Source organism: Phoca vitulina, unplaced genomic scaffold (assembly GCF_004348235.1).
Source record: "Phoca vitulina isolate PV1807 unplaced genomic scaffold, GSC_HSeal_1.0 scaffold4, whole genome shotgun sequence".
In the NCBI taxonomy this organism is placed as follows: Eukaryota; Metazoa; Chordata; class Mammalia; order Carnivora; family Phocidae; genus Phoca; species Phoca vitulina.
This window is the reverse complement of record NW_022589707.1, coordinates 65196825-65485182: the sequence shown is the minus strand read 5'-3', so window position 1 is coordinate 65485182 and position 288358 is coordinate 65196825. Positions and strand designations below refer to the sequence as shown.

The 288358-nt window shown below is 38.7% G+C and overlaps 3 protein-coding genes across 12 annotated transcripts in view; all 3 read left to right on the top strand.

Moving 5' to 3' along the window:
* Positions 1–14598: 14598 nt before the first annotated feature.
* On the top strand, positions 14599–42481 carry GTPBP10 (GTP binding protein 10). Its single transcript, XM_032402218.1, has 10 exons — positions 14599–14720; positions 17975–18168; positions 26537–26628; positions 27370–27514; positions 32092–32165; positions 33609–33661; positions 35901–36008; positions 36571–36648; positions 39819–39942; positions 41964–42481. The coding sequence occupies exons 1-10, from the start codon at positions 14688–14690 to the stop codon at positions 42212–42214; spliced, it is 1152 nt and encodes a 383-aa protein (XP_032258109.1). The 5' UTR covers positions 14599–14687; the 3' UTR covers positions 42215–42481.
* Positions 42482–54016: 11535 nt separating this feature from the next.
* On the top strand, positions 54017–190752 carry LOC116631059 (claudin-12). Of its 9 annotated transcripts, XM_032402208.1 has the most exons (9): positions 55376–55465; positions 60994–61456; positions 72835–72927; positions 78986–79020; positions 123760–123853; positions 125171–125264; positions 128448–128509; positions 130349–130408; positions 188163–190752. In XM_032402208.1, exons 2-8 carry the CDS (start codon positions 61027–61029, stop codon positions 130360–130362), a joined length of 822 nt encoding a protein of 273 aa, XP_032258099.1. In that variant the 5' UTR covers positions 55376–55465; positions 60994–61026; the 3' UTR covers positions 130363–130408; positions 188163–190752. The 9 variants fall into 9 exon arrangements, with proteins under 9 accessions (XP_032258100.1, XP_032258099.1, XP_032258102.1 ...); XM_032402211.1 differs by lacking the exon at positions 125171–125264; XM_032402210.1 differs by lacking the exons at positions 125171–125264; positions 188163–190752 and adding an exon at positions 162631–162881.
* Positions 190753–208893: 18141 nt separating this feature from the next.
* Positions 208894–288358, top strand: part of CDK14 (cyclin dependent kinase 14) — a 547444-nt gene continuing 467979 nt past the window's right edge. Inside the window, exons 1-2 of one of the 2 annotated variants that reach the window (XM_032402206.1) lie at positions 208894–209216; positions 216081–216112. In XM_032402206.1, the coding sequence (XP_032258097.1) occupies positions 209126–209216; positions 216081–216112 (123 nt within the window). In that variant the 5' untranslated portion in view covers positions 208894–209125. The remainder of the gene's footprint in view (positions 209217–216080; positions 216113–288358) is intronic. The other variant, XM_032402205.1, reaches the window with a different exon arrangement.

Below are 288358 nucleotides of genomic sequence, written 5' to 3'. Positions count from 1 at the left end.
CATTAGTCATTGGAAGACCATGCCTGAATGGATACAACCTTGGCCAAAATGGCTTTTGCAGCTGAGACAATCCTTGAAGGGGCCTACAGCCAAAGGCTATTTGTGGACATCATTCTCAGCAGGTGAGGCAACATGTTCTTCCTTGAAGGGCTCCTGGTGCTACATCTCCATATTTATCACAGTTATGAAATTTCCTTTCTACTGGAAAATTCAACTCAGTGCTAGGTTCAGTATGAAACAAGTAAATTTATAACCATATTTAAAGAAAATCAGAAATTTGGATTATTTCCCAACATGATGGGACATAGAATTCTGGGCAGTAAAGGGCTCATTTATAAAATGTAGTTGAAACATAATTATTTTAACTAAAAACAAGAGACATAATAAGAAGTAGATGGGATTATCTGGCAAAATGTCTAAGAAAGTACAAATACTGTACAAGAATAAAATAATCTTCTGGAGCCACACTTTGTTGCTAAATCTCTTTAGAATTCTAGGAGTTGAAAATAGAGTGCATCAACCAGTATTCTAGGATGTGAAGCTTCTGTACTCTGAGGGTTACAGCTCCCTTTGTGCACTCTCTGCATAGGTCCACAGTGCAGAAGCAAGAGAAGGCTGTACACCAGAAACCAGAGAGAAGGAAGAAGAATGCAAAATACTAAAAAACAAGGCCCAGAACAGAAGAAGATGCCAGGCATAAAGAAGAACTGTTCTACAAAGTCAAAAGGCAAACCAACATAACATGAATACAACTTTATTGAGGTTGGATTAGGTCATCTGGCACTCCACACGACCCAGACTAAGATACACATTCAGTGGCCAGTATTGTACGTCTTCTGACAGGAAATGCCAAAGGAGGGAGTGCTTTCTTAATAAACAATATACCTTAATAAACTACCTTCTTAGCCCATCATCATTCCTCTTACTATTCTCTAACACCATAGCTATTCCCAGAAACTCTAATTCTTCTCCATTCTGAGCTCCCTGCCCCCCAAAACTTCTCTGACAACTTCTTCATATGTCTTTTCTTTCCACCTTCTCTCTTTCTTTCTTCTGTAGCTTTTTATTATGTAGCTTCACATAGCTTTTCTGGTTTCATTTGTTTTACCTTGTGTATTTGTTTAGACCCACACTTGAATTTAGGAGACCAAATGATAGCCCCAAGGGACCAAAAAAAAAAAAAATCCTTTCTCTTATGTGTAGGGGATGTTCAAGGAGAACAGAGAGACCATGAATGTTCACAAATCGGTAATTATGACTACCCCATACAATTAATAATTTTATCTCTATTACAAATAATAAGAAGAGTACACTGTATTTTGGAGTTTCCCTATTAGATGTGGCAGATTTTGTTAGGGGTGATTGGGATCTAGACCCATTTGTGAATTCTGAAATAGATACAGAGAAGCTTTCTGGAACTATTTTATAGACTACAACTATTGATTTCCTCTAAACTCTGCTGGGTGGAGATAGAGAACAACTTGATGCTTAGTCCTTTTTAGATTAGAGGAAATATGTTTTAAAACCCATATCTTATGTTAATTTTTAGCTAGAATCCGTGAGTAATGTAGCACATTCAGCTCCCTACATCTAGTTATTTGGGAGTGTTACCATTTAAAAGACCTAAAGCAGATTGGACATCATCAAGAACACAGCCAGTAAAAAATAAAGCATGACTAATCAGGGATTACTATGGGCCAGGCAACACCATGGTGAATTTAAGGGTAGAAAAGCTAAAGAACAGGGGTGCCTGGGTGGCTCGGTTAAGCGGCTGCCTTCGGCTCAGGTCATGATCTCAGGGTCCTGGGATCGAGCCCCACATCAGGCTCCCCCCACTTGGCAGGGAGTCTGCTTCTCCCTTTCCCTCTGCCTGCCACTCTGCCTACTTGTGCTCTCTCTCTCTGTCAAATAAATAAATAAAATCTTTTTTAAAAAAAGAAAAGCTAAAGGACAGTTTTAGGGTTCAAGGGTTTAGATGTTTACCCTAATGATGGACCAGCTTCCTGAAGGGGACAATTACAGAAAGAATGAATGCTGGTATAGGAGACACTGAGAGAGCAGTTGGAAAAGGCAATTACAGATTATTGTCATTTGTAATCACTGTGATTCTAAACAATCCAGATTCACATTACAATCTAGACAGGTAATATAAGTCTTCACAGTAAATATGTATAGGTTTCTGTAAGTTTCTATAAGTATATGTTATAAAAACTAGGACTACTACTGTGACAATATCAACACATTTCATAATTTTTTATAAAGGAAAATTACCACACTCTTCATTCAACAAGTATTTGATGAGCACTTCTTGTCATTTGATGAGCACTTCTTGTCAGCTGCTGAGCTAAGTTTTGGAGTTGCAGTGGTAAACAAGTAAACAAGGCCCTAGAGGAGGGAGACAGACAACAAACAGGTAAACAAATGTATAAATAAAAGGGATTGCTGTGGATAGTGGCAAGTGTTATAAAGATAATAAAATAGAAAGTGACAGGTGAGTGCTATCTTGGAGATGGTGGTTTCAGAAGATATCTCTGAAAAGATGACATTTAAGAAAATTTTTTAAATATTAACATATAATATATTATTTGTTTCAGGGGTACAGGTCTGTGATTCATCAGTCTTACATAATACACAGCGCTCACCACAACACATACTCTCCCCAGTGTCCATCACCCAGCTACCCCATCCCTCCTACCCCCTCCACTCCAGCAACCCTCAGTTTGTTTCCCAAGATTAAGAGTCTCTTATGGTTTGTCTCCCTCTCTGGTTTCGTCTTGTTTCATTCTGAAAAGATGACATTTTATGCTGGGACTGAAATGATAAGAGTTGGCCAAGAAGATAAGAAGAACTGGCTGTTCTAGAACATGCCAAACAGAGGGACAGCTAGCAAAATGGCCTTAATTTGGGTACATGTTGAGTGTGTTCAAGAGAGTATCATAAACAAATTGTTAGTGGCCAAGTCATGTGGGACCTTAAAACTTTGGATTTTACTCTCATTACCATGGGCAGATAATGGCGAATTTTAAGCTAGAAAAGAAAATGATCTGCTTTACATTTTCAAAGGCTCCCATAGACCACTCTGTGGAGCATGGACCAAAGGGGTCAAGAGTAGAAGTAGGGTTATCAATTAGGAGGCTTTTACTACAGTCCAAGAAGTTAAATAAGGGTAAGAGTGAAGGTGGTGAGAGGTTATTGGAATTGGGAAATATTTAGGAGGTTTGGTCAAATAGATTCACTGATGGATTGGATGTGAGAAGCCAGGAAGACTGGAAACAAGATTGACTGAGGTTTTTGGCTTTATCAGTTATGTGAATGATTATGCTAATAACCAAGATAGGGATGACTGAGTAAAGATGATGTCACAGAAGTAATGGTAAGGGGGTACAAAAACTCCCTATATTTACATGAATGGGCTTTGCAGAAAGATCCTTGAATGTCCTTAAATGGAATGAAAATTTTGTGGATATGTTCACACAGACTTTAAGTGGGAATATGCAAAAGTGTCATTATATTCTTAAGAGAATTTGAAAAGTTAACTTTGGAAAGTAAAGTCAGCCACTTCTTAACATCTTGCCTTCTGGCTTTTCTTTTTCTTTTTTCCTTTCCTTTGTGTTTACAATTATGTGAAAGTAGAGAAGAAAGATCAAAGTTGTTATTAGAGAATTTAAAATATATGTAAAGAAAAGGACACATTTTGAGAGTTGGTCTTTTTTACTTCATTGAGAATATAAATATATACAGGATAGACCTAAAAATACTTCTGGATTCCTTTTTAATTTCCTTGTATATTCAAGATCTTTTGGCATTCCTTGGTATAGGCTATGCTCTGGCCTTCCTGGTCTCCCCTAAACAGACATTTTCTTTGCCATGTCCAAGGGACATTTTTTACCTCGGGTTTTTTGAGCTCTCCCACTGAGGTATAACTAAGAGTATCTCTTATAATCCTTTCTATAAATAGGCATTACATTAGTTGTGTTGAATCAAGAAAACAGAACACTATGAATAGTATGGAATAAGGGACTTATTATAGGTATTAGAATTAATACAACTGGGGCACCTGGGTGACTCGGTTAAGCCTTCAACTCAGGTCATGATCTCAGGATCCTGGGATCAAGCCCGCGTTGGGCTCCCCACTCAGTGAGAAGCCTGCTTCTCCCTCTCCCTCTGCCTGCTGCTTCCCCTGCTTGTGCTCTCTCTCTCTCTCTGTCAAATAAATAAATAAAATCTTAAAAAAAGGGGCGCCTGGGTGGATCAGTCATTAAGTGTCTGCCTTGGGCTCAGGTCATGATCCCAGGGTCCTGGGATCAAGCCCCGCATTGGGCTCCCTGCTCTGGGGGAAGCATGCTTCTCCCATTCCCCCTGCTTGTGTTCCCTCTCTCGCTGTCTCTCTCTGTCAAATAAATAAATAAAATCTTTAAAAAAAAAAAAATCTAAAAAAGAAAAAAAGAACACAATTGTGAGAGAAGCTGAGGAAAGAAAGATCTGAATGTGAATAGTTGGAGGATTAGAGAAAAATCACTTACAAAGGACCACAAAAGGAAGTGTGAAAAACTCTGTGGAAGGCTGCTGCCTTTGTGTCTAGTGGGGGGCCTGAAGTTATTGTAAATCAGCAGGTCAGAAAGAATCAGGAAGAGAAGCTGGACAGACATTAGGGTAAAGCAAGCACACGTTTTTCTTCCACAAGTACAAACTGGAACCTGTGCTGGTCACTCATTATGTCAAACTCCAAGGAAACAGACCTTGGGCCCGCAGAAAAAGTTGCTGCCTTTGACCATCTGTCAATACATGCTACAGGCCCAGGAACTGGAAAAGTTAAAGGAGGCCATCTTATGGGAGCTAGAGAAGCTGTGGGCCTGGGTGCTAATCCATATGAACAAGGTGAGCCAGAGCATCAGTAACCACACACACACACACACACACACACAAGCTCGTGCATGTGCAAGGACACAAGCGTGTACTGAGCAATGCTGCCTGATGGGAGCTAGAGAAGCTGTGCGCCTGGGTGCTAATCCATGTGAACAAGGTGAGCCAGAACATCAGTAACCACACACACACACACACACACACAGAAGCTCGTGCATGTGCAAGGACACAAGCGTATACTGAGCAGTGCTGCCTGAGGCCCAGCATCAACCCTCTGAGCATAATGGCTGCTGTTTCTCCCTTCCAAATCTCATGCAAATTTCTCTAACGGCCAGCTCTAAACTGAAACTACTAACAGGAAAGAAATTCTAGAAACCATAGTTACAGCTGAATTGACACAGTATGAAATTATCAGTCGTGCTGTTCACCAAAATACCATGAGAAGGAAGATAGTGATTCACCTCAACCCCAGTCATGGCTTTCGTTAAAAAGACATGGAGTGAGGCTGGATGTATTTAAGACTTACAAAATGTGACAGGACAAAATAATGCAATGAACTCAACTTTCTGGTTCTAGCCACGCTACCGTTTCATCTAAAATTCTCAGACATTAGGACTAGCACTTGCATAACAGTTTTCATAAACTTGGGCTACTGTTGTTAGTAAAATGTTGGCCTGGGCGGATCATAACTTTGACTCAGTCATAATTCCTATGTGCCTATGTAAATAAAATGGGTCAAGATTATTCAATTTTATGTCCTCTCTAATTCTGCTACAGCCTTTTATATCTGGCTTCAGGGTAATGTTTTATAAATAGTAATCTTTGCTTTCTTGTAGCAACACTTCAATGTCTTAGAAGGAAGTAATAGGAAATTGAGGTACTTACTGTTTTCTTTCCCCTTTGAGCCATAATTTCCATACATGACAGATCTCATCTTCTTTTAACAAAATGTGTTTGGGGCGCCTGGGTGGCTCAGTTGGTTAAGCGTTTGCCTTGGACTCAGGTCATAATATCAGGGTCCTGGGATCAAGTCCCGCATCAGGCTCCCTGCTGAGCAGAAAGTCTGCGTCTCCCTCTGCCCCTCCCCCTGCTCATGTACTCGTGCTCTCTCTCCCTCTCAAAAATAAATAAATTTTTAAAAATGTGTTTGGGTGCCTGGGTGGCTCAGTTGTTTAAGCGTCTGCCTTTGGCTCAGGCCATGATTTCAGGGTCCTTTGAATCGAGTCCCACATTGGGCTCTCTGCTCAGGGGGAGTCTGCCTTACCCTCTCACTCTCCCTCTCTGCTCTCCCTCTCTCTCTCAAATAAATAAAAAAATAAAATCTTTAGAAAGAAATGTGTTTATCAGCTATAAGACACCATTTTTCTTTGATAAAAAAAATAAAGTACCTTTTATCTATGAGAGAATTTTCTGTCAGAAATCTTACATGGCAAGACAAATGACAATATAAAAAATTTTTTCTAAGATGACTTTTCATATGAGAGATGATTTCCTTAATGAAGAGATGCAATCATTCCTAACTGTTGGAGACATAATTTACACAGTAGGCAAAGAGCAGTCCAAATTTGAAATTAATGGCATACAAGAGAGCAGTTCTCACTGTCCAAGATCAGCCCATAGAGGTTTACTTGAAGGATTGTTAATTCCTTTACATTTCAGAAGGGGGGAAAAATGATAAAAGAGGAGGTAAATATCATCCCCAAATAAATATCAGGTATTATAATAGAAAAGTTGTAAAGAGAAAAAAATTCATATTAACACAGTCTTGAGTTCCCCATAGCTAAATTATTAATGAACTGAGAAATGACAAAAGTTCATGCACAGAAGAATTGAAAATAATATATTCATGTTTTAGTCAAATTCAGTTCTAGCCCCAAATTTCATATTTCCCAAAAAAGGAATATCTCGGGACATTGACAAGTTATAGCTGACACATCAAGACGAAGTAGAAGCTTCATACTAAAGTAAGGCTCCAGACCCAAATTCAAATATTTTTATTATTATTTTTAATTCCAGTATAATTAACATACAGTGTTATATTAGTTTTAGGTGCACAATACAGTGAACAAGTTCAGATTTTAAAGGAAATGATAACAAAACTCTTGGACCTCTCAGGTCCTCCATCCCCAAAGGGTAGGGAATAGGGGATGCCTGTTCCCTCTCCTCACTTTCATTTGGATATGCAGGGGCCTCCAAGAAGCCTACTGAGAAAGCACACTGTCTTATCCCTGCAGTGGTGAGGCTTAATGACTACTCTGATTCCCTTCCAGAGAAATCAAGAAGTCAAGAGATCAGCTTACCAAATGCTGTGGTGCTAAAGGAGAAGAGGTTCTATTGTTTGGAGATTGGCCTGCACTCTCAAATTTGCCCAGGTAAAGTCTATATGAGGGTTTCCCATAGCTGGATGTGGGCCATATATATAGAAGAGCTCAACTTGGATTCAGTTCGGTAGAGCTACTGAAAGGGATCAAGGGGTCTATCCACAAGGATAGGATCTAAGTGAATCCCATATGTCTAGAGGTAGCAAGGGTGGAAAGATCAAGGCAGCATTCAAACACAAATTTATCTATCAGGGAACCAGAGGTGAGAGATCCCAGTGGTAGGACTCTTTCAAGTACCCACAAAAGCATCCATAAAAGAGTTAGCCCTAAATATCTGCCAATCCCAGGAACTCAAATCTAGCCCACCAAAGTCAAGTTCAAGTAAAAATATTCTTATCATCTTTTTCTTCCTGCTTCTCATGCTCCAAATCTAGAATGGCCTGAAGCCAAGGTTAGCAAAATGGTACCTAAAATCAGCACAACCTGAAAGAAGGGGTGAAAGATGTAACTTTCTCCCTATGCACCTCCCCTGACTCGTGCTCTCTCTCTCTCTAAAACAAATGAATCTTTAAAAAAAAAAAAAAAAAGAAAGAAAGAAAAGAAAAGCTTGGAACTCTAATTCAATAGTGGGGGAAAATTTCCACCATTGGAAAGATTTAAAGAGATAATGGAAAGCAAAAAAAAAAAAAAAAAATGTGTTTTATTAGGTCTTACGCTTAGGGCTTGTTCAATGTAAAAGTAATTTTTAAAAAAATCACTCACACATTATACCAATTCCACCCTATAAGGCTCCCGTGTAAACAACTTATTCTTTACTTGCCCGAGATAGAGACTCATCCTTTCCATTGTTCAATTACTGCCACCTCTTTTTGACTCATCAGAAACTTTCTTAGCATTCAGGGGAGCCAATGTATAATTGCTAAACTTTGGGTTTTTTTCCACTTAGTTTTGTTACACACTGGGGTTTGAGCCTCATTTTTTTTACTAATATTATATAAAAGAATTACATAAAATCAGTTCCATATTACCTTTTGGTACCTTCATTTTTTTTCCTCTCCTATCTGTTAGCGTTCAGTTTGGTCAACAAAAATGGGAGAATATCCCGTAACTGTAATTGCCTCACTAATAGACATTTCCAAATCAAATAAAATATGTACTGAGAAAAGGACCTAATGAGTATAATTTTAATGAAATACTAACAACAGTAATAAAGCTCTAGTAGGTTGAAGAGTCAAAGGGAGATAGGGAAACTGATACCAGAAATGAATACCAAGGGGCGCCTGGGTGGCTCAGTCGTTAAGCGTCTGCCTTCGGCTCAGGTCATGATCCCAGGGTCCTGGGATCGAGCCCCACATCGGGCTCCCTACTCAGCGGGAAGCTTGCTTCTCCTTCTCCCACTCCCCCTGCTTGTGTTCCCTCTCTCGCTATGTCTCTCTCTGACAAATAAATAAATAAAATCTTAAAAAAAAAAAAAAGAAATGAATACCAAAATTTCTGGGAGCTCTACATAACTAAATGAGAAATTTAGGGGCACCTGGGTGGCTCAGTCGTTGGGCATCTGCCTTTGGCTCAGGTCATGATCCCAGGGTTCTGGGATCCAGTCCCACATCGGGCTCCCTGCTCCACAGGGAGCCTGCTTCTCTCTCTCCCACTCCCCCTGCTTGTGTTCCTGTTCTCACTCTGTCTCTCTCTGTCAAATGAATAAATAAAATCTTTTAAAAAATAAATAAATAAATGAGAAATTTAGTGCTGTTGGAAGAGTTAGATTGAATGAATAAATGAATTTAAAATCCAACCAGAATTATTACAAATCCAATTTTTTAAATTATCTCTTTGAAGTGTATCAGGTCCTTAGGAAAGATTAAAAAAACTATATATTTTTTATGTTCTATACAATTCTTGAACAAAATAAGTTCTTAATTTCACTTCTGTTCACACAACCATATCCTCTAGTAAGTTATGTGTTCTTCACCTTCTCAGAGTATAATCTCTGCCATGTGTCCTATGCAGGCTACGTAATGGGTGCAATGTACACAAATGCTTTTCCATGCTAAAGCTGTAGCTTACTGTGTATGGAGTGATAGTCTAACACACATGCATAGTGTGACAGCGCTCCAGCTGGTCTTAAGGGCTAACTTGCTTCAAGTTAACATGCTCCTTGCCTGCTCACTTAAGGCCCTTGATCTGTAACAGAACTAATTTGCCTTCTTTGAGATTTGCAGACCACTGACCTTGGGGTATAAGGGACCAAAACTCCCAGGCCACAGAGGCCAGCAAGTCGGCTTGAAGCCGCCTTGGCTTTCTGATTAGCCCAGCAATCTTCTAGCAAAATGTTTTTTCTTTTTAAGGTCACACAAATGACTTTACTGACCTCTGCACATCTATAGAGCATACCCTCCTTTGCAGAAAGAACAGAGTACTCCTGCAAAACCACCCCCTGGTACCAAGGAACCAGAACTTCTTGCACAATTTCTGATTACCAAGATAACTCTGTAGTTGGCATCATCGAGTCTGCATGTGATCAAGAAGTGTCACAGACCACTGTACTCCTTTAACCAATTAAAACCATTTAAAAATCTCTGGGCCAGGCAGAAACCTCAGAGTTGGCCTTTGGACAAGAGTCCACCTTCTCCCCCAGTAGCTGGCTTCCTGAATAAAGTTCATATTCCTTTCCAATCAAAACTCATCTCTTGAGTAGTGGCCTTTTGAGCGACAGGCAGCCAAACTTGGGGTTTCAATAGGACAATGACTTACATGTTCTTACAATACCACCTTCTAGGAGAGAATATTCTAGATGATTAATTTATGATGAGGTAGTAATAAAGACTTAAAATAATACATGAATATGTTAATATAAACATTTCATTTCCTTATCTGGAATTATTATTCAAATTATCTAAGAATTCTATTTTACTGTGGGTGGAGATTGCTTTATGGAGTATCAGTAACAAGCAACAAAGAAAATGGGTTAGGTAAATGAGAATCTTGAATACATTACTGAATTTCCTGCTGTATGAGCACTCTTGTTTTGGACAGGCAGGAAGCAGCATTATCAAAGGTCCTTCTGATAATTCCACTGCCATTCTTATAGCTGTAGATGATTAAAGGAAAATATTAAAAAGAGAGCAGTCAATGACTCATAGTATAGTAGAAGCCCCTTAAAATACTTTTGTCCCTCTAGTACAAGTAGTTGACAATGGGGGTCTTAAAAACATGATTCAACCAATTCTTAGGATTTCTATAAATATTTCTAAGAAAATAACCTTTTGATGACATTCTTCAAATTAAAAACAGGGTGCATGAAAAGCAAAGCAAAACCATGTTCATTAGGAATAAGTTTCTCCACTCACTATGAGTTCAGGTATCAGAAATAATAGAATTTATTTCTTGCTTTCATTAACACAGCTACTCTGCTTAATTATTCTTGCTTAGTTATTCCAGTAACTATGGCAGTGTCTTAGCCCATATCTGAGCATGTAGGATAAATTAGGAACTCAGTAATTGTTATATGAGTGAAGGAATGAACAAACCATAAATCCCTAGGAAGAAAGGCAATAAATCTACTGTTTTTCTTCACATAGGTTTTGTTTCAGGGCAATAATTATATGACCTGAGGCCCTCACTTTGACAATGCGATATTTTAATCTAGAGAGAGAAAGTTTAGCAGGTATACGGCTCTAATTTGTTCAATCTATTTACCTTTATTACCTAGGAGAACTTGATTTAATCACTGAGTGTAAGACCCCAATTAATAATCATTTTCAGAGTAACAATATTTTTAACTGCAAGAAACTAAAAGAATTTATGTTAATTTTGGAGATTATAAGGCTAACATAACAAGTGAAAATAACTCCATGCCCCACTTCAGGTGATTCATATATCATAGGAGTTAGCAATCTAGCCACTGTCTTTCTTAAGAATAAATTAATTACAAATATTCAGGGAGTATATATTGAGTCTGAGGCTGAGCCAGATGGACCCTGTTAGGAAATATTAAAAAGTATAAGACATAGACATCTAAATAGTTGGAGATGACAATGTAGCCAGCTTATTTTTTAAAAAATCATTTCAAGATTGAGATGGCAATGAGACATAAGAATGAAACTTCCAAGAAAGCAACTTTATAAATGTTCCCACCTGGAACATGGCTATGATGGCTAGAAATACAGCAGTCATTCTGAGACCATAAGGAGATCTTGAATACACTGACATGATCAAATGCATAAGTTTAAGAGGGAAAAAAACACATCTGGAGATCATATGGATAAAGGGCTACAGTGAAGAAGACCTTTGGGTTACATTATTTTCTCTGTATATGAAAACTAGTGAAGCCTGATAACAATGCGTTATAGAATCAACAAAATAATTAAGATTAGAATGAATCTTAGAGAAGCAATGTAAGCTGCCACCTTCTGTTATACTGAGGACACCAAGAAACCTTCCTCTTTCCACGTATTCCCCCACTGGAGGATCTCCCACACTAAAGCTTGAAATTCTTTTAGTAGAAGTTAGGGCCTTTTGTTCATTTCACAAATAGAGATAAAAACTAAAAGTAAATGCCCCAAGGAATTAATGCACCTAGTTAAAATCATGTCAGCTTGTAAAATACAGGTATCATATTCATGCCTGAGATCCAGTTTTGATGGGCACTGTGAGAGGAAAGCAGAAGGGTACTTAGTACCTATAACAAAAAGTAATTATAGTGTGCAGATGCAGAAAAGGAAGCTTAAGAACACTAAAAACAAACTATCATTTCAACATTTTGTCGTTGGGGTGGTTCTAGATGAGGAAATGCAGAGAGAAAACATTTTGTTAGTAAATACTAGTAAATCCAATCTAATGATTACTTCTTGCTAACCTATAATATTCATTAAAAAACCACAGATACAAAAAAAAAAAGAACCATAGATGCTGAAAAGTATCAGAAAGTTAATCTCATAGCAAATTTTGGGATAAACTACCTCCTGAGTAACTATATGAATAGAGAGAAATGAGATGAATAATATAAAACAATAAAAATGTTTTTTATAGTACTATAGTATAATATAGCACTATACTTTCACTTATGTGTTGTAGATGAAATTTCCTGCAAATCTGAGTACAGTTATTACCTTATAAAAAGAAACAGCCTTATTTATTTATTTGGAAAATTAGTTTTGGGTGTAGAGGAGAAGGGGCAGGCAATGCAAGGAAGTTAGTCAATATCCAAGGGAGTGGTGGAAAATTGATGACAGTTTCACATTACAGACCCTTTAACTTAGTTACTTTGACTTCTCTTGGACAGCAGAACCAAAAGCATGATAGACAAAAGGTAGGAATCTAATTAATAGAAGGTCAGAAGACAAAAGACCAATTTAGATAATCTACAAAGCAGATAATCAATTTAGACAATTTTCATTTTAGTCTGCTGACAAAATTATATAGTACAAAATCATAAAATGTTAGATTTGTTAATTATATATTTGTTCATTTTATACTTAAAATAATAACTACACTAAAATATTTATCAGAATAAATCTAATGTGGTATCCAAGATTACATTCTGGAACAGAAAAATGTTGTAGTTGAAAAAGTAATGAGATCAAATAAACTCTGTAGTTTATAGTATTGTACCAACATAAATTCCCTAGTTTTGACAAATAGTTGTATGTTAACATTAGGGCAAGCTGGGAACTCTTTGGGCTATCTTTGTAACTTCTCTGTAAATTTAAATTTCTTCCAAAATAAAATGCTTATTAAAATTTTTGTATTAGAATAACTCTAGTTTATATTAAACATTTTTTGAACTCAAATTGTGAGGTATGCCAGTGGCTTATTTGGGACTACCATGCCTATTATGCAAAATTCTCTAGTGCCACTGAGTTTAATGGTTTGCCTATACTTTTATCTCCAGAGCAACCATGGGGACTAGAGTGGTGTTTTCTCAGTGGCAGAGATAGTGATATTTTTATCCAACTATGATCTCTGCATCAGGTCTGGATAATACCTTAGGTCATTTCACTTCATGTTCATTTTAGCTGCACATGTTAAAGGTGACAGTTTCCAGTTTCATGTTTCTTTTACTATCTGATAACCAGAGCTATAATAAATATCTCAGGCTCTGACTGTGTTTTGTTCAAGGAAAATATACTTTATCCTTTGTTTATAGTACATAATGTTCTTCTGTATTTTAGGATGTTTTAGTATCATTTTCTCATTTATTTTTCATTTGCTGTTATCATTTTCCCATGTATGTATTATGGGAAAGAAAATAATTTTGGCCTGTGTTCACTAATAAGAAAAAAAACTTAGAAAATAAATAAGTAGATTGGGCTTAACACTATTCTGACGGAAAAGACCTAGTAAAGATAGTAATCTAAATGGCAGCAAATATTAGCAAGATTAAACTAAGCATCTACATACTAACAGCCTAACGTCCTGACTAATCACAGGTTAAATGACAACCACAACTTTATGGACTGGTGGGGAAGAGTGAGGTTCAGTAGCAACAAAGAAATCAAGACAGAAAGGGATATTTTTCACATTTTGTATTTCCAAATAATCACTTTCATAAAAGAAGGGTAAAAATATGAAAAGAATTCTAGAAATGAAGCCTGAGTGGTTAAGAAAGATTCCAGTAAGACTGGCAGTGTGGTGCGGGTCCGCCTAACTTGGTTGTGGACTTTTTTTTTTAATTGCACGAGGCCTTGAGGGAAAGGAGGTGGGTGGAGCTGACTTCAGGGCGGCCACTCTGCTGCAGGTCCTGCTCAGGCTGAGGAAAAGTTATGCTTTTTAATTCTCACAAAGGCGCGCTTTAAATGTGAGGTGGAGAAAGACCCTTGTCTACCCACCTCCAAGAAGCTAACGTCTCACTGTTTAAGACAAATTTCCTTCCCCACTAAACACAATGAAATTGTTACAGCCCTAGGTCCTGACATTTGTGTCCCAAGTTTTAGATGCATTGTCTCCGAGCATTTACTAAAGATTACTCGTCAATGAACGAACAGCTTTTCGGGCTCTTTTTTCGCAATTGAATTTGTGACTTCTACGCGTTTGGCTTTATTGTCTGTTGGCGGTTTCTTTGGTTTGGTTTGGTTTGGTTTTTTCCACTCCGCTGCCCGGAGTGAAGACTGTGGTACCTTTGGTCACCTCGATTAGCATAAAAATTCGTGCAAGGCAGTTCAGTGTCCAGTGCCATCCCATACAAAATGTTAACTCCTCAGGTATCCACTGCGCATCCGATTATCCGGTGCCTCAGCGCGCCTCAACATTTTCTCGGTGTTTTTCGCTGTTTTATCCCTACACAGGTTAGTTTCTCCCACCTACCAGTAAGGCACACCGCTCAGCGCCTGCGCCTGCGCCTGCGCCTGCGCGTTTCGCGGGAGTTCGCCATACAGCGCATGCCCCGTCCCTGCAGCTGCGTGCGATGGAAAAAGTGCCGGCCGCCGGTGGTGACGTAAAAATTCCGCGCGTTACCTCGATGCGCACACCTTCTGCGGGAGTGAGCCCTGGCAAATCGCAGTGATGGTGCATTGCAGTTGCGTGTGGTTCAGAAAGGTCCGTGACTGGTGTTTCTCATCCTGTTCCCCAGAGCTTGGTGCCTGTAGCCCCACTTGAGAACTGTGGTTCTCCTTTCCTCCCTCCTTCCCTCCCCTTTTTCTTTCTGGGGGCCTCTTTCCTACTTGGTTCTCCTATAGTTGTCTCAGCCCTTCCCGGAGTCAGGCTTGGCCCATGAAGGGTGAGAAGAGTATATCTACCTGGCACGGTTTAGGATGGTTGTTTGGGGGCATAGGGTTTTCGGTTCTTCAGGGTAATTGTGTGCATGTGGGATGGGGAGCTGGGGAAACCTGCTTGCCTTTTAGACTTGCAATGTGGTATACATAGCGTGTAGGTTGACGTTTTCTTTTGGCTCAAATAGTCTGTTTTTCTTCTTTTAGGTAATAATATCCATAGCCAGTTCCTATATATGTTTTCCTGGAGTGCATTCTTTTTAAGAGCTTTCTAAAAACTACTTTTCATCAGGAAACGAAAATAATGTAATTGGCTTGCCTTCTTGCAAGAAATTTAGGTCAGTTTTTATGCAGTGCTCATTTTAGACATCGTTTCTGTAAAAATTTACAGTTGCTTCAAAATTAAAGAAAAAATCTTAAAGAGTCTTACTAGTAATGTTTTGAAACTTGCTGGCATCATTAAAAATGACAATAGTCAGAGACTCATTTTAAGTTTGGTTTCTAAACCTCTGAATATGATGAATCTAGAGTAGTAAGAAATGTGTCACACATTGAACGAACTTTAAAAACAGGAACTTTCTTTTACTGGAGAGAGAGGCATGGTTAGTAATATTTCTGAATTAAATTATACTTTTTTTTTTTTTGAGTTTGGAAATTTTTTGTTTTTTCAGTAAGCTCTACACCCAATGTGCGGCTTGAACTCGGGACCCTGAGATCAGGAGTTGCAGGCTCTACTGACTGAGCCAGCCAGGCATCCCAAATTAAATCATACTTCATCCAGTCCTCAATTTTCCAGAAAATAGGTAGTCAGTAGAAAAGAGACTTGTGAAAGGTTGTATTTGGGTATATGAGGTAACTAATTCTTCAGCTAAAAAGAAATTGCTTCTTCTTTTTTTTTTTTTGTGGTTCAGTTCTGAAAGGCTGCTTGTGTAGCCTTACTGCCATGAACAGTCACCTCCACTAAATGTTGTTTACAAGGGGAATCTATTCACTTATATGTGATGCATTTCTGATCTAGCCTGGCAGAATCAAATTATAAGTTCTTCACCTCCAAGAAAAATACTCTGGCTAGCCCTCAAGTTCATCTTTTATATGTTCCTTCTACCCTGTTCCCTTACAACATTCTATGTCATGGGTGTATTTGCATACTCAAAACCTGAATTTTGAATCTTTGTTGTGCTCCCATCCATTGCAATCTGAGCTCTAGACTGCATCAGGATCACCAAGGGAGCTTTTGCTAAGTGTGCTGGTTAGAACTATCCTTATCCCCTTCTCCAGAGTATAGTGGAATGGTCAGTGGACTATACATATTTTGGAAAAAGCTCCCAGATGTTTTTGATACTTAACCTATGCTAAGTGACTAAAGACCATGAATTTAAGAAATTACTCTGTAAGGAATTTTGATAGTTTGAGAGGTTAGTACATAGGATCTTTACCTGCAGAAGTTTAGTGAGGAAAACAAGTAAATACTAAATGCAGTGTAAGATTTCAAAAGGCATAATAATAAAGATATGATCTAATTGCTGAGAGAGTCCAGCAAAGTCAGTGCTAAGTGTTGACTAGAGGAATAAAGAGAGACATCAGAAAATGTGAGATTTGGGTGGGCTTATGATAGAAAAGAGCAAATGACAGTGGAGGAAAAGCATGAGCAGAGTGGCATGGAAATGTGATAGTAGATTATGTAGTACAGAGCAAAGAGAGGAAGGAGAGGTAGAGGTTGGACAAATGAAAATGAAACTGGAAGAGTAAGTTAATTTTTTTTTTAACGTTTTTTAAAAATTTTATTTATTTGACAGAGAGAGAGACAGCTAGAGAGGGAACACAAGCAGGGGGAGTGGGAGAGGGAGAAGCAGGCTTCCCGCCGAGCAGGGAGCCCGATGCTGGGCTCGATCCCAGGACCCTGAGATCTTGACCTGAGCCAAAGACAGATGCTTAACAACTGAGCCACCCAAGCGCCCCAGTTAAGAACTTTTACTACTGAGAATTTTAGACTTTATTTTATAAGCAGCCATAACAAAAAAACATGAATGGTTTTTGAGTAGGGAGAAATATAAGTAGAGATCAGATTTGTTTTCAGAAAAATATCTCAGGCGGCAGGACAAAGGCTGAGTCAAAGGAATGATTAGACATTGCAAGAGCATTTTAGGAGCCAATGTAATGGTCAAAATACTAAGGCACTTGCACCAGAAAGGAGACATAGGTAATAGAGCTTTGAGAAAAGAAGCAGGTATAGTCAGAGATTCCCCAGTGTAGACTCAATGACTAGATAAACTGTGGTTCCATTATTTGAGAGAATATTGGGGGAACAGAATTTACCTGAGGAAAAGTTTGATTTTGCCATGTTATCATGTATCTAAGGTGACTATTATCCTTTCAACTAATATCTAAGAAAGAGTTGCATATTTGAGAGGTTTCAAATATAAATTAAATGCAGATCTTGCTCTTGGTTGCTTTAGACTATTAAGCTTACTTCCTGATGGAGATGTCCAACAGACTAGACATAGATAATATCTTACCTAGGTGAAAGTTAACTGGTATAGTCTGATATCACCTGGAAGAGAAAGTCTAGATTGAAAAGTAGGACAGGGGCATCTGGGTGGCTCAGTCGGTTAAGTGTCCAACTCTTGATTTCGCCTCAGCTCACGATCTCAGGGTCATGAGATCAAGCCCTGCATTGGGCTCCCCGCTGAGCGTGGAGTCTGCTTGAGATTCTCTCTCTCCCTCTCCCTCTGCCCCTCCCCTGTGCTTGCACGCACATGCACTCTCTAAATAAATTAAGTAAGTAAATAAAATCTTAAAAAAAAAAAGTGGGACGGTGTCAGAAACCTTGAGACAGAAAGTGGGACAACAATTGACAATTGAAAAAGATCTTTTTTTTTTTAAGATTTTATTTATTTGACAGAGAGAGACACAGTGAGAGAGGGAGCACAAGCAGGGGGACTGGGAGAGGGAGAAGCAGGCTTCCCGCTGAGCAGGGAGTCCGATGCGAGGCTCGATCCCAGGACTCTGAGATCAGAGGATTAGGTGTTCTAACTTGGTAAGCATGTTTGGTATACAAATGATCTCTTTCTCTTTTTTAAGTATGGAAACTTCATTGATAACCTAAGACTCTTCACCAGAGGAGGAAGTGGTGGAATGGGTTACCCTCGCTTAGGTGGAGAAGGTGGAAAAGGTGGTGACGTCTGGGTTGTAGCCCATAACAAAATGACTTTGAAACAACTTAAAGACAAATATCCTCAGAAACGGTTTGTGGCTGGAGAAGGAGCAAATAGTCGGTAAGTATTTACTGAATGACTTTGATTTTAGAAAATTAATCCCTCCCAGAGGAAAAAAAGAGTTAGAAGATCAAAATTGAACTGGTAATTTGAAGGAAAGTATAGTCTATATTTGTAAATGAGCAAAAGTCTACAATAATTGTCTCGACTCTAGTAAAGATAAAAGGTAGATACTAAGGAATGTTTTGGAGTTTTTAAACATTTTTATCCTTTTCTTCTCTCAGTGTCTGTTTATATTCTTTTGCACTTCAGAAAAATGGTCTGAATCTTCACTGTTTTCTTCTAAAATTAAATTTTTAGCAATCTTTAGGAAACCTTTTTCAAATCTCAGCTGTTCTACCCACCCTACCATCACCGATAGTTCTACCAGGATCTTAAGATTTAGAGCCTGTTTCACTCATAAGTCCCTTGTGTATTTTCCTTTGGCTTATTTGGTCTTCTCTCTGTGACATCAAAACCTTCCGTTTATTTTTTATAAATTTTTGTTATTTTTTATGGAACATATTATGCCGCCCTCAAAATAGGAAAAGAACTTTTTCTTTCGTTACAAAGAAATTGAAGAAAAATCTTACTCAGTTATCTATTTTGGAAGTGGTGCTTGAACCAAGTCTTGAAAGGGGAATAGAACTTTGCCAGATAATCAAGGCAGGAAAAGGTGTGTTGGCAAGTGTACAACATTTATAAAGGCAGTGCATTAGGAGGGAACAAACTGTTTGGTGAAATAATACTTATTTCTAGCATAACTGTGGTACAAATGGGGTGGCTTATTTTAAAATAAAGACATTATAGTCCAGATCATGAAGAGCCTGATATGCTGTGTTACAGAGTTTGAAGATTATCTTAGAGTGATGGGGAGTCATTGAAGGATTTTAAATAGGCAAGTGACATTAATAAATTAATGTCTTAGAAAAATCACCCTAGGGTTAATTGGTTAAAGAATGAATTAGAGGTGTTGATTGAGACTAGAGACAGGAGATCAATTTGGAGAATACTGCAATATTTCAGAAATGATGAAGTTCACAGTGTCTGGCCTATACCCATCATTCTAGTTTCATCTCCCTCTATGTTCTGTGTGTTCTGCATTCCAGCCATGTTGGCTTTCTTTTAGTATCTTATACTGGTATTTGTCTTCTATCACTGGGCTTTTGTTTGTGTTATCTTTTCTGTAATGCTTTTTCCTCCCCTTCATCCAGCTGCCTCCTATGAATCCTTTAGATTTAAGCTCAAGTCTTTCCTGATCTCCTTGATTAGGTCAGGATTCCAATATGAACTCACATGTCTAAGTTCTAATTCATAAGACGTCAGTTATAATTTTCCATTTTCTCATGTATTTGATCAATGTCTGCTCTCTTGCCAGACTACCATTGAGGTCCATGAGGACAGGGAACGTAACAGTTTAGATCATCATTTCTTCCCAGATATCTAGTACAGTGATTGGTACATAGTAGATACTCAGTTAACATTAGTTCAGTAATGAATTAGATTGACAGAAATGGATGGATTGGAACTATATTAAAGAAGTAAAATAAATAAGACTTCGTGATTGATGGATTATTGAAAGAGAATGATAAATCAAGGATGACTTCCTGGTTTTGACTTGAGGAGTGGGTAGATGATAGTATCATTCTTTGAGAAGGACTGCAGTAGAAAGTGGCATCTGAGATGTAGAAAAAGGGAGTTGTGAAGGGCCCTTGGAGATGTCAGCAAGCACTTGAAATACAGGTCTGTGATTCAGGAATATGGTCAGGTCTAGAGATAAATTTATTGATCATAAGCATGGACTTGAGTAAGTGCATTACAGAAGAGAAAAGGATTGAGGATCAAATTCTGTTATTCACCAACATTTAAGGAAAAGAAACAGAAAGTGTGATCTAAAATAGAGAGTCAGGAGAGACTTAATGTCATGGGAGCTAGGGAAGAATTTAAAGGAGGAGGTAACAGTCTTATTTATCTTGTGGAGTTCAGGTTGATTAAGCCAAGAAGTTGAATAAACTTACTGAATGCCAGAATTTGAATGAACTATTTTATAGTTTTATGAATTATGCCATCATATGTCTCTATTTGGGTCCTACAAGAAGCAGGTACCAAAGTAGGATTTGATGAACAAGAGATTTCCAGGGAAAACATCTATAAAGGCAAATTGGGGAGGGACCTGAAGGAAGTTGGGAAAGTTGTCGGACCACTGTGCAAGTCTAAGCCTTATGAAGGAGAGAGGGAAGGGCAAAGTTTTAGTCCATTGTACAGTTCTGAGAAAGTTTAGGCAAAGCTGATGGTGACTCCTTAAGCAGAAGTTGCCCATCAGAGGAATCCTTGTCTCCTACAAAGGGGCTGCCATAGTAACTCTGCCGTACCAGGTAATTGGCTGGAAGTAGACTGTGGGAAGCATCATCTCTTTAAGATTTCAGAGCATACCAGCTGGGGCCATAGGTCTTTGATGTTCCCTGCAGTCACATCTAAGATGCATTTTTATGGCCCGCTATGGCATGCAATGTTCAATGTTATTTTTATAATCAATTGTTCAATGTTGTTTTTTATCAATATTCAGAAATCTACAAGAGTTTTGCAGGTTACCTTATATGACATTTTGTTTCTGGCAGTAGGACCAAAGGATGAGATTCTTGGATTGATGAAATTGAGCTATCATTTATTTTTATTTTGCAGTGGTAACAGAGATAGTGTCTATTTTGTTCAATTCAGCACACACTTTTTGAGGATCAAGTGTAAACAAGATACCAAAACAGTATCTTACATGTAGTAGACTCAAAGATGAACTCATACAATGGGGTAGGGTATATCATGCTGTGATTTTAAGGTATTGCTTTGTAAATTGCAGTGCAAAAGCATTGTATAAGTTAGTTAAAATCATAAATGATTGATTTGAAAATTGGTATTTTAACTTTTTGAAATATGTATTTGGAGTTTAATATTTAATACAAGGGAGTTTTTTTATATTACTGGTATCTACACATTGCCTCATTTATCTCCCCTTTTACCTCAAGAATGCTTTCCAACCAGGCTGTGTCCTTACCTCAAACAACCGAGCTTTCTCAGTACAGTCTCACCCCTCGCACCTACTCCCACCTCTCCTCATTTTCTGTTTTTCAAACGAAACTCACTTCCTTCCATCTACAGAGATTGTTCCCTATTGAGTATAAATCTCAACTCCCTTCTCTTCTTTTTGTTCATGTGCTTTAGTTTTTGGGATATGAAGAAGTTAATCATGGGAAAAAGAGCTCAACTATTAGACTCCCTTTTAAGTACTCTCAAGTAGTGTTTTTAGACTGTGTCTTTCAATTCTTTAATATGGTAGTTTCAAACCATTTTTAGTGCCACCCATACTGAGAAACATTTTATACTTTTACCCAAACATGTGTATTATCTCTGTTTTCTGTTCTGTGGCATATTGTACATTGTTGTTTTCCTTTATTTTGGGAAAATATACATAACATGAAATTTACCATTTTAATGTGTACAGTTCTGTGGCATTGTACTACATTCATATTGCTGTACAGCAATCACCTATCTCATTTTAAATGCTGATTATGATTGCATTTTGAAAAACATTGCCATAGGGTTGTAAAATCAATTTATTAGATTTCATATAAAAAGTAGAATAGGAAACATTAGCACATATCACGTAGTAAGTACGGTTTCACAAAACTTTAAAGTCATACATATATATGATTTGTGTGTGTACATGTATATGTATGTATATATGTATATATACATATGTATGAATGACTGTATCATTTCTTACTGAGTTGCAGTTGAAAATTGAAAACTCCTGCTCTGAAGAAGCCATGCCTTCAACATGTAAATACCTTTAAAGTGTTCAAGATCTGTATAAAAGTGTCTGTTTCTTCAACTATAAAGTAGAGATAATAATAGTACCTATTTCTCCTTGAAAAAATTAATAAAATTGATAAACCCCTAGCCAGACTTAAGAAAAAGAAAAGAGAAAGGACCCAAATAAATAAAATCACAAATGAGAGAGGAGAAATAACAACCAACACCACAGAAATACAAATAATTCTAAGAGAATATTATGAAAAACTATATGCCAACAAATTGGACAACCTGGAAGAAATGGATAAATTCGTAGAAACATATAAACTATCAAAACTGAAATAGGAAGAAACAGAAAACTTGAATAGGTTGATAACCAGCAGAGAAATTGAATCAGTAATGAAAAAACTTCCAACAAACGAAAGTCCAGGGACAGATGGCTTCTCAGGTGAATTCTACCAAACATTTAAAGAAGAGTTAATACCTATTCTTCTCAAACTTTTCCAAAAAATAGAAATGGAAGGAAAACCTTCAAATTCATTCTATAAGGCCAACATTATCCTGATACCAAAACCAAAGACCACTAAAAAAGAACTATAAGCCAAAATCCCTCATGAACATGGATGCAAATTCTCAATAAAATACTAGCAAATCAAATCCAACAGGACATTAAAAGAATCTTTCGCCACGACCAAGTGGGATTTATTCCTGGGCTGCAAGGGTGGCTCAATATTTGCAAATCAACATGATATACCACATTAATAAATGAAAGGATAAGAACCATATGAACCTTTCAAAAGATGCAGAAAAAGCAATTTGATGAAGTACAACATCCATTTATGATAAAAACCCTCAACAAAGTAGGGGTAGAGGGGGAGCATACCTCAACATCATAAAGGCCAGATACAAAAAACCCACAGCCAATACTGTCCTTAATGGGGAAAATCTGAGAACTTTTCCTCTACAATCAGGAACAAAACAGGGATGTCCACTCTCACCACTGTTAGTGAATATAGTACTGGAAGTCCTAGCCACAGCAGTCAGACAACAAAAAAATAAAAGGCATCCGAATTGGCAAGGAAGAAGTCAAACTTTACTATTTGCAGATGACCTGATACTCTGTGTAGAAGACCTGTAAGATTTTCTCTAAGATTGCTAAGACTCTACCAAAAAACTGCCAGAACTGATACAGGAATTCAGTAAAGTCGCATGATACAAAATCAATGTACAGAAATCTGCATTTCTGTATACCAGTAATGAAACAGCAGAAAGAGAAATCAAGGAATCAGTCCCATTTACAGTTGCACCAAAAACCATAAGATAGTTACGAATCAACCTAACCAAAGAGGTAAAAGGTCTGTATTCTGAAAACTATAAAATAGTGATGAAAGAAATTGAAGATGACACAGAGAAATCGAAAAACATTCCATGCTTATGGATTGGAAGAACAAATAATGTTAAAATGTCTATATTATGCAAAGCAATCTACATATTTAATGCAATCCCTATCAACATACTAACAGTATTTTTCATAGAGCTAGAACAAATAATCCTAAAATTTGTTTGGAACCACAAAGACCCCAAATAGCCAAAGCAGTCTTGAAAAAAGAAAAGCAAAGCTGGAGGCATCACAATTCTGGACTTCAAGTTATATTACAAAGTTGTAGTGATCGGTATGGTCCTGGCACAAAAACAGACACATAGCTCAGTGGAACAGAATAGAAAATCCAGAAATGAACCTACAACTATAGATGAATTCATCTTGGAAAAAGCAGGAAAGAGTATCCAGTGAAAAAAAAGTTTCTTCAACAAATTATGTAAGGAAAACGGGACAGCAGCATGAAAAAAGAATGAAACTGGACCACTTTCTTACACCATACACAACAATAAATTCAAAATGGATTAGAGATCTAAATATGAGGCAGGAAACCATTAAAATCCTAGAGAAGAACACAGGCAGTAACCTCTTTGACATTGACCATAGCAACTTCTTACTAGATTGTCTCCTAAGGCAAGGGAAACAAAAGCAAAAATAAACTATTGGGACTTCATAAAAATAAAAAGCACAGTGAAGCACACAACCCACAAAACTAAAAGGCAACTTATGGAGTGAGAAGATATTTGCAAATGACATATCTGATAAAGGGTTAGTATCCAAAAAATATAAAGAACTTAATAAAAACTAAACATCCAAAAAACAACGCAGTTAAAAAATGGGCAGAACACATGTCTTTTCCAAAGAAGACATACAGATGACCAACAGATATATGAAAAGATGCTCAATATCACTCATCATCAGGGAAATACTAATAATAACCACAATGAGATATCACCTCATACTAGTCAGAATGGCTAAAATTAACAACACAGGAAACAACTGGTGTTGGCGAGGATGTAGAGAAAGGGGAGCCCTCTTACACTATTGGTAGGAATGCACACTGATGCAGCCACTCTGGAAAACAATATGGAGGTTCCTCAAAAAATTAAAAATAGAAGTACCCTATGATCCAGTGATCACACTACTGGGTATTTACCCCCAAAATACAAAAATACTAATTTGAAGGGATACATGCACCCCGATGTTTATAGCAGCATTATCAACAATATCCAAATTACAGAAAGAGCCCAAATGTCCATTAACTGATGAATGGATAAAGAAGGTACGGTATACATATATAATGGAATATTATTCAGCCATAAAAAAGAATAAGAACTTGCCATTTGCAAGGATGTGGATGGAGCTAGAGAGTATTATGCTAAGTGAAATACATCAGAGAAAGACAAATACATGGTTTTACTCATGTGTGGAATTTAAGAAATAAATGAGCATAGGGGAAAAGAGAGAGGCACACCAAGAAATAGCAAACTGACAGTTACTAGAGGGGAGGTGGGCGGGGGGATGGGTGAAATAGCTGCTAAGGATTAAGGAGTGCCCTGATGAGCACCGGGCATTATATGTAGGTGTTGAATCTGAACACCTGAAACTAATATACTGTATGTTAATTAACTGGAATTTTAAAACTTTAAAAACATAGGGATGCCTGGGTGGCTCAGTCGTTAAGCATCTGCCTTCGGCTCAGGTCATGGTCCCAGGGTCCTGGGATCGAGCCCCGCATCGGGCTCCCTGCTCCGCAGAAAGCCTGCTTCTCCCTCTCCCACTCCCCCTGCTTGTGTTCCCTCTCTCACTGTGTCTCTCTGTCAAATAAAATCTTTACAAAAAAATAATAAAAAAATAAAATAAAGGGGCACCTGGGTGGCTCAGTTGGTTAAGCGACTGCCTTTGGCTCGGGTCATGATCTCAGGGTCCTGGGATCGAGCCCCGCATCGGGCTCCCTGCTCAGCGGGAAGCCTGCTTCTCCCTTTCCCACTCCCCCTGCTTGTGTTCCCTCTCTCTCTGTCTCTCTCTCTCTGTCAAATAAATAAATAAAATCTTTAAAAAAATAAAATAAAATAAAAACTTAAAAAAAAATAACAGTACCTATTTCATAGGATTGTCCTGAATCTTAAGCTAATATAAATAAAGCTTTTAATAGTGCCTGGTACATATTGGCTGAATAAGTGGGAGATGATTATATAATAGCCTTAATGTGGTTATCATTGTGTAATTGTATAATCTTTTTGTTTGTATATTTTTCTTCATTTTATCTCTACATAAAGGTTATTCAAGCTCATTGTAAAAATATCAGATAAAATAAAAAAATTTGAAAAAAAGTCAAATCACCTGTAATTCTTCCACCCATATATAACCACTATTAATCTTTTCTTGACTTTCCTAAGTCTTTTCTATATGTTTATGCAAAATGACTTGTAGCAGTTAGCTTGTAATTATGTGGATGTATATAAAATTGGGGGGTACAAAAATGAGAGCACAATATTTTCCAGCCTTTTCTTTTCTGTTAACATTTTTTTTCCATGCCAGAGAATTGTTCAGAATGGCTGCATACTAAAATACTATTGGAAATAACTTTTTTGGCCTTCATTTATTTAGGTAATTATAGACTTTTTTCACTGTTATAGTCACAATGTAATATATATCCTTGTATATATAGTGTTTTACATGATTGTTCAGTTATTTTTTTTAGGATAAATTTCCAGAAGTAGAATTGCTAGTTAAAGTTTGTACCAATTAATTCTATCATGAGCAGTGTGAGAGTAGCTAGATGAGTCTCTTATAACTAAAGTACTCTTATTTGAGGTCAATTTGTTAAAATGTTTGTTACTTAATGGATTTTCCATTTTTTTTTCTAGCTTCTTTGTGTTATAGCAATGATCTCTCTATTTTAGGCATATAATATTTTAGTTCATTATGAGTTAAAATGGCTTGGCAGTTAGCTTGGTAACTTACATCATTACCTATTATTATTATTACTTGTTTTTATTTTATTTTTATTGTTTTTATATGGTAGTCTAGAATGCAAATAAATAGCGATAATTTTCTTTTCCTCTGATATTTGGCCATTTAACATCTGCATTAACAAGACAAGTTGGTTGCTAGTCTTTGTAAACCATTATATTTGCTTGAGTATAGTCCATTCAATATAGTGGGTTTTCCCTATTTTAATTTAGCTTTATTTTTTTGTAGAGTTAGTGCACTGAAAGGGTCTAAAGGAAAAGACTGTGAAATTCCTGTACCTGTGGGTATTTCAGTAACTGATGAAAATGGTAAAATTATAGGTAAGTGTATTGTAGATTCTTTTTTTTTTAAGATTTTATTTATTTATTTGACAGAGACAACGAAAGAAGGAACACAAGCAGGAGGAGTGGGAGACGGAGAAGCAGGCTTCCTGCAGAGCAGGGAGCCGGATGTGGGGCTCGATCCCAGGACCCTGGGACCATCACCTGAGCCGAAGGCAGACACTTAATGACTGAGCCACCCAGGCGCCCCTGTATTGTAGATTCTAAGGTTGTGAAAAGTGTACATATTTTCTAAAATTGTTTGGGAGCTGTGGGGAATAGCTCCTCTTTAAATTTTTTAAAAACTATTTTAACTGCTAATTTATAGATTTTGAAAACTTTATATAAAAGTTGTTCAAGGGGGAAAAAAAAAGTTGTTTAAGGGGCACCTGGTTGTGCGTCTCACTCTTGACTTCAGCTCAGGGTCCTGGGATCAAGCCCTGTGTGAGGCTCCTCACTCAGCGGGGAGTCTGCTTGAGATTCTCCCTCTCCCTCTGGCCCTCCCCCTCACCCCCCAGTGTGCAGGTGCTCACTCAGGCGCTCTCTCTCTCTCAAATAATAAATAAATCTTTTTTAAAAACGTTCAAAATTAACTACTAGATTTAAGATTATTGTAAAGATACAGTTCTTGAGATTTATAAATTGGAATTTTTTGGCATCTGTTTCTGAACGAAAAATGTCGTTAGTGATTAACCTCACTTAGTAATCTTTGTTCTAAGTATCTTTCTCTGTCTTTTTAAGGAGAGCTCAATAAAGAGAAAGACAGAATTTTGGTAGCTGAAGGAGGTCTTGGCGGTAAATTACTCACTAATTTCTTACCACTGAAAGGCCAGAAACGAGTCATTCACCTTGATCTAAAACTTATAGCTGATATAGGCCTAGTGGGGTAAGTATCATTTGTATTTTTATTTTTACAATTTCAGAGAGAGAGTTCATGAGTAGGAGATAAATATAAATGGTAATTTGGGACCAGTGTTATTTATGGAATTTGTGTGTTTTTTGTATACTTTGAGGATGCTGCTAAATATAGTTATTTTAATATTGTAAACATAGAGTTTCACAATTAATATTTATTTGTAAAAAGAAAGGAAGATCATAGCAATTGAGTAGGCTAGTGGGAATGGTAGGGAATGAATCAAGAAAGAAAAATCAATCAAATGCAGTAGTATAAGAAGGTGAAAGAAAGTTACCAGATACTAAGGAATAAAATTAAAATTCCAAACCACATTTTATGAAGTGTATAGGAGGAAATAAAAAGAGAAAAAATGATTTAGATATTCTTATTCTTATAAGCCTTAATAGAGGTATCACTAAATTGTTGATCAGGTGGCTAATGGCCAATACAGACAGTCTCAACCATCAGACTTAGACACTATTGAGCACCAAGTTGGATCTCGATATGATGTTTTCCTGTCCTTCATGCTTTACTTAGGCTCTGTCCATTCTCAGTACTGCAGACCCCCCCAGTGTTGTCCTCTTTCACAGGCTTCCATTGTTTTCTCAGACAATGTTGTTTAGCTGTAGGGTTTGCAGTACTGGCACCTGACTGAGGGGGACAGCTAGCAAGATAGAAAGTAGGTAAAGGAAGGGAAGACTTCAACTTTGCATTTCTTCTCTCCCTCTCTGCCTGGCCCCCCTTCAGCATTACACAGTAGTCACATGAAACACCTAAGAAAAAGGTAGGAAAAACTGCCTTATAGCTGGCTCTACTTCAAACTTCCAGTTCCATTCCTCGCCTTATATAGCTTCTAACTCTCTTTATCTACCATTCCAGCCATCTCACTGCTTCTTTACTAGAGTCATCAGTCTGAATCCCTCACCTCTTGCCATGCCTGTCTAGCTACTAGGTCTTAACATCAGTGGCTTAGAATTCATAAAGGCCCCATTCCTGCTGACATAACAGGGAAAGATGTGATCCTGGGGTTCAAGCTTGTCATTTGCATTTAGTCTTTTCCATAAAACAATATTATCAGGCATAGTTTCTGTAATAATGTATATTTTTCACAACGTTGTGGGCTTAGTAAGATTTTGTGGACAAGACTGAGAATCTCGCCATTCACAGTCTCATTTGTTACAAAAATGTGTTTCAAGTTCCATAGAGACACCTCTGCAGACTAAGAAGAGCCTCACAAGGCTGAGTAGTAAACATCGGGTGAGGATGGGGGACTCAAGTGAGAGACTTTTTGGGTTAGAATCTCATATCCTCTGGAGACCACCTGGAAAATATTGGATAAATTTTGGAACGTCTCTAAGCCTTTGTTTTCTCATTTTTAATAGTGGCTGGAGATGTTGTTAAAATGTTGTTGTGAGTAAGATAACACATTTACAGCATAATACATGCCTTGGATTTATGATGCTTAATGAATGAATGGTAGCTGCTGTCATCATTACATTGCCAACTTATTGGAGAGTACATATAATGAAATACTAAGCTTTTTAGAAGTGGATTTGATATTACAGTCAATAATTAAAGCATCACTTTTTTTTTTTTAAGCATCAAGTTTCTTAAGTACAATGCTTAACGTATGTATTTTAGTGCTTTTAAATTAGGCAACTGTTCTTAAAAAGTTACTACTGTGTATACCAGCATAAACAGATACCTGTTTGCTGGTTTCAGGAATGAACTGAAATTTAGAAGAAAGGTGGGAAGAAAGAAAGATATTTGTACTGCTGTTGTCAGATCTGATCTTTGCATAGGTTGGATTTCAGCCTCTAAAATTTTTATTAAGTACTTTTCAGGAAAAATCTCAATTATCATTTCTTCAACCATTAACATCCTTTTTTTTCTCATATTTTGATCTCTTTGGAAATAGTCGCTGGCATTTTTCTGCATTTAATACTGTTATGAAAATATGAGGATAATGGAAAGAAGTAAGCAAGTCTAGTTAGGGATAATCATGAATAAAAATTATTGCAATTTGCATTTCAGAAAGTTACAGGGGCCTGGGTATAATAAGATATAAGACAATACTCTATTTCCACAGGAAAATGAGTCATTAAAATATCTCACCTAATTTTACTTAAAATTCATTCTAGGAAGATATATTTAATGAGATATTTTAATTAGATTTATTTTGAATGTTAAAAGAGCTCTACTAAGAGGTTATAAATTTTTATAGAATTTCAGATTAATATTTCCAAAATATTATACCATCAGTCCAAGTGAAAGTTTGGCATGTTTTGTAAGAAGAGCTTTCTCCAGTTTGAATGAAAGCTGTGAAGGCAGGGATCACATTTCTCTCATTGATTGCGGTATTTCTGATGCCTAGTATATTGCCTGATACAAGTTAATGATTAATAAATATTATTTGGATAAATTTAATGAAAGTATCTGAATGGAATTGAGGAAATCATCTCTTTTTTTTTTTTTTTTTTTTTAAGATTCTACTTATTTATTTGACACAGAGAGAGAGATCACAATTGGGGGGTGGGGGCAGAGGGAGAGGGAGAAGCAGGCTCCTGGCCGAGCAGGGAGCCCGATGCGGGGCTCGATCCCAGGACCCCGGGATCATGACCTGAGCCGAAGGCAGACGCTCAACCGACTGAGCCACCCAGGCGCCCCGAGGAAATCATCTCTTAAGTGACTCTCATTCCTAGTACTTTCTTTCATATATGGTGGGCCTTTCCTAAGGCAAATTTAGCAATAAAATCAAAGCCTTTAAAACAATATACATTTTAATTATATTGTAATTCAGTATTTTCTTATCAAGAAATATATCTTAAGGGGCGCCTGGGTGGCTCAGTCATTAAGCGTCTGTCTTTGGCTCAGGTCATGATCCCAGGGTCCTGGGATCGAGCCCCACATCGGGCTCCCTGCTTCGCAGGAAGCCTGCTTCTCCCTCTCCCTCTGCCCCTGCTTGTGTTCCCTCTCTCGCTGTGTCTCTCTCTGTCAAATAAATAAAATGTATCTCAAAAAAGAGATAAAAAATGTATCTCAAAAAAGAGATTAAAAGTGTATGTAAAAGTTCAAGGATAAGGGCGTGTGGGTGACTCAGTCGGTTTGGCTCAGGTCATGGTCTCAGGGTCCTGGGATTGAGCCCTAGATTGGGCTCCCTGCTCAGCAGGGAGTTTGCTTCTCCCTCTCCCTCTGCCCTCCCCCACGCCCCACCGCTCGTGTGCTCATTCTCTCTCTCTCTCAAATAAGTAAAATCTTTAAAATGAAAGTTCAAGGATAATAGCTGTAGTGTTTAAAGTTTTAAAAGTTACACAATAAATGCTAAAAGAAAATTTTCTGAAAGAAAAAAGTAGTTATCTATTAATTCTACCACTTCGGGGTGACTGTTAATGTTGGTATATGTCCTTCTAGCTGCATACAGTTTTTTTGCAATGTTCTTTATAATAGTAAAAAATTGGAGATAACCTAAATGCCTAACAATAGGAAATTAAGTAAGTTACAGTGTGCCCTTGAAAGGCGTTCACCTTATATTACTCAGTTTAAAAAGCAGGCCAACCAACTATGAAGTAATCTTCCAGAAAAAAAAAATCAAACTGAACCTGATCAAGGCTTTATCTCAAACTAACAATTTATAGAAAAACTGGGGCAAAGGAGCATGCTAAAGGACATCATGGGGATGTCAGCAAAAAAAAAAATCCAGGCTATGGGAAAGAAACGCTACAGGACAAATGACCCAGTTTCCTTCAAAATAAAATTGCAGGGGCGCCTGGGTGGCTCAGTCAGTTAAGTAGCCAACTCTTGATTTCCACTATGGTTATGGTCTTAGGGTCCTGGGATCAAGCCCCATGTGGGGCTCCACACTCAGCGGGGAGTCTGCTTGAGGATTCTCTCTCTCCCCGTGCCCCTTCCCCTGCTTGTGCTTGCAGTGCGCACACATTCTCTTTCTCAAATAAATAAATCTTTTTAAAAATATAAATAAAATAAAATTGCAAAGAGGAAACAAAATGGGGGGAGACCTTTACCAAGAGAAATTTAAGGGATACATCAATCAGTTGTAATACATGGACCTTAGGTGAGTCCCTGTACAAACCAACTTCAAAAAAAGTATTGGGAATGTGTTATTTGTTGAAGCTAGGTGATTGCTAAATGAGATTCAGTACTTCTCTCTACTTTTGTATGTATTTGGAAATGTCCATATAAAACATATTAAAGAAAAATCTACAAAGCAATATAAGCAATATTTTGTCATTGTTTGGCTAGAATTAGTGGATTGTTGGTATTTTTATTAGTTTCTTTTTGTTTTTCTATGATTTGCAGGCTTTTTAAAGATAATTGAATTATTTACTCCCAATACTAAAGCATCTCTAGTGCCCAGCATGAATATCTCTTTACTTTTTTCATATGTATATTTCATTCAAGTTTTTCAGGATTATTTTTAATTTATATTCTACTTTTATTCCCGGAAATATTCAAGAAATCTACTTCCTGAAATGTTAGAAATTCAGAGATAAGCAAGTATTATTAATAATACTAATATTTGTTTTAATATATTATTTTTTTCATTTCAGATTCCCAAATGCTGGAAAATCCTCTTTGCTAGGTCAGGTTTCTCATGCAAAACCTGCAATTGCAGATTATGCATGTAAGTATCATTTGTTGTGTGTTTTAATGTGTGGTGGTAAATTTTTAAAGACTAATCTTTCTTTGAGTATGAATAAAGTGACAACTCTGAGGGCCTTAGTTGGAAAACTCTTGGCCGCTAGAATACATGCATTTCCCATTAATCCTTGAAATCTCTTTAGCCCTCAGCAAAGTTCCTAGTACTTTTCAGACACTTGCTTTTTTGCATTTGTTTCTCCTTTGCATATTCATTTATTTGATTTAGTTGTGATTTTATGAGCACCTACCCTTTATCAAGCACTGTTCTTTCATTTAACAAGTATTTGTTTCTGTGAACTGCAGTGGGTTCTGGAGTTACAAAGACTGGTAAGCAGAAACAGATACTGTTTGGACTCTTACTGAGCTTACAGACTAGTAGGGAAAGGCACATATATCACACCTGACTGTGGGGGAATATATTATGATTCTATGGAAGAGTAGGTAGCTGCTTTAAATTTCTTTGGGAAAGTGTGATGCCAGGGCTGAGGTGTGAAGAATACATGCGTTCATCAGTGACAGACAGTGGATGTGAAAGGTGCTTCTGTCAGAGGAAATAGCATGGTACACAAAGGCTCTGTGGTGGCAGGGAGATCTGTGTGTCTAGAGAACATGTAGTAAGGGAAAGAGGGAATTGATGAGGTGGGAGATGTAAGTAGAGACCATATCATATAGACCAGGTAGGCTTTATTTGTTCTTTATGTCTAAAGAGCAGCTGATAGCCTTTTAATCAAAGGATAAAATGATTAGATTTGCTTTTCAAAAAGATCTCTCTGCATATAATATAGAAAATTGATTGGTGTGGGATATAAATGGGTCTGGAAAGAATAGTTAGGCTGTTACGGTAGCTAGATGAAATATGCTTAGGCCACGTAATGAATAAATGTGATAGAATCTCTGCCCTCATTAAACAAAAAGATACAGAAGCATCCATTAACCTGGAAAATACAATTAAGCCATTCTAAAACTCTGATGAAATAGAGTTAATTTGGGGCTAATTGCTATAAATTACATGCCCAATATTTATTGTTATAATACAGGGACTCTTGAGAAGGAAAGAGGAAGAAAAGTTCAGTCATAGGAATAGGAAGGTGGCTAGTGCAGAATTGATGAGGCTTGAGGATAAATGAATGAGAAAGGACTAAACAAATTTCACCCACAGACCCAGTGATAGAAACCTAAATTCTGTTCTACCCACCATCACCTTTATCACGCTCCTTAAAGTACAAGCAAAGAATTTTGAAGCCCACTAATTAGATTAGATCTATGCCTATGCAGATTATAATTGTATTTTCCATTCCAACAAATGAGAACATAATCTGAATTAAATTGTTTATAAAAAAGAAGTATTATTTATTTTATACATAATGCTAAGACAGTTTTGAGAGTACCAGCCTTTTTCTAGCCTTAATTTGTTATTTTCTTTTAGTTACAACATTAAAGCCTCAACTTGGAAAGATTATGTATAACGATTTCAAACAGGTGAGTATTTTTAAAATAAGACACTTGGTTAGAAGTGAAAGTACTTGCTTTTGGTACTTGGACTTTGTAATATTTGATTGTTTCTGTGGTGTTAGGGGGGGAAAAAGTACCAGAATTTTGTTTTTGGTAAATGAGACCATGATCGAATCAATTCTGCTAAGCACGATCATAGTAAAGTATTGTATAAAAATATAACTTTTTGTCCTTCCAAAGTTTAGGTCCGGTTTATCATTACAGCATAGAATCTTCTTTATCTCTTTGATCTCTGTTTGTTCTCATTGCAAGTCCATATTTTACTGCCATATTTGATTATTGATTTTTGTTTCCTAAAAACATTTTCTAAAGTTCATGGAATTGATTTTATTCCAACTTTCTTTCCTAAAAAAAGTTTTTAATTGAAGGGGATTCTGGTCTAGTTATTAAAATTTATTTTTTCTTGATAAGGAATAACTATAGATCTTTTGAATAATTAGAGTAAAAACAAATAACAAAGGAAAGTAACAAAATTTTTAAAATGTGTAATGTATGATAAGCACTTATGCTCCTTGGTACTTACCCAAATGAATTAAAAACGTACATACACACAAAAACCTGCACATGGATGTTTGTAGCAGCCTTGTTCATAAGTGCCAAAGTTTGGAAGCCACCAAGATGTCCTTCAGTAAGTGAATGGATAAATAAACTATGGTAATAATGGAATATTATCTAACACTAAAAAGAATTGAGCTGTGAAGGCATGAAAAGACATGGAAGAACCTCAAATATGTATTACTAACTGAAAGAAGCCAGTCTGAAAAGGCTACATACAGTATGGTTCTAACTATGTGACATTCTGGGAAAAGGCAAAACGATCAGTGGTTGCCAAGGATTAAGGGGAAAAAAAGGATGAATAGAAGAGTACAGAGGATTTTTTAGGGCAGTGAAACCATTCTGTATGATACGATAATGGTGGGTACATGATGATATACATTTGTCAAAGCCCATAGAATGGACAACACCTATATTATATATAACTATATAATAGTTATATAACAGTAAAAAACTTAAAAAAACTTCAGCAGTTATATAGAATAATAAGTAAAATTATAAATACAGGATAGTATGAATATGGAGAACAATATTTAGAGGAAAAGAGAACGTTGTATATTTTAAGGGAAACTTAATTCTCAATAGCAAAATTCTCAGTGGAGAACCTGCAAACAAAATTTCAGGACATGATGAAAAAAAATATTTTCAGGACATGAGACCTCTGTTGTATTTTTCTGTGTGACTGCTTTGTCACATAGCCACAATTTCCTTTAAAATTCTGAAATCCTATCCACAGGGGCAGTATATGAAGAGCAGTGCTTCTCACCCCTTACTGCACATCAGAATTAACTGGGTGGCTTCAGAACAACAATGATAAATGAAGCCTGGGGCCCGGAGATTTGAAACCAAATTCCTTGGGGTAGGGCCTGGGTATCTCTACTTTATAAAAGATCCTTGGGTGTTTATAATGTGCGGTGAGGTTTGAAAACCACAAATGTAGACTAATGGTTAATAACTTATAATTTCAAAAAGGAGTTATAAGAACCTTATATCCTTTACTTTCAAAAATGGTCAGTAGTCCTCCTGGTAGAACATAAACAGAAAAGGAATAATTATGCCACATAATCGATTACATATGGAATTTAAAACTTGAAACTACGGAGCTATACTAAGTCAATGTCTGTGGAATTAATATCCTATACTTTTAAGAATTCATAAAGTTGAAATTCTATGACAGGTTCATATTGAACAATATAATTGATGGAATTCTAAAGAGAATTTATGTGATTAATAAATGTTCAACTAATCCCTAGAATTCTTAAACTGTTAGATTAGTAAGTAAAAATGGGACTCTAATTTCTGATAACAAAGCGTTTTGATTTTTTTTTTTTAAAGATTTTTATTTATTTATTTGACAGAGAAAGAGACAGCGAGAGAGGGAACACAAGCAGGGGGAGTGGGAGAGGGAGAAGCAGGCCTCCCGCTGAGCAGGGAGCCTGATGTGGGGCTCGATCCCAGGACCCTGAGATCATGACCTGAGCCAAAGGCAGACGCTTAACGACTGAGCCACCCAGGCACCCCGATTTTGATTCTTAATACCTTGGCTTTATAAAGATGCAATGATAATCACAAATTAGTAACTGTATTTGAAATATGAAAATTTTAGGATGTAATTGTTTTCTTTTTTTCAAACCATTTAACTTTGTATTAGATATCAGTAGCTGATCTTCCTGGTTTAATAGAAGGAGCACATATGAACAAAGGAATGGGCCACAAATTCCTCAAGCATATAGAAAGAACTAGACAACTACTGTTTGTTGTAAGTCATATGTGTACCAATGTAATGTTCAAATGAATGTGAGAATCAATGTGTTTAGTTTTCCTAGAAATTTTTTATAATAATAAGATTTAAAGATAAGGTAGTTATCATATGTTACTCCACTAAGTGTTTAAATGGGGGTCAAAATACAGTAAGTAATCTTCATTTATAATACAGTGGAAATGGCATTACTGTATCAGATGTAAATTTGGCCATACTTGTCAAGGTTTAACTCCTTAAGATTGTCAACATACTGCTATGTTATATAGTATCTCTTTCCTACTTCACTAGTGGTGCTAGAGCTATATATGAGATTGTCTGTATAGTACATACAGATTGTTTTATCTATACTAGTTTCTCAATTCATTAATGATTGTAATTTTATCAGAATAATTATGGCTGTCTTGACACCACAGTTTCTCTTACTTATTTTGAATTACTGCATTACCAATAGTGTATAGATTGAGAAATTATTTTTGGCTTGAGAAAGTAAAACATTTCAAAACATTGAAATAATTATTGTTTTTATGTTAAAAACTGTCTCTTCCCATATTTTTTTTAGGTCGATATTTCTGGATTTCAGCTTTCTTCCCAAACTCAATACAGAACTGCCTTTGAAACCATAATACTGCTTACAAAAGTAGGTTTTCTGTTTTACTGTGTTCTGCATTTGGTCTAATATGTAGGCATATAGACCTGTATTAAATAACAGATAATTAGAATAAATACATATCCCACCTCTGCTTTTTGAAGCTTTGATGTCAAAGAATCATCTAAACTTGTTTCCTCCAGTTCTATATTAACCCACTCTTCAACCTATTACATCCAATGAAATCCTCCTCTATTCTAAATCCGTATTACATCTCAGACTTTATCTTGCTTGAACTTTTATTCCTACTTTTTAGACTATTTCTCAATCTTTCTTTTTTTTAAGGTTTTATTTATTTGAGAGGGAGAGAGAGCACGAGTGGGGTGAGGGGCAGAGGGAGAAGCAGGCTCTCCGATAAGTAGGGAGCCCCATGTGGGGCTTGATCCCGGGACTCCGGGATCATGACCTGAGCCAAAAGCAGACGTTTAACCAAGTGAGTCACTCAGGTGCCTCTCAGGCTATTTTTTTTTTTTTTTTAAGATTTTATTTATTTATTTGACAGAGACACAGCAAGAGAGGGAACACAAGCAGGGGGAGTGGGAGAGAAAGAAGCAGGCTTCCCACTGAGCAGGGAGCCCGATGTGGGCCTCGATCCGAGGACCCTGAGATCATGACCTGAGCCAAAAGCCGACGCTTAACAGCTGAGCCACCCAGGCACCCCCGCTCAGTCTATTTTTTTATGCTCTTTCCTGTTTATTCTTTAGGTAGCATTCAGTTACAGTTAATATGCTGATAACTGCCAAATCTGTTTCTGATACCTACGTCTTTTTGGTCTTTCTTTAGACTGGCTGCCTAATAGGTATCTTTCATTGGATGTCCCATTACATTCTCAAACTTAATATGTATACAACTGAACTTTACTAGTCTTGTAAACTAGGGTGTTTGGTTTCAATTCTATCTTTCTCACCACCTGCATTAAGCCCTGTCAGTTCTATATCCTAAATCTCTCTGCAATTCATCCACATTGTTATAATCATCAGTCCCCCTCACTAGAATGCTTTAAATATTCCTGTGCCATCTCCTTGCTTCCAGTCTCACTTCTTTCCAGTCCATTTTTTTAATTGAAATTTAGTTGACACACACAGTTACAGTATTTTCAGGTGTGTACAACATAGTGATTCAACAGCTCTATACATCATCATGCTATGCTCACCACAAGTGTAGCTACCATCTGTCACCACACAATGCTATTATAATATCATTCTCCAGTCCATTTTTTTTTTATGGCCACTAGAGTGATCTTTGTGAAAGAACCAAGCTGATGCTTGTTCTCTACTTAGAACACTTCAATGGTCCCCCACTGTTGTTAGGTTAAAGTCTTACCCTGAACATGGTTTTTGAGGTCTGGCAAGGGTTGGCTCCTACCTAGCAGTTCATCTCTGCCCTTCCTGCCTTACTTTCTATTCTCAGCCACATGATTTCTCTCTAGCACAACATGATGTTGCTTACCTCCAGGACTTTGTATATCTTATATCCTTGTCACTTTTTATCTATTATGAATAATGCTCCTGTGAGCATTTGAATACGGGTTTTTGTATGGACATGTTTTCATTTCTCTTTGGCATATATACCTAGGAGTAGAATTGCTAGATAATATGGTCAGTCAATGTTTAACATTTTGAGGAACTGCCAGACTTTTACAGAGTGGTTGCACCATTGTACCATTTTATAATTGCACTAGCAATGTATGTGAGGGTTCTAGTTTTTCCACAAGAATGCCAAAACTTGTTATTTTGTCTGTGTTTTTTATTTTTAGTTATCCTAGTAGGTGAGGTGGTATTTCATTATGGTTTTGACCTGCATTTCTTTAGTGACTAATGATGTTGAGCATCCTTTCATGTGCTTATCAGCCATTTGTATGTCTTTGGAGAAATGTCTGTTCAGATTCTTTGCCCATTTTTTAAATTGGATTGCTTGTCTTTTTATTGTTGAGTTGTAAGAGTTCTGTATATTTTGGATACAAGTCCCTTATCAGGTACATGACTTGTAAATATTTCTCCCGTTTCACTTGTCTTCACTTTTTTTTTTTTTTTTTAAAGATTTTATTTATTGGGGTGCCTGGGTGGCTTAGTCATTAAACGTCTGCCTTCAGCTCAGGTCATGATCCCAGAGTCCTGGGATTGAGTCCTGCATCGGGCTCCCTTCTCAGTGGGAAGCCTGCTTCTCCCTCTCCCACTCCCCCTGCTTGTGTTCCCTCTCTCGCTGTCTCTCTCTGTGTCAAATAAATAAATAAAACCTTTAAAAAAAAAGAATTTTTTAATTTATTTCAGAGAGAGAGAATGAGTGCATGAGCAGGGGGGAGGAGCAGAGGGAGAGGGAGAAGCAGACTCCCCGCTGAGCAGGGAGCTGGCAGCCTGACAGGGGGCTCCATCCCAGGAACCTGAGATGATGACCTGAGCCAAAGGCAGACACTTAACCGACTGAGCCACCCAGGTGCCCTTGTCTTCACTTTCTTTATGATACTTTTTGAAGCACAAAATTTTACATTTTAATGAAGTTACGTTTGTCTGTTTTTTCTTTTTTTCTTTTTAAAGATTTTATTTATTTATTTGAGAGAGAGAATGAGAGAGAGAGAGAGCATGAGAGGGGGGAGGGTCAGAGGGAGAAGCAGACTCCCTGCTGAGCAGGGAGCCCGATGTGGGACTCGATCCGGGGACTCCAGGATCATGACCTGAGCCGAAGGCAGTCGCTTAACCAACTGAGCCACCCAGGCGCCCTTGTCTGTTTTTTCTTTTGCTTGTTCATTGGTGTCATAGCTAAGAAACCATTGCCTAATCCATGGTCATGAAGATTGACTCCTAAGCACACTTACTTTTTCCAAGAATAATATAAGTATAGCATTAGATTGTCATTATTTACTTCTGAATTATATCAATGTGCTTAATAGAAGTCTAGATATCTGTATTTGGCCCTATGCACAGATCACAATGTCTCTAGGATGTCATTTGAGTTAAAATATATTAACATGTGACCTAACCAGTGAGCATTTTATGAATTTTCTTTGTCACTTAATTTTGTGGTTGTTGAGGTTTATTGCATTTCAGAAATGTGAGTGCGCTCTAGATTACCTAGGCCTACAAAGTAAAGAAAGATATTACTAAATAGATAATCTATATAGATTCTTTAATAAAATTACGTGGTTTTTCTTTTTTGATTTGAAGGAATTGGAGTTGTACAAAGAGGAACTTCAGACAAAACCTGCACTCCTGGCAGTTAATAAAATGGACTTGCCAGGTGCTCAGGATAAATTCCGTGTACTGATGAATCAACTCCAGAATCCTAAAGGTAAACCCATTTGTTCATTTAATGCCAATTTAATGATTACCTATTGGGTGCAGAGAGTGCTAAGTGGTATAATCAATGGAAAAGAAAACTGACAGTTGCTACTCTTAAAAAACTTATGTTTGAAGAAAGAACACATTAATATGAAACTTTCAATAACATTGTAACATAATACTTATCAAGTTTCAGAATTGTGATATGGGCAGTAAGTTAGAAGAGACAAAAGGAAAAGTCAGGCTTCATGAAGAAGTAAAATTTAAACTGGGCCCTTAAAGAGTTAATGGGATTTGGATCACAAAAGGAGAAAGTCAACATCTACCTGTAAATTCTTTTACTTTAACATACCTCACAAGTGGGGCGCCTGGGTGGCTCAGTTGGTTAAGCGACTGCCTTCGGCTCAGGTCATGATCTTGGAGTCCCTGGATCGAGTCCTGCATCAGGCTCCCTGCTTGTCAGGGAGTCTGCTTCTCCCTCTGACCCTCCCCCCTCTCATGTGCTTTCTCTCTCTCTCATTCTCTCTCTCTCAAATAAATAAATAAAATCTTTAAAAAAAAAAAAAAAAAAAAAAAAACATACCTCACAAGTTCTAGACCTTCATTCCCCTAATACACCATAAATTTAAAACCAGAGCAAATAGTTCTAAAGAGGTATGTATCTTTGCAATGCCAGCAAAGTACTGTGAAGAGTGCTAATCTTCTAAAAAGAACTTGAGTACCTACGTGTGTGTGACATAGAAAAATAGATGCTGTTATTGCAAAAGGATTTATTTGTTTGAAATTTGTTCCTAAATGGACCACTTTGTGTAAAGGAACTTAAAGGGACTCTCCACAGTTTTGAGTATTTACCTTTGTAGAACACTTCCTATCCTACAGTAATGATGCTTTCATTTTTCTGAGTCTAGTAGAGGACCTCTTCACAGATGAGGAAAAGTCGGGTGGATGGAAGGTGGCCAGTATGTTTTTAAATAGTACTAACTTCTCTGTTTTTATCCTTCTGATAGAAAGGGGGGAAATAAATTATAGTGTACTAGGACTAGCACACATCACCAGAAGATCCTTTCTCCCTCGAAAAAATCTTTCCCCTGCGTAATTTATGTATTGGAGCTGTCCTTGAGTTAATAAATTACTTTCAGGATATAAATACTTCTGGAACTACTGAGTACTCTTTATTCTTTAATGTCACTTGCTTTATGAGGTCATTGCTGGTTGGTCTTGCAGAAAAGGGAGTTTTCAGAGGAGGTATCAGAAGGGAGGGTAACTCTCTTGTTTGTGCCTATCTTGGACTGTCATAAAACAAAATATAGTGCCCTCAGTGATAATTCCTGAGTTAGCTTCTTTGGACTTACTTGCAGACATATGAATCTCAGAACTGAAGCTCCGTGTTGACTTGTACGGTCTCTCTCAGTCCAGCCTTTCCAGCTCATATCCATGTTAACCCATCCCATCAGTGTGCCATCTCCCTTCCCATTGTCTTGAGGGCAGGGAAGAGGAAAAATTAATATAATAGCTGTCAGCCTCTGTGGGGTGATAGATTGGACTCATCTGAAATGATCTCCCCTTGAACTGTCGCCAAACCTTTTCAATTTTAGTATGGCTCCTAACACCAGTGATAATAATCCTGTAGTTTAGGGCAGCTAAAGGGCAGCATGTACACCTGTGTACTGGGGAAAGCTACTATATCCCAGTCATGAATGATGAAAATCTGTGTTGCCTGATTTCATTGAACTCCTCCAAAAAAAACAAATTTATTGCTTCTGTAAGTAAATCATATATGATTATCTTTTATTCATACTTAATTTGGTTTAAAATACATTCATCCAACAAATATTTGCTAAGCACCTATCATGTGCTAAGAATCTTACCATTGTCATTTGTAAAAACAAGTTTCTGAGAGCTTATTAATGAGGGAAGGAAAAAAGGATTAAAAATAAGTTTTTGGTACCTTGATTCATAAATCAGACCTCTAACATAGTTTTAATTTCAAAGACAATGAAAATCAGCTTAGTTTTGTGTTCCTTGTTTCAGATTTTCTGCATTTATTTGAAAAAAACATGATTCCAGAGAGGACCATGGAGTTCCAACATATCATCCCCATCTCTGCAATTACAGGAGAAGGAATTGATGAATTAAAGAACCATATAAGAAAATCTCTGGATGAACATGCCAATATGGAAGATGATGCATATCATAAGAAACAGTTGCTTAATTTGCAGATTTCCAATACAATATTTTATAGTGAGCCACCACCAAAGAATTCTGTTACTAGCCCCAGATAGATGTAATTTAAACCTATTAAAAATGATACCGAAATTATATTCATTTGAAAGTTTTTCCACGGACATGTATTTTTTAGAAGGTTAGTTATTATTAACTTTCTGCTATAAATGCCATCATTCAAGAACCATACCTTCTTGTTTTATAGTTAAGTGTATAGATAGTAAAAAACTGAGACCTAAAAATGACAACTTAAAATTTTATGGCCAATCCACCTATAATAAAATCCTCTGATATGCCTGTATTTATGATGTCTCTAGTGAGATCATTTATATATATATATAATTACATTATGTAAATATAAATATATTTATATTTAATAATAAATAGAAAATATAATAAAATATAAAACAAAATAAAATAAAAATACATTTATATTTATAAATACACATTTTTATATGTATATATAAATATACAGAAGAGCATTCTCTAGAATATTATTAAAATGAGCAACCAGGTTTTGTTTTTGAGTCTGTCATGTATCTGATTCTACTAAATATATAATAGTTACCTTTTTTGGAAAACCTCAAAACCCTAAATTTCAACATATGTTCAGTGATAATAAAGATCACTGATAATATTTAACAGAAACAAGCAGGTAGATGTTTACAATTTCACCTTTTGGAAATTTTTCTTTCTTAAGTAAAAGTATTTTTTCCTGCTTTGGAGCAGACTGGTATATGTCTCATTTTCTTGCACTCAAATCTGTCTTGTCTATTTTCATATTTTAGTAAAGAGAAGTAATAGGAAGTGCAAAGTTGAAACAATATTATCAATCATCAATATATTAAGATTAAAATTTGTAAATTTCTGAGTTTCAAAAATATAATCGGACATTTTCTCTTCATAAGTTTTATTATAAAATATACATGTTCATTGTAGGAAATAAAATTTAAACCACACAAAATCTTATAAAGGAAAAAAAAGTCCCCATCTTCCTACATTGGGCCCTCTGGTCCTTCCCAAAGAAAATCACTGTTAATAGTTTCTTATATTCCTACAGAATTTTTTTATTCATTTATCTTTTTACTCAAATGAGTTCATCATGTAAACCTTTTCTAAGTTGGGTTTTTTTGTTTTGTTTTTGTTTTTTTTTAAATAGTAGCAAGTTAATGAGCTTTTAAAAATTATACTTCAAAGCTGCTTTTAAATTATTAGAAATTATTTTGGAATTTAAGGCTCAGTGAAGCCTTTACATAATGGTAATAAGTATTACATAAAAATGATGTAAGTATTGTTCTACTTAAATTTCTTCTGATGTGACACTGAGTTTTTACGAGCATTATTTCACTTTTATTTGTTCTGTTTTCTGTTCTCCACTCCCACGTCCCATTTGAGGCCCCAGATTGGTGGCTTTTTTGGTATTTCCTTCATTGCACAGGTATTTATTGAGTGTCTCCCATGTGTCAGGCACTGTGCAAGGCACAGCATGTACAATGTTAAAGACAGGACCTGCTGCCCTTATGGATCTCACATTCACAAGCAGAAACTGCAGGGGATTAGAATAGCCTGGTTCTGCTTTACAACAAAGAAGTAAGAGTGAGAAGAGCATTTGGAATTTAAACATCAGTACTGATCATTCTGACCATGTTTCATTTTGGGTATGTTTTACACTTACAACTTTAGTATCCTTTTTCTCTTTTACTTTTAATATTTCCTAAATATAAAGAAAGCAATGTGAGGTCAGTTTCATCAGGTGAATTTCTGAAGTTCTGACACCATAATCTTCTTTTCTGCTGTGGCAAAGGATAGTAGGTATGTGCTGAGAATTAAGAGGAATTAGATCTTACTTGCTCTGTCAGTAATGGCCAGGTTACTACTCTACAAACTAACTGAAGCATTGTGTTATGTAACTCACTAAAATGTTCCATGATTTGTATTTTCTAGTTACTGAAAGTTGATAGTTTTTATTCTAAACAGAAGGAGAAAATCTGGATCCCTTTTTATTTTACAAACAAATACATTTTAAAAACTTAAAGATTTATTTTGAAATATACTAACATCTCAGATACCATTTATTCTGTCCTTAAGCAAGATTTTTTTCATTTTCACCTTTCAAAATATATATACTTTTTGGAAGACTTAATTTTTATATTACTGAATAGCCAGGGTATCAATGTGCTATGTATAATAAATTTTTACCAAGTCCCAGTAGTTCTTGAAGAGCTTGCTATGTCAGATTCATTTACCATGATGAATTATAAGTTTATACCACCAGATGCTGTCAAGTATTAAGTATATTATACTGTGAAGTTGGATTTGTGCTTCGAAGATTTCACCTATGAATAAAAATGTTCCAGAAATATATTGTTATTTTTGCAATATATATCCATATTATTCTTATCATAGCAAAGTGAACTTTATGGAAAATTAATGTTATTTTAGATTTTATTTATTTATTTTAGAGAGAGAGCGAGCATGAGTGGGGCGAGGGGCAGAAGGAGATGAATAAAGAAGGACAAGCAGACACTGCAGTGAGTGCGGAGCCCTATCCAGGGCTTGATCTCACAACCCTGAGATTATGACCTGATCTGGAATCAAGAGTCTCAGCCGCTTAACCCGACTGAGCTACCCCAGGACCTCTAATGTTTTCTTTTAAGTGGTAAACATGTATTATCTAATGGGGGGGGTGTCTTCATAATGGGAAAAATCGGGCCAAGGGTCTTTTATTTCAGGTTTTATCTAGTTAGTTTTCTTGTAAAGTTATATGTCATTGGGAGGATGGAGTACAGAGATTCCTTTGAGAAAGTTAATGAAAGCTAAAGATTTTTTTTCTTGCCAACATGTACATAAACACATGGACTATTTTCTAAGTAGCTTCATAGGGTTTGCAAAGTTCAGATAAAAAAAATCAGTTAAAGGTAAGCTCCCTGTAGAAATTTGTAATATCATTAAGTTACATTAAAAATGTTTCTGGCGCCTGACTGGCTCAGTCAGTAGAGCTTGGGACTGTTGATCTCAGGGTCGTGAGTCAAAGCCCCACATTAGATGCAGAGCTTACTTTAAATAAATAAATAGATAGATGGATAGATAATAAGTGGCAGCTATTTAAATAAAAGCATACATAATAAAAATTTTTTTTAAATGTTTCAAAGCAGCACCATAAGTTAGCTCACAAACTATAGCTTAAAAATGAAATGAAAATTAGCAGTAGTTTAGGGGAGGGTATGTGCTATGGTGAGCCCTGTGAATTGTGCAAGACTGTTGAATCAGATCTGTACCTCTGAAACAAATAATACATTATATGTTAAAAAAAAGAAGAAGCTAGCAGGAGGGGAAGAATGAAGGGGGAGATAATCGGAGGGGGAGACAAACCATGAGAGATGATGGACTCTGAAAAACAAACAGGGTTCTAGAGGGGAGGGGGGTGGGAGGATGGGTTAGCCTGGTGATGGGTATTAAAGAGGGCACATTCTGCATGGAGCACTGGGTGTTATACACAAATAATAAATCATGGAACACTACATCAAAAACAAATGATGTGATTAACATAAAGAAAATTAGCAGTAGTTTAAATTGTAAACCTTATACAGAAGACCTCTTATTTCAAAAACATGATAACATTTTGTTTGAAGACCAAGTGGTGAATTGAATTTAATGTATATTTTTAAACCTTTGAGTATCTCAAATTTAGTTTAAATCTGTCTCTCCTAATGGAAGAGACAAGTGAAGCAAATCGAGAAACAGTACATTGTCTGTGCTGGTAATAATATCTAACAGTAATGTTTCCATATGCTGGGCAGTGTACTGAGTTGTTCACAAATATCTCTTTTAAACACTACACTATATTGCTTTTTGGTCATTTACTAAGTTGGGTCCTGGGTACATGAATGTTTTGGGGCTTTTTGGTTTTTTTATTTGAGAGAGAACGAGAACAAGCGGAGAGGGGCAGGGCAGAGGGAGAGGGAGAAGCAGGCTTGCTGCTGAGCAGGGAGCCCAATGCAAGGCTGGATCCCAGGACCCCGGGATCATGACCTGAGCCGAAGGCAGACACTTAACAGACTGAGCCACCCAGGCACCCCTGTTTTGGGGTTTTTTAACCTTTTGGGGAGTCTACTGTATTTTATAATTTAAAAAATGTCTTTCCCTTATAAGAGTTTATACCTTGGGAATAAGGCATTTAGATAAACATAGTTAACAAATGTTGGCAGACAACATGCTGTAATATTTACTGCAAAGCTAAATAATAATGAAAAATTTATTTTTTTTCTTAAATAGCTATGTCAGAGAAGCATTGTGTTTGTTTTGTTTTGTGATTGGAGCTTGGCAAGTAGAGGGAAAGTATCAGAGGAATCTCTTTAGCTGTAAGTGGGTGTCACAAGCCAGCTGAAGGAAAAGCAAAATCAAGCAGGTAATAGAAATGAGAAAAGGAGAGAGAAAAGAAAGAAAAGCATGTATGTTGGAAAGTTGTAGTATTTCCCTGTGGATAATTCAGGAGTGATGTGGGTTATTGCCTCAGTTGTCTGTCAGAAGGATGAAAAAGCCAGGCGCAATTTCAACTACCATTTCTGACCATAACCAATCATTAATTTTAGGCAGTTCGAATTTTTGTACTTTTACTGTTTCTCATTATATGACTGTTGCTTAATTAGTAGTTGTGGAAGACTTCAGAGAAGCAGTCACCTTTGTTTATATTATTAACGTGTTTGTAGTAGAGATTAAATTTGTTGGGTTGCCCCAGATACTAAGCTATGTGAAGCACAGCTATTATTTGAATCCAGTCCTCTGAAATACTTAGAATTTGAAGAACAGCATGTGCAGTTTATATTATAATTAATTTTGGAGCAATATATGGCAAAGTTGGGGGTTTTTTTCTATTTATTTTGTAAACTTTAAGTGATTGAAAGTTGAAAGCGAAGAACAAACCTTCCTTTGTTCATGGCACATATTTCAATATATTTTTCTGAAACTGCCAATATCTTCTGACCAGTGCCTTCATTTTCTTATTTGTTATCAAACATTATTACCGGTATTATTCCAATATGAAAGGCTTTAAGAAGACCATGGTGTAATTTTCTTAAGAAAAAGGGTATGATTATAAATCTAAAATATGCCTTCAGTTTTATTTGTATATGGTTTGCTACAAATTGAGGAGATTGAAAATACTTTAAATCAAGAGCAGGCATTGAGTAGAAGCTTCTGGCTTTCAATGGATTTGCAACATGATTAAATGACAGTAGATAAAAGCCTCTGGTCAAGCAAATCCTAAAGGGGAGAAATAAGAGTAGTATAGAATAATTGAGCCTCAGTTTCAAAAACAAATCTTAACATGAACCGGTACTACCTTGAGGTCAAGAGAAATTATAAGAACAATATAATGTGCACGCATGGCCTTTCCTATAAAAATAGAAACCAGAAAAACTCACCTGCTTTAAAGAATCACTAATGGTGTAATTCCAAATTTGTAACACATTCATCAAAAGTTTAACATACAGGTTTATCTGTAAAAACTAGATTAAAAATAGTGGCAGTGGAAGGAGAGGGTAATAGGCATGGTAAATGACAAAGATTTACAACACCTGAATGCAATTACAGGCAAAAGCCTTCAGTTATCCTACTTTAAGCCAATTCTTTTGTACAATTTCCTTCCCTGGGGCACCTGGGTGGCTCAATCCTTAAGTGTCTGCCTTTGGCTCTGGTCATGTTCCCAGGGTCCTGGGATCAATCCTGGGATCGAGCCCCGCATTGGGCTCCCTGCTCAGCGGGAAGCCTGTTTCTCCCTCTCCCACTCCCCTGCTCGTGTTCCCTCTCTCGCTGTCTCTCTCTGTCTGTCAAATAAATAAAATAAAAAAATAAATTAATTAAAAAAAATAAAAACTTTAAAAAAATTTCCTTCCCTCCCTCCCCTATTCACCAGTAACTTTATTAAAGAAGATTGGAAACATGTGCGGTCATCCTACCTCTTTTACAGTAGACAACAAAGTCCTAACCATTTTTAAAGTGACAGCTCACTGCTTGATTATCCAGAACCTTCTTCCCTTATTTCTTGTATTAGTTTGCTAAGGCTACATTAACAAAGTACCACAAACTGAGGGATTTGAACAAAAGAAATATATTGTGTCACAATTCTTTAAACTAGAAGTAGGAGATGAAGGTACTGACAGAGGTGGTTCTTTCTGAGGGCTGTTGAGGGAGATTCTCTTCCGTGTCACCTGCCTAGCTTCTAGTGGTTTGCAGTGTTCCTTGGCTTATAGAAGCAACACCCCAGTTTCTGCCTTCATCTTCACATGGCATTCTCCCTGTGTGTGTGGTTGTCTCCAAATTTTTCCTTTTTATAAGGAAATAAGTCATGTTGGATTAAGACTCAAACTAATGACCTCTTTTTAACTTGATTACCTCTATAAAAACCCTGTCTCCAAATAAGGTCACATCCTGAGGTATGTTGAGAGAGTTAGGACTCCAACATTGGAATTTTTGAGGAACACCTTCTACCCATAACATTCCCCTACTTTTCTCTCTATACTTCCCAACTTCCCAATTAATAGTTATTTATTATTTTTTATTTGATAGGCTCCTCTAAAAACTAGTATATGGGGAGGGTTTTTTTTTTTAAAGAGGTATTTATTTCAGAGAAAGAGCGTGCATGGTGTGGGGGATGGCCAAAGGGAGAGGGAGAGAGAGAATCCTAAGTAGACTCCCTGCTGAGTATGGAGCCCGTTGTGAGGCTCAATCTCAAGACCCCGAGATCATGACCTGGGCCACAGTCGGACACTCAACTGACTGAGCCATCCAGGCGCCCCCAGAGTTTTTAAAATTAATCTGAATTTGTTGAGTTTCAGTCAGGGACTTGGAAATACTATGGTGAGATATGACTAACACATAAAAAAGGAATATTATGTGCCAGTTAGTTTCCATTTGGACTTGATGTGTGTAATTTACAGAAGATAAAATTATTCAGAAAAGGGGGAAGGTAGGTAGGATTTGGGTGGGCAGAAAGGGTAGTAGAAAGACATTCCAACTTCAGGAATAGCTTCAATAAGCGTTTAGAGTAAGTAAAGTTTTAGCTACAGAAATCCAAAATAAGGAAACTGCCCTGAATCTGAAGAGTTCTGACTGGTGACAACAACATTTTGGGAATATCCTCCACTTACTATTTCTTGATTTTGAGCACATTATTTAATCTCTCTGCATCTCAATTTCTTTGTCATTAATATAGATTCATTGTGATTAAATTAGATAATTCATAGAAAATATCCTTGGAATGTAATAAATATTGAATGTTCTCTATTATTTTTAAATCGACATTAATATATATGTAAAGAAATTATTGCACATATCTTAATGTGAAGAGGTAAGGGCTTAATTTTTTTTTAAAGATTTTATTTGAGAGAACATGAGAGTGCGTGTGAGTGGGGGTGGGCAGAGAGGGAGGGAGAGGAAGAGGGAAAGAATCTCAAGCAGACTGTGAGCTGAGGCTCCACACGGGGCTGGATCCTATGACCCTGAGATCATGACCTGAGCCAAAACCAAGAGTCCAATGATTAACTGACTGAGCCATCCAGTCACCCCAAGATGAGGGCTTCAAATAGGATTGTGACAATTCTTTGTAGTGAATAAGGGACAAATGGATATTTCAAAGAAAGAATCAGGATGTGGTTCCTAATTTGAGTAAAAGATATGAAGAAGATATCAACAAACAAAAGATAAGAAAGAGGAAACCACTGACAAAATAAGGAATGATGGAAGACATAAGCAGAACAATCATTATTTTTTATTTGGAGAATGTTGAAATTAAAGTAATAAGTTAATCATATGAGCTGGTAATTAGAAACAGTACTGAAGTTATGAAAAGTCTTAGCCAGATGTGGATTTGGGGAGATAAAAAACGGATTGCCCTCTGAAGAAGTTTTTATTGATAGGGCCCCAGGACAGAGCCTTTTGATAATTGGGGAGTGAGGAGGAGAAAGTGAAAGCAACAGGTAGACAGGGAACAAATCAGGTAAACTAGAAGAAAAGTAGAAATGTTGGTGTTTCCAAAAATGAGAAAGCAGAGTTTAGGAAAAAAAGAGGCAATCAGAATTGTGCAATGTGGACCTAAAGGAGGTGGAAGAGAATGAGGACCAGAAAGAGACCCTTGGATTCAAATAGAAAGAAGTGATTAGTGACTGTGGCAGGCAGAATAATGGTCCTGTAAAGATGTCTTCATCCTCATCTTGAGAATCTGTGAATACATTCAGTTACATGGAAAGGGAGTATTACAGTTGCTCATCAGATGACCATAAAATAAAGAAATTATTCGGGGTAGTCCGAGTGGGTCAAATGTTATCACAGTGCTCTTGAAAGATGAGAGATGCAGAAGAATGTCAGAGTGATGTGATTTAGATGTTGAAAGATTCAAGCAGCTATTGCCAAGTTTGAAAATGGAAGGGGATCATAAGCTAAGGAGTGCAGGTGTCCTCAGGAAGCTGGAGAAGACAAGGAAAGTCTCCCCTGAAGCTTCCAGAAAAAATACAGCCCTACCAGCACCTTTAGTTTAGCCCAGTAAGATCTGTGTGAGGTTTCTGACCTCCAGAACTGTAAAATAATAAATTTGTGGTTGTTTTAAGCCACTGAATTTTGTGGTAATTTGGTACAGCAATAATAGGAAACTAATACAGTAAGTAGATATTTGTAGAATTTTGGTGGTGGTATATTGCAGTGAATTTGTTTTAAGATTTGACTTACTCCTTAATGAGTCTCTGTTGAGAAAAAATGGAAAGCCAGGATTGTTAATTGCTGATCTAAAGTCTTACCTAGGGGCATCTGGGTGGCTCAGTCAGTTAAGCGTCTGCCTTCAGCTCAGGTCATGATCTCAGGGTCCTGGGATCTAGCCCCACATTGGGCTCCCTGCTCAGCAGGGAGCCTGCTTCTCCCTCTCCTCCCCACTTGTGCTCTCTCTCTCTCTCGCTATCTCTCTCTCAAGTAAATAAATAAAATCTTAAAAAAAAAGAAAAAAATAAAGTCTTACCTAAAGTACTTCTGAGAATGACATTCTAATAATCTAGTCCCACTAGGGTACATAAGTATTTTGTTCTATCTTTGCTATACTAAAGGCCAGGCTAACCATAGATGTGAACTTACCAATAAGTTTAGAAATAGTCCTTCACTTCCTTTTGGTGCTGTTATTTTTTTTTTTTATCATTATAATCAACTACATATTCATCCCAGCTAAAATCTGCTAAACCAAGTTAATTCATCAGTGATTGGGAACTAAATTATAAAATGATTTTGTATACAGTTATTGGATTCAATTCAGTTTTATAGATGAAAGAACTGAAATTCAGAGCAAAGAAGTGAGATACGCTGTGTCATATTGCTGTCATCCCTCTGGCTGGCCTGCGCTCAGAGATCCTTTTACCCCCAATCTTTCTTTCTCATAATTACATTTCTAGGTCTAACTTTGGGATTGGATTGCTTCAGGCCTTAGATAACTCTATCCATCCTCTGAAGCAGTATGGAAGATTAGAAGGTGGTTATAATGGACAGATAGTGAGTGGCCTTTTCCCCTTTTCTATCACTAACAAAAAGTTCCTTGAGCAACATAAAATGAAAAATGGTAAAAACAATGTCAGACACTGTTGTAAACTTCTCTATGTATAGTAACTCATTTAATCCTTACCATTATTTTTTTGATGTAGATAACATTATTACTACAGGTAAATCCTGAGCCAGAAGGGGGTCACTTAACTTGCCCAACTTAAATACAGGCAGAGTGGGATAGGGATGGATGCAACCCTTTACTTTTGTTTAAAACTGTGATGCTTTCTACTGGGTATTTACCCCAAAGATACAAATGTAGTGATCCGAAGGGGTACGTGCACCCCGATGTTTATAGCAGCAATGTCCACAATAGCCAAACTGTGGAAAGAGCCAAGATGTCCATCGACAGATGAATGGATAAAGAAGATGTGCTATATATATACAATGGAATATTATGCAGCCATCAAAAGGAATGAAATCTTGCCATTTGCAACGACATGGATAGAACTGGAGAGTGTTATGCTGAGCAAAATAAGTCAATCAGAGAAAGACATGTATCATATGACCTCACTGATATGAGGAATTCTTAATCTCAGGAAACAAACTGAGGGTTGCTGGAATGGTGGGGGGGGGTGGGAGGGATGGGGCAGCTGGGTGATAGACATTGGGGAGGGTATGTGCTATGGTGAGCGCTGTGAATTGCGCAAGACTGTTGAATCACAGATCTGTACCTCTGAAACAAATAATACATTATATGGTAAAAAAAAAAAAGAGAGAGAAAAGAAGAAGATAGCAGGAGGGGAAGAATGAAGGGGGGGAAATCGGAGGGGGAGATGAACCATGAGAGACGATGGACTCTGAAAAACAAACTGAGGGTTCTAGAGGGGAGGGGGGTGGGAGGATGGGTTAGCCTGGTGATGGGGATTAAAGAGGGCACGTACTGAATGGAGCACTGGGTGTTATATGCAAATAATGAATCGTGGAACACTACATCGAAAACTAATGATGTAATGTATGGTGATTAAAATAACATAATAATAAAAAAATAAATAAAACTGTGACGCTTTTCCTCAAACTTTTTATCTTGAAAAATTTTAAAGATACAGAGAGTTGGAACAGTAAATGAACACCCATACACTGCCTTTCTCTAGATTCAGCAATTATCAACATTTGCCACATTTACTTTATCTCCATTTGGTGTGTGATCATTTGAAATTAGTATGCAACGTGACACTTCAACATCCTTTTTTTTTTTTTTAAAGGTTTATTTATTTATTTGACAGAGAGAGACACGGCGAGAGAGAGAACACAAGCAGAGGAAGTGGGAGAGGGAGAAGCAGGCTCCCGCTGAGCAGGGAGCCCGATGCGGGGCTCGATCCCAGGACTCTGGGACCATGACCTGAGCCTAAGGCAGAAGCTTAACGACTGAGCCACCCAGGCCCCTCTCAACATCCTTTATACATATAAAATACATCAGTCCTATACAAGACTTCTGAAACCTTTATTTTAATTCAGATATTCACTAATGCAGTACTTCATATTTAGAAGCCACAAAGAAAGGGCCAGGATAGTTGGAATTGTGCAGAAGAGTAAAGTTACTTTAAATATCTAATAGCTAGTTATGTGCTCAGTGCTTTGCCTGTATTTAGTTCCTTAATTTTCAAGACAATTCTATGATGTAGGTGATCTTATTATCCTCATTACAGATAACCACAGAGAGAGTTACACTTGCCCAAGGCCACCCAACTAATAAAACCCCATATTAAACCAGGCAGTTAAATATATTTTTAAATATTTAAAACAAAGGATGCTGAAGTGTCATGATGCCTATCACCTTAATGATCACACACACACATAAGTGGAGATAAGATAAATGTGGCAAATGTTGATAGTTGTTGAATCTAGAGAGTAAGCATATAGGTGTCCATTGTACTATTCAAGTTATCTGTATCTTTTAACATTTTCAAAGTCAGTTCTAGAGTTTGAGCTTTTCTACTTTGTGCCTTGGTAAATACTTTGTGGAAAAAAGTATTTAAGGATTTTTGCTAACAAACCTTACGGGGAGATCACATTTAGTAGTAAATATTTACTTGGGTACCCAACCTGAAACTATTTTTAGTTTTGTTTCGTTTAACTTTTTTTTTTTTTTTAAACACCTGTAACCCAAATCTGGAAGGAACTGAAGGCGCAAGGGGAGTAAGGGGGCCGGGGGCCAGGGAGAAAGAAAGGCAGAAGGTGATCGCAGGATGTTGCCTGCGGCCGGCGGCCCAGTGGCTTCTGGGAATTGTAGTCTCCCAGTCATCCAGGGCATTCCTGATTAGGGCCTCGGGAAAACCTGACTACGCTCCCAGAAGCCTCCGGTGCGGCTCGCTGGGAACGCACTTCCTGGGACGCTGCGAGGGAGACGCTCTAAGAAGCTCCTCAGTGTGGGCGAGTGAAATGTCTTGGATGTGAGAAACAGGTAGGTGTGGTCAGGAATCTGATTTTTTGGGTCTTTTGCATAAGTTGTTGAGGATTTTGTGTAAAATAGCTAAATCGAAGGGAATCAGGGACACTGAAAACTGTTGACCCCACATCTGTGGACGTGAAAATTGAATGAGGAGGTATTTGATCAGGCTTTTAAAAAACTGTGTACACCGGAGTGTGGGAAATGTCGAGGTGTCTTGCCGGAGCAGCCGAGGGCTTGGGCTTGGCCAGCGGGGTGTGCGGTGTGGAGCTGCAAGTTGCTATTTTTGAATCACCAGTTGGTTGTGTAATGATGACCTGCTCGCGGTTCAAACCCACTCGGTGTTGCAGGGATGGGTTTGTTCTGAGAGCGGTAACAGTCACTGTTGCGGTCTCCTTCTATTGGCTCTAACCAGGAGAGCCCCCCCCCTTTTTTTCCTTTCTTTCTGCTAGCTCTGTTGCTCCTAAGGACAGGGCTCGAAGAGAAGGAGAGGAGAGGAGGGGGAGTGCGGTTTGCTCTGGAAGCTTGGTTTGCTTTACTCTGAAGCCCAAGTTGTGTGTAATAGGCCTTGGAAGGGGCCGGTTACCACGTTAGAGAAAGGCCAGACTTGGTGACCCCACTTAGAATGAAAGCTCAGGGATCCTAGTGTGTGTTTTTAATTGAAAACGATTTTCCCTTAATTTGGAGTGAGCAGTTATGCTTGATACCAACTTAAGAAACATACATTTAGAAAAGAAAAATCATAATTTGAAATCTCCTCTGTGCAGACTGTTGAGGACAACATTCTACATAATAATAATGGGGCTAGTGATAAATGCCTTAATCCAGGAAGTTCTCTGGCATTTATAAGTTTGCATCCTGCCTATTGTAATAAATAGTATTTGAAAGGAAGTTGTTGGTGCCTAAAATAGATCTATAGAAACATATTTAGATGGCAGGTTGAGCCATTGGTGGAACTGTAAACTCAAAAAAGCATTCTAGTTGCAAATTTTAGGATGCACAATGCAGATCAACTTAGCCTAGTTTTGTTATCAGTGTCCTTTTAAAAGGTACAAAAGAAACAATGAGTTTCTTTTACTTCCAAGACAACTAACTGCACAGTGTTTCCTTGGGCCTCCTTATTCTTAGTTGTGAGTAGGATCTAAAAAATCCATTGTGTGTGTGTGCACGCTCGCGTGTGTGTATAACACGCACACATATATATATAATTTAAAGAAGTATTATATTAATTTAGGACATTTTCCCTATTTCTTTAGGCCCAGATCATCTCTACTGTCTATTCAGATGTGCATATATTTCTTCCCTAAGTTGATTGAAGTTGTTTTACACCTGTCAAGTACCTCAAAGAGTAAGTACATCCTTTGATTTTACTCCTTTTCCTTTTTCCACCATATATCAGATGGCATGTTTTTCTCTTGTTCAACAAAATGAAGTTATAAGATAGACTTCCCTTGTGAGAGCAATGATTGATAACCTGTAGTTTCTAAGAAAACTCCAATTACAGGTGGAAGGGACTGCTAGTCTTACCTTCAAGAAGTAATGTAGCTGCTGTTACACATGTCTTCTATAGCTGTTCCTGGGATTGTCCCAGAAGAAATTACATAGTGATGGGTCTGTGAATTCCTAAAGCTGTTAGCCATTATTCCTGCCTCGGACTTCTTTGAATGCTATTCAAAACCACAAAACAGCTATCTTTTTGAAAATACTTTTAGTTGAAAATGATATATTTGATAATTTTAACTGTGTACCGGATTTTATCCATCTACTTCTGAAAGTCACCATGGAACAGATAGATGACAAATGTGAAGTGCTTGTTTTGAAACAGAGTCCTTATTTGATTTGGTCAGTAACTGCTCCATAGAGAATGCTCTGTTATTATTGTTACATGGCTGTAATCATCTGTGATTGATTGCTGAGACCCAGAAGAAAAGCACATTCCTGGCTAAAGAAAGTAAATAAGCCTACTAATAATCATTATAAATTTAAATTTCTTACCATACTCTGTTTTACAAAAGGCTTTACTATTCATGATCTTATAGATACCTTGGGGGACACTTTACTGTTGAGATATTTGAGGTTCAGAGCACATAGATGACTTGCCCAGTTTGTAAATGGTAGGTTGTGACTGGCATTGGGTCTCTGGTTGCCTGGATGGTAGTACCAAGTTGCCTCTCACACGGAAACAACAAGCCCAGACATCTATATATTTGACCCAGCTTGAGGCTGTTGCCTAGTTAGTGTTCAAGAGTACTACTTAGATTTGTTGGATTAGTGTGTTCTTAACCTGGCATATTTTCTACAGTCCCTAATAAGGGATTTTCATATGGCAAAAAGATGTTTATCTTTTTTCTCCATTGCTATATTAAAAAGAAAATATAAATACAAATATAGTAAATTGTTCTGCTTTAAAAAATAGTTTTGCTTTGATAAACAGGCATTAATTTGATATATTAACCTGTTAATAAAAAGGGGTATATCCAGAAGTAACAAGCCTGTTGAGTTGAAAACATGAGGATCAACACAGGTACAATTGATTGACTCCTTGGCCACTGTGAAAGTTAACCAGTGTTGCCAAACTTAGTTATGTATTTTTGGAAGAATAGTCTTTATGTAAATACTTGGGAATCGCCTCAGTTTTAGGGGAATTTTTTAGGGGAAGAAAATCACCTTTGTTTTAAAAAATGGGAGAGACTGGCCAATAAAGTGGAAAGTGGAGGGCATGGTTTAGAAGCAGCTTGGAAGCTTCAAAACGTAAGATATGAATGAATGAATGAATGAATGATAACAGAGCAGATTTGTAACTTTCTCTCTGGATCCTGACCATACCCATATGGAGCTTACATTTGTTTCTTTGTTCAGTTATTTAACAAATAATCGAGTGCTTTCTGTGTACCAGTGTGGGACACAGTGAATAAAAGAGAAGGCTTTCTGTCCTCCTGGAATTCAGACTAGTGAGAAAGATAAATACTGAACAAGGAATTATAAGCATAATCACTGCTCCCAAAGAGAAGGTGCAAAGGTGATTTCAGAGCATTTAACCAGGGCTGGGGAAGGTAGGGGATCGGGGAAGAGAGAACAGGTTTAGGGCCAGCCTCCCTGAAAATTAGAAAAATGAATACCTTTTGGGTAAGCAAAGGATAGAATGGAATTAAGAAAGTTCTAGAAGGAAGAATAGCATGAAGTAAAGCCCATAGCCAAATTTAAAAGTGCCAAATTTGAAGACTGAAAAGAAAAGTAATATGACTACATAGTCTGTAACATGTTAGATGGGAGAGTGACACATAAGGAAATTGAGAATTTGACAGGAACTGATGGTGGGATTTGAAACTTTGGAAGCTGTAAAGTTTTAAAATTTAGAAACTATTCTGAGGGAAATAAGAAGGCATTGAATGTGAGAAATGTAGTGAATGTGAGAAATGTGGCTCAGCTGGTGGAGCATGCAACTCTTGATCTTGGGATTATGGGTTTGAGCCCCACGTTGGGTATAGAAATTACTTAAAAATAAAATCTTAAAAAAGAAATATAGTGAAATAATCAGATTTGCATTTGAAACAAGTTATTTTGGATTAAAAATTAATTGGCATAGGACAAGAGTAGAGATCTTTCACCTTCTTAATATGAACAAATCCTAACCTGAGAGCATTATTTTCAGTTTTAAATCACTAAACATACTCCATCTCCCAACTATCCCTATAAAATGATACTTCATCCCTCTAGTGAGATATATGACTTATCAAATCATGCAGATGTGGAGTTAAGAACAGATCATAAAAAGGAAAGTAGCCAAAGAAGGTTAAAAAGAACAGGGACATTAATTCCAGCACTGAGGTTGAAATTAGCTAAAGAAGTGAGGTTAATAGTATTTCCCTTCTGAAAAAATGCCATGGTATCCTTGTTGACTGTGTAAATTAGGATTTTAGTCAATCTCTGGGCTCTGAGCTAAGAATGCTTCAGTAAAAGCAAGTTCAGGGGACTGATAGGACATTTGTGTTGATTGGATGCAGGATAAGTTCGAACACACTTGATCCTGATGTAAATATTGACCCACCTCTGTTCATTAGTGTCATTTGATAGTCTATAATTTAAGAACTACAGGAATTTATTTATAATAAGTCATTCATTCTGATCTTGTTTCTCATTCCCTTTTCATTGTAGGAATTAGTGGTACAAGGCAGCTTGATTGGAGAAATCTCAGTATTTCTGATACTCCCAAGTTTTTTACCCCTATCTGTGAAAGCAAGAGAAATTTATGATTGGGTTAGGACTCTGAGTACGTCGCCTGAAGGAGTTCTGAAGCTTTGAGAGAAACAGAGGGAACCTTTTTCTTATGTCTTTACAGCTTTAATCAAATCATCATTCTCTTTCCTTGCTCAGTCTTTCTCTAACCCTGGGTGATACATTTTTTATGAACAGGTACCTTATTGGTTCACTTTGCTTAATATCTAACAATTATCCTTTGACATGTAGTGATCATACAATTGATTCACTCTCAGCATATTGACTTCTCATAGAACAGCATATTCTTTCCCTCAGTCTGATTGTTAATACATTGGAGCAAGGTCCAGATCTTAGTGGCTTCAGTGTCCCTCCAGGACCTAACAGTATTTTGCATGTGCTGGATACTCAGTAAATACCTGAGTTGAATGAATTGATTCATTGAATGAATTATTACTTGGTAATAGCTACTTCCTTGCCCGATTCTACATTATCAATAGCCTACCTTTGTGAGTTACTGTGGTCTTGGAACAGTGCCCAGTACTCATTTATTCAAATATCCCTAGAATGACTTAATGTTGGGCACTGTGCAAGTTGCTAACAGTGTATGGGGGAGACAGACAGGTAAATGAGCAAAAGCCAGTAAGAAGCTGCATTTTGGAGCTTGACATCATTAGTAGCCTTTTCCAGTGTAAACATCCTCAAACCTGCACCACAGTTTCCATTGCTGGAACAAGGTAGTTTGATTGCTAAAATTAAGCAAGACAGTTTTTCTCCCCATTTTGCATGAAAAATATAAATTAGGACTATAATTATTTTGTTTTGTTTTCATATGTAAACAGTGTATTTGTAAGTAATTGCTACTTCTGGTAATATTGACAGAAGACAACATGATAAACAAGTAGTAAACTAATATTAATGGAGAAACTTAGAACTAATTATGCTTAACTTGAGGCCTTTGAAAAATGGTTCACTTGTGCTTAAACTGATTTTATATTGTACAGTTATATAGATATGTATGTGTAACTACATATTTTCTGCTAGTAAAATTTTTCCTAGTTTACATGATCAGATTAAATATGCAAATAGGTTGTTTTCTAAAGAAAAAAAAATGTGCCTTCCCATTCAGACACATTTGATCAAGTCCTAACCCAGTTTAGCATTTTGATCTTCTTTCTGGCCCCTGAACTCCTGGAAATGCTATTCCACCATCGCAGCAGATAATATTTGACTCTGCAGAGGATCATGGGTACTCTGAACACATACTGTATTCAGAAACAATAATATTCTCAACCTTGCCCCTTCATCATGATCTGACTAAAAGAAGTAGATGTGCTACCTTAAGTAGTCTGTTGTGTTGCCTCATTGGGGGCGTGATAGAAGGCAGAGAAAATATACTTGGGTGGTGTTTGGAGAGTGAGTTTCAAACTCTTAAACTAAAGCTGAATAAGATATTGGTCTTTATACTTTGTCATATGCAGAAAAAGAACAAGCAAGAATGAGAGAAAGGCCTGGCTACTTTTTTTCTTTTTCTTACAATAGCGTTAATAGAGATAGGTTGTCGTTACCTCAGGAATGTGAGCAGTAATGGTATAATAACCAATAAGCACAAGTGTAATAACCGGAAAAGCATGCAAGTCATGTTGAATCAGCCAGGAAGTAGTTGAGTAGAATCATTTCAGGGATCTTTGTTCTCTTCTTTTCATTTGACTAATTCAATGGAGAGGAGTTCATTTACCTTTTGTAATTATCCAGTATGCCTAGTATATAGGAATGAGATGTTGCTTTTTCTTATTTAACATTTATTCAGCAAATGTTCTTTAAACTGCTCCAGTATGCCAGGCACTGAGCTGGTCACTGAGTGCTAAGAAGTAGTTAACACTTGAAGTGCTCTTAAAATGTGCCAGACATGTTTTAAGCAGTGGACAGTATATTAACTCACTCAATACTTAACTCTGTGAGGTAGGTACTGTTATTTTTCCCATTTTACAGATGAGGAAAAGGAATCACAGAGTTCTGTAGCTGATCCAAGGTCACTTGGCTAGTAAGGGAGGAAGTGGGGATTAGAACCCTAGCAGTCTGGCTCAGGGTCCTCCCTCAGCCAGTCTGCTGTCCTGTGATCCTTCTTTCTCTACGTCTTTGTCTTTTATGAGCCACCTTCACCGCAGCTGCATGCTAGTTTCATTTTCCATTTGCATGAGCACGGGGGGCTGAGTTTGTGTTGTGTGTTGTTGACGGTTGATGAGTGCTCTGACCTTATATATTTGAGTGGCTGACACATGAAAGAAAGTATTTGGTAGATGTGTGTTGAATGAGTGATTATTGACAATTGAGAGACTTTCATATGTGATGTTAAAAGGATTTGAAATTATTTTGATTGTTCCTCTGCTTTGCTGGGAAGTAAAATACTCATGTCCAAAGACTTTAGTTCTTTGGTCGCTACCTGGCCCGGCCACTGGTAACCAAGCATAGGTGAGTGCACCTGCGCTCTGGGGTCACAGGCACATGTGTTTATGTGCCTTCATATTGTACGTAGGAACCAGGGACAGACTTCCCTCTTTGCATTGACATCATTAGTTGTGCTGCCAATCAGCACCACCCTTCCTGCTCTGCTCGCCTATTGTCCCCTCATGATTTGTCCTCTTGTGTGTCACCCCCCAGTCTGACTGACGGTACTGCACAAGCCTACCTGCCATGGGCTGTCGGGATGTCCATGCAGCCACAGTCCTCTCCTTCCTGTGTGGAATCGCCTCGGTAGCAGGCCTCTTTGCGGGGACTCTGCTTCCCAACTGGAGGAAATTACGACTGATCACATTCAACAGAAACGAGAAGAATCTGACTGTGTACACTGGCCTGTGGGTGAAGTGTGCCCGATATGATGGGAGCAGTGACTGCCTGATGTATGACACTACTTGGTACTCATCAGTTGACCAGCTGGACTTGCGGGTCCTCCAGTTTGCCCTGCCTCTCAGCATCCTGATTGCGATGGGTGCCCTGCTGCTCTGCCTGATTGGAATGTGCAACACGGCCTTCAGGTCCTCAGTGCCCAACATCAAACTGGCCAAGTGTCTGGTCAATAGTGCAGGCTGCCACCTGGTGGCCGGGCTGCTGTTTTTCCTGGCAGGTACTGTGAGCCTCTCCCCTTCCATCTGGGTCATCTTTTATAACATTCATCTGAACAAGAAGTTCGAGCCAGTCTTTACGTTTGACTACGCAGTGTATGTCACTATGGCCAGTGCGGGGGGCCTGTATATGACTTCCCTTCTGCTGTTTATTTGGTACTGTGCATGCAAATCTTTGCCTTCTCCTTTCTGGCAGCCACTGTACTCCCATCCTCCCGGTATGCATACCTACTCACAGCCCTATTCAGCACGCTCCCGCCTCTCTGCCATCGAAATTGACATTCCAGTAGTTTCACACACCACCTAATGGGGAAATGGTTAGTTCTCAGAGAAGACTTGTAGCCTCACATTTCCCTTGTACAAGGACCCGTATACATTTTCCTTTGTTTCTGACCAGTCAATGAAGCCAAATTTGTATGTCCTGGTAGAATGAAGTGCTGCTAGTTTTATGAAAAGTACATTATTTTAAATGTGAATCATTCCTTTTATCTTGCTTCTTATGCTAGAAAGATTTTTAACCTCTATATTGATATCTAATCATTTATTCAAGTGGAAAGGGCCTGTGTCTCAGTTGAGGTAATTTAGAGCAACATGATAAAGTAAAAAATAAAGACTAAGAGAGGCTGTTGTACATGATCTTTATGAGTATTTTAGAATGTGTATTGTCCTCTTTCTATAATACCTTACACTGGGAAAAAAGGGCAATTTCAAATATAAGAAATTTCTTTCAGGTAAGAGTAATATTTTAACAGTAGTCAGTCTACCAGCTTAAGGCTGTAACTTTTCTTACTTCTCTCTCGGGGCTAATTATATAAAACAGAGTTTCATATTTTGAAGATACTTTTCTTTTGTGCGTTCCTTATCTTCTACCTCATGGCAGTGTATAAAAATAAAATGCATTTTAAGTGATGTCAGAGAGAATAAGTCTAATATTTTCAATAACTACTAGTATGGATACCATTTAACATAATTTTAAAAGTTAATGATTCTATAAATTGTATTATTAGAGTTAAAATGGGCCATGTGATGGATCGGTGCTTCCCCTCTGAGGCAGAAAAGCCTTTTTTTTTTTTTTTTTTCCAGATAGCATCCACCAAGTAGTACTCAAGGTCCTGTATAATCTCTTAGTGACAAAGAGAAAGAAAGAGGCCCAAGTGGTGTATTCTCTTTGAGACAGTGGTAGGGGACAAGCATCTCTTCTTCATTGACAACATCAGAGATTCATTCTGGTGGACTGCCTTTTGAATGGTGAGTGAAGTAAGTTATGGCTTCACCATGACCACATTCACTCTTGATTCAGTTCCTGCCCTCGTCACTGATTACTTCCTTGAGCATGTATCTTTGCTCCACACTTTAGTGGGTGCTATAGAGGATACATGAAAAAAGTATGAGATCCGGTCCCATCCACTAAGAAATTTTAATATAACAAAGAAGATCAAACTGTTATCTAACAATAGGAAACAGTCTGACTTTATTGGCAGCTGGTCTTAATTTCTCAATCATTGATCCAGGAATATATTTCAACATGGCTTTCTGACAGACAGGCTTATTGTACAATACCAGCAATATTCTGGAACTTAGAAATTCAATTCATTGGATCCTTTAGCACTTACCTTAGCCTAGACACTGTAATAACACTATATCAGATTCATGAGAATGGGCAAAAGTGGTAAAGAAATTAAATTGTTCCCTTTTCACCTCTGAAAGTATGATGATGTATTGAAGAGGGAGGAGTATTTAAAATCTCTTCTAATGGGGTAACATTTAGATGCACCTGCATTAACACTGAGATGAATGCTTAGAAATTCAGGGATATTGGGTCTTTACCCTTATGAATTTGAGCTGCTGACTTACTTGGTATAATTTGCTATATATTAGTATCATGTTCATAAGGATATTGTTTTATTAACCATTACAAATTTCACAAACCACTAGTTGCATGGTAAACAGATTATTCCTCTTTGCAAATCTGGATATGATTCTGGTACTTCTGTGGATGTAAGTGCTACTTTCCTTTTTTTCCTAATTACAGCACTGGTTTATGTATATAGCAAATAAATCCAGTTGTAGAATTTTTAAATGCCATCAGTATAAAGCATGCAAAACTATGGTTTTTTTATTTACAGCTTCTGATTACCTTCAGTTCCATTCCTTTTTACTCCTCTCAGATGTAGCTGAATCTTGATCACTCCAAGACAATGGCAGGTAGAATTTTAAGATTAATATTAATTTCCTCCTTTGCTAATTAATATCAGTCCTCACTCTCACTAAATTTGTCCAGAAGTGTCAAGAATTTACCATCTTCCTGTTCTTAGTATCAGCAATGTTAAAGAAAAGTTGACTCAGCCATTAATACACTAGACAGGTTTTAGTCCATGGGATCATAAATGTAAATGTGAAGCTTTTTCTGTAAGCATCTTTTGCAGTCTTTTCATAATCTGTAGCCTCAAATTAGTATTTACTATGGCTACATTAGGCAAAAGAAACAGATGTTTCCCTTATTGTCTTTAATATTTCAGATTTGCTCTCAATAGCTATTCTTCAAGGCCATCAAAGGAAAACAAGTATTTACAGTTCTTTTTAGTAATTTTTGAGCACTCATCAGGCTATCATTGTGATGGGGGATATGGATTTTTTTGTTGTTGTTGCTGCAAGTTATTAATGTTAAGGGCCTTTTACAGAAGCCAGCTTGAAACAACCTTAAATGTGGTATCGTGCACCAGATTTGGTTTATCCAGCCATGAGAGAAAAAAAAAAACAACAACTCTGAGTTTACTTTACTTGTAATTATACACTATAAGAAATAATGTTTGTTGTAAGCTGCAATGTAAAACCTCAGTGAAACTGCACTGTCCTTCTTGGTGTTTATTAAAAGATGTATTTTTACAAGTTTTTGTTTCTATCCTTTTCCTCAATGCTTTAAGGTAAAATATTTTAAGGGGCGCCTGGGTGGCTTAGTTGGTTCAGTTTCTGACTCTTGATTTTGGCTCAGGTCATGATTTCAGGGTCATGAGATCGAGCCCCATGTCAGGCTCTGTGCTGGGCGTGGAGCCTGCTTAAGATTCTCTCCCCTTCCTCCTCCCCCCGCTCACATGTGTACTCTCTCTCAACATAAGTAAATCAATAAATAAAATATTTTGAGAAATGTTTCTCAAATATATGTAAATTGAAAAAGATACAGCCCCATTTAAAGCCCTACAGAATAGCAATTGGAAAGGAATTAGAAAACATGATTTATTATTCCAGAAGCATCAAGACCTTTCATCCATTTCTAAGAGTAGTCCTAGGAATTCACTGGACTGTTTGAACATTCCACAAAAAAACACTGAGTGAAGTTGGTGTGCCAGATTTGCCTCATCAATGGGGTTTTCTAATGGTCTGTGTTCTTGAAAATTGAGAGTTCTCAAATGGTTAGGTGGGAGGACCTTTCCTTACTCTTCAGAACATGAGGTTTCCAGGAGAAGTGGTCCTGATAGGTAAGTCACCTTAAAATTTCTGAAGCTTGGGAGGAGCTTTTAGTTTTTTGGATTGCAGCCTTCTCGGATAGTTCTCACATGCACTCCTCACTGAACCCCTGCTCTATGGTAGCACCTTAGATGGAAGAGCCATCCATTGCACTAGAAATCTGAAGCTGCTTCAGGTTGGACATCCCCAGCTGAATACGCTAACAATTCAGAGTCTGCCCCTCAGTTGGACAGGTTCATTGAGGGTGACTATGTGCTAGAGAATCCCTTCATGCTAATCAAATTCAAAAGAGACTGATTTACCAACCAGAAATGATGAATACAGATTACTTACAACCACTATCCAAGAACTGTTTTTAAAAATATACCATAGGGGCGCCTGGGTGGCCCAGTCATTAAGCATCTGCCTTCGGCTCAGGTCATGATCCCAGGGTCCTGGGATTGAGCCCTGCGTCGGGCTCCCTGCTCAGCGGGAAGCCTGCTTCTCCCTCTCCCACTCCCGCTGCTTGCGTTCCCTCTCTCGCTGTCTCTATGTCAAATAAAATAAAATCTTTTTAAAAAATAAATAAAAATAGACTGTAAAACAGATTTCCTTCAAGAAAAAACTGATTCCAGTCCTGGGATAGGGAAAGTACAAGACAAGCCCAGCATATCTTGTTCTTCCAGAAAGTAAGGAAACATTCAAAGAATGATGGGGAGTTATCAAATTACATAGGAGCCAGCTTGAGGTTCCCACTGACCAAATCTGACAATCTGAGCATCAAAATAAACAGTAATGGGTTATAAGCTATTGAATAAAGCAAAACTCTGTGTGTCTATACTGATAGAAATGGAAAGAAAGAAAAGCTGTTTGTTAGAGTAAAATACCAAGAAATAAATATAGAAAAAAAAGATGGAGTTAGGAAAACATCAATAGAACTAAAGCTGGTTGGTGAAAGTTTGATGAAAAATGGGATAAATATCCTGTAAATACTTAGTCTCAAAATTCTGCTCCACAAATGACTTGTTAATTTCAAAGGGAAGAATAGTAACTTTATAGTGGGTAAACTTGCCAGACACAGCTTTAACCAAGTGATCAAATTTATCACCGATAATAAGACCAACACCATTCACCTCCTGATAATGATGCAGTAAGACCACACCATTGCTTTTGTGGTGTTTCCATTAAAAAAATCCAAAAACATAGCTTGAGGGGCGCCTGGGTGGCTTAGTCAGTTAAGTGTCTGACTGGCTCAGGTCATGATCTCAGGGTCCTGGGATCGAGCCCTATGTCGGGCTCCCTGCTCAGCAGAGAATCTGTTTGTCTCTCTTCCTTTCCCTCTGCCCCCCCCACTCCCCCCGTGCACATGTGTGCACGCGCATTCTCTCTCAAATAAGTAAAATCTTAAAAAAAAAAAAAATACATAGCTTGAGATTAATTTTGAGGAAAGATGTGCAGCTTGTCAGTTCCATTTTTGCTTTTTGCTTTCTTCTCTTTATCCTGCTGTCACTCTTCTTCAATTTTATAAAAAAGCATAAAAACGTCTAAGTTGTCTCCAAAATACTGTATACAGTAACTCTTTTAGGAGGGATTTTGAAGAGCTTGTGTTAGGTCTTCTGAAAAACTAAAAAGGAAAGATCCCTTGCAGAAGAGCTGTAAATCAAAGTCACAGAACCACAGGACTCAGGTCTTAATTAGCTGTCCCATTTCCATCGATTAGGAAAATATCTTCAGTCCTAAGATATACTGACCTGTTAGCCTACGAGTCTCCCCTTGCTCCCCCTCCCCCACATTGGAGGAACCTTTCTAGGCGAAGGTCATTCCCCCTATACCTGCTGGATGTCTCCCCGCCCTCTAGAAGGGCTGTGGAATTTGGGTAGAAAAAGCACAACTGTAGCCTGCCTAGTATTCATATCCAAATCTGCTCTTAATGGGGAATTTGGGTTGGTTTGTTGTATTTTGTTTGGAAATATGCCAACCTTCAGACTGTTCTATAAAACAAATTCTTTTTTTTTAAAGATTTTTATTTATTTGACAGAGACACAGCGAGAGAGGGAACACAAGCAGGGGGAGCGGGAGAGGGAGAAGCAGGCTTCCCGCCGAGCAGGGTGCCTGATGTGGGGCTCGATGTGGGGCTCGATCCCAGGACCCTGGGATCATGACCTGAGCCGAAGGCAGACGCTTAACGACTGAGCCACCCAGGCGCCCCTATAAAACAAATTCTTAAGCAAATACTGAGGAAGAACATGAGATGGTGGATGAGAAAAAGAGAAAATTTTCCTTATTTTGTATGAAAAACCAATGTGACTGGGTACTGTTAGCAGGAATCTGGTAATTGGAATTTTGAGTGGTCCTTGTTCATTAAAATCCTCTGTAGAAAGAATGTATCTTCATGTCTCCAGAGTTTTACTTTATGGAAAAAGGTAACAGCCGCTGCTCATTAAGAGAAAAGGTATTATTGATACTTTAACTGTGTTATAACTAGTGGCCTCACTCCAAGATTCACTCTCAACAGTTTGAAAGGATACTTAGGGTAAATAAATCAAGATAATTCACTTAAATTTAAAAATAATTTTTGCCTCTACCCCCATGTTCCTTTTCTTGCCTTCACTCTCAGAACCTACTCCTGTGATCTGGAAGGTCCAGGTGGGAATTGTAGCAACAGAAGTTTGCTGTAGGATAGGACCCCCAGGTCCTATCAGCCCCCTCTAGGATAAGCAGGTGTCTAGGAATCCTGCCTTCCCCCTTGCTGGCCATGTGGACATGGGCTTTGGCTTAACTGGTCCCTCATGTCCTAGAGCTGCTAACCTGCTCCTGACTACTTCTGTTTTAAGAACTCAAAGATCCAAGGGGATGCTGGAGCCAGGTGATACCGGCCAATTCTGCACATCTCTTCCCAACTCTCTATCCCATGACATCATGTTGGTGGCTTGACACTGGCCATATTGGAAGTATGTATGTCACAGAAATTAGCAAATGCCACAAATTAGGGCTTTTCTTTTTTTTCCTTTCTTTCAATTCATTGAACTTCAGCCTAGTTGATTAAGAAATTTGTGATGATAGTGAGTGCTGAGAGCTGTAAAACTTCACCTGCGATAAAAGGACTCTCTGAAATAGACTTTTTTTTTTTTTAAGATTTTATTTATTTATTTGAGACAGAGAGAAAGAGAGAGAGCACATGAGAGAGGGGAGGGTCAGAGGGAGAAGCAGACTCCCTGCTGAGCAGGGAGCCCAATGTGGGACTCGATCCCGGGACTCCAGGATCATGACCTGAGCTGAAGGCAGTCGCTTAACCAACTGAGCCACCCAGGTGCCCTGAAATAGACTCTTAACAGGTCTATCTCCAGTATTGCACTGTCTTCCTTTGCACCACCACTTCATCCTGTACACAGGTAACAATGAACCTAATAAAATGCAAATATGACCTAGCCTCTCCCCTACTTAAAATAATTCAGCAGCTACCCTTCAGAGCAGAATCTAAGCTCTTGCCTTAAGTCCTAATGGAAGGTCTCATACAGTAATACAGGGTACACCAAAGAATATAGAGCCAGCCAAAGTGAACTCCCTGGCATAGCACAATGACACAAGAGTTATCTGGAAGGGGATTTTATCCCCATGCCCATAGCTGATCAGACTTCTAGCGATTGTTTACACTAACAATATCTCCCAAGTCTAATGTGTAACAAAGAATGCAAATTCAATAATAAATAATAGGAAATACCCCTTTTCAGTGACTAGATTGGTCACATGCTTTATTCAAGGAACTTATATTTTGTATGTGACAGAGTAGCATGATGATAGCTATCCTTTAAGATGGCCCCTAATGATCCTTATCTTCCAGCATTCATACCTTTTTGTGGTCCCATGCCACTGAGCAGGGCTGACCTATGTTTCCAGTAACATTTTGCAGAAATGATAGTGTGTGATTTCTGAGGTTAAAGTCATAAAAGAGGGCGCCTGGGTGGCTCAGTTGGTTAAGCGACTGCCTTCGGCTCAGGTCATGATCCTGGAGTCCCTGGATCGAGTCCCGCATCGGGCTCCCTGCTCGGCGGGGAGTCTGCTTCTCCCTCTGACCCTCCCCCCTCTCATGTGCTTTCTCTCTCATTCTCTCTCTGTCAAATAAAAAAAAAAAAAAAAAAATTAAAAAAAAAAAAAAAAGTCATAAAAGACATTGTAGCTTCTGGCTGTCCCTCTTGGATCACTTTCTCTGGGGGAAGCCGGCTGCCATGTTATGAAGATGTGGAAAACCCTATGGTTAATATAGGAGGATATCAATAGCCAGTACCAAACTGGCAGCTCTTGTAAGAGAGCCATGTTGAAAGCAGATTTCCTTAACCCCAGCCACGCCTTCAGATGACTGCATTCCTGGCCAACATCTTGATTGCAACCTGATTGAGAGACCCCAAGCCAGAATCACCCAGCTAAGCTGCCCCCAACTTCCTGACCCACACTAACTGAAATAATGCTTATTGTTGTTTTAAGATGTTACGTTTGGGGCCTGTTATACAGCAATAGATGACTAATACAAAAAACATAGAGCAAATGCAGAGGACCAGTCTTTAAGAGTATTTGTTTTTATGCTGTGAAAAATATTGTGAACTTTCCTTGCTCACTATTAGAAAAAAATCTCTGTCATGACCCCAGATGCCCTTGACAAGTGCTGAATGTTGCCCAAGTGTGGTAAAACAGTCTAATCTGAAGTGTGTATATAGGGAGTGGGAGGTGAGAAAGATCTGAGCTTAGTTTAGCAGAGCTCCTTCTAATTTTGGTTAGGTTGTGAGTGGCTACATTTGTTACCAGAGAAATAAACTGAAGAATAAACATACACAGAGTTTGGAATAGAAGTTAAATACATTTATAGTCAAATTAATCTGATGCACATAGTGGTTATGTTGTTTTATGGTTACCAGGAATAAATAAGCCATACTTATGAAAAATACATAACTTGTTTTTATCTAACCATCCAATTACATCCAGCTCTACTGGAAGAATACAAAACAGATAGTTGCCTATGTAGAAGAGGAAATAGCTGATTCTAAGACTCATCAGGCAGTTGAGATGACAAGTAATACCTCCCTCTAGTAAAAACAAATAGCAAGACAAAGAGCCTGTGGCAGGAGTCCTGAGAGAAGGGTTGCTAGAGGGAAACTGAATTGTAAAGACATTTCATTACAGTGAATATAATCTGATTGCTCTCAACACTTGCCCTGAAAAGGGCAATCAGCCTAAGGACACTGAGCTCCTTGGTTGGGTAATAAAAGGGATTCCAAGGAGACACTGTGACCTGAGCGGAGGGATGGCTCAGCAACGCAAAACGTCAAAAGCTAAATTTTCCTACTCTTTTTAGGTTGCTTCTCTCCCCACTGAGCTTGTCAAGCACTGAAGTGGAGAAAGTCATAAATGCTAAAGTGGATTGGAGGAAACTGGTAAATTTTCCCCAGGTAGAACCACAATGCCCGTGGACTTAAGAGCGCTTTGACAGAGAACAGAGTAGGAATTAAGGGAGTCCTAACACCTTGTGGTAGAATTACCTGTAGTTTAGCTCAAGTCAAGTGAAACTCTGTGTCCTTAGAAATGAAGCTGCAAAAGAATGATGAACAAAAATTCAGTTTGTTCAGAGAACAAAAGTATATGAGTGTTAAGGAAGTAAAGGAATCAAACTTTTAAGATTCTCCAAAGAGAAAAATGGCAAATAAAAAGAAAATCATCTCAGTCTTACATTTTACTTAAAAAAACCAGCTATTGTCAGTCGCATATCAAGCAACTGGCAGCCTGTCTTTTTGTATTTATATATTTGCTTTTGTTTTTACAGATGCCTCTGAAATTTTTGTTAGAAGCAAAGTCACTAAGGTTGCCAAGAGAAATTTGCAATGCTTCCATGGTGGCATAGACATGAATCATGCCAACAGGGACAAATAAGAACACCCCTTTCCCCAATTCCCACTACATCTGTGCTTTTGGAAGGCATTGTGACATAAGGGCAGGACAGGCTTCATGGGCATGAGACCTGTGCCGCACACAAGGCCCTGTGCTCAGAAGGGCCCTGTCCCTGGTTTAATATTCTGTGGTCACTGTCTTGAAATTCTTAATTTTTGAACAAGGGGCACTACATTTTTACTTTGTGCTGGGCCCCAAAAATTATCTAGCCCGTCCTCCATGAGGTCACTGTGGGAAAGGCAATGCACCAGTTTGGGGGCATGCAGATTTGGGATTAGACATCATTGTGAAAGAATGCAGATCAAGCACCTGGTACAGTATGCCTGGTTTTACTATGAGTATTATTCATGAAAGCCAAGTCTAGATCTCAGATCCCAACTGATGTTAGTGTTGGCCATAAAAATAAGTATCTTTATAAAAACATAATTCTATTTTTGCTTTACATTTTAGAGGTGGTTATGGATTTACATTACCACTGCTGTCACTTTTGCTAGGATCCTCATGCCTTCTTATTACTTTACTTGGAGCCTTTAGTAGAGACTAAAAAAATTAATAATTTTCTTAAGTATTAGCTACTTCATGTAGGGTAGTTATGTTTTTCATGATTCTACTGAGAAACAAGGAATTCAGTGATTCCTGATTCTCTAAGAAAACATGAAGATGACTATATATACCATACTATTATGGTGTCATTTCTGATAGTCTGGAACAAAGGATTTTTCTACTCTCTCCACTATCAAAGCAGCAGGCCCCCTCTCTGGTTGAAGGGAATATAAATTTGAAAACGTATAAAGTGATCAAACAGGGCGCCTGGGTGGCTCAGTTGGTTAAGCGACTGCCTTCGGCTCAGGTCATGATCCTGGAGTCCCGGGATCGAGTCCCACATCGGGCTCCCTGCTCAGCGGGGTGTCTGCTTCTCCCTCTGACCCTCTTCTCTCTCATGCTCTCTGTCTCTCATTCTCTCTCTCGCAAATAAATAAGATCTTAAAAAAAAAAAATTAAAGTGATCAAACAAATTGTTCATCTTTTAAGCCAGCCCCCAAATAACTGCAATCAGGGAAACATACTTACTCTTTACTTTGGAGAAAAGAGTGATACTGGAGCACCAATCGAACCTTAAGTACTACATTGAGCAGCCCAAGTTGTCCTTACTGTGGGGAGAGGACAGGGAGCCAAGATAGGTCCTGACATTACACAGGATTGAGATAATGTACCTCAAACCAACACATATGAGGTTGTATCTAAATATAGTAAATTCTCATTATTCATGGTAGTTATATTCTATCAGATCACAGTGAACACTGAATTAGTACTGACTCATTGCTCCTGGGATAAATAGAGAGTTAGTTTCCTGGAAACTTCTGGCCATAACATTTTCATCAGTCAATGACTACATAACCTTGTTTTGTGTGTATGTCTGTTTAACACCTTATTTATCATTGATTCATTAACATTGAATTCAAGGCCAATAGCACTATAACTCATGCCTGAGCAAAGCTTATCTAACACATGTGTTTTCTCCCTAAAGCATATAAGAACTGTCTTGTACTTTGGAATATTAGACAGCACTTAAGCACTATGTTTGAGGGTGCTTTTAAGCAGTAAAATCACCAATAAAAAACCCCAAAATGTGAAAAACCTGGCACTAAATAGATTGCAAAAAGGACACTTGTTTATGAGAGCTGTAACAAGAAGACAGTGTTATGCTTTTTGACCTCAGCTAGGAACGAGCAAGATGGGTCATTTGAATTTTTTGCTGCTCTACTTGTGTCCAGGAATGACCATGAAAGCTCATGAGTATTGATTTGGGGGTTACAAATAAATTTTACTGAGTAGGCAAATTTATAAATATGGAATCCATATGGAATCCATGTGTATATGGAAATTGAGAGGGAGTGATTTCACTACCTTAGTGGACTTGAGAAAAAAAATCCAGTAGGTTTGTTAAGAGATGCACGCAGATAGGAGATCCAGCCGTCTCTCTCATCTCCTTTTCCAGAAAGATGCAGCAGAGAGCACCCTGGACATGAAGTCAGGAGAACTGAGATCTCCACAATTCTTCATCTTTGTCTTACCAGCTGGGCAACCTTGGGTAGGCATCTGAAACTCCATGTTCTTATTTCTCAGTTTCCACATCTGTATGTTGAGACCAAAAACATCTGTCTTCCTTCAAAGGGTGGTTGAGAGGGTCCAATGGATTTTTAAGTTCTGTACCATCTGTACCATAAACCATAAGGTGTCATATTATGTATCAGAATCTTCCTTTGTAGATGGTTTATCTTCCCAGAAAAAACAAAAGCCAAGTCTATGCTAATGTTTGGATTTGGATAATAAGTATGTTTCCATTCAAAATGCATTATGAGGGCACCTGGGTGACTTAGTCGGTTAAGCGTCTGCCTTCGACTCAGGTCATGATCTCAGGGTCCTGGCCAATTGGAGCACCAATCGAACCTTAAGTACTACATTGAGCAGCTCAAGCTCAAGCTCTCTTGGCCTGTAAGAGAGAAAGGGTCTGTTTTTGCACAGTTCTCCAATAATGTGAAGTAGTAGATTGAGTCCCGCATCGGCCTCTGTGCTCAGCGGGGAGCCTGCTTCTCCCTCTCCCTCTGCTCCTCCCCCTGCTCATGCTCTCTCTCTCTCTGTCTCAAATAAATAAAAAAAATCTTAAAAAAAAGAACATTATGAATCTAAGGGGATATAATATAAGTATATTTCGGTTAAATTGTCCTTTCTAAGTAAGATAAAGTAATTGAGCCAATAGTTTTAAGACCTACCCCTACTTCTAGGATTTTAGGGACAAATATGGGAGTGAAAATACTTGTGATGTAGCAGTGTTGGGATGGGGGCAGTGAAAAGTTGACCCTACTCTGATGTGCAAGAGTTGGGGTGGATGAAGGAGACACTACAAAGGACCAAATCCTTGGTGATGGTTGCAAAACATTTTTTTTTTTTTTTTAAGATTTTATTTATTTATTTGACAGAGAAAGACACAGCCAGAGAGGGAACACAAGCAGGGGGAGCGGGAGAGGGAGAAGCAGGCTCCCCGCGGAGCAGGGAGCCCGATGCGGGGCTCGATCCCAGGACACCGGGACCATTACCCAAGCCGAAGGCAGACGCTTAACGACTGAGCCACCCAGGCGCCCCGATGGTTGCACAACATTAAGAATATATTCAGTACCACTGAACCACTTAAAAATGGCTAATGTGGTAAATTTTTTATTATGTGTATTTTACTATAATAAAAAATTAGAAAAAATAAAAAGTGAAAAACCAGTGGTGGGCTGGACTTGGCTGGCTGGAATTTGCTAGCCCCTGCCCTAGTAGATCATCATGGCGGGCATTCCACTTAGCAGACTCTTGGTCTGTAAGAGAGAAAGGGTCTGTTTTTGCACAGTTCTCCAATAATGTGAAGTAGAAGAAATTTTTTTTTTTTTTAAAAAGGATCCAGCCCAGAGCTACTGTACTGTTCTTCCATCACATTAGGAAAAAGATGCAGCCCTAACCCTTGAGTTCTAGGGCAGGACATATGGAATATGCCGTGGTCCATGAAGAATCATTCCTATTTCATCATCTGTAAGCTCTGTCCATCTGAAGGAGATGGATGCCAGAGCTGTGAGTGGGTCCCCCCAGACAGGGGACTGGGCACTGATGTCATTTCTAGCTTTTACAGTTTGTCCACAAACTTAATAGGTAGATTTATTTTCTTCTTTTTAAAGTGGCTAAGGTTAAAGATATTTAATTTAGTTGAATTATAGATAGGCTAGAGAAAGTTGATAATAAGCTGTTAGTATTTTTTAAATGAACACCAAAAAAAGTAATTCTTCAGGAGAAAAATCAAATAAGGTATGTAAACCTGTTTTGAAAATTCTAAAATGTACCATGACCAGAAAGCATTAGGAATTGACTGGTATCTCTAGATAAATATGCTTACAAATATCACTTTGTTACCATAATTCCTTTCAAATGAAAGATGTTTAAAAAGTAGTTGCATCTTCAGGTTTGGTATGCCTGGCAATGCCAAACACATTAGTTTGCCAAGACGAGATTTTCTCAGCCCTTTTCATTATTATGCTTTTATTTTATACTTGATATAAACCCAAATAAATGAACAGCTATTTCTGAAACTTATCACCTAACACTGTTGATTCACTTTCCTGTTCAATTGGCATCTCCTGCTTCTTTCTTTGATGAAGAAATTCTCAAACATTTATGTAACCCTGTGTCTACATGCAATTTTTATATTTGGAGCGCCTTAATCAGAAAATAAATATGGATTTCATTTCAATATTTGCCTTAGTAATTAGTTTATGAGAACATAAACAAATAAGTGACATCTATTGCCTAATACATTTGTGCTTATTTATTTTAGATCAACATAAAATATGTCACTTGAAGAAGAGCATTAGGAAATACTTGTGACAACATGGATTTTGATAAGCTGAATATTGTATAAGGTCTTAGGTTTCCCCGTGTATTCATACTTCTCAGTAGTAAGATTGCACCGAATTGTATCATCATTAGCTTAAAGGACAATACAGGAGACATACAAAGCCCAGATTAAGAGGCACCTCTTCCTAGTGTGCTGTCATCCCACCCGTCTCTTTCTAGGCGAACCCAGTGAATTTTTAAAACTATTCAACAGTAAGTCCTTGAAGGGTCACTCTATCCAGAGATATTTTACAGTTAATATGCCACTCCTAAAGATTGGAAACTGTTTTTTTTGTTGTTGTTTTTTTTTTAGATTTTATTTATTTATTTGAGAGGAGAGAACACACATGAGCAGGGAGAGTGGGAGAGGGTGAAGCAGGCTCTTGACTGAGCAGGGAGCCCGATGCGGGGCTCCATCCCAGGACCCTGGGATCATGACCTGAGCCGAAGGCAGACGCTTAACCCACTGAGCCACCCAGGCTCCCCAAGATTGGAAGCTCTTAAGTTCTTCAGAATTAATCAGCAACAGTGGAATTTTAGGTGTTATTCATGCTAGAAGTAAGATTCTTTGGGGCGCCTGGGTGGCTCAGTTGGTTGGGCGACTGCCTTCGGCTCAGGTCGTGATCCTGGAGTCCCGGGATCGAGTCCCGCATCGGGCTCCCTGCTCGGCAGGGTGTCTGCTTCTCCCTCTGACCCTCCCCCCTCTCATGCTCTCTGTCTCTCATTCTCTCTCTCTCAAATAAATAAATAAAATCTTAAAAAAAAAAAAAAAAAAAAAGAAGTAAGATTCTTTGAAGCCTGAGTTTCTCATGGAAACTCGCAAGTCAGACCATGTGAAACTACCCAATTTTAGTGCATTTTAGGCTAAAGCCTAGTCAAAGCATATGAAAATTTGTTGAGACTTCTTTATGGAAAAAATATTTTTTTAAAAGATAATTTGAAGATCATTTTATGAAATGCTGTATTTTGCAGAATACTTTGTGATATGCAAAATAGTTCTTGTTTTAGAGCTGCACTGGGAAGCATGTATAAGTACCAATTATTTTAAAGCGAAAGGCCATATATGGAAAGTTTTTTCCAACCTTCAAATTCTCTTGAGCTACCTGGCTATAGTTTAATTTTTCTGCAACAATTGTGACATCTGGTGGTTAAACTAAGTAATTCCACTGAAGGGTTTCACATGCTGTTTTCCTTAGTTAAATTCTTTTAATATGGGATCTTGCTATTCATACAATACTGTACAAATATCTTTGCATACTTAATCATAAGGGACAAAGACCATAAGGGACAAAGACCAAGTAGTGGAATTCCTGAGTGAAAGGATGTATGTATTTAGAATGTTAATATTGTTAATTCACCATTCAAAGAAGTTTGTACCAATTTACACTTCCACTATGACTGGGAGTAGTTATTCATATCATCCCAACAATGTGTATTACCAAATGTGTTCATTTTTGTTTTATTTTTAACTTCTATATAAATGGGGCAGTTCATCCTCTTATGGCTTTTTTTTCCTTTTTCTTTCTTCTGTTTTTTTTTTTTTTTTTTGGCCACTTGCATTTCATTTATCAGTGAGGTACCAGCCCACATCTTTATCCCATTTTTAGAAATGTACTGGTTCTTGAGCATGTTTTCTGTGTGCATGTGTGTAAAAGGTTTTTGCGTATTGAGGAAGTTAGTCATTTATCTGTCATTTGCACTGAAAACATTTTTCTCTTTTGTCATTTATTGTTTATACTTTGTGATTGTTTTCTACTTTGTAACATTTAAAATTTTTATGTAGTCAGATATAACAATTTTTCCTTTTATAATTTTAATTTTATGTCATATTTTAAATGGGATATTGGCAAGATACGCAGAATTTTGCTTTTGTTTCTATATAATTCTCTACTACTTGAAGATATTAATATGAATGTGAATTATATTATAAAAATTATTTTAAGGGAATATTTCATACCATGGAAAGATAATTAGGATCTATAGTTAGCTGAAAAAACAAATTGTAAAATATAATCCCACTTTAGAAAATAAAAGAATGTTTATGCAAACAAAAAAGACTGTATGGAAATGCACCTAAATGTTAATGATCTCAGAGTTGAAGGATTTGAGTAACTTTTATTGTTTTATTTTTTATTAATTTCTATTTTTTAATCACTCTACAATGCACTATATTACTTTATGATTATAAAAAGTAAAAAAAATTATCAGAATTAATTCCTGTATATAGATTTCTATACAGTACTTTAAGTATGATTTCATATAGCTTATGTTTTATTCACGCAAAGGCCTAGCACTGCCCTTCTCTCTATTCCCCACTCCACGGACCTATTTCATTCTTAAGAAGTTTGATTCATCAGACATTTCTTATAAAATAAGATGATATACTCCATTAATACCTTTAAAAAGAGAAATTTCTGGTTCCTGGAGCCAGAAGATAATTGGATACAAAAATATCTGACATGAAGGTTATTTCTTCCACCAAATTTCAGTCATGCAAGACCCTTAATCCTTAGATTTCTCTTCCATACTTGACTGATTTCATCTATATCTTATGTGGGATAAGTAGCAAATATTTCTGTTCTTTGAATTACTTAAAAATTATTTATATAATTATACTCACCCTGTTCCAGAAATAATTTAAAGTAGTAACAACTCACAAAGTTTAAAGCTAAATAAAATGTAGCCAGATGACGTAAAATATAAAATAAACAAGCAAAGAAATCAGAACAAAGAAAATAAGAGATAAAGAGTGATAAGATGAAATCTAGCCCTTAAGGATCAGGGCTCTTCTTGAGAGTGAAATTAACGTTTCTAAGCAGCTCCCTCACCACTACCACCCACCCCCTGTGAAAGAGACTGGAGTTTGAAAAGGTCATGGTGTCCTGAGATTGAGGCCAGAGGGAAATTATTCAGGTGCAGGAGGTTTACCTGTGACAATAGCATAAACTGGGGCTTCCTGTGGGTCAAGAACAAAGCTAAACTCTTTTTAAGTCCTGGTTCTGTTCAATCTTCACAATAACCCCATTGTTAGTGGGGAACATTTATTCCTGCTTTCCAAGTTTCCACTTGACTCCCTGGGAGGGAAACCCAGGGGAGTAGTCCTTTGGGCTTCTCAAATCTGCCCCCTTAGTAACTTCTTCCTCCTCTGGACCAGTTTGGGAGAATTGGTGAGTTTGAGAGAAGGAAGGGCAGCTGCAGCGCCTTCCCCGGGGAAGGCTTGTTCTCCTGACTGGGAAGGTGGGGGTTTTCTCTGGCCCCCTGCGTACTAAGCTTGCTCTGGAGAGCTCTGTCCTTATACTTGTGGGGTTCTGATGTAGTTCTCAATTCAGCTTTGTCCGTAATAAATGCGACACTGTCCACAACACTTTATCTGAAACTCCTGGGACCTGGTGGGTGGGTTCCAAACTTCAAAAATTTTCAGATTTTAAAAATGTTGTATGGTTCATTTATGGTTTCTGGGACAACTCTCCCTTATCAAACATTATTATTTCTGCACTAAAAGGTATGAATATTCACACTGAGTGGGATAAATTAAGGCCATATCACATCAATTCAGATCAGATTTTACTGTCAAATGAGTTCAGATTAAATTGGATTTTTCTGCCAAATGAGTTATGAAAACACTTTTGGCTTTTAGAACTTTTTGGATTTTGAATTGTAAATAAGAGATTACTTGACTGTGTTTTGATCTCTAACTGTGACTTTTGTGTCTACTTTTTCAGTTGGTTCCTGGCCTGCAGAGCAGAGGAAAGCAGAGGTAGGTATACCAAGAAGCTAATAAAGCTTCAGGACTCCTTCTGTGACCTCATAACTTACTTTGTATTTATAATGTCAAATTCTTGCGCTTAATGAGACTCTTCAAAAATATAAGCTTCAGGTCCTACAAAACCTAGGTTCATCTCTAGAGAGAGGTATGATTGTCTTCCCTAAAAGCCCAGTAGCCTAAAGGTAGGTAGCATTATCATCCCCATTTTACTAAGGAAGAGACTGAAGCAGAGACATTAAATTATTTGGCATCCAATGGTAAATGGCAAAATCTGGATTCAAACCCAGTGGAACTCCTGAGTTATTGCTTTTAACCATTGCGTTTCTACATCTGTGGATAAAAATAATACCTGACATTCTTTTTCCAATTAAATTTCAGAGGTTAGCCTTTATCCCAACAAAAATAACCTATGGCATCTTAATTTCTATCAAATGTCTTAGTCTGATAAGAGAAAAATGAAATTTTTCAAATAAAGTTCTCTAGTAACTACGGAAAAAAGCACTACAATAACAAACACTTTGGTACATTTTCTTCCAAAGATAATCCACAAGATTATGTCCTGTTTACAAATTATCATTTTCCTGGGGCGCCTGGGTGGCTCAGTCGTTAAGCGTCTGCCTTTGGCTCAGGTCATGGTCCCAGGGTCCTGGGATCGAGCCCCGCATCGGGCTCCCTCCTCTGCGGGAGGCCTGCTTCTCCCTCTCCCACTCCCCCTGCTTGTGTTCTCTCTCTCGCTGTGTCTCTCTCTGTCAAATAAATAAATAACCTTAAAAAAAAACAAAAAAAAAAAACAAATTATCATTTTCCTGATAGCAAGCCTTTAATGTTAGGCAGAATCTACTCCTTTTCTCCAAAATGTAATTGTATTTGCACTTCCCAACAACTATATTTGGCTTTTTGTGAAATTCAATCCAGAAATCAGTGAAAACTGTGTACACAGAATCCTCTGGCATTTCTATAACAGTAAACGGTTTTGTGAATATATGACCTCATTTCTCTGCATAACAAGCCTCGAGAAAGGGAAACTGAATACCCACATTTTACAAATGCAGACAAGAGAAAGTAACTTCTCCAAGGTCACCAAGTAGTGGTAAAATTGGCACCATGACTCAGGACATTTCCTCTCCCCTTGTCCAGGGCCAGTATTACCACCTCTGTTTTATAAAAGCCTGAGGGAGAAGTTTCTTCCTAAGGGGAAATGTAGAAGGATGTTTATTTAAAGAGCATTGACTCTGGTCATAGAGGCTCCAGGTAGTCTGATGTATAACTTCATCTGCTGGCTAATTGTTAACTTCACGTTTCTAAGAACAACAAACCCCACACATTCAGACTGATTTTTATTTCGTTCTCAAATTGTGTACTTGGCGTAAGAGAACAATAAGGAAAATGTTCTGTTCCTCACAGTTACAATACTATTTTAAACATTTTGTTATGAAATATAAAGTTATAGAGAATAATGATGATCTTTTAAAGAGGATAATAACCCACCTACGATATGCCTTAACATTTTGCCATATTTGCTTTGGGTATTTTCTCAAGCAATAAAGTCTCAGTGTTTTCCCAATCCCATTCTTTTCTTGCACTACCCAGAGGTAAAACCAGAAAACTAAATTTTGTATATTAATCCATAAATATTTATATAATACTTTTGCATTTACATGTTCTAAATACAGGTTTTTTTGGTATTTATATAAAAAGGTAAATTTTATCATTTATATAAATATCTTGTATCTACCATTCTGCAATTTGTTTTTTTACACTCAGTGTTGCTTTGGGATTCATGCTGGTTTGAAAGCTAATAGATATATGCCTTTAGCTTTTGTGATATTGTGGATGGGATCTTCATTTCAACATTTCCTATTTGGTTGTAACTGGTATATGAGAACACTGTTGGTTTGGGATCAAGGAAACTTTGTGAACTCATTTATTAGTTTTAATAACTTGTAGATTCTCTTGGCATTTCCATGTGGGCAATCATCTGAAAATAAGTCCAGGCAAGCATTTTTAAATGATCTTATTTCTCAGTGTGACCTGCTACTTTACATAAAAAAAGCTCCCAGGATATCTGATTTCTAAAATAAAATCATTCTCCAGTATCTACAAGCATATGTTCAAGTGCAGATATTCAGGAAATGCCTTCTTTCCCCCGTCCTGCATGTTTTTCAAAAGGTGTAGTTATAACCATATTCTTTTCTTGCTCTGTCACCCTAAGACTTTATTCTCAGACATTATTGCTTGGTGTGACTTCAAATGGAGCACCAGAAGTTTCAAGAACAAGAAGCAAATGGGTCACTTTTATTTCAAAAAGACCATATTATCCCACTTAACATTATCTGTGATTTTATAGAACAGTGGAGAAATATTTTGGAGAAATAGTCTTTAGCTTTAAGAAGCTCCTAATCAGATTTCTCTGTAAATTGAAAGAAAGGTGTTCTCTTTTTATTTTTTAATAAAACAAGTTGGAGATGAGATGTGAATTCAACATCATCTGTTCCCATTGAGAAGAAAAGTTAAAGAGTCAGATAATGAAAATCAAGACCAAAGACCCATTATCTTTGTGGCCATTTATTCTGACCACCTATCAGTACTGGGCAAAAAGACCAGTTGTCTTAATAAAGCAAGTCTCCTGGGAAAGCATACTCTGGTTTCCATGTGAACTGGGAGCCAGAGTTTTAACTTTATGTCTTTTCTCATTATTTTGAACTGACATCATTAAAGGACATTTTTCTAAAACTCTGCTCAATAGAAGACATTATTAAATACACACTATGTGTCAATTAGGCCTCTTTGGATGCAAACAATAGGAACTGATTACTTAAGCAAAAAGTTATTGGCAATAGTCTAGGTAGCTCAGAGAGTCAAAGGGAATGTTGATGAAGGGAAAGGGATGAAGGCACTTCTGGGAATCTAGGCAACTAGGAATGAGTGGAGAGTCTCTGCAGAGAACTGCCGCTTGTCAGCCCTACACATAGTCCTGTCTGTGTTAACCCACTCAAGATTCAGACTCCTGGAAGAGAGAGACTGGTTTGCCTGACTCATGCTCTGTGGCCCCTCCTTGGTGTGTGTTTTTGGTGGACTGAAGAAGGGTGGCAGGGAGGGCACCTTCGTTTCCATGTCCTTCCAGGAAATCAGGGTTTTCTTACCCAAGTAAAGGGGAGAATTGCTGTACAGGAGGACACAATAGATACTTCATTCCTCCTCCGCATGCTTTTATCAAAGCCCAGTGCAGAGGTTTCCTGGCAGAGCCTCTTGGTAGTGGCACAAAAGGGGTCTCAGAGCCCGGAAGGAGATAGCGCCTCTGAAAGTGGTCCTGAGAATGTATGGAGGGGAGCCTCCATCAAGTCCACCAAGGACAGCAGGCTGCCAGCGTGGATCTGAGTCCTCTTGAAGAAAGTAGCCTCATCACACACACGAAAAATGGGCTTAAGCCTTTTAAAGATTTGTATTTATTTATTTTTTTTTTAAAGATTTTATTTATTTGACAGAGAGAGAGAGAGAGAGAGAGAGACAGACAGCAAGCACAAGCAAGGGGGAACGGCAGGCAGGGGAGAAGCAGGCTCCTGGCCGAGCAAGGAGCCTGATGCAGGACTCCATCCCAGGATCCCGGAATCACGACCCGAGCTGAAGGCAGCCACTCAACCGACTGAGCCACCCAGGCGCCCCAGATTTGTATTTATTTTAAAGAGAGAGCGTGGGTGCCAACAGGGAGAGGAGCAGAGGGAGAGGGACAAGCAGACTCTGCCCTGAGTGCAGAGCCCAACCCAGGGGCTTGATCCCCGAGATCATGACCTGAGCCGAAATCAAGAGTCAGATGCTTAAGTGACTGAGACACCCAGGGGCCCCGGGGCTAAGGCTTTAGAACTGAGAAGTGTCTGCTTGGTGGACACTTATGGGTAGGTTGACCTAGATGGCTTCCAGGAAAGCAAAAAGGTCCTCTAAAGGGACTTTTTTTTTTTTTTTTTTTTAACTTCAGACTATTGTTAGAGCAGTTAGCTAGCTCTGCCACGGGGGTTCTGTGGTGCCTGTCTCTCTGTTTGATGCCTCGGCTCCACTCCATAGCCAGGGAGGTCTCTCCCTAAAACATCTCTCCCATCATCCTTGTTTTGCTTCTGTTGCTGCTCCCGTTGCCTTTGCCTATAAAGCAGGTAAACGTGCAGACTCCAAAGTGGACCACCTTAGTTCAAATCCTGAACCTTCTACCTACTTTCTGGTGACCCTCTATATCCCTATCCTGGCTAATCCGAGTGACCGTTGTTGCTAATATCTAATCACTTATAGCTCTCCAGTCTTCCCTCCTTCTTTGTAACATTTATTAAGATACCCAATCATAGTATTACCCCCTTCTCCTGAGAGCATCCAATGCAGAGGAAAGTCTTACTTCCTTAAGCCCTTCCCCAAGCACAAGGCCAAATCCTTTAACAACTCCTTTCAAACACCCTCTTACTGAGATACCCCACATTTTCCCATGTTGTGCATCTTCCTGCTCTGTTCTAAGAAATACACCCCGTGTGTTCAACTTCAGGTGTGTTCCTGGTGGTCTTTAGCTGGAGGGTATTGGCACAATCATGGGTTTTGAAATTTCAGTGACCTGGTTTAGCATTCTGGCTCCATTAACCAGCTATATGAACTCACAGGTCTCTTAACCTCTCTGTACCTCAGTCTCCTCATTTGTAAAATGGAGGTAGTTGTAGCACTTTTCTATCTGAACTGTTATAAGTATTAACATGTAAAGAGCTTAGCACAGCGCCTGACACGTAAGTTATCAATAAATATTTGCTATTTTTATTTGCTCAGCAATAGTAGAATTTTCTTACTTTAACAGAATACTAATTCCAAGATTTGCATTTGATTTTGTCCTTTGATTTGCATTTGATTTTGTCCTTTGATTGGTGGAATTATCCTTGATTTTATTCCATGATTCTTGCCAAATTACATAAATTTGAATTCCAGTGTATGTGTGTGAATGTGTGCATGCATGCATTTGCTGAGAGGATGAAAGGAGGGCCTAACATTTACTGAACATTACATACCAGACACTTTGCTGGGGTTGTTTATTTTTTGTAATGAACAAAAGCTAAGGGGATTTTCATGAAAAACTTTTTGAAGCTAGATGCACAATTTTCCAGCAGAGCTGCAAACAGTTCTGCTGAAAAAAAGGGCCATTTAGCCATCCTCCTGAGGAGTTTGAGTCTGATTTAAGTCTGAAGCAAGGATTTAGATTTAATTTTCCTGCAAGGGGTAGAAAAATTCTCTGCCAAAGACGTGACCTTCAATTTTTTTTTTTCCCCACAAATGCCTTTCAGAGCCTGCAGAACAAAGTTAACTCACATGAAAATGTAAATCAAGTTAAGATATGAAATCACATATGCTATTTACTGGCTCTATAGAAGTTTGACAGCAGAGTTTAGGTTGCGACAAGCTTCAAGATATCTGAGAAGACCTTTCATTTCAGGGTCTGGAATGATTAAATGATTAAAATTGCTTTTTAATAATTAAACGTGCCATCTGTATAAGGTAGAGCGTGACCTTTCACCCAGGTCTCTCAGGCTGTTCTAGAATTTCTGCATTTGGCACATATGGTATCAGAAATCCATTGCTATTCTTCCTTTGAAATATTAGAGGAGCAGACTTAGAGCAGCTGTTTTTGGGCTGCCAGATTTCATTGAAATGTGGGTTTTAAAAGCCCTTGGCTTGTCATTTTGAGTTAGCTTACCTTAATCACAAATTTCACCATAATATAATTCAACTGATGCCTGAAACTCAATATAGCAGAACATTTGCTGAACAATGCACTTAACAACACTAACCAACCAGAATGTATGTTTTCCTTCAAAATGTCCCTTTCGGGGCACCTTTGTGGCTCAGTTGGTTAAGCGTCTGCCTTCGGCTCAGGTCATGATCCCAGGGTCCTGGGATAGAGCCCTGAATCTGACTCCCTGCTCAGCGGGGAGCCTGCTTCTCCCTCTCCCTCTGCTGCTCCCACTGTTTGTGCTCACTCTCTTTCTCTGTCAAATAAATAAATAAAATCTTTTTTTTTTAAGATTTTTTTAATTTATTTGTTTGACAGAGAGAGAGATAGTGAGAGCAGGAACACAAGCAGTGGGAGAGGGAGAGGGAGAAGCAGGCTTCCTGCCGAGCAGGGAGCCCGATGCGGGGCTTGATCCAGGACCCTGGGATCATGACCTGAGCTGAAGGCAGATGCCCAACCGACTGAGCCACCCCAGCGCCCCATATAAATAAAATCTTTTAAAAAAAAATGTCCCTTTCATGTTATATGTGCCCTCAAAAATGTCTAATAGCTTATAAGCATTCCTTTTCTACAGCAACAAAATACAAGAAAACAGTCTCCACCATGCTGTCTTTCCCCTGGTGGGCCATGTAAAAGGGAATATGACATTTGGAGAACTACCTGCTCTACTATTGCAGTACTACTGAAAAATTGATGCAACCCAGTCATTAAGCCAACTGTAGTAATTAGATAGCAAGCAATGAGTACACTTGCATATTTGTCTCAAATGTCATTTCAGACAATTTCCACAGCTCAGAGATTGACAGATATAGCGGTCAGAACAAAGGAATATCAGTCACCATAAACATAATTTCTGTGTGTTGGGGTTGGCTTTCATAGTGCTCATTAATTAATCCGTAGTATCCTGGAGACTTTTCATCTGCTGGCTTTCAACAGGCTGTTTAGTTATTAAAGTTCAGCTTTGAGACTCCATTTGAATGCTTTAAGTACTGACTTAGTGCTTCCTTTGGAAATAAACTCAATTCAACATTTACATTTAAAAGTGTGGATTTTTAATCTAGAAGCAAAGACAAAGGAGCTAGTCTTATTTTAAAATATGCTGCAAATTTTATTTTTAAAAGCCAATCCATGGGAGAAACTCTTTTAGAATCTGCTATTTAAATTTATTGCTCACATAAACTTATAGCTGGGGATCAAGAAAAATTATCGTGTTTGCCTTATTGTATTCAGGAACGAGAGGAAATTCACTGGGTGTTAAGACATAAGATAAAATAAGGTACATTTGCCCTTTTTACCCACAGCAAGATTTTTAAGCCAACGGACAGATAATAAGTATTCATTCATTTATTTATTTATTTTAAAAAATGTTTATTTCTGAGTTCCTCCTATATATATATATATGGGTACTGGCACACTTACCACTATGAATGAGATTTGTAAGAACTCCATCTGGGTTGAATATAGAGAGCGAAATACATAAAATAAGTATCCATAATACTAGGTGATTTTATATATATACATAGACACAGACATGTGCGCTTGCGCACAAGGATTTATAAATCAAAGGAGAGGACATTTCACTTTGTGAAGGAAAGGTATGCTGGTTATTTACCAGCTCACCTTCCAAATCCATTTTTGACCCTTCTCTTCCCTGCCCTGACCTCTACAGATCGCCTTACCCGAGTTTCTTTGTCCGTCTGGCTTTGGGAAGGTAGATAGTAGAGAGAGCTCGGGGTATTTATTCCCTCTGCTCCCTGAGCCAAACTACGTTTCCCCAACTTTATGACCGCAGCTCTTATCAGCCAGTCCCTCTCCAGTTCTCTTCAGATTGTGGTCTCTCAGGCCCCACTTTGCCCCTTCAGTTCCAGGACTGGTAAGAGCTTCCCTTTGGTGGTCGGTCATCCCTGGGTGCTCCACCATCCTTTGTTCTTGTCATTCCTGCCCATGCCTCACTATTCAGTCCTCTGCTTGACTTCTCTTCATTTAACTCTCCTGCTGGTGTCTTGACTGACACAGAAAGAAGGAATACAGAAAGTCAAGAAAGGTAATATGGAGGTTCCTATACCTTTGAATGTTCTACAGATACACTTTGGTAAATCGGAGCAAAGTTATTATCCCAGCTAAAAACATGTTTCTCTTGCCACCAGCAGGTGGCATTAGCAATCATATCAGTCATGTAGGGCTGTGCATTGTTCTTTTTTTTGAGTCTGTTGGCTATTGTGATACTGTGATTTATAAAAAGAAATATATATTTGGTCTTCATCCATATTTTTGGCTTGGAGCTCCCTAAAACCCTTCGAATTTCCTGAGTGAGAAGAGCAATAAAGTTGTCTTTTGTTATGTTCATGAGGCGACTTTTAGAAAGCACCTAGGGATGGGGGCTGGTAGCCAGAACCAACCCTGTGATTTGAGGGTTGGAACTTGTACTTCTATTTCCCCCCTCCCCCACCTCTAGGGAAGGGAAATGGGCTGGAGGTTTGAATCAATTGCCAATGGCCAAAGTTTAATCAGTCATGCCTCGTCATGAAGCCTTTGTAAAAACTCAAAAGGACTGGGTTCAAAGAACTCCCAGGTTGGTGAACCTACGGAGATTTGGGGAGAGAGGCATGCCTGGGGAGGGCATGGAAGCTCCGTGTTCTTTCTCCATACCATACGCTGTGCATCTCTTCATTCTGGCTGTTCCTGACTTAATCCCAAGTGGTCTAGTAAGTAAAGTGTTTCTCTGAGATCTGTGAGCTACTCTAGCAAATTAATCAAACTCAAGAGGGAGGTCATGGGAACCCCTAATTTATAGCTGGTTGGTCAGAGGCACAGGTGATAGCCTGGGTTTGTGATTGGTATCTGAAGTTTGTGGGGACAGTCTTGTAGGACTGAACCCTTAACCTGTGGAATCTGATGCTACCTCTGGGTAAATAGTGCCAGAATTGAGTTGAACTGTAGAAACAGAGCTGATGTCCAGAGTATTGTTTGCTGGCGTTGGGGGGACTACCCTTCCCCCACCACCTACACATTGAAATTGGTGACCAAAACCTAAAAGAGCTATTTTTCTCTATTTTTAAAATGTTATACAAACATTAATTCTATCTACCTGAGAAAAGCAAAAGCTGTGAAAGAGTTGAAAAACTATTTTAATAGGCACACATTTACTTTTGATAAAGGCAAGAGTAGATGATTTGGAAAAAATGCAAAGGAGAAAGAAAAGAACAAATTTTGCATGTGCACAAGGAATGAAATTCTTATGTACTGACAAATAGACAGTAATCCACAAAAGACTAATCCAAGAGGCTGAGGCAATGAAAAAAATGTGTGTGTGTGTGTGTGTGTGTGTGTGTGTGTGTGTGTGACTAAAGGATCATAATTAACACAATTAATGCTTGTTAGCATTAGGAAAGGGCTAGGAATTTGTTCCAAAACTTAAAATGAGGAATGACTTTGAGGCTTCTCTCCTGGGTGACTGGATGGATATTAATGCTATGAATCAAATTCAGAAAACAGGAGGAAGAACAAATTTGATAGAAAATGTCAGGGAACAAGAATTCCTGTCCCCTTCAAGGGTCGTTCTAGCTGGACTAGGAATCAAATTGACATGAGAAAGATTAACAGGAGAAAATCGAATGTGATAGTGTATGCCCAAGGAATCCATGCAGACATGGAAGTTCCAAAGATAGTCAGGCAAAATGAGGAATATATGTCATCCTACCCCAAGTGGGTAGGGGTCTGGGACTTCAGAGGAAAGGAATGCACTTCACAGAGTGATAAAAAGAGCAGATGTTTGGTAATTAGATGTTTGCTCTGCCATACAAATGGGTGACTCAGATAAAATTTATCCCTGCTATTAATCCTTATTCTGGGAGAGACTCCTCAATTTAGATTCTTCTATGTAGTTAAGGGAGAGGCAAAAGTTTCTCTTGAGCCTGTAGGGTCTTGATTGCTGATTGCCTTCAGTTCAGAATAATCTTCATGCCCAAGTGGCCCATCCTGGGGTGGCCTGTCCTTGGCCCTACTGGAAGATGCCTCTGACTTTGGGCATACTGAGTTTAAGGTGTCTGAAGGACATTCAGGTAGAGATTTCTAGATGGAACTTGCAGTATAAGACCAGAACTAAGGTGATAAATGATTTTGGGATATAGCTTTAATTTTTAAAAGTATTTATTGAGCGCCTACTATATGCTAGGCACTATTGTTAAGGTTGGGTTATATCAGTAAACAAAGGAGAAAAAAACGCCTACTCTGTGGAGCTTATATTCTGGTGGACAGGAGAAAGGAAAATAGCAATAACATAATAAGTAAATTATACAGTGTTTTAGGTAATATGATACCTGGGAACAATAGAGCATAGTAAGGGGATTGGGATTGCTGATATGAACAGATGTGGGTTCCAATATTCTCTGAGGTGGTTCAGATTAAGCCTCATTGAGAAGATGCCATTTAAGCAAAGACTTGGAGGACCTGAGGAAGTTAGCCAATGGGCTATCTGAAGGAAGTGTGTTCCAGCCACCATAAAGGTTCTGAGATGACAGCATGTCTGATGTATTTGAGAAACAACAAAGATGCCAGCATGGCTGTTGCCTAATCACACAAGAGGAGAGTAATAGTAGATGATGCCAGAGAGGCAAGGTGGAGAAGTGTCAGATCACATAGGCGTCAGCTTTTTGTAAAAAGCTGGGGTATTACTCTGAGTCAGATGGAAGGTTCTGAATAGAGGTGTTCCCTAGCTTGACTGACTTCCTTCCTTCCTATTTATTTTTATTTATTTATTTACTTATTTATTTATTCTTTTTATTAAGTTTTGAATTTTAATTCCAGTATAGTTAACATACAATGTTATATTAGTTTCAGGTGTACAATATAGTGATTCAACAATTCTACACATTGCTCATTGCTCATCATGATAAGTGTACTTTTAATCCCCTTCACCTATTTCACCCATCCCCCCACCCACTTCCCCCGGGAACACTCAGTTTGTTCTCTATAATTAAGAGTCTGTTTCTTGGTTTGTCTCTCTCTTTTTTCCCCTTTGTTCATTTGTTTTGTTTCTTAAATTCCACATATAAGTGAAATCATATGGTATTTGTCTTTCTCTGACTGACCTATTTCACTTACCGTTACACTCTCTAGCTCCATCCATTTCATTGCAAATGGAAAGATTTCATTCTTTTATAAGGCTGAGTTTTATATATATATATATATATATATATATATATATATACACTACATCTTATTTATCTATTCATTAGTTGATGGACAATTGAGCTGCTTCCATAATTTGGTTATTGTAAATAGTGCTGCAATAAACATAGGGGTGCATGTATCACTCTGAATTAGTGTTTTTGTATTTTGGGGGTAAATACTTAGTAATGAGATTATTGGATCATAGGGTAGTACTATTTTTAACTTCTTGCGGAAACTCCATACTGTTTTCCACAGTGGCTGCACCAGTTTGCATTCCCATCAACAGTGCCAAAGGGTTCCTTTTTCTCCACATCCTCACCAACATTTGTTGTTTCTTGTGTTTTTGATTTTAGCCATTCTGACAGGTGTGAGGTGATATCTCATTGTAGTTTTGATTTGCATTGTACTGATGATGAGTGATGTTGAGCATCTTTTCATGTGTCTGTTAACCATCTGTATGTCTTCCTTAGAGAAATGTCCATGTCTTCTGCCCATTTTAACTGGATTGTTTGTTTTTTGGGTGTTGAGTTTTATAAGTTCTTGATATATTTTGGATACTAACTTTTTATCAGATATGTCATTTGCAAATATCTTCTCCCATTCTATAGGTTGTTTTTAGTTTTGTTGGTTGTTGCCTTTGCTGTGCAGAAGGTTTTTATTTTGATGTAGTCCCAACAGTTCATTTTAGCTTGTTTTTCTCTTGCCTCAGGAGACCTATCTAGAAAAATGTCACTATGGCCAGTGTCAGAGCAATTACTGCCTGTGCTCTCTTCTAGGATTTTTATGGTTTCAGGTCTCACATTTAGGTCTTTAATCCATTTTGAGCTTATTTTTGTGTATGGTATAAGAAAGTGGTCCAGTTTCATTCTTTTGCATGTAACTGTTCAGTTTTCTCAGCACCATTTGTTGAAGAGACTTTTTCCCATTGCATATTCTTGCCTCTTTTGTCAAAGATTAATTGACCATATAATCGTGGATTTGTTTCTAGGCTTTCTAGTCTACTCCATTGATCTATGTGTCTATTTTTGTGCCAGTATCATACTGTTTTGATTACTATAGCTTTGTAGTATAACTTGAAATCTGGAATTGTGATACCTCCAGCTTTGTTTTTCTTTTTCAAAATTGTTTTGGCTATTCTGGGTCTTTTGTGGTTCCATACAAATTTAGGATTATTTGTTCTAGTTCTGTGGAAAAATGCTGTTGGTATTTTGATAGGGATTGCATTAAATCTGTAGATTGCTCTGGGTATCATGGGCATTTTAACAGTATTTGCTCTTCCAATCCATAAGCATGGGATATCTTTCCATTTGTTTGTGTCACCTTCAATTTCTTTCATCAGTGTTTTATAGTTTTCAGAGTACAGGTCTTTCACCTCTCTGGTTAAGTTTATTTCTAGGTATTTTATTCTTTTTTGGAACAACTATAAATGGGATTGCTTTCTTAATTTCTGTTGTTTTATTATTAGTGTATAGAAATACAATGGATTTCTATACATTGGTTTTGCATCCTGCAACTTTACTGAATTTATTTATCAGGTCTAGTAGTTTTGGTGGAGTCTTTAGGGCTTTCTATATAGAGTATAATGTCATCTGCAAATAGTGAAAGTTTTATTCCTTGCTTACCAAATTGGATGCCTTTTATTCCTTTTTGTTGCCTGATTGCTGTGGCTAGGACTTCAGTACTATGTTGAATAAAAGAGTGTACATTCTTGTCTTGTTCCTGATCTTAGAGGGAAAGCTCTCAGTTTTTCACATTGAGTATAATGTTCGCTGTGGGTTTTTCATATATGGCCTTTATTATGTTGAAGTATGTTCCCTCTAAACCTACCTTGTTGAGGGTTTTTTCATAAATGGATGTTGTACTTTGTCAAGTGTTTTTTCTGCATCTATTGAAATGATCATATGGTTTTTATCCTTTTTCTTGTTGATATGATGTATTACATTGATTGATCTGTGAATACTGAACCACCTTTTTGCCTCCTGGGAATCAATTCCACTTGATCATGGTGCATGATTTTTTAAAATATATTGTTGGATTTGGTTTGCTAATATTTTGTTGAGGATTTTTACATCTGTGTTCATCAGAGATATTTGCCTGTAGTTCTTTTTTCTTGTGTCTTTGTCTGGTTTTGGTATCTGCATGCCTTATAGGATGAATCTGGAAGTCTTCCTTCCTTTTATATTTTTTGAAATAGTTGAGAAGAACAAGTATTAACTCTTCTTTAAATGTTTGGTGGAATTCACCTGTGAAGCCATCTGGCCCTGGACTTTTGTTTGTTGGGAGTTTTTTGATTACTGATTCAATTTCATTGCTGATAGGTCTGTTCATATTTTCTATTTCTTCCTGATTCAATTTTGGGAGGTTATATGTTTCTAGGTATTTATCCATTTCTTCTAGGTTGTCCAATTTGTTGGCATATAATTTTTCATAATATTCTCTTGTAATCCCTCATATTTCTGGGGTGTCAGTTGTTATTTCTCCTCTTTCATTTCTGAATTTGTTTGAGTTTTCTTTCTTTCTTTTTTTATGAGTCTGGCTAAAGATATCAATTTTATTGATTTTTTCAAAGAACCAGCTCCTGATTTCAATGACCTGTTCTTTTCTTTCTTTCCTTTTTTTTTTTTTTTTTTTGGTTTCTATTTCATTTATTCTGTTCTAATCTTTATTATTTTCTTCCTTCTATTGGTTTGGGGTTTCATATGTTTTTCTTTTCCTAGCTCCGTTAGGTGTAAGGTTAGGTTGTTTATTTGAGATTTTTCTTATATCTTGTGGTGGGCCTGTATTGTTCTAAACCTCCCTCTTAGAACAGCTTTTGCTACATCCCAAAGATTTTGGACCATTGTGTTTTCATTTCCATTTGTCTCCTTGTATTTTTTAATTTCCTCTTTGATTTCTTGGTTGACCCATTCATTGTTTAGTAGCATGTTATTTAACATCCATGTATTTATGCTCTTTTCAGATTTTTCTTGTGGTTGATTTCTTTTTTTTTTTTTTAAGAGACACAGTGAGAGAGGGAACACAAGCAGGGGAAGTGGGAGAGAGAGAAGCAAGCTTCCTGCTGAGCAGGGAGCCCAATGTGGGTCTGGATCCCAGGAACCTGGGATCATGACCTGAGCCGAAGGCAGATGCTTAACAACTGAGCCACCCAGGCACCCCTTGTGGTTGACTTCTAGTTTCATAGCGATTTTATCAGAAAACATTCATGGCATGACTTTGATCTTTTTTAGTTTGTTAAGACTTGCTTTATGGCCTGATATATGATGTATTCTGGAGAATGTTCCATGTGCACTTGAAAAGAATGTGTCTTCTGCTAACGTAGGATGTTCTTTTTTTTTTTTTTTAAAGATTTTATTTATTTATTTGACAGAGAGAGAGACAGCGAGAGCAGGAACACAAGTAGGGGGAATGGGAGAGGGAGAAGCAGGCCTCCCGCCGAGCAGGGAGCCCGATGCGGGACTCGATCCCAGGACCCCAGGATCATGACCCGAGCCGAAGGCAGACACTCAACGACTGAGCCACCCAGGCGCCCGACCTAGGATGTTCTAAGGGCACCTGGGCAGCTCCATTGGTTAAGCGTCTGCCTTTGCCTCAAATCATGATCTCAGGGTCCTGGGATCGAGCCATACATTGGGCTCCCTGCTCAGCAGGGTATCTGTTTCTCCCTCTCTTTCTGCCCCTTCCCCCCCACTCATGCCTCCCCCCCCCCGTTCAAGTAAAAACAAAAAAAATTTAAAAAAAAAAAAAAAGGATGGGATGTTCTGAATATATCTGTTAAATCAAGCTGGTCCAATGTGTCATTCAAAGCCACTCTTCCCTTGTTGGTTTTCTGTTTGGATAATCTGTCCGTTGATGTAAGTGGGGTGTTAAAGTCCCCTACTATTATTATATTACTATTGATTACTTCCTTTATATTTGTTATTAACTCCTTTAAGTATTTGGGTGCTCCCACTTTGAGTGCATAAATACTTACAATTGAATCATTATATAAAAAACTAATGATGTTCTATACGTTGGCTAATTGAATTTAAATAAAAAATATTTACAATTGTTATATCTTCTTGTTGGATTGTCCCCTTAATGATTATATAGTGTCCTTCTTTGTCTCTTGTTATAGTCTCTGTTTTAAACTCTGTTTTAAACTCTGTTTTGCCTGATACAAGTTTTGCTACCCTGGGTTTCTTTTCACAGCCATTTGTATGATAAATGCTTCTCTATCTCTTCACTTTCAATCTACATGTGTCTTTAGGTCTGAAAGGAGTCTCTTATAGGTAGCATATGAGTGGGTCTTTTTTTTTTTTAATCCCATTCTGTCAGCCTAAGTCCTATGATTGGAGTGTTTGGTCCACTTACATTGAAAGTAATTATTGATAGGTAGGTATTTATTGCCATTTCGTTACTTGTTTTATGGTTGTTTTTGTAGTTTTTCTCAGTCCTTTCTTATCTTGCTCTCTTCTCTCATGATTAGTTGGCTTTCTTTAGTGATATACTTTGATTCCTTTCTCTTTATTTTTTGCATATCTATTACTGGTTTTGTGGTTACCATTTGGTTTGTATATAACATCTTCTGTATATAACAGTCTATATTAGGTTGATGGTCGCTTAAGTTTGAACCCATTCTTTACTCCTGTCCTCCTCACGTTTTAGTTATACGATATCATACTTTATATACTTTTATTTTGTGAGTCCCCTTGATTGGCTTTTTACAGATACACTCATTTTTACTGCTTTTGTGTTTCCTACTTTTTATTACTCTTCCTTATGGTCTTTGCTTTCCACTCTAAGAGTAATGTAGGGCTGGTTTAGTGGCCATGAATTCCTTTATTTTTTGTCTGGGAAACACTTTATCTCTTCAATTCTGAATGATAAACTTGCTAGATAGAGTTTTCTTGGCTGCAGAATTTTTCCTTTCAGCACTTTGAATATGTCATGCCGTTTTCTTCTGGCCTGCAAGATTTCTGCTAAAAAATCAGCAGGTAGCCTTATGGGGTTTCCCTTGTATGTAACTGCTTTATTTTCTCTTGTTGCTTTTCAAATTATTTCTTTATCACTACTTTTTGTCATCTTAACTACTATGTGTCTTTTTTTCTTTTAAGATTTTATCCATTTATTTGAGAGACAGCAAGCTAGAGAGAGAGAGAGCATGAGCAGGGGGAGGGGCAGAGGGAGAAGCAGACTCCCTGCTGAGCAGGGAGCCCAATGCGGGGCCTGATCCCAGGACCCTAAGATCATGACCTGAGCCAAAGGCAGACACCCAACTGACTGAATTACCCAGGTGCCCCCCCCCCCTTTGTGGCTTGATGTGGACCTCCTTGGGTTGATTTTTTTTTTGGGAGAAAGATCATAAGTTTTGAACATGTAGAGATGAAATGTTTGTTTGACCTTGTTTGAAGATGTTGAATAAGTATTTTGAAATATTTGACTGGAGACAGGAAAGGTCCAAGCTGGAGATATAAACTTAGGAGTCAGCAGCACATGGATGAAGAGGAGTAGAGGAGAGTTGTTGGAGCAATGCTATTGGAGAGATGTGGAAGGTGAGATCTAGTGCCCTTGGGGCAGGTTTGGTTTTGAATAGGAGCATGAATAATTCCTCTATAGCAACAGGCAGAAAGGCAGAGAATGAGAGTGGAGGCACTAGGGTAAATGTGGAGGTGGAGTCTAGATTTCCTCTTGACTGGTTCTATTTTGCCTGAGATAATAAACAAAGTCATCAACTAAGGTTGATTTGGGAGGGTGATGAATAAGGGACAACTGTTATGTCAGGAGTGTGTGAGATTGCTGATTCCAAGTCAGCGAGAGTTGGGGCTACGTCTCTGGGCAAATTTCTCTCTGGGCAAGATGAAGCAATGAAACGTCATTCATAAAGCACCAAGATACTGAAGTCAGTGTAAGATTTTCAGGCATGATGGGTGGTAACATCACTTTCTCAACTCTCTGCCTGAGGTGGGATGTTGCAATTATCTGAACAGATTCAGGGACTCAGAGCTGGTGAGCTATACATTTGGGCAAGGGGAGGCTTATAGTTAGGGACAGCAAAGTGACGCTCTGAGGGAGGGAGTGTCCTGATCTCTTCTGCTGTTCTGCCCTGAAAATTATGGGTTTTCTGTAACAGGCAACAATCACAATCTTCTGTTCTTAATTTGGGACAATATCAAAGAAGTTTCCCTTTATCTTTTATTTATTTGGATAAACAGATAATTTTTGTTCATTTTGTAGTATGTGTATATAAGTATACATACCTGTATGGAAATGCATATATGGCTAGAAAGAGCAAGATAGCAAGCTTGATTTATGAACAAAGGAGCTTTATACATGGGATTTGTAGACTTACATATTTCCCTTCCTCATTGCAGATATTCAGATCAACTCTAGGAAAGAGCACAGGGACCTTGCTTAAGAACAATAATCACATCTGTTATCATCATTTTTCCTTCCTCTGAGGAATCTTAATATGTTGCTTTCAAGGAAGGAATGCTCAAGAGACGTAAGAAAACATAAGTTAAACTGGCTTAAGCAAAAGGGGAATTACTGATTCAGATAATAGAACAAATTGACTCCAGGGTCTGTCTGATCTAGTTTCCAGATAGATCAGCAGGATTCTGTTTCTTCTTCTGAAATGACTCCATTCTCATGCTGGCTATTCCCTTATGAAGCAGAGTCCTTTGAGAAGCAGATGCCGACACAGAATTAGACATGGTGATTCAGGTCTCCATGAATCAATGTCAACTTGGGCCCTGTGTATAAAAGTCCTCAAAAATGTCAGGTATTCCTCTTTTTACACTTTACAGCCACTCTGGTAAATAATCGTAGTGAATGGGGAAGGACTGGAAGAATCATTATAGTATATTTTTGATGCAGTTGTTTGTGGAGTCCCTTCTAGGACCTGGACACTTCTTCAGTCAATGAGTTCTGGATTTGAAAATTGGCTCAGGTTTGGACACTGAGGAAGGGATTGTGACTTTTTATTGAAGCTATGACCTCAGCCTCCTGCTCTTCCATTCCTGCCCTTTTCTGATTGTGGATGTTAAGCAGCACCCTTGATTAATGCCTCTATTCTACCCCAAGGAATGCCATGTTCTTTTAGCCATCTCCTATGATTCAAGCCCCCATTTGCCGGCCCTCTGACTTTGGCTGTTGTTTTGATTATTGTGGCCTCCTGAATTCTTGTGTTTAAGTACCACCACTTGACCATTATAATTTGGGAGCTCCATCATTCCCATTGGCTATAAGCAAGCCCAGTTCCATGACTGCTTCTACTATCAGTCTTGGCCTACATCACTAAACACTAGCGCCCTCTTAGCAGCATGTTTCTGATGGCCTTGATGTTTTCTCTGGACCCTCTCCTGGGACATAATCATCTGGTGGTTTTTCTAGCCTCACATAATGCATCTATTTCAGTAAGCCCAATTCTCTCAGCCTTTCTATTCCTTCCTCTTCCTTCTGTGTAGGCAACTCAGGCATTACCACTTTCCTCCAGGTTGGCCCTCACTTTCTTCAGACTTCTAAAAGTCAGCCTAACAATGAATTTGCCCCATGCCCTGGGGTCTTGCTAGGGTATTAAATCCCATGTCCCATGAAAGTACCCCCAAGTCGATGAAATCTCACTTATCCAGTTTAACATTCTAGTGCCTGGATAAGCATCTTCAAAATTCAGTATCAGTGATACTCATTGACTCCTTCCAATACAAGCTAGTTATACTATGGAATATAGTTTTTTTCCTCTCTTATCAGCCACAGTGTGTCCTCATCTGGATTCTACTGAGTTTAACTCTAGTTATTGGCCTATCAGCCAGGAGAAGGGGTAGTAGGGACTCCCAGCATATGGGTAGTCCACCTCCACAAGCTCTGAGGTTTCAAGGGGACCTGTAGAGTCAACATCACATCCTCAGGAGGATCCATCCATTTACCAAGGCCATCAGGTATATGGTGGTAAAAAGAAAACTGCATCACTAAGAAATTCAGTAGCTCTCCTCCATAAACCAAAACTGACAGTAGAGATAGTCACAGAACTGGGCTCATTAATATCCATGGAATTAATGAGGCTTCCAAAGTAATAGAGACCAGGTGGTGGTACTTAAACACTGAAGCCATGTTTCAGTCAAGCTTTCCCAGCCAGAACTTTGGCCTTAGCATGAGACCTGCCTGGCTCGACACATAAATGTCTCTGGAACTCTGTCACTATCAGGTCATCATTCTGCTGCTTAGCTGTGTCCATTCCCACTACAGGAGATAAAGGCTACCAACAAGATCCTCTGGCTTTCACACTTAGTCTTTAACTGCTAGTCAGTAGCCCTTGGTTTCTCATTACCCCTCTGAAGGGCATCAATACAACTCTATAACCAACCCATTCTGCTGTCCTTGTAGGCACCACTCCCCTTTATCTTTCAAATGATTGAATCATTACACCTGCCAGGACATTCCTCTCCACCATATCATTTTCCTAGATGGAAAATATTTTACCACTAGTGAATTTTTTTTAGCAATTCAGCTGTCGTCTCTCTCCAGGGACTATTCATACTCCACATACTGCTCAAGATGGCATCATTTTTACCCATTGAATAGTAACTGAACCAGTTTCAAAGCTTTACCTTACCATTTGTTTCCTCCAAAATTTCTAGTGGTGTTTGTATTAATTTGTATCCTTCATGGATCAGCTGCCAAGATGCTACTAGAAGTGCAAGAGGTTTATTGGGGAAACAGTTGGGAAAGATAACAGAAAGGGAGCTAGTGAAGGTGAAGAGAATCTTCAAACAGTGATACAGGGATGACACCTGTAAAGGTGAGGTGAAGGAATGGAGATTTGTTTGGAAGGATTTCAGAGTACAGCCTAGTTCTAAGAAAATTTCAACCAGATTGATGCGGAGTCCTCAAGCCAAAATCTTCCATTAGAGGCATTCTGGATTAGTGTTCTTACCATGTTTAGTCTTGGCTGAGAGAAGCCTGTAGGAAGCATGGCTTTGGCATGAATATGGTGGAACATCTATCTGAGAGACAACAGCTGAGGCCATCAGTCACTTATGCTCTAAACTGGGCATTTTCACAGCCACACACTACAGGGTTTCAAGCATGGCTTTTAGCAGCTACAGGGATTAAATCCTTTCAAGTTTGAATCCAGAGAAAGATAAACATCTTTGTCCTAGCATTTCTAGCAGAAGCCCTGAGATTAACTTGGATTGGACCAGCGTGGGTCATGTGCCCACCTATCTACCTCAGTGTGGGTCATGTGCCCACCTATCTACCTCAGGGAAATAGCATGTTCTAATTTTTTTCAGGTCTAGTTTTCACGCCCCACTTCCAGGATAGATTTTGGGGCCCCATTCATACCATGAGAACTGAGCAGTGGTGAAAGGCAGATTCCCAAACAAAAACATGCACATAAAGAATATATGTATTTTTAATTTTAAACGCTATTGCCAGGTTGCTTTCCATAGACATTGTAACAATTCAAAGTTCCACCAAAAAGGAAAAAATGGTACTTTTTCTCCATATCTTCACCAGCAATATGTGTTAACTTTGTTTTAATATTTTTGCCAACCTGATGGATACAAAATGCTAGCTCATTATTACTTCAGTTTACAATTTCCTAGTACTAGCATATTTTGAAATATTTTTTCACACATTCATTGGCTACTTGGATTTACCTTTCTATACATAGTGTCTTTACATCTTTTGTCCATTTTTCCATTGTTTTTCTTTTTTTTTGTCTTTTTCTTGTCAGTTTATATTTTTCATATTATAGCTAATAACCCTCGGTTGGTCTGTCCTCTGCATTGCAGATAGGCAAGGAAAAAGCCTGAAACTCTGCTTATGTCTTGCCCATCTCCATCTTTATAGTCAGTACTAGATCATAGGCCTCAGGGTGCAGTTTAGATCAATATGCCAAGCCTTGGGACAACTGCATCATTCATTTTTGAAAAACAAAGCAAGATAGGACCCAGTGAAGCACAAGTTTCCATGCTCCATCCTTGCTCAAATTTCAGTAATTCTGGAACCACCTTAACAATTTTGTTGTATCCTTTAAATTTTGTACTACTATTTATATTTCTGAAACTTGGCATTTTAACATAGATTTATTTTAAAAGTTTATGTTGTTGCCATTATATCACTATACCCACTAGTTACAGTTTTCCAATACACATTAAAAATAAATTCACAGGGGTGCCTGGGCTGTGCAGCCAGTTAAGCCACCCACTTGGTTTCAGCTCAGGTCTCTGCTCAGGTAGTGATCTCAGGGTCGAGATGGAGATGTCCAGCTCCACGCTCAGCTCAGAGTCTGCTTAAGTTTCTCTCTCCCTCTCCCTCTGCCCCTCCCCCTTACACTCTCTCTAAAATAAAGAAATAAATCTTTTATTAAATAAATTCACAACTATGAAAGTAAAGGATCTCCGTCTGCATACCACTTAGAATACACCATACTTTGGGAAATGACATCAAAGCGTACCCTAGGTCCACAGACCAGTCAAGGAGAAAATCAAGGATTTACAGAGCTATCAGTTTCACTGCTTATCTGCAGCACAGCAACCCCCATGGGGTGGGGTGGATGGTAGCTTCATTTATATCTGAGGAAAATAGCACAGAAAGGTACAAGTGCTTTCCATGCTATTGAGTGGTGGACATTAGAATCCAGGCCTTGCTCCAAAAGCAATAGGGTAACAGGGACCCATCAAGTCCAGTGGGTGAACTTTCCCTAGTGGTCAGGGCTCTAGGAAGCCTGAGCCCAGGGCAGGCCGGGATTGCATTACCAACATTCCGCGTTCTGGCTGGAACACTACAAGTTCTAAGGTTCTGCGAATTATGCTGGGGTCTAGGGCTCAGAAGGGGCTGCCTCGGAAGGTGCTGTGATTTGGTCAGGTCACAGTCCCATCAGGGATCCTCCTGTCCAACCTGGTACCTGGTGCCCACCACAGTCCAGCTGGCCTGGAACTGGCGGAACCCAGGCTGAAGGAGTGATGTGCTGGCTGCGGGCATGGCGCCAAATCCTCTTGCCAGTTTTCCTCTCCGTCTTTCTCATTCAACTGCTTATCAGCTTCTCTGAGAATCATTTTTCCCACATCGCCAGACAGAGGGGCAAGCAGAGATCAAAGTCTTTGGATGATGGTGAGCCATTCCAAGCCCAGAGGCCGATGTCCTATACACACCGCTGCCACCATATTTCCTTTTGGCTGTGCCACTCTGGCAGCCTGAAATTTTCATCTCAAAGTTGTTGTTTAGTGTTGGTGGTAAGATATTTTTTAGGGCTCTTTATGTTTTTGGTGAAATCTAATTTAATTGGACTCAAATTAATTTGCTTTATCAGAAATGTGAAGAGTGGATTAAAACAGTTTAAAAATTTGGGAAAGCATGTGCCCCCCCACCCCACTCACTTTTTACACGACCTATAAAGCACATAAAGTTTGTGCTGTAAGCTGTAAATTAGCTAATCAGACTCTGCTCAATAGTCATGGCTAGTCTTAGTGGCTTAAGGTTTTATTTAATACGTTCCTTAATTTGTGTCTTAAGAAAGAATTGCTTTGGTCTGGAGACTTCCCTTAGTTTTCCTCCCCAACTGAAGAAATTTTGGAACGTTAAAATTCATGCTGAGTTGAATTCATGAACCTGGAAATAAGATTTTTAGTATCCTAAATTGAGATTGTATAGATAGAATAAGGACAGGATTTGAATTACTTGGAAAATGCCCTGTAAAGCCAAGATTGCTATTTGTATGAAGACTATAAGAATTACTGCTGTCTGGTTTCTAGAGTCTGAAAGAATGTTAGTATCTATAAGGAAATTGGTCTTCCTTACTAAAACCAAACCCAAAGCTCTCAGCTTTGTCCCGAAATGAGACTGCCCTTTGAGAGGATGGGGAGTAGGGAGAGGCTGAATCAAAAGGCCTAGCTTGTTTCTTTTGGTTTCATCTTTCCCATAGATTTTTCTCTTTTGACTCCTTGGTCATCCCCATACATACTCCAAGAGGAACAGTGTTCTAGTACCATCCCCACCATGTTCTCCACACAAACAGTGCCTAAAAACATAGGCCAAGCATAGAAACAAATCCTTCTTTTTGTTCCCTAGCAAATTGGAGTCATACTGGAATTTTTCTAAAGGCTTTATTAAAATGCTGATGAAGAACTAAAAGGGAGTGAACAAAGACACAAACAAATCAAGAATTGTAGGTAATATAGTCTGGTCTCCAAAGACTGAAGGTTCTAATTCTAGGTAGCTCAATTCTAGGACTGACCAAACCTGTTCGATGTTTCTGTGGAAACAGTTTCCCTTTGTGAGGGAAAGCCTAGTTCAGCCTGTCCTGGACCTCCCCCCACCCCCCAATTTTTGCTTCCTAGCCTGAGGCATTTCCCCTTTGTGCTTGCATTCAACCTTCCCATCTAACAGGGACATGGTTTCTTAGACATCATTCCTTCAGCTCCAAATCTGAGAAAATGATTCTAACCCCTACTATGATCCCCACCTCCATCCTTCCTAGCACTCAGATTGATAGGCCTTTCCCACAGGACTTTGTGAATGATCCCACAACAAGTGAGACCTACCACAAAGGGGGTTGCTTTGATCCCCAGAGCTTTTAACCCTGATATTCACTTACATCCGAGAGCTCAGTAAGCAATTTCCTATGAAATTATAGTTGCACTTGGAACTTTGGGTTAGGAATCTTTTCCCCCAATATCTAATGAAAGAGTAAAAAACCACACTAACATGTAGTGATGTTCTTTCACCAGGAGCAACAAACAACAAAGGGGCATAGTCTAAAAAGCCACTGGCAACCAAGGGAAAAAATAAAGGAAAGATTCTGCATCAGAACAGAATAGTACAGCGTGACAATGCTCCAAATACCACTATCACCCTTTAGAAGTCACTAGTGAGTAACTAAATACCAAGAATTTTCATTAATACTCCTGGAACTAGAGAGATGCAAATTGAGTGGGTATCCTATTCTTTACCGTTCTGAAGAATAACAGAGGAAATTGTTACAGAGGAGAAAAAAGGGAAAAAGAAGAACTGAACAATGGATGGAAAGGTCAGTTCCTGGGCTGCAAACTCGATTTAGGGGCAGATCTACAGTCCCTTTTATGGAAATGGGTAATGCCTCCAATTAGCTAGAATCCTGGCAGAGGAAAATAACAAAATCTTAAAAGAGTGTAGAGCCCAGATATTCTAACAAAGTCTGGCACGGCCTCACCTGAGTTCTTTCCCTTTGTCAGGTGCTGAGAACAACTGAATGAATAGAACATAAAATACCATAAAACTGTAGTTTCTCAGAAAAACATCTCAAGGATAGTTTTAGATGGTCAAGGTGTCACCTACATCATGTCAGCACAAATAGAAGGTCTGAACCCAACAATCCAAGCATTAGTAAGATGAAAATAGACAACAGAGCAACTATGCAAACACTGCATAGCTAACTAAATAATGAAATTAAGGAGTTTGGTAGCATGTAGAAAACAGATAATGTACCCTAGAATAAAACGTAACTCAAGGAACAAATGCAAATGTCCCCACAAGTGCTTTTAGCTAGAGAATCACCAAATAAGAAATAGATTCAGTGAGGGGCACCTGGGTGGCTCAGTTGGTTAAGCATCTGCCTTCAGCTCAGGTCATGATCCCAGGGTTCTGGGATCGAGCCCCCACATCTGGCCTCCCTGCTCAACAGGGAGTCTGCTTCTCGCTCTTGCGCTCTTGCTCTTGTGCTTTTATGCTGTCTTTCTTATTCCCTCTCAAATAATATCTTAAAAAAAATAGATTCAATGAAACGAGTCTCAAAGTAAAGATATCAGAATGAGGTAAAAAGGGAGATTTCTCTGACGAAATACATTGAAGGCTAAATAATATGAATATGAGGCAAGGCTTCCAGGTTTTCTCCTTATTTCCATAAGTACCCATTTATTTCTGCTAATGTTGAACACACCAAGAATATTTGTCATTTACACTCTAAAGTATGCATGTTATATTGGGCTCTGATAGCTGCCTCCTTCCCCTTCTTCTAGCCTAGGGGCTGCTGATATCTGGGAGGAAGTGGGGTTTCACTGTCTTTCCCCTCATGGACTTTTCAGTTTCTTCCATCACCTGTACCCCTAATTCCCAGTACTAAGTTTCCTATATTATATATACTTAGAGTAATTGCTATCACTCAAGACCCTCTCTGAAATTTATACTCCAAGATATTATTTAGAAAAATGAAAATGAACCAAAGGGAAATGTAGCATTCAAGAAAGAGTAGTAAACAAAGAGACCAATAAAACTTAGAGTTAATTTTAAATGTTCGATTTTAAGTCAACAGCAACTTAAATATAATAATAATTTAATAATGATTCATAAGTATTTAATAGTAATTAGAATTCTTGATTATATCTACCTGGGAAGTGGTATGGAGAGGAAAAGGAAGAAAGCAAAAGCATATTAGGATCCTTATATAGGTAGAGAATGTAGATCCTGATTAGGCAAAGATTATAAAGAGGCATATAAGGGGTGCCTGGATGGCTCAGTATTTATGCATCTGACTCTTGATCTCAGCTTAGGTCTTGATCTCAGGAACATGAGTTCAAGCCCCACATGGAGCCTACTGAAAAAATAAGGCATATAAAATATATATCTCAAAAATTTTTAAATAATAGCTTATATGTAAATAGAAACAGGAGGTGTGGCTTCAAAACCACTAGAGGAAATAAGGGAACAAAGAATAAACTGATGGAATAAAATTTACCTTTCAAAAATGCCACTGAAAAAGAAAGCAAGTATAGTAATCTTAATATTGGATAAAATAGAATTTAAGTAAAAGAAAATCTTTAAGTAGAAGTGATAGTCCATGCTGATATTATAGCACAGTACATGAAGATGACATATGAAGCTTTGTTCATCAAACAACATAGTTTTGAAATAGATGCAGCAAAAGTTGATAGAAATAGAAAGAGCATTTGACAAGTTAAATCCACATGGGATCACTTTACATGCCTATATCAGAAATCAACAGATCAAGTATATAAAATATAAGGCTACAATATAGAGAATTATAATATATAAAGCCTTGTGATCTGGCCCCCCATTGTTTTGTTTTGTTTTGTTTTCCTCTTAGCTGTTCTTAAAACAATTCCCCTTCCAGGTAAACATTAGAATCAGCTTGTCTGATTAAATTGTTCTATTTTTTAAATTATTAATTTATTAATTCATTGCAATGCCAATCAAAAAGAAAGTTCTTGTTTTGATATCTGGTATAATATATTTTGATGCCTAGCATCTCTAGGTGTTTCAAATTGTGGTCCTCATGGGAGAAGAGAAGAGGACCAAAGATGGAACTTTATGGAATAACATTTTAGACATTGGTAGAGGAAGTGGAACCAGTCAAAGAAATTCAAAAAGAGTGGCCAGAGATGTTCCAGGAGAACTAGAAGAGAATGATGCTGCACAAGTTGTGAAAAAATATATAATTAAGAGGAAGGAAGTGACTAGATAGAATATAGATGTACAAAAATCAGGCCTGTGGGGTAAGGGAAGAATCTGGTACCTAGCTGTTTAAATAGCTAGTACCTCTTTCTTCAGGAATAGAGTGAAAGAAAGAAAGAAACTATTGCTTCATGTAAAATATGATCATGTAGGTTAGCTGGTCCTCACTGGTTCTCCAATAAGGGCAGGAAAGACTATAGGAAAAATTGCTGGGTAGTTACACAAATGTTTAGTCTAAACCTCTGAGATGGACCGTATCAGGTCATTCACTGACATGAGAGTCAAGCTAAAAGAGAGGGAAATGAGGCCATGAGGGGCAAACAAGTTCAAAGTCAAGGAAAGTGAAGTTCTGAGTGAGGTCAAAATGCAAGTGAGAGAGGAAAGGAAAGAAGATTCCAGTTAGAGAATAGAATATTGAAGTTTAAGATTTCATGGTTGGAGCCATCCAGAATGATGCCAAAATCTAAGTTGAGATTATGGAAATAATTTGCTTAAGATGAAGAATCAAGAGTTTTTCTGGATGGTGGAATTTCAATGTTTGTTTTTACTGTGTACATATTTCTTATATTGAACATGTATCATTTTTATAGCTACAGAAAGACAATAATCCTGTTTTAATTTTGGAAAAAATATAAGTATCAGGAATGAAAATAAGGAAAATATCAGGACTTAGTGGAAAGAAACAAAGCTGTGGACTTTATACTAACTGGAATGTTTTTAGATGCAGTGTAAGAAACCAAGATTTTACATGTAAGAAAAACATAATTTGTCTTGCTTAAGTGAAGCAAAAGAAATGTATGGGACCTCAGAAATGAGTGAATCACCATCATCTCCTTATTTCTCCTTTGTTGTCTCTCCTTTTCTCTGCTTATCAACCTCATTCACTCCTATTAGCTTCCTCCTCAGGGCTTCTATGGTCACTGGAAGCTCCATCCTCTCAACTTCCCAAACAAAGAGAAAGTGGCTCCCTGCCACCTCTTAACCCTCATGTTTTCATTTGTAAATCGTCAGAGGAAGACTCTCATTGGCCTGACTTGGTCATATTCCCTCTCTCTAGACCAGTGTGGTCTGGGATTCGCCCCGTTTGGTTCAGGTGTGCCTTACATGCCTGGCTGGGACCAGGGAGTTTGTGTAGGAGGGGGCAGTTACCAATTGTACCATGTGTCTACTGCTGAGGAAGGAGCAGTCCTGCCAAGGAAGGATGGGTTATATTTCCCAGGAGAAAGGAGAGGTTCTGGTGGTCAAAACAGCTTAAACCCACATTCTGTCATTATTAGCAAGTGAACTTCAATGTGTTATTTGACTTTTCTGAGGTCAGTTTCTTCATCAATAAAGTGAGGTTAATAATAACCACCTTTCAGGATTGTGAAGATTGGTTATAACTGTTTTCAAATAAGCATTTATGTTTATAAATTGCTTAATAAGGATTCCACATAATCTGAGAGTGAAGGCCAATTTATATTTCCCATGAAGCTGGATTGATTGCTGGCTGTGGCTGCTCAGAAAGGGTTTGCATTTTTCTAGTTGGTTCTTTCAGAGAGTCAGCTTTTCCTAGTTTAAACAAAGATGCCCTGTCTTCAACTAGTGCTAACAGCAGCCCTACATCTTCAACTTTCTCTAATGTATATAATATAAAAAAGGTAAATGAAAACCATGTTGATATCATGTACATGGTGGTATGATGTGATGTGGCAACTTCACCTCTGCAGTATTCTTCCCCCAAACCCATATCTTCAGTCTAATCATGAGAGAAACAGACAAATCAAATTGAGGGATATCCTACAAAATATTTGGCCAATACTCTTCAAAACTGTCAAGGTCATGGAAAACAAGGAAAGACTGAGACACTGTCACAGACTAAAGGAGACATTATGACCAAATGCAATGTGGGATCCTGGATCTTGGAACAGAAAAAGTGCATTAGTATAAAAAACAATGAAATCCTAGTAAAATCTGGAGTTTAGTTAAAAGTAATGTATTGGTGTCAATTCCTTAGTTTTAATAAATGTACCATAATAGTGTAAGATGTTAGCCATGGGGAAAACAGGTGAGAGGTATACAGGAACTTTCTGTATAATCTATGAAATTTTTCTGTAAATCTAACATTATTCCAATGTAAAAACTTCAGCTGTGGGAAACAAGTAGAATTTGGAGAGCCATGTGGCTAGGTCACATGCCTTTTGTTTCCCTGCTCCTGCCTCCTGAAGTAAGCCTGAAGCCGGCTGCCCCCAACATAGCTGAAGCAGTAGAATCTTTCCCACTGACCTTGCCTTTTAGTCAACTTCCCTTTGGAGGCTCCAAAAGGGTAGGGAGAAGTAATATTCAATAGGGCTTAATTTGAAAAACTCTCGTAAGTCTTTTGCCAGCCAAATCAGATCTGTATCCAATCAAACAATTTGAAATTAAATAGAAAGGCCCGACCTTTCCCACAGAGCTTATGAACTCTGTCCCCAAAATAATAAAGTGACTTTATTGTTATTGCATCACATGAAAGCTAGGGTATTAATTCCAGGCTCTACTTACTTTACAGAGATGTTGGAGTAAGAAAAGGAACCATCAAAATGCTTTTTTTCCAGACTTATAGTTTTTATTCTAGAACTTTCAAATATAATTATATTGTTTATTTTTTTATGAAACAAGAAGAATGAAAATCCTCATCTGGGAGAAGTTTTTAAAACTTGTGGCAGAACAAAATGAAGAATTAATTTTTTTTTTAATATTTAAAGACCTGGAGTGCCTGGGTGGCTCAGTCGGTTAAGCATCTGCCTTTGGCTCAGGTCGTGATCCCAGGGTCCCAGGATTGAGCCCTACGTCGGGCTCCCTACTCGGTGGGGAGTCTGCTTGTCCCTCTCCCTCTGCCACTAAGGACTAATTAGCCAGGAATATCTTAGCAAAACCATGTTGAATAACAAAGGAATTACTAAAAGATGTTTTTAAAGTATGATGTTGTAAATATATAGTGATATTGCCAATTTGTTTTTCCTTATTGGTTTTTGGAAGTTATTTATTAGAACTTAACTTGACTAATCAAAGTTGGATAATGCCATTTCACATTTTTCCCAGCAATAGTAGAAAATAAGAGAGTTAGGATTTAAATAGTACCAATGGGAAAAGTGTCTAGATATGTGAAATAATGAAATAAAACACTGGGGTATAGATGAGTATGCCATTAAACAGGAATGACTAAATGAAATGCACTTTTACATAAAATTAAGCAACAAATGGTCTTTGCATTTACATTTTTGCACTTAATTTTTTATAGCATGTGCTGTAAAGAAAAATTGTCAATTATGCACAGAAGATAAGAAAGTAAGTTAACTTATATATGAGAAAATTGTCTTGGGAATGTTATAAAGTCACATAATTTACAGTTGTAAATGTACTTCCTTCTAGAAAATTATGCTTTAAAAACAAAAAAAATTTTTTTGCTTGAAAAGAATTATACTTTGGGAAGAATTTTTTGTAAGTCAAGGAAAAGATAAGCCCTTTGAGATGCAGTGAAAATTTCCTTGCTACTCTATTATCCCAAAACTAGATGACACATTGTTCCTTAACTAAAATGTAGCTAAGTTCCCTTCTCTGATGATTAGGTAGCTGACATTGTTCTTCACTTCAGATTTGGAAGAAAGTAGAAATGCCATAAGAATTGAGGGGTATGGTGTTACAGAGAGCTTTGCAGCAACCCTTACAAAACCATTCAACCAGTATTGGAGAACTGACAATTAACACCAAAGACAGACATGAAATCACTAATTAGAAAAGAGCATACTCTAGTAACTGGTATCTGTCATAGTGATTTGGATGCACAATTCTGTGCGCCTTCTTATGGTCATCCATGCCAATCCTTCATTTAATGAGGACCTGGGCTCCTGGCTCATGGACTTCTCCATCTAACCTATGTGCTTTTTAAACTCGGCAAAGGCCCAGACACACTTGATCCCTCAGGCTCCTGACTTCCTCAGGTCTGCATTAAGAAGTCACTTCCCTGGCCACACCCTGAACCCTGCACAGTCTACAGTGGCTCCTAAATTTTCGTTCCCCTTACACTGTACTTACTTTTTGGCGTCAGCTAGACTGCCCTCTAGTCCTTTTTTTTTTTTTTTTTTTTTTTTAAATTTTTTTTTATTGTTATGTTAATCCCCATACATTACATCATTAGTTTTAGATATAGTGTTCCATGATTCATTGTTTGTGCATAACACCCAGTGCTCCATGCAGAACGTGCCCTCCTCAATACCCATCACCAGGCTAACCCATCCTCCCACCCCCCTCCCCTCTAGAACCCTCAGTTTGTTTTTCAGAGTCCATCGTCTCTCATGGTTCTTCTCCCCCTCCGATTTCCCCCCCTTCATTCTTCCCCTCCTGCTACATTCTTCTTCTTCTTTTTTTCTTTCTTAACATATATTGCATTATTTGTTTCAGAGGTACAGATCTGAGATTCAACAGTCCTGCACAATTCACAGCGCTTACCAGAACACATACCCTCCCCAGTGTCCATCACCCAGTCACCCCATCCCTCCCACCCCACCCCCCACTCCAGCAACCCTCAGTTTGTTTCCTGAGATTAAGAATTCCTCATATCAGTGAGGTCATATGATACATGTCTTTCTCTGTTTGACTTATTTCGCTCAGCATAATACCCTCCAGTTCCATCCACGTCGTTGCAAATGGCAAGATCTTATTCCTTTTGATGGCTGCATAATATTCCATTGTATATATATACCACATCTTCTTTATCCATTCATCTGTTGATGGACATCTTGGCTCTTTCCACAGTTTGGCTATTGTGGACATTGCTGCTATAAACATCGGGGTGCACGTAGCCTTTCGGGTCCCTACTTTTGTATCTTTGGGGTAAATACCCAGGAGTGCAATTGCTGGATCATATGGTAGCTCTATTTTCAACTTTTTGAGGAACCTCCATACTGTTTTCCAGAGTGGCTGCACCAGCTTGCATTCCCACCAACAGTGTAGGAGGGTTCCCCTTTCTCCGCATCCCCGCCAACATCTGTCATTTCCTGACTTGTTAATTTTAGCCATTCTGACTGGTGTGAGGTGGTATCTCATTGAGGTTTTGATTTGGATTTCCCTGATGCCGAGCGATATTGAACACTTTTTCATGTGTCTGTTGGCCATTTGGATGTCTTCTTTGGAAAAATGTCTGTTCATGTCTTCTGCCCATTTCTTGATTGGATTCTTTGTTCTTTTGGTGTTGAGTTTGAGGAGTTCTTTATAGATTTTGGATACTAGCCCTTTATCTGATATGTCATTTGCAAATATCTTCTCCCATTCTGTCAGTTGTCTTTTGGTTTTGTTGACTGTTTCCTTTGCTTTGCAAAAGCTTTTTATCTTGATGAAGTCCCAATAGTTCATTTTTGCCCTTGCTTCCCTTGCCTTTGGCGATGTTTCTAGGAAGAAGTTGCTGCGGCTGAGGTCGAAGAGGTTGCTGCCTGTGTTCTCCTTTAGGATTTTGATGGACTCCTGTCTCACATTGAGGTCTTTCAACCATTTGGAGTCTATTTTTGTGTGTGGTGTAAGGAAATGGTCCAGTTTCATTCTTCTGCATGTGGCTGTCCAATTTTCCCAACACCATTTGTTGAAGAGACTGTCTTTTTTCCATTGGACATTCTTTCCTGCTTTGTCAAAGATTAGTTGACCATAGAGTTGAGGGTCCATTTCTGGGCTCTCTATTCTGTTCCATTGATCTATGTGTCTGTTTTTGTGCCAGTACCATACTGTCTTGATGATGACAGCTTTGTAGTAGAGCTGGAATTCTGGAATTGTGATGCCGCCAGCTTTGCTTTTCTTTTTCAACATTCCTCTGGCTATGCGGGGTCTTTTCTGGTTCCATACAAATTTTAGGATTATTTGTTCCATTTCTTTGAAGAAAGTGGATGGTATTTTGATGGGGATTGCATTGAATGTGTAGATTGCTCTAGGTGGGATTGACATCTTCACAATATTTGTTCTTCCAATCCATGAGCATGGAACATTTTTCCATTTCTTTGTGTATTCCTCAATTTCTTTCATGAGTATTTTATAGTTTTCTGAGTACAGATCCTTTGCCTCTTTGGTTAGATTTATTCCTAGGTATCTTATGGTTTTGGGTGCAACTGTAAATGGGATCGACTCCTTAATTTCTCTTTCTTCTGACTTGTTGTTGGTGTATAGGAATGCCACTGACTTCTGTGCATTGATTTTATATCCTGCCACTTTACTGAATTCCTGTATGAGTTCTAGCAGTTTTGGGGTGGAGTCTTTGGGATTTTCCACATAAAGTATCATATCATCTGCAAAGAGTGAGAGTTTGACTTCTTCTTTGCCGATTTGGATGCCTTTGATTTCTTTTTGTTGTCTGATTGCTGTGGCTAGGACTTCCAATACTATGTTGAATAGCAGTGGTGATAGTGGACATCCCTGCCGCGTTCCTGACCTTAGGGGGAAAGCTCTCAGTTTTTCCCCATTGAGAATGATATTCGCTGTAGGTTTTTCATAGATGGCTTTTATGATATTGAGGTATGTACCCTCTATCCCTATACTCTGAAGAGTTTTGATCAAGAAAGGATGCTGTACTTTGTCAAATGCTTTTTCTGCATCTATTGAGAGGATCATGTGATTCTTGTTTTTTCTTTTGTTAATGTATTGTATCACGTTGATTGATTTGCGGATGTTGAACCAACCTTGCAGCCCAGGGATAAATCCCACTTGGTCGTGGTGAATAATCCTTTTAATGTACTGTTGGATCCTATTGGCTAGTATTTTGGTGAGAATTTTTGCATCCATGTTCATCAGGGATATTGGTCTGTAATTCTCCTTTTTGATGGGGTCTTTGTCTGGTTTTGGGATCAAGGTAATGCTGGCCTCATAAAATGAGTTTGGAAGTTTTCCTTCCATTTCTATTTTTTGGAACAGTTTCAGAAGGATAGGTATTAATTCTTCTTGAAATGTTTGGTAGAATTCCCCTGGGAAGCCATCTGGCCCTGGGCTTTTGTGTTTTGGGAGATTTTTGATGACTGCTTCTATTTCCTTAGTGGTTATAGGTCTGTTCAGGTGTTCTATTTCTTCCTGGTTCAGTTTTGGTAGTTGATACATCTCTAGGAATGCATCCATTACTTCGAGGTTATCTAATTTGTTGGCATAGAGTTGCTCATAATATGTTCTTATAATTGTTTGTATTTCTTTGGTGTTGGTTGTGATTTCTCCTCTTTCATTCATGATTTTGTTGATTTGGGTCATTTCTCTTTTCTTTTTGATAAGTCTGGCCAGGGGCTTATCAATCTTGTTAATTCTTTCAAAGAACCAGCTCCTAGTTTCGTTGATCTGTTCTACTGTTCTTTTGGTTTCTATTTCATTGATTTCTGCTCTGATCTTTATTATTTCTCTTCTCCTGCTGGGTTTAGGCTTTATTTGCTGTTCTTTCTCCAGCTCCTTTAGGTGTAGGGTTAGGTTGTGTACTTGAGACCTTTCTTGTTTCTTGAGAAAGGCTTGTATTGCTATATACTTTCCTCTTAGGACTGCCTTTGCTGTATCCCAAAGATTTTGAATAGTTGTGTTTTCATTTTCATTGGTTTCCATGAATTTTTTTAATTCTTCTTTAATTTCCTGGTTGACCCATTCATTCTTCAGTAGGGTGCTCTTTAGCCTCCATGTATTTGAGTTCTTTCTGACTTTCCTCTTGTGATTGAGTTCTAGTTTCAAAGCATTGTGGTCTGAAAATAGGCAGGGGATGATCCCAATCTTCTGGTACCGGTTGAGACCTGATTTATGACCTAGGATGTGATCTATTCTGGAGAATGTTCCATGGGCACTAGAGAAGAATGTGTATTCCGTTGCTTTTGGATGGAATGTTCTGAATATGTCTGTGAAGTCCATTTGGTCCAGTGTGTCATTTAAAGTCTTTATTTCCTTGTTGATCTTTTGCTTAGACGATCTGTCCATTTCAGTGAGGGGGGTGTTAAAGTCCCCCACTATTATTGTATTGTTGTCGATGTGTTTCTTTGCTTTTGTTATTAATTGCCTTATATAATTGGCTGCTCCCATGTTAGGGGCATAGATATTTACAATTGTTAGATCTTCTTGTTGGATAGACCCTTTAAGTATGATATAGTGTCCTTCCTCATCTCTTATTACAGTCTTTGGTTTAAAATCTAATTTGCCTGATATAAGGATTGCCACCCCAGCTTTCTTTTGGTGTCCATTAGCATGGTAAATGGTTTTCCACCCCCTCACTTTCAATCTGGGGGTGTCTTTGGGTCTAAAATGAGTCTCTTGCAGACAACATACCGATGGGTCTTGTTTTTTAATCCAATCTGATAGCCTGTGTCTTTTGATTGGGGCATTTAGCCCATTTACATTCAGGGTAACTATTGAAAGATAGGAATTCAGTGCCATTGTATTGCCTGTAAAGTGACTGTTACTGTATATTGTTTGTGTTCCTTTCTGGTCTATGTTGCTTTTAGGCTCTCTCTTTGCTTAGAGGACCCCTTTCAATATTTGTTGTAGGGCTGGTTTCGTGTTTGCAAATTCCTTTAGTTTTTGTTTGTCCTGGAAGCTTTTTATCTCTCCTTCAATTTTCAATGACAGCCTAGCTGGATATAGTATTCTTGGCTGCATATTTTTCTCATTTAGTGCTCTGAATATGTCCTGCCAGTCCTTTCTGGCCTGCCAGGTCTCTGTGGATAAGTCTGTTGCCAATCTAATGTTTCTACCATTGTAGGTTACATATCTCTTCTCCCGAGCTGCTTTCAGGATTTTCTCTTTGTCTCTGAGACTCGTAAGTTTTACTATTAGATGTCGGGGTGTTGACCTATTTTTATTGATTTTGAGAGGGGTTCTCTGTGCTTCCTGGATTTTGATGCCTGTTTCCTTCCCCAAATTAGGGAAGTTCTCTGCTATAATTTGCTCCATTATACCTTCTGCACCTCTCTCTCTTTCTTCTTCTTCTGGGATCCCAATTATTCTAATGTTGTTTCGTCTTATGGTATCGTTTATCTCTCGAATTCTGCCCTCGTGATCCAGTAGTTGTTTATCTCTCTTTTTCTCAGCTTCTTTATTTTCCATCATTTGGTCTTCTATCTCACTGATTCTTTCTTCTGCCTCATTTATCCTAGCAGTTAGCGCCCCCATATTTGATTGCACCTCATTAATAGCCTTTTTGATTTCTACTTGGTTCGATTTTAGTTCTTTTACTTCTCCAGAAAGGGTTTCTCTAATAACTTCCATGTTTTTTTCAAGCCCAGCTAGTATCTTTAAAGTGATGATTCTGAACTCTAGATCTGACATCGTACTAATGTCCGTATTGAGTAGGTCCCTGGCAGTCGGTACTACCTCTTGTTCTTTTTGTTGAGGTGATTTTTTCCGTCTTGTCATTTTGTGCAGAGGAGAATAGATTAATGAGAGAACAAAATGCTAGCAGGGTAACAACGTCCCCAGAAAATATACTCTAAACAAATCAGAAAAGACCTGAAGCAGTGGGAAAAGAAAGGGAAAGAGAGAAAAAAGAAAAGGAAAGAAAAAAAGAAAAAAGAAAAAGATAAAGATAAAAACAAACAAAAGCAGAACAAAACAAAACAAAACAAAAACAGAATGTGATCAAATATGATCAGGCTGGATTATAGATCAGTGCCACACACTAGATTTTGGGTGTATTTTGGTCTGTTAAAAGAAAGTCCCTCCCAAAATTTTAAAGAAAGAAAAACTTATATATGTACAAAAATAAGGGTTGATATGATGAAGGGATGGAATATGACTGTAAAGATGGAAATTATAAAAAATTTTAAAAAAGGATTTGATAAGTTGTTTGAAAAAAGAAAGAAGAGGATTTAAAAAAAGAAAGAAAAAAGGGAGAGAATGTGATCAGGTAGGGGAGTAGAAAAAAACCATACACTAGAGATTTAGAGTATATTTTGATCTGTTAGAAGAAACTATCTCAAGATTTTAAAGAGAGAACAACTTATATATATATGCCAAAAATACGGGTAACTACTATGAAGGGATAGAATATGACTTTAAAAATGAAAAATAAAAATGTTTTTTTTTTTAAAAAAGGGATTGATAAGATGTTGGTTGAAAAAGGGAAAAAGAAAAATTCAAAAAAAAAGAAAAAAGGAAAAAAGAAAAAAAGACAGTTAAAAAAAATAATTAACTTTGAAAGACTAAAGAATCATGGTAAAAAAGCCATGAAGTCTATGTGCAGTGTTCCCCTAGCGCTGGAGTTCTGCCATTCTCACTGATTGGTAAACTTGGTCTTGGCTGGCGGTTCTCGCTGATCTTCTGGGGGAGGGGCCTGTTGCCGTGGTTCCCAAATGTCTTTGCCGGAGGCAAAATTGCCCCGCCCTTGCCGGTCCGGGCTAAGTAATCTGCTCGGGTTTGCTCTCCGGAGCTTTTGTTCCCTGCAAGCTTTCCGTACAGCTTTGGAGGCGGAGAGTGAAAATGGCGGCCTCCCAGTCTCCGCCCCGGCGGAGCCGAGAACTCGGGGTCCCGCTCCTCAGCGAGCCCCCAGAGAAAAGCCGTCAGTCACTCCCGTCTCCCCGGTCTCCGGCCGCACTCCGTGCTCACCCGGCCTGTGACCGCGCCTTTCTATCTGGCACCCGACCCCGGGTGGAGTCTCCAAACCCAGCAGATCCCCGCGGTGCGCTCCCGCACCTCTCCTCCCAGGGGAAGAAGGTGAGTCTCCCCGGATCTGCCGCTTGTTGGGTCCCTGCTGGAGGAGCAGTGGCCCGACTGTGCCGCGGATCACGGTTTATGACAACCCCGAGCTGAGAGCCCACGCCTCGGCTCCGTCTCTGCAGCCGGCTTCCCTGCTCCGATACCTGGGAGCTCTGCCGCACGCAGGCACCCCCGGGGTGACCCCGAGGGTCCTGAGACCACACTGTCCCGCGAGGGTTCCACCCCCCACTTCGCCACCAGAGTGACGTCCCTCAGCGGAGCAGACTTCTAAAAGTTCCGATTTTGTGCTCCGTGGCTCTATCACTTGCCAGAAGCGGCCGACGGAGGCCCCTCCCCCGCCATCTATCCTCCCGAATATCGCCTCGGATTCACTTCTCCGCACGTCCTACCTTCCAGAAAGTGGACGCTTTTCTGTTCAGAGAGTTGTTGCTATTCTTTTCTTCGATCTCCTGTTGAGTTTGTAGGTGTTCAGAATGGTTTGATCCCTATCCAGCTGAATTCCTGAGAGGAGACGAAATCCAGGTCTCCTACTCCTCCGCCATCTTGCTCCGCCAGTTTTTTGCCCTCTAGTCCTTTAATCTCTCATTTTTCCTTCAGCTTATTGGCCCTCTCCTATGGATTCCTTCAAGCATCCTTCCTGTGAATTCTCATGGCTGTTCACTTGAATGAAATATTCTTCCACATTTCTTTGTTTGTTGCAATGGAAATTTTCAAACACGTAAAAGCAGAGAAAATGGTATAATAGAACTGTATACCTGCAAGATCCATCTTTTTTTTAACGTTTTTTTTGTTGTTGTTGTGTTAGTCACCATACAGTACTTCATTAGTTTTTGATGTAGTGTTCCAGGATTCATTGTTTGCATATAACACCCAGTGCTCCATGAAATACGTGCCCTCCTTAATACCCATCACTGGGCTAACCCATCCCCCCCCCCCAAACCCTCAGTTTGTTTCCTGGAGTCCATAGTCTCTCATGTTCGTCTCCTCCTCTGATTTCCCCCCTTCATTTTTCCCTTCCTTCTCCTAATGTCCTCCATGCTATTCCTTATGTTCCACATATAAGTGAAACCATATGATAATTGTCTTTCTCTGCTTGATTTAGTTCACTTAGCATAATCCCCTCCAGTACTATTCATGTCATTGCAAATGGTGGTTATTCATCCTTTCTGATGGCTGAGTAATATTCCATTGTATATATGGACCACATCTTCTTTATCCATTCGTCTGTTGAAGGGCATCTCAGCTCCTTCCACAGTTTAGCTATTGTGGACATTGCTGCTATGAACATTGGGGTGCATGTGCCCATTCTTTTCACTACATTTGTATCTTTGGGATAAATACCCAGTAGTGTAATTGCTGGGTCATAGGGTAGCTCTATTTTTAACTTTAGAGGAAACTCCACACTGTTTTCCAAAGTGGCTGTACCAACTTGCATTCCCACCAACAGTGTAAGAGGGCTCCCCTTTCTCCACATCCTCTCCAACATTTGTTGTTTCCTGCCTTGTTAATTTTTGCCATTCTAACTGGAGTAAGGTGGTATCTCAATGTGGTTTTGATTTGAATTTCCCTGATGGCTATGATGTTGAACATTTTTTTCATGTGTCTTTTAGCCATTCATGTGTCTTCTTTGGAGAAGTGTCTGTTGATGTCTTCTGCCCATTTTTTGACTTGATTATTTGTTTTTTGGGTGTTGAGTTTTAGAAGTTCTTTATAGATCTTGGATACCAGCCCTTTATCTGTAATGTCATTTGCAAATAACTGCAAGATCCATCTTTCATATATGCCCTCTCCCAGCCAAAATGGATTATTTTGAAACAAATAAGGATTTTGATACTGTATCATTTTACTTACAAATACTTATCACTCTCTCCCCCTCTCCCTCTCGCTCTCATTCCGGGTATGTGTGTGTGTGTGTGTGTGTGTGTGTATGTATGTGTATATATATATATGTATATATATGTGTATATGTATATGTGTATATATATATATATATATAATAGATACTCTGCTTTAAAATATTACAAGTCCATCATTATACCTAAAAATTAACAACTTTTTTTAAAAAGATTTTATTTATTTATTTGACAGAGAGAGAGAGAGATAGTGAGAGCAGGAACACAAGCAGGGGGAGTGGGAGAGGGAGAAACAGGCTTCCCGCCGAGCAGGGAGCCCAATGCAGGGCTCGATCCCAGGACCCCGGGATCATGACCTGAGCCGAAGGCAGACACTTAACAACTGAGCCACCCAGGTGCCCCCAAATTAACTTCTTAATATCATCAAGCATCCAGGAAATAACCACATTTCTCTTGTTGTTTCATAATTTTTTTGAAGTTCATTTGAACAAAGTCCATGCATTGCAACTGGTTGATATATCCCTTAAATCTCTTTTTATCTATATGGTCCTTCTCCCTCTTTTTTCTTTATTGTAACTTATTTGTTGTAGAAACTGAATTGTTTGTTCTATTGCATTTCCCACAACCTGGATTTTGCTTTATCTTGTGCTCCGTAATGTGCTCTATCATGTTCCTCTTTCCTATTTTTTGTTCTTGTAAACTGATGATTACATATAGAGGCTTGATCAGCTTCAGTTTAGTTTTTTGGCAGGAATATCTCATGCTGAGGACTTTCATTAGAAAGCAAATAAGTTTGTTGAACATTTTGTGATGTCAGCAGCCTTGATGATCCTTGCCTATACAAATTATTTTATTTCACTGGAGGTTGCAGAAATCACCACTGCTTTAATGTCCTTGCCTTCTCATCTTTAGCTGTGTTGGATCTGCATTCCCTAGACCTGATTGGTCCTTTGGTCTGTTTTTCATTTGTTACGCATTATTAGCCTATTGCTGCTGGAGCATATTGTACCAAAGTCTGCATTAATGCAACTACAAATCCATAGTTTCTCATCTCACCTGAGTCCCAAGACTACCCATTTCTTGCCTTTGGTTAGCAACATTCCCTCAAATTTCCCACAGCAGCAATTCCAAAACTTTTTTGCCATCCTTAATGTTCCAATGTAATCTCACATTCCCTCATTCTCAACAGACGGGTTTTTCTCTAATTTTATAGACAAAAGTAGAGCCTCCAGGGGCAAACTTTACTCCCCAAACTGATAAATTTCTGTCATTTTTCCTCATCCTTATGCATTCTTCCCTTCCTCTTAAAGCAAGAAGAATACTTCCTTCAATTCCCCTGTATTTCTGTTCTGGATCTTGAACATGTACATTTTTGGATTGTAACTCATAGCATTCAGATTGTTTGCATATTTACCTTCCTCCCATTCTCAATTCCCTGAGGGCAGAGTGCATGTTTTATTCCTCTTTGCATCTCTAACAACCTCACACATTTCCCAGCACATGACAGTTTTTGATAACTATTGATTTGAATTAACACTTGAGCCACTAGAAGGTATTTGAAGTCATTAAATTATATTTAATATACTCTATAATATAAGAAGGTAGAGAATTTTATCTTAAAATATTTATATACATAGCCATTCTGGCAATTCTGGGCATAGGATTATTTGAGCGTCATTTTTAATATATTCCCAGTATCTCATAGAAGCGAACTAAGGGATAATTCCATATGGTCAACACAGAATTAGGGTGTTATCTTTTGCAAAAAGATGGCCTCTGCTGGTACCTGTTGGTACCTCCCAGACTTTCGGTGACAATGCTTGCCACCTCCCAGAGGGAATGCCAAAATTTATAAATGGCAATTCATGAAGCAACCAAGAACATTTGAGTTCTTCTTGCACTATAAAGGACTGGAAGAGATGGCCTGGTATGCCTAGGACTGTCCTATTTTATGGTGGTTCACCACCATTGACTTGGTGAAATTATTGTACTGACTCCTTTTCATTCCCCAAAATATTCTAATTTGAATGGTATATTATATGCTTATTTTTCTAACTGTAAGGGAATCTTCCTCAGATTCCATCTGAAACATTTCCTTGTGATTTAATAGTATATGGCTAGCCTTTTAAGAGTTAGAAAACATTCTTACCAAAAACAATACTACCCCCCAACACATAGCTCATAACACAGCATATGGAAAACATCTTTTTATTGGTATCTTCTCTTCATAAGAAATAAAATTTCAAAAACCCTGCTAAGAAACTTAGTGCTAAGTTTCACCTGGGCTTTCATTGCTGTTGAGAATCATTATGTGTCACTGTTGAATCTTTGGAGTGATAGTTTTCAATCATAGTGTTACAATGACAAATCATGTCATAAGTAATTTTTTTTTTTTTTTGCCAGGGCCAATTAGAAAACTGGGTTTTGCAATTTAGTAGATTCTAGGTTTTCCCCATACTCACATCTTTCTCATTCATTGCATCTTGATATGGATTATTGCTTGGGACAAAAAGGAATAAAGTAACGGCAAATCCAGTGGGTTTTTTGGAATCTTCCACAAACTACTTTATCTACTGCACAATTCATAAGAAATGACCACTACTCACATGCTTGTAAAATACGCTTATAAATCCCATTCGTCACATCCCATTCGTCACATCCCACAAGCCCACCTTGATATTATTTTTTCTGAAAAATTGTGTGTGGTGCGTGTGCATGTGCGTGTGTGTGTGTGTATGTGTGTGTATTAGGGCCTGGAGTAGGGGAGGTGGATAGGGTCATAGATCCAAATCTGGATATGCCAGTGAACCATGGATATCACCGATTTTGTTTTTGTAAAGCGTACATATTGCACCTGCTGATTAAATTGTCACTCTCTAGAAAGCAAAAGCAGTGCTTTATATATCTGTGTAACCTCTGCTTTACTTAGTATTTGCCCATAAATAATGAGTAAATGCTCTTTTGATCTTCCCAATGTCCACTACTTTAAAATCTCCCTTTGCACAGTAACAGTTAAAATTTTTCTAAGTATAATATTGCTTGGTTTATACAATGTTAACAAACCACTAAACATTAGTATGTCTTCCCCTTTCTGCATTTGTTTTCATTTTAATGATACTTGCTTATAAAAATGTCAATTTTTATGTCCATATATGCTTATTAGAACAGAGTTCTACCCTAAACCAATACTCTAGCTTTCCCATGGAGCAATATTTACCATCATTTTAAAGTCTTTTAGCTGACTTCTCAGTTGTCACTCTCTTGAGAGTCAGGTTGGCATGGCTTCGTATTTATGTGGGTCATTTTCCTTAGCTACAAGAAAAAAATCCATGTAATTGTCTTAAATTATGCATTACCAATTTAAGGATGTTGAATATAATATGCTGTTCCTCTGGATAATGTGAAGTTCTGCTCTTTGAAGACTTTTTAGACTTAGTTAAGGTGTTAGTCAAATCTTTTTTGTGGTATGTTACAGAAGCCCCCCTCAAACTAATTTAATAAACAGAAATCCAACTCAAACTGATTTTTATTGACTCACAAAAGTGGGAAGTCCAGAGGTGGCCTTGGGATCATGCACAGCTAAATCTCCAAGGATGTTTTTCCCATTTCCTCTCTTTTCATCTTTCAGCTCTGCCTCCCTCTATGTATTGACCTCCTTTTCTCCTATGGCAAATGTGGACATTTTCCATATAGCTCGAAAGAGCCTGGCCCCCCACAGATACCTCCCAACGTCTGTATACAACTTCAAAGAAAATTCTAATTGGCTTTATTTGGGTCTTCTGTCCAGTCCAGCACTAGTTACTGGGCCAGAGGGATGGGCTACCCTGAGTACCACTGACTGGGTTGGATGATTCCAGTAGGATAGAAATGGTGGAGCAAAACTGACGGACAGCTGCAGAACCACTTAGAACTGAAGGATGACAGCCACAAAGGAGAGAAGGTGTGGTTACCAGAAGGACAAGGCTGGTGACACAAGCTGAGCAAAAGAGTAAAAACAAAAAACAAAAAAACAAAAAAACGACCTTAGTCTACTGTATTTCACCCTTCGACTTTTCAGGATGTGAAGATCCTACTTTCCCTATCTCTGCATTTTAAAAAATGTTCCTAGCAAATAATACAAATAACCCTCAACTAAAATTGTCCTTCCCCAAAGTCAGTTAGTTATTGCCCTCTAGCTCTGTCTGGAATCTCAGAGCGGTGTGCATGATGTGCAGATGTTCTGTTGACTGTCCCTGGCCAAGCAGTGAGTTATTGGTCACCAATCTGGCTGCCTTAGGCTCAACCCGTGAAGGAACTCCCTGTTCCATTGTTCTCTGAGCTTCTGTCAGAGAGAGGCGCAGGAGAGAATGTCTCCTTTGGGGACTGCACTGCTTTAGGAGCTCACTTGATGTGGACTTGGTTACTGGGGCCTGGGAATCAGCTTAGCACTGAGTAACCACAAGGTCCTGTCTGACAGGTTCAGGTTTTTTTTTTTTTTTTAAGATTTTATTTATTTGACAGAGAGAGACACAGCGAGAGAGAGAACACAAGCAGGGGAAGTGGGAGAGGGAGAAGCAGGCTCCCCGCAGAGCAGGGAGCCTGATGCGGGGCTCGATCCCAGGACCCTGGGATCGTGACCTGAGCCGAAGGCAGACGCTTAACGACTGAGCCACCCAGGCGCCCCAGGTACAGGTTTTTCTGGCAATTCATCTCCCATAAAAACCTGCTAGATGGCATGGATTTGATTCCTAGAAACGCTGAGAACTCTTAACCAAGGTGAGAAGTCTCTGGGCTATAATCTGAATCTAGGCTTTGACTTTGCAGTTCTAGTCTTTAAGCAACAGTCCAAGAGGATAGGACCCATTCAACCTAAGTGACTCCATTTGACTTCTGGTCTTGGTTAACATGAGAGAAAAGCTGGCCTTAGATATACCACCTGCTCTCAGGCAGTGACTAAGGGGTGGTTCTTTACTTGGAATGAGTCATTATCTCTGCTGGTCTCAGGATGTTCAGCAGGAAGTGATTTGGAGGGGTCTGGGATCAGTCTTATAGGATTGGTTACCAGCACAGAACCAGATTGATTAGGTTAGAATCCAAGCTCCTCTATTCACTAGGTGTGTGACCTTATGTAAGTCATTTGACTGTTCTGTGCCTTATTGTCCTCATCTATAAAGTGGACATAATTTTTCTTAGCTCACAGGGTTATCATAAGGATGAAATGAGTTAATATATAAAAGGGCTTAGAATGATGCCCGTCACATGGTAGGCTCTATTTAAGTGACATTTTTACCACTCTGTCCTCATTTTTTTTTCCTCTTCCAGATTCTAGTCTTATCTCCTGCAATGGTTTCCACCTTTGTACCTTCCTTTTGCTTACTTCAGCAGGGGACTTAGAATTCACTTTTCCTATTTTTCACGTGATTATCTCAACACCAATGAGCAGAAGGGAGAAGGGCATGAGGTATGACTGATTGACAGCCCCACAAAGCCCACATGTAACAGAGGAATCCCCAGAGGAAGGAGTGAGTGCTATAGACAAGGGGAATGGGAATGAGTATTGAGGGGTGAGAGAGAGGAGAGAGAGAGAGAGAGAGAGAAACCCTATCTCCTGTAGTTGTTATTACTACTTTATGAACTCATGTCTCAGGTTTAGTTCTCTAAACATAGAGCCTAAGAAAGGGATTCAGGTACATGTGATTTCTTGAATGATTGCTCTTTAGCAAAATTCTATGGAATAAGGGACTCAGGACAACAAAGGGACAAGAGCCAAGAAAAGATATGGTCTTGGGATGCCTGGGTGGCTCAGTCAGTTAAGTGTCTGCCTTCAGCTCAAATCATGAGGACATTGCTTTCATTTTTTTTTTTTCTTTCCAAATATAGTGTTTTTGGTGCAGTGAAGAAGGGGCTTGCAAAAAAATGTGTCTTCCATATTTCGGGTGTCAATTCAGTTCTGTATATTGGTCAAACTGTAGAGGTGAGTTGTCTTTATTTGAATTTTTATGTACTTTTTTTCCAGTTAACTTGCAAATACTATATTTCACTATATTTGGAGGATTATAAATTATTATATTTGCTTTATTAAAAATATAGCAAATCTGTTCATTGATGTTTCCTTGGATACAGGCTGATACTGGTTGTTTCCAACCAGTGTTGGTTCAAGCTAGGTCAACATTCATTCTGATTGGTGAGTACCTTACCATACTAGTTGTTGACTACTTTAAGTTTCAGCTCTAATGTACTCTAATAATGATAACCATTACCCAGTGAAGGGAGGTGTTTCATGTTGTTTTAGGAACTCCAGGAGTTTCTTATACACTAGCCTTGGGGTGAGGACATATTGAAATATGCCCAGGAACATTACTTTAACTTGCATTTCCTCAACTAATATAATCTATACTGACAGTTGCCATTCAGAACAGTGACTCCCTAGGACTGAACAAATTTTAATCATCTTTATATCCGTAATGTGTTTTTTTGGTATGTTATATGGTACTTACCAAAGCAGGGAAATGTACTAGAACTTTATAATAAGTTTCCAAAAAAGGCGAAATGAAAGCTTTCCTAGTGAACCCTAACTGTATAAGAAAACCCAATCTAGAATCTATGTTTATTTCTTAATTGAAGTGAAAAAAAAACCACATGAATTTTGCCTTCAATTCCCTGTTCTTTCAGGTACTATCAGGTATATTTAAATCATAATTGATTGTAGCAAAGAGCTTATAAACAAGTAACGGTTCATATATTCAGTATGAATGGGAAGCCAGGTTTCCATTTCATGTTCTGTCCTTGTAGCTTCATTTTACGGATGTACACTGGGGGTGGGGGCGATGGAATCTGCAAATGCTAGAACTCTGGTCTCCCTGCAAGCATTTGTTGTCTCTTTGATAAGGAGCTCCTTAACTCAACAAACCTCCCCCTGCTATCTGCATGCATCTTTACAGAAACGGCAGACTGAGGGATCTGCTCCTTTCTGTTGAGATACTGCCTGGAATGAGTTTAGAGGGAAAATACAGGGAAAAAAATAAGCCAGTGGCCTAATAGTTTACCAATCTGGAGATGAAGGACATTAAATGCTACATCCTTTTAGCAGCTCAGATTCTTTTCTAATATTGGTGATTGTTGTATTAATGGTAGTTTTACTGGAGTATATGATGATGTATGTTATACCGTTTTTCCATAACTTGTTAATTTGTATTTAAGAATCAAACTGCATGGTACTAGAAAAGATAAAAATATAAGAAATTATTGCTCTTCTATTAACTTAAAATATATTTCTTTTCATGCATTTCAGTTGACATGTTTGGATTCCTGATGCTTCTACTCATCATAATATTAATTGCAGTACTCATTTGGTATTGCTGCATCTTTCACTATTACCTGCAGGAGTATGTTCATTTTCTCCTTAGTAAGAATGCACTTGGGGATAATATCACTGAAGAGAATGCTAAGCTAGTTATCAGGAAATGTTTTACCTTTTTTATGTAATAAAAATAACATATCTATATGATAGGGGAAAAAAACGTTCAGAAGGTAACAGAAGATTATAAAATGAAAAGGAAAATTTAACTTGCCCACCCCCTACTCTACCTCTTACACCTCCTCCCCAGAAGTAATCCTTCTAGTATGATTCTAATGCAGTTCTTCTTTTGGTTACTTCCTATATTTGAACAATATGGTTATGACTCCTTCTCATGATTTATTAACTTCAGATGTTATCTATTGAGTCCCCAGAATGAAATCTGAAAATTTATCTTGCACTATCCATAGTCTTCTGTTATTTTGCTCTTAGTGGGTATTACCATTTCGTTATTTTTGAATTTTAACTATCATTTTTCATTCTTGGCTCTTAAGATTTCTAATATTTCTTCTATTGGTTATTGTTTCAACTTGATTGACTTGATTACTTTGAGTAATTGGTTTAGTGCTCTGTCCCTATATACCAAGTCTTCTCCCATTATTTAAATAAGAGAATTTGGAACTCTGTACTTCTGTCTATTCTTTCCTCCTTCTATCTCCTAAACTCTGTAAGCTTTCTCACTCATTTGACCTTTTTTTTTTTTAAGATTTTATTTATTTATTTGACAGAGGGAGACACACAGTGAGGGAGGCAACACAAGCAGGGGGAGTGGGAGAGGGAGAAGCAGGCTTCTAGCTGAGCAGGGAGCCCAATGCGGGGCTCGATCCCAGGACCCTGGGACCATGACCCGAGCCGAAGGCAGACACTTAACAACTAAGCCACCCAGGCACCCTCTCACTCATTTGACCTTATCAAGTATATAATGTTTACTTTCTGTTCTGTAACTATATCTTTATATCCTGAAATGCTTACTCTATAGTTTGAATCTAAAATTTTAAAAATAATAAACATAATTTTTAAAATCATGATTGTATAAATATTGCTCAGTAAAGACCAAACTGAAAATAGAAAATGTGATTCTATGTCATTAGCTATATTACTTGAAAGAGAATTATCTAGTGTCTGATCAAATAGATTCTCTTTTCTTACTCTCCATTTCTCAAAATCATGCTACATTTCATTTTGTTTCATGTTTACATTGTGACTTTCTTATACAGCTTTTGCATTTTCTAGGGTTTTAAATTACCTTCATTATTTCCTGTCAAGAAGGGTAGTCGTGTATATTTATTCCTATCACTGTGATCATTCATCTTAGTATTTGGAAAAATATTTTCATTTTCATCTTATAGACACTCTTCTAAAAGTCTGAGTTTTTTTCTAATTTATAAAAATTAGTTTCTTTTCAGGGCTCTACTGAGCTAAAATAATTTTTTGGATCCTGTATCTTCCTCTTTTTAGAATTCTTTTTTTCCCCTTTTACTGGAATATTCCTCAAGCAACTTTTTCAAAAGGAGTTCACAGAAGATATGTAAAGTGTTTCCATAGTCCATACATGTTGAGAAATTTTTCTCCATTTTCCTTTAGCCAGCAATGCATTACTTTCTTTCCTTATATTGTATACCTTTTCCGAGAAAGACCCATAGACAAGATAGAAAGACCCATAAATAAGGTAGGTGCATACTAATAGGCTCATCTGTAAGGAAAATATGCCCTATGAAAAGATAAAGATTAGCCAAATGTCCTGTTTGTTTACCTGAGACCTCCACTTTGTCTAGGACTTCATATTTTTTTTGGCTTTCAGATTTTATATCTTTTCCATATTAACAAACAAGAATAAAAGAAAACGTAAGATGGAAGATCATTTCTTATTCTTTACCTCTAGAACAAAATTATATCCAGAAGGAAGAACCAATAGGGTATATATTACATGTGTGGTAAGAAGTTGTGGCAAATACATTGTTCTTTTCTTTTTTATATTTTCTTCCCAGGATTCTGGCATCTTTAAAGTGTCATACCTTTTTTTGTACAGTGCTGAGTAAAGTGGCAAATTATGCCCACAAGAGAGTAGGGACCTGAGCAAACATACATCACTGAAGCTTCTTTTGTATGTAGTTTCAAAGGAAAACCCTGAAGCCTCTCAGCAAATACGGTCCAACAATTGTATTCAGTTCTGGTTAGCTCTGCTATTCACCCACCATCTCGTCCTTTTCAGTTTCCTTTAGAGATCTTCTAGATATTGTTAATTCAATGAACACTGTATACTGTTAGAAGAATTTGTCATATTAAGGACTTATTGCACTCCATAATCCAAAAATCCTGGTTGCATTCCAGAAATATTCATCTTTCATTTAAAAAATACCTTTGAATGACTAATGGAGCATCAAAATATTGATGACTACATTTGATCTAATATTCTTTTTATTCAGCAGATGTGATTTAAAAGTTAAAGCACTTTTAAAAGTTCCAAATGTTAAAGAATATAAATGTTTAACTGCTAATGTACTTAGTGCCTCCTTGACTCTCATCTATTTCAGCAAATATTTACTGAGTATTTATTATGCCCTAGGCAGTGTTGTTGTCACTAAAAAAAGATCACATCCTTACCTTCATGGTGAGGATATACTCTACTAAGGGGACACAGACAAGTCAAAAAGCAATCGTTAATTCTATTGCTAACTTATTGATATTTTTATTGATATTCCACTTATTTTAATTGTGTTTTTCTTAAACACTAAAATCCCCATGGTGGATACATAAAAGGAGAATTTAATTTAATAAACCAATAGTAATAAAAAGTTGCATAAATGCAGTCTAATGTAATGAAATACAGTTGACCCTTGAACAACACAAGTTTGAACTGTGTGAATCCACTTTTATGCAGATGTTTTTCAATTAATACAGTGCCGTACTGTAAATGTATTCTTCCTTATTTTCTTAATAACGTTTTATTTAGCTTACTTTGTTAGAGTACAGTACATATTACATATAACATGCAAAATATGTGTCAATCAACTATGTTATCAGTGAGGCTCAATAGTAGGTTCTTAGTAGTTAAGTTTGGGGGGGTCAAAAGTTATACATGAATTTTCAACCATGTGATTAGCACCTCTAATTCCCATGGTGTTCAAGGGTTAACTGTAATTTCAATGATAACCTTAACTATTCTGAACATAAACCTCATTAATTCTAAGTTCATCGTCATTTTGAACAGAGCTCAAGTCTGTGTTGCTGGAAGACCACGCACAGTTTATATTCACCGTGGGCCTACTGCTGGCAAGTGTTTTCATTTACTTGATGGGATGTCGCAGACCCTCAGTAACCCACAGATGGAAGTCTTGCCCTTACTTTTTTTTAGGCATCAAAATTAAAGTATGGGTAGAAAACACAAGAGCAGATTTCTTTGTTCTAATTTCTAAGACACATTCTTATGACCTCAATAGTTAGTCTAGGATGGGTAAAGCCACAATGTTGATAGAGAAGAGGTAAAAATTTCCAATCCAAATGGGATATTAATAGATTTCCCAGTTCCCCCAACTCCCACTCCACAAAAGCAATTCAACAAAAGTTGACCTTTGCCTTGAGGAATTAATTTACTTCATCTTACCTAGTTGGCTGACCCTCTATCCACTCTTCTCAACTTGATTATTTAAACTTTCCCTTACTTACAAAATTCAAATCTTGGCTTCCTTCAGCTCACCATGCATAGCTCCTGGGCAGGTCCTCCGACTCCCCTGCTACCCAGGCCTGGATCCTAGAACCCCAACTGGAGTCAGAACTGTACCCTCCCCACCTCCTTTCACCTGGGTAATTGGACCATAAAAAATTTTAGGTCAGAATATGGCTGAGGAAAGTGTTTTATAACTGAAATAGAACAACTACAAAGTGCTTCATAATTACTATTTAAAATAACTTTGGGGGGCATCCAGGTTTTTGTGCTGTTCTGGCCCTGTAGGACACAATACTAAATCTGAACAAGAAGCAGGGTGAACCTTGTAGGGGTAAGGATGAAAGGTCAAACACATACACATTCCATTGCCAACTCCTAGATCTTCTTATGTAAAAATTTTTTTTTTTTTTTTTTTGTAAACAGGATCGTGAGGTGTTCCAAAAAGCTATTTGAGTTGGGGAGCTGAAGTTCAGGGTGATTGCTGTTTCCTGGGGTTGAAATCAAACCGGAGGACTGCAGAGAATAGTTCTGTGTTTCAGTTTTTCTCCCTCCATTTAAAACTTCACAGCAAACTGGGCTAGGAGAAAAGCTTTGAAAAGAGCACAAGGTTGGGTTTTTATTTATTTTGGTAGAAACAGTTATCTATTCACAGATTGAGAACAATTAGTTACACTAGATTCATTGTAGGGACTACAATGTAATCAAATTAACAAGGCAGGATTATTTTCCATCCAAGTGAATAAACTGCAAACCCCGGGGGGAATGCTTGTATTAAAGCGTTGAGTAAAGGAGACAGGATTCTTCAAAAGGAATTGAAGATGGAAAAATGGGAGATAGTGGTGTCATAGAGATCAAAAAAGGAGGGTCTGAATATGGAGGGAGAGAGATACATGGGTGTTCTTTGGATTTACATATTGGGGAGTTACTGGTAACCTATTTGCATGTGATAGTCTAATGAGCATTTATTTGAGACATAGAATAAGTGGACTTCTGATTTATGGAAGAGGAAAATAAGTAACCTTATACACTCTGTATTATTTGACCATGATGCTCCTCACCCACAGTTGTTTTCCAGGAGTGGTGGTAATATGCCCCCCACTTAGTCCTTGGTCTATACTTCTCTAGCAAGTGAATTCAGAAGATGATTTGCTGGGATTATGGATTCATTGACCATCCACAGGTTTTCTGTCACTGGAGACAACTAGTCTTGTGGTCACCACAAAATATTTGACCTTTTCCTCTTTGTTAAATTCATACCCAAGCCGGTTAAGACCTTAAGTCTCTTGGAGCCCTAAATGTTAAAATCACAGTAATATTAAAATCTCAGAGTAGAGATCATATTGTTATTTACAAATATTTTGTATTTAGCATTTTAAAAATTGGTAAGTCATCATTGACTTTTCAGAAAGACTTTGTAAAGGTAAATTGATTTTCTTTTTTCATAGGATATGATGAATAGATAACTGGAAGAGATTTCCAGAGAGAGAAAGACGGTTTCTTCAATGGTAAGCTTCCCAGTTGTATTGTATGAATTGTCTGCATGCCTTTTCCCTCCTCCTATTAAGCAACTTTTAAGAAATGTAATCAGAGTTAATTAAGAAAGTAAGTTGAAACCAAATCTGTAAAATGTAAATGATTTTCAATGCCTGAAAACATGTAATAGAAGGCAGCAGAAAAAGGAGATATAACAGCTCCTCAGTCAGGCTGCCTTAGTTGAAATCTGGGCTTCATTGACTAAGTATGTCATATTGGACAACTAACTAAATCTGTCTCTGCTTTAGTTTACCCATTTGTTAATATTAGCTAATAATAGTGACTAAATCATTGGGTAGCTCTGAGGACAAAATGAGATTTTACAGGTAAAATTTTTAGAATTTTCCCCGACATTGTTACTACTGTTACCACCAGTGTTCCTAGAGTAGTCACAGAATCTTGGCACTTATATCTCAGGGTATAAAGGTCATCCTGCCCAAACCCTCATCCAGTGCGAGGACCCTCTTATCAACATCTCCAGCCTGTTGGATGATGAACAGCTTGCGACTGTCACTTGGATGGAAACAGTTACTAATTTGGCTTGGTGTGTGTGTGTGTATACCGCATGCAAAGTAATTCATGAATTTACAATGATTTCCTCTTGATTTTCTTTCACCTTAGTTTTCCCCTCCTCTCCCTTTCCCTCCCTGCCCTTCCCCTTCCTGCTCTTGTCTTTCTTCCTTTTTCCCTTTCTTCTTTCTCTCTTTTTCTTTCTTTCCTTCCTTCCTTCCTCCGTTCCTTCCTTCCTCCCTTCCTTCCTTCCATCCAGAAGCAGACTCATCAAAGAGGAACTTGATGATAATAGGATTGTTTTAAAATGTTTTATGTCTTCTCATGCTGCGTTGTTGTCTCACTTTTGTATCAGAACATTTCACTTTGAATCAAAATGCTATTGCAGGTGGGGGATTATTGCAGAAGAGCTTTCACTATACAGTTGACCCTATGATAATCATATAAAGACTTTAAGCGCATAATATAAAAGGCAATATTTAATGCTTTTTGGTTAGATATTGTGTTAAAAATAAAACAGTGAAACATTTAAAAAATTAGACCTGATATTCTAGTACAAAACTTCTATATGGCAACACCTTAAAATCTTAGAATAAGACATTAAAAACATACTAGCACAAATTATAGAACTACTTACAGATTCTTTTTCATATCGAATTAGTAGACTTAAAGAAAAGATAGTGAATTCTATTGAGAGAAAAGGAATTGACCAGGCTTGTTAAGACACAGGACTGTGAGGAGAGAGACATAAAGAGTAGGACTGGGACTGGGGAAGCTTTCGTTTGGGTGATGAGAAAGCATTTGAAGAAAGCAGCTGTCTTAAACTGGGTTCCCTGGTGAATAGGCTCCAAGGCAGAGATTGGCCTACAGGGCTTTACTGGGGAATGCTTGTAGGAATAACACTTGTAAGAGAGATAAACAGACTTGGGCAGGGGGAAGAGTTGAATCGTCATACGGTCACTACCTGGGACAATCTTAAGGTGAGCTCTGGAACCTGGATGGTGTCCCTAATTGAGGCACAGGAGCCCAAACCCCAAATCAACCATCCTTAGATGTGGGATGCTCTCTAAAAGGAGGCTTAGGGGCACCTGGGTGCCTCAGCCATTAAGTGTCTGCCTTCGGCTCAGGTCATGGTCCCGGGGTCCTGGGATCGAGCCCCGCATCGGGCTCCCTGCTCAGCGGGAAGCCTGCTTCTCCCTCTCCCACTCCCCCTGCTTGTGTTCCCTCTCTCGCTGTCTCTCTCTCTGTCAGATAAATAAATAAAATCTTTAAAAAATAAATAAATAAATAAAAGGAGGCTTAATGTGGAGTGAAGCGACTCCCTTTGAAGGCAATTCCAAAAAGAGCCTGGCAGCTGGAAGAATGAGTGCCTGATCCTGGAAGGGTGGGCTGGGCAGCGCACAGTAGCATCTACCACAGCAGTTGTCATTGGTTTGGGGGAATACTAAGAATAGTGATGCTGGGAAGACAGGACTTTGAAGTGTTCTACTGCTCATTAAGGGCACAATCCTCCTTCACCACTTAAATGCTTTCTATACAACCTAAGTAAATATTTACATTTCTTTTAATTCTATCTTTCCATTGTTATTGAATTGATGATGGTGATGATGGGGAGGATGATTTGACCCAATGCAGAGATTGGGTCAATGTGACCAGCTTTATTTTCAGGTTAAATAAATTTTGGAATGGGATTAGTTGTGATAGTGACTGAGAAGGGAAAGATACGTAAACTGATGATGGTAGGTTTACTCGAAAAAGAAGGTAATTGAAAAATGGGATGTCGGGCGCCTGGGTGGCTCAGTTGGTTAAACGACTGCCTTCGGCTCAGGTCATGATCCTGGAGTCCCGGGATCGAGTCCCGCATCGGGCTCCCTGCTCAGCAGGGAGTCTGCTTCTCCCTCTGACCCTCCCCCCTCTCATGTGCTCTCTCTCTCTCTCAAATAAATAAATAAAATCTTTAAAAAAAAAAAAAGAAAAAAAAGAAAAATGGGATGTCTTGAGGAAGTAGAAGCAAACAGATCTAAAGGGACAGAAACTGGGGGAGTAGATTGTGGCCAGAGAGTATAATCTCCTTCTAGAACATTGAGAGATGCAACAGTTTAGAAGACAGACTAGCAAACATTTTCTATAAAGGGCCAGATAGTAAATATTTTAGGCTTTTGGGGTCTTATCTTCTACTCAGCTTTGCTGTCATTGTGCAAAATCAGCCATAGACAATACATAAATGAATGTACATAACTATGTCCCAATAAAACTTTATTTACAAAAACATGCAGAGGGCCAGATTTGGTCTGAGTCATCGTTTGTGGACCCCTGGTTTAGATGACAAAAAAAGACCGCTGAATGGCTGTGTTTGACTAACTTGTTACACTGATTTGTGACTATATATATATATATATATATATTTTTTTTTTTTTAGAGAGAGAGAGAGACAGTGTGCACCCTAGCAGGAGAAGTGGGAGAGGGAGAGAGAATCTTTAGCGGGCTCCACGCTTAACGTGGAGACCAACAGGGGCTCTATTTCACAACCCTGAGATGAGATCATGACCTGAGCCAAAAATCAAGAGTCAGATGCTTAAATGACTGAACCACCCATGCACCACTGTGACAGTTTTTTTAAAGATACCAAATAAAATAGCCAAAGGAAGATACAAAGAGAAAGCTAGAATAAAGTAGCCACATGTAACTCATAACCCCATCCCTTCTGTCACACGCTTGATTATGCACAGCCTTTCACTTCATGATTTCCTAAGTTCTTCATGCTTCACATTTATATGCTTACTTTGGAAATAATCAGTTTTTGAGATAGAAGCAATGATTAATCCAACCAACATGTGCCACCCTGATAAATCCAAATGGGTTTCAACAAACGCATCATAAGAAGTAACTAATCTCATCGATAAGAAATGTAGCAGCAACCCAAAGGAATAGATTAGACTTCAGGAATACACGTGACAGGGAAGGGATCTTTCCACTTAATTTGTGTGATTTTTGACAAATCTTTTACCCTCCTATACTTTATTATGCAGCTATCTGATAAAAACACATTTGGTACTTTTCCAGAGTTTTGAAATCTATGTGACACATTTTAAACTCATTTGAAAATGATGTTCAGTGCCTTTTTGCAATAAGGCAGTATTTTTCACATCTAAGTAGCCACCCAGCCAAATCCACAAACAGGGATGTTATTAAGGAAAGCCTTTGTTGGGCTGTAGGGGAGAAGAGATGATCCTAACAATCACAATTGTACAGCCAGTAGAGATTTGCTTCAAAATTTCATTCACTCTTATAATTTCGGTGCCCAAGTAATTAAAAAGGAGAATGAGGAGAAGGCTTTATGTCTCTTAGCTGTCTTCTGGGAAACATATGCTGTTGAATTACGTATTAGGCATACCAGAGCCTAATGAGCAAATTGTGACTGATAATCAAGGAGAAAGTCTTAACCTGGGTGTCCTTCTGGTGGAGGAGAGGGCAGTTAAAAGGCTGAGGGTGAGTGGCAGAATGACAATAGCTTTGTTAACCTGACTCTGTAGATTAGATGATCATTGCCTGAAATGCCAGCGTCTGGTTGGCTGTAAGAAAATGCCTTTTTCTCCTTTCACTCACCAGTTTTTCTCCCTCCATTTAAATGGTAATTACACATTTGTAATGCACTGCAAGTGTGTCTAGTTTTACTCAGAATCCTCCAGGAGGGGCGCCTGGGTGGCTCAGTCGTTAAGCATCTGCCTTCGGCTCAGGTCATGATCCCAGGGTCCTGGGATCAAGCCCCGCATTGGGCTCCCTGCTCAGCGGGGAGCCTGCTTCTCCCTCTCCCACTCCCCCTGCTTGTGTTCCCTCTCTTGCTGTGTCTCTCTCTGTCAAATAAATAAATAAAATCTTTAAAAAAAAAAAAAAAAGAATCCTCCGGGAGCTCTAGAAACTAGTACTTTTATAACGACGGATACTTTTTTGGAGTTATTTCTTTGCTTGGGATGATTTTGTTTTTATTAATTTTCAACATTCACCTGCATTTTCCCCCTTCAAAACCAATAGGATTTTCCCAATCGAATAGTAGCATTGGCAAAATTGAATAATGACATTCAAGTCATGTAACATTAAATAATATCTGTATTTTAAGTATCTTTTAATTATCTTGGTAGTTACTGCATGCATGTTAATTTGGTATTGAGTATTGTTTTCTCATAAATAAGTCAGGCAATTTCTCGTAAAATCACCATCCCCTAATTATTCCTTTTCAAAATTATATTCTTGTATTCCTTTAAAATCTAATGGTTAATTCTGATACTGCATATTTCCTTTTCCCTCTCTTCTCTCTGTGCATGGCATTTAGTTCAGATTCATTTTGGCATTTATATCAGTACCCACTTATTTCTTTAGGTGTAGTATTTTATCTTGACCTTCCAAGCTGAATGCAGTAGAAGCACCAGGCAAAACATAATGATCTGGAGAAATTAATAAAGACAGTACTAAATATAGATCCCTCAGCATGTTCCTGACCTAGTGTTATTTACATAAACAATCATTTTCTACCAATAACTTATCTTTCTGATATCAAGATCATCTTAATGTAAAACTCCATCAAATTCTTGGAAGAACAAGCTTTTTTTTTGGACAAGTTATTTATAGGATTATGTAAGATTGTGTAGTCAATATGTAAAGAAAAAAGTTGACAAAATGTAACGCAGGAGTAACATTTTTTCTATAAATGTATACAGTGATGGTTCTATCAAAAGGTATCTAAATGAAATAGAACCACATAAATGAAACCCTGTGACTAATAAAATAATAATTATTATTATAATCAGAAAGGCAGTAGTATTTTTTTTTTTTCTTAAGGGACTCCTCCTAAAATATGACAAGTGCTTTTTTTGGTTGGTGGGGGCAGGGGAGTTAAGCAGTCAGGTTTGAAAGTTGCATCTGGAATTTATTAGCTGTGAGATCTAAGGTAAATAGCTTAACATCTCTGAGCTTTGATTTCTTTATGCATATAGGAATAATAATAATCATTTTGCAAAGAAGCTTAGGAATAATGTAGGAAAGCTCCTGAAATATAATATATAATCAACAAATGCTGGCTCTTGAGCAGGGAAAAGAGCCAGACAACATACCACCATCAAGTAGAAAGAGTCCAATCCCCAAACCAGCAAGCTCCTGGGTTCTGTTCTCTGCCCATCACCTGTTAGCTAGTTAATACTGAGCAAATTATTTAAATACTAAGTCTTCCTATCTAAAAGGGAAATAATAAAAGTATGAAAGTTGTGTGAGAAGTAACTTAAATACTGTATGTAAAGCACTTTTTTATAGTACCTGGCACCTAGTAAGTACTCAATAAAGGGTTCTATTATTGCATATTATAAGCCTATAATGTCACTATAGTTCTGTAGGCACTTGGGAACATGTAAAGGAACCTTAGAGGGTAACTTGAGACACTTTAAAATCTTTTAAGGAAGATAAGACCTTGAGATAAGTATAAGTTTCTATAGTATAAAATATAGTAGGTTCCATAATGGGGGTCCATAGGTACCTGAGAGATGAGTTAAAGTCTAGAGAACCTGTGTTTTCAGGATCAAGTAGTACTACATGGTGGCCATTGTTGCATCTCAGCTGAGTTTGAGGGTGGGCAGCATATCTACCGGCAGAGATTGGAGCTTGTTAGGGGGAGAATGTTTGGAAGAGGAAGCAGAATGTGCAATAAAGGTCACGAAAGTGAAAAAGCACAGATTATATGTGAGTTTTGGTTAGAAGGAGGAAGTTTTTATGTTGAATTTGTGGTAATAGCAAGTTTCTAATGCACGTAGACACTCCAGAGTTGAGAGCATGGTTGCAGAGAGCATCTGCCTCGCTCAGTCGGAGGAGCCCGCAACTCTTGATCTCAGGGTCGTGAGTTCGAGCCCCACGTTGGGTGTAGAGATTACTTAAATAAATAAAACTTAAAAAAAAAAAAGGACAGAGAGTTGGGAGCATGGGTGTGGCATGGAGGAAATTTGAGCTGGAGACCTAAATGAGGAAACAGTGTATATGTAGCCACGGGTGTGGGTGAAAATACTGTGGTGTGTGTCAAGAGAAGAACAGAAGGTCAAGGATGGCTCCTTTAGGACGGCCTTAATCTAGGATGTGGCAAGAAGATGGAGGAGCAACTCACACAGTGAGCAAACCAGGAGGTAGTAATGCTAAGGTGTAGAATAAGGGCAGTCAGAAGCACCACACACATGCCACAGGCAAGAGGTCTCCATACACATAGTCTGTTTTGTAAACTGCAGTCATGTTTTTATACTATTAAGATGTTTCAGGATACTGAATAGCACTTTGCTAAGTACTAGGCACTATGGTAGCTGAAAATAGATTATAGCTTTCTAAAGTGCCTTAAATTTCAGGATACATTTTCTGTCCTATGGGAAGGGCCATGCACAATAAATGGTTTATCTGACAGGATACAGGTTGCCTGGAGCATCATGTAGAATCTGAGCAATGCGCAGGCTCAGTGGGAAAGAACACTGAGATCTATTAGCAATATCTCCACTCTGAAAGGGGTAGGGAATACTGTTTCTAAGTCGGTCTTCTCTTGATTAGATGCTTTCTAAGGTATTGTGAAAACTCTAAATTTCTATGGTTCTCAGAACCCCATTTATCATACACATCAACTAAAAAAAATTAAAAAAGCAAATGACTCTTCATGATTTTGTAGCCCAGTTTTCCAGTGCTAGGACTTGTAAAATGAAGCTGGATGTTGGGCTTTCTAGAGTGAATAAATGAAATGAAAAAAAAAATTATGTGCATTCAGCAGAATATATAAGGGAGAATGACTGCACACCTTCAACTCAGCTTTTAACTACTTAATGCAAGTGTGAAGTGTGTACGTGTGCCTGTGTGTGTCTGTGTGTATTTAGTTGTTTGGGACTTTAGATAAATGTTCTACTGGGAGTATGGTGGGACTATGTAAAGGGAATTGAAGGTAATTGCTTTTTACTGTAAGATGAAAAAAGGTTATTTAAATTTCTCCAGTCAAGGACTTTGATTATAGAAAACCACAGGCGGGGAACATAAAGAGCAAACGCTGAGTTGAATTATTCACTGAGGGGAATTTATGGTAACCACATTAATAAAGTTTTAGATGAGACTCTCCACTGTTCTATGTGAATAACTGATGTAGAGAAACTTCTATTTTATAAGGACTCCTTATCAAAGAAATTTGCTGTCTTTTTTAATGACTCACTAGGTTAATTTTATTTTTTAATAACCCCAATACAGAATAGATTGATTCATTTTATTTTTTCTTAATTAAAACATTTTTTTAAAAATTTTTTAAAGATTTTATTTATTTATTTGAGAGAGAGAGTGCAAGTGAGAGAGCACAAGCCAGAGGAGCAGCAGAGGGGAGGGAGAAGCAGACTCCCCACTGAGCAGGTGCGGGCCTTGATCCAAGATCATGACCTGAGCCGAAGGCAGCCGCCCAACCAACTGAGCCACCCAGGCGCCCCTAAAACATTTTGTATTGAAGTATAGTTGACAAGCAATGTGCTATTAGTTTCAGGTGTACCACGCAGTGATTTGATGACTCTATACATTATGCTGTGCTCACCAAAAGGGCAGCCTCCGTCTGTCATCATACAAGGCTATTACAGGACCATTGACTCTGTTCCCTATGCTGTGCCTTTCATCCCTAAAATTTACTGTTCTCAGTCTTTTTTTTTTTTTATTTATTTGAGAGAGAGAATGAGAGAGCATGAGAGGGGGAGGGTCAGAGGGAGAAGCAGACTCCCTGCCGAGCAGGGAGCCCGATGCGGGACTCGATCCTGGGACTCCAGGATCATGACCTGAGCCGAAGGCAGTCGCTTAACCAACTGAGCCACCCAGGCGCCCCTTACTGTTCTCAGTCTTGAAAAGGTCTTGAAAAGGTTGTCCATAAACACTCTTGGAAAATACCATTATAATTTAAATACCTACTAGAATTAATTTTAAAATGATTTGCTTTGCAGAATTCTAGTGCTCTATAGCCTCTTGTATTTCTTCTAACATATTTACTGTGTTGTAAGACTATACCAATCATTTCATCCCTGTGTCAGAATATAAACCCCTTGACGGCAAGGGCGCTATTTTATCACCAAACCATTGCTGTCACTTGTGTGTAGTGCCCAGCTGCTCTCTAGCCCTCTCTGACTTTTCCTCGTGTCCACTGCTATTTTCAACCCCTCTGACAAAAGTGTAAGACATGGTGCCTGCCCTCAAAAAACTTAAAATCCAGTTGCTGAGAGAATAACCACCAGAAATAGATAATGAAGTGGGGAGATAACCAAACACTTAGAGAATAGGTCCAAAGTGATTATTATCTTAAAATCTTAATTATATTTTCATGCCTTTTTTGACAACAGATAAATTCTCGGTGATAAGGCAAGGGCTTTCCCTATTTGGGCTCAAGAGATGGGACAACATGTAAAAACTCTACTATCTCTATCTCCTGTGCACACTTATTATATCTTTTCCTTGTATCTTTGTTCTATTTTCTTTCTGATAAGGGCCTCTTACACCAATTCCTGGTACTCATTTATCAAAACTCTTTTTTTCAAATCTCACCTTAATGTCACCAAATTTTCCTGGTCTCCCTTCAGCAGATGTTACCTTTCCTCTTAGAATCCCTTTCCCTTTGCCCCCACCCCACCCCACGCCCTGCTCACGCTCACACGTGCATTTTCTCTCTCTCTCTCAAATAAATAAATAAAATCTTTAAAAAAAAAAGAAATGAAGAAATTCTGAGGATCTAATATATGGCATGGTGATTATAGCTAATAATACTGTATTATATACTTGAAAGTTGCTAAGAGAGTAGAACTAAAATGTTCTCACACAAAAAAGAAATGCTAATTATGTGAGCTGATGGAGGTGTTAGCTAAGGCTCTGGTGGTAATCATTTTGCAATATATAAGGACCAAGTCAACACACTGCACACCTTAAATTTACACAACGTTGTATGTCGATTATATCTCAGTAAAGCTAGGAAAAGAAAGAAAGACAATGATCCCAGCGTAGATACAAAAAAAATGAGGAGCAAAGGAATATAATTCTGTTGCTTGGAAGAAAAGATGGGACTGAAATTTGAGGGGGGGCGGCGAGGTGGGGAACCTGCTTGAGATAAATAGGAAGGGCCTCCTTGAGGGAGTAGGGTTTAAGCAAAGACCAAAATATGATAGGGAGTTAGCCAGGAGCAAGGTAGGGGGAAGGAACATTACCAGGTGGAGACTGGGATGAGACAGAGATTGGCGTTTTGGAGAAACTGAAGTTCAGCCTGGCTGGAGTGAGCAAGGATCGGATAGTGTGGGCATTTATAGGCCATTAGAAGGAGTTTGGGTTGCACTAGACTTGACTGAGAGGGTGTGATTCTCAGCTGGGTTTAATAAGCCTATGTTAAATGTAGGGGAGTAGGTATTTGAGATGGAAGAGCAAAGTCACAGGATTGTGACTAAGAATGGTGTCAGAGAAGGCAAGAAATAGTCTGAAGAGGAGCTGATTGGTGCGTATGAGAAGCTTCTCTTTGGGAGGGCATCATGCTATATATAGCACAGCGACGGCCTTACAGTAGCCAACTTTGATGGGCTCTTTCTCGGAGCAGACAAAAAGTCAACCTGACGTGGTGACCTTTTGGAAGAGATGGTTTCTTTTCTGAGAAGTTGAACCTTTTCGGGGAATATATGTGCTGAGTGAGCTCGCTGACCTTCGGGCAGGGTGCATAAATGCTATCCTTCACGAACATTCAACTCTTTTCCTTTCATGTCAGCAGAAGGAAATAAATCATTTATGTTAGTTTTGGTAACTGAAGGCTTTTCATTTCCAATTTACCCCCGTGTGTGTGACTAACTTGAGTTGATAGTCATTATTCGCCATGCACAGCTTTTCAGTGGATGGACCATGAGTTGGAAAGCATTACGTTTCTGTGAAAATTGGTGTAAAGGCCTTGAATTTAAGCTTTCTAGTCTAAACATGAAACCTGAGAGTTTACATTGTATTACATTTTCAATAATGACTGTGTCCTTTTTCTTTCAGGCTTCCTTCAGGATTTTAATCATCCTTACAGCCTCTTTGAAAATGATTGAACTTTCAAATTCCCTTAAGTTAAAATTTTAAATTCTATTGAACATTTTTGTAGAGTATTTCATTACTTTTACATTATGACTTGTTCAGTAATTTGAGATCATAAGGGTTGAAAAAGCTCTTGAGACAAGATTTTATGGTGAATTTAAAAACTTTTTAAAAACTTCTGAATAATCTCCTTCCTAGCTAGTTTTACAATCTTAATGTTCTTTCCTTGGAACATAAAGTGGTATAAATATAGCATGTTCAAACATCCAACATGTAAATTTAAATATGGCATAGGGATTAGAGGCTACACCCAAGATTACGTATGACATTGTTGTTTTCTAATCAGTGTTACCAGACAATAAACACTCGAATTCTAATTTTGTTTATATTTATTATTACCAAAAAAACCCTGCTCCACTATTCAAAATCTTCCCTGGAATAGCAAATCTGAGGTAATATTTGGTATCATTAGTATCTGTGTTGATGACACTTTGGGTGGATTAATGACAACATTTTTTTTTTTTTAAAGATTTTATTTATTTATTTGAGAGAGAGAGAATGAGAGAGAGTGAGCACATGAGAGGGGGGAGGGTCAGAGGAAGAAGCAGACTCCCCGCCGAGCAGGGAGCCTGATGCGGGACTCGATCCAGGGACTCCAGGATCATGACCTGAGCCGAAGGCAGTTGCTTAACCAACTGAGCCACCCAGGCGCCCAATGACAACATATTTTTAATGCTGTAGATACTTTAAAAGAGGTGAAGACTCTTAACCTCTTAATTTAAGGAAACTCTTAATTTAAGGAAAATACTAGAGGATTTTTTTAATGGAGCAAAATTATGCCAGACTACCAATACCAGGTAGTTTCTTCATTAAAATTCAGTAATGTTTTGATACATTAATTAATAAGTGTGTTTCACCAACTTTTTTTTAGCTTCTGCCTTTTAGGCAAAATTTGGAAGATGAAGCATAAACTTATATTTGATATTGTTGCTATTTGCCGTACTTTGATATAAAACTAATGTGGCTTTAGTTAAATTTGACAGGGGAGGGAGGATCATCTGATACCAAAAATTGTGAAGAAAATGATCCATTGTCATAATGAGGATGAATAAAGCTTGATTCTATATATTTAGACTCCCCCCGCCCCCCTGCCCAAGATATCAAGACTGGAATTACTAGAGCTAGGAGAAACCAAATTTGTCTAAGTTGAGGTGGCCATAACATCCAGCAAGACAGATCTTGCACTGGATCAAAGATTGATTTCTATGTTTGGCAGAAAATTTGACTTTGGTTGAAGAACTGAAGCAGCAATATAGAAATAAGTAATTTGTCTTGTTCCACCAAAACCCAAGAACTTCCTCTGTCTTTTTCCCCATGAAGTGATAGACCATCTAGTCAATCAAGGCTCTCTCCTGTCTGCCTCAGGTAATGTCTTTCCACTTCAGCTCATTTCCTGGACTTTGTCCTTATTTTATTTTCTCCTCAGCTTTACTGAGGTATAATTGACAGGTAAAATCATATATATTTAAAGTGACAATTTGACATACATATACATTGTAAAATTATTACCACAATCAGTTTAGTTAATACATCTATCACCTCACATAGTTACCTTTGTGTGTGTGATAAGAATGTTTAAGACTACTCTCATCGCAAAGTTCAAGTATGAAATACAATATTATTAACTATACTCACCATCACTCATCACATCTCCAGAATTTATTCATCTTATGACTAAAAGCTTGCACCCTTTGACCATTTTCTCTCCATTTCCTCCACCTGCTAGCCTGGTAACCACCACTTTATTCTCTGTTTCTGGGCATTTGGCCTTTTTTTTTTTTCAGAGCCCACTTATAAGTGAGATAATATAGTAGTTGGTACTTCTCTGGCAGGTTAATTTCACTTAGCATAGTATCTTCCATGTTCACCCACATAGCTGCAAATAGCAAGATTTTCTTCTTTCTTATGGCTGAGTAATACTCCATTGTTACACACACACACACACACACACACACACACACACCTTAGGGTGAATACTGAACCTCACTGTGAAAAGAATACATAGTCCTACAGAACTCTCAGTTTGCCTTTATGGGTTTTTTTGGTAATATGTTTTTCAGTAGCTTTCTCGGGGCTTATATATGCAATGCGAACCCAATCAGCCTCATTCTTCAGTTGTAAACGCAGTGCTGGTACTAAGATAGCAGACAGATGGGGCCCAGAAAATGCAAGTTTTATTAAACTTGTTACAGGCTGAAGCTTTATTCTCATAATTCTAGGTAAAGGTGTAGAAAAATTTTGAAAAATAACCAGGAGTACTTGTTTTCCTGTTTATAAGATTACCATTTGCCAGGTTTAAATATATCTTTTTTATTAGAAAGATTGATATCTCCAAAGCATACTAACTTTCAAAATGTTAAAAATATATCCATTTTGTGTTAATTCTCTACATATGGCTGTTTTCACAAACTTTTCAAAATCTCATTAATTGATGTCTTTGGGAGAGTTTCATCTTTCTCTTCTTTCACCATAACAAATTTCAATTTCATTTCTCACTTCAAAAACAATTCAGTATGGACTGTTATTTTCTGTAGAATGTCATGTCACCTCCAATAAATTGTGAAAAAAAATCATCCTTTAATCACACAACCTGAGTATGGCTCTTGATTTATAACCACCTGAAAAAAGACTTCTATAAATAAATACCAAAGGAAATAAAAAGTATTAAGCCATGCTTTATTTATTTTATTGTAATTGTAGTAGAATTTTCAATTAATTTCTTCATTAATGGCCCTAATTAATTCATTCTAGAATCTACTATAATTCTATATTTTAAAAAATTATTTACTGACTTTTTTCAATTTTTTTCTTACTTACTTTATATGATCAGATTGAATAATTATCAATGTATCATAAAATACTATATTTAAAGAATTAGTGATTTTGGATTTGTTTGGTGTTAAATGAAATTATGAATAACGTTGTTCTCTTGTGCTCTGTTTGACTTTTTTCTTTCATCACCTATTAGGGAATCTAAAAAAGTAAAGTGCAACTCAGCTGGCTGTCTTTGAAGAATAACAATTTGAGATGAGAGTAAGTTGATAGTGTAGTAATAAGGTCTGGTGATAGGTTTCCCAGGAGAGATCTTATGCAAAAATGATAGAGGGCTACCCATCATTGAACACAGAATGCTGACATTCTTGACTTTAATAGGGACGCATTTATCTCTGGCACCTGCCCCAGTATATGAGTAGCTGTCATGTACTCCAACAAAAGAGAGGAAAAATCGTCACTATGATTTAAGAAATATGCCTTGGCATAAGAAAAAGCAAAATATTTTGAGCACTTAGAATTTATTATTATTTTTTTTTTTTGCTCTATTACGCCTGGCTTCTAACAGTGAATTATTTAAGTTATATGTAATAGTATTAGAATTTTCCTATTGAGTTCATCAGTATGACTTCATCATTGTAGAAAGCTCTTTGAATTATTGAAAAGACCCTGTGTGTGTGCTATAGGAGTAAAAGGTTTTTGCATTTGTGATTACTGAATTTTCAGCAGTACATAACAAATGAAACACCTAGATAAAATGTAAATGCGGTCTTTACAAGTATATCAATAAGACATAAAATTTAAAGTTGATAAAGTTAAAACTTATCCCAAACACTTCACTAATTAAAACAAACAAGCAAAATCATGGAATAAAATGCATATTGAAATTGATTATTGAAAAAATAAAGGGGGGGCGCCTGGGTAGCTCAGTCGTTAAGCGTCTGCCTTCAGCTCAGGTCATGATCTCAGGGTCCTGGGATCAAGCCCCGCATCGGGCTCCCTGCTTGGCGGGGAGCCTGCTTCTCTCCCTCTTCTACTCCCCCTGCTTGTGTTCCCTCTCTCGCTGTGTCTCTCTCTGTCAAATAAATAAATAAAATCTTTAAAAAAAAAAAAAAGAAAAAACAAAGGGTTCTTAAAGGTTTTTAGATTCCTGACAGGTTGACTATGGAACCAGAGCCTTTAAATGTGTTCAAAATATTGAAGTGCTATTGCTTTTTTTTTTTTTTTAATGGTATTTTTATTCCTATTACTGCTTCCTTGGGTAAAATTATGAAGGAAGTCTGTCAGATCTCTTACATTTATATTTTCTCAGCAGGTATGCCCTCCCATGGCATTTTACATGCTGGCTTTTCTGTTGCTGCTGGCTTTCAATTCTAACTCTTCTTTTAAAAATATGCAAGAGATTTTAAGTTTATGTACATACATGTGCATGCATAGTGTTTATCCATATATAAAGCATAACAAAAATTTACTTTGACGGATCTTTTTTCTTACTCATTTTTTTTTTGAAACAGATTTTTTTTTTTTAAAAAAAAGCTTTTATTTATTTATTTGACAGAGAGAGAGTTAGCGAGAGCAGGAACACAAGCAGGGGGAGTGGAAGAGGGAGAAGCAGGCTTCCCGCGGAGCAGGGAGCTGGATGCGGGGCTCGATCCCAGGACCCTGGGATCATGACCTGAGCTGAAGGCAGACGCTTAATGGCTGAGCCACCCAGGTGCCCCTTTTTTACTCATTTCTTAACAAACACTAAAATTAAGTACCAAAATTAATTTTCTCCCATAAGAGTATGTACCATTAGAAATTATTCACTTGTTTCCAGTGCTGCTGATATTACTTAAAATGTCTTTGGACCTCTTCCTTTGAAATGTCCTTAAAAACCTGCAAAACATTTAAAATACATCTTTAGTAGTGGCAGGTCATCATTCTTTGAGGATGGCTGAGAATGGGAACAAAGAATTTGTTTTTGAAAGGCAGAAAGGCATTCAGAGCCATATGTGATGAACAGGTAACAGATTGTTGCAGATAACCCATTTTTGGTCAAAGTCAGGTTTAGACTATAAAGAACTTATATGCACAGGAAAGGAAAAAAATGAAAAAGCAGGGAGGAAAAAGTGGGGGGCGGACCAACTATGATAGCCATTTGTTTTTTAAAGATTTTATTTATTTATTTGAGAGAGAGAGAATGAGAGAGAGCACATGAGAGGGGGAGGGTCAGAGGGAGAAGCAGATTCCCTGCCGAGCAGGGAGCCCGATGTGGGACCCGATCCAGGGACTCCAGGATCATGACCTGAGCCGAAGGCAGTCGCCCAACCAACTGAGCCACCCAGGCGCCCTATGATAGCCATTTGTAAAGAAAAATCCAAAATGGTTGCAGCAGTTGAAAAAAGCTTTGTGTTTTTCATGGTGACTGCTTTGAAAGAATGCAATCATTTGGAAGTACTGGCAGCCCATGAAGCTCTGAGGTTTTAAATGATTTTCATTTATAATTCTGAGCTCATTATATCCACATTGGGATTTAAAGTGAAGAGCATATAAATTAAAACGGACTCTGATTAATTCTTCCTAAGGCTCTATTCTAGGCCAAAAACCTTACTCCCTTACTTTCCCTTTTGTACCATCCTGTGTGATTCTTACTGAGGAGACATCTTCTTGGCTTTGTGGAGTTTCAGAAACCTCTTGATTTGCATAGGTAATGCTGAGTCAAGATGGCTCTAGGAAATGTCAGCTTTGGACAAAAGGAGTGAAGCAAATTTTAGGAAAGAGGGAAAGGCGCCTAGATTCAGAGAGAATCACCATTCTAACCAGAACTTGGGGTAGTTTTCAACTTCGGAAGCTACAATCTGAGGAGGGATCAAAAAAGATCAATTTAGGGGCACCTGGGTGGCTCAATCTGTTAAGCCTCCGACTCTTGGTTTCCGCTCAGGTCATGATCTCAGGGTCGTGAGATTGAGCCCCCTTTGGACTCCGTGCTCAGCGTGGAGTCTGCTTGAGATTCTCTCCCTCTCCCTCCCCCTCTGCCCCACCCCCAGTGTGTGTGCACGTGCTCTCTCTCTCTCAAGATAAATAAAATAAAATCTTAAAAAAAAAGATCAACTTAATACCAGTTGCCAACTGCAATTTCATACTAATTGTCCAAACTTCTTTGTCTTATGTCGTGAGATTGATGTTATGCTTGGAAGAAGAGACCAAATTTTAGACTTGGAGACCTAGTCTGACCCTGAATTACTTGTGATCTTGACAGATTTCTTCAAGAAAAGGGTGGTTTTTCTCATTTTCTAATGAATCATTTGAGACAGACAGGTAAGAGTGCCCCAATTGTATAGTTAAGGAACTTGAAAAACAAGCTTGACACAGTAGAATGAATTGCCTAGGATCATTTGGCTTTAAGAAGTGGAGCTAAGCTTGAAAAGACATAGTTTTTGTCTCATAGGAAGCTGCTTCTCTGGGACACCTGGGTGGTTAGTCAGTTAAGTGTCAGACTCTTAATTTTGGCTCAGGTCATGATCTCGGGGTTGTGAGATTGAGCCCCTTGGGCTCTGCACTCAACAGGGAGTCTGCTTGAGATTCCCCTCCCTCTCTCTTTGCCCCCCCCCTCAAAAATAAATAAATAAATCATTTAAAAAAAAAAGAAAACTGCTTCTCTCTGAGATTATAGCTAAAAAATTTCCTTTAAGTTTGTCTAAAATCACACAAGAAAGAGGTTATTGTGTTAGAAAAATACTTCTGTCAATGAAACTGAACAATTCTGGAGGAAATGCTTTCTCAACTGTGCAACAGTAAACCAGAAAAATCCATGCTTGGTTATAAAGTTAAGGATAGGTTTACTTTTTATTACCCTTTTATTTGGTTCAAACACTTCCAGTGACTTCCAGCTCAAATGTTTTCTTTGTTCATCATTGTGAAATTCCCAAAGCACATACGATTAATACATTAAGGGCAGTCTTCTAGTCATCTGAAAATCAAATTCCATGAGGAATCAGGTTCTATATTTAGAAATGAATTTATGTTGAATTTTTAATCCTAACAACATTTGAGACCCTACTATGTACAAAGCATTATAGGTTGTTCAGAATAATTTCAATAACAACACTGCATATAAGAATATTATATAATGCCCTGGATATCATACGCTGTGGATACAGATTCTAGCTAAAAGGATATTTTCATATCCTCTTGCATAAACTTACTGTTGTAGATGGAGGTTATTTCATTTGAAAAGATAATTGCAACCAAAAAAAAAAGATTGAGTGTTTATAAACATCTGCAATTGCCAGTATGATTTTTTTTTTTTTTTTTTTGGTATGAAAAGAGGGCAGAAGAACAAAACATCCATGTTTCAAAATGCTTAATCAAATGTCTCTCATTCTCTCCAATTGTCTCCTCAAAGATGCCTGGCAAAGTTTCTCCAAAAGAGCCCTCATCATTCTACAATCTTGCACATTTGGTTTGTACTAAGGGAAAAAGAAAGGCTAGATTGCTTCAGGAGAAAGAACCACTTACAATGTTCTATGACATTGAGCCACATTAAGTACGATGTTAGGAGATGATTACAGTATTCTATTTAGTATATACTTTTTGAAGTGTTACGTGGTATATGTCATTTGATATATACATATTTACATATAAATGTATATAATAATGTGTGTATATATATATACATTTTTAAACATAACATTTTGCTAACTTTTATAAAAATACTGACCCTCAGATCCCTTAATCAAGAACATAATTTTGCCATACTTCTCCTTGGCAAGAAAATGAATCAATTTAATTATTATTATTAACTTATGCAATAACAAGGATAAAATTTTGTGTAACTTTATGATAACAAAGCATTGTCAGAATCTTATAACCCAACAAGAGGCTTTTTTCTTCTTTCCCCATATTCCTCTCCCTTTACCTCCTTCATTTTTTTTTGTTTTTCCCTCAGTCTTATTGAGATATAATTGACATATGACCTCGTATTACATTTAGTGTTAGTATACAACGTAATGATTTGATATATGTACATATTGCAAAACAGTTGCCACAATAAATTCAATTAACATCCATCACCTCACATAGTTAGAGTTTTTTTCTTGTGATGAAAACTTTTAAGGTCTACTCTCTTAGCAACTTTCAAATATGGAATATAGTGTTGTTAACTACAGTCACTGTGCTTTATATTACATCTCCAGAACTTACTTATTTTATAACTGCAAGTTTCTACCTTTTGACTGCCTTCACCTATTTTACCCACTTTCCACTTCCCGATTCTGGGAACCACCAATCTGTTCTCTGTACCTGTGAGTTCAGTTTTTTAGATTCTTCATATAAGTGAGATCATACAGAATTTGTCATTGTCAGTCTGACTTCACTTAACATAATGCCCTTAAGGTCCATCCATGTTGTTGCAAGTGGCAGGATTTCCTTCTCTTTTATGGTTGGATAGTGCTGCATTGTGTGTGTGTGTGTCTGTGTGTGTGTGTGTGTGTATATATATGTTCACACTGCATTTTCTTTATCTATTCATCTGTCACTTAGGTTGCTTCCATGTCTTGGCTATTGTAAATAATGCTGCTATGAACACAGGGGTGCAGATATCTCTTTGACAGAGTGACTTCATTTCTTTGAAGAAATACCCAGAAGTGGAATTGCTGGATCATATGATAGTTCTGCTTTTAATTTTTTGAGGACCCTTCGTACTGTTTTCCATAGCAGGTGCACATTTACTTTCCTAGTAACAGTGCATAAGGATTCCCCTTTTCTCCACACCCTTGTTATCTCCTATCTTTTGGATAATAGTCATGTTAACAGGCGTGAGGTGGTGGTTCACTGTGGTTTTGATTTGTGTATCCCTGGTAATTTGTAATTTGAACACCTTTGCATTTACCTGTTGGCCATTGTATGTCTTCTTTGGGAAAAAAGTGTATTGAGTTCTTCAGCTCATTTATTATTGGATTGTTCATATTTTGCTATTGAGTTGTATGAGTTCTTTATATATTTTAGATATATGATTTATTGAGATATAATTGACATATGGATATATGATTTACATATATTATTGGATATATGGATCATATATCCAATACATATATTATTGGATATATGATTTACAATTATGTTATCCCATTCTGCAGGTTGCATTTTCTTTTTGTTGATGATTTCTTTTGCTGTTCAGAATCTTTTTAGTTTAACGTGGTTCCACTTTTTTGTTTTTCTTTTGTTGCCTTTGCTTTTGGTGTCAAATTAAAAAAAATCATCACCAAGACCAAAATCAAGGAGCTTACCCCCTATGTTTTCTTCTAGGAGTTTTATGGTTTCAGGTCATACATTCAGATCTTTAATCCATTTTAAATTTATTTTTATGAATGGTGTAAGATAGGGGTCCACTTTTATCCTTTGCATGTGGCTGTCCAGTTTTCCCAACACCATTTATTGAAGAAACTGTCCATTCCCCACTGTATATTCTTGGCTACTTTGTCATAAATTAATTGGCCATATATGTGTGGATTTATTTTTGGGCTCTCTATTCTGTTCCATTGATCTGTGTGCCTGTTTTTATGCCAGTATCATAGTGTTTTGATTACTACAGCTTGTAATATAGGTTGAAATCAGGAAGTGTGATGCCTTCAGCTTTGTGCTTTCTCAAGATTGATTTGGCTATTCTTTTGTGGTTCCACACAAATTTTAGGATTGTTTGTTCTATTTTGGTGAAAAATGTCAATGGAATTTTGACAGGAATTGCATTGAATCTGTATATTGCTTTGGGTAGTACAAGCATTTTAACAGTATTAATTCTTCCAATCCATGAACTTGGAGTAGTTTTCAGTTTATTTGTATCTTCAATTTCTTTCATCATTTTTTTATAGTTTTTATTCTGTAAGTCTTTTCACCTCCTTGGTTAAATCATAGGTATTTTATTCTTTATGATACAGTTGTCAATAGGATTGTTTTCTGAAATTTTCTTTCTAATAGTTTATTTGTATGTAGAAATGCAAAACTGATTTTTATATATTGATTTTGTGTCCTGCAACTTTACTGAATTCATTTATTAGTTCTAACAGTTTTTGGTGGAGTCTTTAGGATTTTCTATATATAATATCATGTCATCTACAAATAGAGACAATTTACTTCTTCCTTTCCAATTTGGATGCTCTTTCTTTCTTTCTTTCTTTCTTTCTTTCTTTCTTTCTTTCTTTCCTTGCTTTCACCTTTTTAAAAAGTTTTTTAAGATTTATTTATTTGAGAGAGAGAGCAAGCAAGAGAGAACATGAGCAGGGGAGCGGCAGAGAGAGAGGGAGAAGCAGACACCCTGCTGAGTGGGGAGCAGGACCCTGGGATCATGTCCTGAACCAAAGGCAGGTACTTAACCAACTGAGTCACCCATGTACCCCCTTCTTTCCTCCTTTTTGCTTGATGGCTCTGCCTAGGACTTCTAGTAGTATGGTGAATAAAAGTGGCAAAAGTGGACATCCTTGTGTTGTTCCCGATCTTAGAGGAAAAGCTTTCAGCTTATCATTGTTGAACATGATGTTAGCTGAGGGCTTGACATGAATGGCCTTTAATATATTGAGGTACCTTCCTTCTATACCTAGTTTTCTGAAAGAGTTTTTTTTTTTTTATCATGAATGGATATTAAATTTTGTCAAATGCTTTTTTTGCATTTTTGACATGATCATATGATTTTTATCCTTCATGTTGTTAATGTTTATATCATGTACATTATGATCAAGTGGGATTTATTCCAGGGATGCAAGGATGTTTCAATATCTGCAAATAAGTCTTTCATTTATGTTTGTTTAAGTAACCATATGTCCCAATTTTCCCAGGACCATACTACTTTATACCTGTTGTCTTGGGGTAATTAAAAATAGAACCCCCTCAAATAAGCACATGAAAACATGTTCACCATGGTTAGTCATTAGGAGTATGCAAATTAAAGCCAAAATGAGATATCACTACACACTCACTCAATGGCTCAAATTATAAACACTGACCACCAATTGTTGCTGAAGATGAAGATGTGGAGAAACTATACTTTTAATACATTGTGTAAAGAATGTAAAATGGTGCAACCACTTTGGAAAATTATTTGATAATTTCTTAAAAACTTAAATACACCTACCATACCACCCAGCCATTTTATGCCTAGATATTTACATGTGGAAAATGAATACATATGTCCATACCAAGACTTTTACATGAATGTTCATAGCACCTTTCTTTGTAATAACTCTAAACTGGAAACCCAAATGTTCATCAGTAGGAGAATGGACAAACAAATTATGGTATAGCCGTACAGAGGAACACTACTCAGAAACAAATAGGAAAAAATTATTGAAACAACATATAAGAATCTCTATGTGAAAGATGTCAAACAAAAGAGGACCTAGTATATGATTCTGTTTATATAAAATTCTAAAAAAGCAAACTTGTGACCAAAATGAGGTCAGTGGTTGCCTGGGAATAGAAAAGGGGGATGAAAGGAGAGATTACAAGGTGACACAAGGAAACTTTTTGGGACGATGAATATGTTTATCATCTTGACTGTGGCAAGAGTTTCACAAGTATATGCCAAAACTTACCAAAGTGTAAATTTAAGTGGGTGAAGTTTATTATATATCAATTATACCTCAATTACACGTTTTTAAAAATGCCACCTTTCACTCTCAAAGGTATTTCAGCTCAAATGTTGGTATTATTCTTTCTTAGTCTGGGTCCTGATTTCATAGATTTTTAAGTAGGGTATTGTGATTTATTCAGTTTGTGAAAATCTACTTATAATATGTGTACTTTTCTGTATATATATATTATACTTCAATCAAAACATTCCCCCCCCCCCAAAAAAAAGCCTGAAATATTCCCTGAGGGAAACATGCAGGAAGTGTTCCAGTTGGAAAGTAAATTAAAGGATGACCCTATCCTTTGTATTTTTATTTTTTTAATGCTAGAGAAAAGAAAACTAAGACTATAAACAACTTGCAAAAAGCCACAAAAATAGTAAATATTTCCATGGAGACTTCAGCTAGTTCTTTCTTTCCTGAAAAATCTATGTCCTTTCCTATGCTTTTCAGGCCAGTGAAAGAACTGGTCTCTCTTTAATGAAGGATTATTATGTTAAAAAATAATCATCTTATTTATGATCATCCCTTATATATTTATGTCATAATTCATGATCATTCACAATAGATTTGTTCAGAGCCGAAGAATAATATTCATTTCAATACTCCAGCAAGTTTTGGGACAGAAAGAAACTGACTTTTGTCAATTAGTTCAGTGGTACCAATATGGTCTTTGGGACAAGAAGCTGTATTAGAAAAGGATTTTAAGAAAACAAAAGACCTAATCTCAGGAAACAAACTGAGGGTTGCTGGAGTGGAGGGGAGTGGGAAAGATGGAGTAGCTGGGTGATGGACATTGGGGAGGGTATGTGCTATGTGTATGGTGAGCACTGTGAATTGTGTAAGACTGATGAATCACAGACCTGTACCCTGAAACAAATAATACATTATATGTCAATTAAAAAAAAAAAGACCTCCCACTAGTGGAGAATATAATACTGAGGATAGAGTGAAATGACCAGTAGAAGATAGTAATCCACTTATAAGCATTTTGAGATAGTGAACACTTAAGAAGAAAAAAAATCCATGCATTGATATGGATTTTTATGTATTTTGGTGCCAGCAACTCAGTGGAAATCTTTTCTCTGTGGAAGATATTTTTTTATTACCAGGGTAAAAAGAAACAAACAAATCTTTGATATTAAGTAGCAATTTAGTTTAGAAATTGATTAATATTATAAAATAATAAACTGCCTTTTAAGTAATATGGCTTATAGCATTTTAATAAATACTCCTTAAAGATTAAGTTATATTAATATGATGCTTTGCATACAGTAGGCCATCAAAGTGGCATAGACTAATTTCGATTCATAGCTGGTTTAGGGGAAGCAGAGAGAGGGAAAAGGTAGTAAGGCAGATAGGGAAGAAGGAAAAAATAGGCATAGTAGAGCAAGAGACAGCAGAGAAATGTTCTGTTGGTTTCTAAAATAAATCATTTTTAGTGATCTTCAGCTGTTACTTGAGGCTCTAGCTACTTATAGAGTGTAGAAGATTCTATGGGTTGCCTATTCAATATCTACTTCCTTATATGCATATGTTAAAATGACCCTGATTTTGTTCAAATAGCTGTCCTCCATGTGGCCATCTACTCAGAGAGTCTGGTCCCATTCCCAGCCCCAGAGGGTAAATCCTAATTGGTCTAGGGCATTCTCATTTTCCTTGCCAGTAATTGTTTTAGAAAGGACACATGACCCAATTCTGACCAATCAGAAATGAGAAATCTGCTGGGAGTTTCTAGGAAAGGATTTCTCACTCTTAGATAAGACACAAAAAAGACACCTTCCTCTTCTCTATTTGGGCAATATTATATCTAAATGTGACTCCCAGAGCTGCTTCCACGACTTTCCTATCATGAGACAAACAAGTCTGGAAAAAGTTGATACCTAGAGAAGAGCAAAACTGAAAATTGGAAAGAACCTAGGGCCCTTGATGATGTGATTGAGACACTAAATTATCCAGCCCTGGGGTTACTACTCACCAGCCAAATGATCTCGAAGATTGATCTGGGCCTCAGTTTCCTCAACTATAAAATGAGGAAGATGAATTTTTGACTTGATCCAACTGGGACCTTCAGCTCCATTATCATCCCATGGTTCTCGAAATCCATAAACCATTTCAATGAAGTTACTGCACTCTTCTTGCTGGTGAAAATATATAACCCAGGGAATGCAAACATCAGTAAACTCTAACATGATTTTTTCAGGGTCATTTCTAGGAACACGAGTTTTAAAAGTTGCCTAGGGCCAAGCTATTAAAAGATTTCCAGGCATTCCAAATATCAAAAGCTGATACATGCTCAGTGTTATCATAATGGAAGAAATAATTGGTAAGAAGCTCAAGGAAGTGCTGAGAAGCAGAACCTAGGCTGGAACTCCCAACATTCCTGTTATTATATTGATCACAATATTAAAAAAGAGATGGGCTAAGCCAGGCAATCTCACCTCACCCATTTTTCTTTGGGTCATTAGACGTTCGTATTAAGGTATTTTGTAACTTGGTGACTTTCACGCTACTCTGACTTTACAATTTTGAAATTTCAGCTTAAATGAGATGAAATGGAATTGTCTTTTGCACCAGGAGGTCACGAGAACCCTTCTATCTCTTTTGCTTTCTGTGGTGTTGCTGCTACCACCTGTTAACTAATATCCAATGTTTCAAAACCATTTTCTCTTGGTATGGGTGTGTTAATGTTTCAGAATTGCCTGACCTTTCAAGAATTTACTATTTATTTTCAAGGCAAAAAGAAAAAAAAAGAAAAGAAAAGAAAAGAAAAAAGGATTTTACATCAAATGAGGTTTTAAGCTAAATGAAATGCAAGGCCTATCCCACTCTTGAGAATCCCTGAGAAGTAAACATTTTCCCCAATGGAATTTTTTCTATTTTCAAAAGCAACTATCAGTGTTTCCAAGTTATTGATAGAAATGGAAGTTTTTAAGCCTTAATCCATCTAAAGCCTGCCTTATGTGTAGGCCAAGAAGTGGAGATTTTCAGGTGTCTTGGGATGTTCCTATTTGTCCAGCATCTGTGCTTGAAATGCCTGCATAAGGCAATTAGCCTCCACCTGGGATAGGCTTCTCCTCTTCCTAGAAAAGATGGAAAAGAGGACTCTTGAAATATTTTTCCAGGCTCAAATTTCTATGAATAATTATGATATGAATTAGGAAATTAGTAAAGGCTATTTTACTTTCTTCCATATAAATTGAATATTTATACCTGTAATGTACAAGGTACTATGCTTTTATTTTATGCAAAAGTTAAAGTGTTAGGGCCAGACAATTAAGCCAATAGAAATGTAGACATCACCTTAGAAACCCTGGACAAAGAAAACAAGTGATAGAGCTAGTGGCAGGAAGAGGTAGGTAGAAAATCCTACAATTTGTGGCTTAAATTAAATTGTATCTTAGTTTCCCATCTATAAAATGATAGTACATTGAATGCTTTTGGCTATTAATAAAAGCTACTTGTTTATAAAGGACTTAAAATGTTATGAATTATTGCAGAGCAAATATAAGCTTGACTTGGGAATCTTAAAACTAATGATATTCTCACCAAATGCTTTTTAAAAAGTGCTCAAACTCTCTTTTGGTCATAATGGTTCTAACATTGCAAATATCACTGTCAAAACCACAGGTTTTCTCTGACCAGAGTCTTCTTTGGAAGTAATGTTAGGGAAAGCCAGCCCATTTTCATCTCCCTGCCTCATTTCCTCTCCTTTGTCTTTTCCAAGGATGCCCTCTATTCCAAGGTTGCCCACTATTCCTAATTCCACCCATAATTCTGTTTAGTAATAAATTCCGCAGACTATCTGCAAGCTTTTCGGAGTTAGCTCATCATACCAGACCTGAATCTCTGAGCTGTTCACTCAAACGTCTGTTTTCGACAAGCTTGGAGTCTCTGCCGTGCCTTAGATTCCTTTCTCCTCTCTCCCTTCCCCTGGTGGGCTTGTCCATGAATACAGCATCTGCCTCAGTCACCCTGTTTGCCTTCTCACCTTCCTTAGCTAAGAGTAAGGCCTCTCTTCCTAGGATCAAGCAGGTCCTGCGAGGCCATCCTACAAAACAAGTCATCGATATCTTAGAACTGAGCACCAGACAATATTTTCCAGTATTATGGCTGGCCTCCTGGCTTAAACACTATTCCTCCTCCTTTCAGAAGCAGTCCCAACTTTTGTTTGAGATCCACCTTTCCCCCGCATTTTAGTCAAATAGACAGGGTAGGCCTCTATTCTAAGCCCTAGAGGATGAAGTTTGGGACCCAAGAGAGCCTGTTCCCACAATAATTGATTCAGAGGTGGGAATGTGACCTAAAATGAACCAAGCAGAGAAAATGATAGGACTTCCCCTAGAAGTTGTAGGATAGTGGCTTTTTCTTCTTTGGTTAAATTTAAACCTGAAAGGTTATAACTGAAGCAAGTTTGACCTTAATATTTGCAGGTCACAGAACAATAAAACAAATACAGGTCTATGTTCTAAACATGGAAACATATGCCTAAATATGTAAAAATTATAAAATCAAACACAATGTTAAATAACAAATTGTTGTTTTTCTCCTATCTGGATGAATATATTTTCATAATGACCTGTAAGTTCAGGTTAATTATCTCAGACCTAGATTTCTAATTTGGAACATGAAAAGGTCACACATAGTTTAGCTCATCTCTTCTTCTCACTCCTGCCTCAATTCTGTACCACAAGAGGATTAATAAGCCATGTATGAATACCTCAGACTGTTCATTCGAACTCTATACACATCTTCTGCAAACAACTAACTCTTGGACCTAAAGGTAGGCAAATTGGCAATTTAGTTCACCCTTAGGTGGATAGACTCAAGGAAGAGGCCTACATAGGGCTGAGAATTAGCTTGGACATTTTTCGCAGAGAATTCTTGGGTCTGTGGTACCCAGATTATAATCTAGAGGGATATGAAAAGATTCTAGGGGAGTACATGCCTTTGGCTCCAGAGCTCTTTGCACCATGGGGAGGGGACATGGCTGGAGGAGAGCAGAGAAAAACTCTCTACAGTGCAAAGTCCAGGGGAGGGGATCCTTTTGCCTGGATCTAAGGGTAGCACTTAGATGCAGGAAACCATCTTACAACCATGAGGGTAGAACCTATCTTAGAATAAATCCAACATAACAAAGAGGAACAAGCCAAACCAAGAGATGGAGGTAACTGGGTTATGTTTATATCACATGAGACTCCATATAATAAGCCACACCTAAAGCTAACCTCATCCTGGGACTATCCATTTTATGAGCTGATTCATTTGTTTTTTTGGTTAAGCCAATTTGGGGTGAGATTTCTGTCACTTGCCAACTGAAAGAATCATGTCTGATATAGGCTTCTTAATGGTGTTGTGTGAATGACTCATGTCTGGGCTGCTCTGCTTCCTAAGACTGTGGGGTTAACCTTGATCTAACCAATCTCCTCAAATCAAAGAGTTCCCCTACCTCCTCCCATATACCCTGGTGGGGAGGGGCTTCCATGTCCAACGTCTTGACAATCTCTTCTTTGTCAGCCCCATTTGCCTAGGGACCAGCCTGCCTCATACCTACATTCTCCTAGTTTGTAAATGGAAGGAGCTTTCAACTGCCAAACAATAATCCACTCATTAAAGCATTGCTAAATTTATAACAGCCAACAGTTGAGCCAACTGAAAATAGGCCTCAATGTGATAAACCACAAAGAAAAGACTCAAACAACCTAATGAACACTATAGTCTTGAAAGCATCAATTCTTCATTATCAGCATCCTCAGTAAGGACAGTCCAAACATGCAGAGAGGAAATAAATACTCCTATTTTGAAAACTGGTTCTTCTGTTTATTGACAGGTTGCATTCATAATTTAAGAAGATGTGTATTTGTGTACAAAGTTTTGTTTCCTAGTTCCCATCTCCAATGGCCCATCTGATGTTAGCCCCAGTTAATAAAGGTTCAGCTCAGAATTCTGGCCCCCTAACAGAGACTCTAAACCCTAGAAATTAACTTTCTGAGGTCATATAGAACACTACATGATAATGAATGAATGAATAAATGAATGAAAGAAAATACTTTATCAATTTCAATTGATATATCATTATTTTCCCCATGAAATCATACCCCAGTGAAGTGTGTGATTTTTTTTTTTTTTAACCAAGAAAAGTATTGAAGATGGGGCCATACATGTATATTTTTAAAAGTGAATATCACAACATAAACTTCTCTGGACATTAACCCAACTACAACGAATCCCTAGTTATCTAAGAAAAATTGTCCCCTGCTCCCATAGATGGAAGGTATGTCTGCTCTATTCATACACATGCCTCATCACCACTGCATTCACCTTTGGCCACAGAGAGGAAGGGGATGGGAGCAGGAATAAAGTTGACAAGCAAAGAAACAAAGATGACAGACCAAGATGAGAGACCACAAAGAGACTTGCATACACAAAGCAAGAGTGATGGCCAAGGATCTTGACAGCTTTCAGTTCCTGGTTCTACTCTCATCTGAGGTCCACCTTTGATTCCTGCCTATTAGCTCTGAGAAATTCCCCATAGACTTCCAAGAAAAAAAAATTTTTTTCCTCTTTAGGCTAGGTCCAGTAGGTTTTTGCTAATTCAAATGGAAATTCTTAACAAACATATGCTTTATAAAAGTTTGTCTTCTACTTTGTGTACAATCATGGATTTTCAGCTCATTAAACTTTAAAGAAAATCTCAAGAGTGACTTGTTTTGGTCTAAGCATATTCTGAAATTCTGCAATTATTGTCTAAACAAGAATTTGCTCTTGAATAGAAAGAACAAGAAAGTCCTATTTAAAGCAGTCCTTTTTACTGTGGATAATGTGAATAGTGTAATTTGCAATGTTCATGGAATTTTAAAGATCTTTCCCCTGAATTTCTCAACAATAATTAGATCTCTAATCAATTGCTAAAATCCATAGTGACTCAAATCATCAGCAAACTTGAAGATATTGACCTTCACTTCTTGGTTTTAATGGTCTCTATGTACTCTATATTTCAGTGATTCTAGCACACAGTGACGTTGTCCTTGAGTAAAAGAAAAGAAGTATTTTCTATCTGCCCTTTTTTTTCTAACCTTGATTTATTCCCCATGCTTTCTTTTATTTAAAACAGAAAACAAAAACAAATGTCTATAAAAACCTCCTTATCATTTAAACATTTGTATTGGTTTGCTAGGGCTGCCATAACAAAGTACCACAGACTGGGGGGCTTAAACAAGAGGAATTTATTTTCTCACAGTTCTGGAAGCTAGAAGTCCAAGATTGAGGTGTCGGCAGAGTTGGTTTCTCCCAAGGCCTCTCTCTTTGGCTTGTAGATGGCTGTGTTTCTCCCTGTGTCTCCACATGGTCTTTCCTCTGTGCCTGTGTCCAAATTCCCTTTTCTTATAAGGACACCCTTCGTATTGGATGAGGGCCAGCCTAATGACATCGTTTAACCTGAATCATCTCCTTAAAATACCCTACCTCCAAATACAGTCATGTTCTGAGGTACTTGAGGCTTAGGACTTCAACATCCTAATTTGGGGTGCGGGTGGGAGGACAGTGCAGCACATAACAACACTTAATCAATATTTTTTTGAGTACCTCATATGAGCTATTTTAAAGATTGGGAACAGCTTTACCCTCGTAAAGGCTCCAGTCTCGAGGGGCATCTTTTATTTAGAATGCTGTTTAAGCCTCTGTGACGTAGAATAGGTGGGAATTCCTCTCCCACGTTAGAGTTCCAAGGTGAGCAGCCCAGGCCCACTGGATGGCTGTGTGCTATCCCAGCACTCACTTTCTGTCTGGCATGGGTGGTTCCTCTGGTTCTCACCACCACCTCCGCATCACAGCCAGCAGGAAGGAGGAAAGGGAAACGCACACTCCTTTTAAGGGCATGACCTGGAAGTTGCTTCTAGTCAAAAGAGAGTCATAAATCCACTGGTGGCTTCAAGGAAGGCTGAGAAAATGTCCGTATCTAAGTGGTCATGGGCCTAGCTAGAACACGATTCCCTGTGAATAAAAGAGCAAATGGGTATTAGGGGACAATTAATGGGGACAGGGGCCAGAAACAGGCAATGACTTTATGTAATGGACTAAGTGAGAAAGGGGCATTGGGTACAGAAGCAGCCAAGGCTGTTGTAAGAAAGAGATGGAAAAAGACAGAGATGCACAGAGAGATAGAAACTAGAGACCAAAGACCAGAGAGAGGGCAAATGAGAAGGAAGCTGCCTGGTTTCCACAGCTTTTTAGATCCCGATTCTAACCCCTTGTGGGAGTCCTCTCTTAGTCCTTATTTTTTAATTCTAAGTTGATTATAAATTCAAGTTTTAGTTTCTTTCCAGAGTGACCTTCCTATTTACAATGTCCATTTACCTGCCAGACAAGTGCTTGCTTTCAACCAACAATTCAGAAAACTATGTCTTAGTCCTCATTCTAACTGGAAAAAAGACTGCCATAATGACAAGTAGGAAAAAAGTCAGCTTCACAGTTGTTTGATTATATACACTGGTATTTTAACTATGTGACCACAAGAGTCTTTTTTTTTTAAAAAGAAGAAATGTATAAAAGAGGCTGAAAGTTATTGGCAAGGCTTGCTAACCCTGTTAAACCCTTCTATTTTTTAGTAAAACATCCTTTAAAAGAAATAGTCCTCTTAGAAAAGGTGCCACACACATTAGAAATTGTTACCAGAGGATTGTAGTTTTTTTAGCAATAAGGTTTTCCTATATGGTATGATAAATGCATGCAAAATATTTCAGTCAAAATTTTGATCTACCAGTGGTTGTTGAAAGCCACAAAGCTCAGATGATCATATAAAAGTTTAAAAGGGAAAAGCATGTACTTTATTTATTTCCTAGAGAGGTTCCTAAATGGTAATCCATAAATACTTCTGGATAAAAAGAAATCTGAGATTCCAAAATTATTTACTCTGTAATCAATGTCAGTGAAAATGCACCGAGGCAGCTAGATTTTGCTCATGGGTCCTTGGACTTTGGCCACCCAGCATTCATTCCTCCTTCTTAACAGCACCCAGTTTCCTTTGAATTAAATTACTCCTTCTGCTTTGGAAATACTCCTGGTAAACTGATATGTTAAGGTCTCTTCCCTGCCGCTACAGATGAGAAAGGGGCCTTTGGAGGCTCTTTTTTTTTTTTACCAGAGCCTTTTATTCTACAACCAGTTGGAGCTGGGGGCTAACACTTGATGTAAGCTAGGTCAACTTAAAGCTAATGCCTGGGCATCTAAATCTTGAATAGAGTAAAAATGAAATGGACATTGATAGGATTTACTATTCCTGCACTGGCACTTTACTCACTGAATCTAGGCACAGGCCTCCAAAGATTTGCATAAATTCTATGAGTTTTCATATAATTCCATTGTCCTTCTATTCAGCAGACTTGATTTGTGTTGTGTTCATCCTAAAAGCTATGATTCACCTTCTATCTATTGATTTATAAATTGACCACATTGAACTATGATTTCAAAACTAAACCACAGACACACACACCACCACCACCCACAACAACAACCTTACAACCTATGAAAGAATTTAGTCAGGAAATACCAACAAATGAAAAGATGGACGGAAAGAGACAAGTATGAATAAAGCTGTTACAAAGTTTTCAAAGATCTTTACAAACATGGTAATTGTCCCCAGTAGAAAAAAAGAGGGGCGGAGGGAGGAAATATCAGAGTATCACAGAAAAAATAGTTCAACTTTATCAGTAATCAAAGAGAAATAAAAACTAGATACCAACTTTTCCTCATAAAATCGAAAGTGATTTAAAACATCAATACTGTTGAAGAGGTGGTGAGATAAGCATTTTCATAAACTTCTGGTGGGTGTTTAACTGGCTATGAGTTTTCCGGAAAGCAATTAGCAATATGCAACATGAACCATCAAAATCTCATAAATTGTATGAGTCAGGCAGGTAGAACCACGATGAGGGTTACAGAAAATGGGATTTATTATATGAATAGAGCTGTTAGTTGTGGGAAAAGCCCAGAGAGGATTTGAGAATCAGAGGAGTCACTAACCAATACTCAAGCACCAGGGTGGGTGGACAAGGCAGAGCAAATCTGAGAAACTGATGTAGATATGCAAAAGGGGATTTGTGGGAATGTCTCTGGGGGGCCATTGCCTTTGAGGATCCCCAGCCAGACAGGATGGCTGATCTTGGGCCACTATCCATCAGCAGGGCCAAGGGACAAGAAGAAAGGCTGGATGCCAAGGTACCAGGAGAAGTGTGGGGACAACCAGGAACCTGATGACAGCTCAGTTTCTGACGACAAAGATCTTCAAAGAGTAAGCCAAGCTGCTGCCTCACTTCTCTTTCCCAAACTTCACATGAGTTCCTCTTTTGGCCAATTCTACCTCTAAGTGTGCAGGGTAAGGAATTCTGGGTAATAGAGTTTCCAGTGTAACAAAGTTGAGAATAGAACAACCCAGCACCCATATCTTTTGATCCTGTAGTCCCATTCCACACTTAGGAATGGATCCTAATGAAGTGGAAAATGTAGCCAAAGATTAAATAAAAATATAATAGGGCTGTCATAGTTAACACAGACAAAATTTGAAATAAGTTAATTTCCAATAATAGGGGAAATAGACTAAGGTAAGACACAGAAAGGACTTCCACTCATTCATTTAAAAAATTATTTCAAATGGCCTTTTAATGACATGGTTGTGTCCTCATGATATAGAATAAAAAAGTAGGCACAAAATTGTATCTGCATTAGAATTATGATTTTGGAAACATGTGATTTGACTTTCCTTTTATGCTTTCTTATTCCCTTCCTTATTCATTCTTCACAAAGCAAGCAAATCCCAATATAGTTTTCCAACGCACCTGGAACAAAATCCAAACTCTTCTCACAGTCTGCAAAGTCCTTCTTGGTCCTGCCTTTGTGTTGATCTCTGATGGCTCTTTGCTTGGCTCATTCAACTCCAGTCCCACTGGGCTTTGGACAGTTCCTAGCTGAGGCTAACGTTCTCCCGCCTTAAGGGCTTGGCAATTATTACTTTTGCTTAACATGCCCTTCTCCCAGATCCTGACTGACCCCTTCTCGTTATTCAGCTCTCAGCTCAAATGTCACCTCCTTTAAGAGGCCTTTCTCTGAGCACCTCATCTACTGTCTCCATTCCCCTTCCCACCCAGCAGTCATTCTCCCTCTCATTACCCTGCTCATTTTTTTCCTTAACTAAAATTATTGTGCTTTTTACTTAGCAGTCTACCTCACTAGAAAGCAGGGAGGGCCCACAAAAGCAGGAACATTATCTGTCACATTCATTGTTGTACCCCTGTGACTCTAACAAAGCCACTAAGGCTCACTATGTTTTCACTGATTGAATGGATAAATGAACAAATCAATTTTCTGAGTTTTCTACAATGAGCATCTTCCCTTTTATAGTAAAGAAAAGGTATTTGGAAGGAATATGTTGCTTGAAGGGCAATCTTGTGTCAGGAAGGATTTCACCTGTTACATAACGTAAGCTTTCCCAATTATCATATCTAGTGATTATCCAGGACTATTTTGGCTGTTGTATTTCTCTTAAAAGATAGGTAGGAGTCTCCACTGTACAGGAAAAAAAATGTGAATTCAGTGTCAGCAAAAGCACAGGAATTTGTAAAGCATTCTCCTGGATAAATCATGTCATGTGTAGCAGTTAAGTAGCCAAAACCCATTTTACCATGATAACACTCTAGAACTCCCAGAGATCATGAACTCAAAGCCTGTTTTAGGGCTACAACCACCTCCCCTTCTAGCTCAGTGTTCAGTGACTGTTAGCACCTCTGTTTTGCCTCACCAACGCCACCCATCCTGCCCCAAGTCTACTCTCTTCAAGACTCTCAGCCCTCCTGGCTTTGTGTCTTACCCTATCATGACCAAGGGGCCAACCACCCTGACTGGTTAATCCTAAACTTCCTTTTCTCTATACTTCAGACTCTCTGAGAAAATCTCAACTATAGAGAAATCCAACTGCTTATCTTCTCCATGTTAGTGTCTTGGCTTTAAGCTGTCTTCAGAAGAACAAAATTTTATCTCCTTTTGCCTTAGATTGCCTTTTTTACGTTCCAGTCTTTTGATGTCCCTAGTTCACTAGGTACTTAAATATAATGGAAGAGGTGAGGCAAGGCTTTGTGATGTCAGGCTATGGAGCCCAAACATTTTCACCTTCCCAATCCAACAACACACACACGCATGCGCGTGCGCATGCAAGAGCCGGAGACAATACCCTGTATGTTAGGTTTCTTTGGAGCCTTCCCTCCACTGCAGTGGCCAAGAATCATCCAGGCAGCTGACATATGATTCACTCACTTGGCTGAGAACTAACATAAAAGGGTAACACATACTCTCTGAAACCAGCCAGGCCTCTAGTCTGGGGAAATGTTTCATTCTTCCTGGGATAGGGCTAAGTTTTAGGTATAAGAAATGAAAGCATCCAAGTAGAGCTTTAATTAGATTTTATCCAGAAGGTAGAGTAAAACAGGTGCACCTATTTCTCAAAAAGTCATTTTGGGGGATTTTTCATAAGACAATCTTTTCCAAAATAATCAATGACAAACTTCTAACACTCTCCTGTGGCTGATGAGTTTAACTATCTTTAGCAAGCATGAATTCCACTGAAGGCAGATAAATAGACAACTTTATGGCAGGTAACTCTCCAATCTGGCCTGTTTTGTGCTAACTTGATTCTGAATTTTGTGGCAAATGAAACTCTGTTTCTTTTTTAGACTCTGAAACTGGCAGCTATTTTGTTCAGTTTTATGGTTAAATAAATTTTGTTATCAGCCTCAGTGATTTTTCATGCTTTCCATGTCCCCCTAAGAGAAAGTAGGCAATCATCAGAAAATAGCCATGGAGACCTTCCTCTTGCTATTACTAAGTGATGCTGGAGAAAAATCACCCTATTAGGCAGATTGATTTCTCTATAAATTTGTGGATACCCACTTCAGCTGGGCTCACAGCATTCCCTGTCAATCTTCTGTTTCTGAACTCACTTCCTTCTCTTATTCTCAAACAACTTTTTCAAACCTCTACTACCAACATTCCAATTCTTTCTTTATTCTCAGGAAAAGACTGTATGACTTACTTGGCATAGAAAATACAAGCCATCTGAAACACACTCTCTCCACACTCAACTACAGTTATACAAAACTAATCTAGATCCAACTCTTCCCCCTTTCTTTCTATTACCATAGAAAAGGTCTCCCTCTTCTGCTTAAAGTTCATCACTCTGCAACAGATGGTCTGTAAGATGGATCCCAAGAGGGATGCCTGGGTGGCTCAGTCAGTTAAGCAGCTGCTTTCAGCTCAGGTCATAATCCCAGAGTCCTGGGATTGAGCCCCGCATTGGGTTCCCTGCTCCCTGCTCAGTGGAGAGCCTGCTTCTCCCTCTCCCTCTGCTGCTCCCCCTGCCTGTGCTCTCTCTCCCTCTGAGTCAATAAATAAATAAAATCTTAAAAAAAAAGATGGCTCCCAAGGATCCTCACTTAATGATATTCATGACCTTGTGGTATCCCTGATCCTCCAAAGAAGGTTGGAAATAGGTGACTTATTCCAACAAATAGAACACAGTGAAAATAATAGAATGTCACTTCTTGTTTAAAATGTTGTAACCTCTGTTTTGGGTATTCTCTAGTTCTCTCTTGTTTTTTCATTTATTGACCCTGAAGGAAGCCAGCTGCTATGTTGTGAGCTGCCCCGTGGAGAAGTTCATGTGTCTAGGGAGGCCTCTGGCTGACAGCCATCAGGGAACAGAGGTTCTTAGTCCAAGAGCCTGTGAGGAAGTGAATGCTCACAATACCCACATGAGCAAGTTTAGAAACAGATCCTCTCCCTTCCCCCTACTCTTGAGTCACCAGATGAGACCACAGCCCAAGCAAGTAGCCTCACAGCAACTCCATGAGAGACCTTTAGCCAGGTGCACCCGGTTAAGCCGTGCCCTGGTTTCTGACCTATAAGAACTGTGAGATAATAAATACTTGCTGTTTTATGCTGCTAAATTTGGGAGTAATTTATTATGTAGCAATAGATACCTAATACAACCTTCATCTATGCTCTGGATCTTTCTCACCTGCTTCTTTTTTCCACATCTTCAAATCTTCCCTCTCAACCCACTCCTTCTAATTAGCAAGTGCACATGGTAAAATGATTTTTTAAAAAAGAAAATCTTCAATTCCAACTCCCCTTCCAGCTACAGCTGTATGTGTCCCTTCCTCTTAGAGCCAAATTTCTTGAGTTATCCACATGTACTTAATTCCCCTTCCATTCATTTTCTTTCCATTCCATTCACTCCCTATTCATTCCACTGCAATGTAGTCTTTAGCCCCATGAATTCTACAGAAACTTCTCTTCCCCATGTCTCCAGTGTATCCAATGGGAATTTTCAGACCTTATTTTGCTTGACATTCAGTACACTTCATTCCTCTGAAAAATGTTTTCCTTCCTTCCTATCAATTATACCAGACTCCCTGGTTTTCCTCCTATCTTTCAGAACATTCCATTTCAGCCTCTTTTGCAGGCTCTTTTTACTCTGCCCTAAAAGCTTGTGCTTCTCAGGGCTTAGCCCCAGGTAGTCTGTACTTCTCACTCTATATATACCACTTGGGCAATCTTACTTCCTAATGAATCCCAAATTGATACTCCCAGCTCCTTCCTCAGCTCCAAACACATATATCGAATGGCAGGGAACTGAAAATTTTAAAGTATTTTGAAATAGTTCTTTAGACTGCAGAAAGAACAATGAATTGGAAACCATTTGGAAGGCTGCTACAGTTATCCAGGCAACAGATAATAATGGTGTCCTGGCCATGGTTGTGGCATTGTGAGTGGAGAGAAGTGGACAGAATTGTAAACTATTAAGAAAAGAGAAAGATAACAATTGCATATACAGACAGATGGAAGTCAAGCTGACTACTTTTCTAGTTTAGGCAAGAATGGCCAAATAGTAATATCATTTGCTAGGGTAGAAGAAAAAAAAATGGCGGATGAGGGTAGTACTTAATGACAGGTTTTGTTCTGTATTTGCTGAGAGGAGCAGTGGCTCACAAACTTGCATGTACATCACAATTACCTGGAGGACCTGTTAAGTCACAGATTGTTGGGCCTCATCTCTAGAATCTCCAATACAGTAATTCTGGAGTGGGGCCTGAGAATCTGCATCCTAGCCAGTTCCCAAATGATACTGATGCTGCTGATCTTGGGACCACACTTTGAGAAGCACTGCTCTGGTCTTGTTGAAAATACAGACTCTTAGGCCCCATCCTTGTACTACCAAATCAGAATCTACATTTTTAAAAAAAATCCTCGCATTATTTATATGAACATTAAAGCTTTTTTATTGAGGTGCAATTGACATATAACATTATATTAGTTTTGGGATGAACATTAAAGGTTGAGAAGCATTAAAGCTCTCATTTAGATGGTCTTGTGTAAGTCAGGCTATTTCAAGTTCACCCTGTGAATATGGCTTTTGTGCTGTAGAATTATTGTCATAACTTCATGTAACTTTCATCTTTCAAACCGGTTTAAAAAAAAGGGGTCAAATCATGTGTGTGGCCGTACTCTTTGCCTCATTAATTAATCCTCCTCTAGATCTAAATTTCCTTCTTGAAAACATAGAAACCCTAACAATAAATGCACAGTGCTTCACATAAATTGGAATATGTTATATGTAAACCAAACACTTGGTATTCTCTCTGTGGTTTGTATTCTACTTGCAAAGTTTTTCGGTTGATTTGTTAGGCTTTTCACAGGTTGCCTTTTTTTTTTTAAGATTTATTTATTTATTTTAAAGAGAGTCTCAAGCAGACTCTGTGCTGAATGAGGAGCCCAACATGGGGCTTGATCTCATGACCCTGAAATCACAACCCTGAGATCACAACCTGAGCCGAAACCAAGAGTGGGAAGCTTAACCAACTGTACCACCCAGGCGCCCCTCACAGGTTGCCTTTTTGAGGTTGCTGCCCGCCACACTTTTCAGTTTTACTCCAAGCTGAAATATAACCCCGTCTTAATTTCCCAAAGCAAGACCTGGCTATAACTTTACCAAAGACTTGGGGATCTATGGAATGGAGACTTGCAGAAAACCAGCCCCTGCACACAAGTGCTTCAGGAGTTCACAGCTACTCCTTCCCAAGGAATATTCTGACCTTTGACTTTATTCCTTGACCTGTTGCTAAAATGTACTTCACCTTCCACCCTCAACATCTGCCTTCTGCCCCATGTTTATGCCTCTTCCAAATTACCACCTACTTGGAACACAGAGAAAAATCTAGTTTTCCCCTCTTGTCCTGGTGCAAAGCCTGCCCCGCTCCGTGGGTGTCATTTGCAGTCTAGCTCCTTGGAGTCCTTGAAACTCTCCAACCTGGAAGAGATTTTGGCTTTATCTTTGCACAGTCAAAAGGTCCATTGGAGGTTTCTAATCACCACTCCTCTACCCCCCACAAATTTACTTGCCTTCAGAGGCAGTTGGTGAAATAGAAAGATGCTGCAGGGTTTCAAAAACGCTAAACTTCTAGCTGCAGATAGAGCACCCTTTCCACATAAAATAGTTTTGTTCATTCATTCAGGTGATAGATCCAACTGTCAGAAAGTCACATGTGTGATGGCTGTGTTTTTAAACAGTATTAGTGGTCATTTGCGTGTACTTGCTGTATGACTACAAAGAATGACTCAACTATGAGTCAAATGCCCATTTTTTACTTCTCATTTCCTTTTTCCAGTATTTTTCAAAAGTTTCCTGCTTATTGACATAATTTCAGTGAAATTAAACTTGAACAAAATCTTTTTTATCAGGCAGTGAGGGAACAAACAGATATTCAGTGGGGGGAAAATGAAACTCAACTTATACCTCACACCATACACAAAAATTAATTCAAGATAGATTATAAACCTACACATAAAATGGAAAACTATAAGGTTTCTAGAAGAAGTCATAGGAAAATATCTTTGCAATCTTTGGGTAGGCAAAGATTTCCCTAGGAAAGCACAGAAAGCACTAACCACAAAAAAGAAAACAAGAATTGGTAAATCAGACTTCATGAAAGTTAAACACATTCAAAAGACACTGTTGAGAGAATAGACAAGCCACAGACTGAGAGAATATGTTTGCAACACATACATCTGACCAAACACTTGCAACCAAAATATGTAAAGAATACATACAACTTAATAATGATTTTAAAAACCCAATCTTAAAAATAGGCAAAAAGATTTGAGCAGACACTTCATAAAAAATATACATCAGTGGCCGATAGACACTGGAAAGATGTTGGACATCATGTTCTCATATAATTTTAAAGCACAACGAGATACTACACATCCACTAGCTAGAATGGCTAAAAGTAAAGAGAATAAAAACTCTAAACTCTCATATATTGCTAGTGGGAGTATAAAATGATGTAACCACTCTGGAAAATTGTTTGGCAGTTGCTTGTAAAGTTAAACATATCCTTACCATACGTTCAGCGATCCCACTCCTAAATGTATACCCCAGTGAAATGGAGGGACGACTGCCCAGACACCGATATGCAAATGTTCATAGCAGCTTTGTTCCTAGTAGCGCTAGATTGGAACCACCGCGGGTATCCATTAACAGGAGAATGGGTAAACAAAGCGGGGTATAGTCATAGAGTAGAATACAACTCAGCAATAAAACTAACAATTGATGCAACAACAAGGATCAATCTCACAGCATTATGTCCTACTAAAAGAAGCCAGACTCAAAAGAGTACATACTGTATGATTTCACTTACATGAAGTTCAAGAACACATAAAACTGATCTATGGTTACAGAAATCGGAACAGTGGTTGCTTGGGGATGGAGGTGGTAGGAATGACTGGGAATAGGCCGAGAGAACTTTCTGCCATGACAGAACATTCTATCTCTTGTGTGAGTTTTGTCAAAAATGATGGAATTGGACACATAAGATCTATGTGTTTCCCTCTATTTAAGTGATATCTCAATATTTTAAAACTTGAGCAGCTTAAAATAATATAGTAACTGCATTTTGCCTCTCTTATAGCCATGGATCCATTGATCCTACTAATTCTACCAATGGTCAACTACTCAATGGTAGTGATGGATAGCAGTTATATGTGTCGTCTAGTCAGGTAAAACTATTGTTACTATGAATCTTCTGAATTTTGTTAAACATACCTGCAGATTTATTTTAACTTATGTATTCAACTATACCAAATGTAGATTTGTTTTCAACTCACTTTTTTCAATGCTTTTGTTTATCTTTATCTTCTCATCTGAAATGTCTTCAACATGTTGTCCCTTGCTACCAAAATCCCCCCCAATGCATTACACGTAGTCCAAGTGCCGTTTCCTCTGTGAAGCTGTATTTCCCCCGCAGCTAACATAGCTCTCAATTCTTCCCTAAACTAGGGAAGCGCTTTTTCTCTCAAGTACTAATTCCCATGATGATGAAACAGCTTAAAATATATTTGGAGTTTTGTTTCTGGAATGACCTTCTTTTCTAGAATGTAGGCCACGCAGGGTTAGGCACACAGAAGACACTCAAATGCCTAAATAAATATATGAACTAAAAAAAGTTTAATCTCATATAATGTGGATTTCCTTCCCCTGAACTCAGAGTATACATGTAAGAGATAATTTAAATGTGTCCAAATAGGTCTTGCCTTAACGAAAAAGAATAATTATAGGAAAATTTGAATGATATTTTAACTTTTAAACTCTTATGGTAAAAAATATATTGTTTTAATAACCAAGGTTATTTTATACATTACAATCATTATACTAGAGAAAGTTCAACAAAATAAAATAAAGGTGATTGACAATTTCCTCCTTATTATCAGAAGACAAGAGACTGGTTTGACTAGAAGTATCTGTTTTCAATAGGCACGTTCTGCTTATCTTTGGTAGGAAGTTAAAAGATAGCTCTATATTTCAGATTATTTGGGGTAGTGACAAACATTTAGCCTATTCATTAATGAGAATATTTTATACTTTCATTGCAGAGGTTAGTTGTATTATGTGATGTGAGAGCCTGTAATATGTATGAGGGACTGTCGCTAAATAAGTGTATTTTGGTTTTCAGTGGTTACATTCTGTACTTGCTGACTGAGGTTCCTATCAGTCAGTCCTATATTATAAAGCAATAACAGAAATATTGCTAATAAGTGACGATTCATTACACTGGACGTACAAACTTGGCTTCATGAATTTGTTAATTGTTTTTCACTGTTCTGGACAGTAGCCAGTCTCCATTCTTTTCTTTTTTTTTTTTAAGATTTTATTTATTTATTTGACAGAGAGAGACACAGCAAGAGAGGGAACACAAGCAAGGGGAGTGGGAGAAAGAGAAGCAGGCTTCCCGCCGAGCAGGGAGCCCGATGCGGGGCTCAATCCCAGGACCCTGGGATCATGACATGAACCGAAGGCAGACGCTTAATGACTGAGCCACCCAGAGGCCCTGCCAGTCTCCATTCTTACTACATGAATATTTCAAAGACCCTGCCAAATAAGTTCATAAAGAAAGTAGGAATTAATATAGTATTAAACAAAGTACAGTAATGTAAATATTCTATACATCAGATCCTAAGGTAAAGATATTGACTAAATTGAAAACCACCAGAGGGCAGCTTAATACAAAAGTGATGGATACTTAAAAGAGTATGGTAGTATTTTTAAAGTAATTCCAGTAAGTTAAATACTATAGATACAGAGGAAAGAGAGTGACAAAAGACACATTTAATAAAATACTTTAAAATTTCAATTATAACAGATGTTTATGAGTTTAACATATTTGTATATTCTATATTCCGTGTACTTTTTAGTTGATCTTCAAATATGAATGTGAATTAAAATCCCCTCCCCCCATTTTTTTGGCAGCAGATAAATTGGACAGGAGGTCAGGCCACTTGGCCAATATTAAAATTTTTAAAATGTGATCTTAGGTTTTCCTTCCTGTGGTGGCCAGTGCTTTTCCTAAGAAAGAAGTCATTGACACCACTAATTTGTTTTGTTCTAATTTAGTGGAATTAAAAATGAAAATTAAGATGATAATGATGATTCTCTTTTAAGTACTTTTCATAATTTTAAATAATTGATGTATGCAGCTGTTTGCTTTTTGTCTCTGCCTCTTGTTTAAATACTCTATGAGGTCAAGGACATGTACTTTAAGGACCTTGCCAAGTACAGTGGCTAGGAGGTTGGTTTTCAATAATTACTTGTTTCGATTAAGTAATTAACTGTAAATTCTTAAGGGACTAACATTTCTGGAGACTATTCTATGTTTTCATGTAGTCAACAGCAATACCTCTGTCTATCCATCCACACACCCATCCGTCCATCCATCCATCCATCCATCCATCCCTCCATCCACCCATCCACACACCCATCCATCCATCCACCCATCCATCCATCCATCCATCCATCCATCCACACAGACATCTAACCCTCAAAGAGAATCTTCAGAAAGGGTTCCTTTCTCTTTGGTAATTGAAAAAGAAACTTTCTCAGTGAAGATTTCCCAGTTCAAAGATCTTCCTTCTAGAATGCATAAAATTGCTTGAGGAATCTTTACAATAGTGGAAGCCTCTTTTTTTTTTTTTTTTACAAGACTGACAGCTCTCTTTCTTGTTGGCCAGTTCCATGGTGAGAGTACGGGCTCATCATGCTGTTTCCCTCCTGGTTGCTGGTTAAGAACTACCTTTTGACAAACTAAAAGGTGAAGCCTTTCTTCTTTCACATGATTTATGTTATTTGTCTTGTAATGTGTCAGAGTTTCTGAAGAAAATTCATTGTCATTCTTGTGGCTTCTTAATAATAAAAATGAATCTTAGGACTCTACCCTGGACCATGATCTCTTCTCACTTAAAAGCCCCACAACCTTAACCATCACCTCTATGCTGATGCCTTACAAATTTGTACATTAAGCCCTGACCGTTTCCCAAAACTTCAGATTTTTGTATCCACCTGGATGATCCACAGCCACCTTCTACCCATAGTAAGAAGGAAAGGAAAGGGAGGAAAGGGAAGGAAAATGAGAAGAGGGGAGAGAGAATAGAGAGACTGAGTGTTTTTGTAGTTTACTTTCCACCTCTCCTCCTCCTTAAAAACTGTGAGAATAGAAACTTCTAGAAATTTTTGGCATCCATCAACAGCAGAGGCTTGTCTTCCTTCCATCTGAATATCTGGGAAGACAATGCCATTCAGAGAGCCCAAAGACAGCATGGGGCAGCTGAGATAGAGTAAACTGTCAGTGTTTCATTTTTAGGCAAAAAGTGAGGCAGAAGAAGATACCTCTCCCCCAAGTTCTTCAAAGCCTACAAGAGGCAGAGAGAAGATACAAATTTCCATATCCCAAGGCTTGGGGACGCTAAGAATTAAAGCCAGTGGTCTGCCAGAAGTCACTGTAAGGGGATCACCTAGAACTGGGGGCTAGGTGGCAGAAGGACATCCTCCCCAAGAGGGCTGAAGGGAGGCAAATCAAGGGCATGACAGAGTGATGGGGTAGGGAAGGAGGGTCAGGGATTGGGGAAGAGAAAGGACAATCACAGGTCCTTAACAGTGTTTGCCCAGAGAGGAGACCGAAAGTCACACTGTCCAGGCACTCAAAGAGCACTTGCAGTAAGGGTGGGACAAGACACCCCTCACCTGTGGTCCGTGGGAACCAGCATCCTGCCCCCAGTGCCATTACGTTCTGAAAACTGTCCCATCCCCCAGAGATCCTGAGAAGGGAGGGAATGGAAGAAATCTTGAGAAATGAGGGCAGGAGTTCACACTTTGTAATGATAAAATAGTGAGCCAACTCTGACTGGATGTTTACCAAAAGGCACTCAGTTTTATGCTGAAAGTAACTAAGCTCCCTATAATTGACAAGATTAAGTGTTTTCACTGTCACTGGAAATGGGATCTCACAGCAAGTGGAGCTCAGTCTGAAGTAATAAAGTAATATTTCTATATAACGGAGATGTGATTGAATTTTGTAGCACCTACACAGAACTTATCCCACATTCTCTCACCTGCAGATGAATTGTATGTTTATTTTACTATCTTTTCCCTCTTTGCTATGCATAACACCAGATTTTTATAATGTTGGGTTAACATTTAACTGTCTAACCAGTTCTGTTTTTCACTTAGTCAAGAACTGTGAACATTTTTTCAAGTCACCAAATATTTTCCCTTAGTGTAATTTTTTTAAAGACTTAATTTTTTAGAGTAATTTTAGGTTCACAGCAAAATTGAGAGGGGCTTTCCTATAACCTCCTTGCCCCCACACATGCACAGCCCTGTTATCAACATCCTCCTACCAGTGTGGTACATTTGTTACAACTGATGGATATACATTGACAGCTCATGATCACCTAAAATCAATAGTTTATCTTAGGGTTCACACTTGATGTTGTGCATTCTATGGGTCTGGACAAGTGTATAATGACATGTATCCATCATTAGAGTATTATACAGAATATTTTCACTGCCCTAAAAGTCCTCTGTGCTCTACCTATTCATCTCTCCCTGCAGCCCAACCCCTGGCAACCCCTGATCTTCTTACTGTATCTATAGTTTTGCCTTTTCCAGAATGTCATATAGTTGAAATTACACAGTATGTAGCCTTTTCAGATTGGCTTCTTTAACATGGTAATATGCATTTAAGGATCCTCCACCATCTTTTGACGGCTTGGTAGCTCACTATATTTTAGCACTGAGTAATATTTTATTGTCTGGATGTACCACAGTTTATTTATCCATTTACCTACTGAAGGACATCTTGACTGCTTCTAAGTTTGGGCAATTATGAATAAAGTTGCCATAAGCACCCATGTGCAGGTTTTTGTGTGGGCATATGTTTTCAACTCCTTTAGGTAAATACCAAAAACGATGATTGCTGGATAGTATATTCAGAATAGGTTTGGTTTTGTAAGAAAATGCCAAACTGTTCTTCTAAAGGGGCTGCACCATTTTGCATTTCCCCCAGGAATGAATGAGAGTTCCTATTGCTCCGCATCTTTGTCAGCATTTGGTGTTGTTAATTTTGGCCATTCTAATAGATATATAGTGATATTTCATTGTTGTTTTAATTTGCATTTTCCTGATGACATATGTGAAGCATCTTTTCATATTCTTACTTGTCATCTGTATATCTTCTTTGGTGAGGTATCTGTTAAATTCTTTGGCCCATTTTTAAAAATTGGGTTGTTTGTTTTCCTAGCGTTTTAAGAGTTCTTTGTATATTTTGAATAGCAGTCCTTTATCAGATGTGTCTTTTGTAAATATTTTCGCCCAGTCTGTGGCTCATTCTCTTAACATCATTGTTCATAGATGACCATGTTCATGAGAACATCATTGTTCAGCAGAAGTTTTTAATGTTAGTGGAATCCAGCTTATCAATTATTTCTTTCATGGATTGTTCCTTTGGTGTTGTATCTAAAAAGTCATCACCACACCCAACATCATCTAGGTTTTCTCCTGTGTTATCTTCTAGGAGTTTTATAATTTTGCATTTAACATTTAGGTCTATGAACCATTTTGCATTAATTTTTGTGAAGGGTGTCAGGGTGTCTAGATTCATTATTTTGCATTTGGATGTGTAGTTGTTTCAAGTACCATTTGTCAAAAAGACTATCTTTGCTCCATTGTGTTGCCTTTGCACCTTTGTCAAAGATTAGTTTAATCACCTTTACATGGGTTTATTTCCAAGCTCTCTATTCTGTTCCACTGATCTATTTGTCTGTTCTTTTGCCAATATCACACTGTGTTAATTGCTACAGCTTTATAGTAAGACTTGAAGTTGGGTAATGTTAGTCCTCCAACTTTGTCTTCTCCTTCAATATTGTATTGGCTATTCCGGGTCTTTTCCCCCTGCATATAAACTTTGGAATCAGTTTGTTGATATCCACAAAATAACTTGTTGGGATTTTGATTGGGATTGCATCTAATCTATAGATCAAATTGGGAAGAACTGACATCTTGGCAATATTGAGTCTTCCTATCCATGAACACAGAGTATCTCTTCATTTATTTAGTTCTCTGATTTCATTCATCAAGAGTTTTGTAGTTTTCCTCATACAAATCTTTTACATATTTTGTTAGATTTACATCTAAGTATTTCATTTTTGGGAAACTACCATAAATGGCACTGTGTTTTTAATTTTAAATTCCATTGTTCATTGATGGCTCTCAGTATAATTTTTTAAAATTTTATTTTGTTATGTTATGTTAATCACCATACAATTTTTAACAGCAGCATTGTAATTGATCATATGGCTGTTTGGTAACTTAATTAACTAACCTCTTTCTTTTAAACAATATTTAGATTGTTTCTTGTTTTCTGCCTTTTTAAATACCAATAAGATAATGAACAATCCTATACATATATCTTTAAACGTTCCTAAGAAAATTTCTTTAGAATAAATTCCTTAAATTGGAATTTCTGGATCAAAAATTATGCTACTTTAAAGGTTTTTGATACATCTGGCCAAATTGACCTTGAGGAATGTTAACACTTTAAATTTCAACTGACAGTGTGTAAGAGTGCCTCTTTCCTTACATCCTCAGCAGTGCTGGGTATTACAGTGTTTAAATTCTCTTTTGAAAAAATATTTTTGATTGAAAAAATTATGTTATTTTAGTTTGTAATTATATCATCACTAGGGAAATGATACAGTAAACCCCTTTATTGAGGATACCAATAATTTGCCATATGCTGTCAGTATTTTCCCCACTTCGGTATTTTTTTTTTTTTAAGATTTTATTTATTTGACAGAGAGAGGCACAGCGAGAGAGGGAACACAAGCAGGGGGAGTGGGAGAGGGAGAAGCAGGCTTCCTGCCGAGCAGGGCGCCCGATGTCGGCTCGATCCCAGGACCCTGAGATCATGACCTGAGTCGAAGGCAGACGCTTAGCAACTGAGCCACCCAGGCGCCCCTCCCCACTTTGGTATTTTGACAGGTATTGAGCTCATCTATGAGTACAGGAGAGTGGCATCGAAGGTATGAAAATATCAGTAATGACACAAGCAATAGGTATGTGTGTGCATGTACATGTGTGTATAACCAAATGATTTATGCTTAAAGAAGTGGTTAATGAACATGGTATAAGAATCCTCTTTTACTCCTCAAAAAGTTAAACATAGTCCAGAATAGGAAAATTCATAGAGACAGAGAGTACACTAGTGGTTGCCAGAGGCTAGGGGGAGGGGAAAATGGGGGTAACTACTAAACAGTACAAGGCTGCTTTTTGGAATGATGAAAATATTCTGGAATTAGACAGTGGTAATGATTGCACAATTTTGTGAATGTACTAAAACCAACTAAATTGTACACTCTAAATGAGTGAATTTTATGGTATGTGACTCATATCTCAATACATTCATTATTTTTATTTATTTTTTTTAAATTTTTTTATTGTTATGTTAATCCCCATACATTACATCATCAATACATTCATTATTTTTAAAAGTCACTATGCTTATTTTTCAAGTATACAAGTGATAATTTGAATAAAAGGACAATGTGTTTTAAATCATTTTCCCAGGGCAGAAGAAAGAGCAGAGGACTCTAGGCTTATTGAGCCAACATTAACTCAAGGATAATGGGTGCAAGGTTTCCATTTGGGGTGGTAAAATTCTTCCTAGAATTAGATGTTGATGATGCTTACATAGCCTGATGAATACACTAAAACCCAGTGAAGTATACACTTAAAATGGTGAATTTTATGGTATGTGAGTTACAATCTCAATTTTTTAAAAAGTGTTTTTAAAAGTTGACACAGGGACGCCTGGGTGGCTCAGTCGTTAAGCGTCTGCCTTCGGCTCAGGTCATGATCCCAGGGTCCTGGGATCAAGCCCCGCATCGGGCTCCCTGCTCGGCGGAAGCCTGCTTCTCCCTCTCCCACTCCCCCTGCTTGTGTTCCTGCTCTCACTATCTCTCTGTGTCAAATAAATAAATAAAATCTTTAAAAAAAAAAACAAACCCTAAAAAACAAAACCACTCTACAAATGCGAGAAGAATTTATTCAAATAACTTTCTTCTTTTTTTTTTTTAAAGATTTTATTTATTTGACAGAGAGAGACACAGCGAGAGAGGGAACACAAGCAGGGGGAGTGGGAGAGGGAGAAGCAGGCTTCCCACTGAGCAGGGAGCCCGATGTGGGACTCGATCCCAGGACCCTGGGATCATGACCTGAGCCGAAGGCAGACGCTTAACCGACTGAGCCACCCAGGTGCCCCTCAAGTAACTTTCTTCTTACCCAATTTCTTTTTTGCCTGTCACTCAACAGCAGACAGACTGGATTATCTGTCAGGAGAAACAGTCCTGAATTAATCGCATTCACAGTTGGTGTTTTCTTTTAAGATTTATTTATTTATTTGAGAGAGAGAGTGTGTAAGTGTGAGCAGGGGGAGGGGCAGAGGGAGAGGGAGAGAGAGAGCATCCTTGAGCAGACTCCCTGCTGAGCAGGGAGCCTGATGCAGGGCTTGATCCCAGGACCCTGAGATCATGACCTGAGCCAAAATCAAGAATCCGCCGCTTAACTGACGAGCCCCTCCATGCCCCCCTTTCACGTTTGAAGTGCTCTTACCAGTATCTGTAAGAGAAAAATCAATTTGATTAATCAACTGGAATTCTTTTTTTTTTTTTTTTTTTGGTGCCAATTTTAAACAGTTTTATTTAAGACACTGCATTTTCCACTTAACAATACAGTGCTTATAAAGTGCAATGTTATTTCCTTTCCCTGCGCATATATTCCATACCTGAGTATCAAGAATGCCCAGTGTATTTACTATAGCAGCTTGACTTTAAAACTACCATGAAATTTGCACAAACCTGGGTCCTTCAAATGTTTTGTGTAGAACAATGCTAGACCTATTTTCAGGTTGGCTTAATCAACCTCTTCAATGGTGGGCCCAGTGGAGGCACCACCGGATAGAGGAGTTCCACCACCAGGGAAGCCCCCAGGCATTCCTCCTGCACTGTGGTACAGCTTGGTAATGATGGGGTTGCAGACTTTCTCCAGCTCTTTCTGCTGACTTTCAACTTCTTCCTTCTCTGCGGTCTGGTTCTTATCAAGCCAGCTGATGATTTCATTATACTTGTCAAGAATCTTCTGTTTATCCTCATCATTGATTTTGCCCTGAAGATTTCATCTTCAGCAGTTGCTTTCATGTTGAATGCTTAAGATTCAAGCAAGTTTGAACTAACAGGCGTACGTTTGCCCCCCCCCACCCGTGGCGTTCCTTAGATTGAAGTCGCTTTTGATGATGCTAAAGCATCTTCAATGTCTCTGCTGTAGATAAGAGTACAGGAAAAGAGAACAAGATTATATCACTACAGACAAGAGCCACTTGAGCAAGGAAGACATTGAGCGCATGCTCCAGGAAGCTGAGAAGTACAAAGCTGAAGATGAGAAGCAGTGGAACAAGGTGCCTTCCAAGAATTCACTTGAATCTTACGGAGTTCTTTATTGTTTGTTATAAATAAATGATGCCTGGACAATGATAGGTACTGAATTTGGTTTGCTGAATGAAGTCACAAGCGCTATAACTTAAAACATTTGACAAGATTCCACCTCCAAGGCTGTTAAAAGTCAAAACAATGGCTAAAACAGCCCAGTTACCAGGGAGATGTAATTTTTGTGGAGAGAGAGTTGAATAACAAGAACCACAGCCATGTGGTAAATGCTCTTCTTCTGGCAAAATCAATCATGTGGTGACTGTCCAGCATGAGTGCATAATACCAACATTATTTACCATGTCTATTAAAAAAAGAGTGCAAGGTAAAAGTAAAAATGTGAAGATGGCATTAAACTCTGTATTGTTCTATACTACAGCATGATGTTGCACAACAAAATGCACATAGATTCCATAAACTCTGCGAGAAAGTAGGACATTTGCAACGTGCACAAGCATAGAACAGTGAATCCCTAAGGGAGAGAGGGAGAAATAACCTCAAGTAATAGACTCAAGACCTAGAAAAGGGTTAAAGGAGTCATTATAAATTCAAGATATTGGTAAATGCTAGCCATAATTCATGAAGAAGGTTGAAAGGAACAGACTGGTCCTTTCTTTGAGGTTTTCTTTATCACATTAGCAAAGACTACCTTCTACCATCTGTTTTCAACATTTGTTTCAACATTTTGCAACAACTTGATAGTATTTTTTTCTTAAATAGCTTTATTGAGATACAATTCTTACATAGCACATAATGCATACATTTATAGTGTACAGTTCAATGGGTCTTAGTATATTCAGATTGTGCAATCACTAGCACCATTTAATTCCAGAACATTTTCATCACCCCTCAAAAAAGCTCCTACTTGTTAGCAGTTGCTCCCCATTCTCCCCCTCCCCACAAGACAACCAATAATTCACTTTCTACCTCTATAAATTTGTCTATTCTGGACATTTCACAAAAAAGGACTCATACTGTATGTGATCTTTTGTGATTGGCTTCTTTCACTTAGCATAACATTTTCAAGATTTGTCCTGTTGTAGCGTGTATCAGTATTTTATTTCTTTTTATTGCTGAGCAATATTCCATTGTATGGACATACCACATTTTGTTTATCCTTCTATAAGTTGTTAAGTAGACACTTGGGTTGTTTTCACTTTTATAAATGCTGCTGCCATGAACATTTGTGTACAAGTTTTTGTGTGGAGATATGTTTGCCTTTCTCTTGGGCATATACCTAGGAGTAGAATGACTGGGTCATATAGCAACTCTATGTCAACTTTTTTTTTTTAAGATTTATTTATTTATTTTAGAGAGAGAGAGAGAAAGGACCAAGGGAGAGGGAGAGACTCCCAAGCAGACTCCAAGCTGAGTGCAGAGCCCGACATGGGGCTCGATCTCATGACCCTGAGATCATGACCTGAGCCAAAACCAAGAGTCAGATGCTTAACCGACTGAGCCACCCAGGCACACCCCTGTTTTTGTTTTCGTTTTTTAATTGTAGTACAGTTGACATACAATGTTGTATTAGTTTCAGGTGTACACCATAGGGATTTGATAATTCTATACATTACACAATGCTCACCATGTTAAGTGTAGTTACCCTGTATTATTGTTATTACAATATCATTGACTATATTCCTACTATACTTTTCATCTCCATGACTTCTTTATTTTACGACTCGATGTTCATACCTCTTAATACCCTTCACCTGTTTTGCCCATCTCTCCACTCACCCCACTCTGGCAATACGAGTTGGTTCTCTGTATTTATGAGTCTGCTTCTATGTTTGTTTGTTTTATTTTTTAGATTCCACATATAAGTGAAATCATATATCTGACATTTCTTTGTCTGACTTCTTTTACTTAGCATGATACCCTCTAGGTCTATCCATGCTGTTGCAAATGGCAAGATCTCATTCTTTTTTCTGGCTGAGTAATATTCCATTGTATATATGTATATCATATCTTATTATTCCACTCATCTATCATTGGGCACTTAGGTTGCTTTTGTACCTTGGCTATTGCAAATAATGCTGCAATAAACATGGGGTGCATATATCTTTTCAAATTAGTGTTTTCTTTTTCTTTGGATAAATACCCAGCGGTAGTATTAGCGGGTCATATGGTATTTCTATTTTTAATTTTTTGAGGAATCTCCATACTGTTTCCATAGTACTGAACCAATTTACATTCCCACCAACAGTTCAAAGGGATTCCCTCTTCTTCACATCTTCCCCAACACTTGTCATTTTTTGTCTTTTTGATACTAGCCATTCTGACTGGTATGAAGTGATATCATTTTGGTTCTGATTTGCATTTACCTGATGACTGGTGATGCTGAGCATCTTTTTATGTCTGTTGACTATCAGTATGTCTTCTTTGGAGAAATGCCTATTAACGGGGCCCTGGGTGGCTCAGTCGGTTGTCTGACTTTGGCTCGGGTCATGATCTCAGGATCCTGGGATGGAGCCCTGCATCAGGCTCCCTGCTCAGTGGGGAGTCTGCTTGTCCCTCTGCCCCCCCCCCCCACTCGTTCTCTCTCCCTGTCTCAAATAAATAAATAAAATATTTTTTAAAAAAGAAATGCCTATTAAGGTCCTCTGAGCATTTTTTTAAAGATTATTTATTTATTTATTTATTTGAGAGAGAGAGTGTGAGCATGAGTGGAGGGGAGGGGCAGAGGAAGAGGGAGAAGCAGGCTCCTCACTGAACAGAGAGCCCAACACAGGGCTCGATCCCAGTACCCTGAGACCATCACCTGAGCTGAAGGCAGATGCTTAACTGACTGAGCCACCCTGGTGCCCCTGAGCATTTTTTAATTAGGTTTTTTTTTTTTTTTTTTTTTTTGGTGTTGAGCTGTAGGAGTTGTTTATATATCTTGGATATTAACCCCTTATAGCTATGTCATTTGCAAATATCTTCCCCCATTTAGTAGGTTGCCTTTTTGTTTTCCTGAGGGTTTCCTTTGCTGTGCAAAAGCTTTTTAGTTTGATGCTGTCCCTATAGTTTATTTTTGCTTTTGTTTCTTTTGCCTGAGGATACAAATCTGGAAAAAATGTTGCTAAGGCTGATGTCCAGGAGATTACTGCCTATATTTTCTTTTAGGTGTTTTATGGTTTTGGGTCTTAAATTTAAGCCTTTAATCCATTTTGAATTTATTTTTGTGTATGGTGTAAGAAAGTGGTCCAGTTTCATTCTTTTGCGTGCAGCTGTCCATTTTCAGTTTTTTTTAAACAATTTTTTTTTTTTTAATCCTCACAAGAACCTTGGGAGTGAAGCTAGGCAACACTTGCCCCATTATTCTTCAGTGGATAATGACATGAAATCAGGGAGATTATGTGATGTGTTTGCTCAGAGGTATATAGGAATCCAGAAAGTCTGACTCTATTTTATTTCAACTTCACTTCTAGAATCAAACAAGGCTGATAAGCAAGCCTCCCTAACATTTTCTAAACTATTTTACTCAAACTTGATTCTAACCTAAAGTTACCTTTATGAGGAAAAAAACCCCACTGAGCTCTTTGCTCACTGGGATCTGGTATTCCATCCAATCTCCATATGTCAGTATATAAATTGACTCAAGTTAAAAAAAGAAAACAAAATATTTCCTCAGTGTTTGGGAATGGTGAACCAGAAAAGATTACCTACAATGTATGAAGAGGTAAAGTATACCTCTGCTTTTTGGTAAGAAAAGTTCAGAAATGATTGTGCTTTTTTTTTTTTCTTTTTTAAAGAAAGGACTATGTTTAGTTAATGAAAATTTCACAAAACTTATCTTTGGCTAGATATTAAACATAAAAATATCCATTCATTCAAAATGATAATTTTTATAAAATTATACATAGTAAAAGCACATGGATCAGATTCTTCATCTGTTGCAAAAATTTTACAGCTTTAAACATTGCCCAAATGTGTGTAAGTGCTATATTTGGAACCATTTCATAATAATAATTTCTCACTTTTATCCAGCACTAATTGTGTAGGGTGTAGGAAAAAAACCTATATTCCTCCTCCTGTGTATCTCTCTTACTCTCACACTATTGTTACCTCACTCACAGCACTTCTGACACCAGATGTGTGGGGTTTTTCCCCACCAGGCAGATCTGGGACACCAGCTGGGTGTCCTACAAGTTAACTCAATTCTGACACTATCTACCTGGAGGTAGCATCAAATTCCATAGATTCCCATGACCTCCTCCCCCTTGGATTCATTTATTTGCTAGAACAGCTCACAGAACTCAGGAAGACACTTGCTTATGTTTACCAGTTTGTTAAAGGCTATGATAAATGATACAGAGGAGCATCTAGGTGGAAGAGACATGGAGGGAAAGGTATGTGGGAAAGGACATGGGGCTTCCATGTCTTCTCCCAGCACCTCCGTGTGTTCACCAACCTGAAGTCTTTTACAGATTTTTGTGGAGGCTACATCACATTGGCATGATCGATCATTACCATCATCTTTAGACCTCTCCCTTCTCTAGAGACCGGAAGGTGGGCTGAGAATTCCAAGCTTCTAATTGTGGCTTGGTCTGCCGGTGACCAGCCCCCCTCCAGGCACCCGCTAAGAGTCACCTCATTAGAACAAAAGACACTGCCATCACCCAGGACATTTTAAGGGATGTGGGAGCTCTATGTCAGGAACTGTGGTCAAAGACCAAATATTAGAACCAAAGATGCTCCTAATGCCCTTGTCACTTAGGAAATTGCAAGGGTTCTAGGAGTTCTGTGCCAGGAACTGGAGGCAGAGACCAATATATATATTTTCTATTATCTCACATGTACTAAGAACTATTATAAGTGGTGTTTATAAGTATTAAATTATCTAATCCTCACATAATGCTATGAGGTGAGCTCCATATAACATAACAGAATTTGATGTGACATGACATAATGTAATCAAACATAATATACCTTCATCTTACAGGTGAGAAGACTGAGGCAGAGGGAATGAGTTTCTTGACCAAAGTCTCATAGCTTTTATGAACTAAGGTCAAGATTTGAACTTAGGCACGTACGTACTACCTTCTTTAGATCAGATGCTTTCACGTTAGGCACATGTTCTTAATTCAGGTATCAGCCGCTTCCCCCATACTCGTCGAAAGCAAAGAGTGAGTTCACCAACACCGGGGCCTTAGCAAATTTGAAATCTTTCTTTAACATCTTTCCATTTCCCTTTTTTTTTTTTTTTAAGAATTTATTTATTTATTTGAGAGAGAGTGAGAGAGAGAGTGCACGAAAGGGGTAGGGTCAGAGGGAGAAGCAGACTCCCCACTGAGCAGGGAGCCCAATGCAGGACTCGAACCCGGGACTCCAGGATCATGACCCGAGCCGAAGGCAGTTGCTTAACAAACTGAGCCACCCAGGTGCCCCACCACTCTTTCCATTTTCCTAAATATATCTGTAATTCCTTTCTTTTGTCCTCGTCCACCCTTTTCTGTCCTCCCATGGGCTCCTGCTCAGACCCCCAGACCCAATCCAGGACAGCCCTTTTATCTAGCTGAACTGCTCCTTCTTTTTTCTGAATCTAAGTGGGTCCCCGTGTTGCCTCAGCTATTATGAGGAAAGCCCAGGAATATTTTATGCCTACAGAGGAACCTATTGATTAGGCCACAAAGTCTGGTCAGGATTTGAAGGTGACCAAGAACAATGAGTCCTAAGGTTGTTTTCCCTTTGGCTTATTCCAACTTAGCCAACAAACAATGCAAGGGATAGATAAGAAATGAAGGATGCAAAGGAGTGGCCTTGACTATCCACTACCTCCTCAGTTTCCTACATGGTGTATCTGAAATTTAATGGAATTTCCTGACCATAGTGAAAAAGCACTAGGTCAGAAGAGCCCAAACTCCGGGCTAACTTCCTTTGACATGTGTGGTAGGGAAAGGAGTCCCATCATGGCTCAAGGGCCCACAATTTTTGCCCACTAGGAAATGCTTGCTGTGCCATAGTCACTTAATTCTATGTTCCAGGTTTTGGGGCCTACAGAAAAATTTATCATAAAGCTAATGAAGTTTAATCTTCAAGGCTCTTCATTTCCCCAGGCCCCTGGGAGTGGCGGGAGTTGCTTGACGTTGTAGAGTGTTCTAGGTGGGAAAGGGAAGCCAGGCTGTAAAGGAAACGTGTCTGTGTAGGCATTTCTGGTATATGTCCTAGAGACCTCAGACAAAAGGACTTGAGCCTTTCAAGCTCCAGTGTTTTACTGTGATTTCTTTTCTCATTCTAAATAAATAGCCAGTTTGTACTCAATTTATAATTGTAAATTTGTTTAATTAATTAATTAATGCGTGTAGAGGGCTCATAAAATTGCATCAGCATGAGGCCACACCTGGAGCCTGCCTGGTCCTTCTTATCTTAGCTGAATTAAAAAGGACCTGAATTTGTTGGAAAGAGTTGGGGGAGCCGGTAGCCTGTGCTGGATATTCTGCTTGCCACTCCAGACCCCCTCTCCACGCTTCTCTCCCCTAGTCTGTAGCTGAGAAGACTCTCCTCTTCGGATGCATCCCTGGATCCCTTGTGATTTAGTCAGGGTCCACCCGTGGGGACCCCCACAGGAGGTGGGATGACAGGAGGAAAGGGCTGATGCCCGTGGCTCCTTCTTTGGTCCCAGCTTGGCAGCAGGGAATGGGACTGTGTCGTCAGTAGGCCCCCACGCTTGGCAGGGCCCCGCACTTGACTTAATGCTTTGCTGACACAACTGGGAAATCCTTAATTTTATCTTTGAATGTGTGTTTTGTTAATGAAGTCTGATACACAAACAGAGGAGATACACACTGTATGTGTCGGCCAGTCCCGGCTGCCCCATTTGCATGTAGCATCTACAGTGCCCCATGATAATAGGATTCCTGTGAATCTGTGGGAGTTCAGTGAGACTCAAAGCAAGAACAAGGTAAAGCATATCACATCTACAACTGATTAAACTCTAAAATGCCTCTTTCCACAATGGATCGTGGATCACCACATCAAAAACCAATGATGTATTGTATGGTGACTAACATAACATAATAAAATTAAAAATAAATAAATAAATAAATAAATAAAATGCCTCTTTCCATTTGAACCAAAATTTGCTTCAAATTCAGAAGAAAGGCAATGACATTCTAAGAAACACGAACAGCCAAAGAACTCTTATCATATTCTTTCCTACTCATGTTACTTCCCTGTATTAGCCAACCACTTACACTAAAAGTGATACCACAGAAAGAAAGGGAAAGATAGGGCAATCCACAGCCGCTTTTCCTTTTAGTTCCTCTTTACACATCAGTAAGCCAGAGGCAAAGAGCGTTGGTATAATGTGTGTATATAAAGAAGTGAAATAAACAATTGAGTTAGTTTTGTGCAGTGTTTATACTGTTCTAGTAAGAAAAAAAATATGTATGCAGGAACTATAAAATACACATTGTATCATTTTGGTGATTTTGCATATGTGTTAAATGCTCTCATATTGCATCTAAAACTAACATTGCACATTGTAGGGGCGTCTGGCTGGCTCAGTTGGAAGAGCATGCGACGCTTGATCTCTGGGTCGTGAGTTTGAGCCCCATGTTGGGTGTAGAGATTACTTAAATACATAAATAAATAAATAAACTTAAAAGACAAAACCAAACTAACATTGTACATTGTAAATGACAAGATTCATGATAATGATTTAAACTTCTCATTTTTTCTTCATTTAGAATGGTGTTAAATTGAAACATTTAAAAACATGACCAGTCAAGAGAGAGGGAAGAGATACTGTGGAAGAAAAGCTCAAGCTTTATAATGTAGGACTTTTTTTTTTTTAAGATCTTTATTTATTTATTTGCCAGAGAGAGAGAGTGTGAGAGCACAAGCAGGGGGAGCAGCAGGCAGAGGGAGAAGCAGGCTCCCCACCAAGCAGGGAGCCCGAGGTGGGACTCGATCCCAGCACCCCAGGATCACGACCCGAGCCGAAGGCAGACGCCCAACCGACTGAGCCACCCAGGCGCCCCTATAATGTAGGACTTTAGCAACATTTTTTTTCTTGCTTTTTTCAGTTCGCGCTGAGCTTCACACAGTATGTCTTGGGCCATGGTGGCCAGTGGCCGCATTACTCCACCGAAGGCCACAATTCCTGACAGGTGGCCCTTTTCCTACTCCTCCAGGGCTCCCTGGGTGCCAGGAGTTGGTCCTTTTCCCTCGTGCCTTCAAGCCTGCTGCTGGTAGCATTTCCCATTGTTGCCACTCCCTAGTTTCCCTTGAACTCCTGCCCACAACTTTGCAAATAACTTTCATCAGTCTCTCTTTTACACTCTTCTCTTTGTTTTTATATATTTCACTCTAGACAATGTCAAACACAGACAAAGAGAGACGAGGATAATGGACACCCACGTACCTACTATCCTGCTTCAACAGTACTTCTTTCACTCCTTCGGAGGGTGCCATTTGTTTCCTGCGGGGATCCTGGCTGATGGAGGGCCTTCCTGTGCATTTTGACTGTTCACTACAGCCTCAACAGGGAGCAAAAAATTGGCAGCTTATTTCTGAAAACAACCGAATGGACATTATCGCACAGATTAAAATGGAGGAAGTGGTTTTAGACAACTTCTCTGCCTGTTCCGTGAAACTTGGTTCCTTAACTCCTTTCCAGGCACCCTAGCTCATCTTAAACTGGGCTTTGTTTTGTACACAATACTACAGAGAAGGGACACATTTGGTGCTGTCTAAAATAAGTGAATCACATTGATCAACAACATTTATTCCCACAAATTAATAAATGCTTTATCTTTTCACTCATAAGACAAAAGGAAACACTTGGGAAGAATTTTTTCTTTGTGAGGGAGTCCTTTTTATGAGAGGATTGATTGTGTGGTCATAGATAAGCAACCTATCTGTCTTCTACAGTTTCATGAAAATAATTTTGTCATTAATGAGATTTGCTAGTAAGGCAGAAAGGTCATATCTATAAGGATAGAGTCATTTGTAATATGAGACCCTGGTCTCCTTTCTCATCAAGAGAAAGAATCATTTCAGATTTAATCTCTTTGCCAGTAGATACAATAAAAGTAATATACAATTTTATGAATTAGTATTTGGAAATAGACTGTATTTCATCATGACCCATCAGGGGTCCATAGAATTGTCTAAATCAATAGGAAGCTAGAGAAGGAAGAAGTAGGGAAAGAACTAATTTTATCAAATGCCTTCTTTATATTATAAGTGCTCTCAGCTTTATTATCAGTGTAATCCTCATAGTAATCCTAGGAGGTAGATGTTATTATTCCTGTGATAGACAGGAGGGAAGTGAAGCTCAAGGAGGATAAGGTGCTCCAAAGCCCACAGCTACCTCATTACAACAGCCACTATTTACGTATTGCCGTGTTTGATTCTATGGGCAGCACTTTACAGCCTATGAAATTTAACCTATACCCATAATTCAGATAAGGTGGCTGAAGCATCTTGCTCCACGGTCACATAGATGAGGACTGGCAGGTTAGAATTCTGAGTCAATCCTGGCTGATTTCAATCCTTACTATTCTTACTACCGTCTGTTGGCTCCCAAGGGAGATGGGTACGCTGTTACAATTTCTTTTTCCATCTCCAGCTTCTCTTCTCCTTTACCAGTGTCCATTCAATCATTCTTTGTTAGATCTTTCACTTTGATAAAGGACACGAAAGCAAATGTGTGCAGACAGGTCCTTTGTCATCATATTTCATTGCACAATCAGTCTCAACAGTGGGCCTGTTCTTTCCTTGCTCATTTTGTTGTCTAACATAATTTTCTCCTTTCATTGTCTCCAGTCATTTGCACTCAAGTACTCCTGAAATATTTTAAGAAGCAATAAATTCCTCACCACATTTCTAAGTTGATGCCTAAGATTCTTTATCATGCTAAAAGAGTTGTAAATATACATATAAATTCCAATGACATTTAAAAATAAGCTGTCACATCACTATTTAAAAACTCTCTAGTAGAATCTAAATAATATAGCAATTTGATGCCCCATCATACATTGGAAGTATACATAAATAAGTTCTTCTTTACCTGTAGGAAATTTTCTTTTGTTTGTTTTTCTTCTTGAAATTATATTTCCATTCCACTTCCTAATACATCTTTATACTTCAAAAATTTCATGAATCACATACTTCTATGCAATGAAAATATGTCAATAAAGGGAAATAATTTTAAAGTTTTTGTGACCATAAGGCTCTAAGTGTTAGAAAATTCTACACAATTTCGCAAAATAGCATAAATGCATTACAAGTATTGATGAATAATTACTAGATATAAAATGTAAAATTGTATTGGGATTGTGGTTCTTAATGAGATGGGTAAAGTCTTTCTCCCCAGATATCCAGGGATAAATATAACAGGCTTCAGCATTAATGATGAATGTAGGATATGTAGGTAACAAGTCCTGAGAAACTCTTCACCTAAATAAGTAAATAGGAACAATAGAGGTTTGTTATAGCAATAGGGCTCAATTCTTTGAATGCCTCTCAGTTCTCTGCCAAAATTTACATGGTAATCTATCATCAAGATTAGTTTTAGTAATTTCTCATCTGACAAGTCAATTAGGCATCCTTCCCTTTGTGGAAAACGGAGAATCGTAGTCCGTCTGACTTGCAAAAGGATTAATTACCCTATCATTAGAGTCATTCATTCCCCCTTTCTTGAGCACCCTAAAGGTTCTTCTAACCCAGGCAATGACTTAGTAGCTTTGGGAGGAGTGTGAGGTATGCCTTTCTATCATCAAGTGATACAAGAAAGGTGACTGCAGAGGAGAGAGGAAAGGAGAGACAGCCTAATAGGAGCTTTCTTGTGTTATTCCATTTTAGGAAAGCTTATCTGAAACAATCCATGGCCACTTATTCCCTTCCTCACCCCCACCCCCAGCTCCAGAAGACCACATACCTCCCCTCCCCCAGTGGATCCTGTTCTCTTGCATTTGTTTTTCAAGGCTTTGCTCATTTGGCCCTTAGCACTTGGCACTGGTGATAAACGCTGTGACTGGCTTTTTTTTTTTTTTTTTTAATTTTATTTATTTATTTGAGAGACAGAGAGAGCATGAACAGAGGGAGGAGCAGAGGAAGAAGGAGAAGCAGACTTCCCACTGAGCAGGGAGCCCGATGTGGGCCTCCATCCCAGGGTCCTGGGATCATGACCTGAGCTGAAAGAAGATACTTAACTGACTGACCCACCCAGGCTCCCTGTGGCTAGTCTTTTATGTGTCCTGTGAAATGGGTCTTTTTCCTTCCCATCTTTAGTACACATTGTCTTAAAATTTTAAGCTCTTCCAAAGAGCTCCCCTTAGGGCCTTGTAAATAGGGCAACTATATGAGCACAGATATTTATCCTGGCCAATCCATTTGGAAAGAAAGAAAGAAAGGAAGGAAAGAAAGAAAGAAAGAAAGAAAGAAAGAAAGAAAGAAAGAAAGAAAGAAAGAAAGAAAGAAAGAAAGAAAAGAAAGAAAAGAAAGAAAAGAAAGAAAGAAGAGAGGGAAGGAAGATCCCAAATACTCTGGAAGATACAGAGAGGATTTTACATTATAAGAGGTTGAACCTGTATAAAGGGGCTGTACATCAGGCGAGTTATTCAAGCCTCTTAGACTTACACGGATATTGATTGGTTGCCTCCATTCAACATCTACTCCTCACTTTCCCCAGCAAGAACACCTCCAGCTCCTTCTCAGTTGTATGGCTTTGGTGGTTGATGCCATCTCAGCTCTGCGGTTAAGACCTGGAATCTGATGTTCCTGGCCGTAGGAATTGATTAGTTCAAGATAGCACATAATTCAACCCAAGAGATTTTGCCCATGTTTCTTGAGAGAAAGAAAACATTTAAAAAATTTTAAATATATGTTTTGACAGATGGTCCTGACAGAGATGCTTTCTTTGCTGCTGGACACGAGTGAAGAGAAGTAGCTCCAGGAATCTCTGGTAGCCATCTTTGAACCACAAGGGAGAGGTCTCTTAAACATTATTTGTTTGTAGTATAATTTCCTTTTCCATCTTGAGCTTCTCAGAGCTCTTGGCAGAGCCAAAAAATGGAGAGGAAAAAAAACCTGGGAACTGGTCATGGTCATTTGATCTAGGATCAGCCTCTCCCTGATGTGGGTAAATTCCCCAATATTCAGTTATGTGAACCAATGAATTTTTCTTATTGCTTGTTAATCTGAATTGAGCTTCCTGTTACTTGCTACATAAAAAGTAGTAATTAATTTAATCACTACTGTAATCAGAATATCTCTGCATTTTTTTTTGTTAATCATTTTTTTTTCACAAATTGGGACTAAGATATACATGGTTTAAAGAAAGGATACCATCGTTTAAGAAGATTGAAAAGCGACAGGCTTAGATTTCCATTCATTTCAGGAAAGAGATATTGGTGTTTGTATGGGTCAACATACAGCACCTCTCTTTTCTCTATGTGATCTCCAAAGACGTTGAGATCTAGATCAGAATGTCAGCATTCTTACTGATGGAGCTGCTGTGGTCAGAGCTTAGCTGTATCATCATAGTGGGCTTCCTAATACTTTAGGCCTGAACTGGACTTCACACTCAGCCACAGACACTGAAGCAGCACAGGCCTGTTCTTGTAAAACTCCTGACAAGGGCATGCAGACAGATACACGCTCAGTAGATAAGCTGGCTTCCAAGAAGAGGGAGAAGCGGGGTGGGGCTTGGCTTCAGCATCCAATGTCCTATGCCAATCAGCATGTCAATCCTCTGATCTAGAAGGAAAAGGGAGGGGCAGGGGCTGAGAGTCAAGAAAGCAAACATACAAAAATATGTAATCAGAATTGTAGCAAATACAGGGAGGGAAACAAACAAGGCCTCGTGTAAAAAGAAAAACAAATGAGTGAGGTTGCTTTAAAATGTGTAAGCTGGAAGGCTCTCTGAGATGACATTTAAGTTGAGACTTGAAGGATGAAAAGGAGCCTGTCATTCAAATGAGAGGAGAAGGTTGGAGTCAGGGAGCATTCCAGGTAGAGAGATCAGCAAGTACAAAGGCCCCAAGGTGAGGAAGAGTTGGTGGGGAGAGTCAGGCAGGGGCTGAACCACGTGGAGCTGTGAGTGACAGTCAGGTGTTTGGATTTCATTCCGAGTGCAGCGGGAAGTTGTGAAACCATTGAACAGTTTAAACAGGAGAGTCAGGAGAGTGACATGAACTTTCATGGTTTAAAAAGATCCCTTTGGCTGTTCTGAAAATGAACGGGCAGGTGCCAGAGCAGAGACAGGGAAGTCAGTTGGGAGGATATAGCAATAGTCCAAATGAGAGATAATGATGCTCTGATTTAGAGTAGTAACGGTGGAGAGGAACAGAAGGAGAAGAGTCGGAGACATTTTAGAGATAGGTTAACACAGTTTGCTCGTGGATTAAATATAGTTAATTATATTATAAATATGATTAAATATGGGAAGTAAGGGGCATCTTGATTTTTGGTTAGAGCAAAATGTAATCCTTCCTTCCTTCCTTTTTCCCCTTTCCTTCTTCTCCTTTTTTGTCTTCTTATTACTATTCTTACTACTCTTAGTATGAGAAGATTACATCAGTATTTTATTTGTAGACATGTTAAGTTTGAGATACATAGCTGAGACTCAACTATATGGATATATGAATTTGGAATTTACATTTGGGGTATACATTTGGGAATTATCAGCAATTAGATGGCATTTAAAGCTATGGGAATGATTGAAAGGCTCTCCAGAGAGAGTAGATAAAGAGAGAGGCCAAGGAATCAGAGGGTCCTCAACATTTAAAGGTCTGATAAAAACAAAAGGGCTAGAAAGGAGATTGAGAATGAGTAGCCAATTGGATAGGTGGGAAACCAGAGGATAACATCATGGAAGTCAAGAGTATTTCAAGGAGGGAGTGGCCAACTCTACCATGTGTACTCCGAGAACACCATAAGATAGGACAGAGCGGTCTCCTGCGTTTGGTTCCATGGAGGTCTTGCCCTTGACAAGAGTGATTTCAGCAGGGGAAAGAAACCTAACTAGTGCACTGAAGAATGAATGGGAGATGAAGAAGTGGAAACAGAGTTGTGGGCAACCCTGTGGAAAGATTTTGCTATGAAGGGGAGTAGAGAAGCTATAAAGTTTAGGGAAGGAAATGTGGGGACAAGGGAGGTGTGTATGTGTGTTTAAAGACAAGAGATTTTAAAGCTGTTTGTTGCTGATGGAGATGGTCCAGTAGGGTAGGAGACAGTGACATGCAGGAGAGAAAGGTTAAGCAAAGCAGTGAGGTCCTTGAGAAGGAGATTGAATCCAGAGCATAACAGTAGAGACTGAAAATTGAGTGGAAGGGCCTGTCATCTACCTGTCAGGACAGAACAAGGAGGTGGGAGCAGAAGTGAGCAGAGATGAAGGAAGGTCCATTTGATCCTTCTGTTTTCTTACTGGTGTTCAAGACCTCGGATAGAGTAATATGGTTGTATCATCCCCGGTAAGTCCCATGTCTTATAATAATATTTTTAATGCTGCCGTATGTAAATCAAATATGGTTTAATTTATAACATTGTGAGACTTTTCACAGATACAAATTCACAAAGAAAAACAAATTTCTTGGTCAAAGCCTATGTGTAAATTTTTTCACTAAAAGTACATTCTGATTGACCATATTTTGAATTAAGTATAAGAGAACCAAGAGCATTCTATAATTATGATAATAGATATGATTACTGACATTTGGAAGCTGCTTGCCTCAGTAGACCAGACAATTAGAATTTCACATGAAATAGGCTGAGGTTCAAACCTATATGGGACTGAGTACTTTGCACAGAGTAAAATTTCCATGGCGGAGAACTGCATTCTTAACCTGTGCCAGGTATTTAAAAAACCTGCTGTTTTGGTCATAAGGGAGCATAGGGAGGGGGTGGAATGGGTGGGGAAAGAAACATTACGGATGTTGTGCAAACTCATCACTGCTGTTGGAAAAACAACACAAAACCACAACCAAGTCAGTAACATTATCTTTGGCCTGTAAAGAATGGTACGTTTTTTTGGCTGACTATCATCCTCAATAATTTATCTTGTTGTTACATAATGTGTTTCCTTAAGAAAACTCAAAATGCCCTACACAAGTTATTTCATTTGTCTTCATTGCATTATGAAGCTGAGAGCAGAAGGGAAGTTGTCTAGACTAGGGCTGTCTAATAAAAATATAACCCAAGCCATGTATGAGATTTAAAATTTTCTAGTACGTACGTTTTTTAAAAAGGTAAAAAGAAATAGGTGAAATTAATCTGAATATTATGTTTTATTTAACCTCATATATCTAAAATATTGTCATTTCAACATATAGTGAATGTTGAATGAATATAAGCAATGGCTTATGAGATCTATTTCATTCTTTTGTTGGTACCAAGTCTTTGAAATCTGGTGTGTATTTAACACTTAGAATACATATCAGTTTGGATTGGGTGCATTTCAAGTGCTTGGTGCCACATGGTGTCTCGATTCTAGAGAATAATGGAAAGGATGATGGTCACAGGATTCAAAGCCTGGGCTCTGTTGCAAGCTAATAAAATGTGAGTAAGTGTTTATCACTGTCCTGCTCAAAATCCTCCCAAGACTTCCCATCACTCTTTTTTGTTTTGTTTTTTAAAGATCTTATTTATTTGAGAGAGAAAGAGAATAAGCATGAGGGGGGATGGGGCAGAGGGAGAAGCAGGCTCCCCACTGAGCAGGGAGCGAGATGCAGGACTCGATCCCAGGACCCTGGGATCACAACCTGAGCCGAAGGCAGATACTTAACCGACTGAGCCACCCAGACGTCTCTTCCCATCACTATCAGAACAACAGCTAACCTCTTACCTATGAAGCTGAACATGATGCAGCCCTACCTCCCTTACCAGTTTTATGGCTTACCAGTTTTCCCTTGATCTTTCTGTACCCACTCCTGCCTCTGCTCTACCTTAGATGGTGGCACTTCCTCCTCCGTCAGCCTGGAATGCATCTTCTCATGGCTTAGTAGATGAATTTATTCAAGTTTTAGCCGAAGTGTCATCTCAGGAAGACAATGATCTAAAATAGCAATTTTCTCTAGCCACTCTCCAGCAACTTACCCTCCTTTCTTAGTGTTCATTACACTAAGTTCTGAAAATATGCATGCATTTCTTAATTTGTTTACTATCTCCTCCAATAGAAGGTGAAGTTCTGTGAGGTCAGGGGCATCGCTTTGTACGCTGTTGGATCACTAGCAGCTGGAATGGTGCCTGGCACACAGCAGGTTTGTTGAATGTATGAGTGGACGGTGTTATTTATGGCAGATCATTTAGAGGGTATAGTGTAATGTTTAAGGGTGTACATTCTGGAGTTAGACTCCTTGAGATCAAATTCTAGCTGTCTGCTTACTATCTATTCCTTTGTGTAATTATTTAACTTTAAACTTCTGCTTCCTCATCTGAAAAATGGGGTTGTTAATAATAGCATCTATTTCATAGAAATGATATTGTTTGGTTTTGAGGGTTAAATGAGATGAAGTATATAAAGTACCTAATACAGTATCTGGCCTGTAGAAAGGACTCAAGAAAATTTCCCATTATTATCTGTGAAATACAGATTAAAATGAGTGCTTTGGCTTACATGCATCCCTCAACCTACCCCAGTGCTCCAGAGACATGGCTCTTGACAAGGATACTAACACTCCTTTCCCTTTGCCTCTGCAATGCGTATATTCCCATTTCTAACTCGGCCACCCTTTTAACTCCACTGGATACTGTCAAACATTTTTTTTGACTTCCATAGTACATAGGCCTTCCTACTGCTACTCTGCCAGTTCTCTCTCACTTCCCTTTGCCGACTCCTCTTCCTAATCCCTTGATTATGTTCCTCCAGGCTCTGCTTTTGATGCTGCTTGCTCTACACCCACTCCCTGAGCAGTCTCACCCACTCCTAGGATTTCAATTGTCATTTCTCTGCTGCCGATTCCGGATCTACATTTCCAGCCCAACTTTCACTCCTGAGCTCTAGGTCCATATCCGCAGTGGGCTTCTAGCCATTCTGCTTGGATTTCCAATACTGAAATCATTCCATTTCCTCCAAACCTGCTCCTCTTATAGGTGTCCTATCTTAATCAATGGCCCCCACCCACCCCTTGTCCAAACCAGGAAATGCAGTATCAGTCTTGAGTCCTCCCTCTTCCAGACCACAGTCCAATCAATCACGAAGTACTCACAAATCTGTCTTTTACCTTCTCCTGTTGTCCTACCTGAATCCAGGCCAACGTCACTTCCTGTCTAGATTCCGGGCTAGACTAAGCTTCCTAATAGTCACCTCTGTATCCACTCTTTCCTCCCTCTAATTCTCTACAAAATAACTAGAGTAATCTTTTTTTTTTTTTTAAGATTTTTATTTATTTATTTGACAGGGAGAGACACAGCGAGAGTGGGAACACAAGCAGGGGGAGTGGGAGAGGGAGAAGCAGGCTTCCCGCCGAGCAGGGAGCCCGATGTGGGGCTCGATCCCAGGACCCTGGGATCATGACCTGAGCCGAAGGCAGACACTTAACCACTGAGCCACCCAGGCGCCCCAATAACTAGAGTAATCTGAATGAAATAAAATTCGGTCTCACTATCATGCCCAGAGCCTCATTGCTTAGAGCTGCAAGGTGATACATAGCTCCCCATTGCCTTTAAGGATAAAGTCAAATTTAGCAGTAATTTAATTATATATGTTCAAAAGTTAAACACACATACAAACAAAACAGCAGTCCTCAGCATACCCTCTTCCATGTTAGTGTCCATCATCTCTTGTGCTTTAGCTCCCAGGACGCAACCACTATCAATTATTTTACCTGACTCCTTTGGAATCATTTCTGTACCTCTAAAGAACATGTTTATATTGCCAATTTTTTTAAAAAAAATAAGTGACCTCCAACTCTAGAAGTTGAAGATTCAGCTTATTTTCACCAACCCCTACAGTACTTACCATATACATGAATACTTCCCATTCCTCATCTTCTCAATGTGGCTAAAACTTAATTATATTGCATTTAGTATTTGCGCTGATAGAGCTTTGTAAATCATAGTGTATACTAAGCTGTGAATATTTATCTTTTCTTATATAATTTTTTGCTTTTTTCTTGGGTTAATTACTGCCACCACCACCCCCGCCCCCCGCCATAACTTGGTTTTTGTAATAAGAGGCTTGACTCCATTTTGATGTTTGTTGACAGTTTTCGTCTCTACCCCTCATTTCCTATCTCCCCCACATCTGAGTAACCAAGAAAGAAGACCTGTGTAGGCTTTTACCTCTAAGAGTCAATGGGCATTTCAAATATAGTGCAGGCTCGAATCCTTGTTGAGTGGAATCCCCACTATGCTGACTCTATCCTTTAATCACAATCAAAGCCCCAGACCACTCCTAGCCCTTTGCTCATTCTCTCACCATACCCCTGAATGAACCCTTTCCCTGCCGGGAACCCCCAGCTTAGTGTTAGTACTAAATATACTTCATTTATATTCACTGGTGGGTGCATTGTGTCACGTGTCTGGACACTCAAATAAATTCCTGAGTGGTGATCATGCCTACCTCTGGGTAGACTGATCTATGTACTTTCTACATATTTATCATTAATACATCCCCAAACTGCCCACACCCTTGGTTTTGTAAATTTTCCCTCAACATACTTTAAACGCCGGTTATTTTATCCATGTCATTTTCTTGATGATCTTTCTCCTGGGGCCTCTGGTTGATCTTTAAGATTCCCTTAGAGCCATGGTCTTAGATTTTTTTCCTTTCACCATCATCCTGTCTTTCTCATGTATTGGAATCTCATTTCCTAGATTCCATTTTCTCTTTTCTTATTTTAGTTGAACAAATCCTCTGATAGCTTCCTCTGAGAGAAATGGGCCTATGAAGCAACATTTTTGATCTTTCATGTCTGAAAATATATATTCTGTCTTCCCACTTAATTAATAATTTGGCTGGGGAATTCTACATTACAAGTTACTTTCTTCTACTATTTTCTAGCATCCAGTGTGGCTGTTGAGAAGTCTGAAGCCATTCTGGTCCTTAATTCTTTTTAGATCCTGTTTTTCTTTTCTGGCAGTTTGTCAAATATTCTAATACCACAAAAGGTTTTGCAATTTCATGATGTGTCTCCACGTAGGTTTGTTTTCATCCACTGTCTTGGGAGCTCAAAAGGCTGCTTCAATTTGGGAAGTCATGTCCTTTCATTCCAGGAAATTTTCTCAAATTGTTGTTTCCTTGATAGTTTCCCCTCTCCATTTTCTCTGTTCTCTTTCTAGAACTCCCATTATTCAGGTATTGAACTTCCTGGACTAGTTTTTCCTTTCTCATTTTAAAAAAATCTCTTCTTCTCTTTCCATCTTTTTGTTTTACTTCCTGGGATTGTTCCTCATCTTTATATTTTAAGCCTTCACTTGAAGTTTTCTTTTATACTATGATATTTTTAATATTGAAGAATTCATTTTGCCCTCTGGCTGCTACTTTTAAAAATATTTATAACATCCAGGGTTGCTTGGGTGGCTTAGTCGGTTAAGCATCTGACTCTTGATTTTGGCTCACATCATGATCTCAGGGTCATGAGCTAGAGACCAGAGTTGGGCTCTGTGCTCAGTGGGGAGTCTGCTTCTCTCCTTCTGCCCTTCCCCCCTCCAAATAAATAAATCTTTATTTTATTTTATTTTTTTTTTAAGATTTTATTTATTTATTTGACAGAGAGAGAGACACAGTGAGAGAGGGAACACAAGCAGGGGGAGTGGGAGAGGGAGAAGCAGGCTTCCTGCTGAGCAGGGAGCCTGATGCGGGGCTCGATCCAGGACCCTGGGACCATGACCTGAGCCAAAGGCAGACGCTCAGTGACTGAGCCACCCAGGCGCCCCAAATAAATAAATCTTTAAACAAAACAAAGTTAAAAAAATATTTGTAGCATCCTGTTCTTATCTAATGATTGCAATATCTTATACTATTTCACTATCTTTGAATCTTTGAAGATATTCATAATAGGTTTTTTTTTCCCCCTCCTGCATAGTCTTTATTTCTTCCTGGTTGCTTTTCTTTTTCTTTTCCTTTTTAAAGGTTTTATTTATTTATTTGTCAGAGAGAGAGAGAGAGAGCACAAGCGGGGGGGGCGGCAGGCAGAGAGAGAAGCAGGCTCCCTGCTGAGCAAGGAGCCCATTGCCGGACTCGATCCCAGGACTCTGGGATCATGACATGAGCCAAAGGTAGATGTTTAACCGACTGAGCCACCCAGGCATCCCTTCCTGGTTGCTTTTCTATGTTAGTTTTGGCCTCTTTCTTATTAGAATATTCCATCAGCTGTCTGGAGATTTTTGTCTACCCGCCCAAATCTAGGATACAGGTACTAAAAAGTTTTAGGCAAAGTTAACTTACATTGTTGGGCCTGGAAACTGGGTTTCACTATAGGGCAATCAGTTGGTCAGAACCATGGGAAGAAAGTGAGGAAAGAAAGTTAGGCATCTTGACATTCAGTTATAAACCTTCACTAGGTTGCCTGTCAGCCCTGCCAACTGCTGGCTTAGGGTTAAGCTTTCTTGGGGCTGCCAAGTCAGTAACTACTCAATTATGGTTTTTCTGGCTTCGAAAATTGTTTAGGTGTTGTTTCTTCTTTTATTATCTATGTGCTTGTGGACTTTTGCTTTAAAAAAAAATCCATTCAAACCATTCATGATTCAGTCAGTTAAGTGTCCGACTCCTGATCTCAGCTCAGGTCTTGATCTTAGGGTTATGAGTTCAAGCCCCATGTTGGGCTCCACTTAAAAAAAAAAAAATCCATTCACTATGATTTTGTGGGTTTTCAAGAGGAACAGAAAGTACCATGAGTGTTGTCTAACATTTCTAATAGTCCTTAGATAGCCTTTACTGTGTGATCACTAAAGTGACTACTTTTTGGTCCTTGTCAAATTCACCAGACCATTTCATATCCATTTTATACTCAAACCACCTTTCAGTTTCTTGAATGCACTATGCTCCTCCTTTTTCATCAGGCCCCAAGTGCTGATCCCTCTGCCAGGGACTCCTGCGTGCCACCTAACTACTTCTACAGATCTTTCAGGTCTCAGTTTAGCTGAGATTGCTCAAGGTGGACTTGTCTGACCCTCAGATTAAGGAGAAATCTCCCTATTGCATGGTATCGATAGCACCCAGTTCTTCCTCTGTTTTAAAATGGGTCATCTTTTATTTTCCCTCACTAGTCTGCAAGCTCTGGGCAGGCAGGGGCTGTGACTATGCTCCACCCCTTTCATTGCAGTGTATCCGCTCTTAACACAGTGCCTGGGACATAGTAGGTGTCAAAACACATTTGACCAAGAAACAGACTCTAAACTGTAGAGAACAGACTGATGGTTACCCGACCCGAGGGGAGGTTGGCAGGGGGATGGGTGAAATAGGTGAACAGGATAAAGGAGGGCACTTGGTGTGATGAGCACGGGGTGATGTATGGAAGTGATGAATCACTAAATTCTACACCTGAAGCTAATATTACACCTATGCTAACTAACTGGAACATAAACAAAAACTTGAAAACAAAATAAAAAATAAAGCATTTGATAATTATACAAATGAAAACAAGTGAAATTACTTGCTTATGATAAGAAAATAGAGATAGTGCTGGAAACTGATTCTCTCAATCCTTTCTGTTCAAGTCTATCAGCCAATCTCTGTTTTCTTGGTTTGCAATTAGAAGAAATTACATATACTTGGTTTTAGGAAAAGGAGATGATGATCTCTTAAATTTGTAGGTGGGAAGGACCAGGATAATTGTCTATCTCTTGTTTACAGCTGAGAGGGCAGAGGATTGGTGATGCTGTAGAGGTCATTACAGAAGGTTCTGGAACTGAGAGTATCTTCTGGCTCCTAACCCTGTTTTCTTTTTTACCATTTGAAACACACCTAGGATGTTACCTCTCCAATCTTACTGTCTTTTATGCTCCATGAATATTTCTCCCTGGTCTTCTCTATCTGATTTTCATCAAATAACTACCATCATATTGTTACTTAAGGGACTAAATCAATGATTCTTACTTGATGGGGGTTGTACAGGAATCATCTTGGAGGTTTCTTCAGTCTGTATGTGCCCCTTCCTCCTCCTGCCTCTCCAGTCCCTGCCTAGGATGTTCTAGAATGATCCTTTGAAAACACTTCCCTAGTGCTACAGACTGAATGTTTGTGTCCCCCCAAAATTCATATGTTGAAACTTAATCCCCAATATGATGGTATTTGGAGGATCTTTGGGAGATGATTAGGTTATGAGGGTGAAGCTCTCGTGAATGAGATTAGTGCCCTTATAAAAGATGTCCCAGGGAGCTCCCTCACCCCTTCTGAAATGTGAGAACACAGTGAGAAGTTGACAGTCTCCAACCTGGAAGAGAGTTCTCACCTGAAGTCAACCATGCTGGCTTCCTGACCTCAGACTTTCAGCCTCCAGAATTGTGGGAAATAAATTTCTGTTGTTTAAAAGCCACCCAGTCTATGGTATTCCATTTATAGCAGCCCAAACGGACTAAGACACCAAGTGATTTTATTTTTTTTTAAAGATTTTATTTATTTATTTGACACAGAGAGAGAGAGAGAGAGCACAAGCAGAGAGTAGTGGCCAAGGGAGAGAGGGAAGCAGGCTCCCCACCGAGCAGGGAACGCAATGCAGGGCTCAATCCCAGGACTCCGAGATCATGACCTGAGCTGAAGGCAGACGCTTAATTGACTGAGCCACCCAGGCGCCCCAGACACCAAATAATCTTGATATGACTCATCCTCATAGGTGGGGAATATTTTATTAAATATTGGTTACGACCAAATTGCATTTTATTAATCCATTACCCTGACACACGCTGCAATGGCTCAACAAGTGATAGTTTCAGAATGTTTAGTTCATTTACAAACACCAGTTAGAGTAGAAAGGAGCCTCTTTTTCAAAGTCGGTTGTATTATCTTTCAATACCATACTTTTAATATTTCCCTTATGGTAGGAAAAAGCAAAATACAGCACTGGGATTTAGGAGCTTTGATCCATCCATTAACCTGCTTGAGTTTGGCTGGTTTTTTGAACTCTCTCTGCTTCAGAATAGTTCCTTTCTATACAATAAGGACAATCCTAATTATACCCAAAGTATAGCAAAAGAAAAAGAAAATGTCCTATAGCATGCTACAAAAATGTTTTATAAAAGAAAAGTTTTTGGTAACCAAACTGTGTCTCAATCTAAAACTGGATGCTGTGTGATGATCTTGGGGATGGTCTCTTGGCATCTCCTGGCCCATTTCCTTGTGTAACATAATGATAATGATAATGTCTCTTAGAGTAGTATAGGTTAAAATGAGATCATCAATTTATAGCCCATTATAAAACCATAAGTATTTTAATTACATTTAAAAATAATAAGTAGTGAGTTTAGCTAGCGAATATGATATGTCTGATGATACCATCAATATAATTATCCTATGGACACATTTTCTGGCTTATAAGCCCTTGATTAGAATAGGCATGTGAGGGTTGCCTGGGTGGCTCAGTTGGTTAAGCCTCTGCCTTCTGCTCAAGTCATGATCCCAGGGTCCCAGGATTGAGCCCTGCACCGGGCTCCCTGCCCAGTGGGGAGTTTGCTTCTCTCTGCCCCTCTGCCCCTCTCCCACTGCCCCTCTCCCACTCGTGCTCTCTCTCTCTCTCTCAAGTAAATAAATAAAATCTTAAAAAAAAAAGGCATGTGAATGCAGATGAACTGTCAAGGGCCTTGGAAAGAAAGATTAGGATGTTTTTGATAGAAGAGCTGCATTTCTGAACTTAATTGCCCCTAATAGGACTTGTCTAGACTGATGAAAAGGCATAAGGTTTTGATTCCCTAAAGCATTAGCTTCTGACCACTTTTACATCCATATCTAGAGTTCAATTACAGGACTGATCCCTGAAATTTAATTCTGGTGGATGTGGAACATGGTGCATTGAAATGGATGACAGTCATAAATGGGGACCCTTTCTTAATGACACATCTATATCACACACACAAATAACACCAAAGGGCCTAATTAAGTGACTTGTATCTTCGTTAGAAATGGTGGTTGGTATTTTCTTATATGGACTTCCATTGTACAAATTATATAATAATGGAAAGCAGGAATGAGGTAACATTAACATTTATTTAAGCATGGTTTTAATAGGACAGGGCAATTTACCAGTATTTCGATGCATGCTTTGACCCTGGTAGTTAATTTTCTTCAAAACTCTTCTGAGCTAATTTATACTTGACATCATTTGGATGTTTTGGCAGCTTCTCTGTTCTTATTATAGCCATTTGCAAGTAGATCAATTACTTAGGTCCCTAGGTCTCTTGAATATATGATGAACAAATATAGAATTACCTATAAAACAATCAGACAAATACAGGTTTTATTTCTGCACAAGCTTAGAGGTTTGTGGCAACAGTGAGTGATTCTGTAAATGTGAAAAGGATTGAAATTAGGAGTCACTAGGCAATGGACGGCTGATAGAACAGGGTGAGGGAAAGTTGGGGGGCTCCATTTATATGAGTGTGAATACCGTGGTTTCTGCAAACTTCCATTTTCCTCCCCCTTTTTATTTTAATTTGCTCTATGTCAAAAAAACAAAAACAAAAAACAGGAACGCTTAAGGCCAGACATTATCCAACAATTGGAACACAAAAGTTGGTGACAAGAGTTTCGGATTCCATGTACTAGTTTCACTGATGACTCACTGGGAACTTGGTGTAAGTCACCTAGCCTTGTGCTCCTTCAGTTCCTGCTGGATGTGTTCAAAAAAGGAGGATAATATTTGATCCTAAAAAATAATTAACTAGAGTGACTGTTTAGATTTTCTAAGAGGATATTTAATTATGTAAATTTCTGCCACTTTAATAATTATAACCTGCTTGTATGTCTTAATATTTACCCTTTGGCTAAATTCTAAACTTTTACATTAATAAACATACATTTTCTCTCTTTAACTTCACTTTCTAACTCTATGCCCCACGTACTTGGCATCCTTGTTTCATGGATTTTTTTTTACTGACAATATCTTTTCATACTGTTTCAGATTGGTAAATCTGTTTCTGCTTTTGCTGGATTCTAGATTCTAATCAAATCCTCTATATTTCATCTTATTTGGATTAGGATTCATTCCCTTAAAATTTACTGCCAGCGTATTAGCCTGCTATTTTTCTTATATGGACAAGATCCATTTATAATAAAAACATAATTTATGTATAACTTAACTAGAAATAATGTATCCCATTTCACATAATTTTTGTTGATGGTCTTCGTCTGTCTTATTTGCATGTTAATTACTCCTCATTAATATATCTACCTTGTATATAAGCTGGGAGAGGAAAAATTTCACCATTCAACTTAAAATCAGAATCTTGCAGCTATGAATGCCCTTAGAGCTCATCTAGTTCAAGCCCCTCATTTTATAGATAAGAAAGTGTGTAAGTCACTTACTTATCTAAGGCCACACAACACTTAAGAGTTGGCTCTCCAGCCACTGTTGCTACTGCTCAAGGTCTAATTAATACATATGCATGCTTTAAATGATGAGTTTGATTAAGGTCAACCCATGCTGGGTTCAGCCTCTAGGTAAGCTTATCTGTTTGTATTCAGATTCTGCACCTTTAATTCAGGCCAGCCAAAACGATAACCTTGTGAACTGGAAGTTCGGATGGAGAACTGGCACAGATCCATCCTCCCACTGAAAATACATATGCCACACAGATGCTGGATAATCATCTTTGTTTCTGAGGACAACACATCACTTCTCAGTGGCAGCAGTATATTCCACATTCATTTGACATTTAATTTATATCCACTATGAAATAGACATTGCACTTTTTGTACCTAAGGTCCCTGCCCTCAGTGAACTTACAATCTAGGATGAAGACAGGTGAAACAAATAACTGTGTCAAGAGTTGAATCCTCTAAGTGTTCACATTTTAAAAGCATCCAGTTAAAAATTTCCTTCTTTGTGTCACGGTTTCTTGCAAAACTAACCATTTTAATATATAACCAACAAAGGAAGTTGTTAAGCATATAATGGAAAGTCGGTTATTCATATTTGACAAGGTTTATTTGGTCCATTACTGTCTCTCCTGTTAGGTATACTATTGTGATTAGGTGAAGCTTGTTGGAGGTGGGAAAGCTGAAGTTTTGGAGTGGGGTAGATAAAAATGAAGTAAATATTATTTTTATGTTTTAAATTAGTATTTTTATTAGTATTTATAAGTAATGTGTTCTTTGGGTAAAACATTCAAATTGTACTTAAAGGTATAAAGGGCAAAGGGAACATTCTATTCTGGTATGCACACTTAACAGTTCTTTGTTCTTTTTAAATTTTTATTTATTTATTTGAGAGAGAGAGAGAGACCTTGCGCAAGTCGGGGAAGGGGCAGAGGGAGAGGGAGAGAGAGAGAATCTCAAGGGGATTTTGTGCTGAGTGCAGAGCCCTATGCAAGGCTCTATCCCATGACCCTGACATCATGGCCAGAGCTGAAATCAAGAATCAGACACTTGGGGCGCCTGGGTGGCTCAGTTGGTTAAGCGACTGCCTTCGGCTCAGGTCATGATCCTGGAGTCCCGGGATCGAGTCCCACATCGGGTTCCCTGCTCAGCGGGGAGTCTACTTCTCCCTCTGGCCCTCCCCCTCTCATGCTCTCTCTCTCTCATTCTCTCTCTCAAATAAATAAATAAAATCTTTAAAAAAAAAAAAAAAAGAATCAGACGCTTAACCCTGAGCCACCCAGGCACCCCTTTGTTCTTTTTTAAGAGAAATTTTCTATGCACATAGAAATATATTTCCTCCCACAAATGTATTAATGATTAATATGCTTTTTATTCACTTACCCTAGATATATTTATCCAACAATACATACTGATTTATCTCATTTAAAAAATGTTTACCTACTGTACCTTTGTATGGATATACCATGATTTACTAAGGCAGAAGCTGACCTTTTAAAAAGTTGGAAATATTAAATACTGGGGAGGTGAAATGGAGAATCTATATCTGTATGTGTATTTACCTATATGATACTGTCAGAGTGACTAGGATAGCCACAGACATACAGTAGTCAAAGTTTATTTTTAAAATTTTTTTAAAGCTTTTATAAAATTATTTATTTGACAGGGAGAGAGAGCAAAAGCAGGGGAAGAGGCAGGCAGAGGGGGAGGGAGAAGCAGGCTCCGCGCTGAGCAGAGAGCGGGATGGACCTGGGGCTCGCTTCCAGGACCCTGGGATCATGACCTGAGCCAAAAGCAGACACTTAACCCACTGAGCCACCCAGGCGCCCCGCAGTCAAAGTTTATTAAATTAGTAACTATTTTATCTTTGTTGACTGGTAGATAGAACCCATCAGTATGTTGATTGGTTGCTTTTTGTCTTTTCATTCATAGCTGCTGATAACTTTCTCCCTAACTAACCCGAGGAAGTGGTAAAAGTCAAACTTTTTCCTGTCTGAGGACATACTTGGTGCTGTCTGTAATATCTAAATATGGTCACTAGGACCCAACATCCTTGCATTTTAACTCATACGGACTTTCTTGATGAATTCCCCACCCTCCTTGGCTCCCCACTTGGCTTGACTTCCTGTCTTTTATCAGGAGCAATGTATCAAAGACCCTATAATGTGCTCATTACAGAGCAGAACAAATCGAAGTGTTCTACCTCACAATTTAAGGAAGGCAGGGGGCTAGTTTTTGTTTTAAGATAAAAATCTTTCAACAAAATACAAACTCCCCAAAACTTCCTTTAAACCAAACAGCATTGTCACACGCTCACAAGCTCTTATTACTTACACAGCCAGATGACTCAAGATTACTAAATTTCTATTCATAAGGAGTTTGCTGGCCCCAAATCAACATTCAGGCCCTCCCCCATCTTCCTTCTCTCTCCCCTGGGAGACTGACGTTTGGAGCGCTCGCTGCACCACATTTTAAGAGAATGAAGACGATGTGTGTTTGCTGCCTGAACTGTTTGTTCTGGGATTTTATAAAGCCTCCTCTAACCCCCTCCTTTTTAAATTTTTTTTTTTTTTGTGGGGGGGGCGGGGAGAGGAGGTCAGAATCTTTTTGGCCTCCAAATCTTCCAGTTTGGAAATATATTCTAAAACTGGTAGAGACGAAGGACTTCTGTTTGCTATTTACTATGGAACTGGGTGTTCCTATCAGAAATTAGCTACATCTACATTCCCATCAGTCACTCAGAGTGACACAGGGGTGAAGGAAACAGCATAGCCCTGCCTCGGGGGGTTACAGTTGACGCTTCTACCTCTGCACTTGACTCCCCTAAAAAACGGGCCCACCTTTCCCTTTGGATCTTTCACTTCACAGTCTTTCTGGCAAAACTGGCGGTAAAAAAAGTCACCGTCAAACCTGAGTGGTCCCCCAGGCCTTTCCATTCCCCGGACTCAGAGGCAGTGGTGGCGGCCACCCTCTCCCCCCCCCAACTCCTCGCTCTTTTCACGCGCGTTCGTGGCAAGGAGAAAACCACTCAGATAAATGACCGAGATCCAGAGCCTTCCCTTTGGGTGGCCTCCCCACAGCGTGAGACGGAGTCCCCGTCGCGGCCCGTTCCCAGCCCTGCCTGCTCGAGGCCCTCCGCCGGCCCCGGTCGTGGAGCGCGCGGCCGGGGCGGGGCGGGCCGGGCCGGGAGAGGCGCGCGGGGGCGGCCGGGAGGGGGCGCCGCGGGGGCGCGAGCCCGGCTGACAGGCCCGAAGAGGACGCGACTCCGAGCCCGGGAGCCGAGGTCCCGCTGGGGTCCCGCGCCCGGGGTCCTTTGCCCAGGGAAGGCGGGGCGGAGGCGGCGGGAGGGGCGGTGAGGGCGGGGCGGGTGGCGGTTCCGCGCCGCGCCTCTTTCTCCCGAGTGCCCGAAACTCGGGGCTGAGAACTTCTCCCCGCCTGTGCCCGTGCACTCGGCGACCCCCGGCTCCCGCACCTCGTTCCCAGCCCGCCCCGCCCCGCCCCGCCTCCGGCCGCGCCGCCCCCACTGCCGGCCGCCCGCCGCGCCGCTCTCGGTTACAAAGGAGGGAAAATGAGCCGGGCGGCGGCGCGGCACGGGGCTACCGCGGCGGCGGCGATGGCGGCCGCCCCCGGCACCACGTAGAACGCCCCCGCCCGCCCAGCCGCGGCCCAGGCCCGAGCGGAGCCTGCAGCTCGCCACTCGCCTCCCGAGCCCAGCGCGTCGCCTCCTGGCCGGAGGAGGAGGAGGTGGTGGAAGAGGAGGAGGAGGAGGAGGCACCGCCTTCTTGCCGCGCGCCCTCGCCGTTGTCTGCGCTCCGCTCTGGACCAGTTTGGGGAAGTTGCCGGAGCCCCGTGTCGCCCAGATGTGCGACCTCATTGAGCCGCAGCCGGCCGAGAAGATCGGCAAGATGAAGAAGTTGCGGAGAACTTTGTCGGAGAGTTTCAGCCGCATTGGTGAGTGGCGCGCTGCCCCGGGCACCCGGCCGGTCACCCCCGTCGTCTGCTCCTCCTCCCCGCGCTTCTGGCACCACCAATGCAGCGGCCACCCGGGGCTGGCGTGGGCTGCGCTGCGAGCGGACGGTGGACCGAGCAGTGCCCGGACCTGGGGGGAGGGCGACAATGGAAAGGAGAGACACCCCTCTCCCTCAGGATCTGGGGGTTCGTTTGTGGATGATCTTAAGCCTACAGTTTGGGTTCCGTCTCCTCGCCACTAGCGCTCGGGCTTTCGCGCCCGCGGTGGACAGGCGATGGGACGCCCCGGGCCCCGCTGCGCAACCGGCTGCACGGCCGCCTGGGTCACTTGTTTTATTTATTTATTTATTTATTTATTTATTTATTTATTTATTTATTGCGCGCAGGCTTTGCTCTGGGGTGTTTAGTAAATAATTTAGCTTTGGAAATTGGTGAGACGTTGAGTTGTGCCTTGGTATTGTTTAAGACATCCAACGTAAAGGGAAGTGGGACAGATACCTTGGGACCTTTTGTTCGGTACTTCGGGTCCTCGAAAGCGAGATTTGGCTGTTCCGTCCCGAGCTCTCTGAATCTTTCCATTGCGGCAAATAAATGCGCGCTGTGAACTTATCTGAACATTTAGGAATGAGTCTCCCGAACTTCTCATATTTACTAGAGCTCCGGAACTATTGTCTTTAAACCAGCCAACCAACCAAATGATGTACAAATAAAAACTGACTGAGAAATGTTTAGGACATTTAAGAATAAATCCATGTCACAGACTATAACAGGGTGACAACAGTATTGTGTGGAATGGGTTTGTTAGCTTTTTAGGGTTGGCCGTAGAAAGCCCCTTTTAACCTTAAGACGGTAGCTGCTTCCTCTAACATTATAACTTTCATTTATGTAGGTAACTGTTTTCAGCAAGAGAATCATACAAACACTAAAAATAACCCCTCAGATTCCCTAAGAAGCCTTCTAGCCTTTGTTTCACTTGTTTAACATGTCATCCATGTTAATGAACGTGTTAATGGAAATTAAGCATAAGGTACTTAATTCCTTAAAATAAACCCCTGGGGTGCATATGAGTGTTGTAGTCATCCTTCCATCCCTTCCTTTAAAAATCATTTTATAAGTGCACTCTAAAATATGCAAACTTTGTTCAAGCAAGAGAAAATATGGATCAAAATTTAGCCTAGTTTTCTTTGTCTTTAACTTAAAATTTCCTATTGGTATACAAAATCTCTTCCAAAATGGCTGTAAAGTTATGGTGTGAAACCAATATTTAATCCTGGTTTTACTTATTACATGTATCGGATATTTGCAGTTTCACTTTTACTTAGGGATGCATATGAAGAGTTCCTACATGCAAATGAAGATTGAAACCAAGAAGAATGTGAGAGAGCAAGGTGTTGAGTTGGTGTGCATTTTTAAGGAGAGTGTTCTGCCCGGGACCCAAACCATCACAGAGGCGGGTTCTGGAGTCCATTAAGCCCTGTTCTAAAACACATTAACTGTATATTTACTAATGCTAATGACTCTGTTGGAGCCCTTCCAGTTTTGTGTTAAATAATTCATTGCGGTTGAATCTCAGTAAGAAACCAAGGACATTAATACAAAAATTCCTTATGTTTAAGCAATTTCAAGATTTTGATCTCCAATCAGTAAAATTTGGATTAACTACAGTGCTGGCAAGTGGGGTATTACAGTTAATTGGATTTTCTAGCTTACTGAGAGTTAGTGATGTGAAACTCCTTTTGATTCCAACACTTCTTAAAATATGTTCTAAGATATAGTAGATTTTACTTCCTCCCTTTCAGAAACAGTACAGTGCAGTGAACATAACTGATTATTTCTTGTATTGATGGAGGGTCATGATTCTGAATAGTAACTCTCATTCTGGAATACTGTAAAAGGAGATAAAGAGGTTTACATGGTTACGCTTGTATATAGCAAATCCAAGACATGCATTGGAAATGGGATTACAGAAAAATGCATCTTTGTTATCTATGTATTTTCTTAATGTTTTATTAGCAAAATTACAAAGCAATAAAATCAATTTGATTATGTAAAGATTTTAAGGTGCTTGAGGCTATGGAATGGAGTTTTTACTATGGAATTATATAGTGCATAGATTCAGGATGTGGGCTGTGTGTGTCAGACCACTGGGATTTCCCATCTTGCCACTTGTAGCTGTGTGACCTTGGACAGGTCCCTCCACTTCTGAGCTTCAGTTTTTCATGTACACCTCAGTTTTGTTATTGGCACTTAGTGAAATAACGCATATGATGTCCTGTATGGTACATAGTGCAGACTCAATAAATATTCATAATATGTTATTACCGTTATTGGTGATTACATCATATTGACATAATTGATCTTCTGGGTGGGAAGCAAGAGAAGTGAGGGGAAGAAGTGGCCACTGACTTTACAGTATAAAAACAGGATGGGTTTTGGAGTTAGTCTGGTCTGGGTTTGAACCCTGTTTTCCCAGCTTGCTGTGTGCCTTGGGCAACTAGCAGAATACCCCTAAACTCCAGAGTCCACAGGTATAAATTTTCTCAAGGTTGTTGTGAAGATTAAATCAGGTAGGACACATAAAATATCTAGTGCAGTATCTGTTCCATGTGAAGAACAGTACTGGGGGCTGATATTCTTCCTTCCCATTTCTCTGTTTATCCCCCATCTTCCTCCTGTCTTCACTGGTACTTCACGAGGAGATCAAAGAGCGAATGGTTTATTCTTGTTGAATAATACAACATCTCAACATTTTCATTCCCTTTAACCAATCTACAATGGCTTTTGAAATAAACATACTGACTTAATTTTGCTTTTTTAGGATGATTCAAAAGTGTAGCTTGTTATATGGCAAAATATACAGTATCATTGTTTAGCCATGAGAAATTAATCATTGATAGAAAATGAGGACAACGTTTGAAAGTATGTGATATTCAGTGTTTATTATTAACGGTTTTGACTGTATAAAAGTGGTAATGCTAATGTTTAATTTATTCACACTTGAGTGATCATGTCAACTTTGTCACTACCCATCCCAAATACAGCTGATCTGAAATTACTATATTGTATAAGGTCTAATAAAACACATTTGCTTTCAAGCCATAGCACTCTAATTTATGACATCTGCCAGAGAGTGACTATAACACAGTTACAGTTCTTTTATAAGATGGGTGTAATTGAATTTCAAAGGCAGTCACTGATTTCAGTGGTGAGTATTTATCGTTTTCTGCTAAATAGTGTCAGTGTGTTCACTTATTTAGGAACTACTGTAGTTGTCTTATGTTTTTTGTTGTTGTTTGTTTTTTTTTTTTTTTTGGTTAGCATAAAAAACGACAAATGGGAACTTAGTTGTTAAAAAGGTTATATTAGGGGCTCCTGGGTGGCTCAGTCGTTGGGTGTCTGCCTTCAGCTCAGGTCATGATCCCAGGGTCCTGGGATTGAGCCCTGCATCGTGCTCCCTGCTCCGCGGGAAGCCTGCTTCTCCCCCTCCCACTCTCCCTGCTTGTGTTCCCTCTCTCGCTGTGTCTCTCTCTGTCAAATAAACAAAATCTTTAAAAAAAATAAAAAAAAATAAAAAGGTTATATTAAAATCCTTTTCCTCTTTTCTTTCCTTCTTTCTTTTAATTTTTAAATGATAGCCTAGGAGGAGGAAGGCTTTCTGTAATATCTGGCGTAAGAGTAAGGTCAAACTGGCATTTCTTCATATTCATTTGAGTGCATTTCTTCACACTTATTTGGATTAACTTGTAGAGAAAGGAAGTTTGTACTCTGTGATATTGGAGATGAACCCCATGTATACCATTCCTTTAAAAGATGTAGTTTGTGAGAGAACTGAATGAAAGGAAGAGGCTATGGTTACATTGAATTTTGGGGTTTGTTACCTTGTGCTGTAAGTGTGTAATGTAGGGTCCAGCTGTCATGTGATAAGTCCATTCTTAAGAGTAAAGGTTCAGGCACAGAATTTAAATATAGTACCAATGTTCTCTCCCCATGTAGTTTCAGAAGATTTTAATTTGCCAACTGTGAAATGGAATTTATATCTATGATCCTTTCATAAGAGAAAATAGTGTATGGTTTTCATATACCAAAACTTTAGTGTGTCTCAAAATATAAGAGGCTGTTGTTTTGCCATTGAGGTAGAACTCATTAATTTAACAAATAATTATTGAGTACGTCATATGTGCTAGATACTGTGCTGACATTGAGATTCAGCGGCCACTCTTACCAGTCCTCAAGGACTTTAAGAGGATACAGGCCAATGAATGGGCACTGACAATATAGAGTGACAAATTTTACCAGGAAGATTAACATAATTTGCTGTTGGAGAACATATGAAGGACACCACTTTAGTCTTGGTGGGATCATGGAAAGCTTTCTGGAGGAAGCAGTGTCTGAGTAGAGGACTAAATAGGATATCTGAATATCTTAAATGATTTAATATATACCACCTTGTTAACCCATAAAAATGTAATATGCTCGCTATTCCAAGATACCTTCGAAGACAATTGTGAGTTTACATTTACATGAATGATTAATGACAATCAGGGAATGTAATCAATAATGACATGTTGTGTGCTTGTTTAGGTCAGAGTTTATTCATCAATGACCTGATAAATATTTGGCAGAGACGTCTTTAATTGGTCTTTGTTGTTACTTTTAACTGCTGTTCAGGGCAAGGATTCAATATTTATAAGTAACTGTATAAAGTGTCAGTCTACCAATAAAGGGTTTCAACGAAGCCATAGCTTTTTTGGGGTCTTAAAATGTTCTCCCCTGTGGTATCTTGGGCTTGAGAATAGAATGCGGGGGAGAGAATCTAGCTTCCTGCTACTTATATTTTAGAAAACACGCCTGCAGTTCCTCTTCTATTTCTTCCTTCTCTTTCTGTCTTCAGACCCACCTCTTTATCCAGGAGGCAAGAAAGAAAGAGCCCCGTCCAGATGTCAGAGACATTTTAGTTTTTTGCTTTCTCTCAGCTTGAGGGTCTTCATTCTGTTTGCAGTTACCCGAAGGATAGTATCAACTGTAGTTCCTATTTGATGCTTTGCTTAAGACAACCCATGGCTAAATTTTGGAACTTTATCATGTCCAAAGTAAATAAACTATAGGAAGTTTGTGCTGTGAATTATAAGTTTGGTGCTTTAGCTTTGCATCTTGCATGACAGCCACATAATTTTTCATTTATCTTTGTTAAATGAGCTAGGTATGAGGCTGTACAGTGATTGACTTTGTATTTGAAATCACTGAGCTAATCATTTATTCCAAAAAAAAAAAAACCACTTTTTTTTTTTTAGATGGGACAACTTGCCTATATTTATGTAGGTCATTAATATTTTATCTAGGAATCACTACTGAAGTATGTTGATTAGAGGACATGCCTTAGGTTTGAGGGAAGTGAGGATTGTAGTTTAGTAACATGGTTGGTTGATATTTAAAGAAAGCCTTTCAGATTAGAAGTTTTACATTCTAAGTTAAAATATAGCAATTAAAGATCATCTAGGCTCTTAGCTTTCTCAATAGCTTTCTATCGAAATAGCTTATTTTGGATTTAATGTAAGTTAAAGCAAATACATAATAAAATGTGTGTAAGTAATTGAATGCAAGATAAGCCATTTCAGACTAGGAGAAAGGGCTGTTTTTTAATTTTTCACTCAGAAGAAGTTGTCTTCTAATAAAGCAAGTAGAGAAATTTATTACAGATCAGTTTCTTAGGCAAAAAAGAGGAAAACTAAGAATTAAACTTTCAAAAACATTTTATCTCCCTCAATCTGCCCTCATCCACCTTAACTCTCCACAACCTCATCTATAGTAGGAAACAGAAAATACCCTCTTCAAGATTGCTACACTGTGTAGTATAGGCTCTGAAATGATAGCTTCAGTTTAAGCACATGACTTCTCTCAGAGCTTAATTGCCAACATAATTTGCTTTCCATTGCTTTTGTCAGAACATAGCTTTCCAAGTAAGAGCGACACAAGTGCTTCTATCCTGACTAGAACTGTCTAGTATAGACCAGTAAACACCTATGCACAATTCTATAAATTGGAAACATTTCTCCAATTAGTGGTTTCAGCCAAATTAGTTCCTTTGTGCATTCTCCTTAATATGAAACATTCTAAGTAATTGTAGGATTTAAGGAACTAGGGTGTTTGCCAATAATGCATGAAATACTTCTCTTTCTCTTTAGAGTAATAAAATTCCAGTTCTGAAGCTGCACATTTAAATAAATTTTAAGTATTTGCTAACTCCTATAAAATATTCTGAATGTATTGTTTCCTTTCGTGATACTTTGTTATAAAATGGATCATGTTGAAATGCTTGAATTATGTCTCTGCAGTGCTTATTTTACATGCTTAGTCTTTTCTCACCGTATTTAAACTTCCCTCGGCATGAAAATCTCATTCAGGGCACAGTGCAGAGGGGGTGTCATCCTGACAGTTGGTTTGGGAGGACCACACACTGTGCCCAATGATATATGCTCAAAACCCAGGAGTTGAGGGGGAAATTTCTTTAAGATTACTTTTTGATGCTTTCATACTTTCATTAAAACGTTTTTCTACTAAAGAAGAGATAGGGGAAAGATATGCATACTTCTTTTCCATACTTGGGAGGATCGTCCATTTACATATTTATGAAAGTGTTTCACAAAGATGCATGCTGTGCAATTCTCTGTCTCATTTGCAGCTTTCCTATTTGTATCATAACATTGTTATTCAGGTTGGGGTACAGTTTTACTTTCTGAAATGAAAACACCATACTGCTTTGTTTTCCTTCTGTTTTCTAGAACTTAGATGCTTAGCCTCTTTGAGATGTTTCACAATAACTGTTTCCTTTCCCTTTTTATTTTATAGCTTTGAAGAAAGACGACACCACCTTTGATGAGGTAGGTTAAATTTCTTTATCTAACGTTAGATGTATTTAATTACCGCCAGGTACAGTTAATAGGTGCCAACTTCACACTTAGAAAAAAAATGCCTTAAAAAAAAGATGACATCTCTCTAGTTACATTATTTTCAGTTTTAAGTAATCATTCGAAGGAGTTTTGGTAGCAATCAACATAAATATGTCTTTTTAAATGAATAAAGGATACCCGCTGGCCTTTGTATTGCTGCTTTCTTAATGGTGGTGGAGCTGGTGAAGCCCAGTGTGAGGTGGATGCTTAGGGCAAGTCTGGAGTTGTTGGGGAGTTGGGCATCACGGCTCCCTGCAGCCCTCCTCTGAGTCCGGGTGTGATGTGATGTTGACGCCACATATTGTCTGTGAGACTCCCACAGGAGAAGCTGACTTTTCCTGTTCTTGTTTTTCTCTTCTTTGTATATCAGATCTGTCTTTATCTACTTGCTACAAAGTAGCAAAAAAAAGTCTGTTCCAGTAAGGCCGAGGGTTCCTATGTAATTAATAGCATTCTGAATGTGATTTTTAAATTGTATTCTTTCCTGAGTTTTGTGTAGTATCAGTGGGAATCACGAGAGACACAATGTGTTTACAAAATATTCTCAAGAGAGCTATAGAGTGAAGTGTTTCATTGTCACCATCCAAAGCCACAGTTACTGATCTGTGTTATAAACTGGGCCACGTGTGTCTATATATTGGGAGTTTATATGTGAACACAGAGGTATACACACAACGTGCTTATCCTGCAGCCTAATGGAGCCTAGATTAGTTTGGTTGTGGTTGTGATTTTTCAGTTGCAGATTCTATGAAATATGCTACCTGTCGTCCCTCTGTGTAGTGCTTCAGAGAAGTGAGGACATTTGTGCTCAGGGAAAGGCCCCTTGACCATGTGGTTGGCCGGGGTGCAGGGCAGGACCACACAGGGAGAGCCTGCTCCAGATCGGGATTTTGGATGGGGCCAGTGACGTTTGGTTCTCACGGTCTGCTGCTTCGTCGTTTGCACCTGTTCTTTTTTTCCTGGCACCCAGCTCTGTGGAGCTATGTGTCCCTGGACTCCAAAGCAACTTCCCCTACCAGGAGTCCTGAAACATCCTGTAAAACTTAGTTATTCTAGACCTGAAGCAATAGAGGACTATTTTCTTCCTCATCTGTAGTAGGTAATAATGATGTTCACCTCTAAACCTGTATTTCTGGAATGTCTGCAGTGTTACTGAGATGCTTCTAGGAGAGTATTTTCTTCTCAGAAGAAATCAATGTGAGAATATTGGACACCTTTTCTCTCTTTGTAAAGAAAAGTCTCCCCTCTAATTATGGAGGTAATTTAAGCTTACATAAAAAAGAAAAATAAGGAAAAAGAGAAAGAAAAATCTGCCAATCCTATTATCTAACTACAACCACTGTTGAATGTTCTTGCTTCTTTCTCCTTGTTCAGAAACCAAAAAAAAAGCCATATATTGCATCCTGCTTTTTTTCTTATAAAAGCAATAATGTGGTATTTTCCCATGTTTTTACAGAGGACTCCTAATCATTATTAGGGATTTGAAAAACCTCCTGTTTAGTTTAAATGCCATTGTTAATGACTGTATGTTATTTTTCACATGGCTGTGAGATTAGCTTTCACAAAAATCTGAGGCTGGAACCTAGATGAAAGTTAAGGATATATCAAGCCAATAACAACCCACCCTCCTTTACCCGGAAACCTCTGCACAAAGGTCTGGATTTTGTCATTTGGGGCAAAATTATCCTTAGCTTTTACAAAGTGTTTTCCTTCCTCTGCACCGCAAGAGATTGGTTAAAAACCTCAAATTAGTAAATTGCAGAATGGTACACCTGGAAGAGATGTTGGAAATCATGTGACCAACTTCATCATTTCACTGATGAAGAAATTGAGGTCCAGAGGGGCCAGGGAATTTCCAGTTAATTATGGGAAGTGCCAGGGTCAGGCACCCAGGAGACAGTAGTAGTAAAGTCATGTCTGGGTGTAAACCCGAACTTGACTACCCTTTCAGGGGCAATTGACTTACTTTTTCCAAACCTTTTATCAATTAGAGATACTTATCTCCCTCCTAAGATTGTTCTGAAGATTAAATAAGCTATGTATGTAAAGGTAACAGGTAGTGATGGGCACATAGTAAGTGTCTCAGTTGGTATTGTCATTGTCTTTGTCGTTATCATCATCATCATCATCATCATCATCATTTCTTTACCGACGTTCTCACCATGACATCACCTTCTGTATTTGGAAGGGCTACAAGGAGGAAGGAAAGATTTAGTTCAAAATTAAGAATTAGAGCTATAAAGAGAGTTACTTTCGGATACTCCTCTAAAATTCAGCTTTGTAATCCTCGGGTGTCTTGCACGTGGTTAACATTCAATAAATATATCTGTTGAATATGAGTAAATATCTGTTGCTAATAAGGAAAGAGAGTGTTGAACCAAATGTCAGTGTGGATTCTCCTTTGCCAGTTTCTAGCCATTCAGTTTTCTCATTTGTAAAACCAGTCAGGTAGATAGATGATCATCCTCAAATTGCTTTCTATCTTTAAATGTAGGCTGAAATCTTACGAATTTACAATTTTACTAAGATCAGAAAAGAGCACTGCGTCTGTGATTAAATAAACAGAAAATCACCAAGTTGTTCAATGACTGTCTTCAAACTACAGTGTTAGAAGTTTTCTTGAACTCATTTCTTGGTCTTCTTTTCCTCTTGTAGTCTTTTGGAATTCAGGTAAGATTTGACTCTTCAAACGTGGGGGCTGGGTAAGGTTCTTAGATATACATCAAGGTGTGGCAACTCTCTTCTCACTCAGTATTTATGAGGTGGAGGGCTACTTAGCTCGAGGCTAGAGTGTAGTTGCTACTCCCTGATTGCTACAGAGGATTTCTCTAGGGTTTGTGTAAATGTTTGACCTTGAGGAGAGGAGAAAAAGAAATGTGGACCTATTTGAAAGACCTATTTATTCATTCATTCTTAAATAGGCTAAAATACCATGACTGCAAATTTTTAAAAGCATCCTGGAATTATATTCAGGAACAGTGTGCTAATGGTTGTTGTAGAGAGAGAATGAGGCACTTTGGAAGTTAAGTATGGAGGGATGTTTACAATAGGCAATTTTGTTGGAGTAGGAAATTTTGTTGAAGCCCATCATATTTGGGGAGAGGATGACCTTTTGGCCTTCATTCATTGTGTATCTGGGCCCTGATTAAAATAGGAAGCATTTTATGCTCTGCGGGTTTAATCTATATATTTGATGTGGATAGACTAACCATTTATAAGGATATCCTGATATCCTTATATAAAGTTGCAGAACTTTCCAAATTCTTTCTCACCTTTTTGTCCCCAGTAGATGTCGTAGGCCATGTCCCCTGAGTGGTCCCATTTTCCCTGTGCCAGTGAACAATATTATACTATGACTTCAAGGAAGGCTCTGAATCTTATTTTTTTATTTAGTGATTTGTTTTAAAATGAGACCTAAAGTACATTGGGGAGGGTATGTGCTATGGTGAGCGCTGTGAATTGTGTAAGACTGATGAATCGCGGACCTGTACCTCTGAAACAAATAATACATTATATGTTAAAAAAAAAAAAAGAAGATAGTAGGAAGGGAAAAATGAAGGGGGGGAAATCGGAGGGGGAGACGAACCATGAGAGACTATGGACTCTGAGAAACAAACTGAGGGTTTTAGAGGGGAAGGGGTGGGGGATGGGTTAACCCAGTGATGGGTATTAAGGAGGGCACGTATTGCATGGAGCACTGGGTGTTATATGCAAACAATGAATCAAAAACTAATGATGTAGGGGCGCCTGGGTGGCTCAGTCGTTAAGCGTCTGCCTTCGGCTCAGGTCATGATCCCAGGGTCCTGGGATCGAGCCCCGCATCGGGTTCCCTGCTCAGCGGGAAGCCTGCTTCTCCCTCTCCCACTCCCCCTGCTTGTGTTCCCTCTCTTGCTGTGTCTCTCTCTGTCAAATAAATAAATAAAATCTTTAAAAAAAAAACAACAAAACTAATGATGTAATGTATGGTGACTAACATAATAAAATTAATAAAAAATGAAAATAAAAAAATAAAATGAGACCTGAAGTATAAAAGGTCAGAAAATACAGTTAATCTCTTCCAATGTAAAAGTACTTTGCCTAAAACTTTTCGAACTTCGAAAGTAAAAAGTTCTGAGTAAGTATAAACATATGTATATAGAAAGAGTTGGAAATGTCTAAAGCCACAACAATTTATGAATTGTTCTTGTGTGTAAATGAAAAAGGTTAAATTGTGTAGTTTTTGTTCTGCTTCATGCCTTTGTGTTATTTTAGCTCTGATGAATTGCCAGAACAAAGTGTTGACTATGCTTGGCTCTTTAGTGAGACATACAAAAATTCTAGTGATTGAAATAAACCTTTGAAAATACAAAGAGTTTTGTTTGTTTATCATATATAATCCAGATAATGAAGCACTTATTTGTTTGGAAAAAAATGAATGGTCACTTATAAGTTTTCTAATTCTTCTGTGCTCTGGTCAGTTGTTCCTTGTTTGCAAAGTAGAAGGGGCTGCCAACACAGGTTTGGGCATTTTCCAGCTATTTTATTTCTTGTATCCTAAGGAAATGTGTACAGAGCGTCTGAAATGTCTTAACATTTTTACATCTGATCTCTTAACTTCCTCAAGTACATTTTTATAGGTTAACTTGCTTCTTCCCTACTTAATATAATAATTTTGTGTGCTAGATGGGGGTAGTATGCATTGATCTTTGCTTCTAGCCCAAGCCCTCTTTGTAATTATGTATAAAGATACACTGGAGAGGATAGATTTCCAGTAGTGATTTTTCTGAGAACCCGATTCTAGGAAGCAGGTACAGATGTGATTTGGGGATAGCCCTGGGCAGTATTTTCCCTGCACTGTGGGCGGCGGGAGCTGTTGCCGTCTTGTTCAGCACCTGACTACTGTTAGCACCTCGGGCCTCAGTCTGCGAGTGACGTACAGGTTGTACACAGCCGTCGAGCCGCCGACTTCCCAGACTTCCTCATGGAAAATACGAAATCCCAGTAACAGTCTTTCCCTGTTAGCTTCTCCATGCTTTCTTTTCTTTGCTGGCTCCCTGTTTCCAGATGACCCCTTCTCCACCTGCCCTATCCCCTTCTTCAGCCTGCAACCCATCCCCCTCCTCTGTTTCCTTCTCTCTTCGCTCATTGTACATCACTCCCCTGCCAGTATCCTCAATGGCCGTATCCCTTTGTACTTTGCTGGTAATCTATTCTGCCAGCCCTCGATTCTGACCTGGCATCTTTTCCTCTCTTACCCACTGGCTGCCAAGAGCTGCTTGAGGAAATCACTCTGTAAATAAATTTATCATCTCCGGCCTTCGCTGGAACCCGAGGCAACTGTGCGCAGTCTTGCACTGTGTGGCTGGCCTGTTTCCTGCTAAAACCTTTCCACGTCCCTCAAACCTCCTAGCTACCCTTCTCCACCCCTCCTTCCTTTAGGAGATGACTCCCCCTCTGTATTCGTTTGCTAGACTTGCCATAGAAAAGTACCACAAACTGGGTGGCTTGAACAACAGAAGTCAATTGTCTCACAGTTCTGAAGACCAGAAGTCTGAAATCAAAGCGTGGGCTGGGCTGGTTCCTTCCGAAGGCTGTGAGTGAAGGATATGTCCCAGGCCTCTTTCCTTCGTTTGCAGATGGCTTTCTTCTCCCCGTGTGTCTTTGCATCACCTTCCCTTAATGAGTGTCTGTGGATCCAACTTTCCCCTTTTTATAAAGACACCAGTCCATGAAGGAGGGCACGTGATGTCATGAGCACTGGGTGTTATATAAGACTGGTGAATCACTGACCTCTACCTCGGAAACCAATAATACATTGTATGTTCATTAATTGAATTTAAGTAAAAAAAAAAAAGAAAAAATATAAAGACACCAGTCATATTGAATTAAAGGCCCACCCGACTCCGGCATGTCCTCCTCTTAATTTAACTAATGACATCTGCACTGACCCTATTTCCAAAGAAGATCACATTCGGAGGTACGGGGTGGGGGTGGGGGTGAGGAAGACTTCCACGTAAGAATTGCTGGTGGACACGGTCCCACCCGTAACACCCTGCAGCTCCTTGGAACACTTGGTACTATTAGATGTCAGCACCTTGCCTGCGTGGGTACCTTCATTTGCTCCAATTTTACTTCCCTTTTTCTGGTCTCAGAGGAGGATGTCTTTTCTGCTGTCCCAGGCTAGTTCCTCCTCCTTCCCTCTCCATTCCTTTCCCTGCTTCCACTCCAGGAGTGTGTGTAATTGAGTCTTTCCTTCCTTGTCTACTTGTCCTTTCTTACCCTGTCTCTTCCTTTGTACAGGTGTTCTACCCGGGGCGCGGAGCGCGGGCAAGCCCTCCCCATCTCTTCCGTGGCAGCGGAAGCCCTCTGTCCACTGTGATCATTTTGTCATGCTCCCCCGAGGAGTCTGTCCAGCCCTTGCTTTTGGCTACTCCCTTATTATACTTAAACGTGCCTGGCTGACCTCGCTTGCTGCTCTGAACTCCACACCCAGATATTAGATGTTTCTCCCTCTGTGTCTCCACGTCACAGTCTCAGCACATACAAAATACTCCTAAACCTCTGCCTTTTCTCTTTCCCGTATCAGTGATTTTCCAAGGCAGAAGCAACCTGACACCGACCTGCGCTTCCCTCCAGGCCCCACATCCTGCCACTGGCTTGGTCCTTGTTGCCTCCTGCCACCTCCCTTCCCGCTGCTGAGGTGCACAGTGAGCCTCAGCCTCTCTTGCCTGGGCTTGCAGTCAGCGTCTCACGGCTTCCCTGCCTACAGCTTGCCTCCTGTTCCAGCACTGTACCAGATCTGAAATGCCAGTCATGCGTTTCTCTGGCTTAGTATTTTATTTTTTTATTTATGTGTTTATTTATTTTTAAAAAGATTTTATTTATTTATTTGACAGAGAGAGACACAGCGAGAGAGGGAACACAAGCAGGGGGAGTGGGAGAGGAAGAAGCAGGCTTCCCACCGAGCAGGGAGCCCCATGCGGGGCTCGATCCCAGGACCCTGGGATCACGACCTGAGTCGAAGGCAGACGCTTAACCGACTGAACCACCCAGGTGCCCCTCTCTTGCTTAGTATTTTTTTTTTTTCTTTTTTCTTAAGAGAGGGAACACAAGCGGAGAAGGGGGGGGCTAGAAAGGGAGAAGCAGGCCTCCCGCGGAGCAGGGAGCCCGATGCGGGACTCGATCCCAGGACCCTGGGATCATGACCTGAGCCGAAGGCAGACGCTTAACGACTGAGCCACCCAGGTGCCCTCTTGTTTAGTATTTTAAAAGCTCCCTCTTGGCTGCAGGTTGAAGTCCAGACTCTTAACTTGGCATTCAAGGCCTTCTGTGATCTATCTCTTGCTCACCTTTGCACCCTCATCAGTTGTCTCTTACTTTAATGCCTTCATTATCATTCCAGCTGCCACCACCTCAGTTCCGACTTTATCACTTTTACCTTTTTTTTTTTTTATCCCAGTAACCTCTTAATTGGTCTCACTGTTCCGCCTCTCATTCCTCTCCGCCACCCTTCCCCACATGTCTTTCTTGTCATGACACTTCCTGATTCAAAGATTTGTGCAGCAAGTATTTATTGATGTGTTTTTTATGTCAGCCTCTGGATATGCTCTGAACCTGACTCTCAGTCTAGTAAGTCTCACAGAATTTAATCCCACTGGCATGTACCTGTTGGCCCGCTCCTGTCATCGTGGAGTATTGGGCCTAGGCACAAATTCAGCCTCACTCTCTTTATCGTAAGATTTTACATGACTTTATATCCGCTTTTATTTTCACCGTGGTCATGTCTGACATCCCTGGAACCTGTCCTGTGTAAGAAGTCTGGAAATTTACAGACTATTCTCTGACTGTGCCAGTAATCTGGTACGTAGTAATTTTTCAAATGCGACATTTCAGGTGGCTGAAAAAGAACCTCACTTCCTCCTTAATTCTGTCATTGGAACTTAGTTGAAGTTTTTGGATTCTTAAAACTTTCTGTGCTTTAGTTTTTCCTTTATAAATGTTTGATCCCATTTACTGTCTCCCTAATTATGGTAGACATAATTACAATAATTATGTCTCGTCCCAGACAGTGGCTAGAATGTCTAGGTAGTGCTGTAAAAATTGAGAGAGGAAGTAACATGTCACACAATGTAAAATGTATGACATTTGGGAGAATTAGTCACTTCCATATTCTTAACTCCCAAAAGATAGAATGTTACAGAAATTGAAAGCATGAGTTGGGTCCCGTTTGTCTTCGTGAGCTCTGTGCATCCTGCTGGCAGGCCTGTTAACCTGTAAGAGTCTCACCTGTAAGGGTAGTTGATGTTCCCTTACTGGGTGTGCTTTGATTTGCATGTTTGAATTCTTTTGTAGAGAGCTGACCTTTGGTGTAGGGAGTGTTTTTAATACAACTTAAGTATTCATGATATTCTTCAACAAGAACAAAATGGGCCCAGCTACAGGGAGTATGTTATACCCATTTTCTTTCTCACTGAAATTTGAGCCAGTGATTTATAATCTACGAATCCTTAAATTGCTTGGTTGCATTTGCGATGGCCTCTTACTTACTCTGGGCACCATAATGATAATTGAAATCAGCTAGGCCAAGGGGTTAAGGTTTTCACAGGACTGGAATCATGTTCTGTACTTGATCAGGAGTGTGCTGACCTTTAGATCAGTGTGACAGATAAGTGGCCCTTCTCTGAGAGATACACTTACTAATTTTTTTTTGTAGTCTAAAACACACTTAACTCTTTTTATTCTCTGTGTCATAAAATTGACAAAAGACACAATTACAAAAAATTGGAACCAAAAAATTGCTCTCTATTTTGCAAGCTTGATTCCTCCAGGATGCATCAGTATGAGGTTTTTGGAAGGCGCTCTTTCACTATGTAAAGACAATAATTGAAGGAATATTCAGTTTTTCCTTCTGAATCTGTTTTGTTGTCAGTATATAAAGTTGGTTTAGTTTAGTTTTTAAGTTTTCTTTCTTTTCTTTTCCCTCCCTCCCTGCCTTCTTCCTTCCCTCCTCCCTCCACCCCCTTCTTTTTTCTTTTCTTTGTTTTAAAAATATGGGTCTGGGGATTTCCTTAAAAAAAAATTTTTTTTTTAATGATCTGAAAATATGGCAGTAGTCTGTACTACAGTGTCTTGTGCAATATTATGTGCTTAATTTAAAATGCTTCTTTTCTGAGAGTATGTCATATCCCACAGGTGTGTTCAGATGATGAAAATGACTGAGAGCCACTTTGTGTATATATGTTTTTGAACTATTAGAAAGGAATTGAAGATGGACATTAATATAGTCACGTGCGGTCTGAATTTTTTTGAAGAGCTCTTGATTTCAGATCATGCATCCCGATTTTTGGCTCAGAAAAGTAGTTTTTTTGTGTGTGTTTAAGTCTTTCTAAATAGCGACTCTAAATCCTAAATTCCATGATATTAAATGTTATATGCAAGAGTAAGGAATATGTGGACCAAAAATTTTTTAAGGCTTTTACGACTAAAGTAGAAAAAATTGTTGTAACATGTAATTGTATACTCAGCTTAAGTCTTGTCAGATAGAGTACTTAGTTGACTTTTCACTGATACATATTTTTCTAACCTGGCAAATCAGACTCGTAAGTATTGAAAGAGACTTGGAATTGAACACAGTCTTGGAGTCACCAATTCTCTGTGCTTATTTGTGTTTTCTCAATCTATGTATACTCTCACGTGAGATGTCTGTAAAGTGTGATGTCTAGAAGGTATCTTCATATTCAGTGTGTGGGAATTAGCGTTCTCGTCTAGCCAACCTCAAACACATTGTTACAACTCTGTGTTCTTATCAGCTGAAATATTGAAGTGTGCACATAATTTCCTTTAAAAAAACGTAGAGCAGATTGATGTCAGTCTCTCAATTGTTTTTTGATGTATTTTCTTGAATGGGAAAGAAAGGGGCTGAGTTGCAGTTAGAGTACCAGGAATTTGGCATATCCAGAGTTTGCCCATGGGAAACGTGCCAAATATGAAAGTATGACATTTGTCTTGGTGGATACAAACTAGTCTGTTCCTTGCCTTAAAGCTGGGCTTATGACTGTAACTTAGTTACTTCAGAGCATTATTTCTATTTTTAAAGGATTTTGAAAAAAAGGAGATTGCACCAGCTCTATAAAACAGTGATGAGTGTGAAGGGTGAGTTTCTAAATGCTTCCTAAAGATGTCAGTGCACTTCCCCTACTAAAATCACACACTTTGAGAATACTGCTGCTGCATCTAACCAGGCTTCTTTCTTGGGAGTCTGTCATTTCCCACAGGTGTGCTCAGATGATGAAAATGACTGAGAGCCACTTTTCTGAGTATCTGTTATTGAACTATTAGAAAGGAATTGAAGATGGACATTAATATGGTCACGTGCGGTCTGAATTTTTTTGAAGAGCTCTTGATTTCAGATCATGCATCCTGATTTTTGGCTCAGAAAATGGAGTCCTAGTTCTACAATTGTGTATTTCTTCATATCTCAGTTTTCTAGATATTTTAGCCAAAAGAAAACTAAGACAGTGATCAAGAATAACAAGGAAGGGGCTAAGTAGACATTAGTCTACAACAGAGAAAAATGAATAAGAATAACTTACAGTTATTTTTTTCAGTTTTAATGAAAATTTCATTAATTAAAAAGTTAAAGATAAAGAAGAGATAAGATTGATGAGATAAAATTGTGTTAGTAATCGTCATTCAAAGCATGAATTACAACTTTTGTGTTGTAGGTGTTCATTTATTTAAATCTTTAGTTGTGTAGTTCTCTTTATATCGTCTTCAAGTGAAATGATGGAGAATGTTCTGCAGCGCTTGATTCTCTTCTCTGAAAAGAAAGACTATTTAATTTTATAAATGAGCATTCTTGGGTCATTAGATATTGGGGTTCAGGTGTGCAAAAGGCCTGGTAACATATGGCCTGTCCCCAGACGCCCTAATTGAGCTCAGAACTTTCCCCAAGAGGTTTGCATTACTTTATCTAAATGATGTGTTATATGTGCAACAAAAAGGTGCTTTAGTCATAAAAGGAAGAAATAAATAAATATATACTTTGTAAGATACACTGGTTTGCCTTTATATTAATTTTTGTACAGTTATTAGAAGATAAAAATCTTAAAGCCCATATTAATGACATTAATTGGATGACCACAATTTTGGATGATTCACTTTTAGTAACTACAACATTTCCTTTATTTTCCTTATCATATTTTTATATATATGCATTTATATACATACATTTCCCTCCATTTGAATATATTTTTAGGTAATACGGGTATATCGAACTCACCCTGGACTTTTTTTCAGGTTCAGAATTTTTCCTTCTTATCACAATTGCATATTTTTCACTGAATAATTTTAATACTTGCTATTAAGAAAGTAATCATGCTCATTACAGGCAATTTCTTAAATATTAAAAAGCATAAAATAAACGTTACAATGTTGAGTGAAAACAACCATTACACATCGAGTAGGATCTCAGCTTTGTAAAACATACGTATCCCTGTATGCGGGGAACATCTGACAAAAGGAAATACAACAAAAGGGTAATATGGAAATTGAGGCTCATTGAAGTTGTGACTTGCTCAAAGCCCCTCAGCTAGACAGTGGTCTAATCCATGATTGCAACCCATTCTGTCTGACTCCAGCATGTGCTTAGCATTTTCCTGGGCTGCTTACCAGGAGAAGGGAGAAGAACAACAACACAGGCCCTATGGGTGTACTTTGTGGCGTACAGATGGGGGGAGGACCTAAAGTTCTTACAAGGATGCAACTGATGTTTGGTAGATGAGTGATTTTCCTAATAAGGAATAAGAGCAGGTAAACTTAAAGGGTTCCTGCAGTAGATCTGTGTCATTTTTGAGCCGAGTTACACTCATTTTACAGAGAGGGAACAGGGCCAGGAAGATTAAATAAGTTGCTGAAGAGAAACATGGGTAGTGTGAGATCAAGAAGGCCTCTTGTCTGAATTATTCTTTGCATTTTAGATTTCAATTTCAAGGTTATGTTAAAACTGTGCTTGTATTTCCATTTTTGTCTGGATTTGGGTGGGGATTGGATGGAATTATTTGAGATGTAAGCTTGATCCTTCTGGTAGTAGGAGTTGAATACAGATTTCCTTAGGGCTCTGCAGACAGTGAAGGCTATGGAAGGGTGATGATTGGACCAGGGACCATGGATCACCAGCTTGCCTACAGATTGGTTCCAGCTGGGAGGCATTATGAACTGATGCTGGCGTGTGTTTTAACTGGCATGGTCAGAAAACAGTGTCAGAAGATCTTCCAATGGGTGTAAAATTGCCTCCTTAAACAAGACAAGTAGTTAATATCAAACAGAAAATGTCAGATAAACTCAGTTCTTTTCTTTAAATCCTGTCTACACACACACACACACACACACACACACGCACACACACACATGGGCATGTGAAGTGACTCTAGCTTCATTTTTATTTCATATTGTGACAACCAAAATCTCTATGAAGGTTAAAAACATGGCAGAGAAAGGCAGATATTTTTAATATTTATACCTTAGCCGAAAAAGAAAGATTTTATAGGTGGGCATGGAGAGAGATGTTGACTATTTTGTATTCCTTTTCATTGATAACCTGGGAGCTGAGAAAAGAAACAGACCAGTTTTTTCTCTCTTTCTCTTCTTCCTATGCTTCTGACATCACTGGGGTTTCTTCTTTCCTTTTTCACCCCGCAAACTGCTTGGTCTTGCTGGGGACAGTGAGCTCCATCTTGTCTGAAGCAGATGGCTCAGCCGCCTGCACGATGCTTCTCTCGCCCTGAGCCCCTTCACAGCCCAGGCAGTGGGTCCAGGCTCCTGATGACCTGCGGGCTGCCTGCGCCATCCTTCCACTGTGACCAAGATCATTCTGTTCTGGTTCGTGACTGGGCGAGGGAAGAAGAACACAAAAGCAGGCAGGAGATGCTGATGTAAAGTAATTGGCCCCTGTTTGACAATGACCAGAATGACCCCTGAAAAAAGACTTGAACTTCCTTATTCTCCCCACTGCATTTCAGGGACTGGTTCTGGCACATAAAATTTTTGTCTTCTTTGTTTACCACCAGTTGAGTAGGGAAGATTTGAGGGCATGAACATAAAGCGTGATTTTAGATTCTTCTCTGATACAAGTTGGGCTCAGAAGCAGGAGAATTTGTGCCTCCTTAGTGGTTTTTTTTTTTTTTTTTCTTTTTGATGAGAAGGATCAGAGAAGTGAAAATATCAAGAGAGCAGAATCAGTTTTCCGGTCACCAAGCTCATTAAAGTTAATATTTACTTTAAAAATGAATGTATTTGCCAACCCTTCCTACTATTTGTTTGGGGCGCATTTAACTTATGTGGGAGAGCCTCTAACTAGTTTCCATTTCCATTTGGGCATTTTTCCTCCAAGGCCAGTGGCGTGTGTGATGTGCTGCTGAGCTCGGTTGTAACACCTATTTTTTTTTTTTTTAACTTCAGATTCCATTTATCTTGAGGGTAAAGGAAGGGAAAGAAATGAAGCTGTCAGATTTTTCCTGTTTCTCTGTGTTTACTGCTCAATCTTGTTTTCAGTAACTCAGTTGACACATTCAGGGGTTTATGAAAACTAGAAATTTGATTAAAATATAGCCTTGAAACTCAAAGATTACATTTGAAAACTTTTGATATTTTTATTGTTCTTAATTAGAATAGTGTTATATTTTTATACATAAAATGACACCTGGTCACTCATGAAAAGATAAAAAAATTCAGATGATAAAAAAACCTGAAAATTTAGAAAAATAAAATTTCATATTTAGTAAGGAATTATCTTGAATACTTTTAAAAGAATATCATTTCAGTTTACAGTGTTTTTTTTTTCCTGTGTAGGAACATGGTATTTCCCAGTGCTGTTCATGTTTTATCTTTTTTAAATAAAAATCTCTTCATAAAGTACATTATTGTAGTTTTCTTAGTCTTTGTGGCTTGCTTTTTTCATTTGTCATTAATGTTATTTTAAGACATCTCTTGAAAAATAATTGCTACTTCAGAATCAATTTTTATTGTTCTTGTTCCCATAGGATTTTATATATTTATTTTCTATTTTGCTTTTTTACTGAACTCTGTGGGTTCCAGGATTTTTCAGGGGCTTCCTTTGGGTTTTCTAGGTATATAATCATATCATCTGCAAATGATTTTTTAATCTCTTCCTTTCTTGTATTTATCAGTTTTTTCCTCTTGATGCTTGTAACTTTCTAAATGAAAGCTGTTATTTTTCTTTAGGTCTCAGATGAATATTTTTCAATATAAAAATTTTTAATGAACATAAAATATTGATTATTTCAACTTCTCTAGATATTTAATAACCAAAGGGTAGAGTAAGTTTGGTTGCTGAGTTTTTAAAACATCCTGTGTCGCAGAACTGATGATTAGGCTTAATTATTTGAAGGTTGTTTTGAGGAATGTTTAAATTTATACGTTTTAAAAAAAGAGATACTATGTGCCTCTTTAGTACCTTTAGTTTGACATTCCTTTGCTCTTAAAAGTCTATTAAATATTTCTGTAGTGAAAGCCACAAGTGTGTCCTGTAGATGGTACAATTAGTGCATAGTATTTTTGTCCAGTTAGAAATCTGAAAAATGCGTATGAACTTTTAGTGGGACATCTACCACCATTTCGGGGATCAGTGAGGATCACCAGTTTGGGGGTGAGTCACAGGAATTATTGATTTGATGTTTGATGGGCTAGGTATTTGTCTTTGAGAGTTGATTTATTTTCGAATGATTAACTGATCGGCACTGGCTGTCTTTGGTTGTGACTGTGTTCTCTTTGTTCTCCCGGGCTGTGAACCCATTCTTCTCCACCCTGTGCTCCCTCTGATGTAGGGCGGTGAGTAAAAATCACTGTGGGATCTTGCTGCTCCATCTTCCAGCTGGATTGCCCCTTTCCCCACACAGACAATCTGTGTGCGCCTCCTTTTCCTTAACTGTACAACAAGGATCGTAATCTCTACCTGGCAGAGTTATTGTGAAGATCAATCAGATAATGCTTGTAAATTCTTTAATAGGTCTTGGGACATAGCAGGTACTCTTCTTCATAGAACTTGATTGTACCACTCGCAGCACCCGTCACACTCGGTGACATTTATGTCATCCTCCTTTCCACACAAGCTGAGGGTCGCATGGTGCCTGCCTGGCTTTATCATGGGACATCAGTGATCTAATTTTAGGAACCTCCTCATTTTAAAGATGGGGAAACTGAGGCTGGGAAGTCCAAACTTAGGCTTCCTCCTGCCACTGTTCTCCTCTGCTGTCACAGTAGCCTTGCCTTGACCATGTGCTGACTGGATCTGGCAGAAAGCAATGTCCACTTGTGGGTTTGTCAGCTAGATGGGCTTCAGTGGATGGGATTTTATATCCCAGAAGATACTCAGGAGCTCTGCGTTTGTGAACATTCTTAACCAAAGCTTTAGTAGGGAACAGTGCTCACATCCATCCCATCTAACAATGTGCATTTGGTGACAGGAATTTCCAGGAAGATCTGTGATGATTACCCTGTTTTCAGAGGGAGGAAAATCTTCCCCTGCTTTCCCACTTCTGGGTGGCTGCCTCCCCTGTCGTCTCTGATGATGTCCATGTGGTTCTCTTTCTTGGTTACCAGCCTTTTCATGGGAACCTATTCATTGTCTGGGCAAGGGGAGCCCTTAAGTCCCTACTCTCTATTCTGTGTCCATGAGTTGATGAAATGGGAAATTTTCTCCATCAGGATGTTCTCCTCTCATACATTTATTATCACAATCTTGGGACCCGTTGTCTGAGTAGATATTTGCATCCTTACAATCACCTCTTATTTCTCCCCCACGGGAGCATGTGGTTTTTGGGGGGAGGGGTGCGTTTCTACCTCCTTCTGTATCTCATTTGCTCAGCGTGGTGTTTTGTACCTGGTATGTGCTGAGTAAGTGTTGCTTGAAAGCATAAAGGGACACTAGTATTGGGGTCTTTCGGTGAGTTTAGTTCTATAATTCAGATATAAGATTTCTTTTGTCCTTATTTTTCAGAATGCCATAGAAATTCACCAATCGTTTATTGACGGTGACACTTAAAAAAAAACCCCTTAAATATAAATAAAATAAATGGAATACATTTTTAAATCTTCTCAAAACATTGGCATTATTATTTCTACTTTTACAGATGGGGAAACTGAGATTTAGAGAAGTTAAGCAACTGACACAGGGTCGCAGGGCTAGTGAGGTGTTGGAACTGGAGGTGACCTGGACAGCCCCCTGGGCCACAGCTGAAGTGGGCTGGGCATGCGGGGAGCCTCCTGGACTGTGGCCTTTTTAAAGGAGCCTTGAAAGTTCCTTGCATTTAAATGGGCTGAATTACATTTACTGTTGAATTGTGTGACTTTTAAGTTGCAAATGAATGCTAAGAGTGTGTTAGGGTAGCCCTTGGCTGTGGGACTAATTGAGAAACAAAATGAAAGTGCTGCAAATAAATTGATTTTCCTACTTAGAGTAGGTGCTCACTCCACTTCTATCAGTCTTGTGGCGTTTGCCTTCAGGAGTCTTTCTTGTCTAATTAAAAGCTACAGGCCAGATGTTGTGCGGTGTCAATAATTTAGTACCCACGTCTTTCCCCCCACCCCCAGTTGTTTCTTTGGAAACAGTTTAGAATAATCTACACGTTTTTTTTAAAAAAAGTGAAGTGACTGTCCGTTTGTGTGGCAGTGTTTTTACTTATTTAGAACGTAAGGATTTTTCTGTGCTTCGCTTGAAACTATTTTCTAGAAAGACTGTGGATCCAATGTGATGACCTTTTCAAGTAGTCTCTCGCTTGTAATGGGAGGGAGAATCAAGCTGTGATCCATGAACACATGTGTTGGGGTTAATTCTCTTTTTATCTTTGGTTTTTCCTCCTCATTCCCGAGATCTGTGAAGATCAAGCATTTGAGATTGCACACTAGTGCGTTGGGTTTTCATCTGGGGCTGTCCCTTCTCTAAGTGGGGAGTGAAGGTATTGGGAGGGTGGGGCAGTTTCCCTAACCTTATCAGTGGTTTGGGAGATATATTATTCTAATCCTTAACATCCTAAGCAAAGACTACCCTGACTGTGTTTTTACTGAAAGCACTTCCTGTCATTCTGGGTAGTTTATACTGTTTATTTATTTACCTTTGTGTAAGGAAATTCCTTCTTTACTGTCCTATCTTATCTTCGATCAAAGTTTCCACCCAGGGACCCTTACTTAAATAGCTTTGTCTGAGGCTTGTGTGTGTTTTCTTTCCTTCCTTCATTCTTTCTTTTCTTCTCTTTGAAAAGCTGTCTGAGTTTTTGCCCCATCTGCACTCTGCTTTTCCTTCTTTCTATTTATGACTATTGTGTAATGAATATTCATGGTTCCCATTATTAATGTAGTAGCAAGCCATTTGTCAGCTTACTGGCTTCTTTGTACTATAATTTTTAAAAAAATCTGTTTCTTTTATTTATTTTTTAGTTTTGTCATCTTTCTTTGTCTTCTTAAATTTTGTTTTTTCTAGAGTTTGTAATCATATCAATCCCTGGCCCCCAACCGAGACATATGTGCAAGTCTAAAACTGCACAGTACAGGATGTCGAATGGCTTACAAGGATTTCTGTTGTGGACTGAAAGAGTGGATCTGTGCCTTCTGAGCGTATAGTCTGACCGCATGAATACTAATAATTAGACATCTTTTATTTTAAGAGAGGGGCAGCTGTTACTGTAGTTGAATTTGAAGATCTTTCGTCATTTTGCTCCTCTCTTTAAAGGGCTGTTCTCCATATATGCATGTCCTTGGCAGAGTTGATTGCAGACCCAGATACTGCCATGTTGATAGCGTGAAAAAAGGAGGAAAAAGAATTTGACAGGAAAATATGAAAGGTTCTGAACATTAGATTTTAAGGTGTTAGGTTTGTTTTCTATTTATTTATTTATTTATTATTTATTTGACAGAGAGAGAGACACAGGGAGAGCAGGAACACAAGCGGGGGAGTGGGGGAGGGAGAAGCAGGCTTCCCTCGGAGCAGGGAGCCTGATGTGGGGCTCGATCCCAGGACCGTGGGATCGTGACCTGAGCCAAAGGCAGACGCTCAACGACTGAGCCACCCAGGCGCCCCTAGGTTTGTTTTCTTAAGTCTTTTTTTTTTTTTTCCAGTTTATTAAAAAAAGAGTAAAATACCTAAGCATTGTGCATGTCAATTCTTTTTGAAGTGATTTGAAGGTAGAGTTTCCACCGTCTTGCATTTGACTGGAAGGTCTAGCAGTGAAAGTTCCCCTAGAGCATCCTCAGCTGTCCCTTGGAGACTTGATTAGGATGGCATTTGCAGTGATGATTGTGCCTTCCTAGATTTTCAAGCTCTTTATTTAAATCAGTACTTATTATCTCTCATTGTTGTTAAAAAAAAAAAAAAAAGCTTCTGAACCTTAAAATCCAGTGATCATTTCCCCTAGAGGGTTGAGTTACTGAGTATGTGGTATTAGAGGGACGGACCTCTGTCTCCCTCTTTGCCAACATCACAAGCCCTGAAACCCCTATGCATGCTGGCTAATCCAGGCAAGAGTGTCACTGCATAATCAGAGCAGATTTTGTAGGGCTTCAAAGTTTACAAAACAATCTCATATGTTATTTCGGAAAATTCTTGCAACAACCCTGTGAAGTGTGGTGGGTAAGTATTTTCATCCCTGTTTTGTAAAGGAGGAAATTGCATTCTGAGAAGGTGAGCACTGTGCCCCAGGCCACAATTTTCTCTTCTCACAGTGGAGCTGGGCCTGGAGCCCACGTTTCTTGTCTTCCTACCTTCCTGCATTATTCTGCTTCATCTGACAAAGTCAGGATTTAAGGACGTTGTGTTCAGGATCAGATTAGGGAAGGTGTGTGACCTAAACACGCTAGAAACAGGGATTTCAAAAATGTTAGTTCTTTCCTCGGTACTTTAATGACAAATACTACGAGTTACCCACTAATTTGTCCATTCAGACAAATGTGTTTTATTTTCCATGTTCCATGACAGACTTACAGACCTGAATCTTTAAATTCACATCCCTGTGAAGAACATAAGTCCTACTTTGTATTCTTCACATGCCTCGAGAGCCAGCAGCTCAAACTGTGGCACGAATATTGAGAGTTTGGCTAAGAGGAAAGAAGGGAGAAGTGTGGCTAGCAACGATCCTCTAGAGAATAAGAAGAAACTATGACATTTTTGGACGGCATTACGAACTGGGGCAAAGGTTTGGCGAAAACAGGAAGCTGCCTTTGAGAAGAATTTGGCGTTAGATACGGATTCGAATCCACGTTCTGCCACTTAGTAGCTATGTCACGAGGAACAGTCAGTCTCTCTGCGCCAGTGTCTCAGGGCCCTTCTCTGAGAGGCTGTGAGGAGGCTTCATGGCCCCGGTGAGAAGTCAGGGTGCTCCAGCCAAGCGGCCGGGTGTCCTAAGCCTGCAGTCATGTCCAGGCTCCAGCACTTCTTGGCTGTGTGGTTCCTAAACTCCCCATGCATCTGGAGCAGGGGGGTAAGAATTATACCTGCCCCGTAGGGTTAGGATCACATGAGTTTTAATACATGTAAACTCCTTAGAACCATGAATGGCTCATGATGAATTCTCTACTAAAAGTTATTTTTAAATGGGATAAGGTAGGGAAGCCCCTGGTGCCTCTATTAAGCTCTCACTACGTTAGTTTTTTTTCTCTCCTATATAGATTTGTTAAGATTAAGCCTAATGAATCTAAAAAACCCCAGAATAGAATGTTTTCATATTGCATCAGATTTCATTCATGTAGTTGGTGGCCTCTTACACCTTAGACATTTATTTTTTTAAATGTGATCTTTTTGTACGGTTAATCACTTAAAATACTGTGTTATATCATGTCTAGGAAATTCAGTATAAGCCTTTCTGAGAGAGAAGGCTTTGTGATAAAAGCCAGCTGCCCAGACATTTCCAGCCTCCTCACCCATCCCCCAGCCGACCGCCGAAGCGGCAGGTTGGCGGAGATCCAGCTTTCCTCCGAAGCGATGGGATTGTTCCAGGGGCCAGGAATGAGAGCAATCTGCCCAGACTGGAGACGGCTTCAGCTCCTCCACTTGCTTCATGTTCCTAGTCTCCTTCCCCAACGGACCCAGCCCCATTTGCCAGCGTTGGGGATATTGTTTTAGCACTGGGACGCATGGAGGTCTTCATATTAAAAAAATGATTTTTGAATCTATTTTTTAATTCCATGGAAGTTTTTCTGTTTTTCTTTGTACCCCGGGAGAAGAGCTGTGAGTTCATTCTAATTTACAGCTACCTGTCTGCCAATTGGTAGGGGTCGCCTCTGGCTGTTGTCCAAGTGTAGCACCTTTTTGGATCTGACTCAAGTGTCGAGACTGTGGTTTCACCTTCCCCGATTTACATCGGGGAGGGAAGGTTTAGTTATTTGACTGGCTTAGGCCAGGAAATTATTGGCTATTGTCAATGGAATTTGTTTATCTTTTCCACTCCTCTGCATTCCTAGACTCTGAGAGAAGTCATCATCACTGTGATTGCACTCCAGTCTAACTCCTCCCCTTTGTCTCTTTTTATTAAATGCTTGCTATTTTTCTCTTTTTTAGATATAAATTCAGGGACCCCCATACAGACATTTCAGAAAGGGGTCCCTGAATTTATATCTAAAAAAGAGAGAAATAGCAAAAAAAAAAATCTACCGAACATCTCTTCTGTCCTCTTTTTATTTGGCTACCGCCTAAATGTTTTCCGCAGGTATTCTCCAGGATTTAGGATATATCTATCTACGTAACTTTTGGCTTGATGCATGCATAATTCTCGTGAGCTTCTAGACCAGCACTGTCCAACAGAACTAACACAAACTGCATACGATTAAAATCTTTCTAGTAGTCTTATTACAGAAATAAAAGAAATAGGTTATTTTAATTTTATGATGTATTATTTAGCTCAATATATAAAAATATTATAATTTGGACATGTAATCGATGTAAAATTATTATTGATATATTTTCTACTTTTTTGTACTAAGTTTTCAAAATCTGCGTGGCATATCTCTGTTTGGACAGACCCCATTCATGTGGTCAGTAGGCAGATGTGGCCATATGTCATATGTCACCACAGATCTATGCTGGAACTTTGCTTCTGTCCTGAAAAGGCATTGCGCTGTACTGGCAATTATGTCCCCATCGCAGTGGCTTAGAAAACAGGCCTGAGTCTGTGCCTCATGTCTTTGCCCATAATTAACACATGCCTAGAGAGATTTCCTTTGTTAGGAAAACTAATTGTGGGATAAAATATCCTAAAACGTGAATTCAGAGTAGCTTGTGTCAAGTCACCCAAACAGTTGGCTGACTTACTGACTGCTCGTGATAAAAATTGCTTTGTCTTCTGGAAGCACGAAGCAGTCAGAGCAGGACTCAGCATTAAGCCCAGTCCCTGGATGCCTTCTCTGACCCAGAAGCCATGGAAGTCCGTTTCATGCTCCTGAAGACCGCAGCAGCGCTGCGCGTGGTGCTCGTGAGTGACCTGGGGCTCTCACACCTCGCTCCCCACCGCCGGTACCATTCAAGGTCACGAGGTTTCAAGGGTGAAAGGTGATTGATGTTTAGGATGCTAGCTCCCATGCTTTATGCCTCATCTTGTGCCCTCATTTTTCCAGGACCCCTCAATTACCTTCTTTGAGAAAATGGTTATTGAGTGTTAAAGACCATTACTGAGTCTCAAATGTACATGGTTATGGCTGGATTTCGGCCACTGGAGGGTCAGTATAGTCTATTTTAGGACAGCATTTCTCAAACCTTAATGTGGATGAGAATCACCTGGGGATCTTATTAAAATGAGATTTTGATGCAGCAGGAATGAAGTGGGGCCTGTGAGTTTGCCTTCTTCAGAAATTCTCCGGTGATCCTGATGCTGCTGGTCCAGAGACCACACTTGGAGCACAAGGATCTTATGGTCCAGAAATGCCAATCTGTGATAAGTTTTTATCAAACTGCAGCAAAAAGAGGAAAATAATAATGTAGTGAGTGAGATTTTCTACCACTTTTGCTTTATGTTTTTTAACATTCAAAAATAATTTCTTTTCTGCCTTCTTGTTACCATAGTGATTGTAAATGGTAGTTATTATTTAAAAAAAATTTTTCATTGCAAAATTAAAAAGCTGACAACCCTATTTATGTCTCCAAGTTAATAAAAGAAAATAATTTCACTGATCCACAAACTGTTAAAGTCTGATGTCACCACCACCTAAATTAGGAGTTTGTAATTTCCTTTCCTGGCACTTACAGTATTTTGTATTGATATAATTACTTGGGTAGTTGTTTAATGCCACTTTCCCCACTGTGCTCTAAGCCGTATATATATTTCCTCCCCCCCCCCCCCACTACTTTGTCCCTACTGTCTAGCACTGGGTCGGGTATCCTGTTAGTCCCTAATCAGTATTTTTAGGACAGTTTTATTCAGTGGGTCTTAGTGGGAGTGTTTTGGAAACTCGTGGGAACGAATTTTGGTTGTCCACAAGAATGGAGTATGCCACTGGTTTTGATGGGTGGAGGACCAGAGGTGCTAGACATTCTAGGGTATATAGAAAAATAGCCAACCGATGAAAGCTTATTCTGTGCATTCTGCACAATCTTAGAATGTCTCTATTGAAGATTCAGTTGGTGATAAAAGCTATTTGTAATTACCTGAGCCAAATATCTAACCCCGCTTAACATATGAAACAAAAACTTTTGTTTTTTTGGCCCAGTTTTAATATATTCTGAAATTTTCAGTAATGTAACTGCTGAGTACATCAGAGTTGTACTTTGATTTATTGGAGACTTTGCAAAGACATATCCACCATTTTGGCAAATCCCATCACTAGAAGCAGTGCTGCTTGTGGTATTTAAATTGTACCAACACACATTTATGGACAGTGTGATGAATATGGATATACATATATGTATACACACATGCACACACACACAAGTTCAGTCTTTATTTAAAAATATCCACTAAAGAGTATTGACAATATGCAGGTGAATGTCTGTCTTTTAAATTCATATTTACTCATTAAAAATAGTTGTAAGCATCTTATTATCTCATTATATCATTTATTGTAGTCATGTCTATTTGCATACTAAGATATATATACATATATACATACAGTTTACACATCTGAAAGACAGTAAAAAATTACTTCTCTTTATTTTGCCTCTATATTACGGTTTTCTCTCTCTTTCCATGTGTGTAATCACTATCTCTGGATTTCAAGCATTTGCTGTGAAAAGGTGGCACTGATCTGATGGGGCTGAAAATCCCTGTTCTTACAGGAGCATCAAGGAATCAAACATTCCTACATTCTGGCTTTGGCTGATTTTTCCAAGCTGCTCATTGAGTAGCTGTGAATTCGCTGGGTGATGGACATCATGCAAGTGATAGTGTTTTGTGAGTGACTAAACACACAGCGACATGCCTTAGCTGACTTGGTGACTCTGCCTAGAGCTCCTGGGAAAGGCAGACTGCTCACCTGAGACCCACTGTTGTGCTTCCCCTGTATTTTCTGTTCGGGAAACAGACCATCTTGGAGGAGGGGGTTTGCCAAATGCTGACATAGGATGGGGTCTAGGGAGTGCTGGTAGTGTTGGTGGGGCTATTTTAATGAGTTAAAATTCAAGTTTGTCAGGTGAACAGAAGTAGATGATGTTTTATCTTTCCAGGAAGAATTTCAGATACTTAGACCAGGGGTCATTATTGTAAGAATTTTTGGACAGTTATATATTTGTCTGTTTGAGAGTGACTTACGACAAAATCCATTAAGTCTCACAGCCTGGGGAGACTTGTGTGTCTTTCTCAGCGGTTGGCTTGGATGTGCTACCAGGCACAAAGGCGGAGGGGAGTACGCAGTGTACACGTGGTGCCAGGAAAGGGGACTGAGTTGGGGAAAGACGGTAGTAGTAGGTTCCACAGCAGAAAGCCCCTTCTCACACAGATAATTCCAGTAGGCTTAGCTGGCTAGAATGTTGCTCATTAATTGGAACTAGAAAGATGTAGGAGGCTCAAGGGTAATTGGCACTGGAAAAAGTTCACCGAAGGTGAATCCACTTAAGATGGAGATCAACATTTCATGTCTCATATGCATCCAAGGTTTAATTGAGATTTGGTTCTTATGGAAAAAGAACTGATAATCATGAAAATAAAGTTTGTTCTGGTTTTTATTTGCAACTATGCGCTGCTTTTTAGAAAAAAAATGAATTAAGGTTTTCTTTGGAGTATTCTGGAAATTTTCTGATAACACATTTGCTATCCATCATTTAAACATAATCATAAAGGGTCCTTTTTGTTTATTTTTATTTTTTCGAGGGATTTTAAAAAGTTTGGTAATCATTTCATTCTCTTTTAGAGCATCGATAGAATTAGCAATTGCTTACATCTTTAATTGTTAATTAAATTATCCTGAGATCCTCATTTTCTGTGGTCTTTTCCAAAGTCGCTTTCATTATTCTCATGAAATATTATCTATTTTGCAAGATTTGTAGTTGATTTGTTTGAATTTTCATGCTACTGGCAGGAGGAGCAGATTGGGGGGAAATATTTGACTATGGAACTGATTTTAGAAGTCATCAGTTCTCCAGAGAATATTTTTGAGTTCTCATGACCTAAGTTTGGGGATAAATATTTGGATCACAAATCCCCTTGTAACCCTCAGATTCTTTGTCTATTTTGTGATGCCAGTTTGGTGATAGAATCAAGGGATGAAGTGTGTTTATCCTCCATATCTCTATCACAGAGTCTTATGCAAAATAACTTTTTAATAAATGCTATTGAATGGGATTGTTGAATTTATATTCTTCTATAATTTCATATTTGCAAAGTTTCTCTGTGTTGCCCAAGGTAGTTATAACATCTTTTTTATGCTATACTTTATAAGGTATCATTTTCACCTAAAATTTGGATCATGACTATTAAACATTTGCTTCAAAGAGAACACTTTATTCTTTGAAATTAATAATAATTAAACACACACACACACACACACACACACAGAGGATAGCATCTGCGCAGGGATCTTTCCCCTCAGTGTTACGAGCAATTATGAATCATGACCAAAGAGAGAGGCCTTGTAAATTATGAATATTCTGAAAACAATGAGGCATATTCTCCTGCTACAAAGATAACACCAGAGTTAATGGAAGCACCATATGCCTAGGGGGAGATGACATCAAGACAAACATGTAGTTTGTCAAAGTGACATTTGGATGAGTATAAGCAATATTAACCCAGTCATAAGCTCTTGTCAAGTTTAAATCTGATTTTAAAAGTAGCTGCATTAGGTTTGTTTGTATATCTCTGTCTAGTGTAGCAAGTGACTTGAAGCCATCAAACTTTTAGGGTAAAAGAAAATGACATAAAAGTAATCAGTAGTAAGATCGCTTCTCACCAACTGCTGAAATACAAACCTTCTTTATTATTTTAAATGTCTTGACTGCTTTGACCCATCCTATTTTATTATGAAATTTTGGATAAAGTAAGCTGCTTTCTCCACCCAAGATACCACTTTCTGTCCTGTATAGAAAGAGGTGTTAGCAAGGAGAGACTTTGTGTAATAAGACAGGTATTCATTATGCATAATCACCCCAGGGAGCATAAGACCTTCTAATGCAGTTGTCTTCCAACTGGGGAACATGTACACTTAGGGGAGTAGAAAAAGAATTTCCAAGAGGTATGTAGGCTGGATAATTTTAAGAGAATCCCTTTCAGATCCTTATTATTAATTGGATGTATTCTTTCTGAGAATTGATCTCCCTGAAAACACACCTATGGCTGGGCATCATGCAGACTCTTCTTTCCCACTTTTCCTTCTACCATAGGTTTCTCCTGTTTCTCACACACACACAAATACTGTTCCCCATCTGTAATCTAGCTGTGGCATATTGGCCCCAGGTTTTCAAAGCCCTGACCTTGATCAAATGAAGGACCAACCAGTTCGTAGCTTTGATTCAGGCAAATCTTAAGGCCTCTTAACCATCCCCTACCCCATCTATTTTATTAAGCAATACATTGCCAAAAAAATTTATTCCTTATGTTTAATGACTATCACAATAAACACTGTACATATTGTGTCCTATTAATAATAATTATAAGTAACATATTAAAAATAGAAAAATAAAAAATAGAAAAATAATTATAATAACTGAATGCATAAGAAAAATATTAAAGCTTAGAGTTATATTGTCACAGGAAATCAAAGACATTTAAGTATTGTGACGTATGTATAAAACCTTTTTGGCAGAGAAGTATGATAGAGTATTCATAAATCAGTAAAAGACTTTCAGGCATAAGTATATTAGGATAAAATTCTGAGGGAAAAGAGGAATGAGATAGGATTTCAAGGAGAAAAGGAGATGATGTAAATTTTCTTAGCACTTGTTCATGTACATTTTATGTGGATTATGGTAAGAATTGGTATGGATTATGGTAAAACACATTTAAAAGGACACACATTAATAAGTGAAAAGACAGTCCACAGAATGGGAGAAAATTTTTGTGCATGATGTATCTTATAAGGGACTAGTATCCAGAATATATAAAGAGGTACTACAACTCAACAATAAAAAGACAATAAAATGAATTAAAAATTGGCAAAGGATCTGAGCAGACATTTCTCTAAAGAAGATATACAGGTCGCCCATAAACATAAGAAAAGATGGTCAGAATAAAGATTTTATTTACTTATTTGACAGAGAGAGAACACAAGCAGGCAGAGTAGCAGGCAGAGGGGGAGGGAGAAGCAGGCTCCCCTCTGAGCAGAGAGCCCTATGTGGAGCTTGATGCCAGGACCCTGGGATCATGACCTGAGCTGAAGGCAGTTGCTTAACTGACTGAGCCACCCAGGTGCCCCCCCCATAAACTTATGATGAAGTGTTCCAGATGTAACCTTAAAAATTAAAAAAATTGTGCACAATATTTCTTCAGTCTTAAGTATCAATTTTTTGGTTGTATAATATTTCATTGAGTTGATGCATGCTACTTTGCTTATTCTCCTCCTATATAAAGACTTTCTTTTTCTTTTTCTTTTATTTTATTTATTTATTTATTTTTAAAGATTTTATTTATTTGACAGAGAGACAGCGAGAGCAGGAACACAAGCAGGGGGAGTGGGAGAGGGAGAAGCAGGCCTGCCGTGGAGCAGGGAGCCTGATGCGGGGCTCGATCCCAGGACCCTGGGATCATGACATGAGCCGAAGGCAGTCGCTTAATGACTGAGCCACCCAGGCACCCCTATTTTTATTCTTTTAATTAATGAAAATCTCTGTGACATTTTAGTTACTTTTACTTTCTTTTCTTTTTTTTTTTTTTTCTTTTTGCTGTTTCCTTTGGAAACAATCCTAGCTGACTCTCAGGAATGAATAGATTGCTGAGACTTTTTTTTTTTTTAAGATTTTATTTATTTATTTGAGAGAGAGAATGAGATAGAGAGAGCATGAGAGGGGGGAAGGTCAGAGGGAGAAGCAGACTCCTTGCTGAGCAGGGAGCCCGATGTGGGACTCGATCCTGGGACTCCAGGATCATGACCTGAGCCGAAGGCAGTCGCTTAACCAACTGAGCACCCAGGCGCCCGAGATTTTTGATAGGTATTTCCATGCTACTTTTCTGAAGGGTTGAAGTAATTTTTGTCATTTAAAATGAAATTTTACTCTTGTGTTAAATATATAATGTTCCCTAGTTTAGTAAAAGTTGCTTTACGTTGTATTTCTTTGACTAAATTGTTTTGAAACCTGTGTTTATTTCGCATTATTACTTCATGAATGATGAGCATTTTATCTATTCAATGAGCACTTTCTGAATACCCACTCTGTGTCAGGACTTGTGCCAGCTACTGGAGATACAAAGGTGAGAAAGACTTATTTAGCCTGTGCATTCAAAATAATTCTGCATCTCATGGGGAAATAATTACAGTAGGTAAAATGAGGGCTTCAATCAAAGTATAAAAAAGGTGCTTGAGAAGGAGTTTGGGGGATGTGGCAGTATAGGAGGCGAGGTGATCTATGTGTGCAGCTTGGAAGATGAACCAGCCTTTGCCTGGAGGAGAGATAAGGGGCCAAGAGAGGGCATTCTGAGTGAAGTGGGCAAGGAGTCCCCAGAGTTCCCTCTGGCTGACAAGTTGTCAGCTCCCTTGCGTTTCCTGTTGATTCACTAGTACATGCAGTTGCTGTTGGTTTTAATATGCTTGCACTCTTTATATCCCATCAAATATTAATATAAATGTTAATCTTTGTCATGTTTAAGGCAGATATTTTAGTCTGTTCTTTGACTTCTTATTTTAGCTACTTTTCATCTTTTACATTCTCATCACACAGGATTATAATTACTTGTTTTGATGTGTACCATATGGAAATTTCTTAATTCATAAAATTATAGATTTGGCTGATCCAATAGTAGCAAAATCTTGTTTCTGAAAGTGGTTTTCCACTATGTGATGAAAAGAGTTGTGAAATGTATGTGGAGCCCCTATTTCCCACACCCAAGTTCTTTTTTTGTCTGACGCCTTATGGTAATACAGCCTGGTATTATTCTGACGGCTGAGTCAGGAAGCCAGGAGACCAATTTCTCTTTACTTGCCCATCTTCTCCAGGTAGAGTGGCTTAATTTATTTAACCCAAAGAGCCAAGCCGGCGGTATTACGCTGTATGGTTCTATGGCGTCAGTGAAGGGACAAACTTGTTCACTTCTCAACAGCCTGAGATTTTTATTCTTTCAGCAATATAGTAGATACTAAGAAGTGAGAGAACAGAAATCAAAGGGAGGGCACTTGAATTATGACTAAATTATGTTTCCCCCCAAATTCCTGTGCTGAAGCCTTAACCCGCAATGTGACTGTTTTTGGAGATAGGGCCTTTGTGGAAGTAGTTGAAGTTAAATGAGGCAAAAGGGGAAGCTCTGATCTGATAGGGTTAGTGTTATTATTGGAAGAGACACTGGACAGCTTTCTCTCTCTCCCTCTCTTCCTCCAATGTGAGGACACAGTGAGAAGGTGGTGGTCATCTGGAAGCCAGGAAGGGAGCCCTCACTAGAAACTGAATCTTGCCAGATTTTAGTCTTGGACTTTCCAGCTTCCAGAGCTGTTGTTTAAGTCACCCAGTCTGTGGTCTTTTGTTACGGCAGCCCAAGCAGTCTAAGACAGGCGTAATGATAATAATCAAAGCAATTATTGACTGCTTAACATGTATTAATTTTGGATTTCTTTTCAGCAAAGTATGAGTTAAGTCATATCTTTATCTCCATTTTACAGGTGAGGACTCTGATGATTAAGTGACTTGTTCAGGTCTCAGTGTTGGGAAGCGATCTATAGATCCCTGTTGAGCTTATGTCCAATTTGAGGAAACAGCTCCATGTAGTTCATTTACAAAGTGAGTGTGGATAAAGATTCACCAATAACCACACGTGCAGATTACAAAGTGTTTCCTGCTCAAAGAAGCTTGGGAAACTTACACCCTTTTCTTGGTAGATGCACATTTAATACTCAAGTTTCAGAAATTCTTCAGTGAAGAAACTTGTTTAAATTTACCCTCATGTTTCTCAGATCACTTCCCAGGGGTATCCCCAGTGATTTGCCATGGAGCAACATCTCTGGGACACCCATTTGGGTATGCAGCTCAGAGTGGCCATCAGACTCCTGCACTGGCCACCAAAGGCCAGTTTAATTTACAGTGTACTCAAATGTTCAATGAACATGGATGGATATTTATTATAATTTATGGAATTAAAACATGTAATGAGGTTAGTCGGTTTGGCGTCCGACTCTTCATTTCTGCTCAGGTTGTGGTCTTATGGGGCTCTGTGCTCAGCGCAGAGTCTGCTTGAGATTCTCTCTCCCTCTCCCTCTGCTCCTCTCCCCTGCATACACTCTCTCTCTCTCTCTCTCAAATAAATAAATAAATCTTTAAAAAAATGTAATGAGATTATGTTCATGTTACTTCAAAACATTCAGTTCAATTTAGCTTTTATTCTTGCATAAAGATTAGGCAAAAAACTCAAGGTAAATAGTTAGGAACTTTAGACATCTTACCTCTAAGGAAAGAGTAGATGCCTTTATAAAAATGAGCTCCTCTGATTTTAGTGAGTACCTGCCGTGTGGCAGGCATTTTACAGGAAAGAACGAAGGTCCCAAGCTCATGAAATTTACATTGTACAGAGTTGTGGAGATGAGAGGTTACATGTGTCCTTTTCAACATGTTTATATACATCCCTACAAATTATTATAGTTGGAAGGTTTTCTACACATTATTACTTTGGGCACTTGGCCTTTTCTTGATAAGTCCTCAGTTTTTTCAGGCACTACTGTTTTGACTATGGAAACTAACTTTGGGCCTGTCCTTGGTTTACAGTGTATCAGTCTATAAATAAATCTTAGATCTAATTATTAAAAGAACTCTTTCCCTTTTTAACAACCTTAAAATGATTTAAAATCTCTAAAAGAGACTGGTTAGACTGGTTCTACAGTCCACCTCTCCTTTTTTTCTCTGTGACTCAAAAGGAGTTTTAAAATTCTAGACACTTGCCAGGTATGAACTGAGAAAGAATCTAAACATCTGGGTGAAAGTGTTGGCAAGGTTGTTTAGGGGTTTTCTCTCTAGTCTCATGCTAGCATTACTTACAATGGTTTCTTAGGAAAATTCTGGGTATTTTCCTCCTTCATAAATAGGTCATAACACATATTTGATATCACTTAAATGAGTGTTTTTAGACAGCTGTAATTTATTTTTAGTGAGATTAACCAAAGTGCCCTCACTGGTTAGCAAACACAAGCCCATTTTAAGACATAAAGTTCTCATCTTTAACATATTGGCCAAAAGAGAAAAAGACTGTTCTTTTTAGAAGCACGTTGTCCTGCATCAGTTTCCTTCTAAGTCATACGCACGGAGAATAATTAACAGCTACTTACTAGACTTCCTTTAAGCAGGTCACTGATCTGGGAAGTGGTCACTTTGTCTCAGAAAGGGTTTGGTCAGTGGAGAAGAAAATCGCACCTGACATTTATGGGTAGAGCCAATGGGCGGGAGCAGCCAGCTTTTTGATGGCAGTTGTGTACTCTGGATGACTCCCCGCAGTTAGTAAGATGAATGCTGACTTCTCTTTATTTCTTTAACCTTGCCACTCTTTGCCTAAACATTCAGAGAAAGGCAATTCTATCACAGTTCATGAGTCACAAAGCTTAGAGCAGGAGGATGCTGATCTTGTGGATGCCTCCAGTGCTTGAGTTAGTGGTTTGCGTTAAGATGGCAAAAGAGCTTTCATTACCTAATTAGTGGGAGGCACACTGACAGTGTGAAGGACCTTTTTGCTCCTGAAGATGATTTGTAATGGCTGAATGTACATGCGAGTGGCTTAAGCCCAAAGGCAGACCCTGGCTGCTTTGGACTACATTGTAAAATTAGTTGAAAAATAACTCTAACTTAAACCTTTATTTTTTTCTTTTCTGTTCTTTTTTCATGTTAAGCTCTTCCCCTTACTTAAAAAAATTAGAAATACATGCATGCAGGACAAAAGAACATACAGTAAAATGTTTTTCTCCTCCCAAGTCCCTAGTACTCCTCCCTAGAGGCAACTATGAACAGCATTTTTAAAGATTTTTATTTATTTATTTGACAGAGAGACAGCGTGAGCGGGAACACAAGCAAGGGGAGTGGGAGAGGGAGAAGCAGGCTTCCCACTGAGCAGGGAGCCTGATGCGGGGCTCGATCCCAGGACCCTGGGATCATGACCTGAGCTGAAGGCAGATGCTTAACGACTGAGCCACCCAGGCGCCCCTGAACAGCATTTTTAAAACTCCTTTCTGACACTTTCTAGGCTTATATGCTCTCCTTCCTTTTTATACTAATGGGGCATATCTTGTTTTTCTTCCCAACAATATCTTCTGACGGTGTTTCATATTAGCCCATATGCAGCTCCAACTCATTTTGTTTATAGGGTTGCATGCTGTTCATTGTATTGTTGCATTACAATTTATTTACCCATTTTTAAAATTGATGAACATTTCGGTCATTTATAGAATTTTATCCTGACAAACAGAGGTAACTGGATAGTTTTGTTCACAACTGGAAGTGCTGAGTCACTTAGGCTAGGTATAGTTGTAGTTTTAATATATATTGCCAAGTTACCTTTCAAAGAGTGTGCAAGGATCCACACTCTCACCACCCATAATACCTGTGTTTCCACCCTTTGCCCTGATGTGTTTCCTGAAACTTGCTGATTTTTCCAGCCTGGCCCATGAAAATTAATGCTCTACTAGTTGTTTTAAATTTGCATTACTTTATTAGTTGGGCTAAGCATCTTAAGTTTATAAGCTATTTTAATTCTCTCTCTCTCTCGCTCTCTTTTCCTTTGTCTTGTGAATTCCAGGCATCTTTCAATACTTAGTTATCCTTGATGATTGCTGCACAGTTTAGCGGGGGGACACCCAGAGACTTGTGTCTTAGAACCTTCTTAGTGTCACTAGAAACCTTGGAGGTCATGTAATTCCACCTCCCAATAGGTATAAAAAATTTTTTGTAATCTTTGATCATCTGCTTGAATGCTTCCAGGATTACGGGGGCTTAAAACGTCATGGGCATCTAATTCCTCTGCTAGCTTTGGTTGACAGAAAATTCAAGATAGGTTAAAAGAGTAGTGGAATAGAGAGGATGGGAGTAGCTGGACTCTTTAAAGAAACCACATTAATGAGGCTAGAAGATTCCTTCAGGCCCAGTCAGGGGACTGGGAGCAATGTATGTTAAGTGAGTCTTGTCCATTTGACTAAGGAATGAGAGGATATAACCAGGGAGGACTTTTTGAGGGCATGTATGTTGTTGCTCCATAGTAAGTTATCTGGAAACATAGGCCTTAAAATAATAATAAACATCTGTTAGATGTTTATTTAGAGTTAACTAAGGTTTCATTAGAGTACATTAGAGTTCCTGTTGGTCAGGAATTTGGGAGCCACCTAGCTGGGTGGTTCTGGCTGTGGGGGTCTCGGAGGTTGTAGTCCAGATGTTGGCTGCAGCTGCAGGCATCTGAGGGCCTGACTGGCCTGGAGGATACGCTTGCACCATGGCTCACTCGCGTGGTTGTTGGCAGAAGGCCTCAGCTCCTTGCCACACAAACATCTCTGTAGAGCTAGAGAGGATGTTCTCAGATTCAGGCAGCGGGCTTCTCCTGGAATGAGTAATGGAAGAGAAAGCAAGATGGAAGCTGTAGCATCTTTTATGACCTCAGAAGTGACACATGGTCATTTCTGCAATATCCTGTTGGGTATACAGGTCAGCTCTATTTCACATCCACCAAGAGTGTGAATACTAGGAGGCAGGGATCACTGGCGGCTTTCTTGGAGAATGACTACCCTCTGGCCCCCAAAGATTCACATCTCTCTTACCTGCAGAACAAAATACACTCCTCTCAGAGGCCCCAACTCTCATTCCAATACAGAGGCCAACTCTTTGTGTCAGAGAATTAAGAGATACTTAAACAGATTTTAGACATGCTAAGAATCTATTAAGAATTTTCCTTTGTTGGAAGAAATTGTTGTTATTTGGGCAGTGTTCTCAATTATACCAGTATTTCTGTATGTACTATCCTATGAAAAGTCTGGCCCAAATACATAGGAAATAGGTTTATATCCTTATATTCCTTCCGACGGAGGAAAGGAGTTCTAGTGAAATATTCCAGCTTATTTTTGGTCAAAAAACCTTCATTACATTAACCAATTCTCGAAAATCAGGGTTAGGTTCTTAGAAAGCCCATACTGGGGAGTTCTCCACCAAGGAACTTGAAACGGAATGGGGAAAATATGGATATCAAACTGTGCTGGCTATTTATTTGTGTTTTCAGCTTCAAGCCCACCATCTCCTACTTTGTTTTGGAAGGCTGCAAAATCCACTTCCCAGATTCCCTTCCCGGCTGGATTCCTGTTGGTTTCCGGCAGTAGGAGACACTCGTGGGAAGATTGAAATGGAGGAGGAAGGCGGAGGAAGGATTTTGCTGTTTTCAGCTCCTGTCAGCCTTTCTCCTGTGGCCAGCTGTAGCTCAGGTCTATAGTTTCTTTCGGAATTTTTGACATCAACTTTGGCCCCTAACCAAGGTCCAAGGGTCAGTTATACTGTTGTGTGTCTTGTTCCCTCCACCCTCCTTGTAGTCCCTTACCAGCCCCTCCTTGGAGCACCCGGGTTCTGATAACCCCACATCTTCCCTTTTATTTCTTCAGTCCCAAGGTTGTAGCTGCTTCTAGCAGTTACTAATATTGGGGTTATCTCTGTGTTTCCGTTTTACTTGTCCAGTCTCCCAACACGTATGTAATCACTTTCTTCTATTAAACCTTTGCCATTGAAGATACCTAATGTCTGGTTGCCTGGGTGGCTCAGTTGGTTAAGGGACTGCCTTTGGCTCGGGTCATGATCCCGGAGTCCTGGGATTGAGTCCCGCATCGGGGTCCTTGCTCGGCGGGGAGTTGGCTTCTTCCTCTGACCCTACCCCCTCTTGTGCTCTCTCTCTCAAATAAATAAATAAAATCTTTTAAAAAAATAAAATAAAATACCTAATGTCTCAGATTTCTGCATTCTCACGGACTAAAAGAGTTACTCAGGTTTCTAGATTAGTCATCCTTCGTAATTACTATGACCTGTTCGTGGTTAAGTTTTCTTTGTTGCGAGGTCATAGCTAGAGGCCACTGTCCTTCATCTGTTCTTTGTCCGGATGTTTGGTGCTTTTCTGATTTTTAGTGCTCATAGTCGTTGACTTCATTTTATGAATCTGTACTCGTGAACAAGCCTCCAGGATCCCTGCTTCCTTGTTTCCATAGTGGTCTTAGAGGTGCAAGTTACCCGAGATACCTGAGTAGTTTCCTTCAATGTACTTAAAACCAGTACTTTCTTCATTGATTCCCAGAACAAGGGAGTATATCCTCTGTCCTTGGCTCTACCTGGTCCTTCCTGAGCACCTGCGTTTTGAGCCTCTGTCCTCCTAAATACTGCCCACTGGTGGGCAGCTGGGGACCTGCACTTATTTTCCCTCTTCTTTTCTCTTTCCCAAGACTTTTACTCCTGCTCTGCTAATCTGCTTTCTTCCCCTTCTCCCAACTCCAGTTTTCTCTTTTTCTTATTATCCCCAATGGGAATGCTTTATAGTTTGTACATATTAAAATTTGAAGCACTTGCCGAAAAGGTGTATCTGCTGAATTACTTGAATTTTATATAAGGAGAATTTTTGCAGGAGGAAGCATAATTACATTAACTTATGAATCAAGTGAGCATTTTCTTAGACCAGAGGAAAACAGCTAGTGATTTCATTAGTGATAATTCTGTTCTGCAGGTGAATAAATTCATTAAGGCTTTACACTTTTATTAGAGGGGTTTTGTGGGTTGTTGTTGATTTTTAGTAAACATTTATCTTGCTGCCCTGTTTACACAGTGCTATATCAAGTAGGTGCATTGGGGGATAGCAGAGGAGTAAAATGACCCAGGACTTGCCTGTCTTCAAAGACTGTACTGTGTACCTGGGGACATAGAACACATACACTGAACAGCTACGGGAACAAAATAAGTGTGAGAGGATGTGATAGAAACTGTACTTAAGTGCGTGCAATGGGGCATATAATAACGATGCTTCCGGTGTACAGGCACTAAGCACTTTATGTTGTCTCATTTAATCCTTACAACTCTTAAGCAGTTCCTCTACTTAGTCCTCTTTTGCAAGTGGTGAATCTGAGACTCAGAGGTCTGAGGATACATACCTACAAAGTGTGAGTCTGAAGACTCGAATGGGTAGAAGTGAAGGTTGTGTGCACTTGTGTCATGCTTGTGTGCATGTGTATTCTGGGATGTGCCAGATATGTTCTATTTACTCCCCTGGATCCCTTCTCCATTCTTCTCCAGCCCACTCTGTGCCCTGGGTGACTGACCTGTGTGGATTACACCAGTGAACAGCCTAGCCCTTGGGATTCCAGACAGATTTGACCAATGGGGAGACCCACTGGGGAGAACTCTGGAGATCTGAGGGCAGATGGAGAGTGATTCTGGGTGTTTGGTCCTCTAGCTCTTCTGTACTAAGTCTTGGCCTGTTGGCTCCATAGCACTCCCTGCCTCCTGCTGTCCTCCCTCTGTCCCCTCTCTGAATTCCAGGAATCAGCTCACCCCTTGACCTTTCCAGCACAGAGGGGTAAGGATTATCCCCTTAGTAGCACTAATCCTACCCCTGACTTTATTTTATTATTTTAAATTATTTATTTGAGAGAGAGAGAGAGAGCACGCATATGTTGAGAGAACACGCAGTCGAGAGGGCACGCTTGGGAGAGGGAGAGGGAGAAGCAGGCTCCCCACTGAGCAGAGAGCCCGACATGGGACTTGATCCCAGAACTCTGGGATCATGACCTGAGCCAAAGGCAGACGCTTAACCGACTGAGCCACCCAGGCACCTCCTGCCCCTGATTTTAAAAGTTGTTTCTTGGTCAAACTCCATTTGAATGCATTACATCCAGTTTGAGTGTATCTTGTGTTTCCTGTTGAAACTGATGGGAGGAAATACTTGTAAGGCATTCCTCCCTTCCCGTCCCTCCCCTCCTTCCATCCTCACAGACTGTTCTGCATAGAGGATAAGAAATAGCTAAGACATGGTCTCTCTCAGGGAACTTAGAGTATAGGGTAAAATATGACTAATAATAACAGAAAGGAAATGGATTTGAGAAGTCAAGTGACTGAAGAGAGAGTCTGGCACATGAAATAGGTGGATTACCCAATGTGAAATGTAGCCGGCAATTCACAGATTTGTTGCTTATTCTTTCTCCTTGTACGTTAGCTTTGTCCCCTGGCCAGAAGTTTGAAAAGCTCATCTTTATTTAGTTTAATAAAACAACATCAAGGAGGGTGCAGAGTCTTTTTAAAAAAGTACATAACTGGAAGTGTGGTTTTCAGAACTCATTATATTCACTAAAAATGTAAACTCACCATAAGTGTTGTCAATCAAATACAATTCTCTACATGTGTCCCTGGATTTAAGATGCATATGAAGTTTTGGAAGGTCTACCAGTTGTCACTGTTCTTGTTTTAAACTAATAGACTATTCTTTGGAACAGGTTCAGGTTTACAGAAAAATCAAACAGAAATTAGTTTTCATATCAACTCACAACTCCCTCTTTTTACCCTCCCAGTTTCCCCTGTTATTAATATCTTGTATTAGTGCGGTACATTTGTGAAAATTGATGAGCCAATATTAATTATTATTAACTGAAGTCCGTAGTTTACATTAGGGTTCACTGTGTTGTTCACTTGATGGGTTTTGACAAATATATAATGACATGTATCCACTGTTATAGCATCATACAGAATAGTTTCGTTGCCTTAAAAAGTCCTCTGTGGTCCACCTATTCATCTCCTCTCCCCTTCCCCTGAATTCCTGCCAACCATTGATCTTTTCATTGTCTCCATAGTTTTGCCTTTTCTAGAATCTTGTATGAGTTAGAATCATACCGTATGTAGTCTTTTCAGATCAGCTTCTTTTACTCAGCAATATGAATTTAAGGTTTCTTCTTGTATTTTTGTGGCTTGACGGCTCATTTCTTTTTATTGCTGAATAATATTCCGCCGTCTGGATGTACCACTGTTTGTTTAACCATTGACCTGCTGAAGGACATCTTGGTTGCTTCCAGATGTTGGCAAGTATGAATAAAGCTGCTATAAACATTTGTGTGCAGGTTTTTATGTGGACCTAAGTTTTGGAGTGGTGTCCCAGGATTTAAGAGGTAAGTGGAGATTGGGAGGGTCTATCACGTTTTGTTTTGTTTTGTTTTGTTTTTGTAAATAGCTAGAAAAAATATTGTTTTTGTTTCTGCCCATATTCAGTTCCGGTGCCGTTATATTGGTGTGGCTGATTAGATGAGCACTTAAGGCGAGGACATAACATCAAAAGACAATACAGGAAAAGGAAGTATTTCTGGAGTCAACTACCCATTCTCAGATGTGAAGTCCGGTCTCTAATCCTGAAAAGGGGTTTTTTTTTTTGAACTAGTCAGAGCCAAGGGCAGATTCTGGCTTCCTTGCCAGACACACTGAGGCTGAATTAATCACATAGTTTTATGGGAAACCTGAGAATCAGAGTTGAAATACAAACTGAATATCTGATCTACTAAATCAAGTATAAAATACTGAACTGTTTTGCGATTTTATATGAGCAATTTACCCAATGACTTTTATTTCAAATTGAGGAGAGTAAACACATTACAAATGCATATCTCGTGTATGAACACATCTTTGGGATGTTAATGTGGCTCTTCCTTGCTTTTGGGTAAGCAAAGAGTCATTCTTTCTCTAGACTTCCTGTGGCCACCAATAATTCTGTCAAGGGGTCCGACATCCTGGGAATTTGCCAGCCTTTCTTCTGAGACTTTGACTAATGCTGAAACGCCCTCAGGGTTTCTAGTGGTCTATTTAAGTCTACTGGTTCAGTGTATGTGGGTGCTGAGCCAGAATATATAAATTCCCATCTCGAAACTCCTGAGTGGTGTAACTTCAAGAAAATCACTTCAACTTTTTTGTGTTTTAGAAAGTACCAAGCCTGTCTCTGCTGCCTGGGGATATTATAAAGGTGGATTAGCCCATGTTTTTAAAGCACTTAAAGCTTCCCAGGGGAAAGTGCCTTGCAACTTCCAGGCATAATTACTGGCTCTATTCCAGCTGGAATAAGGCAAGCAGAGTGCACTCACTTTAAGCCAAATGCTCACCCTTTTCTTTTGAGGACTCCACTTAGCTCCTTTGTAGAGGTAATGTATCTTGCATGTGAAAGCATTTGAGTTGCAGTGAGGGATATTTTAATTATTATTCAGTATTCCATCATAGATTTGGACTCATCATTTTGTATCCGAACCTAAAGATATCATACACAGTGGCCCAGAATCTTCCTTAACTTAAATGAAAGTGGACAGGTGCTTCTCCTTCATGTTTCTAAAGAGCACTTAGGCTAAGCTTCTTGATCTGGTTTTTCCTGTTTAATGGAACCGTTCCAGCCTGCAACATTCTGCATGTAGTTCAAAGCATCCGGTGTGATAATAAAAGTGAGAAACATTAGGGAATGGCTTTCTGATTTCCTACAATTATTAATAAAAATTATAAACAAGATGTGTATATTTATAAAACATTTGTTTTGGTTTCATAATGGCAAAAATATTGCACAACATCTTACTGCTCTTGGAGATTTAAGCCTCCTGTGTTGACATCAACAGATAACGTGGGAATTGGAAATAGGTGCAGAGAAATAGATATTTTAAACTATTTTCTAAAAAATAAGTTATGGAGGAGAAATCGATGTCACAAACATTTGGTGGATTGCCAAGATCACTGTTGCTCCTTTACTGAATTTCTTCTTTTTCTTTTCGTAGTAATAGGCCCTCATACTTCTCTTCGGATGGGCTCATTTGACAGCCCCGACTATTCACTGGGATAAGGACTTTGGTTGCAGTTTGATTTGGTTTTGTTTCTTCTTGTTTGAAATATATTTAGCAAATTTTCAGTGACTTTATTTTTCCCTCCATCTTATTACTGTCATGACAGAACTTTTGGTAGTTGATGCTAGCAGTTTTCTTTCTTTCTTCCTTTCTTCCTTTCCCATTCATTTTTTTTTTCAAAGATTTTATTTATTTTTCAACAGAGAGAGAGACGGCGAGAGAGGGAACACAAGCAGGGGGAGTGGGAGAGGGAGAAGCGGGTTTCCCCCAAGCAGGGAGCCCGATGTGGGGCTCGATTCCAGGACCCTGGGATCATGACCTGAGCCGAAGGCAGATGCTTAAGGACTGAGCCACCCAGGCGCTCCTGTGCTAGCAGTTTCTTAAGTTCCATGTAAAAGCTCAAAGCTGGGTGTAAAGTTTAACATGATAGTTCATTTGAGTATCTTTAGGTTTTTAGTGCAAGGATGGTAGAAATGCTGTAGATCTGCACTGTCCAATACTGTAGTCACTAGACAGTAGTGACTATGAAGCATATGGAATGTGGCTTATGGGACTGAGAAACTGAATTCTTAATTTTAATTAATTTAAATTTAAATAACCACACAGTTAATTTAAGTAACTGCTGTATTGGACAGCGCAGTGCAAGTGAGTCATTTAGTTACTAAAGGCTTGCCTTAGATTTTATCTTAATGTCCTGGCAGATGCAGCAAAAAAAAAAACAAAAAAAAACAAAAATAAAAATTGATCCATCTGTTTACTTTGTGCTAGAGATTTCACTGGATATTTAATTTTTTATGATTTATAACACCCCCATGAGCTCCTGTTTTACTGTGAGGGATCCAAGGCCCAGGGAGCATAAGTAACTCAACTGAGGTCATAGAGCTAGTCTACATTTGTTCTTTCTGTTTTGTCACAGGATATAATTTTGGGTCAAATTGTGACATCAGTTTTTTTGTAGAACACCTCTCAGTTTAGGTTTGTCTGATGTTTTCTTTTGATTAGTTCCAAGTTTTATAGTATTTTCTTCACCCCCAAATGAAACCTCATACCCCCTAGCAGTCTTCTCCTAGTGCCTAGCAACCACGAACATTCTTTCTCCACAGATTTCCCTATTCTGAAGGTATCACATAAATGTAATCATACACTACAATATGGTCTTTGTGATTGGCTTCTTTCCTTTCACATAGTGCTTTCAAGGTTCATCCTTGTGGAAATATCTGTCAGTACTTCATTCCTTTCTATGGTTGAATAATATTACATTACATGGATATGCCACATTTTGTTTATTCACTCATCAGTTGGTGGAGACTTGGGTTTCTAACCACTTTTTGGTTATTATGAATAATCCTCCTATAAATATTCATGTATAAATTTTGGTGGAGACATATGGTTTCTTTTTCCTTGGGTGTATACTGTATACCTAGGAGTGTAGTTGCTGGGTCCTGTGGTTACTCTATGTTTAGCATTTCTGAGGCAGGGGTAGTTATTTTTTGATAAATGTGGTTGGTTCTCTATTTTTTCTTGCGGTTTCCGTTCACTAGTGAATTAGGGTTGCAGTGAAGTGTAGGTTCAAGACAGCAATAATAGTGGATCTGGTACCCTCCTTTAGTACCACAGAAAACATTTTTTAAAAAATAATCTACTTGTTTTTACACTTCTGCACATATGTTTGGGATTAAAAAATGGATGATGTTCTTCCTCATATCTTTTTTTATACTTTTGTTTGAAAAAAATATATATATACAGGTTGGTATTTATATAAGCAGTATTCCCAGTGTAATGTGGATAGTAGGAGTCTACAGATTGTTGGTAGAATATCAGTTGAAATAAGAATTTGTACTTTTGAATAAGTATTCAAGATCGCTGTGGGGAAAATTTATGAACTTGAGACAGGACAATCTCTTTTGGTTTATGGCACTTTTCTAGGCCTTACTGTGTTCAGACCCTAAAGGATTGGACTACATGCCTCCTTGCTGATCTGTCTGCAAGAAACAGCAGCATTTTAAGGCGATATAGCTTTTTTTTTTTTTTTTTTTTTGCTGTTGCTTGATAAATAGACGTTTCTTGCTGAGACGACAGAAGTCTGCAACTACTTCTTAAAAGTACACATAGTTTAACTCTGCAAATGTTGCCAGAAATGATGTTGTTAAAATAAGGTTATGATGTACTTTGGTCTGTAAGAATATAACTCTAAGTTACAGCACAGTTGATTTAAAAAGAAAGAAAAAGTCCTGAGATAAGAATCTCCACACTTGTGGTATTTTCCTAATTTCTCCTGTTTTATCCAGATATTTCCTATTGTATATTTTTTGTGCTCGGTGCTAAGAAGATCATAAAAGTATGTGTGTTGTTCTTGTCTTTAAGGAGCGTATGCAAATAACGATATAAAGCAGAAATGAAGAGAAGGTTCCAAGAATGATACACAGAGATGTGGGAAGGTTTCAAGTGGTTCAGAAAGAACTGAGCAGTGTGGGGTCCTCGGATGGGATGGAATCCTGGAGCTCGGGGCTGTATGTGTGTGTAAATCTTTTGGGTTGACTCTTTTTTCTTTTTTTTTTTCCCAAAGACTTTTTGTTTGGTTTTAAGTTTACAGTAAAATTGAGAGGAAGGTTTCCCCCTAAGGTCAGGAACGCGGCAGGGATGTCCACTATCACCACTGCTATTCAACATAGTATTGGAAGTCCTAGCCACAGCAATCAGACAACAAAAAGAAATCAAAGGCATCCAAATTGGCAAAGAAGAAGTCAAACTCTCACTCTTTGCAGATGATATGATACTTTATGTGGAAAATCCCAAAGACTCCACCCCAAAACTGCTAGAACTCATACAGGAATTCAGTAAAGTGGCAGGATATAAAATCAATGCACAGAAGTCAGTGGCATTCCTATACACCAACAACAAGTCAGAAGAAAGAGAAATTAAGGAGTCGATCCCATTTACAATTGCACCCAAAACCATAAGATACCTAGGCATAAATCTAACCAAAGAGGCAAAGGATCTGTACTCAGAAAACTATAAAATACTCATGAAAGAAATTGAGGAAGACACAAAGAAATGGAAAAACGTTCCATGCTCATGGATTGGAAGAACAAATATTGTGAAGATGTCAATCCTACCTAGAGCAATCTACACATTCAATGCAATCCCCATCAAAATACCATCCACTTTCTTCAAAGAAATGGAACAAATAATCCTAAAATTTGTATGGAACCAAAAAAGACCCCGCATAGCCAAGGGAATGTTGAAAAAGAAAAGCAAAGTTGGCGGCATCACAATACCAGACTTCCAGCTCTACTACAAAGCTGTCATCATCAAGACAGTATGGTACTGGCACAAAAACAGACACATAATCAATGGAACAGAATAGAGAGCCCAGAAATGGACCCTCAACTCTATGGTCAACTAATCTTTGACAAAGCAGGAAAGAATGTCCAATGGCAAAAAGACAGTCTCTTCAACAAATGGTGTTGGGAAAATTGGACAGCCACATGCAGAAGAATGAAACTGGACCATTTCCTTACACCACACACAAAAATAGACTCCAAATGGTTGAAAGACCTCAATGTGAGACAGGAGTCCATCAAAATCCTAAAGGAGAACACAGGCAGCAACCTCTTCGACCTCAGCCGCAGGAACTTCTTCCTAGAAACATCACCAAAGGCAAGGGAAGCAAGGGCAAAAATGAACTATTGGGACTTCATCAAGATAAAAAGCTTTTGCAAAGCAAAGGAAACAGTCAACAAAACCAAAAGACAACTGACAGAATGGGAGAAGATATTTGCAAATGACATATCAGATAAAGGGCTAGTATCCAAAATCTATAAAGAACTCATCAAACTCAACACCAAAAGAACAAAGAATCCAATCAAGAAATGGGCAGAAGACATGAACAGACATTTTTCCAAAGAAGACATCCAAATGGCCAACAGACACATGAAAAAGTGTTCAATATCGCTCGGCATCAGGGAAATCCAAATCAAAACCTCAATGAGATACCACCTCACACCAGTCAGAATGGCTAAAATTAACAAGTCAGGAAACGACAGATGTTGGCGGGGATGCGGAACCCTCCTACACTGTTGGTGGGAATGCAAGCTGGTGCAGCCACTCTGGAAAACAGTATGGAGGTTCCTCAAAAAGTTGAAAATAGAGCTACCATATGATCCAGCAATTGCACTACTGGGTATTTACCCCAAAGATACAAAAGTAGGGACCCGAAAGGCTACGTGCACCCCGATGTTTATAGCAGCAATGTCCACAATAGCCAAACTGTGGAAAGAGCCAAGATGTCCATCAACAGATGAATGGATAAAGAAGATGTGGTATATATATACAATGGAATATTATGCAGCCATCAAAAGGAATAAGATCTTGCCATTTGCAACGACGTGGATGGAACTGAAGGGTATTATGCTGAGCGAAATAAGTCAAACAGAGAAAGACATGTATCATATGACCTCACTGATATGAGGAATTCTTAATCTCAGGAAACAAACTGAGGGTTGCTGGAGTGGGGGGTGGGGTGGGAGGGATGGGGTGACTGGGTGATGGACACTGGGGAGGGTATGTGTTCTGGTAAGCGCTGTGAATTGTGCAAGACTGTTGAATCTCAGATCTGTACCTCTGAAACAAATAATGCAATATATGTTAAGAAAGAAAAAAAGAAGAAGAATGTAGCAGGAGGGGAAGAATGAAGGGGGGGAAATCGGAGGGGGAGAAGAACCATGAGAGACAATGGACTCTGAAAAACAAACTGAGGGTTCTAGAGGGGAGGGGGTTGGGAGGATGGGTTAGCCTGGTGATGGGTATTGAGGAGGGCACGTTCTGCATGGAGCACTGGGTGTTATGCACAAACAATGAATCATGGAACACTATATCTAAAACTAAGGATGTAATGTATGGGGATTAACATAACAATAAAAAATTAAAAAAAAAATTGAGAGGAAGGTACAGAGAGTTCCCATGTACCCTCTGCCCTCACACATCATAGATAGCCTCCCCTGTTTTCAACATCATTTTTCACCAAGGATGAACCTTTGATTGACTCCTTATAGTAAAAGTACAGCCATATTAACTTGGACTTCACTAATTGGGAACTTTTTGTGAAATATTGGGTAAAGGTTGAGCTTTCACAGATTTATTCCAAGAAATTAATAGCATCAGTGACAAAAAGTGAATTAATGGCATCAATGACATGAAGTAAATGTTCCCCTGTTTAGGAGAAGAGACTGGTTCAAAGTACTTTTGTAATGAAGGAGCCATGCATAAACGTTCCAGCAACATTTACTGAATAGTAGAATGGTGAGAAAGAAGAGTGCAGTGGCCAAGAACACAGATTCTAGTATCTGACTCCCTAGTTTCAAATATTGGCTCTATTATTTACTAGCTCAGTGTCTCAGGCAATTTATGTTAACTTATCTAAGCTTCAGTTTCTTCTTCTGTAATATGGGAATGATAATCTTGTCTACCTCATAGCATTGCTGTGATGATTGAATGTATTAGTACACATGAAATACTTAGATCCATGTTTGGTACCTGATGAGCATTCATTAAGTGATAACTTAATGGGTTCCTAGCACTGTGTTAAGTGCAGTGGAGAGATAGAAGAGAATTTCTGGTGTCAAAAATCTTACAGACTAAGAGGTAAAATAACATGTGTTGATATATAATATACATACAACTTCACTATAATATAATTCAGATAAATGCTTATTTTCTTTCTAATTTGTGATTTAAAACCTATAATCAATTCAATGGACTTTGAAAGACCTAGCTCGAATCTCTTCAGATAACAGAAAAGTAACAGCCATTCATATAACATGCTCTCTTGTTAAGACTTTTTCATAACTCTGAATGACCTTCCCTAGTTGGGTTGATTTAGTGATATCCGACTAAGCCCGTTGGAGTGAAGGCACACTAACCTTCATCCTCACGTATCTGGTGAATGTATCAGTTACGAGAAAATGTTCCTGTTTCTTGAATATATTCTTATAGCCCAGCTGCAAAACATTGGCTCTTGAGCCTAAGTAAGTAGAAGCTGGCAAAATCATGGAGCAAAGCCACTGCGTGAGATACCACTTGGCACCGAGAGACCGAACTGATGTTGGTCATTGGGCCATTTCCCAGTGATTCTGAAACCTTTCCTGAGAAAATGTTAAGACACTGGGTAGTTGAAGTCTGTGTCTGCTTCAGGAATCCTGCAAAAACTTTTGAGAGGTTGAGATTTGCCCTTTGAGGTCTACTCAAGCTGAAATTAAGAACTAAAATACTTTGCACAATTTCTGTTGGCAAAAGATACTTGTGGCTACTGCTGTTCCTTTTCTAGCTTTGTTGTTATTTTAAAAGTGTGCTGAGGGCAGCTGTAGTGCACAACTCCAGGGGACAATACTGGTGGATGGTTTATGTAAAGCGTGCCCCCTGGAATTGTGCAGTACGTGGCCTGCACAGCTGCACATGGAGGTCCTAGTGCTGCATTTGGCTTCATCTTGTCCTTAGAACCTGTTGTGACAAGTTCTTTGGAATGTGTCTTAGGAGTGAAATTGGGCCTTTCACTGGATAAGGTCTTGAACTCTAAATACTCAGATAACCCTGTATTTAACCGCATGCCTTCTCTGTCTGGTGGCATTAACCCAAACTCTCAGGGTTATTACCCAGGTTAGTATAACATGCGTTATCACTGTAAGGCATCTAGTGACTGGTTTAAAGGATTTCTAACCCTTGTGCGCTGGGACTTCACGAAGCATTCTTCACTTTGAAGCCTGATTTTTGTTGCTACAGCCACTGTTGCTGGGATCGAACCTTCTGTTGTCACTTGAAGGTCCGGGGGGGTTATAAATGCACGATGCTCGTGTGCAAGAAGCTGCTCGATCTCATACTGCAAGTTGGGCCTCTAGCGGCTCTGGGTGGGGCCTTGGGGTCTGGAGCAACTGCAACAGCTGCCCTAAGAGTCATCAAAGCCCTCTCCTGCATTACAGTAGGATTAAATATGCTATTTGCTAGAGCTGTGTCTGGCAAGAGTCTTAGACCACTTCCAGGAAAGAAAAACAAAATTACATTTCACAAAGGAGTAAGAAAAGTTGGCCCTGGTCTCCATGAGGTCACTTCACTTCATACAAGAAGTTTGTGCTTTTTATTTTAACCAGTTTTGTCGGTGCTTTGAGGAAGACTAATTAAGCTTGTGATTCTAACTTAGGGAAATTGGAAAAATAACTATTAACTTTGGGGTGACTGGAACCAAGGTGATGTATTTTGCTCATTTAGGTTATTATTAATTTATATTTACTAATCAACAAATGAGATCGCTGTTCTTGCCCAGATTTTTAAATTTCACATGTTTGGTAGTTAGGACTATTGGTATAAAGTAAATCTGCTGACTTAAACACAGACATCTAGAACTGGAAGAAATTCTTTTTTTTTTAAAGATTTTATTTATTTATTTGCGAGAGAGAGAATGAGAGACAGAGAGCACGAGAGGGAGGAGGGTCAGAGGGAGAAGCAGACTCCCCGCTGAGCAGGGAGCCCGATGCGGGACTCGATCCCGGGACTCCAGGATCATGACCTGAGCCGAAGGCAGTCGCTTAACCGACTGAGCCACCCAGCCGCCCTAGAACTGGAAGAAATTCTGATACCATTTATCACAAGCTACTCATTTTACAGGTGTCAAAGCTGAGACTCCAAGAAGCTAAATAACTTGTGCAAAGTGACAGAGCCGATGAGTGGTAGACTCTGATCGGCACCCAGGCCATGCTGTGCTGGCGAGACATGAGTCACGCTCCCTTCTGTCCCCATGACAGGCACCCTGGAAAAGCCAGGCACTGGCCCGGGCAGGTACAGAACCCCTCTGTGCAACCGAGGTGATTCGCATGTCAGCACTTGATTTGAATGGTGTGGGGTAATGGTTATAAAAGACGCTAGGATTTACTGCAAGAGTGACCCTGCAGTCACTTAACTTCTCTGTCCCTCAGTTTCCCAAACAGTAAAATCGCATTTACTCCACATACAAACTCAAGGATGCTATGAGCGAATACTTACAAAGCACTTACTACAGTGTTTGGACCACAGTAGGTGCTCTGCAACCATGAACTGTTAGGATTATGTACTGGAAGTTGCCTTTTAATTTTCTAAAGCCCAAGTGTAGGAGAGGAAGTATCTCTAGAGAGGTGTAGACAGTCATCTTGTGATTTTGCTTGTGAGTTTGAAAAATGGAACAACTTTGGCACCAGGTGATCATAGTTTGAATCTGGGCTCGTCTACTTTCTAGCTATTTGACCAGATTCAGCTCTTGCCACAGTTTATCCAGTTAACCTGCCAGCTGAACACCCGCCCCATCTTCATCTCTCCTTTTCTCAGTCACTGTTTTTAATCTCAGCACCTCTATGTGAATGCTTTCTGTTTCTTTTTCTTCTTCTTCTTCCTTTTCTTCTTCTTCTTCTTCTTCTTCTTCTTCTTCGAGAGAGAGAGAGAGAGAGAGAGAGAGAGAGAGAGAGAGAGAGAGAGAGACAGCAGGAGCCAGGGGGCAGAGGGAGAAGCAGGCTCCCCAGTGATCAGGGAGCCCAGTGCAGGGCTCGATCCCAGGACCCTGGGATCATGACCTGAGCCAAAGGCAGACCGCTTAACGACTGAGCCATCCAGGCATCCCTAAGGCTTTCTGCTTCTGATCTCTGAAGAAAATCCATTATGCCTTTGTGACTGTTGTTGTAGCACAAGAAACTAGAGTTATTCCCAGGCTTTGAATTTTTATTAGCCAAATTTCTGCTTAAGATTTTTGGTCATACTCTTCTATTCAGAGTCTCTCTCTAAAAATTCATTACAACCTTCAATCACCCTTAATAGAAAGCAAAAACAAATTTCTGTCATTTTCATGGTTCAAGAGTTCCTTGATAATGCTTTCATTTTATAGACCTCTCCTCTGAAGAATAGAAATTGCTTTTATTTTTTTTTTTAAAGATTTATTTATTTGAGAGAGAGAGAGAGAATGTGAGCATGATTGGCAGGGACAGAGGGAGAGGGAGAGGGAGAGAGAATCTCAAGCAGACTCCATGCTGAGCGTGGAGCCTGATGCAGGGCTTGATCTCAGGACCTGAGAGCATGCCATGAGCTGATACCAAGAGTCAGACACTTAGCTGACTGTGCCACCCAGGCACCCCAGGATAGAAATTGCTTTTAAGGAAATATTTAGTTTTTAGAGTCTGAAGCCAGTGAAAATTGTTTACAGTATCCATCTGGAGGGTTTTAAAATATAATATTTTCTAATATGTTTTTTGTAACACATTTTTTTATTTCTCACATTTGGTGTAAAAACTTTCTAAATGGATTTTTTTCTCTGGCGCGTAAAATTGTGTTGTTAATAGTATTTAAAGAGCATTCATTCATTCATTATGCGTTTTGGCAGGTGCTGTGCTAGGTTCTGAGAACATAGTGAATGACAAATTTGGCTTTAGCCCTTAAGTAGTTTACAGTGTAGTGGAAAAAAAAACCAGGTCTTCAAATGGGTAAGGAAAGGTTAAAGTCAACAGAAGTCACTAAACTGTACTAGTTCTGAACCAATGAATATTAAAAGAAAAACTGTTCAAGAGGGGATGAGCTGTGAAGATAGGTCAAGATGCATGTATTTTTCCCCTCTATGATTGTTTACTTTTGCAAGGACTATAACAATTTATTTCTCCAAACTTTATGTGGCACAGAACTCAAAGGATCTTAGATATTTTTCTCTAGGTATCTGAATCTATGACAGATTCAGCCCCATTGGAGCATAGTGTTTGAACTTCAGTGTGCAGCAAAGCAAGGGAAAGGAAAAAACATCCATCTCTAACTTAAGACCACAAGTAGAGACAAGGTGACTCTTCTCTGATGGACAACCCCACAGTTAAACGAAATTTTGAATGCCTTTACTCTGCACTAGATATTTATCTAATGATTATAAAGTTGGATTATCACAGATAATCCCCCTCCTGAAGCCAAAAAAGAACAAGCAAATAATCTCAAGTCCCCCTTGTTTCTCCACTGCTTGATGATATTAGGAAAGCTCACATCCAGTATAAAATGTTTTCTTTGCCCTTTTTGAAAGAGGTAGGAACTTAATACATTTGATAAAGTTTATGACTCATAAATGGTTTATGGTCTTTATCTTCTATTGGACATCACCTACACAGATAAGTTTGATAACCCATAGCAAGATCATCGCAATCTGGAGCCTGTTCTGTGCTTGAGAGAAAGTGTACAGATCTGAAGAGTAAAGCTGATTGAAGGGACTCTACTTTGGGGGGTAAATTCTGATAAACCTCAGCTGATGGTCAGCTTAGCTCTGTCTTGGAACCCTAAAATTTTTATCTAATGAAAAAGAATATGAAGTCATGTTTTACCTAGGCCAGGTCATGATTCAACTGCAGTAATTACTGCATTTTATATAATTACATCCACCAGATGCCTGGAAAATCTATTTGCTTGTTCCTTTTAATTGGTGGGTATTGTTTTTATTGTTAATTATCCCATGTTATGTATTCAATTTGATAAACTGCATTTTGGGCGATGTTGTTTAGATCAGCATAATCCTACTTAATAAAAGTAAAACCAGGCATCAGAGTGCACAGTGCCTGAATGTAAATAAATGCACAAAGTGCAGGGTGGTAGGGTGCTGGGTGTAGTTGGAAGGCTCATCCTTTATCTGTAGCTGTTTATATCCTGCAACAAATCCAAGCTCAGTATTGTCAGATCTTTAAAAATATCAAGGCACTCAAGAAATCCAGACTTTATGTTAAATCAAAAAATTTAAAAATATCCATAACTAATTATTATTATTTTTTTAAAGAGCACAATGGATGGCAAACAAACCAGTTACAAAGCAAATCCCTAGCCAGACAGCAAGGGGACAGTTTTAAACCTCAGCTGCAGTCAGGGTCGATAATTGAAAGCGCAACACGGGAAATGACTACAGAGCAGCTTTTAAGTAATGAGGGGCAATTCTTTCAAGTGGCAGTATATCCTGGAAGCTTTCTCCTCTTTCTAGAAATCCAAGCATAAGAGGAAAACGAGATTCTGGAGAGGTATTTTCCATGTGTGCAATGCAGGAGAATTGCACATTAAAAAATGTCTGCATTTGTAGCTGATAGTAGGGTGAGTTGGAATGGTAGTAGTATTGCACGAGTGAATTATACCCAGGCTGAAGTTTAAATAATTGTAAATATGGAAGAGGAAGTTGCTTCATTTAGCAAATCAGATCTGATGTGCACATGTGACTTATCCAGGGCAGATCATCATGCTTCAGGGTAGATATGTATCTACTCGGGGAAACCAAAAGGAATTACAATTTGGACTACATAACTCCTCTGTTTAGTCCTTCAGTGGCTTTCCAAACTTAGTAGCCCAGCAAAGCCCTTCTCTGTCTGACCCCTTCCTGCCCCTTCAGCCTCATCTTCTGCCAACCCTCATCCCCTCATGTATTCATTCCCCTTTTTCAGTAATAGGGGGCCACTCTCAGGTCCCAAATGCTTTAGTGGGTCCCTTTGCTTTTGCATCCCTGTACCTGTTACTCCCTTTGTCTTGAATGCGGTGTTGCCTGGTTAGCTTCTCTGATTTCCAGACTTAGCTCAAATATCTTTTTTTTTTTTTTTAAAGATTTTATTTATTTATTTGACAGAGAGAGACACAGCCAGAGAGGGAACACAAGCAGGGGGAGTGGGAGAGAGAGAAGCAGGCTTCCCACTGAGCAGGGAGCCCGATGTGGGGCTCGATCCCAGACCCTGGGATCATGACCTGAGCCGAAGTCAGACACTTAACCGACTGAGCCACCCAGGCGCCCCTCAAATATCTTTTCTTAAGCAGAATCTTTCTTATATCTAAGTCAGCATTTCATAAACACTAGTTCAGGATGGATCTTAAAAAAAGACAAAAAATTGTATTAATATCAGCCTCAGAAATGATTCTGATTCTCTGCCAAGGTTTGCAAGAGAAGTATTTCATGAGCTTACTAGGTATGCTGTATAAATCAGTGGATTTACGTGAGTTTCCCAAATTAGGCATATTATAGCTCCTTTTGGATAACTCACGGCGCACATGAGCATATTAATGACTCTGAGAATTAGGGTAGTAAATATATTACCTTTGTTTGACCCAGTGTTTCTCAAACTTACTTGACAATGGAACACTTTTGTTTGAGAACATCTGCTAATGTTTTGAGGAATGTCTGATTTGGGAGTATAGTTTTGGAAAATACTGCCCTAAAATATGGTTTTGGTTAATAAGAGGAAATGTCTTAGGAAGGAATGTCCTAGAAGTAATGGAAACAAGAGAGTGTTTTTGTCCATTTCTTTGAATGGATTTCATGACTTGGTTTCAGTATTTCAATATTTACATTATCAGTGGAGACCCTTTAAAGCTCTGGCTGGCCTAACTGCCACATGGTGCGTCCAACAATAAGAAATGCAAATTTCTATTACAATCTCTTATAATTTTTTCTTTGAAAAATTTCATACACACAGTAAAGTAAAGAGGAGGGTATGTTGAACCCACATATTCCTATTATGCAGCTTCAACAAAAATTTTGGGACTTTTATTCTTTATCATGTACCCTCTTTCTGCTGACCTATTCTAAAGCATATCCAAGATGTCATGTCATTTCATGCTTACACTCTTCAGTATGCATCTTCATAAAAGGGGTTGTTGCCTTATATTACCTCAATAATATTGTTGCACTTATGAAAATTATAATAATTCCTTGGTAATGTCTAATATCCAGTCCATATTGAAACTTTTTAAAAAATTGAGGTATAATTCACTATACCATAAAATTCACTCTTTTAATGTACAAGTCTGTGGTTTTTAGGATATTCACAAAGTTATGTAACAATGACCACTATCTAATTCCCAAACATTTTTATCAGCCCCAAAGAAAACCTGTACATTAGCAGTCACTCCCCATTTTCTCCTCTCCCCACTAACCTAATTTTTCTCTCTAGATTTTGCCTGTTTGAGGCACTGTGGGATCTTTTGTGACTGGATTTGGGATGTTTCCACTTTTTGGTTATTACCAAAAAAAAAGCTTTATGAATATTCATGTATCAATTTTTGTGTTGACATTTTCATTTCTCTTGTGTATATTCCTAAGAGCGGAATTGCTGGGTCGTATGGTAACTCTATATATGATTTTTTGAGGAACTGTCAAACTGTTTTCCAAAGTGATTGCAACATTTTACATTCCCACCAGTAGTATACGAGGATTCCAGTTTCTCCACATCCTTACCAATACCTGTTATTGTCTATTAGGTTTTAGCTGTTTTAGTGGATGTGAAGTGGTCTCTCGTTGTGGCTTTGATTTATATTTCCCTAGTGACAGATGACGTTAAGCACCTTTTCATTTGGATATTGATCATTTGTGTATCTTCTTTGGAGAAATATGTATTCAAATCCTTGCCTAGTTTTTAAGCGGGTTGTCTTTTTATTATTGGGTTGCAAGAATTCTTTATATATTCTGAATACTAGTCCTTTATCAGATATATTGATTGCAAATATTTTATCCCATTCTTTGGGTTTCATTTCACTTTCTTGATAGTGTCCTTTAAAGCACAAAATTTTAAAATTTTGATCAAGTCCAATTTACCTATTTTTTTTTTCTTTTGTTGCTTGTGGTTTTGGTATCATACCTAAAAACCATTGTTTAATCCAAGGTTGTGTAGGTTATGCCTATGTTTTTTCCTGAGAATTTTATAGTTTTAGCTCTTACGTTTAAGTCTTTGATATATTTCTTTCTTTTTTTTTTTTTTTTAAAGATTTTATTTATTTATTTGAGAGAGAGCGAGTACATGAGAGGGGGGGAGGGTCAGAGGGAGAAGCAGACTCCCTGCCGAGCAGGGAGCCCGATGCGGGACTCGATCCAGGGACTCCAGGATCATGACCTGAGCCGAAGGCAGTCGCTTAACCAACTGAGCCACCCAGGCGCCCGTAAGTCTTTGATATATTTCTATTTCATTTTTGTATATAGTGTAAGGAGGGGACCACACTCTTAAAAGTAAAATGTTAGCTTCAGCCTTCAGGGTGACCTAGAAGGATAGCTATTTTCCCTTTGCCTCCATCTACTCTGTACCCATCCCCCGTTCCAACTCCTCCATCCTTACTAATCATGACATAATTCATTAGAATCTATTTGTGTACTAGGGAGTAGTATAATCAGAGTCTATGAGAGGACAAAGTTTCTATTGCACATGTGATTACATTTAATTAAGCAAACAACCACGTTGTAATGGACATCTGCTGTTTTTGCCTTTCTTGCCTACTCTTTATGTTTTTCTGGAAATGGCACTTGGTTTGTTCTTTGGAGTCCCCTCCGCACAGTCTCTGTCTATAGGCTGACCTTACAGCACAGACTCCTGCTCAAGGTGTGGGCAAATTGCGCTGACTTAGCCAATGAGCATTTTATCTCTAGAGCCATAGTGATTGGTTCAGAGATGGGCACGGACCCAAAAAGGGTCAGGAGAGAGATACCTATAATTAGTGGGAAAGAAAACTGATGTAGCCTGAAAGTACTACTATCTTATTACAGAAAGAGGTGTCTGCCTGTTTATAAAAGCAGTGTGAATAGGAAGATGAGCTGGGAGATGGCTTCTTGACTGCCCGTTGAATGACTGAATGTAGCTTTGCCTGAAGCTTAGACTGCTCCGGTCCTTTCTGTTACACGAATCTGTATATTCGTTTTTACATTCACAGCTGAGAGAGTTGTGGTTGTTAGAGACAGCATGCTAGAAGCTGAAGACACAAAATTTCTATAAGATACTTTCTGCTTTCATGGACTTGACAGCCTAGAAGGGAGACAATTTTTTTTGGTATTTCATATCTTCTATTTTGGCTTGTTCTTAAGAAAGAACCCCTTTCTTAACAAAAGCTGGTAGGGTTTGCAGTAACATTCTTGAGAAAAAAGTAAAGAATAGAGGAGAATTTTCTGTGGATGAGCCTTTTGTTTAGCACGTTGCCAGCTGGATGTTTTCATCATTCGGAGTTTGGTACCCAGACTCCACTGGAATGGCTGGATGGCTGCCATTTTTCATCCAGATGGTGCTCCCTGTGCCTGTTAAATCAGGCGGGAAGTTGTGGTCCTCGTGTAGATTGGCAGCACACCTATTTCCAGCCTGCAGGATTTCCAGCATACTGAATTTGAGATCTAACAATTATTAGAAGTCACAGATTCTTTTTTCTGTCTCTCAGGAGATTGTTTTCTTGATTTTCTTACTGAGCTACTGTCTCCTCTGCAACCCCCTTAATTAGAAGGTTAGACAGACTCACTGTAGCGTGGAATAAGATGATCAGAAATAAGTATGAAAATGGTAAGATTTAAGCAAACAACAAAAGAGAAGTCAAAAAATATTGTTTTCTTAAGTATTGAGGCTAATGTTTGGTGCTGTTCCAGGGGCAAGCACTCAAAATCTTTATACAGAAGAGGCTCAGAAGGGGAAATCGGTGTGGTAATCAAGATGATGTATCTTGAAGTTTTATTTGGACAGCAAGACCATATTTTCTCACTTTGTATGGTTTTTGGGGTGGTGGAATAAGGGGCAGCTGACGGAGTGATTCTCTTCCCTCCCTCTTCCCGAGCAAACTTCAGTATGTACCGCCGCTTATTTCTTGTATCATTCCCAGTGCTCAGTGGCATTGTTTATAATGAATTTGCCACTCTTGTGATTGTGATTGTGGAACTTGCCTAATGGATAAGAAGTTCCTGTGGCACATTTACTAGTGGTGTGTAAAAACAAAAACTAAATCGGCATGACATATGCCCACTGAAAGTTTGCTGTCTAAAACTGAGGATGACACAAAAAGACAACTGTGTTTAAGCTGGGCTGCAGATTATTCTGTTCTCTTAGGTGTCCAGGAGCCATTTGTCAGAGCTTTGGGAATAGAAGAGCCTGTTATCCTCATGTTGAGTGTAATTTATTTGGGGGGATAGGTGGGAGGAAAATAGAACTTTTGGAATTACTCGGACCTAGTGTGAAAGGGTGACTGGAAGAAGTGAAATCTGAGTAAAGCAGGGAGAGAAGAATCTAGAAGAATATAGGAATATAGAAAATCCTGTAATTTTTTTTTTAGTCATAGCTTTATTTAGATATAATTCACATGCTGTACAACTCATCCATTTAAAGTATACAGTTGAGGGGCGCCTGGGTGCCTCAGTCGTTAAGCATCTGTCTTCGGCTCAGGTCACGATCCCAGGGTCCTGGGATCGAGTCCCACATCTGGCTCCTTGTTCAGCGGGAAGCCTGCCTCTCCCTTTCCCACTCCCCCTGCTTGTGTTTCCTCTCTTGTTCTCTCTCTCTCTCTGTGTCAAATGAATAAATAAAATCTTTTTTTTTTTTTTTTTAAGATTTTATTTATTTATTTGACAGAGACACAGCCAGAGAGGGAACACCAGCAGGGGGAGTGGGAGAGGGAGAAGCAGGCTTCCCGCTGAGCAGGGAGCCCGATGCGGGGCTCGATCCCAGGACCCTGGGATCATGACCTGAGCTGAAGGCGGATGCTTAATGACTGAGCCACCCAGGCGCCCTAAATAAAATCTTTTAAAAAAATATACAGTTGAGTGGTTTTTAGTACATTTGTAGAGTTGTGCAACCATTACCCCAATAAATTTTAGAATGTTGCACCTCAAAAAGCAGCTTTATGTATTTTACTATCACACCCCTATTGCCCTTTGCCTTCTCCCCTCCTCAAGCCCTAAGCAACCACTAATATACTTTCTGCCTCTATAGATTTGCTATTCTGGACACATTTATATAAATGGAATCCTATAGTTATAATAGTGGCCTTTCATGTGTGTCTTTCACTGAGCATAATGTGTATAGACCCCCTCCCTGTTGCAGTACTTATCACTGTTGCATTCCCTTTTGTGGCTGAATAATATTTCTTTTTCTTTTTTTTTTTTATGTACTGTGTTTTTATTAAGTTTGGAATATTTCCTATTTTCTTACTTTTTTTTAATTGAATAATATTTCATTGTAGGGACTTATCATATTTTGTTTATCCAGTCATCATTTGATTTACATTTATGTTGTTTTTACCTTTTGGCTATTAGGAATAGTATTGCTATAAGCATTTATGTGTAAGTTTTATTCTTACATGGATGTAATAACAGGTCAGTGGGAAACTATTCTAGCCAATATGTCAGAAACATTTAGTTTGCCATAGTTTCAATGCTGGTTGACCTTTTATACCACAAAAACTGTGACTTACTTCTAAGGAACAGATACAGAATTCAGGAGACTGATTTTTAGTTCAAGTTATGGAGCTGGAACTTTAAGTGGTTCCATTCTGAGGAATTATTAAATTTATTCCCTTATACACATCGCTCTTCAAGACAGTGGTTCTCACACTTTTAACATTTCACTCTGCCTAAGGGAGAGGACATTCTTCCATCAGACTCTGTGAGGATCTCTACTGGTGATTCTCAGGGAGCAAGGAGGGGCAGTAAGTAGACGAAATAAACATACGGATATCCTTCAGTGTGTTCAATACCATCATGGTAACTTGGTGATAGGAGAAAGAAGAGAGATGGTGCCGCCATCCTGGAAGAGTCAGTGAAGACTTCACAGTTGTGGTCACACTCAAATTTGAATTTTTAAAAAATGAGAGCCTGGATTTTTGCCACATTATAAAATAGCTTAAACTTTTGCTCACTAATTTTTTTATTACCATCATAATCACTATTGTTTAGCACTCAATATTTTTTTTGTTTTTAAGTGCCACTCCTTTCCCTTTTTATTAGAGAAACAAAATAAAAGAAATCATGTTTATGTAACAAACTACCAAACTGTGTCAGTTGAACAGAATTAATTTTTTTTCTATGAACTATTATTACTGCTTTCTTCTGAGCTATTTTATATTTAAGTTTTGACTGGCTTTTTCGTTCTTTTAACCAACTACTAAACAGAAAACTTGAAATGGAATAGGTGGAGCTTTATGTGGAAAGATGAAGTTCTTAGTGTGGAAATAATAGATTTTATGAGTTTAAAATCTTAGTTCTAGTGTTACCATTAATTCAGATTTTTGCATAAGTTTTCTCAGTATACTTTCACCATACAAATGACATTTTGAAATGTAGGTTACTGTTTAAGGAACATGAATGAATTATTGTCTTATTATAGATGTTATGAAAATTGCTTAGTTTATTATATTAAAAACTATAGAATTTGGAAGAAACTCTTAAAATTGATTAATCCGTTGTCCAGAGATACAGTAGATGGTGCTTGTTGACAAGATTTTCTCTAGAAGTCTCTGGCTTCAGTATGATGATTATTCCAACACACGGCATTACACTGAAAAAAAATTGTATGTGAATAACCACAAATCCATCTTTTATAGATCGCAAAACTATAAATATCAGTCCTATTTGTTATTCAACACATTGTTGCTTTGTTTTCATAGTTGCTACTAATTGCACCAATAAAATAATGGAATACTATGATTGGTGCATTTTTAAGAATTTTGACATCCTCTGAGTTTATATCAAAGTTAAAACTTATTTTTATAGATATCAAGAATTGAATAAATGGAATTAACAACTTGTTTGTCACTCCATAAACATGCCACTTACTGTTTTTTATAGACTGTTCAGTCATGCTGATTGTATTGGGATGAATGCTTTCTTGTGGAAACACTCTGACATTTGGGCTTTTGAGTAAGTTGGTTGTCTTGGACCTTAGTTCCATAGTGAGATGGTCTATTGTTCATAATGAAGGGGGCTCTAAAATTGCAAGGCAATTTTGAATGAGTCTTATGAAAAGGCTGCTTCCAAAGATAGAACAGTAGTTTTAAGAGTATGGTTATCTATAGCAAGAAGACAAATACAGCCTCTAAAACAAAGCCATGTGTTCGTAATCAGGCTATGGATCTGCCAGGGTAGGATCAGGAGGGAGAGTCTGTAGAGTTGGGCCTCTGGCTGGGGGAGGTGGCTAGGATCACTCGGTGGGATTGTCAGTGTGGATTGGAGGTTTCAGCCTGAACAAATCCTATCAATCTAGAGAGATCCTGGTCATAGCTAGAGAAAGACAATCAGTTTGGAAAGGTAGAACCACAACTCCTCTAGAATAATATGAAAGATGAATTTCCACAGATGTAGAGATGTTGAAGGTAAGAAGAGAAATGAGCTGTAGACTACCTTCAGCAGCTTAATTTGCTTCCATAATTATTCTGGGAAATGCAATGGTAAAACAAATTTGAACTTTTAGATTTAGATGTTTTAGGGATGATTCTTTTCTCAGAGGTCTAAAAAAAAATCATGCAATGCATAATTATGGTCTGTGCAAGCATCTTTTCCAAAACATTTTGTCTAGGCAGTTTTACAAATGGTGAATAGAAACCACAGTTACACCTTTGCTCCCCAACCCCCCTCCCAGGAAGCACTGCCCACTCCTGCCCTGCACACTGGCAGCTCCAGGCCTCCTGGAAGAGGCAAGACCTCTCTCAGCACTCCCATTCTGGCTTGGTGACTAAGCCAAGTGCATCTTTTACCTTTCCTTCCCTGCCTGGAGGGGGCGCCCCACTCCAATCAGAAGTTAGAGCCCAGCCCTATCCATCTGGGATTTATTTTGGTACGTGGTGTAGAAGAAGATTGAAATAGTACTGCTTCTCCCCAAGAGTTGATTTTAGGAGACCTGTTTATTGAGTACAGTTCGTTCTCATTACGTAGTGCTTGGCTATGGTGGGGGGGGAGCCATATGGGCTTATCCATAACATGGATCTCATTAGTACTGAGATGGGGTTGGTGATGGTTTTGAGGGTCAGAAAGCCTGGAATCTTGCCCATTCAACCTTCCTTTTCCATATACTAACTTTTATATATAGTAGTAGTTTTTTTCTTGAGATATTATTTTCCATTGATCTTTGTGTATATTCTTGTGTAACACTTTCTAATTCTTGGTGTGGCTAGTCCGCCCTTCAATTCTGTTTTCAAACTACTTTTAAATATTTCTTCTGTTTGAATGCTTTGCTTTTATGGTCTGAATATAGGCCCTGCCCCTTCCGTGCCCCCCACCCCATGTTGGCATAGACTATTTAGAACTTTTTTCTTGAAATGTTAATTTGGCTACTTTAGCAAAGTAACAATAGTTAATTAGAGGGTATCATGAAGTTGATAGGAAAGGATATGCTCTATAAAATAACCAGTCAACTGTAACTCTATTAAAGGGTATATATGCTTAACTTTTAAAGAGCACCTTCTTGAATTATACTCAGAAATAGAACCAATTGAATGCACCAATGTAATTTATTCTCTTTTCTATATATGCAAGGAGATATACAAATTGCCTGTTTTCTATATCAGTTAAGTATCAGCAACCTCTCTGTGAGCTTATATGATTCAGACTTTGCAAAAAGGTACACAACAGAGAAAGAGAAACTTTCATGGCAACCATGATCTTGCTTCTGTATTTATTGATTTCTTTACATTCTGCTTGTTTTCACAAACATTTCAGGTTGCTTACAATAAAAGTCCATTTAAAAAATACTTTATTTATTTGAGAGAGAGAGCGATAGAGCGGGAGCGGGGTGGAGGGGCAGAGGGAGAGGGGGAAGCAGACTCCCCGCTCAGCAGGGAGCCCGACTTGGAGCTCCGTCCCAGGACCCCAGGATCATGACCTGAGCAGATGCTTAACCGACGGAGCCACCCAGGTGCCCCAAAAGTCCATTTTTAATAAGACCTAAAAAAATGAATATAGGAAGAAGAGAAGTAGGAGGGGATGGATGGTGAGGCAGTATGCCAAGAACTTTTGGCTAGGCAAAGGTCCCGTGAGCTGAGGTTAACAGACTTCACAGCTCCTCAAGAAGGCAAACCGGTAGGCCAGTCTAAGAACAATCTTTATAGATTCCTTCATCTATTCAGGAAATATCTATTGAACACCTACTGTATGTCTGGCACTCTTTTAGGCATTGGAAATATAGTGGTGAGCAAACCAGACACAAATCCCAGCCCTCATAGAGCTTAAATTTTAGTAGAGAAGCCACAATAAACCAAATGTATAACCCATGTGGTTACATTTAATGGGAATAATTGCTAATGAGAAAAATAAATTATGTGTGGAAGGAAGATAGGAGGTGTTGCTCGGGGGGGGAATGCTTACCATTTTGATGGAGTGGTGGAGGGAAGACTTCTTTGAGAAATTGACTTTGGAGAAATGGCCAGAAGATCATGCTGGAACAGTAGGGACATCAGGGGAAGAGAGGTGCTGGCAGAGGGAGCTGCCGGAGCCAAGGCCCTGGTGTGCTTGGAGGAGGAGAGGAGGGACAAGAGGCGGGGTAGGTGAGGGAGGGGAGACTGGTAGCTGGGTGTGGTTAGCACCTGCAACTCCAGGACCAGACCTAGATGTTTCAAGGTTCTTCAGGTAAGAAAGGGCAGGGCCACAGATAGAACCAAAGAAACTAGCCACACATACCTTCTAAGTTTTGTTCGGTTGTCTATCAGGTTTTTAATGTGCTCTGAGTCTCCAACACCTTGAAGAGTGAGCAGTAATGGTGTATATGGGTACAAGTTTACAGTTTCTTTTCTATTTACCTGGACATAGACCATTTTGAAACACTAGCAGACATTTTAGGATGTACTTCTAAATTTGATATATTACTGTTGCTTTTAGAAACAAACGAGAAAATTCTGACCTCTCTGGATACACTTGGCATTATGAATACGTAGACAAATACCCAGTAAGAGAGTGTTGTGCTATCAGCTTATGAACTCTGTGGTTCGTAATCTAAGTAACGATCCCTGAAATATAATTTCCTGTCATTCCGCTACCTGCCAATTTCCCCCTAAATTCATGGGTTCTACAAAACTTACTGTGAAACTTGAGATGCTGAGAATAGTCGACTTCAGATTAATTTTATACTTTTTTCCAGACAAAGGTGTGTTAAAATTATGCCACTGCAGTCCTGTAGTCATTTTCACACTTATGGTGTTGTTGGCTGTTTGTTATTATTGAAAGAAAATAGAGTGATGTTTATAAAATCATGGTTTCAGTTCTGTTCCAGGAAGTCTAACCGGGTAGTCATTTTGCTGAGGTCTCTTCTGTGTACTCACTAAAGGGGAAAACACCCAATCACTCTGCCTTTTCGAGGTGATGGGGAGGAATACATAATGTATTTTCTTGGAAGCTGTTTTTTCCTTCTTGTGAATAGGAGGAGGGAAGCCTACCATCTGTGCCCTGATGCATGTATAATCAAGCCTGTTGCCTCTGAAGTTGATGTTTGGTGCCGAAGATGAGTGGATTTTTCCATTTTAGTGACATTTATGATTTTTATCACTTTGTTTGTGGAAAGGGAGATGGGGGCGAGTGTTATGAATGTCAGGTCTCTGTGGTTGATCCAGGGCACGTTGTTTCTTTAGGCCACCAGGGGAATGGATTAGGAAGATGCCCAGTGGTGCCCCACACAGCTGGACCACAGAGGCGCCTCTTTGGCAGAGTCAACAGTTGGGCCAGAAAAGCTGTGGCTCAGTGATGAGTGTAAACACTGTTTAGTTGGAATTAGGAGTGGAGCTTCTGGTCTCCCGGTTATTAGCTAATGAAGAGTGAAGTGGAGGAGAGGGACAGCCTTTGCTGGAGAACAGCACTGTTTGAAGCATGTGATGTAGCGGCCTTATTAAGGGAAGCCGCTTAAGTTCAGAATATGTGATGGAGCCACAGCTTTGGAAGACGGGCGTTTGGTGGGTTCTGCAAGACTGAGCAGAGGGACTAGCAGAGGGGAAGTGGTTTGCCTGGCCCCCTTGGCCAGTGCTTGGAATAAAAGCAAGGTGTTGGTTGCCGAGAGCCTTCACCCATCACATTAATTGGTACATGAGCAAATAAACCTGACCTAGAGCTTTAGAGGGGAAGAGTGATAGCAAGAACCAGGGCACTAATTATCGCCTGCATTATTATTTATGTTTATATCTTCCCCACTAGACCTTGCATGTCCTGAGAGTTGTGTTTATGCTTAGTCATTTTATATCACTGCTATATACTGGAATGAACTGACGGATGGGATGAATTTCTCCTTTTAATATCATTTTTTTAACCTCTTCAGTAAGGTAAGGTAACTTGATATTCAGATATATTTTGAGTAGCCCACAGTATGTAGCATCACTTTTCTTCCTTTTAAAGGTGTGGGATTTAATGAAGAAGGATTACATAAGGGCCGAGAACAGGGTCGTCTTCATATAAATGCAGAAGTAATCACTGGTTCATTGTATATCAGTTCATTCATTCATATATTCATCAGACATGCACTGGGCACTGCTTATGTGTCAGGTGCTGGGGATGCAACACACAACATACTCAGTCATTTAAGAAGGAGCTCACAGACTTCCGTATTTGAAATAGAAAGAACAAGAGAATAATCATCCACCTAAATTGTTTCCCAAGGAATTGTATTAGGAAGAGTTGCAAAGAGAGTCGGGAACAGTTCTTAAGAAACCTAGTTCAGAGATAATATTGTGTGATCAGCTTAAGTTATATTAACTGAAATAACTTGAATTAAAATAATTTAGGGGCGCCTGGGTGGCTCAGTCGTTAAGCGTCTGCCTTCGGCTCAGGTCATGATCCTGGGGTCCTGGGATCGAGCCCTGCATCGGGCTCCCTGCTCTGCAGGGAGCCTGCTTCTCCCTCTCCCACTCCCCCTGCTTGTGTTCCCTCTCTCGCTGTCTCTCTCTCTCTGTCAAATAAATAAAATCTTTAAAAAAAATAAATCAAATAATTTCAGTTACATCTTCAGATATAACATTTTAAAGCTTGTTACTTAAGATTAATTTTTCTGATAATATACGCAAAGTATTTCCATTAGTGTTTTATAATAATACTAATGACTTATTAGCCTAGGTAATATATTGTCTCCTTATTGGCCTGTAATGGAAGTTATCTCAAACTGAATAAATGTACGTTTTGTCAAATTGTTTACTCCTTCCAAGGACCTCTAGAAGCACCAGTCCTGAAAGCAGTTTATTTTAAAAGAAAGTTATAGGTCGTATTGCAAAGAATGAAGAAAGATCCAACTGGTATAATTTTTTTTTTTAACCTCTTAAAATACTCTGCACATTGTGGATGTGCAAGAAATGCTCTTAGTGACCCCAGTAGATTTATTGAATCCGAGGAGGTGGTTTTCCTTTTTACTACTTTTGTTGGCATAGTGCAGCTATGTTGTATGATTTGCTATATAAATCACTGAACCTCTCATTTTTAAGAATGAATTTTTTAAATGATCTTTTGCTATTTAGATTCATAGCCACCATAGGCTATTGAAGAGGCTACCTTAGAGTGTTGAGGATGGATGTCTCCACTCAGAAATGTGCTGGGCTCTCAGAGGTCGTTATCTTCATTATCTTTCTCCTAGTGCTTTGGATGTGATTAAAAATGATTCTGTGTAGGTAGAGTATGAGGGTTTTATAGCATTAGCATCTTTTTGTTTATATATATATATATGTATGTATATATATAAAATTTTTGTTTATATATACGTATTGGTTTATATATATTTTACACACATATGTATATTTGTGTATGCGTATATATATAGTGTATATGCATACATAAAACATATATATCCCTATCTATATATGATAATTTGAGAACTGAATACGAAAATATCTAGTCTTGTGTAGCATTGGAATTTCTTTATATTGTGAAATATTAGCTCTACTAATGACATTCATTAGAAGGACATCAGTTTTTATCTGTCTTGGATTTCACGACAGCCTCTTTGAGGTGAACTTGAATTTTCTTGCATCATTAGACATATTTTCTAAGGTCTGATTAAAAAATACTCAGTTTATTTTGTTATCTTAGGTTGTCAAATATTATTTAATATAATGAAATTTCTTCATCCATAAGCAATGTGGATAGAAGAGCACCAGTTCCTCATTGATTGGAGAAATAAAATATAGCATGAATAACAAATTTAAAATCATGGTGTAGAAGAAGCCAGATGAGACCCTGGAGTCAGACAGAATGAGTTTCTATTTGTCTTGCTTTCAAAGACACTGTTATATGTTGGAAATCTATTGGGCAAATTAATCACATTCCCTCTATAGGCAGTTCATAACAAAGCAGTGCATTAAGTTGCATGTCTTGTTGTCATCACATATCACATGTGCATAACGTGTCCTGATTCGGATCAGCTGCTGGAGTGATTGGACACTTTTGTTCCTTCGAGTCCTTGAGGGTAGAGAAGAGGTGGGTGATAGAAGTTAGTTCTGGGGACCCTGACAATTACCATTGCTTTATAGGTACGTATTTCCGATGGAGATGCAATTGTGGTCACAAATTAGAAGACCGAATAACTCATTTTTAATGGTTTAAAACTTTGTGAGGCAAACCAGACTTCAGCCATGCCTGGGTGTACTTTAGAATATGACTGTCCGCACAGTTAACACATTTTTCCAAAAACTCTGTTGGAAAATTGAAGCCTCTTTTATGGATTCTGTGAAGAGACCAATTCCTGCATCTGGGAGCTGTGTACATGTTCAAAAGTACGGATGCTCGGATTTATTTTATGGGAGAGGATCAAAGTCAGAGTTTTAACTCCCCTTTTTTTTTTTTTTTTTTTTTAAAGATTTTTTATTTATTTATTTGAGAGAGAGAGAATGAGAGAGAGCAAGCACATGAGAGGGGGGAGGGTCAGAGGGAGAAGCAGACTCCCCGCCGAGCAGGGAGCCCGATGCGGGACTCGATCCAGGGACTCCAGGATCATGACCTGAGCCGAAGGCAGTCGCTTAACCAACTGAGCCACCCAGGCGCCCCTTAACTCCCCTTTTGTCCTATGTTCTTGTTATTCCCTTTTTATTTGTACATTCATTTTTTTATGAAATACTTTAAAATTTGACTACTTGGCACACATTTCAAACTGTATTATGTAGCATCAGACATTTCTGCTCTCTCATATTGCTGGTCTATGAGAAAACAGGGAAGCTCTTAAGCTGAGCCTACTTGCCTATAAACTTGATCAAATGTCACTTTAATCCCTGTGCACGTCTGGAAAACCAAGAGCTATTCATGCAGTGCTTATTAGTTCACTTGTTTGAGACAAATATTTTCATTATATACTTGGTGGAGGTGACCCCATTTGGGTATCTACCAGACACTTTCATAGCTGATCTCTACTTAATAGACGTGTGGATTAACAGGTATCCCCCACTTCCTCTGGGAGCGGACTGACTGGCAGTGCTCAGCTACTTTGTAGGAGGCCCATGCACAGCTGCTTATTGGCTACCTGCATATTTTCGCTAATTGTACTTGTGTTTGTAATAATATAATTAAGTAACAATAAACTGGTAAGATATAAATGCATAAAGAAAAAGACTGTGGTTGTTGCTATGAAAAGTAAGTTAAATGTGTTGGAAAGATAGGATACAGGCATGTTCTTTTTTAAAAAAAATATTTATTTTAGAGAGAGAGTGAGTGAGAGTGAGTGGGAGAAGGGGTAGAGGGAGAGGGAGAGAGAATCTCAAGCAGATTCCCCGCTGAGCATGGAGCCTGACATGGGGCTCCATCCCACGACCTTGAGATCATGACCTGAACCAAAATCAAGAGTTGGACTCTTAACCGACTGAGCCACCCAGGCACCCCAATACAGGCATTTTCTAAACATTTTTTTTTTTTCTGTTGACTTGGGTATAGGAGAGATAGCTCTAAAGATTGTACAAATTTAGGAGACTTTAGCCCAAGCATCTTTAAATCTTTCCCTTATGAAACTCAGTGGTGGAATTTGTAGATGATGTTCTATGGTTGTAGTTAATGTGGGGAAGAGAAAAGACTGAGTTCCTGGACCATCTTCAAAGAAAAATCCTTCATTCTATTTCAAAAGATACCTGTGTGAATGTCCATTTATAAGAATTAAGTAAAATGTTTGGGGCGCCTGGGTGGCTCAGTTGTTAAGCGTCTGCCTTTGGCTCAGGTCATGATCCCAGGATCCTGGGATCGAGCCCCACATCGGGCTCCCTGCTCAGCGGGAAGCCTGCTTCTCCCTCGCCTACTTCCCCTGCTTGTGTTCCTGCTCTCACTGTCTCTCTCTCTCTCTGAAATAAATAAATAAAATCTTAAAAAAAAAAAAAAAGAAGTAAAATGTTTAAGGAATACATTATGCTTTTTTTGGTGAATTGTTACCTTAAATAACATCTTTTTTGTACTGTTCATTTAGTAGTGGTATCTACCAATGGGTAAATTATTAATTTACATTTTACATTAACTTACCTGAATCCTTTTAAGCACTGAGGTTATATTTGAGCTTCATTATTTTGTGATTTTTAATTCAGATAGATCCCCGAATATTAAAGTTTATATATTCACTATCTAGTAAGAAAACATCAAGAAAACAGTAATAACCTAAAAAAGCTTTCAGGGAGAATATATAAGTATCTAAAAGAAAAGCTTTTCTTGTAAAAGTAGAAGCAAGCTAAATACATTTTAACCTTTTTTTTGGAAATAATTTAAAGTTAATGTAAAAGTCTTAAGAATTAGTGCAAGAACTTTAAGATATCCTTTACCATTTGCTTTGTTGTTTGTCCTATCTGCCTGTCTGGCTAGCTAGCTATCATTTATCTAATGTGTGTGTACAAATAGATATAGGTTCTCTCTGTCTCTCTGTCTCTCTGTCTTTATCTCTCTCTCTTCCTCTTTTGTTCACACACGGATTCACACAGACACACACACTCTTTTTCTGACCTATTTGAGAGTAAGTTGTTTATAAGATAGTATATATTTTCTAAGAATAAGGATACCCTCCTATGTTACCACAGTGAAGTTATCAACTTCAGTATGTTTAATATCGATCCAATATTTTTTATCTAATCTGTGGTCTGTTTTCCAATTTTGTCAATTGATCCAGTTACCTTTTTTATGGCATTTTTTTTTCTCCTCCAGTGCAGAACTAAGCCCAGAATCACACTTCGCAATTAGTTGTCATGTCTTTTTAGTCCTTTTAAATTTGGAATGGTTCATATTTTATGACATTGATATTTTTAAATATAGTTTCTTTTTCTTTTTTCAAAAATGGAGCATCTCTCGTGTTATGTTTGTGTGATGTTTCCTGTGTTTAGATGCAAGTTGTGTGTTTCCTGCTGGAATATTTCATAACTAATGATGTGTTCTCAGGGTTTCACATCTGGAGGCACATGATATCTGTCTCCTCCTCAGTTTTGATGTTAATTTTGATCATCCACTCAAGGTGTTAGCTGATTTCTAAATACTACTTTTCCCCTTCCTATTAATAGGCTATCTGAGGGGAAACATGTTATTTCCGTGCAAAGATCTTGCTCCTCATCAAAATATTCGTACCTAGACTTAGTATCCGTTGATTGTTCTTTACCGTTCTTTACCGTTGCAAAATGGTGATTTTCCCTCTGTGTTGACCCACCAGTGCTTGGCCTTCTTATATAAGCAATTTCTTTTTCATTTATTTATCTACTTATTGGTGTGAACTCATAGTTTCCTGTTTTTTCCCCCTCTGGTTTATAATTCATTACTTTTGTAAAAGTTATTTTGGTGCTCAAATTATCTGAATGGGTGTGGGAGCCTCTTCAATGTGGCTCTTATCTTTGTGATATGCCAACCATTTCATTTTAGTTCTTACTTTATGACACAATTAGGTGTTATGGCCTTATTTTATGCCTTCCTGATCCAGCATTTCCCCAAGGAGCCCTGAATTCTTTTTGAGTGGGGACTGATGTTAGAAACCCAGGTTCTGGGTGCGTGTGTTCCTTGCTTCTGGGAAATCTGCTTTTAGGCCCTTTGAGCAGACAGAGCTAGAAAATGTATGCATGCAGGGGCGCCTGGGTGGCTCAGTCAGTTAAGCATCTGCCTTCGGCTCAGGTCATGATCCTGGGGTCCTGGGATCGAGCCCCCATCTGGCTCCCTGCTCAGTGGGGAGCCTGCTTCTCCCTCTCCCTCTGCCCCTCCCCCCCCACTTATGCTGTCTCTCTCTCTCTCTCTCTCAAGTAAATAAATACAATCTTTTAAAAAAGAAAATGTATGCATGCATATTTTATACATACATGCATATATACATTCACAACCCATATATGTATATATGTGTGCATGTACATACCTTTACACATACATATTTTAGAAATCTTGAGTCCACACCATACCCCTCATAGAGTTTTTCTTTGTGTTTCTCCATTTCCTATCTGTATCTCTCTTCTTCCATGGTAAGAACCCTAGCTTCCAACAACTTCAGTATATTTACTCATTTGTTGAAATCTTTAATGTATCTCAAATAGTTTCAGAATTGTTTTGCCCTAACACTCTGAATCAAGCCTGATAAAATGAATTTAGCGTTGTTTACCAAGTTCTCTGCCCCTTCCCTCCTTCCAACTAAGAACACTGTTCATAAATTGTGTAAGTTCTTCTCCCCCTCCCTCTTCTCCTCCTTTTTTGATGTTGCAGTGTGGTTATATCATTCATTTAAAATACAATTTGGGATGATTTGTTTCAGTTTGCATTCAGTTTTAGTCCTCCCTGCCTGTCCTTGTTCATTTAATTTTATTTTTTGAATATCAGTAACATTAATATGCTTCCAAAAGTTAAAAGTACACAAAAAGATACACCAGAAAAGTATCACCCCCTCTAATGTCCTTAACACCCTTTTCCTACTCCTTAACCCCATACGGGCAACCACCTTCTTTGTTTCACCCACACTGAAGAGGTGGGGACTGAGGATCCATCTTTTGAAGGGAAGCGAATGGAAAAACTGGGAGATGTGTTTTATCACCACCATGTCATGTTTATGATTCTTTAAAACCTGTCTGTCTGGGCGCCTGGGTGGCTCAGATAGTTAAGCATCTGCCTTTGGCTCAGGTCATGATCTCAGGGTTCTGAGACCGAGCCCCACATCAGGCTCCCTGCTCAGCGGGGAGTCTGCTTCTCCCTCCCCCTCTGCCTCTCCCCCTGCTTGTGCTCTGTCTCTCAAATGAATAAATAAAATCTTTCAAAAAAACCTGTCTCTCTATCTCATGTACATACATATGTTTAATTTCAGATTCCAATCATGTACAAACACCCAGTGAGGCCATCTATATACCCTGTAACATAAATGAGGTTGTCTTATACTTACCTTTTCCACTTATAATATGCTGTGCACACGAGCATATTAAAGTTTCTGAGAAACTTTTTAAAAATCAAACCAAGTTTTAAAAATTTTCTTGACCATAGAATTTCCTCCTACTTCTCCACCCTTAACTTTTTAATAATGTTCCAAGGAGCTAGTCACCCTATACAAAAACTTTGTTCTGGTATCATCTTTAAGCACAGTACTTGTTGTTGTTTCAAGTGTTTTCATCATGTTAAATATGTTTCTTTTTATTACTAGTTGGCTGATTATTTTTTTAAGTAGCAGGACTATCTTGAAAGTTACCATGTAGTTCTTTTTTTTACTGTTATAGATGTTCTGTGATATTCATTGGACCCATTAGTGTAATATGTAATTACTAATATATAATTACTTTCATCTATTTCCTAACGTTGGACAGCTTTACAATCTTGGAATACATCCTGTTTCATCGCAAATTTCATTTGCCAGTGTTTTTATGAATTTTATATTCATATTCATAAATGAGACTGATTTAGGGTTTTACAGTTTGCGTTATGTTTGGGTGTGAGGGCTATGCCAGTGATTAAAGAATTATCTGTTCCATGAAGATTCAGCAGACTTGCCCCAAAGCAGCTGGGTCTGGTACCATTGGGATGATAGATCTTTGATGACTTTTAAATTTCTTATGTTGTACAGCTTGCTACATTTCTTGGATTAATTCTGGCAATTTATATTCTTAGAAAATCCTCCATTTAATCTACTCCCCCTCCCCAAAACGCTCAGTCCTGAGTATTTCTCCTATTTTGTTTTTCCATTCAAACTCATTAATTTCTGCTTTTTTTCTTTTTTATTCCATTATTCTTCCACCTACTTGTTTGGGGGTAAATTGTATATGATGGAGATCTGCTATTTAGTCAAAAAATGTAATGAACATCTTTTAAATCCACTAAATACTTAAAAATCACAATTGTGATGCATCCTATCCTGATTTATTTAGCTAGTTCCCTGGTTATAGACAATTAGATTCTTTTTGTTTTTCTTGCTATTAAAGTCAAGGCTGTGATTTACATCCATATACATATATCTTTGTATATGTTTTATCCCTCAGAATACATTTTGAGAGAATTTCTAAGTCAGTGTGAAATTATGTTTTAACGGAAAATGCTAAACTGTTCACCCGAAAGACTATTCCAAGGTAATCGTTTGAGAACCCCATACCATTGCAATTTCTGGATCCTCTTAGCTTTTACCTAAATTGACGTGATGAAATTATTTTGTTCCTATTTTTATTACTTTGATTTCTATTAAGGTTGAAGTATTTTCATTGGCTTAATGGTCATTTGCTTTTGTGTGTGTGTGTGTGTGTGTGTGTGTGTGTGTGTGTGTGTGTGTGACTAGTCTGTTTCTATCCTTTGCCAATTTTTCCATGGGTAGTAATTTTTTCTTATTTTAGGAGCTGATTGTATTTCTAGGGACAGTAATCTTTGCTTTCCATATCTATATAGCAAATAATTTTTTCCAGTTTGTCATTTTTCTTTCAAATATGCATAATTATTTTTTTTTCATTTTCAGGGAATCAAGTCTATCACTGGGATTGTGTTTAAGTTTTCTATACTAATATGAGAAAAATATCCACTTATATTTTCTTCTGGTAGTTTCATTTTTTGCATTTATACTTTTTAATTATCTAAAATTTATTTTAGCATAAGGATTGAGTAGGGAACTCATCTTTCCCTTTCTTTTAAATCGCTTTTCAGTTGTCTCAATAGCATCTATTGAATGATCCATCTTTTCCCCACTGCTTTGAAGTGCTACCATTATCACAAATGAATTTTCAATATATACTTAGGCCTGTAACTCAATGATAATATTACATTGATTTGTCTTTCTTTTCCTGTGTCAGTACTGCTCTCTTTTAATTACCAAAGCATGATAATACACTTGGCGTACATTTAGTCTTCCAATAAATATTAGAATTTCTTTTCAAAATTAAGACCATTTCCTATTTAGATTTTGATTAGCATGGCATTGTATTTAAAATTAATTTAGGAAGAATTGATATTTTTAGTATGTTTAAATCTTTCTGTTCAAAACAAATTATTTCTTCGATTATTTGTTTTCTTCTCTGTTTCTTATTTGCATTTTCTAGTTTTCCTCATATAGGTACTATGGATTTCTAATTAATTATTTCCTGAATATTTTAGGGTTTTTTTCTTGATATTTTGATTATACTTTGTATTCAGTTATATTTTCTGTCTGTTTTAACACTTTAAGAAAGCTGTTGTAATTTACATGTTAACTTTAACAAACCATATAGCATAGTATGTGTCTTTGGGCATGTTGCTTCCTCCAACTTTCTCCTAAGAAGATAATAGTTGTAGCTGCCTCATAGGGATTGTTTAGAGTTTAAATAAGATGATATTTTAAAGGAATTAATGCATAGTTCTAAACAAATGTTAATTGCCATTATTAATATGATTTTTAGTTTTTGACCATTTTTGTACCGAATTTTCTTATTACCAGTAGATTTTTCATTTTATTCTCTATAATTTCCAAATAGTCAGTCATTCACCTGTAAATAAATATTTTGCCTTTTTAGTTCCAATTAGGTATGATTTCAAAGTGCATTTCTGAAAAGCAGTTTAATTCAGGGAAAAGGTGTCGGATCATTACCATTTTCAGCTGCCTTTGACTTACTGAAATGTCAATCATCTCTTAACGTAAATGAATTTGGGGAATGAACTTGTGAAAAATGAATTATATGGTGTGGTTTTCTTTA

Excerpts from the sequence above, each read along its gene's own strand:
- LOC116631059 (XM_032402208.1), top strand. The coding sequence starts at position 61,027 with ATGGGCTGTCGGGATGTCCATGCAGCCACAGTCCTCTCCTTCCTGTGT. Across the intron at positions 72,928-78,985 it reads TACCAGCTGGGCAACCTTGG|TTGGTTCCTGGCCTGCAGAG; the intron begins GTAGGCATCTGA and ends CTACTTTTTCAG. Across the intron at positions 79,021-123,759 it reads CAGAGCAGAGGAAAGCAGAG|TGTTTTTGGTGCAGTGAAGA; the intron begins GTAGGTATACCA and ends TTCCAAATATAG.
- GTPBP10 (XM_032402218.1), top strand. The coding sequence starts at position 14,688 with ATGGTGCATTGCAGTTGCGTGTGGTTCAGAAAG. Across the intron at positions 18,169-26,536 it reads GGAGAAGGAGCAAATAGTCG|AGTTAGTGCACTGAAAGGGT; the intron begins GTAAGTATTTAC and ends ATTTTTTTGTAG. Across the intron at positions 26,629-27,369 it reads TGAAAATGGTAAAATTATAG|GAGAGCTCAATAAAGAGAAA; the intron begins GTAAGTGTATTG and ends TGTCTTTTTAAG.